Consider the following 266905-nt stretch of genomic DNA (forward strand, 5'->3'; position numbering starts at 1 on the left):
ATTTCTTATAATAAGCCAAGGAGCATTTACTCAAGGAAAAAAAAACAGCTGAATCTTGGAAAGAATCGGGAGTTTTGTGAGATTTTAACTTGCTCTATTTCCATCCTTTCTTCTCCGCTCCGTAGGGACCTTGAAAACCAACTGAGCAGTCTTGACAGCTGGGCAGACAAGCAGCCTCGCAGACACTGACGGGTCTGGGGCTCTTCTGCAGTCCCACCCCCATCACATTGCACGATTTCTCTTGTCCAGCAGCTCCCTGGAAAAGCCCGATTATTTGACCTGAATCAGAGCTCATATAATGAGAAAAGTTCTATCCCCAGGGTATTTGTCAAAAACAATCAGTGGTCAAGAGGATGAGAAAACAAGCCAGACTCAAAGAAAATATTTGCCAAAAACATATCTGAAAAAGGACTGTTATTCAAAATATACGAAGAATACTTAAAACACAACAATAAAAAATGAGTAACTGAATTAAAAATGGGCAAAAAATTTGAGCCATCCAATAGCAAAGAAGATGTACACGTGGAACATGGAACTGTGCTCAATGTTATGTGGTAACCTGGATGGGAGGGGAGTCTGGGGGAGAATGGATACATGTGTATGTATGGCTGAGTCCCTGTGCTGTCCACCTGAAACTATCACACTGGTCATCGGCTCTACTCCAACATGAAATAAAAATATTTAAAATAAAATAAAATGGATAGCTTTTAACAAAAATTATTTCACCTCCAAAGAAAAGTATCTCATACCCAGTAAAGAAAACAATCAATAGAAACTGTCCACCAAGCAGCATGGATATGCTTACTAGATCTTCCCATCAGCTGTTTAAATCAGTTATTACAGTGTATTCAGTGTGCAGTGACGAGAAGCAGATCTGTGATTACTGGTGGATGGGGAGGTGATGAAGAAGGACTCCAAGGGGCAGGAGGATGCTTGGGAGGTGGCGAATGTCTTCACATTGCTGACTGAGGTGGTAGACTCATGGACATATATGTGCGATAGATTTTATTCGTGCTAGGTCACTTCAGTCATGTCTGACTCTATGCGACTCCATGGACTATAGCCCACCAGGCTCCTCTGTCCATGACATTCTCCAGGCAAAAATACTGGAGTGGTTGCCATGCCCTCTTCCAGGGGATCTTCCTGACCCAGGGATCGAACCCAGGTCTTTTATGTCTCCTACACTGGCAGATATTATATGTCTCCTACATTGAGAGCTCCAGAAAAAAAACATCTATTTCTGCTTTACTGACTATGCCAAAGCCTTTGACTATGTGGATCACAACAAACCGGAAAATTCTTAAAGAGATGGGAATACCAGGCCACCTGACTTGCCTCCTGAGAAACCTGTATTCAAGTCAGGAAACAACAGTTAGAACTGGACATGGAACAACAGACTGGTTCCAAATTGGGAAAGAAATACATCAAGGCTGAATAAGAAATGCTGGGCTGAATTCCAGCACAAGCTGGAATCAAGATTGCTGGGAGAAATATCAATAACCTCTAATATGCAGATGATACCACCCTTAGGGCAGAAAGTGAAGAAGGACTAAAAAGCCTCTTGATGAAAGTGAAAGAGGAGAGTGAAAAAGTTGGCTTAAAACTCAACATTCAGAAAACTAAGATCATGGCATCTGGTCCCATCACTTCGTGGCAAATAGATGGGGAAATAGTGGAAACAGTGGCTGACTTTATTTTGGGGGGGTCTTCAAAATCACTGAAGATGGTGACTGCAGCCATGAAATTAAAAGATGCTTGCTCCTTGGAAGAAAAGCTATGACCAACCTAGACAGCATACTAAAAAGCAGAGACATTACTTTGCCAACAAAGATCCGTCTAGTCAAGGCTGTGGTTTTTCCAGTAGTCATGTATGGATGTTAGAATTGGACTATAAAGAAAGCTGAGCACCAAAGAATTGATGCTTTTGAACTGTGGTGTTGGAGAAGACTCTTGAGAGTCCCTTGGACTGCAAGGAGATCCAACCAGTCAATCCTAAAGGAAATCAGTCCTGAATATTCATTGGAAGGACTGATGCTGAAGCTGAAACTCTAATAATTTGGCCACCTGATGCAAAGAACTGACTCACTGGAAAAGACCCTGATGCTGGGAAAGATTGAAGGCAGGAGGAAAAGGGGATGAAAGAGGATGAGATGGTTAGATGGCATCACCGACTCAATGGACATGAGTTTGAGTTAGCTCCGGAAGGTGGTGATGGACAGGAAAGCCTGGCATGCTACAGTCCATGGGGTCACAAAGAGTCAGACACGACTGAGTGACTGAACTGAACTGATACGGGGGCTGGTTTGGGCAGATACTACAGGATTTTTTTTTAATTATGAAAGTATGATAACACATTTACAGAAGTCCTGGAAAATACCCAATAAGGTTACATATAGTTCCACTGTATATTACAATTATTTTTTAGTATTAATAGATAAATTGAAATTTCTAGCTGGAGTTTCAATATCAAACTCTTCTATATTAATAGAGTGAATATACAGAGAAGTAGAAGGATATAGTAGATCTGAAAGGCACTATGAATCAAATCAACAAAACCAAGATTTACACAATTGTTCACACAACAGTAGGATACAAAGTCTATTCAAGTTCCCATAGACTTATAAACCAGGAGACACTGGAACATATCCAGGGACATAAAACAAGGTGCAAAAATGCTATGGTCTAAAGGATTAAGTCAAGATTCCGAGCCCCCAGAATGGATGAATCCAGGTAAGGCAGTCCCCTGCAGAGCCCTGAGACACGGCCCTGTTTTGCCCTCTGTTGCCCTGCACATGTGAACTTTCACTGGAAGGACTGATGCTGAAGGTGAAGCTCCAATACTTTGGCCTGTGATGCGAAGAACCGACTCATTGGAAAAGACCCTGATGCTGGGAAAGATTGAAGGCAGGAGGTGAAGGGGACAACAGAGTTGTTTGGCATCACCATGGTTGGATGGCATCACCGACTCGATGGACATGAGTTTGAGCAAACACTGAGATACGGAGAAGGACAGGGAAGCCTGGTGTGCTGCAGTCCATGGGGTCCCGAAGAGTCAGACAAGACTGAGGGACTGAACAGCAACACAGCTGGTAGCTGGACTGTTCAGATGAGTCTGAGATTCTGATACACTGCTCCCTCCTCGTGCCAACGGAGAGCCAGCTGCTTTTGCAGCTCCAGGAGCTCCTGGGATGCAAGGCCACGCCGCCTCCTGCCCACCCCACTGCCTTCCCCCCGATTCCCTGCAGCCAAGAATCCACTCTGCTGCCTCAGAAGCTCGAACTAAAAACACCCCACGGCCTGGCTCTGGACTGTGAAACCCTGCCCCCAGGAGCTTCTATTACTTTCCTTGCTTTCTCTTGAAAAATAGGATTTGCCATTTTTCAGTTCTGCAGAGGCAGAAACGAGAAGACACTGGCGGAAGCTGTCACCCGGAGGATCTGAATAAGATGTAAGGTTTTGTCTCCCCGAGAGTGGCTAGATTCAGCACCTGTGTTCTCTGCTCCTGCGGTGAGCCAGGCTCTGGGAGGGACAGAGAGGTGAGCAGGGAGCCTTCCAGCCCCCAGGGAATGTGTAAAGCCATGTCTGGAAAAATGTGTTGTTAAAAATGAAGGACAGAGGGGCTATATGTATACTGATGGCTGATTCACTGTTGTTGTACAGCACAAACTAACACAACATTGCAAAGCAATTACACTCCAATTAAAAAAGAAAAAACTAAGGGAAAAAGCAGTGCTTTGATGACCCAGAACAAGTCTGGAATATATTCGGGCCTTGCAGTCAAAAGCAGCCACTTCCTGAAACCCTGCAAGAATGGCAGGGAATTTTTTCTCTCTCGGTTTTTAGTTGGAATATGGTTGCTTTACAATGCTGTGTTGGTTTCTGCTGTACAACGTGCATCAGCCATAAGGATACATGTATCCCCTCCCTCCTGAGCCTGCCTCCCACCCACTCACTAGGTCATCACAGAGCCCTGGGCGGAGTTCCCTGTGCTCCACGACTTCTTCCCACCAGCTGTCTATTTTAAACATGATGGTGTATACATGTCAACGCTGCTCTCTCAGTTCATCCCACCCACTCCTTCCCCTGTTTTGTCCACAAGTCCAGCCTTATGTCTCCATCTCGATTCCCGCCCTGCAAATAGGTTTGTCAGTACCACCTTTCTAGATTCCATATATATGCATTACTGTATGATACTTCTGACTTCAGTCTTTAACGGGCTCTAGGTTCATCCACCTCAGTTCAATGTATTCAATGAAAACCTATGAAGACAAGGAGGTGAGAGGAGAGGACAGCAATGAGCGGGCGGACTAAACTTCAGACGATGGAAAGTCTTTTTACTAACCTGCCTGGAGAGGTACCAGCGGGAAACATGCTGTGCTAACTGGGCATCCAAATTCTAGCCCCTTCTTTGCTTGATAAAGAAGCCAGTTTGGTTTGCAGCAGAAAAACGCAGGTCAAGGAATCATACTGAAGTGGGTTGCCCTTTCCTCCTCCAGGGGATCTTCTCAACCGAGGGATCGATGCCACGTCTCTTGCATCCTCTACATTGGCAGACAAATTCTTTGTACTGAACCCCCAGAAAGCCCTAAATACGTGATATGTGATTCCAATATTGTTTTCAAAATTTTGCATTTTCTAACATATATACACATGCATAAACTTATACAAAGGTATGTATGTAATTATAGAAAGAAAATCAGAAAGCTCTATAGAGTTAAACACCCAACTGTTAACAATGGATATCTTTCAGCAGTTCTTACAAGAAAAATTTTAGGCCATTATTTGTGTTTTCAAATATATCCTAAATTTCACTTTTATACTACTTTAATTATAATGAATCTTGTTATATAATCAAAAATAATATCTAAAAGTGGAAACAAACAATACTTAAAACACTTACGGCAGTGTTTAGGTTATAACGGGTATTCCTTGAAGGTCTGATCCTCTTATAGACATTTGAAGCAAGAACAGAGAACAAAATTAAGTGATTCATCTTCAGATCAAAGTTATGAACTTAATCCTATTCTCTCCATTCTCTGATTAACTTAACTTGAACCTACTAAAGAAAATACGTGTTTTATTGATCTTTGAATCTCATGTAGCCCAGTATCTGGCCGATAGTCAGTACTGCATAAACACAGCAAGAAAAATGAATAAGTAAAGAAATATCCTCATGTAGAAAGTAGTCTTCAGAGGAATCTGGAAAGCAAGGAAGGGAGGGTACCACTGTGCCCAGTGCTATTTCAAGGTGCTTCATTTACGTGTCCCATTTATCTCACATTTGCTGTCATTACATCCCTCTTACAGATGAGGAAATGGGGATCCAAGGTTAAGCTGCTTGCAGAAGTTCGTACAGACAGCCAGGGGTGGAAAAGAATGGACAGCAGCTCTGTCCGACTTTCACATCTGTTCTTTTCCTCCACCCCTGAAACCTGGCCTGCAAATGCATGCAACTGCTGCTGCTGCTGCTGTTTAGACACTATGTCGTGTCTGACTCTTTTGTGACCCCATGGACTGTAGCCCACCAGGCTCCTCTATCCATGGGATTTCCCAGGCAAGAACACTGGAGTGAGTAGTCATTTCCTCCTCTAGGGAATGTTCCTGGCCCAGAGATTGAACCCGTATCTCCTGCATTAGCAGGCACATTTTTCACTACTGAGCCAACAGGGAAGCCAAAGCATGCACTCGTGGGGGTTAAAAGCCAGCCTGATCATTCAGTCTTTACTGTGGTCACAATACCAAGCAGTACAGATGTGGGTCCTGATGGTCCAGAGGCTCCCTGATCAGGAAGGAGCTTGCAGAGACACAACCACCCCCTCCCCCCCAGGGAATGGGGTGGAGCGGCAGCTCTGCTCCGCTGAAGAAATTCAATGAATTTCCATCCAATCCCTTAAAGTATCCTTTTCTCCTCTCAGAAAACTTGGCAATCAAAGAGACAATACCAAGAGAAGCAATGGGCTTGGGAAGGTCAGTGGTGCTAAAAAGCCCAGAACCTTCCTCCATTAATGCCCTAATTGTTTTTATCACCTAGTTTTCACTCAAACGTCAAACTTAATCTCTGCCTTTCTCCTCTCCCAGGTCACAGATGTTTAATATTCCTAACTAAGGCATAATGAAGCTTTTTATGTCACTGCAATATTTAGTCTCTTTAAAACATGATTAGCTCCATCCATTGTGCAATGCAGGGATGACCAGAAATTCTAGAGATGGGATTCTATTAGGCGGATATTATTACCAAGTCGAGCCGAAAGGGAAATTAAGCCAGGTGGCAAAGTTCAGTGGTGATAAACTGCCCTGCCAGCTTGAGGTTGACTGTCTGTGAAACTTGGGGAAAAAAAAATAAGTAGAGGATTGGGGTATTAAGAACTTTGGGAAGTTATGATTTTACAATTTTTTGAAAGTCTGCTTCCCAAGTGAAAAAATACATATATATTCTTTAATGTTCTAGAGTAGTAAGACTTTTTAAAGAGTAACTTCCATCTGTGTTCTTCTGAACTGTAGTGTTCATTTTGAGTGGTTCATTTGGTAAAAATAAGTTCACAAATCAATGGATAGGCAATTGCTCATAAAACATCACTGAAAAATGTAAAGTGCATTCTTGCTTTTGTGCAAAAAAAGCATGAGGCTGCACCTACCATTTCTTTTTCTTATTTCTCAAAAATAACATGCAGCCCCAAGCCCATGATAAAACACAGAATATCTTTAAAGCATATCAACAGACCATGCAAGGAAGAACTGATAAAACTGAGCTGAACACACTCCAGGGTTCTTTGTGGCAATTACTCCAATTTTAAACATTTCATCCCAGACTTGTCACTTCAGTCTTTACCTAGGAATTCACTTCTTTATTTTTGTCTCCCAGTTGTCCATTCCATCGATGACTTTAAGCTTGAAATAACCCCATGAAGAAGAATTAGGACTATATCTGACATTTCTTCTGAATTACAAGTCAAAGGAAATGCTACAGAAATAAGGGGGAATACAGGGTCCATGAAGCATTTTTATAATTATCAAGGTGAAAACACTGGCTTCTGATTTTTGTCAACTTGCTAAAATAATAATTAAAATTCTAATAATTATATGAGCATTGCTCAGCATCTACGATGATTATTTTAAGTTGTTTTCATTAGATATGTCATATGATGAATTAAACATATTGCCTTATAGCACACCACTCTTGATTACTGGAATAAATGCCATATAGTCATGCTGTGATTTTTTTTTAATGTTTTGCTGAATAGTTTCTTAAAATTTTATTTAGGATTTTCTATTATTATGCATAGGACTTCCCAGGTAGTACAGTGGTAGTAAAAAATCTGCCTGCCAATGCAGGAGACTCAGGTTCAATCCCTGGGTCGGGAAGGTCCCCTAGAGGAGGTAATGAAAACCCACTCCAGTGTTCTTGCCTGGGAAATCCCATGGACAGAGGAGCCTGGCGGGCTACAGTCCATGGGGTCACAATGAGTCAGACACGACCGGGCAACTAAGCATGCACACATTATCATGTATGGCATAATTCATTGCTGGAGGATATAGGCACAGCTTGTGTGGCACCATCAGGAAAGGATTTTTGAACCTTTGCCCCTGGTTCCCTCTGAATTTTCCCTGAGTATCTTTTTCCTTTGCTGATTTTGCCTTGTGTTATTTTGCTGTGATCAATTACCCCAAGTGCTTTGGAGGACTGGCTAAAGAGAGGTTAGTTGGGGATGTACTTAGTGGGGATTTGTTGAGATACATTTATTTGATTTGTTGTGCTGCCATTTATAGTTATTGCTAACCATCCTGGTAGAGGACTAGCTCTCAGAAGTCTTCACGGTGCCAATTACCCCACACAGCTGAAGATGCAGAGTGTGACCTGGAAGGAATCCATCCTCTAGTCCCTGGAACTGGATCTATGTGGCTGGTGGGAAAGAAACAAGGTTTGAAAAGTACACAGCCAGAAGCCAGAAGGTTCCAAGGGCTGAAGATATTTCCAGTCTTCAACTAAGTTTGTTTCTCCTTCTCAAGTCAAAACAGAAGTTCTCTCCATCAGCAATATGCCCAAAATCACAGTAGTTATAATTATAAATGTACTCTACCTGTTTTTCTTTTGTGATGGGAATTGTACAAAATAGAATTTATCAAAATTCTTGTGTGTGTAGAGTAGAAACCAGTATCAGAACCAGAAACAGAATAACAACCAGAACAAATGTGTCTGTGTGAGAAGTTGTGTGTTTTATGCATCCTAACATATTGGATTGTGTCTACCACATCCAATACATCTCGTCCTGAGGAAGTCTGCTGGTTCTGGATGAAAGAGAAGACAAAACTGTCAGTGACACAGCAGAGCAGCCTGAGGAAAAACGTGACGTTTCCCTACGCGTTCATCAGTACGTCTGCTACTGGATGTCGCAGAAAGAATAATTGGATTACACTATTAAGTAGCTCAGTACAAAGTAAGAGGCAATTTTAAAAGCATTTGAATTCCTCTTGTGTATGCTTTAATTTCAGATTAATTTTATACATTTTAAGAAGTATTGATCAAAGCAAAATGAAAATGTGATGGAAAATATCTTAGTAGAAGCAAAAAAAAAAAATTAAACAGGCCAAGACGGGCAGAATCTTTATGTCAAAAACTCTATTATTATATCACAACAGAAATTAAAAATTCTGACGGACAGAGTCAGAAAGATGAAGAAAAGAATCCTAGTAACCAAAGGATGAAAATAAAACGACAACTGAAAAAATAACAAAAGTGTGAAAATCAGGACACCTCCAAAGAGAAAACTGAAGGGAGAAGAAAATAAAAGTGAAATAAGACACAAGTTGTACCAGTGGCAAAGCTGGCATGAAGGCCATCCTGTCCTGTGAGCGTGCCCTTGTCTTGTTGCTCATACATCATGGCCCATTAAGAGAGGGAGTCAATGTTGTGCTTTTTTCATTTTCCATTTTTATATTTCACATAGAAGTGGGAAAAAAATAAGTGAACAAATCAAACCAAAGATAAACCCTTAGATACAAAGAGCACAGTGGTTACCAGAAGGGGAGGGGTTGGGGGAGGGCCATATGGGTCAACCAAATGGTGAGAGGTTGACACTAAATTTTTGGTGGTGAAAACATGCTAGAAATATAATGCTGTACAGATGAAACATATAACGTAATAAATCAATGCAACTGCAATTATAATTAATAATAACATCCAGGTGGGGAAAAGAGAGATAAATCAAATAAACCATCCCCTAAATACTACTTCATTATTTGTAGGTTCCACTTGGGATGTGGGCTGCCCAGATGAACCTATCTGCCAGTGCAGGAGTCGTAAGAAACATAGGTTCAATCCCTGGGTCGGGAAGATCCCCTGGAGGAGGGCATGTCCACCCACTCCAGTGTTCTCACCTGGAGACTCCCATGGACAGAGGAGCCTGACAAGCTACAGAGTCAGACACGACTGAAGCAACTTAGCACACACGCACTTGGGATGCAGCCAACACTGAGATGTGACTGGTATTATGTGCTGGTCTTCTAATAAAAACCCTATGAGAAAATTTTAAATTTTTTGCCAACAACCTATGACTTCATTCAACCAAGTGAAACAAGTTTGAGGCCACTGTAGCCAGCCCTTGAATCTTATCCATGGTCAGTCACATGAAAACACGGCTACTAAGGAGAACAAAGGGCTCCACGTGCGCTTTTAAAACATTTAAAAATAGCACAATGTGTGCATTGAGCGTCTCACTGCCTTAAACCTATTGAAGAGAAAGCTGCCTCCATGGTGCTGAGGTTGTTGATAGCTTTGGTATTCTGCTACATTAAATGTTTTCTTTTCAGGTTTGAATTGTAGATGTGTTATTTTATCCACACAAACCAACTTGGATTTTTCTTTAAAGATTTTAAGGGTGATAAAATGACCTGGCTGTTATAAAGCTATTCTAGTCTTGCACATGGACATAAAGACATTAAAAGGACTCCGACATACATTTTTCAAGACTCAGAAGACAAACCTGAGCACAAAGAAAACGTAAAAAAAAAAAAACTATTCAAAAGTTGATAAAGCTTCAATACACCATTTCCAATGCAATCTTAAAAGGCATTTTGGAATGTTTCAATAAAACATAAGAAATACAGGCACCTGAAATGATGTTTAGGAAGAGTACCTTCTTTTATCATCTTTATTTGTTAAGGAAATGAGAGGAAATGCAATTAAAAATTAATGAAAATAAAATGAAAAAATGTAGGAAAGAATGTGGTAGAAATCAATCTGACATTTAGGAGTGAATTATAACAAATACAATGGTTCAGTTCAGTCGCTCAGTCCAGACCAACTCTTTGTGACCCCATGAATCGCAGCATGCCAGGCCTCCCTGTCCATCACCAACTCCCAATGTGGTTATCCACTAGATTGTTTGATATTTTGATCAATCTAAAGGATTTGATCATCTGAATAAGTTGGGAAGATATTCAAATATCTGGCTTCTCTGAAATAAAACACTCACATTAATCAAGGTTCTACAAAACTCAAAACAAACTATGACAGGAGGAAATCATTGACAAGCTACCTCATAAATCAGTCATTCAAAGATAATTTAGTATTTAGTTACACAAGGAAACTTACAATGCCTTTATATGTTATACCCCATCTAAGAAAGACATTGGATACAGTTCTTCCTGAAATTGACAGCAATTCTAAAAACCTACAGGACAGGACTAGCAATCGATGATCAATAAATGGTAATAATTCTTAACGTGATTTTTAGCAAACTATTCTCCTATGTATCTCTCTCTTTCAACCATATTTTAAATGTCTTGGAAGGTCTGAGTCATCCATAGTTACTTATCCTTCTTTTCTCAATGCCAAGCACAGTGCCTGGTTCCTGATAATTAATAAACACTTGTACAGTAAGGTCAAGTAAGCATTGGGAACACACAGAAAGTGGGGTTTTGCTGCACTATTTTCTCCCAACACAAATGATTATCTGGAAATATCACGGCTCTGTGTTTGGCCACAGGCTTTGCAGAGGGCAAGCCTGAACACAAGGTTTCTTCCAGCAGGACCAGCCTTCAGCTGGCCTCTCAGCAAATAAGGATATTCAGTTACTATGATTTAGTACCATCTGGTACAGAGTCCAGGGAGGTGCATCTTCATGGAGGTGAGAGAGAAGACCCTGTGAGCCACACACACAGCACACCCTGAGGAAGTAGCCACAGCCACAGCCAGTGGACAGGCCAGGACCAGCCAAACACCCAAGAAGGAGGCTCAGAGGGCACAAAGAATAAGAAAGACTAACCGCGGCGGCCGGTAAGCCCCAGCGCAGTGCCGGTGTACTCTAGATTGGTTCTCATCTCTTAGTTTCCACGTTTCTCCCTGCGTGCTTCTCATTTACTTTGTTCACCGTCCATGGTGCTTTCCCATTACCTTGTTTCACAGGGCAGCCCTGAATGTTCTAAGCCGTGGCCCGCGGTGCCCCTGACAAGGTGAGGCAGTGCAGGCGAGCCTCAGCCTCCAGCTGCCTGCAAATGCTGCAGCCGGAAAATGGCGGGCGCACTGGACCCCCAGAAGGACAGCCGCGGGCACGCTCCCAGAGCTCTTCCATCTGCGTTGAAATCATGTATAACAGTTTCTGAACCTCAGCTCTGCCACTCTTCCAGCTGTGTGAACTCAGACTGCTTAACCTCTGACTCAATCTCCTCATTTGAAAAATAGAGACAATAGCACCTACATAATTGAGTTGAAGAATTAAAACTATGGCTTATGAGTATTTCTCATTTGTCCTGCATTGTTCTAAATATTTCTAACACTTTAACCATTTAATTCTTATAACATCAACTATTAGTAGTCCCATTTTATAGATGGAGAAAGCAAGGCAGAGACAGGATTCAGACCCCATGCATGGCAAGGCACAGCTAGCAGTGAGTTAACCCCAGACAGGTGGTGCCAGAGCCCACACTATTAACTCATCTTCAGGACTCAGTGAGCTGCTGCTGCTGCTGCTGCTGCTGCTGCTGCTAAGTCACTTCAGTCGTGTCCAATTCTGTGCAACCCCATAGACGACAGCCCACCAGGCTCCTCCGTCCCTGGGATTCTCCAGGCAAGAACACTGGAGTGGGTTGCCATTTCCTTCTCCAATGCATGAAAGTCAAAAGTGAAAGTGAAGTCGTTCAGTCGTATCCGACTCCCAGCAACCCCATGGACTGCACCCTACCAGGTTCCTCCGTCCATAGGATTGTTCAGGCAAGAGTGCTGGAGTGGGGTGCCATTGCCTTCTCTGACTCAGTGAGCTAAGGGTATGCAAAAAGCCTCGTAGGCATATAGCACATAGTATGTACCCTAAAAATAATGGTTATTATCCAATTCCCAAAGTTTTGTGCTCACTTGTTCAGTTGTGTCCAACTTTGACCCCATGGACTATAGCCTGCCAGGCTCCCCCATCCACAGGATTCTCCAGGCAAGAATACCAGAGTGGGTTGCCATTCCCTTCTTCAGAGGATCTTCCCAACCCCGGTATCAAACCCAGGTCTCCCACATTGCAGGGAGACACTTTACCATCTGAGCCACTAGGGAAGCCCCCTCAATTCTTAAGGCACATGATAAAAGAAAATTTACCCAGATTCAATTTGGGTAAATCTCCACTTTATGAATAAGTGACAGGAAACAGAAGATTTAACAGCTTCTACCTTCTAGAGCTCTGGTTCTCAATGAGGGGTGTTTTCCCACAGTAAAGGACATCTGGCCATGCCTAGGGACATTTTGGTTGCCCCAGCTGGGTGGGGATCCTCCTGGCATCTAACCTGTGTGGACCAGTAGCCTGCTAAACAAGCTACAGTGCACAGGACAGTCTCTCACAATCTGTCATTTAAAAAAAGAATTATCTGTCCCCAAATGTCACTGGTACCAAAGCTGAGGAACTCCGTCCTCAAGCACTGAGTCTGGACCGTGTTCACTGATGTGGGCTAACTGCCCGGTACCAAGTGTCGTACAGAGTATGAATGAATAAATACATATTCTTCAGCTCTAAAATGCTGTCCACTGAACAACGTAACATCAACTTAACAGATGTGGTTCACAGTGAAAGGAAATAGCACCACAGAGTGCATACAAAGAGCACCACAAGATACATGCCAAGTCAAAAACGTTCAAGTGAATAGGAGGCGGGGGAGGTATGCATCTTAGAATCAAGTAAACAGAATATTCCTTATGTTTAAAAATAAATGAAATCGCAGAAGAAACAATCTTCCCAATATGGAAAGAACCACCAAAATATAACCCAAGATACCTTCAGGGCCTTGCTCAGCCCCCAGACAGGCAACACATAGAAACCAGGATAGCGAGCAGAAGTTATCTTGGGCCTCAAGTTATTGGTAGAGGGCTGGATTGAGAATAATGATGAGACAGTGTCTAAATTCAACAGGATAGGCACCATGATTGATTAGTAATGTCTGTGCAGACACGGAGGGGAAGCAATGTTACGTATGACACCAACCTGCTGTCAAAAGAAATCTACTCTAGTCAAACCTACAAGTGGATTTTGAATCACACTGTCTAGATTTGAACCTCAGCTCAGCCACAGAAGAGCTATTCCCTTCAGGAGATTGGTATGCTTCTCCGACAAATCTATTCTTCTATCAAATGTATATAATACATGTTAGTTCCATGACATGGTTGTTTGAATGAGATCCATTGAAAATACTAAGTATTACCATGAGACTAAAATGAGATCATCTATTCTGGTGCTTCGTAACCTAAAGTTCCCAGGTACTCTCTAGGAGATATTCCATTTTCTGCATAGATTAGATTATTTGAAGGTGGAACTTTAGGCCATTCTTTAGGCTCATTTATGCCCTTTTTTAATCTAGATGTCAGAACTGGGCATGCTTTATGTAATAGGAAATTGATTGCAAAATAAATGACTGGTCTAATAAATGCCCTTTCCTGACTCATATTAGAGCCTTCCAGGGACAAAAGATAATCTGTCCACTGCTAAAGTGGATACACAAAGGAGCTATCATAACTAGTCTCCTTATGAGCCATGTCTCCCAGGCTTCACACTCTTGCATAATCTTGGCCCTTTGAACCTAGGCTGGTCCTTGTGCTTTATCGACTAGAACATGGAGGCAGTGATACTACATGACTTCTCAGGCTGGGTTCAGAAGAACACTTGCAACTTCTTCCTTGACCTCCTGGTACATTCATTCTCAAGCAAACCAGATTCCACTGAGCAGCATGATAACCTTAACACTGACATGATGTGAGGAAGCCCAAGCCATCCAAGAGCAGCTAAGTGAAGAGAGACCCAGCCAGCTCCCAGGAATTCTATCCACCCAACCAAGGCACCAGACACTGGTGAAGACATCACCTTGGTTGTCTAGCCCAGACAAGTCTTCAAATGACTCCACCCCCGGCTGCCATCGACTTGAACTATATGGAAGACCAAGCAAGAACCATCCAGCGAAGACCTGCAAACCCACAGGACCTAGAGAGATTATAGTAAATGATCATCTTAAGTCACTACTTTTGGGGTCGCTTGTTACTCAGTGTTAGCAGTCTGAACCAGGAGCCATCTTGGATGTCCAGATGTGAGAAAGACCACCATGATAAACTGCTTACCTTCTGCCCTGGAGTAAGGCCACATTCTGAGCTGAGGCTTAGAATGTCAACAGTTATTTCTTTTTTAGGACACAATTCAACACATAAAGTATACACTCAGATTTTTTGTGGCTGGAGTATAATATCCACTAATTGCTTAATAGGCAATGAAGCTAGAAAGGTAAGTATGTGTCTGATCCTGAGTCTGATTCTGAGTCCATGCTAAGGACTTTAGACTTTACCATCAAAGAAACACAAAATGGATTTAAGCAGAAAGGTCAGGTGATCAGACCTGACTTTTGAATAGATGACTGTGACTATACAAAAATGTATGCTAATTCGTAACCAGAAACTGGGGTGAGTACCAAGCAAGATGCCAGTCAAAAGTCAAGGTGAACCTTGCAAAGTACATACAAATTTGACATGGTTCATAAACCTAAATGTGACACAGTGAAGCTTCTAGAAGAAAACATAAGAGAATATCTTCATGCTGCTGCTGCTGCTTCTAAGCCGCTTCAGTCGTGTCCGACTCTGTGCAACCCCATAGACAGCACCCCACCAGGCTCCCCCGTCCTTGGGATTCTCCAGGCAAGAACACTAGAGTGGGTTGCCTTTTCCTTCTCCAATGCATGAAAGTGAGAAGTGAAAGTGAAGTCACTCAGTCGTGTCCGACTCTTAGCGACCCCATGGACTGCAGCCTACCATGCTCCTCCGTCCATGGGATTCTCCAGGCAAGAGCACTGGAGTGGGGTGCCATTGCCTTTTCCTATATCTGCATGACCTTTGGGTAAAGATTTCTCAAATATGTCACCCAAAAAGCACTAGCCATAAAAAAAATAGATTAATACATTGGACTTCATTAGTGAAGAACTTCTGTTCATCAAAAGATACTGTTAAGAGAGTGATAAAACAAGCCGTGGACTGAGAAAAGATACTTGTCACATATATATATGAAAATAGACCCATATCCAAAATATATAAATAATTCCTACAACACAAAGGCTGATAACTCAATTTTTTAATGGACCAAACACACACATGTGCACTCAAGTGTACACACACACAAGCCTAAATGCAATAACAGAGTGTTGATGAAAATATGGAATAGCTTCAACCCTCCTACATGGCTGGTGGGAATGTAAGCTGGTTCAACCACATTAGACAACTATTTGGCAAAATCAACTAAAGCTAAATATACATATTGTATGACCTGGAAACTCTACTCTGGGCTTTATCTCTAAGATAAACTAAAACTTTTTTCCACCAAAAAATAGGTGCAAGGATGTTTATAGAATTATTCATAATTTTAAAAGAATCTGGAAATTATCAATACTAAATGCCCATTAAAAGTAGAAAGGATAAATCATGCAGTATATATAAATTTTCTTCCTTAGAAGATGCTACAGACTGAATGCTTGTGTCCCTCCAAAATGCATATGTTGGAAAATATACCCCAATGTGATCATATTAGGAGTTGGGGGTCGTGGAAGGGGTGATTAGGAAATGAGAGTGAAACCTTCATGAATGGTATCTGTACTATTTATAAAAGAAACACCTTGCCCCTTCCATCACGTGCTGCTGCTGCTGCTAAGTCGCTTCAGTCATGTCCGACTCTGTGCAACCCCATAGTGAGGTCACAGCAAAAACACAGAAAGACAGCTATGCACCAGGAAACTGCACTTCACGAGACATGGAACTGCTGCGACCTTGACCTTGGACTTCCCAGTCCCCAGAATTGTGAGAAATACATTCCTGTTGTCTACAAGCCACACAGGACTACAGCATGTCATATCATTAAAGCAACTCAAAAGAACAAAGACAGTGGAACCCTTCCTCTTCATGAAAAAATCTACTTTCTAACACAATGAATAAGATTTATCTCACGGCCATAATAATGAGAAGAAAACAAACAGAAAAGCTAGATACAAAAATATATATTCTTTATGATTCCATTTAGAAGTTCAAGAACAGGTGAAAGTAACCTTGATAGAAGTGATTAGGATAATGTAGCCTTTGGTTACCAACAAGAGGGCTCAAGGGAGCTGCTGGCCTGCTGGCAATCTACATCTCAATCTAAGGTTCCACAGGTGTAGACATATGGAAAAAGTCACTGGAGGTACAGCTTGGGCTTGTGCACTTTGCTCATACAGGTAGCAGGTAACAGCTCAGTGATGGCTAAAGGAAGCTGGGGCTTCCTCGGTGGCTCAGGGGTATAGAATCCACCTGCCAATGCAGGAGATGCTGGTTCAATCCCTGGGTCCATAAGATCCCCTGAAGAAGGAAATGGAAACCCACTACAATATTCTTGTGTGGGAAATCCCATGGACAAGAGAGGCCTGGCGGGCTACAGTCCATAGGGTCACAAAAGAGATACAGCTTAGCGATTGAACAACAGCAACAAAGGAAGCCCAGGAGAGCCGGGATGAGAGGCAAGCGGGGAGGGCAGCGCTGAGGATAGAGATAGGAAAGGCGCCTGACACCTGGGGGTGGCGATGGTGATGCCTGGAGAACCATTAGTCAAATCCATCTCCCCTGCCTTTCCAAATCAAAATCGTCTTCAAAAGACGCGCGCCTGCCAAGCCGCACGTAGCCTAAACAAGAAGGTGCTCACCTGAGTTGCTGTCTTCCAGAAACTTGGATCAGCTTCATCCAGTTGGAGCCGAGCTCCTTAAGATTGGATGGGAATCACGCACCCTCCAATTGGGCGTGCGTGGGCGTCCACTGAGTGACCTTTGGTGTCAGAGGGCTGAGAACTCCACCCTCTGCTCATGCCCTGTTTTGACCTCGTGAATGCCGTAGCTTGGATAAGCCTCAGCAGAACGAGGATCACCATCACCGCATCTTTTTCCAATCGCCGCCCCACACCCACCAAACCTCCCCACGCTGGGACCGCCGGGCTGCTTTAGTCTTCATCCCATAAATAGCCCAACCCCTGCCTTAGAGGTTTATTTCTGAGGTTTGTCTTTGCATCTCCTCTCTTGTCTTCCTCCTGAAAACAACCCTCTCTTGGCTGCAAACCTTGGCGTCTCAACATTTTGGCTTGCTGAGCTGGGGGCTGAGACTAGGCTGGGTGGGTACCAGTGGGAAAAGCAAGACTGGAAACCATTCTAGATGGAAAGCAGGGGAGATGAGAAGATTCCTCTCTTAGTCCTGACTCCAAGTGTCTACAAGAGTGAAGGAAAAAAGCCAGGAGAGACAGAAAGAAACCAGAGCCTCACCCAGGGCTCTTAAGAAGAAGCTGGATTTTGTTGGGGGTAATTGGTGTTTGGACAAGGGAACTGGCCCTGAAGGATGAAATCCATGCACAAGGGCTGTTAGATGGGGGCGCTCATGGCCCATTTCCCCACTGCCAGGAGAATTTCTAAGATCTTGTGATACAGGTCATTTTTTTTTAAAACCATTGTTTTGCAAAAACATGGTAACAAAACCCTAGAGTACAAAATCTGCAGTCAAATCCTCCTCCAAGATGGAAAATGGCTGGGGGTGGGAAGGAGGGACGATCATATGTAAAACACTCAATGCTGCAGTCTTTCCAGAAAAACGCTTTCCGAATCTGAAGCTCACTTTATCACAATTGTCAAAACAGACACAGGCAGTACATAATTTATGACCCTGGGGTGGCAGCTGAGGGGAAGAAGCCTAGAAGATTGGTTTATTTTTCTTATTAATATTTATTGGCTAAGAAATAGCTCTGCCCCCACTAGACCGGAATGTGGGCTTAATTTGAAGGAGACACATTTGATTTGTGTTTCTGAGCCCCTGGGGCTGGTCCTCCGGGCTGCCTGGAGCGGTGACAGCTTGGGGACACTGCCCTCCTTCACTCTGCTGGCCATGTGGCAGTGGGCCCCTCTGATGGAGCCCGTCCACTGCAGGGACACGTGCAGGGCAGGGGGGTGGGGGTGGTGAGCCCCATGTGGGCAGAAAATGAAGGTCCCCAACACAGAGCCTGGAAGACACCTGGATACCTGAGGCAGCCCAAGGGTGCAGAGGAAAGAGACCTGAGCTACAGTCTAAAGGGCCAGAACTTCCGTGAGATATGGAGGAACGGTGCTCCAGGCAGAGGGAACAGCCCTTGCGAAGGTCCAGCAGCATAAAGGACGACGTCTTTTCTGGGGAATGCTCTCCTTTTAGGAACAATAAATGGAAAAAAACAAACAAACAAACTTACACCCATCATTGATAATGGCTTCCCTGGTGGCTCAGTGGTAAAGAATCTGCAATCTGTCTGCCAATGCAGGAGACATGGGTTCCATCCCTGGGTGGGGAAGATCCCCTGGAGGAGGAAATGGCAACCCACTCCAGTACTCTTGCCTGGGAAATCCCATGAACAGAGGAGCCTGGCGGGCTATAGTCCATGGGGTCTCAGAGTTGGACACGACTGAGCAACTAAACAACCATCCTTGATATCGGGGTGGGAAAAAGAAGCAGACGAGAAAAATTGATAACAGCCCCTTCCTAGAAAACCTTGAGTGCTGAGTCGGGGGGAAGATCTGGACAACAGTCAGCAGATGGAGCTTTTTCCAGCTAACTGGCCGTGGGCAAGGGGTACAGATGCCACCTGGACTTGAAGTGAGGCGGGCAGCTCCGAGGCCCGCCACCTCACCTGTGGCAGCCTGCACGACCTCCCTGCTGCCTGAGAGGTGGCTGGGGTGGGTGGTCCTGTCACAAGGAAGGAAAAAGGGCCAGGCAGGGGGGCACTGCCTGGGTCTCACTCTGCACAGAGTGTGGACTCGGACTCCAGGTTCCTGACTCTCCTGACTCAAAATCCAGCACTTTCTCCCTGACACCACCTCTGTCCAATCTCTACTTCAATCCCGAGCATAAACCTGATTTTTCAGAGAAAGGAAACAGCTGAAGAAAAGGAGGGTAGAGGGAAAAGGGGATGGAGGAGAGGACCAGCTTAAGGCGATCAGGGACTGGGCTAGATCCTGCCTTGCTGGGGGAGTTTGGACCAGTGACACAAAGTTTATGAGAGGTGTTCAAATCTTTGGAAAAGGGGCCCATATCTGTTTCATCAAGTGCTCATGAAGTTAAGAGGTTGCAATAAATACAAAAGAGCCCAGCTTATGTGCCAGGCACTGAGCTGCACCCTCGTGCAATTTATTTACTCTCCAGACCATGCTGCAGAGCGAGTGTTACTACACCTGTCTTCTGGAAGAGGAGACTGGGGCCCGGAGGGGCCACTGCAACCTGCCGAAGGCTAGTGGCACAGTGTCTAGACCCTAAAGTTAATAGTACTCTTCCTTTAAAGAATTAAAGGGGAAAATTCTAACCAGTCCAGACAAAGACAGGGGAGCGAAATCTCCAGGCCCCCCACCAGACATGCCCTGACCCCCCAAATCCAGCAGTTAGGATCCACTCTCTTAAATGCTTCTTTCTTGGTTTACACTACTTTGTCTTTTTTTTTTCCTTTGCTAGGAGTCAAGATGTCTAAAGGGAAACCTTCTGTTTTTAGGTGTGGTTGTTTTTATTTATTTATTTATTTTTGAGAAGAGATTTTAGGCTGTTTTAAAAATCTTTTCTGGGAAAACTCACTCCCAGAGAAAAGCCTTTCCTCAGAGCACGAGAATTACAGGGAGGTAATGGATTCTGATCTCATTAGCTTTCCTGGCCTGCCCCACCGATGGTCCCTCATCCCCTAAGCCTCAAAAAGAACCCAGGACGCTGTGCTGTGGCTACCAGATTAATGGGATGTCTTTCCCAGTGGAGACTCACACAGGAAGACCCCAAAAGAAGTACTGAAGGGAGAATGAGGGTCAGGCCTGCAGTGGTGCTGAGCTTCCCCAGTGGCTTGGTGGTCAAGAATCTGCCTGTGATGCAGAAGACCCAGAAGACGAGAGTTCGATCCCTGGGAAGATCCCCTGGAGGGCACGTGGCAACCCACTCCAATATTCTTGCCCAGAGAATTCCACGGACAGAGGAGCCTAGCAGGCTACAGCCCACAGGGTCGCAAAGAGTCGGACACGACTGAAGTGACTGAGCACACACTGGGGTGCTGCTGGAGAGAGGGGGCTGTCCAGAGGAGATTCTGGAGCGGGGTATGTCAGGGGAGGAAGGAGAGGGCGGGGGGAGGGCATCTTCATGATGACCCCCACATCAGTGGGTTGAACTGTCCCCAGAGAGGTAGGACCAAGGCCCAACTCCCTACCTGTGCATTCATCTTACTTGAAAATAGGGTCTTTGGGGAAGCTTCTTGAGATGAGATCATCCTGAATTTATGGTTTTAGGAAGGAGGGCATGGCAACCCACTCCAGTCTTCTTGCCTAGGAAATCCCATGGACAGAGGAGCCTGGCAGCCTATAGTCCATGGGGTCTCAAAGAGTCAGATAACACTGAAGCAACGGAACTCAATACACAGCATATCCTGGCTTGAAGGTGGGCCCAGAAGTCAAAGACTGACCCTTAGAAGACAAAGGACAGGGAGACGTGAGGCAGAGAGGGAGCCCACGTGAAGTTGGAGGCAGTGATGGCAGTGATGTGTCCACAGGCCAAGAGCACCAAGGCTTGGCAGCGGCCCCCAGAAGCCAGGGAGAGGCTGGCCTGAGCCTGAGGGCCTCCAGAAGGGAATCAAGCCTGCAGGCACCTTGGTCTCAGACCACTGGCCTCCAGAACTGTGAGAATGAGTGTCTGTGGTTCTAAGATGCTCACTTTGTGGTAACTTGCTACATCTGCCCTGGGAAATGAATACACCCACCAAAGGGCCAGAGCCCTGAGGCTCCAGTTTGTCACTCATTTCTGACTGGTTTCAGGGGCCTCAGTCTCGGGGGGTGATGAGGCAGCTGGATCCTCTAGTATTAAATTCCGCTCGTTGGCCCCACGGCTCCCTGTTTCATTGGGGGCTACAGGAGTGCTACACGGGGGCTCAGGAGCCAACCCTCTGCCCCCAACACTCTGGGTCACATCTCTTCTCTGCTGGCAAAGACTTCCAAGGTTGAGCCAGGCCCTACTACTGATGTGAGAGCAGGACCCAGCCACACAGCCTCTCCTGCCCCTCCATCCGGGCTGGTGGCCTTCCAGCCCAGCTCCAGGCTCCTTTGGGGTCTGAAGAAAGACCAGGGCATCTCCCACCCTGCAGGACTCAGCCCTGAACCACAGCTGGGAGGAGAGACCTTGGTACCATCTTGGACCCCACCCCAGGCCTCTGTGCCAAAGACCCCCATCCCCTCCTCCTCCCCAAGCAAACTAGCTCCAGCAAGTCAAACGCCGGCAGGGCTGAGAGCTCGTGGATTCATCAAACACAACCAGACGCTGACTCCCAGCTCCCGCTCACTGTCCGCGGGTCCCAGCACCACGTGCTTCCCCCTGTTGGGGCCTCCGAGCACCTTGTGGAGCGTGCAGGAGCGGATGGACCGAGCGGGTAGGAATAGATGGACCAAGTGGCAGTGGAGGTTCTTTAGTCGCTCAGTCATGTCTGACTCTGTGACCCCGGGGACTGTGTAGCCTGTCAGGCTCCTCTGTCCATGGGATTTCCCAGGCAAGAAAACTGGAGCGGGTTACCATTTCCTCCTCCAGGGGATCTTCCTGACCCAGGGATCGAACCCACATCTCCTGCATTGGCAGGCGGATTCTTTACCACTGAGCCATCAGGGAAGCCCTTAGTCTCTCTTAATCTGTTTTAATGTTCCCTGAAGAGTGAGTCTCCAGAAAAGCTTCTGCCACCAGCCTTTGCCTGTGCTGATCCCTCGGTCTGAAGCCCCCCACCCCCCATATTCACAGAAGCCCCTCAACATTAGCTCTGCCGCCCAGTCCCTTCCCTCTGTGCCCAGCACTGGTTTCCATGTCTCTTCTCTGTTCTTCCTGTTGGCCGAAAAAGCCCGTCAGGATTCTGGGGGTCTTCGGTGGTCTAGTCTCACATCTGTGTGTTTGTTTATCTCTAAACACGTAAGCACTACAGATACAGGTGGCTTCACAGTCTGCTGACCCACAAGCCCAAAGTAAATAATTTTCTCAGCATTGGTCACCAGAGAAGGAAACTGTCGTGGGTGAAATATAAAATATATATATTTTTTACACCCTACAGGCAGGTTGAAACTGAGGTAGGACAAAGGAACGTGCGGCTCCTGTGTGGAAAACACCAAAACAAATTAAAACACTAAATCTGGGACAATGGCAGAAGGCGACTTAATACACCTTCCACAGAAGCAAATTCTGAGCAAGAACTCATCACCACCCACCATGGTCCCCACCACCGCCGCCATCCGCACAGCTTCAGGAGGGCAGATGTGGGGTGGTGAGAGGCTGAGAACTCTGGGAGTTGGGATGGAGCTTCTGGTTTTCCTGGTTGCCTTATCCTAAGTCCATGAGATAATGTGTGGGTCGATATTCTGGCCTTTAAAATGGAGATAATGATTCCTTTGTAACTGTACCAAATAATTAGAAAATTTGGAAGGAACCCCATGGGAAAAGCATAAATCTTCTATAAATACTGGTGTCTTCATCAGCATCTAATCATTTTTATCAGAATTGAAATAACAACAATAATGAATCTGTTCATACTTAACCAATTTCTCTCGGAACTATAAAACCACACTTTATGGGTGAAGTTGACGAAGCTCTAAATCACTGCAGCTCATCAGGGTCAGAACTGCCGTATACAGCTGCATAGGTTGTGCACTGCAGGACTCTAGGCTCTAGAGATGCCATTTTGGTTATCACAGTTTGATATCTCAGCAGAGGGCAGTGAGAAGGCTTGAGGAAGAGGCAACTTTTTTTTTTTTTTTTACAAAATGAAATAGATGAAATACCAGATACCAGACAGAGATACAAAATGAGACATGAGATAGCAGAGACTGCTCTGTGAGCAATCACCAAGAAATAGAGGTGGACAAGGCTCAGGAAGCCATTTGAGCAGATGAGGACAGCACACTCAGAGAGTGGGCCCTGATCTGGGGGTGCTCCAAAGCCTGGACCAAGGGCAGCCACTCGAGGGCTGGCATCTGAGAAGCTTGGAAATCAGGTCTCAACCCCACAGGTGTTGGTGGAGGAAACCTTACACCCACCTTGAGGGATGTGTCTGTAGGTCTTACATGGGAGGTGCTCTCAAAGGGCAGATTTCCCTCAGCTGAAAAAGCAGAGCACCCCAATATACCACATGTGGATCCACCTTCTCATGATGGGTTCCCCCCTCCATCACTTCTGGGGGCAGGTAGCCCAGCATCCCAGGCTTCCCGGGCGACTCAGTGGTAAAGAATCTGCCTGCCAAGCAGGAGACAAGGGTTTTGAAATAAAAGAAACCCGCTCAGATCCTGGGTCTACCCTATTCTAGCCGGTGAGCAACAGCATCTACTGGGAAGATTCTGTCCCAGCAAGTGGGCCGGGCTAGTCCCTGCTGTATACTTACAAGGAGGGATGCTCAGCCAGGAGTCAAAAGGCACGATCCTTCCCTCCCCTTAGTGGCCACTCGCTACAGGTAAACCCCTTAACCTCACCCAGCCTCAGCTTCCTCACCTAAAAACCAAGCAAGGGTAATGATGGTTAAATGAGAAAATTGATTTAAAAGCATTCGAACATTAGCAGAAACAGCTAGAGCTCAATAAGTACTGTTGTTATTGTTACACATGGGATATGTGTAACAATAACACTCTTTGTAACTCTTTGTAACCCCACAGACTATAGCCCACCAGGGGATTTTCCAGGCAGGAACACTGGAGTGGGTTGCCATTTCCTTCTCTAGGGGATCTTCCTGACTCAGGAATTAAATCTTTGTCTCCTGCTTGACAGGCAGATTCTTTACTACTGAGCCACCTGGGAAGCCCCATAGGGTCACTACCTCTCAGCTACTGCCCTAACAGCGCTGGGTAACAAGGACTCCCTAAACTCGGTGGCTGACAGCAACAAGCATCTTCTCATCCTGCATGGTCCTGCAGCGTGGTCTATAGTGCCATTGGTTTAGCTGATCTACCCTGGGCTTGGCTGCCCCATGGGCCTCTTCTCCATCTGGACCAGCAAGGCATGCTCTTCTAGGCAGATCACAACCTCAAGAGGCAAGTCCAACCACACAAGCAGGTTTCAAGCAGGCATTCAGGGCACGCTCACTAGCATCCTTCAGCTAAAGAAATTCACACGGCCAAACTCAAAGTATAAAGATGTACAACTCACTGCGTCCGCGTAGGTCTGGGCAGGGGTGTGGAGGTAGAATGCGGGGAGAGTGCAAAGAGTGAGGATCAGTCTCCAGAGGAGCCTGGATTTTAATTTGTTCTGAACACAATGGAGAAGTGAAAGCAGGGGAATTAAGGCCCCAGGAAGATCCTACTGGTTGAGTGAAGGATGCCTTACAGAAGGGAGGGGCGCAAAGCAGAAAGACCTCTTACAATAGAGCCTCTGGGAGTTCCATGGCCTGACCCCTGTGAGTGACCAGAAGGGTGAATTTGTGAACTAGCCCCAGGCATTTTCCGATAAACGAAAATCGCTCGCTTAGGTCACTGGGTAACTTGGGAAAGATCGGTCAGAGGATGAAATGATTTTTCTAAGGCTCCATTAGCGAGGATCAGGTGACCAACAGGACTGGCTTTTGCTTTCATGCCCACCAGCGTGGGTTGCCCACACAGCATTGCAAATTATTAGTCGCCGTTTGAGAAGTCTTAATTATCTGGATCCATTGGAAACCGTGTCAGTTATTTGAAACCAAGAGGTCGATAGCTCCGATCAATGCCGGGCCATTAAGGCACAGAGAGGTCGATAGAAACAGCTCCAGCTCCCCACGCCAAACTCAGGGAGCCCGAGGCACCTTCATTTTCTGAAACGAGAACCCAAAACTCTTCAAGTCGGACGGACAATGTGGTCAGACTTGCTGAGGAGGCTGTTACCACAGCTGTCAGGAGGATACCAGATTAGACTGAGATCTTTTATTTTCCATGGTTGTAAAGTCTTGCCTTTTACCCCTTAGGAAACTTGTTATTTATTTTCAGATTGAGCCAGACCTGCCTGAGGGTTTGTTTGTTTTTTTTCCTCTTGTGTCTCCCCTGTAGCCCAGTATGATTCCAAAGGGCCTCATCAGGCCAAGAAGAGCTGGCCTCCACTCAGGCTGCCCTTGCGGCTCTGCTGGGTGACCCCTGTGCCCCGAGGCACAGTTAGCACCCCCTTGGGTGTTGTGACGTGACTCAACCATGACACAACCCAGCCTGTTCCTCTGCATCTCCTCCGTCTCCAAAAGTGGCATATTGTGGGTGCCATCGACAATTCAAACAGTCTGGTACCTAGTAGACGCTCCACAAATATTTATGGAGTGGGCAAATAGAGGACCCTGGGGAAGTTATATACTCTCTTGGAGTCCACCTTCCCCATCAGTAAAGAAATGCAACGGTTTCTCCTCCTGAGGAGCTGTTTAACAGTTTCCCCGAAATAAGTGAGAACTTTAGCACAGTGCCTGACTCCCCTAGCGGTTCAGATGGTAAAGAATCTGCTAGCAATGCAAGAGACCCGAGTTCAATTCCTGGGTCAAGATGATCCCCTGGAGAAGCAAATGGCAACCCACTCCAGTATGCTTGCCTGGGGAATCCCATGGACAGAGGAGCCTGGTGGGCTACAGTCCACGGGGTTGCAAAGAGTCGGACACGACTGAGCAACTAGTACTACTACTATGGGCACAGCTAGGCCTGCTCCTTCTGCCCGCTGATGCGGGAGGCGGCCGTCTGTGCAGCAGGGGGCACTGGAGAGGGGGTTCCCAGAGCAAAAGGAGAGAGGGAATTGAGAGGACCAAAGCTTCTCATGCAAGCTCAGAACCAGCCAAGGATCACACCCCGACCATGCCACCTCACCCTGGCATCAAAGGGCAGGTGACCCTGAAAGGCACGGTGTTCTTAGCCCTCCCAGCTGCCTCTCCTCTGCAACTCCCCTCCCTCCACCGCCCCTGGAACCTTCCACTCCAAATTCAGCGAGCTACGTACCACCGCCAGATCCTGTGTCCTCGTGTCTGGCCCTTTCATTCCCTCATTCGGCTATCCTTCATTCACTCCTTCCACAAAGATGTGCTGGAGCTCTGGGTTCAGGGCAAAGGATCTGAGGCACCCCTCCTCAGGGAGTTAGCATCTCCATAAGGAAAATGCTAATGGGAAGGGCAGACTGTTGAACACGAAGTGATTGATTACGCAACGATTAATTACACCCATGTGAGTGCCTTGCCTGAGACTTTCTGGGTGATGAGGGCAAACAATAGGGAACTAACCCAGAAGATGCCTCTAAGGGTATGAAGGCAGGCCGGGCAGAGGAAGCATGTGTATGCGGCCAGGAGCGGTCCAGAGCTCCCAGCATGTGGACGCAAGGAGGAAGGTGGTCCCAGGAGACTCTCTGGATGGCCCATGTGTCTTCTGAGACCACAGTCAGGAACTGGTGGGATGGAGAGATGAAGTGCACTTAATGGGACCCCACCCTCAGTTTTCCCATCTTTGGCGTGACTGGGCTCAGCTTTCTCACATGTCTCTCTGGGACTTCCAAGGTGGTCCAGTGCTTAAGAGTCTGCCTGCCAGTGTGGAGACCCAGGTTCGATCCCTGATCTGGGAAGGTCCCACATGCCGTAAGCTAAGCCCATGCACTGCTGCAGCTACCAAAGCCCATGCACCTGCTGCAGCTACCAAAGCCCACGTGCCTAGAGCCCGTGCCCCGTAACAAGAGAAGCCACTGGAATGAGAAGCTCACGCACTGCAACTAGAGAGGAGCTCCTGCTCGCTGCAGCCGGAGAAAGACTGCACAGCAATGAAGACCCAGCACAGTCAAAAATAAACAAAGAAAGGTTAAAAAAAAAATGTAAGTGCCTTTCCCCAAGAAAATATTGTGATTCTACACAATTCATGGAGGAGGCTCCAAGTACCTTGGGAGTTATTCCAGGTTTTCCTACAGTGACGACAAAACAGCAGCCATTGCTGCCCGTCAGTTGGGTGAAAATATGGCCACATGTATGAAATTGATTTACTACCAGAGAAAGGGGCATTAATCCAGCTGCAAATTCTCTCTGCTGGGACACGAGGCGGTAAATTTCAGCTAGCCGGCAGCAGCTCCGATACAGCATGAAATATGGTGCTTGTGTTGTGTGTGTGTGTTTAATAAAGGGAACTCTTTTTCAGATTCTTAATTGACAATCACATTTTCCCATCTGAAAACCAGAGCAGATGATGAGATCATAAAATCGTGAGGCAAAAAAAAAAAAAAAATGCCTTTTCCCTGCTCTTGTTGACACTTCAACACACAGAGTTTATTGAGTGAGCCTTTTGTCTGTAGTCGGGACATTCTTGTGTTTCTGAATATCAAAAGGGAATTAAACCATCCAGAATAATTTATTGAACACATATTAAATGCAAGTTGGCTTTTAAGAACAATAATAGCTTGTAGTATTATTCCTTGTTATTATTGTCATTAACATTTATTGAATAATCACCATGAACTTTCTAGAGCTCTTGCCTATAAATTCTGAAATAGCTGGAAAAGGCAGGCTGTTACTCTCCCCATGTTTGGATGAGCACTATGATCAGAGAAGGTAGGTGTGCTCTCCAGGGTTGCACAGGTAGATGACGAGCCAAATGTGAACCCGAGCTTGTACATTTCCCACCACATCACATAAATTAGACCCAGATCCCCAAGGCCTATTCACATCCTCATGCTCTGAAACAGGAAGCCCCTCCCACTCTTCCCCTGCAAACCTCCCCCTCCCAATTTCCTATTCTCATGGGCTCCAGGGAAGACTGGATAAAGTCCAGATCCCCAGCTAGTCCCTTGGTCTGGTTGTCTGAACTGGACCTTATGGCAAATTTCTCCCTAAAACAAAGTCCGTTTCAAAGGGCATTTTCCTAGCACTGTTTAATGTTAAAAGGGTTTCCCCTAGATAGCTGTCGTTTTCACCAGTCTTATTAATTTCATGAACACTAATTGAGCACCTACTGCATGCCAGAGCATGCCCTCGGCCGTGGAGAGACAACTCTGTGGTTCCTGCTCTAGGGAAGAGAGGACTGCTCTTCATCCAGCCCCAGCTAGCAGCCCCTCAAGCCTACTTCCTTGGAGAGTCCTTCCCTCGATGAGTGGAGGTGGGGCTGGTCAGCACGCACTGGACACAGGAAGCTACTTGCCCCCAAAACACCCTTCTCTCCCTCCTCCTTGACCAGCAAAACCTCCCTCCCAACGAGAGAGGCTGAAAAGACCCGTCCTCACGTTCTCAGAGTCTGCTGCAGCTAAGAGCAGTCACGTAATTGACACCAGCCAATGAGAGTAGACAGAAAACTCGTGGCTTCTAAGGAATGGTTCCTGCTGATCAGACACAGATGCTCAAGAAGAAAGCCTCAGCTCTTTCTCTTCTAATCTTGATTTTTATTTGGTTATGCAAGGAGGTCAGACATCCTGTGACACGGAGGACTTCAAAACACACTGAGGAGACAGAGTAGAGAGAAGGCAAGGACCCGGGTCCTTGACGGCATCCCTAAGCTGTCTCCTAGTCTGTAAAAGGAGGCTGTGTCTATACATGAAAGAATGGCAGCCCCAGAGATCTAGATATCACAGCAAATGTGGAAAATAGCCGAGTCGATAGTGATGGTTTCTCTCCAGAAAGCACATGGGTGTATCCGCGGAGACAATGGCCATTGGACGTAGTACTCAGTAACCCTTCATCCAGCGCCTGCGTATTCTTTTTTTTTTTTTTTTTTGATGTTAGTTTTGAATGGAGGATAATTGCTTTACAATGTGTTGGTTTCTGCCATCCAACAATGTGAGTCAATCATAAACGTAACATATGTCCCCTCCCTCTTGAACCTCCCTCCCTCCCACCCCACCCTCCATCCTATCCCTCTCGGTCGTCACAGAGCACCAGGCTGAGCTCCCTGTGCAGCCTCCCACTAGAGATCTCTATCACATATGGTAATGGATGTGTTTCAACGATACTCCGTCAATTCGTCCCACCTTCTCCTTCCCCCACCGTGTCCACAAGTCCCTTCTCCACGTCTGCATCTCTATTCCTGTCCTGCAAGTAGGCTCATCAGTACCATTTTTCTGGATTCCATATATATGCGTTAATACACGATATTTGTTTTTCTCTTTCTGACTTACTTCATTCTGTGTAACAGGCTCTAGGTTCACCCACCCCTGAGTTTTCTTTTAAAGTATCCACAGTTAGCCCCAAACCAGGTCGGGCAGGATGAGGTGTGGGGTCTGAAAGCGCTGACCCAGGCTCTGATCCGGATCCCAGGCTCTGGATCCCACCTTCACTGAACCCTATCCAGGTTCCCCAGCTGCTTCTAGGATTGAAAAGGGAAAAGAGGAAAACCCAGCCTGGAAGAGCTTGCCTTCAGTAGCGAGTCAGCTGGGATGGAATCAAATACTCCATCAAGGAGGAAACGAGGACACTGGAGTAGGGAATTGGAAATGAAGCTGAGACTGACAAGAAAGTAGATGGAGTATGAAAAGAAGCTCTCTTTTTAATGCATTTGTACATGAGGACATCAAAAATACCACATCTGAGAGAGCCCACATTTCCGTTTGCAGAAGGAACTGGGGGACTAAAAGTCGGGGTGGGAGGTGGCAATGGCATCATTACGGGGCCACTCGGGGGCCCAGGGGTTTCCCCTGTTCCTATTCAACGCATCCTCTGGGGAACAGCCAACAAGCATGTACTGAGCGCCTTCTGTGTACCTGGCACGGGAATAAACACCAGTACTTAAGGAAGAACTGGACACACTGCAAGCTTGGAGGAGTTGCTGACCTCTGGGGAAGACAAATACACAAAGAAATGATCAAAACTCGGTGTGCGCAGGACAACCTGCACATTTGAGAGGGGAGCCCTGTGTGAGGTGTCAGAGCCCACGTGGGGTGAGGAGGGCACCCAGGCAGGGGGATGGCCAGTGTGGGGTGGACGAGACCAAGCTGGGTGAGGAGGGCAGCCTCATAGTGGGGCAGCCCGTGGGAGAAGTCGGAGGCCAAGCAGGAAGAGGAGGACATCCGTGTGGGCGAAGTGGTGGAAAGGGACAGAGGAGATTCCAGGTACAGGAGGGTTGTTGACAAGTAAACAGATATATTGAGGAGGCTAGAAGTCAGACTTCTCACCATTGGACTTATAAATACAGAAGGAGTGAAAGCTAGAATAAACCCTGTGGGTCTGGATAGGAATTGGATGTATCAGAATTAACTCCTGGTTCTCAACACAGACAGATAAAGAAGTAAACATAGATTTAAATGTCCGATGAGAGTGCCTGGTGGCAGCCACACTAAGCTCACCTCTCCCCCAGATCTTGGCTTTTGTATTGCCCTTCTCTTCCCAAAGGAATCGAGCCTTCTGGATAAATGGCTATTTATGTATTTTGAATGTAATCCCCTCACAAAATACGGATCACTTGAAAGGGGAAGTCAATTACAATGGAGAAGCTCTGGGCGTCCCATCTACTAACCCAAACGTTCAAATTGATGGGACAAGTGGAAGCCATGAGCACAGCATCCCTTCTGTGATATTCCTGCCAAAGGGGCCTGGCCTGCACTCAGCCTAGAGGGCTCTTCAGCCTGAAGTGAGGGCTACTGACAAGAGAACTGACCTGACACTTTCAAAGGTGTCAAGGCCATCAAAGTTAGGGAGAGACTCGGATCTGGGATGTCCCACACACCTACCCAATCCCTGGGGACCTGTGACATCCCCTGGCCGGCCCTCCCTTCTCAGCAGGGAGCCCTCAGCACTGACAGCTCGGCCGTGGTTCCATTCATCTCTTCTGAGATGCAGAATTTAATATTACTGTGGGCCACCTCATCCCCTTCTCATACAAGTTCACCAGGGGAACAGGAGAAATTAAAGAGTACAGCAAGGAAAATAATTACTGGGCTGAAAGACTCGATAATTGCCAAATGATTGAAGTTCACAGAGAGCTGGAACTATGGAGATTGGCCAATTGATCTTCTTGACAAGGGTTCAGAAACAACATCACTTCCTGTAGCAATAATTGCAGAGTTCGCTAGTCCCAGGAGGGAAAAGCAAAGTCTGTTTCCAAGAAAGTGATCTATACAGTTACAGAGAAGTATTTGTCGTGTCTCCACCCCCAGTCAGCAGCAGACTCATCAAGTCTGAGCTTGGGGGTCAGGTTTTCGAGTGGTCACAGCATTCACTGGCGGTAGAGCCCTGGGCAAGTTCTTGTTCTATCTGAGCCCCAATCTCCTTTTCTATAAAATGGGTTTAATGATACAAATGTCCTAAGGTCGTAAAAGTGTTAGATCCTACATAAGCTAGCTATCACAGTGAGAGCTCAGTGAGGGCTGGCACCCACTGCTGTGGCCGCATTATGCACCTCTATCTTCTTACCTTTTAAGAGGTGATGACTTCCCTGGTGGCTCAGATGGTAAAAGCATCTGCTTACAATGCGGGAGACCCGGGTTCGATCCCTGTGTTGGGAAGATCCCCTGGAGGAGGGCATGGCAACGCACTCCAGTACTCTTGCCTGGAAAATCCCATGGACAGAGGAGCCTGGTAGGCTACAGTCCATGGGGTCGCAAAGAGTCGGACATGACTGAGCGACTTCAATAGTGGAACAAAAATGGGAACCAGTGAGCGCAGAGAGGAAGGCAAAGTAGCTCAGGTCTTAAAAGAAGCCTTGCCTCCTCCAGGAAGCCTTCCCAGATTTCTCCAGGACAAGTCAGTGATCCCGCCGCTCCAGGCTTGCTGCAACCAATACAGTCTGAGTCAGACCACCCAGGGCCATGCCTACAACACAAGGGGCTCTCACAGCCCAGTACAAGGCAGCCCCCACCCCCCACCCCGTGCCCACACTCAGGTCCCAACTTGTGTGTCTCCTGAGTCTGACCTTGCACTTGATCTTTGGACTCATAACAGGTTTGGCTTCTCCGGCTAGACTTGGGCTTTCTGTGTGTCTTTTTTCACGTCTCTGTCTTTCTCTCTGAGCGACCTGGCCCCTACTTCCTACCTCTTGTGAGCCCCCAGCTGATGTCCCCTGAGCTTAGTGATGAACAGTGGGATTCTATGCCAGGAGACCCCCCCCACCCAGCCACCCACACAGTTCCTCTGGAAACCGCCCATCCCCACCCCAGCTCCATCTCCAAGTCCACTCCCTCTTATAAGGCTGGGAGGCTGACTGGACCCAGGAATTTGGAGCTGTTCCCCAGAAATTTCCAGCTGCAATGACACTTCATCTGCCTTTGGTGATGGAGGCTGTAGACATGAAGATCAGAGGCTGGAATTGAACAGAATCCTCCATGTAAAGGAAGCTAATTTGCAGCAAATGAAAAAGAATCCAGCAACTGGGAGACGCGGGGCTGGTGGAGTGGGGCTGGGTGCTTGGCACAGGGCTCCTGTCTGATGATGGGTCTCCACAACCCCATGTGGCCCCTAATTACAGATGTCGCCGGAGAAGAGGGGAGCTGTGTGCATGGTTAAGAGGGCGGCAGGAGCCAGAGGCTGTGCTCCTTCAGCTGACAGGCCTGTACTATCCCACAACTCCAGCTGTCCCTGCTTTCCCTCAGGCTTCTGGTGGCCTTATCTCCTGACTGCTGGCTCTGACCTTTAAGGCCTGAGGACACCCCCTTCCCCACTGCTGCCCTAGGCACTTGGCAGGGAACCCCAGGGGTCAGCAGTTATCAGAGCAAGGCTGTTTCCTGGGACCCCCGCCCACTCCCCTTCTGTGATTTGGGTCCAGAGTCTGGACAGGCTCAGCGTCCTGCATCTCCCACCAGCTCCAGCTTGTCCATCCCCGGGGGTGGCCCTCTGACACCCTTCCACGTATCCCTTCCCCAATCCCCCCCACACCCACAAACACCCTCCGTGCGGGTGTGCTAACCCGCTTCAGTCATGTCTGACTCTTTGCGATCCTATGGACTGTACCCGCCAGGCTCCTCTGTCCATGGGATTCTCCCTGCAAGAATACTGGAATGGGTTGCCATGCCCTGCTCCAGGAGATCTTCCCGACCCAGGAATTGAACCCATGTCTCTTGCCTCCTGCACTGGCAGGTGGGTTCTTCCCACGAGGGCCACCTGGGAAGCCCATAAACACCTAACTCCCACTGTGAATTCCTACACGCAGTCCTTGCATCACTTCTGTTCCCCAGCCCCAGTGGACAATGCAGAGGTGGGAGGGAGCTGGACTCCTCTCTGGATTCCTCTCTCTGGCTCCTGAGACCCAGGTGAGGCCTCTTGTCCATGACCATCCAGCCCTCCTGTGGCCCCTTGGCCCCAGCACCCACTCCTGCCTCCCAAAAGCCTGTGTCTACACAGCAGCAGCCAGTCTGGGAAGAATTCCTACAGGTAAATGCACCAGGAACACGAATTCACAACTTAAGGGAAAAAATATCTCAGAAACACTTAAAACATTGTGAATGTGGAACCAGACCACAAATGATTAGGGATAATGTAATTTATTCACTTAATGTTTAAAGGAAAAAAAGAAACTACTCATTTTACATGAGATGTAAAATTGGCAGGCAGATCTAAAAAGTGATGCTTTTCTAAATTGAAAAAAATAATCATTGAAAGTTAGAACTCAGCAGGTCAAATTGCAGAGTGGCTACAGATGGAGAATTCGTGAACAGAAAGGTAATTCTGAAGAAATATCCTCCAAATGAGGCATAAAGAGACCAAGCTGAAAAATGTAAAAGAAAGATTAAAAAAAAAAAAAAAAACAAGGAGACTTATGTGAAAAGGGGTATGATCTTATGATCAAATTTCCAGAACGTGAAAATGAGGAAGAGGAAAATTTGAAGAGAAAAATCTGATTTTCGAGAATTGATGAAAGACAAGTCAGGGTTCAGGAAGCTCTACCTACACCCAGATTGAAAGTGAAGAATGCTGAGAACAAAGAAGATGCTAAAAGCTTGCAGAGATAGAAGCCCAATTTCCTCCAATGGAACCACCACAAACTGAGAGATGACTTCTCTAGCAACAGTGAAATCCAAAGGACAGAAAATAATATCAGTGAAGTCCTGAGAGAAAACATTTGTCAACCTAAAACTGTATATTCAAAAAAAAAAAACACAAAACTTTAAAAATGAAACACACAAGACATTTTTCAGACAAGTACAGACCAAGAGCATTTATGACCAGCAGCCCCTTTACTGAAGGACATTCTGAAGGAAGCCTTTCAGGCAAAGAAAAAAGACCCCCTGAAGGTGGCACGTCCCTCAGAAGAAACAATGAGCAAATAACTGAGTAAGCAAATCTAAGCAAATTTTGTACAAAACAGCAATCTTTCAACAGCATTCATGTTTCATTCACTCATTTATCCCACGTGGATTTTTCAGGCACTTTCTGATCTTCAGCCCTGCCTGGGATGTATCACAAGGAAAATGGGCTTCTGTAGAAGAAGTCTTATCAATGACCTAGAAACCAAGAGAAAATGTTCATTGAATTACTGTTTTTGTTAGAAAGCGGAAACTACTGAAAAATAGAAAGGTGACCAAGAAAATGATGCATTCAGTATATTGACCTTCCCCATAGGCTGGGGAGCAATGCAAAGGCTTGGACCCCAAGCCTGATGTTTGCTCTTTTCTACAGGACAAGGGGGCAGGGCCATGAGCATTCAGAGGCCGGGCAGTGGCGAGTGGTTTTCTAGGAAAGTTATACCTGTTCAGCCTGCAAGAGACAGGGGAGGTAAGCAATAAACCAAGGCTGGGAATTTTCTCCATTTTCCCCAGCATTTGCCCACTGCTCAAATCAGAAATGGGAGAAAGCAAAAAAAAAAAAAAAAAGAAATGGGAGAAAGCAATGGCACCCCACTCCAGTACTGTTGTCCGGAAAATCCCATGGATGGAGGAGCCTGATAGGCTGCAGTCCATGGGGTCGCTAAGAGTCAGACACGACTGAGCGACTTCCCTTTCACTTTCCACTTTCATGCATTGGAGAAGGAAATGGCAACCCACTCCAGTGTTCTTGCCTGGAGAATCCCATGGACGGAGAAGCCTGGTAGGCTGCAGTCCATGGGGTCGCACAGAGTCGGACACGACTGAAGCGACTTGGCAGCAAATCAGAAATCTTACCCTGTTTTGTTTTGTTTTTTTCCTCTCCTTTTGTGCACTTATAAATTTTAAAAAGGAAGAGCACATACGTATGGGTAGAATTGGGATACTTGACATATACACTCTATGCTCTGTGCTTAGTGGCTCAGCTCTGTCTGACTCTTTGCAACCCCATGGACTTTAGGCCACCAGACTCTTCTGTCCACGGGATTCTCCAGGCAAGAATACTGGAGTGGGTTGTCTTTTCTTACTCCAGGGGACCTTCCCAACCCAGGGATCAAACCTGCGACTCTTCCTCTCCAGGACTGGCGGGTGGATTCTTTACCACCAGCGCTGCCTGGGAAGCCCCATACATACACTGCTGCTGCTGCTAAGTTGCTTCAGTTGTGTCCAACTCTGTGCGACGCCATAGACGGCAGCCCACCAGGCTCCCCCATCCCTGGGATTCTCCAGGCAAAAATACTGGAGTGGGTTGCCATTTCCTTCTCCAATGCATGAAAGTGAAAAGTGAAAGTGAAGTCGCTCAGTCGTGTCCGACTCTTGGCGACCCCATGGACTGCAGCCTCCCAGGCCCCTCCATCCTTTGGATTTTCCAGGCAAAAGTACTGGAGTGGGGTGCCATTGCCTTCTCCGCATATATACACTACTATGTATAAAACAGGTAACTAAAGAGAACCTCCTGGATAGCACAGGGACCTCTACTCAGTGTTCTATAGTGACTTAATGGGAAGGAAATCCAGGAAAGAGGGGATATACGTGTGCATGTGTGGCTGATTCATTTTACTGTACAGAAGAAACTAACACAGCGGTGTAAAGCAGCTACACTCCAATAAATTTTAAATTAATAAAAATTAATTTTAGAAAAAAGTCACAAGCCAATAAAAAAAAGAAACAGGCTGATCGAGCATTGACTTTCTCTCCTCTCAGTTGCCACATACAGGATGTCGGGAATTAACAGTGGGATTGAGATGGCAAAGCGAGCTTGGAGATTCAAAACAAGGTGAAGCAAGAAAGCCCCCCTGTGTGCCTTGGATCTTTCTGCTGATGCACCTCTTTGCTGACATTTACTGACAACCAGCATTTGATGGGTTTCTCCCTCCCCTCTCCCTCCCCACTGAGAGTCAGTCTAACGATGTGTATTGAAACCATTGCTGACATAAGCAAGCAGGACTCCACAGCAGCCCCTCCAGCTCCAAAGTGAATTTCCAGCAGCGAACAGCGACTGGAGCTCTCAGAGGACAGCTTTGCAGCCTCGGCCGTCAGCCTGGGCGGGGAGCCAGCGCATTCTTGGACAATCAAAACGTGTGCGGCAAACAGAACTGAATGGAATGGTGAGACTAGTGTAGGAAAGGGCAGGGGGAGGGGTCCCAACGAATTCGCTGTGGGATTCCTTGGGGGCAGCCTTGCCTCTTCCAGCTGGGTGCTGTTAAACCTCTGTGAGCTCTGAGCACACAGGCTTCTAACATCCTCCAAGACAGAGTTCTGAACAGAAGATGCTGAGTTCATCGGGGGCACCGTCACATGAGTTGATCTGTCTTAGACATGAAGTTCCTACGGGGCAGGGCCAGATCTGAGGGCAGACTTCACAGTACAAACACAGGAGACAATGAGACACAGGTCAGGCCTCCACTCCTGGTCTTTCTGGTACTTCAGAGATTCAGGTTGGCTTTTCTGTCTTCTTTTTTTCATTTCTACCTGGGCAACTAAAATGTCCATCATGCCTCTGAGATGTGATAACTTTGAGCAACATTTAGCAAAGAAACTGTCTCCCGAATTCTGACCCAAATACCGATTCCCAGAGTTGCTCTCCTTAGGCCCCCAAGAAAGCTCTGCCTGAGATTATGGAAGCCAAGGCTACATTTATTTTTTTAGTAAACACATTAGGATTTATTCATACAATTAAATATCCAGAAAAGAGAATGATAGTGTGAACACAACACAGAAGAATCACAAATGAACATCTGGTGAAAGTCACAGAAGAATATGTCCAGTATCATTACATTTATGTAAATGAAAAAGTTTGAGGATATAAAAACAAGTTATAAAAACTATATGGCGAGGAGAGAATACACACACACACACACAGTCATACAGACACACACTCATACAGACACACACACAATAATGGTGATCTCTGGGCAGAAAGGATGGGCCCATCGACCTGGGTCATACAGGCAGGAGTTGTAGCCACGAGTCTTCTAAGGCCTGGGCTTCAGCCACCACTGGGCTTGGGCTGCCTGAGGTTGAATCTTGCCTCTTGCAAGTGTGCAAAAATAGGAATTTTGCTTGATCCCCTGTGCTTACATCCATAAACTATGAAGCTATGAACTACTTAAGAGACTTGCTAAATCATGTATAGTGCTCATGTAAAATATTACTTGAAAGGTTTAATAAATGACATCCATTCTCATTATTATTAGAGCTACCAGGCAGCACTGGCCCCTCTGCTGACTTGCCTCTTCATAGCTCTGTTGTCACAATGTTCATCCATTCACTCATCCACCCATCCATTCACCCATCCACCCATCCATTCACTCACTCACTCATCCATCCATTCATTGCACAGGTGTTGCTTGAGACTTCGTATACACCGGACCCTGTAGTGTGCTAGCAATCCAACTTTTAAAAGTGCGCTGCATTTATAGCATTTGCCAACTTACATGGTGTAAATATTCCTACCAATGCCAATTTCAAGCTACCAAACCATTTAAAAAATCCCATTGGCAAAATTGATCTGTGAAATCATCATTATTATTACCCCATTTTTTAAATCAACATTCGGAAAGGACAGCTTTAGTCTCCAACTTGTGGCTCTAAAGCAGCTTCGGAAAGCAGGAAATGGGTGTGGCCACGTGCCCACTGCACTTTATTTACAACAACAGGTTGCCCACTGGATTTGGTGGACAGGCCACTGTTTGTCCACCTCCGTTCTCAAAAGTGTTAATTGTCTGGGGGCTTTGGACATTTTGTCTGTGGGCTCAATTTGCAAACAATGAATGAAGACTGTTTCCCTGAAGGATGGTTTGCTCTGTAAGGAGGCTCCATGACTGTGATGTTGATTTCTTTGCAATGACTAGATCAGAATTCCACTACGGCCTTTCGTGGGTGGAGGGCCGATCAAGCACTACTTGACAGATAGAACCATCAACCGTCAGGGCTACAAGGGAAGTGTGTATGGTAGAGCCCCATGTGCTTTCCGATGAGGAAACAGGCATCCAGAGAGGGGACGGGACACCCCCAAGGGCCCAGGATGAACGTCGCACGCACGCGACTGCGTTAACAAGGTTTGCGCTGGGGGAATGCCCACCTTCTGCTGGAGGCTGTGTTTCAAACACATTTCCAATCCTGACCCACTGCCCTGCTTCTCCTGCAGATGATTCTCAGAGACAGGACCTCAAAGGAAGCCCCCATTCCAAGACTCTCTTCGTGGTGGAAATGGGAATTTCACGTGAGGGTTTGTGTGGAGAAGGGCAGCCGGCTTGAAGGTGGCTGAAGTGGCTGGCATCCCAGTTCTGTCCTTCCTGGCCGTGTGAGCCCCCGTAGGTCACTTAACCTCTCTGAGCCCGTCTTCATCTGCTAACGGAGGATGACGGTATCTGCCACGCATGGTCGCTCTTGTAGTTGAAGAAGGCATGGACCCCGGTATCTTGCTGGAGCCACACCCCAGGAAGGGTCGTAGGCTCGCTGGGCCTCCAGTCTGCCCGACGCACACAGGGCAGCGTCTCCCAGTCTGGAGGGACTAACAGCTGGGGCTTGATTTGAATGGTTCCGTGTGAGTCTGAGTCTTCAAGAGCTGAAGACTCATCTCAGCCAAGTGACTTAGGAAGTTCCTATGGACCCAAACTCTTAAAGCACAAGTACCCACTGAATGTCAGCCAGGCCCACGCTCGAGCGGGAGCAGGGGATGGTGAATTTCCCAGGACTTAACAATGCTCCAGCAAGATCGCAGCTGCCAAGGATGCTTGGTGAGCCCCTGGGATCCACTGAAACCGGGACTCTGGGGTCAGGAAGAACATTGTGTTCTCTCTTGGGGCCAGCCAGCAGCCGCCCCATGGTGCCCACAGTGGGCAGAGAACTCTGTGAAGTGGACCCAGGAGCCAGCCCAATTCACCCCCGCCCCCTGGGGTGGGGGGACTCAGATCCCAGCAACCTGCCCTGGGCAACAGTGAACATCAACCAAGGCCCTGCTTGGCACTCAGGAAACAAGGAGGCTTGAGACCCAGTCCTGTCTGCCGAGGGGCTCCCAGAGATGGGAGAAGCAGAAACAGAGGAGCCCGTGTCATTAGAGTGGGGTGACCGGGGCTCCCCTCCACACAGGTGTGAAAGAGCCTCTGCGAGCAGGCAGCCCCGCCTGAAACCCTGGGTGGCTGGGCAGGGCCAAGGGCCAGTGCTTAGGGCTGGCTGCGGGGCCTAAAGCCTGTCCAAACCACCTAGCACCAGATAACCTTTGACATGCACTGTCTGTGACTCTGTTGCCCCTCACCGGCTGTTAACAGAGCCCGCTGTAAGAATTGCTGCCTGGAAAGAGGAGCAGAGAGTTTCAGAGTCAGGACAGGCTCCCTGCTCCTGGAAGGCAGGTGGAATTGGCCAGATAAGCTCAGGACATGGCTGCAGGCGCAAGGCAGCTGGCACACCTGGGCACAGGGCAGAGGTGGGTCTGCCGAGAATAGAGACCCACTGGCAGGGCACACCTCCTGCTGTGTCCCAGGACCCGAGGCTTCTTTCTCACCCGGGGACCACTTTGGACCACCCCTCTGCCTGACCGTCATCCGCCAGTGGCCGGTCTAGGAGTATTCAGGAGGCCACCGCTCCCTGCTTCCCCCGCCCCCTCCCAGTCCTTTGGAGTCCGAGTTCTGCTTCCTCTCTTTGGATGGCCCTCGAGTGCCAGATACCATGTGGGGAACTCACAGCCAGGGAGTCGCTAAGCCAGCGAGAGCAGCTGCACCCTGGACCTGCCCCCAGCCCCGTGCCCAGCCCAGGCTCATCCTTCATCATTACAGTCTGCTCATCCTGCCCTCATCCCAGAAAAGAGCCGAACTCCAGGCCTCCTGGATTGATCCTACAGCCCTGCCTGTTCTTTCTAATCAGAAAAACGCTGCACGTCACCCAGTCCACTCTTCTTAAAAGGTGTGAGGCTTCCTGAAAGATGTGGGGAAGGTGATGGGTGGGGGCCCAGCTGTCGCGTAATCAAGCCCACGTGTCTTCATAGCCCGGGACTGGAGCCGGGGCGGCGGGGAGAGTGGGCCACGAGGCTCCATCCTGCCCTGAACACACAGCCAGGCCTCGGTGAGGGGCGCCCAGCAGGGCAGGTGGTCCCAGCCTGTCCCCCTCTCCCACCCCTCAGGGCATCACATACCAGGGAGGGTGGAACCATGGGGGCCCCCAAGGTCCAGGGCCTGTGTGCAGAACTGGGCTCTGCCACTCAACCAACTGTGGGTCCTCAGCTTCTTCACAGAATGATGAAAAGCGGATGGAAAGGATTGTACTTAATTCCTGGAATCCTCAGGATTAACCAGGCCGAGGTAAGGAAAGCTCCCAGCTCAATGCCTGGCTTCCAGACAGGGCTGATCAAGTTCTACCTGAGGAAGAAAGACCAGATATAGAGTCACAGAGGCGAGGAGAGAGCCAAGGCCGGGTTTAGTGGGAAGCTTTGGTTTTACAGTGATGGCGTATTCCCCGAGATCTTCGCCTCCCCCTGGTCCTGCCTGGAGATGGATGAAAAGACAGAAGATCCCAGCATGTACAGTTTTCTCACAGACGAGCCCCCAGCTGAGAAATCTTGGGGAGCAAATTCCTTCTGGAGGGAATTCAGGGAGGGTGATGACAGTTTCAACACGAAACGGGCCTCCCTTCCTCCGGGGAAACTGCCTTGTTTGGCACCGAACTGCTGGCAGGGTCCTCATCCTGCTGAAACCGGAGAGTCTCCTCCCAAGGATGATCTGGGTGTGGGTGCTGCCTGCATCCACAGAGAGCTAACCTCATCTCTCTCTGAAAAGTGTGAGCATGCTTCAGAACAAATGGAGAGGCGAGACTCTAGTGTTTCCAGATGAAATATAGAGCAGTTAAATCTGCATCTCAGATAAATAATATTTCGAGGGTAAAATATGCTCAAATATTGTAAAGAACTTGCTTGTACTTAGTCTTATCTGAAACTGAACCAGGCATCCTGTATTTCTATTTGCTAAATCTGACCGCCCTAGCCTGAAGGCACTGCATTTCTTGACTCTGAGATGGGCATGGGCCAGTTCTGGGAAAGGATGTGATATGAAGAAAAATGCCAAAGCAGCTTTTCCCCGGCTTCAAACTGCCGCGTTCTCCTTTCTCCCTGCCCATGGTCCCCTGGACCGGTGCAAACCCTGCCTTGCTCAGAAATCTGAGCCTTCCCTGTTGGCTCTAACCCCCACCAACTCATGTTGATGGATGCCCCCAGAAGCTCCCCTTTAACGACATCCAGACCCCAACATTGCCCTCAAATCAGCCAGACCCAGGGCTGAGCCAATCAGATTCTTCATTCCCCAGCTGCAGTGATTGGTTGGGGGCTGGCAACACATGACCCACGACGGCCCAATCAGAGTGGATGGCAGAGCTTTTGCTGGATGAGGATGGCCTGAGTCTCACCTGGAAGGACTCTGAGCATCACAGGACCTGAGTCGCAGCCAGTCCAGGACCAGATCTAAGAGACAAGCTTGCTGTATCTTCAGAATTTTCTGCTTATTTAAATCAATTCATCTTTAGCTGAAAGCCAGCTTGTTTTGGGTTTTTCTGACCCTGGAACAAAATGTCCTGGTACAAATCTCAAAAACTGGCGTTAAGTGAGGGAATCCAGAGAGCCTGTCCCATCTCCATGTAGGCAAAGTGCTGGGCCCCACATTTCCTCATCTGTTCCTTTTATCCTTCTATACAGCACGCCCGCCTTGCAGGAAACCATCCTCAAATTCTGCCATGGGGAGAGAGACAAGTCACAAACGTTGGTGCATAGAAATGAATAAAGTCCACCAACTTCTATGCATCCCATTAACAAAGAGTAGGAGCAAGGCATTTCTCCCAAGGGGCAACAAGATGGTGTGTCTGCTCCTCACAGACTGTAAAGTGTTGTTAGCATTTAAGAGAAGTGAAAAATAAAACGTTCTGGCTTCTCCCTACCACTCACCTTCTGCTGACTTTTCTCCGAAGGAACCTTAGAAACCTCAGAAATTCAGAATTAGGGAAGGGGGCCTAAGTCACTGATGGCCTCCCTTCTCATTAGTGGAGCCAGGAATGTCAAGGCCAATGGGCCTCACTCCAAAACCTAAGCATTTTTTTTTATCCTATTTAAGGCCACCTGAGTTGTCTTAGTGTGCATGCATGCTATCGCTTCAGTTGTGTCTGGCTCTTGTGACCACGTGGTCTGTAGCCCTCCAGGCTCCTCTGTCCATGGGAGTGTCCAAGCAAGAATACTGGAGTGGGTTGCTATGCCCTTATCCAGGGGATCGTCCCAACCCAGGGATTGAACCAGTGTCTCTAAGGATTCCTGCATTGGCAGGAGGGTTCTTTATCATTAGCGCCACCTGGGAAGCCCCTGCCTTGGTGTATTACTTTCCTATTGCTGCCCTAACGAATTGCCACTGACTTATTGGCTTCAGTTTCAGTTCAGTCGCTCAGTTGTGTCTGACTCTTTGCAACCCCATGAATTGCAGCACGCCAGGCCTCCCTGTCCATCACCAACTCCCGGAGTTCACTCAGACTCACGTCCATCAAGTCAGTGATGCCATCCAGCCATTTTATCCTCTGTCGTCCCCTTCTCCTCCTGCCCCCAATCCCTCCCAGCATCAGAGTCTTTTCCAATGAGTCAACTCTTCGCATGAGGTAGCCAAAGTACTGGAGTTTCAGCTTTAGCATCATTCCTTCCAAAGAAATCCCAGGACTGATCTCCTTCAAAATGGACTGGTTGGATCTCCTTGCAGTCCAAGGGACCCTCAAGAGTCTTCTCCAACACCACAGTTCAAAAGCATCAGTTCTTCAGCGCACAGCCTTCTTCACAGTCCAACTCTCACATCCATACATGACCACAGGAAAAACCATAGCCTTGACTAGACGAACCTTTGTTGGCAAAGTAATGTCTCTGCTTTTGAATATGCTATCTAGGTTGGTCATAACTTTCCTTCCAAGGAGTAAGCGTCTTTTAATTTAATGGCTGCAGTCACCATCTGCAGTGATTTTGGAGCCCAGAAAAATAAAGTCTGACACTGTTTCCACTGTTTCCCCATCTATTTCCCATGAAGTGGTGGGACCGGATGCCATGATCTTCATTTTCTGAATGTTGAGCTTTAAGCCAACTTTTTCACTCTCCACTTTCACTTTCATCAAGAGGCTTTTGAGTTCCTCTTCACTTTCTGCCATAAGGATGGTGTCATCTGCATATCTGAGGTTATTGATATTTCTCCCAGCAATCTTGATTCCAGCTTGTGTTTCTTCCAATCCAGTGTTTCTCATGATGTACTCTGCATAGAAGTTAAATAAACAGGGTGACAATATACAGCCTTGACATACTCCTTTTCCTATTTGGAACCAGTCCATTATTCTGTGTCCAGTTCTAACTGTTGCTTCCTGACCTGCATACAAATTTCTCAAGAGGCAGATCAGGTGGTCTGGTATTCCCATCTCTTTCAGAATTTTCCACAGTTTATTGTGATCCACACAGTCAAAGGCTTTGGCATAGTCAATAAAGCAGAAATAGATGTTTTTTATGGAACTCTCTTGCTTTTTCTATGATCCAGCGGATGTTGGCAATTTGATCTCTGGTTCCTTTGCCTTTTCTAAAACCAGCTTGAACATCAGGAAGTTGAGGGTTCACATATTGCTGAAGCCTGGCTTGGAGAATTTTGAGCATTACTTTACTAGCGTGTGAGATGAGTGCAATTGTGCGGTAGTTTGAGCATTCTTTGGCATTGCCTTTCTTTGGGATTGGAATGAAAACTGACCTTTTCCAGTCCTGTGGCCACTGCTGAGTTTTCCAAATTTGCTGGCATATTGAGTGCAGCACTTTCACAGCATCATCTTTCAGGATTTGGAATAGCTCAACTGGAATTCCATCACCTCCACTAGCTTTGTTCGTAGTGATGCTTTCTAAGGCCCACTTGACTTCACATTCCAGGATGTCTGGCTCTAGGTCAGTGATCATACCATCGTGATTATCTGGGTCGTGAAGATCTTTTTTGTACAGTTCTTCTGTGTATTCTTGCCACCTCTTCTTAATATCTTCTGCTTCTGTTAGGTCCATACCATTTCTGTCCTTTATCGAGCCCATCTTTGCATGAAATGTTCCTTTGGTATCTCTGATTTTCTTGAAGAGATCCCTAGTCTTTCCCATTCTGTTGTTTTCCTCTATTTCTTTGCATTGATTGCTGAAGAAGGTTTTCTTATCTCTTCTTGCTAATCTTTGGAACTCTGCATTCAGATGTTTATATCTTTCCTTTTCTCCTTTGCTTTTCGCTTCTCTTCTTTTCACAGCTATTTGTAAGGCTTCCCCAGACAGCCATTTTGCTTTTTTGCATTTCTTTTCTATGGGAATGGTCTTGATCCCTGTCTCCTGTACAATGTCATGAACCTCATTCCATAGTTCATCAGGCACTCTATCTATCAGATCTAGGCCCTTAAATGTATTTCTCACTTCCACTGTATAATCATAAGGGATTTGATTTAGGTCATACCTGAATGGTCTAGTGGTTTTCCCTACTTTCTTCAATTTCAGTCTGAATTTGGCAATAAGGAGTTCATGGTCTGAGCCACAGTCAGCTCCTGGTCTTGTTTTTGCTGACTGTATAGAGCTTCTCCATCTCTGGCTGCAAGGAATATAATCAATCTGATTTCGGTGTTGACCATCTGGTGATGTCCATGTATAGAGTCTTCTCTTGTGTTGTTGGAAGAGGGTGTTTGTTATGACCAGTGCATTTTCTTGGCAAAACTCTATTAGTCTTTGCCCTGCTTCATTCCGTATTCCAAGGCCAAATTTGCCTGTTACTCCAGGTGTTTCTTGACTTCCTACTTTTGCATTCCAGTCCCCTGTAATGAAAAGGACATCTTTTTTGGGTGTTAGTTCTAAAAGGTCTTGTAGGTCTTCATAGAACCATTCAACTTCAGCTTCTTCAGCGTTACTGGTTGGGGCATAGACTTGGATTACTGTGATATTGAATGGTTTTCCTTGGAAACAAACAGAGATCATTCTGTCGTTTTTGAGATTGCATCCAAGTACTGCATTTCGGACTCTTGTTGACCATGATGGCTACTCCATTTCTTCTGAGGGATTCCTGCCTGCAGTAGTAGATATAATGGTCATCTGAGTTAAATTCACCCATTCCAGTCCATTTGAGTTCGCTGATTCCCAGAATGTCGACATTCACTCTTGCCATCTCTTGTTTGACCACTTCCAATTTGCCTTGATTCATGGACCTGACATTCCAGGTTCCTATGCAATATTGCTCTTTACAGCATTGGACCTTGCTTCTATCACCAGTCACATCCACAGCTGCGTATTGTTTTTGCTTTGGCTCCATCCCTTCATTCTTTCTGGAGTTATTTCTCCACTGATCTCCAGTAGCATATTGGGCCCCTACTGACCTGGGGAGTTCCTCTTTCAGTATCCTATCATTTTGCCTTTTCATACTGTTCATGGGGTTCTCAAGGCAAGAATACTGAAGTGATTTGCCATTCCCTTCTCCAGTGGACCACATTCTGTCAGATCTCTCCACCATGACCCGCCCATCTTGGGTTGCCCCACGGGCATGGCTTAGTTTCATTGAGTTAGACAAGGCTGTGGTCGTAGCATGATTAGATTGACTAGTTTTCTGTGAGTATGGTTTCAGTGTGTTTGCCCTCTGCTGCCTTCTTGCAACACCTACTGTCTTACTTGGGTTTCTCTTACCTTGGGCATGGGGTATCTCTTCATGGCTGCTCCAGCAAAGCACAGCCGCTGCTCCTTACCTTGGATGAGGGGTATCTCCTCACTGCTGCCCTTCCTGACCTATAGCACAAATTTATAATATAAATTTAATTAAACTTAATATAGCCACAAGGGCTTCCCTTATGACTCAGCTGGTAAGGAATCCACCTACAGTACAGGAGACCTGGGTTTGACCCCTGGGTTGGGAAGATCCCCGGAGAAGGGAAATGCTACCCACTCCAGTATTCTGGCCTGGAGAAGTCCATCGACTATATAGTCCATGGGGTTGCAAAGAGTCGGACATGACTGAGTGACTCACTTTGAGCACAAATTTATCATCTGAAACTTCTGTGGTTAGAAGTTCAAACAATTTGGGTCCCACTGGGCTAAAACCAAGGTCCGAGAGGGTTCTTGGCAGCTCCCGCCAGAGGACACTTCTCTCTTGCCTTTTCTAGCTTCTAGAGGCTAGAAGCTGCGTTCCTTGGCCCGCAGCCCTGTGCTCACCCTCAAAGCACAGGGCTCCACCCTCTGGACCCGCCCTCATGTCTCCTCTCTCTGACTTTGACCTTCTTGTCTCCCTCTTACAAGGACGCTTGTGATGACGGTGGGTGCCCCTGCAGAATCCAGCATCTTCTCCCCACCTCAAGGTGCTTAGCTTAATCACGCCCAGAGAGCTCGTTCTGTCATCGATGGTAACGTACTCACATGTTCTGGGGGATGGAGGCATGGACGTATTGGGGGACATCATTCTGTCTACCGTAGCTTGCGTTCCCCCAAATCCAACCCAGAGATAAGGACTTGGGTACAAATAGTTTATGTGGGAGGTGGGAAGAGAGGGCAAGGGGAAAGGCCAAGGGAGGTGCGTTAGCGAGAGGTCACCGCTGGGGGGGCGCCCGGGGCTCATCTCACCCAGGCCCCTCTGGGAACCCGGGTAAACCCCGCCTCCCAGTTCCATACCTGGAGGCAAGGAACACAGTGACGCCCACCCGGTGCGTCCCCTGCGTCCCCTGCGCCCCCGCCCCCTCGAGACTGAGGATTTCTCCTGGGGGCATCAGCTCGTGGGCCCCTCGAGAAGCCTCAGTGCTGGAGGTGGAGGCCATCCACGGGGGAGGGACTCTCCACACAGGCCTCCGTGCCCGCCAGTGGTGCAGGGACGGCCCCCGCCAGGGTCTGTGTCTGTAGGGTTTGTGCTGGGAGTCCCGAGCCCGCAGAGGCGCTGTGACTTGTTACTGAAATGGGAGGAAGGGGAACCAGAGAGAGAAGGGAAGGCAGGAGGAGGGGCTGCTGGGACTGCTTGTCCATGCGGGGGGCGGGGGGACAGCCCCGCAGCTTCCCTGTCCCCTCCAAGCCCATCGCATGGCTCGGACTGGATGCAGACTGGTCTGGAGAACCCCAGACTTCAGCTTCCAGAGGCTGCTCACACTGTCCTGTGCCACTGGGTGTGGACAGGTCTGCAGCGACACCTCCGTAGGGACACCTCTGTTTCCCACAAGAGGTGGCTCAAGCTTGGAGGACGGAGTCAGCGCCCCAGACCTTTCGTGGAACCCAGAGCAGCACAGAGCCGTGGGGAAGGCCTCCCAGCCTGCCCTGATGAACAGGGATTCAGAGCTTAGCAGGTGCTGTAGCCCACCGGGGATTCTCTAGGCAAGAATACTGGAGCGGGTTGCCATTTCCTCCTCCAGGGGATCTTCCTGATCTAGGGATTGAACCCACATCCCCCATGTCTCCTGCATTGTAGGCAGATTCTCTACCCACTGAGCCATCAGGGAAGCCCAGAATCAGACAGATTCAGAGAGACCAACCCAAACACAGAAGGCCTGGCTTCTCTTGCCCCTCTAGTGCCTGCCTGCGAGAAGTTGGTTTAGGCCCACGTTGGGGTCCAGAGAGTCCCCCCACCTCCGGGTGTGGCTTTGCCTTCCTGGGTTTCATCCCACTGATCCCCACAGGGGAACCTGTGCAGAGAAGGCTTGTCCATCCTTGAGCATGTCAGCACAGGTGGCCCTGTGTGCCAGTCACTTGTCCTCAGGGAGAGCCGGATGCTGGGGCTGGGGCATGCGGCCCATCCCAGATGTACTCTGGCCTGACGAGATCTCGGGCCTGGGGGAGGCAGATCTCCCAGGAGTGGGGACACAGGTCGGTGCTCAGGGTCACCATGGAGGTCCTGGGGGACCCTACATGCCACTGTCCCAGGGGCCCAGGGCAGCCCTCAGCCCAGAAAGTGGCCACGAGATGAAGTCCATCCTCCTTGAATCTTGGTCTGACCCTCTTTTCATCATTCTGGGCTGACTGTGACCTGCTGACCCCTCTTTCCTACCTTTTTGGCTGCATTTAGTACAATTCTGATAAAACTGAGCAAACCAATTTACTCTGAATGCCCTCAAAGGGGCCTCATCAGAGAAAGGGGTGAGGTCCAGGGAACCACTCAGTCCTCTCCCCGCTCACTGCTTTTCTCGAAGCTTTTCCCTCAAGGTCGAGTTTTCATCTTGGAGGCAGGGGGAGGCTGGGCCCCACCACCCCTCCCAGTGCCCGTCAGCCTCCCCCCAGCACGGCCCATCTCTTCTGTGAAGCATCTATTTACAAAGCAGGTCACAAGCAGCGCCGTGCTGCCGCCTAAAAATAGAAAGTCATTATGGCGCCACCGCCAAGTGCCTGCGCTCTCCTGTGATCCCCCGGAGCTGCAGGCGCTCAGCGAGGTCCTCCTCTCCCATCTGGGCTCCTCCAGCCCCTCCCTGCCCCACCGTCCTGGCTCAGCCGTGGAGCCTGCTCCCACGGGACCTGCTTTCCCTTGGATTCTTTCGACAACCCTCGCGAGGCCAGTGCTCTGGCCCATTTGTCCCCGGAGGGACCCAAGGCTTCGAGGCCCAGTGGATGGTTGAGCTGAGGGCTAGCTGGGTGGCAGGTCCATCTCCGGCAGTTTGTCCATCACGCCACGCATACCACGTACACTGGCATCAAAGGAGACCCGGGAAGAGTCAGCCCCTGTCTGCCCTCCCCATCCTGGGAAGCCTGCCTGGGAGGCTGAGATGGGGACCCTGATGTGCCTCTTTCCTTGGGATTACCACCCCCGCCCGGGCCCCCAGACCACCCCCACCTTAGCCCCACCCCCTAGTGTACCGACAGCGCCTGCCTGGGCCCCGTGGAGCCCTTCCACAGTGGATAAAGAGGCCAGCTCTGCAGGACAGAAGGGGGTGGTCTCTGGTGCCTGTTGAGAAGGAAAGGAGACAGGAGCCTTGGGCATCAGCAAGGGCGAAGAGGGGCCTGAGACCCCCAGCTCCTGCCTCCCCGGAGGCGGTGGGCAGCACAGCCAGGTAGGGAAGGGTGAACGTGCCTGGTTGAGAGAAGCCCCCGAGTGTCAGACTGGCTGGACGTGGGGAGGCTCCAGCTCAGGTGGGGGCTTCCCAGGTGGCTCAGTGGTGAAGAATCCACCTGCCAATCCAGGAGATGTGGGTTTGATCCCTGGGTCAGGAAGATCCCCTGGGGGAGGGAATGGCAACCCACACAGCCATGGACACAGGAGCCTGGCGGGCTACAGTCAGACATGACTGAGCACTACGGAACTACACAGGTGGGGGCATTTCTCCTGTCACTTGTGGCCAGCATGGCAGGGCCCCTCCTTTCTCACCTGCAGGGGCTGCTCTAGCTGACGGGAGGTGGATGACGTCACTGACAGTCTCCTGGGCTGGGGTCCATCTGCTTGGGGGTCCCCTCTCCCTGACCCACCAGGAACCTGGATGAAGCACTGCTCCCTTAGATCATCTGGCCCTGTTGAGCTCACAGTGACTTCGGAGACAGGCTTAAGGAGTATGCTTTGCTGAAGAATGCAACTAACTTTCCTATTGTAACACAGCGAGAGGACTGTTTTTTCCAGCTAACCTGATTCCCTCGTACCACACAGTGGAGGGGTATGGGACAAAATCTTATTGTTGGAGCCATGGCCATTGGATGCAAACAGCAAAGGCCTGCATCGGGCCGGATGGGAGGTAATAGCGTGTGAACTGGAGCAAACTAGTGCCCTGGCTCCACGCCCCTGCAGACCCGGGGCACACAGAAGGCAGGCTGGGGCTGTAGGTCCTCTGCTTATCATGCAGTCAGAAATCTAGTAATTGTGTGCAGTTATTTTGTAACAGATGACAATAAGCTGAAACAGCATCTGGGACAAAGGAAGCATTTTGTTGGCAAGGCAGAAGCAGAGAAAATACGCACAGTGCTTGATATTTAATGTGAAAGTTTTTCTAAGGTATCTGTAGCATGACTTGAATTATTTCATATAATAGATGTGTGGGAAAAAATATCTAGGGAAGTAAATATTCTGTGATATGGCTGCACTGTTTGGTTTAAGATGAAGTTAAGTGAGGTATGCTTTTGAACTGTGATGATGGGGAAGGCTCTTGAGAGTCCCTTGGACAGCAGGATCAAACCAGTCCACCCTAAAGGAAATCAACCCTGAATATTCACTGGAAGGATGGATGCTGAAGCTGAAGCTCCAATGCTTTGGTCACCTGATGCAAAGAGCCTGCCCATTAAAAAAGACCCTGATGCTGGGCAAGATTAAGGGCAGGAGAAGAAGAGGGTGACAGAGGATGAGGTGGTTGGATGGCATCACTGACTCAATGGATATAAGTTTGAGCAAACTCAGGGAGATGGTGAAGGTCAGGGGAGCCTGGCGTTGCAGTCCATGGGGTCGCCAAGAGTCGGACACGACTGAGCGACAGTAATGATAATACAGAGGAGGAGCAGCTCGCCTTGATTAAGTCTGCAGTCTTAGCACGAGTGATAAGCCATGTGTTGTCGTTAGGAACACTGTGTGTGGTTTCCCTTATGGATCTTGAATCCCCCTCAATCCAGAGAATCCAGGTGGCGAGGCCCACGCAGGGCCCACGCTCCTGGGACTTTCTCGGACTTGGAGCTTCCCCTATAGCTGTAGACAGCCACCGCCACAGGAGCCCAAGGTGGTCCTGGACTCAGCTGTCCAGGTGCACTTGCCCTTCACATCCCTCTTTGGAAGGTTTAGGATCTTGCCTCTGCACCAGCTTTTGACATCTTGGGAAATCATTTCCCACCCACAAAGGGAAGCAGATCCAATCCCCTCTGTCTGCACAGTTTTGTTATAATTCACTTTGGATGTTGACCTTGATTTCCCCAAGACAGCTGCCGGCAGCCTCCCCGGGGGTCTGGCCTTGGGAGGGGGATGAGCACAGCGTAGCACTTTGTCTAGGGATTTGGTCCTGCATCGTTAGGCGGGAACACCACATGAGGCTAGACTAGAGAGCTGAGGTCGTGCTGGTGTTTAGAAACCGTGTGTGATCTCCCAGCCCACCTGCGGGTGGGTGTGTCCCCTCCCAGCTCCTGCCCCCACCCAGCTCCTGCCCCCTCTGCAATGCAGGGGCTCTGTCAGCCCACGGCGCCACCGGTCAGGACCCCACGGGGGTGGTGCAGATGGAGAATCTCCACCTCCATCTCCATTCCCAATGGAGATGGGGATCTCAGCGCTGAAGGAACCGAGGGTTAGAGCTCTTTCACATCGCCCAGCTGATGGGGGGTGAGAAGAACTGGGAAGTGTGGGCCTGGCTTGTAAGCAGCAGCCAGGGCTTAGGGGTGACAGGATGTCAGGGGTTAACGGGACACCCGCGGAGCCAGGCGCTTCTGTCTTGAAGCCAGTGGTCCGCTGCTGGGACCAATGTGTTAAGAGTCGCTGGGTGGGGCAGCCTCTTGCTCCCATCTGGTTAGACGGGTTGAGGCCGGCTCAGCCAGCAGCCTGCATCTTTGGGGTGGGGGGTGGGGGGTGGAGGCCAAGGCCCCTGGGTGGAGCCGGCAGCAGGGAAGTGGAGGGGCAGTGGACAGCAGAGGCCGAGCCTGCCTCGGGCCGCGAGGGTTAAGGGGAGCCTGGAACTCCCACCCAGGGGGCTGCAGAGGGCGCCTGCTGGGGTGAGTGTGGGCATGCTGGGGAGGGGGCAAGTCCCCATCCTGCCTCAGGAGCTCACTGCCATGGAGACGAAAGCTGAGGGTCTTCAAGTGGCGGAATGGGAGGGGTGGTGTGCACAGTCTCCATGGGACGTGCTTCTGCACGTCCGAGGAATTCACGGATAACACGGGGGAGCGCAGCACGTGCCGACCTCCTCCTGACGATTCCCTTGAGGGATCCAGCACCCCTGTTCTGTTGGGGGGGGGACACTGAGGCACAGAGGTGTCGGGGAGCTTGCCCGGTGGGTCAGCTGCCAGGTGGCCCGGGGCCCGGCCTCCTGGAGCTCCCCACCCTGAGCAGTCACCCCCACGCTGTCCTGGGGCTGCTGGGGCAGACCACTGGCAGGAGGAAGTGGCTGTGTGACTTCTGAATGCAGGGCAGCATCTGTGGCCGCCTTGTTCGGAGACTCTCCCTCCTGGGGCCCTGGCTCCGGGGAAGGCTGGCTGCTCTGATGTGAGGACCCCGGGCAGCCAGTGGAGGGGCCCGGGGACAAGGCCCATGAGTGAGTCGGTGCGTGTGTTCCATGGCCTCAAGGGACCACAGCCCCTGCTGATGGCTTGCACCCTCGTGAGAGATTGAGCCAGAAAGAGCGCCAGGCCCCCCTCTCAGGATACACGCGGTGTGTGCCTCTTAAGCTGGGACAGTAGGTTACACTGCAGTAGACTGGAGCACCCAGGCATCAGCTTCCGGGGGTGCTCTGTGCCGTCAGAGGCTGCCCTGTGCTGGGTCACCTCCCGGACCCCAAATGAGGGACCACCTGGAGGAAGAGCCTCTAGGGGGAGGGCAGAGCAAGGACAACCAGCCATCTGGGACAGGCTGCCCGGGAAGGTTCGTCTAAAGGCAGTTAGGTGGGCGGCCTGGGGAGGGGCTCTAAAAGTCACCCCGGAGCAGGAACACAGATGCAGAGCTCTTAGCTTCTGCACAGAAGCATCTTTTTGCCAGAGTTTTCCATCAGGCAACACAAAAGCATCAGGGCTGGGTCACTGTGCAGAAGACTTTTGTCCTACGGAAGCCAGGACCGTCTGAAATCAGAAAGCAGAACTCCTCCGGTGTGGTGGCCGTGTTGTTGACAACTCCACGAAGGCATCCCTTCAAAAAGCCAGCTCTAAGGGTTGAATACAGTTAAGTATGCACTGAAAAAGCCATCAGTGGTTATTTTTAAAACCACAGGAAGTCACTCAGAGCCTTTAAAAATCAAACAGTAGAATGGCTCTCAGCCTGCCACGCTTGGAAGCTGCCAAGAAGACAGATGCATCAAGGAGGCACCCTAGCTGAGATGGACCAAAACCAGCTTAGCTGGAGAAAAGCTGAGTTTCAAATCTAAAGACTTTAGTCCAGTTGTTCCCTGCTGACCCCGCCCTCTCACACGTCCTCCCCCTCGAGGAGGAGCTACATTCCGAGAGCCTGTGAATGTAGGGGGTCTGGCCTAGGGGCTGAGCTGGGGAACGGTCATCTTGGGGCAAGCAGGTCCTGCAGGGCCCGAGAAGGCCGTGACTCCAAGGCAATGGATGAGGCCGGGGTCCGCGCCCATTTCACATCCAGCCAGTGGCCCCGCTTCCTGAGCGTGTCTCACATGTGGACCGTCCTCAGGACCTGCGTGCAGGCCTCCCTCTGATCTCCACTGCAGGCTTGCTAATGGGACCCCACGTGGCCCCACGACTGCCTCAACGTGGTTGCCAGTTATCCTGCTGAAATACAGGGATCACATCCCTCTCCTCCCCTGAAGAACAGCTCCGGGCAGCCCTCCAGGCCCGGCCCTGGCCCCTCGTCCGTCCCCCTACATGGACACTGCCTCTGTGGGGTGCCTGTGGCCCCTGCGAGGGCCTCAGTGCAGCACATTGCTGGCTCTTCTAGGTCCCGACAGAGGCGTCCCCATACTCCCCCACGGCCCAGCCAGGTCTGACCCCCTCCAGTCACTGCGCTGCCGCCCCTGCTCTGACCCTCCTGGCGTCCTCCAGTTTGCTGCTGATGGTCTGGCTCCTCCCACTAGGATGTGAAAGGTATGAGGCCCCTGGTCTGACCTGTGCTCTCACACACAGGGCAATGCCCAGCAAGTAGGAGATTCTCCGCCAATGTGTTTGCCGGGAATTCAGTGCCCAGGCAGCGGAGAGGAGGCCACAGTTAAGGCAGCAAGAGGGGGATCGGGAGAAGGGGACAGGAGGTGAGTCGCAAAGTTCCAGTGCCTGGGATTCCACTCGAAGCTTTGTGACTGTGTCACTGACTTGGTAGAAGAGGCTGCAGGCCAAAAGGGAGTCAAAGTGTGGGAACACAGGACAATCCAGCTCAGGTCCTAATGTTCCTCCTTGTTTAGAATTAATTCCGCACAGACGGGTGCTCGGAGGCTCTGCTCTGAGGGGCACCCAGCACCCTGGGATGTGGGTATTATTCTTTGCCCTTCTGAGATGAAGGGCATACGTGACAGACACAGAAATGTGAACTTCAGGAGCAGAAGAGCGCAAGGAAAAACGAACCTATCAGAAGCTGTTCTGTGCTCCCACCACAATGCTCCCCACACCACACCCCTGTAAACAGTGAATGCCTTGAGGAAAGGTGACTTTGAAGTAAGACAGTGACAATTTCACAATGCGCAGGATCGTTTTCGAAGTTTCAAGACTAGGAAGCCTGTTGTGTGAGCTTCTAACAGAAAGAATGAAACACCTCCTCCTGGGGTTGAGGGGTGGGGGGAGTTACTGAATTAAAATCACAAAGCACTAGCCAATGATGAAAAGAGCAGGAGCTGACTGCTACTGTCCATGGGGATGGCGACCTTTCTGTTTCATGACAGATTACGGAGGCATGAAAGCTGGGTTTCCATCCTGGCAGCGCCACCCCGCTTTCTGCAGAAGCCTTTTTATAAGTAACCTTTCATGTGGCGGAATGCTTTTGGCATAACATATTTGTATTTATTGGTCCAAAACTGAGATGGAGAAATCATTTTCAAATCTGGAATTTGTGCTGAGTCTTGACTTCCTGTAGTGAGGTGCAGCCACATATGGTTCTCAAGTGTGCAGAGTTCAGAGCTGGGCTGAAATAACAAGCCTTTGTTTTTCTAGGTTTATATTAAAGTAGAAGCGATTGAAATGGGCAGCCTTTATTAAGTAATACACAAATCATTTGTTTTCTGTTAGGGGACAAAGATTGATTTTCTTTCCCTTTTTTTTTAACAGACTTTTCAAATCAGAAAGCATACCATTTTATAAAACATTTCATGAAACACAAAACTGCAAAAAAAAAGATGATTTTCAAGTTCTCAAGTGAATTCATTTACTGACTAGGCACGTTGGTGAGTTGACTATTCTTAAGCAGTCCATAATTGGAAGGAAAGTTCCTGAAAGAGAGGAAAATGAAAAATATTTGTATACATCAAGAAACAAATATTTATACTCTGGTGGCAACACAGGATTTAGGCAGAGGAAGCAGGCGAGCTGAAATTTAATAGAAATGAGAATACTTACGGAAAACAAGGCAAAATAGAATTACAGAAATTAAGGACATAAAATCTTTGTGTTCAGTAGGCAGATGAATGATTTAAATAGTATGATGATCATCAAAATGCCATCCATTATGACATTTATGGGTCTGCTTTCAGAATGGCCATGCTTTTTTCCACATGGAACTTTCAATATTAAAATATAAGGTGACTTCCTATGGATACACACTTGTCACCTGAAACTTGGCTTTCAGATGTATTTTATTAACACCAAATAATACATTTTGATGTGTTAACTACAACAAAATTGTTGTTTCAAAACCCAAGCGGCAATCAGAAGGGAAGAGAGCCGAATCCAATCACAGTGGAGACACGGCCATTGCCTCGCTTACTCCACAGCTCCGGTCACAGACGCCCGTCCCGGGGTCTCCGGGTTCCCTGTGACCTGGCTGCCCACCCTCCTGTCCCCGCCCATGGGTGCCACACCTCACATTCCAGCAACTGCGTACTTGCCCCAGACCCGTGAGGCCCCTCCCTGCCTCGCAGACCTGCCTGTCACCTCTGACACGTCCTCCTCTTCCATCTGCTTCAAGATTTCAACTTATCTTTCAAACCCTCTTTGGGTTTCTCATCTCCTCCTCTGTGGAGCCTTTCCCTCCTTGTCCTTCCTTGACCATTGCACGTGACCTAGGTCTCTGCACCCCCTTGGCCTTCACCTCGCCTGCCAGGACCGCACACAGCACCGGTGTTCTGTGGGACGAACCAGGCTGTTTACTTTAAAAAGGGAAACAGCTAATATGCATGTGTGCTCAGTCATGTCCAACTCTTTGCGACCCCCTGGACTGTAGCCTGCCAGGCTCCTCTGTCCATGGGATTTCCCAGGCTAGAATACTGGAGTGGGTTGCCATTTCCTATTCCAGGAGATCTTCTTGACCCAGGGATTGAACCCATGTCTCCTGCATTGGCAGACGAATTCACCACTGTGCCACCAGGGAAGCCCGAGTGTTAATTAGGGTACTGTTTAATCAATGCACATTTCCTCAATGGCTGGATGACTGTGCTCTCCTTGTACATGACAGACTTGCTCCTGACCCTCGAGGACTCTCAGGGGTTGCAGGACCACCCACACATCAATCAGTAGATCAGAATCAGGGGTTCGCCCCTTGGGTGCTGTCAGCCAGTGCTCCCAGAGTGAAGAGGAAAAAGGGTTTTCGGGGGGCAGGAGGGAGAGAAGCTCTTGAGGAACTGGCAGGCTCTGGACAGCCAGCGAAGAGGAGAGGAAGCGGGGAGCTGGGCAAAGGCAGGGTGGACAGAGGGGCCAGCTGGGGGCCGGTTTCTGCGGAGAGGCCGTGGGCCCCGCGGGAGCAGAGGCGGCCCCTTCCCCTGGTGCATCCAGGGCTGAGCGCAGGGCCCGGGGCGGGCTGGCCTCAGACTCCATTGGCTCATGAAAGGAGGTCCCAGGAGCGAGAGGAGACCTGCAGGAGCCCGAGGGAGCGCGATCCGTCACCCTCTTTACCGTGGATCCTCAGCGATCACTGCAAGACACAGCCGAGCGCCCAGAGCTGGCCTCGCTCATTCCCACGGGGTCTGGCCCCACCACATGCACGTGGGAACAACTGTGAGCCCATTTTGCCAAGAGGAGTCTGCTGTGTGTAGGTGCTAACAGCTGTATACTGTGATGGACAGAAGAACACTGGGGGTTCAAATTTCCTTCAGAAAAGCGTATTAAGATACACGATTACCTCTACGGGGAGCAATACAGTAATAACTATAGGAAAATGTAATGACTCAATAAATCTATTTTAGAAACTTATTCTACAGATGTGTACGAACGTGCACAAGGACAGAGATGAAAGGCTGCACTGTCTAGCGCTGTCTCTAATGAGTGCAGAACACTGGAGGCAAAATGTCTGTCAACAGTTGTTTCAATTATGATGCATTCATATAAATATTATTCAGCCAATAAAAAGAAAAGCATACCTTTATAATTGAAAATGATAGAAAATGAACTCACAGATATACTCTAAAGTGAAACAAGGGAGGCAGACAACAGTGTACTGTTCTGTATGTAAAAACAGTAATAATCTGTGCAGAACCAAAGCGTATGTTTTTCTATCTCTGAAAAACACACAAAAAACCAAGACGAAGAGCTGCTTCTGGGTATTTCAGGGCAGGGGTGGGAATTAAGACCAACTTTCCATTGTACACTTTCCCCAAAGTTTTAGATTTTGTACCAGGTATGTCTATCGCCTACTAAATAAAGGGCATAGTTTTGTTTTCTAACTTCACCTTTCCTAGGGAAAAAGCCAGTGGTTACAGAAGTTAATGATCTCATTTCCACTGACAAACTAACAGCGAGAGGTGCTCAGGGTCAGTATTTTAAAATCACAGAGCCATTTGCTCACTGACTCAGTCAGTCATCGGCTCCTCCGTCAGCACTGTCATGCCAGGGAGCACGCTGGGGTCTGGATGCAAAGTCAAATGAGACGTGGTTCCATGTGCACAGAACCTGAAGTGGTGCTGTCGGTGAGAAAGACAAATACAAAAAAACCCAGTGAGCGGAGATCAGCCCTGCCTTCACGAGGCGTCTGCTCACTTATTCCAGCCCCTCGGTTGAGAGCCTATTAGGCGCTAGAACTGTGTTAGGGAGTGGACATGGGCAGGTGAGGAAGGGCATGGATCTTCCATGGAGGTCAGGTGAGCTTTTACATATGTGTGTATGTGAATGACTACATTTAGCAACCTGGTAAATTCTTTTCCAATGGAAGAATGACTCTAACTTGACCCGATGAGGCAGATAAAGTCCTAAGGCACAGTCCTGCACTCAGAGACACGATGCCACCTGGTTCATTTCACTCACCAGGTAAATGACAGCTGCATGGAGACATGGTGCCTGCGCTGAGGGCGTTCACACCCAGAAGGGGGCGGGGGCTTGAGAGGAAGGGACCCCGTGCTGCACGTTAAGAGCCCTCAGGGCCCTCCGGGGGGATTCTGCTCTCAGGGCACACGTGGAGACACTGTGAAGACTTCCAGAGTGAGGAGGTGTGTCAGTCTTACTCCAAAACTGGACAGACCGGTGCGGGCTGGCTGTAGCAAGTGCTGGGGAGAAGGGTGGCGACAAGTGATCTGGGGCAGAGAACGGCGCAGGTCGCACAGCACGCTGAAGGTACGTGCCCGCGAGGCTGCAGCAGAGGGAGAGCAGAGGCAGGCAGGCCGCACCCGCGCTGGGAGCCCTGGAAGGACTCGCACTGAGACAGGACAGTGACAGCAGGCGGTGCCGGTCACAGCCAGACAACTAGGTGTGTGGGGTAACAACCCCTCCAGAATCAGTCCCGATCAGGTAGGATGAGGGGAGGATGCAAGTCAGATTTTAAAATGTCCTACAATCTTTCTCAAAGATGGAAACAGACTCAAGCATAAGATTTTGTTATTTTAAATATAATGATGGATTTATTTTCCTTTCTATTCCTACAATGTCAATACCAATCAATACAACTAGTACATCACTATAAACAGTAGATGGGCTTCTCAGGTGGTGCTAGTGGTAAAGAACCCACCTGCCGATTCAGATTAGAAGACATAAGAGATGCGGGTTCGATCCCTGTGTCTGAAAGATCCCCTGGAGGAGGGCATGGCACCCCACTCCAGTACTCTTGCCTGGAGGATCCCATGGACAGAGGAGCATGGAGGGCTACAGCCCATGGGATCACACAGAGTCGGACATGACTGAACTGGCCTAGCATAAATAGATATGATTTGCATACAGAATAACAAACTACTGTTTATACTTATCACATATAACCTAGAAAGTGGCTTAACTTATTAGACTTATTACTACATTGTAATTTTTTCTCCGAATCATCAGAGTCACTGTCTAATTTTAAATTAGACTGCCTGAATTGTAATTCAATTTATGTGAGTGATTGCTTTCTTCCTGTTTTGGGTCTCTGCTACTACACCCAACCATTCCTAATACTGCCTGTCAGGAGTCACACGGATCACGCTGACAATAGGACTCTTTCATATTCACTGACTTGCTGGATGCTTAAATTGTCACACACTGTGCTAAGAGATGCAACAAGAGGATGGAAACACTAGGCCCCTCTTTTTTAAGGCTCTCACCATCTGGCTATCAGATCAATAACCAGTGCAAAGAGGTCTGTACAAAGTTCTTGCCGGAACAGAGACTGAAAAGGGCGCCATGTCTGCCTGGGGTGTGCAGTAGGGCAGGTTCTAGGGTGAAGAGATTACATTTCGACATGGGCTGTCATGTTTGTGCTTCTTAGCAGGACCTGCAAGATCCTTCATTATGTGTCCCTTGTCTACATAGACAACATCATCTATTGGTTTCTCTAATAATCCAATATAACTAAAGTTTCCTAGATAACTGTGCTTTCTTATAATCCAAATATTTGCATAAAGCAGTAAACAAGAGCAAATACCTAGGTTTGTGGCAGGCAGGCTTCCAATCTTCACAGCAAACTGAGGTGGGCATCACTATTGTGTCCATTTTACAGATGGGGAAACTGCAGCTTAGACTAAAGTTCAGAGAGGTTAAGTCACGAAGCCGGTGGATGACAGAGCTGGGTGAGACTGCTTCCAAGAAGACCCTCCCTATGTGGTCATCTTCTACTGGGTCCTGAAACCCCTGCCGGCACCCTCCCTCCGCCTCCACCGCCCCACCTGGCGCCCATGTCTCTCCCTGCGCTATACCTGTCTCAGCCCTGCTAGCACCTTCCTTGCCCGTCTCCCCAGCAGGCAGCTGCATCCATCATCACCGCGTCTCCACTGTCTGCAGCACAGCAGACGCTCAGCCAATGCGTCTGCATAAACACCGACACTGATTCAACTTGGAATATCTTGAACAAAGGAAGGTTCAGAACCTAAATACAGCCAAAGAATCTCTCCAGGAAGGAATCTGGGGCAGGGGGAGGGTTATCAGTCACAGGGTCTGCCAACACTCAATGTTGTGGGGTTACTTTAGGAATACAAGGTAAGATAGGAGCCAGCCCCTGTCCTCAAGGACCCTTCAGTATAGGGGGAGTAAGTGCCAGCCCAGAGAGCGGGACAGCCTAACAGCACAGCTGGGAGCAGAGACCCTAGATTATAGTGGATGCTGTGCAACTGACTGCTGCCTCCGGGCTGGGAGCCTACACAGGGATCTATCGCCTGAAGCGTAAGCCTCTTCCTGGGTAAAATGGAGATGACAGTCACATTCTTACTGTTGTGAGGATTCAATGAAAGTGATTCAGCACAGGTTACAAGTTGGTTGGCAACTTCTAACCAATCTAAGTCACATGGTATCAATACTAAAAGGAGGAAGTGTAAAAGCATGCTATTTCAGAGAGCACGGCGGACTGTGGTTGAACTGGTGAAGACATCATGGAAGGGTGGGCAGGCACGGCTTCCAGGCACAAAGGCCCAGCGACAGGAAGTGCAGGTGGGTCAGGCCACCACCTCCATCCGTGCTGACCTATACTATACTTGAGTGTAAGGTCCACGTCCCACAGACCGCAGCGCCCCTAGTGCCTCAGGTGTGTGTGCGGGAGAACTCAGTAAATGACCCGCGAGCTGGGAGGCCCCGGGGATGACTTGGGAAGGATGCAGTGTGCACGGAGGGACAGGGCAGGACCAGGCTGCTGTCTACAAGTCTTGGCTGTTGAGACAGGGAGGAATGAGGCTCAGTAGAGGATGTGCTGAGTAAGGGAAGCCCTCGAAAGCCAAGCAGAACCATCCAAGAGCATCCTGGTGGCTCCTGACCTTTCTGCATCACAACCCCCTTTTACAGTCCAATGGAGCTATGGTTTCTTTAAGAAAATGAAAATAAACATAAAACTGAACAATTTCTCAGAACGAGCTCTGAAAACTATCTACTAATTTACCTTCCAGGAATCTGTCCATAATTTCTGATTAAAGAAGCCTACACTTATTATTCAAGATGCCAATTCCTAAAAACAACAACAAAAACTTACTAAAGAAAATAGTGAAAAAATTTCAATATAACATCATAAATTGAAAAAATGTGTTATTCACATTGGCTTTCTGTACAAGAAAAGAGGCACCAAACAAAAGAGAACCCCAAACATTTATTCTGATTTATGAGAGTGAAGAGAACTATTTTCTTCCTAAGAGTAATTGGCTAATTTTGGTGATTAAGGAGAAAAAAAGCGCTCCTATTTCCCATGTATATGAAACATGTGTATTCGACTTCAATAATGAAACTCTACATTATGGTATCACCTGCCAGCCTTCAAAACACTCTGAACACTGCCTTGCTTAATGCTCAGAACAACTGCAGGAGATGAGGAATGTCCCCATTGTGCTGACAGCTGAAGCCAGACCACGTCACCCGGCGACGGGCAGGCTCACACACTCCCTTACAAGTCAGATTCTCTGGGATGTCAGGGCCCATGCAGCATTCCTGACAGTTTAGGAAAAAACAAGAGTAACTGAAAAGTGAGACCGTATTAATGGTCTCAGATAAATGATATCTTTCTTTCACGATCCCTATTGTTTGAATTTTATGAAACAATTTTATAAAATACTTGGCAATATTTACCTTCTTAAAAGCGAAATTTTGTTTTGCAAAACTCAAAGTAGAAAAGGACACACATGCAAAAATCATACTTTCACAAGCCTACGGTAATTATTGTCCAAAATTTCCAGCACATCTGTGTCGTATTATGAATATATACAGAGAGAATATATACAGCCTTTGAAGAAAAAGTGGGGGATCATCACAGTTATCAATAGGTTTGGGAAACTTTTTTTTCCACTTGAAACTGAAAAATTTTTTCCTGCTACCAACCAGCCTGTTACATTTTTACTGAGGAGGTAACGGAGTTACTTACACACTGCGGGGGGCCAAGCCTCCTAGCTCCACAGCCTGTGCTGGCCTGACTGGGTCTGACTGGCTTACATTCCGGAAGGTAATTTGCCACTGGCGCTATGTCACTAGTTGGTAGCAGGAAGCGCGCAGAAGAGCCTGAGGCCATCTTCGTCCTCCAAGCACATCAAAGAACCGGAACAAGGACACTCACCTGTGTCCGCTGGACTGACGGCCGCCTTCCTTTCACTTTCCAAGGTGGCTGACATTCCTAACAAAAGAAAAGACCTTTTTACTCAAAGAGAAGAAAGTCCCTCAGGAAATAAAAATTAAACATTTTACACAATCTACAGTTTTAAAAAAACTTAGGCCAAATGATTAAAGAAAAACTTTATTAAATATTTGTCAGTTTTAAGAAGTGCCCTCAATTACTAACCAAATAATGTATTACAAACAACTAGTTATGAGGTTTTACATTTGTTTAACAGGGTATAATTGGCCCCAATTAAACTGACTAAACTAAGGCTTTTTAGATTACTAAAACAAATTAAACTTTTTAAAATGAGAATTTAGGTGATCTTAAACCCTTTCTAAAATGGATAATGAAACTTGCTAAGTTGTAACCTCCCTGGTTTTATTAGTTATATTAAGATAAATTAAGTGAGATTAAAATCTTATTTGATTTATTTACCTTTGAAAATGAAGACCGTTTAAGGGTTACACATCCTCAGCCTTGTCGAGTGCGACCTCAATTAGTCAAGTCAGAAAGTCTTTAAAAGCTTTGTGCTTATTGCTTCCAGCATGGAGCGAGGTGTTCATTAAGGTACCAAAATTCTCATAAAAAATCCAAAGTTGCACTAGTGAAAAAACGCTCAACAAGATGAAAACTGATCACATCTTTTTCAGAAAATCAGTAGTTATTTTAAAACCAGTTTTTAAACAAGATTAGGTTTTGCGTAGTTTTAACGTGCCATTCAAGCAGCTGGACACCATTTGGACTCTTTAAACAGCATTTAAATCTACGGTGAGTATATAATGGTACATTTAGTTTTAAACCATGTTTTAAATAAATTGTACAATGTTTAGTGTGACCCTTTTTTGACAAGCATTGTTAAATGAATCTTTTCCCTGTTTACGACTATTTATGAAGGCCTTTTTAAATAAGAGAGACATGAAATTGTTAGCTCACACACACAAAATTTCTTTCAAAAGTTTATTTAGTATCAAGCAAGAGGAGACTTTGCTTAACACTACAGAACATTTCAAGACTTGAGTTACAAAAGAATACCACATTATTTGCACTTGTAACTGGCTTCCCTTTTTACGCATGTTGGCAAGAGAAAAAAAAAATAGCATATGGCTGAAAGATAAAATAACTAAATTTCTATGGAAACCTTTAAAATGAAAGGTGAGGCTTATGTTAAAAGGATGGATTAACATATTTAGTAAACCTATCTTTTTTGTTTAACACTAGTTAATCAAAGTTATTTTTTTTTTCCTTTTGATGACCTATTTTTCATATACAGACTGGAAATAACAAAATTTTACATGTCTTTTTTTTTTTTTCTGCCCAGGTTGATGTTTCAACAAAGTAGTTTTAAATTCCATCCATTCAGATTTTAAGCATTTTGATTTATTTAAAAAGGGATTGTTCATAGAAAAAAATTACTTTGAACAGTATACAGGACTGGTGGAGACTGGCTATGTCACAACAGCAGACAGCACAGTCAGTATCTGCCGTATGGCTGGTCCCTGTAGACGCCCTTCGCGGTCCTCGCCGAGGGGGCCTTGTGTCTCGAGTTAGTCCACTCCTCTTGCCCTAAAGCCAGTCAGATGAAGCACAGTTAGATCAACACCAGAGAGCCCATGGCTTCATTTCTCAGAATCTAACTTAGCCCTGAACCCATGGTAGATGTCATACTGAAGATATAAATCCCCAACGTATTAAAAAACTTGAGAGAATTAACTTTTAAACAATTACAAACACAATGGAAGATGTTCATCTCACTAGTAAAACCTACCAGCCTGGGAAGACATGATCCTTGTATCTTAAATGACAGCCAAGTTTGCAAGAACTTCCTTTTGGTCACTCATTTAATAAAAGTTCACAAACTCCAGCAGCAAATTGAGCTGCCTCTTGCTAAATGTGAAGACATTTATGCATGGGAAAAGGGTCACTTGGGATTTCTTCTTCAAAGACAAAGAAAACACAGATAAAAATCTGTGAAGGCAAAAGGAGAAAAATACTGGAGTGCAAAATGGCAATGGGCAGTTTGGGAAATGTGGCTTTGTTCTTCACGGGTCCTTCATGTAAAGAAGGAAGGAAAGCTGTACTGGGTGGAGATTTCTGTTTCCAAAATACTTCCTGGATAGGAAATAATCTCATGACATAACGTCAAATTGCACTCATCCTCATACTAAATCCACACGAAATGATGGATTTCCAACAGAGGACCCTGGTTCACTCCAGCTCAGGGCTGTCAGTGAGTCACTTGAAGGTCTTTGACAACAAACAGTTAATATCTATGCTGCAGCACACAGTGATTTAAAAGCCATGTGTCCACGGAGACCAATTTTAAAAAGCTGTGAGGAAAACTGCTTAAAATGACCTCTTCTTTGATACAAACATGCAATCAACATCATTCCCTCAAGCTAACTTGCATCAATTTAAGTAGACAGCATTCAACAAACCAAGGTATGTCTCTTAAGTGTTTGTTACGAATAACAACAAAAAAAATCCAAGGTGCGGTCATCAAGGCTTGGGGCAGGTGATATAACAAAATGCACTTCAAAAGGAACACTGGAAAATGGTTTTTCAGTTATGTTCAGAGAAATGTCATAACATCCATTAACGAGAATCCTGATTCACTTGCACTGGGCATGAGGCATTCATCAGAGCTTTGCAACTGATTGAAGCTTCGTGTTCTCTGATCTCTGCGCCCGGCAGCAAAGGAGGTTCTCAGTATCATTAAGTTGCTGCAGCCAATTCTTTTAATTAAACCTGTCGTCCTTCTGCATATTGAGACTCTGGATGTGGATTCCCCAGCACCTTGGGCAGCTCCCACTGGACTCAGTGGGGTTTCACTGTCTCTCTGTAAGCCTGAGACAGCCATCCATCTCCTCCCTGGCCCAGCGCTTCTGCAGCCTTTAACGAATGACTCCCACTGTAATGTTTTTAGAGGAACTGAGATTGGGAATAAATTAAAATATAAAGATGGCTGTGGTGGAATCACCACTACAGCAGTTGAGAGCTGTAGTCTCAACTGCTTCACTTTTCTTTACTCTCAGGAAGCAAAGACACTTCAGAGAGAGTCATTCTATCAAGTGTCTGTAGTTTGGCAAACTATTCAAGTAAGTGAGAAAATCAGCACATTGCAATCAACCCAAACAGAAAATCTTAAGTTCAGAATCAATGCCTGCAATTTTCTGCAAGTCTTTAGTCCCCTTTAAATATTAAGTTTAAACCTTAGAGAGCTTCTGAAAATAGCTGGATAAGCACAGATGAACTGAGAGGCAGCAGTGGTCTAAAATTCTGTCTGTATGAGTCTCCCCAGTTAAGTGCTTTAAGGTATTTCTATGACCTTTCTATTTATGGCTCCACTCCGCCATTTACTCACCATAGGAATCATACGTTTCTTCACTGAGTCCATGTCCATAATCATAGTAATCAGCACCGCTGCATGAAACAAAACACACAAGCAGAGAGAGACAAAAACACAGTTAGGACAAACTGATGTGGCTGTGAGTTTAAATCATACTTGATGAAGTATCTAAAACTTAAAGATAACTACTAAAAGCAGGGCTGAAAGCTGAACAGAGTTCCCACGGAGAAGAGCGATCTTATTAGGACTATCATCGGCCCCTCCTGTGGTCTCTGACTTGAATTCACAACAACCATGTCTGACACTGAACCACCACGATCAGCCTGTCCGTGTGGAGAGTGCTGACAGCACCTGAGGAGTACGCAGTCTCTTCTGGGAGGAATCGTGGTCTGAGAGGGTACGCGTATGCAGTGGACCCAGGCTGGGATCGTGCAAGGGATCAGGGTGGGGTGGGGGGGATGTGTGTGCAGGAGGAAGCGCAGCCACGGCTTCTTTCCTACCGACACTGAGTTCACAGAAGGCACAGCCCTACAGACCAGACACCTCGATTCTGTGCGAGGCCCAGGCACTAGGCTTTACAATAAAGCAACACGGCTATGGGGTGACATGTTTAACCCTCTAGCACCACACCATTACCATCAGGGGTGGCCGCTCAGCAGGGGCTGTGTGTGGTGGGTGGGAAAGGCCCCTGGGTCCAGTCGCCCGCCCTGGCCAAGCCTGTGGGGACGGAGGCACGTGCGCAGCTGTCCTGTATTCTGACGCATGATGTCCCTGAGACCCAGGGAGGGAGTGATCTGTCATCAAGGCCATTTTGTAGATGATGCAAAACAGGCCACTCACATACACAACATGTGTGATCTAGGTGTAACCTTTACAGGAACGACTCTGGGGAAATCTGGATGACGGGACTATGGCCCACACAGTCAGTTTCTCACACTACTCTGGCTGTCTGAGGAAGGGCTTCTACCACTCTCCCTGGCTTCCCCTTTCCCAGTTCTCATAATTTTGTAGGGAAACAATCACCCTGAATTTGTTATCTTGGATTGTCCTGGAATAAACACTCTCATTATTCCAACTTGATGCAATCAAGCAAAGAAGTTCTAATCAGAATGGAAAACGATCCAGCTGAGCTGCTTAGCACCCAAGGAAGCTGCTGCTAAGTCGCGTCCAACTCTGTGCGACCCCATAGACGGCAGCCCACCAGGCTCCCCGTCTCTGGGATTCTCCAGGCAAGAACACTGGAGTGGGTTGCTATGTCCTTCTCTAATGCATGAAAGTGAGAAGTGAAAGTGAAGTCGCTCAGTCGTGCCCGACTCTCAGTGACCCCATGGACTTCAGCCCAACAGGTTCCTCCGTCCATGGGATTTTCCAGGCAAGAATACTGGAGTGGGGTGCCATTGCCTTCTCTGCCAAGGAAGCACGGAGTGAATAATATCTGTGCCAGCCCCAAGACCCCCAAGCAGCCGTTGCCTACCCTGGACGTGACAGAGCTGTCATGCCCATTTTACAGGTAAGGATGCTGTAGAGCAGAACAGCTGGGGCGCCAGCCTAACATCACACAGACAGCAGAAAGGGGACATATCCAGTTAAGTCCACACCTGGTTCTCCTACGTTTCGTTTCACAAGCCCAGATGAACTTCACTGGAGACTAACCATCAACCTTCTAAGACAGCACAGGATGGCGAGCCCTGTGAGAGGGGATGGGGGTGGGAGCTACAGGCTTGTGTCATGCCTATGGGGACAGGTCTTCGCCTCTGCCCTCCTCTGCCAGAACGGTTCCTCTTGTCCTTTGCTCCCAAGCACCTCCTACCCAGTCGTTAGCCCAAATGCCACTTGTAGAAGCTGCAACTCAAAAAGGTTACACTGCCTGTCCAAGGTCACACTACTTGCAAATGGAAGAATAGGTGCAAGACTAAGTGTGCCTTTCCTTCACAACCCGAGCCCTCTGTCCACCTGCACGCGTCCCAAGGGACCGCATGCTGTCTCAGGGTCTGCAGGAAGCCCGCTGCCAGTGGGCCATGGCGAACTGCAACCGCCTCAGTACTCTCTGCTCTCCAGTGCCTCCTCTCCCTTGGAGCCCTAGTTTTCCATCCTGGTATACGTACATTTACGGCAAGAAGAGAAGAGGGGCTAGCTGAGTGAGGAACAGAGAGACATGCATAGTCAAGAAGGAAAAAGTCTAGCAAAAACAAGCAACAACAAAAATATATGGCCTCCCTACCCCTTAAAGTTCAACAGTTTTAAATATGAGAATGCTATTAAAGAAGAACACTTTCCTCACCTTGTAGACAGACATTCAGAAGGGATACTTTTGATAAAATGCCACTGTCCAACACGGGTCAAGACTCCTGAGTCTAAACCCAGGCCTCCCAGCACGGACAGTCTTGGGGCAGTTGTCCACCTGCCTGCTGAGTCCAAGTGCCCCTCTGCCTGCCAAATCTCACCACGCTAGATGCCCCCCAGACCCTGGGAAGCCCTAACGTTCTCAGTGCCTCACGTACAGCATCTGGACACAGCAGTCAACATAATTTCTCATTTTGTTGAAAATAAATCGGCTACTGTTTCTTAGAAACTCGGCACTAAATTAAAGAAGACTGAGTGAACCTCAGTCTTCTTTCCAAATGTCAGAAGTTACAATATAATGGCTCCTTAGACAAAGTTGCAATGTTCTTTATTATCTCATCTTTGCTGCACAGAAAACAATGAGAGTGACCTCTTCATAAAACTGAATAGAATTCCCTTTACTGAGACAGGTCCACTGTTTAACTTGGAACTGTCAGTGACAGGTACTGAGACCAATAAACAGGAGAAAAACAACTGCCTTCTGACTAAACAAAGTCCCCTTGATTAAATGAAGTGAGCATTAATGAGCATCGGGGTGGACTGGAAATCCACCTGGAAGTGCTCTCACACAGATCAGCATAAAAAAAAAAAAACAAAAAAAACAGGGTGAAGAATGTTTCCCAATGAACGGAAGGATAAAAGGAAACATAATTTGGTCAGGCGATGGTTTGGTGATAAGACAATCTTAGTTTTGACAACTGGAAACTTTAAACTGACATATTTTATCATTTCACTCAGTTTCTGATTATTTATTTCAAGACTGTCATCAAGCCAAGAAGCTGGGAGCAGCTGAGCCCCATTCTCGTACCTGTCAGTTCCATCTGAATTGCTTTTGCAGCATTTCATTTCGTGCACCTCCAATGTCTATTAACCCAAGACGTGTCCTATTTCCCAAGGATAAACTAAAAACCCAACATAAGGCAAAGGGGGAAGACTCTAAAAATTTCTTCATTTATGAATACAACTTACAGCATTAATAAGAAGCAAGAAAACACGGTAGGTTGACTATGCCTTTTCTCCATCAGAAGGTGTCAATAGGAGTCCCTCCCTCAGGTGGTCCAGAGCAAGCTCCTCTCCCGGCACCAGGGCCGCCTCCCAGGCCTGCTCTGTCCTCCATGTCCCACCCTGCATCAGGGGTAGAGGGAAGTCCAAAGGCTCAGCGTAATTCCTGGCTTTCCCGGAGGTTCTCGATCCATCAACCAGAGTCAAGAAACAGGCCCAGCACTGGGAGTAAACACAGGGGTCACAGAGCAAATGGCAGCACTGGGACCAAGCCCACGTGCCCCAGGGCACGGACAGGCGTTCAAAAGGAGGACAAAAGCGAGCTCCCAGACCACCCTGTCTCCATGAATGGGACTAAGAAGGAACTCCTGACATGAATCTATCTGGTGTCTATCTCGTCAAGCCTCTACACGAATTTTGACCAAAAAGTCGCTGGGACTCATGTCATCAGGCCCTCGGCTGGTCATTGCAGCTCAGGGAACTCTAGATCACTAGTTACTCTTTATCTCCAGCACTTGTAGAGCTCCGCCCGTCCCCGTCTGTCCCCATCTCCGTCCCAATTCTCTCTGTGCCCTCCGGAAGTCACGGCTCATCGCGCATCCTCCACCTCCTCTTTAGACGCTCCCTTGCCTTCTTGCTCAATGAAACTCAATTCTCCTCTAATGCCACCTCTCCTTCAGTGGCCCTCTCCTCTCCCTTATCCCCCATGGCCCATGTGCCCCTGGGACAACAGGAAGGTGAGTATTCTCTTCACCAACTGCCCCCGCATTGCCACCTGTAGCCCATTACACTCCACTCCTCTGCACAAACACTCAGCTTTCAATCTCTCAATGGCATCTCTGTCCTAAGTCTTGCTGTTTTCTGTACGCAGGCAGATAATCCTTCAAATACGGTGGTCTGCTGACTCCCTGGACCACTCTTGTCCACTGATCTTGCCTCTACTCTCCTTTGGCCATCAGCTCCCAGGTCACATCTTAGTTCCTGTCATATCAATAACCCCTCTACCCCGCCTTGCGTCAGTTTCATGTACTCCATCCCCTGACTATGGCTTCCCCTCTCCAGTTTCACTCCCGTCCTCTAGTTACATGCTGACCCTCCTTTGCAGCACATTGCAATCGTCCCACTACTGTTGTTACATTTTCATCCCTTGGCAAGGGGACCAATGAACTTTAACCTGCTGGATTTGGTGGTCAGTTCGCAGGTCTGCTGTGTGACAGGGCAGGAGATGTGACACAGCTAGTCACACAGAGTGGACGCCCCCTGAGGGGATGCAGCCTGGGTCCCACAGAGGTGCACTCTGGTCCAACGAAACAGGAGGGCAGTATAGCGAGAGCAGAGAGACCCAGGAAGGCAGATGGGGGTCATGCAGACCACGGAGAGGCTTGGTTTCTTGTTTTTATCCTGAGTAAGATGGCTCCAGGGAGAAACGTCCCCATAATGAAGTTTGCCATCACCTGAGACGGGGAAGTGGAAGCAGAAGGAGCTCTGGGCAGGGAGCCGTCAGGAGTTTGGCCTGGGACAGGCTAGGTTGCATAGGCCTCTCGGACCTCCCAGAGCAGCTGGAAAGAGAAATCAAGAGGCTGGGGGAGTGGTCTGAACAGGAGACATAAGTCTGCCGTCCTCGTAGTGTGAAAGGTACTCAAAATCCAGAGACGCCACGTGATCTCTCCAGGGACACATGCAAGCAGACAGAGCTCAGGCTGTGGAGTAAGGCTGCACTTAGTTCTGAACCTGTTTTTCCATTGGGAAGTGGTGTGATCTTCAACAGGAAGCATCATCTTTTTGAGGGGTAGCTTCTACCAGTGTCTGAAACACAAGAGGTGCTCAACAGGAGCACTGGCAGGAATGAACGGATGGCATTTGCCGCTCAGGGTGAGGGCCCCAGCGGTGTCCTCTGACAGGGCGACAGGGGGGCCACGATGCAGTGAGCTCACACACAAAGCCCTTCTCACTGGCTGGACACTTCCTCTAAACCAAATAAAGAGCAGTGATCAGCCTTAACCGTATTGTTGTAACGAAGTTTGCCAAGCCTCATTTCAGATGAAACAATTACTTTGTCAAACAAAAAGATTTTAAATGTTAATGTAGGTCTGTCAGAGAATCAGAAACAAAAGGTTTGCCACTTACAGCAATCCTCCACCTCTAGTGTGAAAAACTTCTCAATCTGACCTCACTGTAAAGTGCAGGAACTTACTCGTACTTGACCGATCAAAGGCAAGAAGTTGGCCTTGAGAAATCACGCGGTCCATCCTCTGGGCTTCAGGCTAAATTGTCTTAATGATCTCAGAGAATGATTCCCTCTCCACTTTGAAAGACTTCCAGTAATACAGTCTGACTAACCTGTCACAGTAACACCCTCGAACAGGCCTGACAGAAAGTTCCATGTTAACCTTCATCTCTCACAAGACTCTCAGAATTCTTTCTCTCTGGCTCTGCTTCCCACAGAGCTCGAGAGCACCTCCTCCTGTGACAGACGGCTCAGGAAGGCAGATCACACAGGGCAGGAAGGAAGGAAGCACACGCCTCAGGGGTTACTGGTAAACCTAATTTTAAGGACCTATGTCAACTACTATGGCTTCCCAGGTGGCAGAGCAGTAAAGAACCCACCTGCCAACACAAGAGATGCAAAAGACACGGTTTTGATCCCTGGGTCGGGAAGATCCCCTGGAGGAGGAAATGGCAACCCACTCCAGTGTCCTTGCCTGGAGAATTCCATGGACAGAGAAGCCTGGCAGAGCTACAGTCCATGGGGTCGCAAAGTCAGACACTACTGCGTGACAGAGTACATGCACGCATGCACACGCGCACACACACGTCAACTACTAGGATCGGGTACAGGCTACTGGGCAGAGACATGCAAACGAGATCTAACACTAATGATAGATACTATCAAACAGCATCCACCATACATTAGCCAACACCGATTAGGAGCCATGCATTCTGCACAAATTTTCTCTCATATTTAAAACAAACTCGCAATCTGGATCTCTATTTTATAAATTTAGGTTAAAAACAACATTTTCCCACCATGTAAGAGAGAGACTCTCACTTGTTACGTTCTCTCTTGAGAAAGGTGCTCTTGATAGGAATTTCTGAAGCTCAGATGTCACCTGTTCCCAGCATCTGTTCCACAGATATTTCTGGAACACCTACCATGTGCTGGGCACCAGGATGCAACAGTGAACAAGTTCCGGACTTTGTGATAAAACACGTCTGGTCTAGTGCGCAAGGCAGGCAACTGTAACTAGGCCGGTGGAGGACTGTGATTCCCAGAAGCCCAGAGTTCTGATGGACTCAGGGTGGGGCACCTGGCCCAGTCCTGGGGTACCTGGGAGTGCCTCCTGGAAGGAGGAAGGTCTAAACCGACACTTACGAGAAGAGCCAGACAGAAAGGAGAACAACAACATGCAGTTTTGCCCTGGTGACAGCAGTGGTGACTCAGACACGGAGCACTGCTCTAAAGCCGTGTGGCCACCGTGCGGGCAGGGGGGCAGGGTGCAAGTCTAGTTCCCCTGGCTCCCAGGGGCCTCTCTCCACCATCTAATCGGACGACCAGTCACCACACTCACAGCACAGTGGAAGTATGTTTGGGCACTTTTTCAAAAGACAGCGCCGTTCAGGGAGCCAGAAAGAGATGATGACCTAAGACACCCACAGTTGAAAAGCAGCAGCTGGAAAACTTCTTGCCTGGGTGCTGGAATCCATCTCCTGCTTACATGGTGTGTACACTGAAAAACAGTCACTCAACTGGACGCTTTTGACAGGTGTGAATTTATGCCCTTCGCTATAGGTATATAACATTTCAGGAAAAGGAAAACAAATCAAAAAAATAAAAATAAAAAAAACTAACACTCAGGTTAAAAGGGAAGAGCCAGTGGGCAGCTGTTGCCTATTCAGTGTACACTCTCCCCGTCCTCCTTAGCAGAAGATGCCCTGTGAGACTGAGGGTGAGATGCTAGTGGTAACGCACCCAGCCATTAATCTCCATTTCTCGACCACTTCTACAGGGAGGATACTGATGAGACAGGAGTGTACTTCCGGGAGTGAAGCTTCCAGGGACTTCCTAAGAGCAGGCGGACCTGCCCAGGTTGCAGGGCCTTCCTCCTCTTCTTTCTCCCTGCCTGAAGCCCAGCCTGGCAGCTGGACTATGACTGCTGCCCTGAGAGCAAGCTGAGCGTAAGGGCACAGGGCAAGGGCGAGGAGGATGCGGCAAACAAAGGAGCACCTGGCTGCTCAGAGACTCCACAGAGCGGTCCCAGGGGTCGGAAGCTGCTAACATCCATTCTTATGTGAGAGAATAAACCTGATTCAGTGGAATGTGGGGTTGATTCAGAGCTTATCCCAGTCCTACAATACGGTGCAAGCATCCTGACGTGAGGGGCACCACGTGTCTCTATTTTTCTCTGCTGCAAGGATATCCGCTCATGCTTATTTCAACAGCACGGTCAGTACTCTTCTCCATCTGCAGCAGTCTACGCTACTCCTATCAAAAGTTTCTTAAAAGACTGCAGATGGTTCTATGTAATCTTTTAGAAACGATGAATTCTGATTATATTCCAAGAAAAACAAAAGAGTAAAAGATAAGAGTTTTGTTCATGAGCGTCTCTTCAGCTCACTGTGCCTCTCTCCTCCTCCCACACACTCGAGGCACGCCTGCACGGAGGCCTCAGGACACTCAGGGAGTGAGTTTCACAGAGACACGCACTGATGCTGGTGCTCCATGTGTACACCAGGCTAAACCTGCCTTACACACTCACAGTCACTTATCAGCAGGCTTCCTGTCTTAACATCATCATTTTGGAAGACAGTACAGAATTAACACTTAAGAACAGGGCTGTGCAGTCACACACATTATCAGAATCTAGGCTCCAGCGTTTACTGTGTGTGTAAGCTTGTGTGTGCTCAGTTGTGTCCGATTCTTTGTGATCCCCTGGACTGTAGACCACCAGGCTTCCCTGTCTATGACATTTCCCAGGCAAGAATACTGGAGTGGGTTGTCATTTCTTCCTCAAGGGGATCTTTCTGACCCAGGGATCAAACCCGCATCTCCTACCATTACAGGCAGATTCTTTACCACTGAGCCACCAAGGTGTAAGCTTGGGCAACGTTAACTCAATTTTATCTATAAAATAGTTTTTAAAATAAATCTTTCATAAGATTGCTGTGAGGTTCAAAGAAGATCGTGTGTTACATACATAAACTTAGCTCTTATTCAAGGACAGCTGTTATGAGTACTATTGAGGTAGAGTGCCGGGAGCCGGCATATTGCATATTGAGTGCAGCACTTTCCACAGCATCATCTTTCAGGATCTGGAATAGCTCAACTGGAATTCTATCACTGCCGGTAGCCAGCGTGAGGAACTCCGCCTCTGGCAAAGGTCATGAGGAAGGAGGCTTGGCATACGCAAAGGCGGGATCAAGCCTCAGGAGTCTCCCTGGAAATTCTCGAGCAATCTACCCCCAAAACCAGAGTCTGCCTACTTTCTGCTTTGTGCTTTCACCTACACCTCTGACTTTACGGGGGGCTGTCCCCCACTACCTCTCTGAAAAAAGTTAGCTTACAGCTCCAGTTAATAATTCCTGGGTGTCGTGACAGTGTTTAACCTACAAACTCCTTTGGAAATCCTCTAGCCTGCCTGAATAGGTTTTCCGGCCACATGTGATTGTTCAGAGCCTCCCAACTGTGAGAGGCAGGAGATGTTCTAAACTGTCTAAACACAGATTCTTTTGAGTAGTTAAAAGATTGATTAGAAATTGTATTGGTGAAGGGATTTTCACTTGTTGGGCCAATGTTTGCTGCTAAGTTTCCATATCCCTTACCTGCTGTGTCCCTGGCAGTGTATTGATTAATATAATTGGTGTAAATAGTAGCTTTAACCTGGGACCCTTGAGTTAATTCTTTTTCTTGTTATAGCCCACCACACCTTTGCGCTGTAGGAATGCAACTTTATCTAATGCTTTTGGAGGGTGGCTCCTGACCAATCACCTTTAGAGAAAAATAAGTTTTCTGAAGAAAAGGTCTTAAAATGTTAACAGGCCTCTGGGCCAGAAGATGATGCAAATCACCTAAGCTTTTGCATATGATAAGTTTGCAGGAAGAAAGCCTGGCTTGCTGCCTGACTCTACCCCTTCCCCCATTATCCTCTATGCATAACTTAAGGTATAAAAACTACTTTGGAAAATAAAGTACGGGCCTTGTTCACCGAAACTTGGTCTCACCATGTCGTTCTTTCTCTTACCTTCTGGCTGAATTATTCAGCCTCTTTTCTCCACTGAATTTCCTCACTGAGCTATCCTTATTTCAGCCTCTTTTCTCCACTGAACTTTACTGAGCTATCCTCATTCTATTACTCTTTATATCCTTAATTAACATTTAATTAAGCAATTGTTTCCTGATCTTCGCCTACGCCGTCTCTCCTTCGAATACCCTGGTTCAGCCGGGGCTGGTCCCCGGCAGTAGAGGTTCCTTCTGAATGAACAGTATTTTTCCTAGAGTCTTACTGATGTTACACAAGCTATTTCTGCTTATTTGCTAGAGTGAGGAATGTACCTTTAATGACAACAAATCCACCAAAAATACCAATAACAACTAATAGTTTCCATCTATTTGAACAGTTCTCTGCAATTTCCTAACTTAAAGGAAGATAAGTGCTATTGGGCTCTTCATTACTTTCTGTAAAACAATATTTTATTAATAGTTGTCAGTACAGAGGTCTTGAACATTTTGGTTAAAATTATCCTTAAGACTCCTTATACACCACTGGTAGGAATTAATGTACAAGTACTTTGAAAAACACTTTGGCAGTTTCTTAAAAAGTTAAACATATAATTAATATTTGACCCAGCAATTCTACTCCTAAATGTCTAAAGGAAGCTAAAATACAAGTCTGCACAAAGATCTGCACATAAATGTTCAATGCAGCATTATTCATAATGCCAAGGAGTGAAAACAAACCCCGTATCTGTCACCCAGTTAATGCATAAACAAGACACGGTAGAATCATAAATGGAAAACCATTCAGTAATAAAAAGGAAAGAAATACTGATCAAAGCTATAATGTGGATGAACCTCAAAAACATAATGCTAACTTCAGAATACCTGATGTAAAAGATCATATATTCTGATTATATTTATGTCCTTTTCCTTTAGTTGTTCTCAATCTTTTCTCTGTTTTTTAGCAACTGGTATACATTACACCTTGATGTGTTTATATTCATATTTATCCTGCTGAGGGTTTCTCTGCACTTTGCAGATCTGTGTGATGGTATTTTTTGTTAATTTTAGAAATGTTTGTCATTATTTCTTCAAGTACTTCTTCTACCTCATACTTTCTCTCATCTCATTCTGCAATTCTGATAACATTAGCCTGTTTTACATCATCTTGCAGATTTCATACCCAATGTTCCTTCTACTCTTCATCTTTCTCTTTTCATGTTTGAATACTTTTTTATAAGTTGTCTTCAAGTTCTCTTACTATTTCCTCTGTAGTGTACAATCTGTTAATAAGCCCACTGAAATAATTATTCATCCCTGACATTGTAATTTTCAATTCTAGCATTTCCATTTGGCTCTTTTTAAGAGTTTTCATTGGCTACATTCCTATCCTATCTGTTCATACATACTGTCCACATTTCACACAATATCATTTAGCATATGGAATGTATCAATTTTAAGACACTGACTGACAATTGTAATATCTGGGCTCTCTGTTTCTCTTGACTATTTTGTCTCTTGACTCTGGGTTGTATTTTCTTATTGTATAATTTTTATTCATAATTGAATGCTGGATGTTTAGGGGAAAAAACAGAGTGAGATAAGTAAGATTTACATTTATAAAGGACATTTCTCTACCTCTGTCAGGCTGTTGGTCGCTGTATTGATTTTCTACCAAAGTTGTTACAGGTCAAGATATAAGGGTGTACAGACCACAGTCTTCTCCTGTAACTTCATAATTTTAAGTCTGCAAGCTCCTTTAATCATACTGGGATTAATTTTAAATAGGAAAAAGTTCTTACAACACATTCTTGAAAAGCAAAACATTTTGTTCCAAACTTCAAAGATATCTTATTCTAAAGGGAAATCTCAAGTTTTCTATTAGGAGAACTTGAAATTTAAATATGAATGGAAGAAAACTGTAACTTTAAGGATTTCCAAATACATAAGACACACTCCTTCTTTTATTTGAGGATTTTTGCACAGATCACTGTGTTCCCACAGATACATCCTTAGGCAAACTTTTACCTCCTTCAAGTCTTAAATCATCTTCTCAAAGAAGCTAAACAGGAAGGCCACTAGCTAAACGTGACCACCACTAGGACCTGAACTCTACTGGGCACCCTCCTTACCCCTTTTTGTTCACTGCTGCTTACCGAGCACCTGGGACAGTTGCTGGCAGAGTAGGTACTCTTTAGTGGTTTGCTGAATGAATGCATGAAAGACACGCTAGTAATTTATTTCTTTAGGAAATAAATATTTACTTAGCAAGTATCTGCAAGGCACTCTGAAAAGCTCTGAACATATAATATCTTATTCTCATAGTGCTCACTAGACAAGAAAAGCAGTTTTCAGCCTCGGCTGCTCATAAAAATTAGCTGTATTTTAAAAGTTTCAGATAGCTGTGCTATCTCAAAACTCAGATTAAAAATAAGAAACGAGAGATTGGCTTGGGAATCTCTTTTTTTAAAGGCTGTATAAAGGACTCTTCCATTTAGCCCAAGTTGAGGGAAGGCTACCTGCAGTTCCACATTAGACATTCAGAGGTACCAGACTTCTTACCGTGTTTCCAATAAAGGTACTTGTAGAACAGATGTGCAATTCTTAAATGTTACCAACTGAAATGAAAAACCCATAGAGGTCCCTTTCCTGGTTGGTACTACACTAGGTACTGCGGATTAAAGGACAAATAGAAAAGGGTTTCTGCCACCAAGGGCCTCTCTGTATAAACAGGAGAGAGATTCTCAAATCCAGCAGGTATGAGTGGTGACCAGAGGCAAGCATGCCATATTCCAGAAACACACAAGGCTGGCTGAGTACTCTGTGAATGCAAAAGGGGATGTCAGAGGCAGAGAGTTTATCAAGAAAGCCTGCTAGATAAAGTAACAACTCAGTCAAGGAACCTCTGCTCTGAGGCAACCCATCTGGCAAAGACTAAAATGTAAAGAAAAGGAAATTATCCTGTTTGCACCATTGCGGAAAAGTCTAAAAACACGACAGGCAATTTTTATAGAAACATGCCAAATAACCACAATGTCTTTAAACACTGTAAGTAAAGAAAATTACTGAAGGAGCCATGAAGAATTTGACAAAATTAAGTTTATTCACATAATGTATGCTTTGAGATCTATTTCATCTGTGACTGAGCAAATTATAAATGAATCATGACTGAAAAATTCAATACAAGGTTAGATTGGGTGAGTGGGTGACTTGACATGAGATTAGAGAAAAATCAGGGCCAGATCAAGAGAGGTCCTCTTAATGCAATGGCTGCTAATAGATGGGAAAGTCCTGTATTAATCCTTCAAACTATACTATTTAAAAATTAATTGCTGGCACTAACCATACTTGGTAGGATTACAAACTGCCAAGGCTGCATACATCCCCCTTCAAATCCCCTTGTTTTTCAATTTGCCATACATGCTTTCCATCCCCCTTGGTAATCACATTTTCCTTGATCATAAACTTCACATAATCCAATGGGCAATCACTGTCCTGGAGAACCACAAATAGATGCCCCCCACCCCAAAGAGTTGTAGACACTTAGCCGTATGGCTTTTAGATTAAAAATTATAGAATTTTAATAATAGCTAGTGAGACCATTCACAAAGCGCCAGGTGCTTTCCGTGTATCAACTCATTTGACATGACAACAGCCTCAGAGGTGGTCACTGCAACCATCACGTCCGTCATGCAGATGAGCAAGCTGAAGCACAGGGGCGTGACGTGACCCCAGCTTCACTGTCAGAGAGCTGCAGAGCTGTGACAGACTCCTCCCCTTCACTCCCACTAAATAAATCTCGATTCTGCCTCAACTGAGGTGCTGGTTTATCTACATTACTTTGGCCAAGTTGACATGCATACCTTTTTTCCTATAGCTAAAATGTATTTCTTTCCCTGAACTTTGCCAGAAACTGCTTATTCTTTTTAAATAGTTAAATATATTTACACTGTGTTAAGTGTTACATTGTGTTAAGTGTTACATTGTGTTAAATGTTAGACCTATCCAACTCTTGTGACCCCAGGGACTGTAGCCCACCAGGCTCCTCTGTCCATGTAATTAGCCAGGCAAGAATACTGGAGTGGGCTGGCATTCCCTACCCAGGGGAATCTTCCTGACCCAAGGATCGAACCTGAGTCTCCTGCATTGCAGACATATTCTTTACCATCTGAGCCACCACTTGCTATACACTAAGTTTAGGCACTTATTGTGTAAACACTGAGTCAAAGGTTACAAACACTTGGAAGGATCCGACGGACACTCATAATTCCAGAACACATCCCTTCATGATGTCAAATAAAAGGGAAAAAATGCTATCTCATTTAATCACACCCGCATGGTGTGTGAATTACTTCTGCTTCTAAAGCTGTAAGCCCAGTAAATGAGGTTTGACTAGATTCTGAAAAATTCACGCACTGACGTTCTCTACTGTAAATCATTCTTCACAAGCAACTTCAAGCTGTGACCTCAAGCCTATGCTTCCAAACATCTTAGGACTCTAGACTAGCTAAATTACATGAGGCTGTCCATAAGTTTTTGTTTCACAAATGGGGAATCAAAATGGGATAGATGATTTTGTTTCTTTGTTGAGATTTCATTGACTGCAGTTCTCCTCAGGAAAAGGCTGCACAAGCTTCTAGATCAGACAACTAAACTGATGAGGACAAGTCACCCAGAGACAGTGCAGCGGAGGGCTCAGTGCCAGCCTAGCACTCACTCTGAAACAACCACAGGGAAGTTCTATAATCTCTGGGCCTGAATTTCCTCATCTATGAAATGGGGTAACAGTAATAACCTACTTATAAGGCTGAAAAGTGCTGAGAACAGCTCCTAGTACATGTCATCTTTGCAAGTTTACTAAACTTCTGCTCTGTATACTGCTTTTGCTATCTCATTTAATCACAATCTCACAAGTCAAATATTCTTACCATCATTTTACAAATGAAAAATGAAGACTTGAAGAAGTAGCTTGGCCATAAACCTACAGCTGAGGAAGTGACAAAGTGGATTCAAATCAAGGTCTGAGTGGTTTCAGAGCCCTCCAGTCTGTTTAACAAAACCATGTGTCTCATTTTAAGAGTCAAGAAATACAAAAAGGGTTATCATCTTCTTTCATTAAAAAGAAGACACAATTTGTTAGAAAAATTATTCTAAAACTAATAAAACCCATTTTAAGAACATATGAAACATGGGGAAAGAAAATATAGGAGATTCACCAAGTAGATCTTTATCTACAGACCTTAAAATCTGGTAGTGAAGATGTAAAGCTGGTGGCATGATAATCAACAAACCCGCTGTTTAGAATCTGCATTGTGGTGAGGAAACTTCTTCCCGGGCACGTTCCCGCCCAGCAGCATCTGTCACTGCTCTGAGTGGTTGATCATAAGCACCGCTGTCGTCTTCTCGATGCTATTAAGCAGATGGCAGTGCTAAATCCAAATGATGTAGTACATCTCCCCGGTGGACTCTGTTTTCACACACCACCATTATCCCACAGCCCTCGGTGATAAATCTCACGTGTTCTCGAGAACGTGAAAGACTGCACTGACGGCGGCACTTGACTTACTGCCATTGGCGCGCCTGTGCCCTGCCGCTGCTTCCACGCTGCCGTGGAGCTCACGTGCGAGGACTCCACGCGGCCACTTCACAGTTCTGGCATTTTCTACATACGTAGGGACTTTTTTTTTCCTTAGTTGCTTTCAGGTTAAGCAAAAGAATGTGCGCTTGATCTTAAAGAGAACTGGATATGAGGCCTGACTGCTATTCATAGTTTTGTGACTTTGGTCAAGCTCAAGTTCTAAGAACATTAGTGTCCTTTGTAAAACTAACAATCTTACAGATGTTCTTGGGAATTAAATAAAATGATAGACATGAGAGCATTTAATGTACTAGCTAATACTTGATAAGTACTCCTTGAAAATGTGTTAACGAATCTTGAAAAAAAAAAAGTGCTATGGGCAGTATCTGCCCAGCATCAGCCCTTCATGGACCACTTTCAGGATGTCTGCCATCTACGTCTGCCACTCATCCTGTGAGTGACTTAATATTATTCTCTGTATTATAGGTTTTATTTTAACTTAAGTAAGTTTACTATAATTTTTAGCAATACTGTTCATAAAATCATGTGGTTGATATAGCAATTCTACTTTGCCAATAACTAAAATCTAATCATTAAAGCTAAAAGCGTCTGCCCATGTGCCACCTGAAAGCATGCTGTGAAACACCAGTGGTAAGTGTGCTTCTTTGAGAAACACTATGACAGAAAGAAAATGGACTGAGATCAGCATTGTCACTAAGCAAGTGACTCGGGCCACTTACTAAACCTCTCCTTGTGTCTCAATTTTCTCAAGAAAAGGGGGTGAGAATATCTAACTTTTAAAGTTAAAATTAAGATCAGAGGGGATACATGCGTGGGTTCACAAACACATTCACCCTGAGACAACCAATACTGCATTAGAGGTCAACGCACATAATTAACAGCGATACTAGTACATGTTAAAACTTTGCCCTTAGACTGTTCCTTTTCCCTTTTAGGTTGTAGCTTCATTTTCACTATAACCTTCCCTCCTTTTTCTTACCGTAGGGTCCTTGACTGAGAATATATTTACAGCTTTACTGTATAAACTGGGCTGGTGTGTCTGTCACTTGGTCAATGTCCACACATTACTGTGTGAGAAGTTTGTTGTCCATCGCTACACTGCTTAGTTTGTGTGCTAAAGAGATTCTTTCAGCGCTCGTGCAGCAAGCAGTTAAAACCCTGGGCTAGGTGAAAGCATATTTCACAAAAATTCTGCAAGGTGTGGTTAATCCAGGCCAAACCATTACTGTTTTTAAAAGTCCAAAACAACCAACCCTGAAACAACACAGCGCTATCTTCCAATAGACAGTGATTTTACTGATGTTGAAATGCTACATCCTAAGTTGAACAATAGGTCATCATTTCCAAGGTGAAAATCGCAAATTATATTCACACCTCTCAAGTCAGCTCCTGAGACGACATTATTGCACATATAATGCTAAAGCTGCCAAGAGAAGCAAGAGAAGCAATGGCAAACTAGAGAGCAGGGCAGACAGCGGCATTAACTTCTGGCTCATTGCTCTTCTTGCAACTGGCGTCTGAAAACACAGCTAGAGTACGTGGAGCTTCCTGACAGCCTCCATTACTCTGCCTATTTGGATAAAAGCGCTTAGGTGTTGTTTTGTCATAAAAACAAGTCAATAATTTTGTATTCTAAAATTTTTTCTTAGCTGGATAATGGTTTTCAGAGATAGACAAAAACCTAAGCTTAAGTACTCTTCAGGAGTGCATTCTTGGGAAAGTTGCTAAACATCACATCTTCAACTTCTATACGTGGAAAAACTCAGCAGGTAGGGCCATTGTGAAAACTGGAGGTAATGCATTTAAAGGATATAGACAGCTGAGTGCTAGACTTAATAGATTCTCCCAAACTAGCAGCTCTTATTTCTAATTTCTTCTTTCAGTATTTCTAAGCATTTTCAGGAAAATCACAGAGATTGTGGAGGATGAAATGAAATAAGTACTTGAAAATACAATCAAACCACAAACTACTATGGGAAATTAGTATGTCAACATTAAACCTGCCAGAAAATAAAACTGTTACTACGCAGTCATCCACTTAGGCTCAGGGGGTTATTAGCACTTTTTGGAAACCCTTTTTGTTCTACTTTTTTAATAATTGATAATTAGAGGAATCAAATATTTCTTAGAGAATTTACAAATATTCAGAAACACAGACTAAAATATTCTGAAATTTGAATACAGTCAAGATAACTAACAGATCTCCTAACGTAGTTACCTTTTGGTCTGTGTGATGAGAGCACCTGAAATTTACTCTCTTAGCAAATTCCCCAAACTCAATACTATATTAACTACAGTCATCATGCTGTAAAATTGTGACTGTTGTTAGAATCATAAATAAGACATCAAATGAAAACTAATCCCACTTAGTTGAGAAGGCTCTGGTCATGCCAGGGCAGGTGCAGGTTGAGCTCTGAGGCCATTTATCATCTGCTCCTTTACTCCTCACAGCTACTCCAGAGCTGTGAGCCCATAGGAATGACTCAGTAACTATTTTTGTGCTGATGTATATTAGAATAATTCCAATATTGTAAAGAACAGTTCATATTTCTCTTCACAGATAGGTGACAGCTTGTTGCTCATTAAGCGTGTGAAGTCAGGTAAACAACGCTTGTTTTACACTGCAGTACGAGGCCATTACAAACACTGATGGGAAACACAGCTGAACCATGCTGAATTTTTTAGAACTCTGTAGGGACTCTTATTTGTACTCTAATTTTTATACAAGGTATTTGAAAATTGATAAGAGAAAATTCCTAATTTGTAAACCTCCTGAGGGAAACTTTTTTCCTGCAACAAAAGTGTGATAAAATGATTACAGCACATGAAGTGTAGATATCTAGTTTTAGCCTGCAACATTAGCATGAAGATAAATGAAATTCTTAGGTCTGATGAAAATGAAGAATCCTCCTGCCAGTGTGGGAGACACAGCAGACCTGGGTTCAATCTTCGATCCCTGGGTCAGGAAGATCCCCTGGAGGAGGAAATTGCACCCCACTCCAGTATTCTTGCTGGGATAATCCCATGGACAGAGGAGCCTGGTGGACCTATGACTGAGTGACGGGAAATATGAACATGAATCAGTTTAAGCAACTGAAATCAAAACCATGACAAAAAGCAAGTTGAAAGATGATGGAGCAGAGTACAAAACAGAATGCATGGGGCCAATGTGGATCTACCACTGCTCAGCCCTGTGAGTTAAGACAGGTGAGTTAACCTCTCTGAACCTGCATGCAGGGAATGACATGCTTAGACTTGAATTCTGCAATATTTCAGGGCACACTGAGCAGAGAGAGTCTCTGTGAAGCCCACAGAGTACACCAAGCACACGGCCAACGTTCAGTACCGACAGTGAGAATGATGGCAATTTACAGGTCAGTACCCACTACTTGATTTGGGGGATGATTTCAAAATTTGCTCTAACTGGCTCAGACTAGATTTCTAATTCTGAGACATACAGTGTTGTACTTAAGCCAATGTTACGATATGTGCATATTATCAACTGACCTGTCCACCCAGAATCATAAATCGAAGCCCCACCCCAGTACCTATAATGTGTGTTTAGACACAGGACCTTTAAAGAGGTGATGAAGTCGAAGGAGGCCTTCCATGGGCCCTCGGTCAATCTGACTGGTGTCACTGTAGAGAGGAAATCTGGGTACAAGGAGGCAGCAGGGGCATGTGCCCACAGAGAAGACATCGTGTGAGGACCAGCACAGCAGTGCCAGCCGCAAGTCAAGGAGGGAGCCTCAGAAGAGGCCAGATCTGCCAACACCCTGAGCTTAGACTTCCAGCCTCTGTGGCCCTGAGAAAATAAGGATCTGTTGTTTAAAACAGTCTGTGGCATTTTGTTATGGTAACTCTAGCAAACTAACACAGCTCCTGGAAACACTTCTTCATCCTATTCCGTAATGTAGCTGCTTCATCATGATTTACAGTAATTGCTGAAGAGGAAGACAGACAGACCGAGGTGCAAAGTCAAGCCCCTTAGCTTGTAAGATGCATGATCTTAGGCAAGTTTACCTAATTTTTATAAACCAGTCTTCTTTCTTTAAAAGGACTGATGCCTATTTCATAGGTTATGAGGATTAAATGAATATTCAGAGTACCTGACCAACAGCGATTTCTGCATTTTCCAGAACGTGCAATTCTCACACAGTTCTCTGCAGTCCTTCAAGTAAGATGAGTTGTAGCGCTGAAAAGATCATGACCAAGAAGGTGGCTGGGCTATCGGTAAGATGTTCCTTTTAAGTGAGTGTTCCTTGATGTTTAAAGGGCTTATAATATATAAGGTGCCATCTAACTGGTCTCTGCCTCCAGGCTCACCATCTGCTAACCTGGCCTCTACACGGCCTTTTGGTTAATTCTCCAAACCCAAGTGTGAACACACCACTCCCTAGCCAGCACCTCGTCGGCGGCTCCCTAGTGCTGCTGATGGTCTGGAGCCTGCACCCCAAACCTGGGAGGACACGGCCACCCCTCTCCCACCTCTTCTCTCCTGTGCATCACACCATGGAGCCCAGACAACACGCTCTGTGCCTGGCTTTGGGCAATGTCCTCTGGTGTCTGTACCTTCATGACTCCTACTAGCCCTTCACTTTCTCAGTGAAATGCCCCCTGTGTTCCCAATCAGACTCCAGCATTGTCTTAGCACTATTTTCTCTCAAACTCTCATGTGGTTACCATTTTACATTCCTTTTAAATATTTATATTTAATTCTAGCCTGTGAACTTTCCAAGGAGAGGGTCTCTGTCTCAATAATCTTTGTAATCCAACATTGAGCACAGTGCCTACATTTAAAACATGTAGTGGACATTTAATACATACTGGCTGAATAAATGACCACAGGAATGAACGCCTGTGATCAATCATATTACTATGTTATCACAGTTTAATACGGGCAGACTTCAAGCTCTCCAAGTCTGCTTCACACTCTGCATTAGCTATTTACTTCTCTGAACCTCGGTTTCATCATCCATATGACAGACGTGTTAACTCCTGTGCTGCCATTCAGATTAAACGAGACGTGTGAGTAAAGGGTTGTACTCCATGTATGATTCTTGACTAATTACTTAAACTTATGCTCTGCGCTTTTCTTCATCTATATAATGGGAACATAAAACTGCCGGACACTGATGGGAAAGAGTCTTGTCTGCTGTTTACTGTGTGCGAGTCACTCCAGGTGTGCCCAGACCTTCACGGGTACAAACACCATGCACGAGGCTTCCTGGAAAGAGGACCAGCTGGGAGTCAAAGCTTAAAGGCCACTTACTTGTGACACACTATACTGGAGAAAAACCTGGCATGAACAAAATGAGAAGAAAGTATATCTCTGCCCACCTCAGGACCCAAATGCCGATCTGCTTAAAGCTTGCCTTGCCCCACATGACTTCAGGAGTGAATTTATGCTTCATCAAAAAACCCATGGAGTCCATATTTATTGAAATTTATGCTTGATACAGCCAGCATTTTGGCTTGTGTATGTCTATCTTTGTCTTCCACTTAGAGTTTTAAGCATAAAGCAAGAGGCTTCTCAGGATTTAGGAAAAGATTCTGAACAGAACACACAGATTTCATATACTAATGAACATCAAAGTCTACTATGCCATGATTTTAAAGCTGTGTTCCCCCCTGATAACACTCATTTCTAAGTGAACACTTCTTCAGAAAACGAATCAGAACTAACTCATTTTTCACAAATGGAATCTGAAGTTGTTAGAAAACAAGAGCACTGTTGCTAAGAAGCAGAAATGATTTATGAACACTGAACAAAACTTCCGCCATTCCCATCCCCTGCGCTGATGAAGCAGGAAAGTCACACGCTTCTAAGATACTCTGGAGCTCCTGGACTCGAGAGCCACAGACCTGGCACACACTGTTCTTCCTTAGAATGTACTGAATGCTTAAGCTAAATTTTTAGAGAAAATAAAAGTTTCGAATTGTATTTTCCAAGACGCATTGCTTTAGCACTACAGTAAATTTGAGTGTAATACATGCTAGTTGGTAGGACAGACAGAGTTTCTCCGCTTAAAACAAAACAAAGGCCAAGTCAGATCATCCTCACTGGCCAATCGTCATCCTGTTCCCAGAGGGTATAAAATGTGGACAGCACAAGCATCTGCTATGGAGTCTGTTCAGAAAGAGTGACACTTACCTTTGGGTTGGGGCACTATAGCTGTTATCATAGGAATCATAACTCTGTTCATCATAAGCAGTGCCATATCCATCATCATAGTCCTAAAATACAACAGAAGGACAAAAAGTTCAGAGAAGTTTCTGGAAAGAAAGCAGCATTCTGCTTTCACTGAATCTTTATTAATTCAGCTACCATTGAACTCTATATCTAATTATAATGTAAAGAAAAATATAAAATTTTCGTATCAGTGAAAATGACAGAGTAAGAACCTCCAAAAATTCCCTCTGAAAAAGCAAAGAGAAACTGGCAAAAACTGTCAGAATGAACATTTTTAGAACTCTGGAAATTAACCACAGGCTTACAGAGATCTAGGGAGCATTTATTTTTAAAAATTGGCTGCATCTTGGAAAGAACGGTGAGCTCTGATGTTTTAAACCTGTTCTGTTCCCATCCCTGACCCCAGCTCTGTAGGAGCCCAAATCAATCAGGCAGGAAAGCAGCAGGCCTGAGGCCACTGGAGGGGGCAGGCAGGGTGGAGTGCCTTCCAAACCCCATTCCCAGAGGACTTGGAGCTCATCCAGGGCACAAGGCCTTCTCCCTGAGGATCTCTGAGAAAATAACTAGGGGCAACTGTTTATGATCTCAGCCACTTGAGGTGTGGAGGAAAACTGGTGCGAACACCAGGCTACAAGGAAAAGTAGAGGAACACAAGATCCACTGGGGCTTTGCAAGGCTCTGCCATAGTTCTGGAGTTAGATACCGTGTCATATAGCTGCCCAGGACAGACCTGAGAAGGTCCTGAGCGCTCTCCTCTGGCTGACCTTGAGGTTCAGCGTAAGAAGGAAAGTCAAGGCTAAGCCAGAGTTAGTTGTAAACTGCCTGGCTGAGTGTGGAAGAGATATTCCAACATGTACTCACAGACTCTTGGCAAAGATGAGGGACTTAGTTTCTAACCATTTGATAAAACCTCCGTCCAGTCATCAGCTGAGCACCATGGTAACAGAGAAGACACTTCCCTGGCAATGCAGGATAAATACCGACTTCACAATGTAAGTTTGGAAAAGTAACTAAAGTCCCAGCCCAAAATGCGGAGAATTTGATTCCCACATGGAAATATTATTTATTAAACATCTAGTTTTAAACAAACGACAATATGCAATGTACAGAGAAATGCAAAAGTACAGTCCGTAAACAAGGAAAAAAGTAGTCAATAGAAACTGTCCCTGCAGAAACTGAGACAGTGCACTTGCTAGACATAGATCAGTTATCTGAGATGAATTCAAGGAACTAAAAGATAGACTGCATGGAAAAAACTAAAGAAGGGTATGAGAACAATGCCTCACCAAAATAGAGAATATTAGTACAGAAATGAGTCCAAAGAAATTCCTGAAGTGCAAAGTATAACTCAAATGAAAATTTCACTAGTGAGGTTCAAGAGCAGTCAGTCTTTGTCATCTTAGTTATTAGTTTCTTAGACAGGCTAACAAAAGCAAAATAACCAAAAAATGCAGACTCCATCAAAATTAAAAACTTCTCTGTTAAACGACATTAGGAAGAAAGTGAAAAGACAATCCACAGTGTGGGAGAAAATATTTGCAAATCATACATCTGATAATGGTCGAGCATCAGAATAGATTGAACTGATGAAGAACGGTCATAGCTTAACAACAGAAAGACAATGCAACAAGAGCTAAAGCCGTCCTCCTGGTTCTACAGGGACATTCTGAGACACTGTGCAGATGTGATAACAAGTACACGATGGTTATTTCAAAGCTATTTTGGAAGTGAAAAACGTCCAAAGAAATGATCATTCTGTAAGATCAAACTGCTGCTCAATGACATTTATATCCATGGAAGTGTGAATCCTGCTCAACAACTGACTTCTAAGTTTCTGGGGGTAATCAATTACAGTGACTTTGCATTTACTGATATTTAGTTAACATTTAAAAGAGCCAGGATATAATCTAACTATTTTTAGAACATCAGTATTATCAATGATAATCAATTTAATGATTACCGCAGATCTCTTGGAGTGGAGAAATGTGGTCAAGGGGTAAGAGAAAAGATCTGGAGACAGATGGGCTTCTGTGTTTTATTGTCACTGATTTTAGACAAGATTTTAAAGTGATGACCGTGGTTATTCTCTTTGAAGAAGCATCTAAATACCATAACTCAATTTAATTTAGAAAAGCAAAACTATCTAAATAGCAAGTTAAATTATAATGCATTTAATTGTGTGAGACAAATATTAATTCATAGGGATGACACTGTCTTTGTAGGAGTAGGCTTATACAATTTGTACATGATCACCTGAGATTTTTTAATGTTTATTCACAAAGGAGAAATTGAGTATTTATTGAAGAGGTATGTGTTCAGAATTTTGAAAACAGATAAATATAAAAGGAATACTCATTAAATAATGGCAGAGGAAGAATAAAAGTCAAAAATATCCTGGGAACATACTGGAAAACCACAATGTCTCCTGCAGTAGCTGAAAGTGAGTTGCTAATATAGCTATGCTCTTGCAGTGACCAATGCAAGGAGGAGAAACATATCAGATAAGATTCAAACCAACAACAATACAAAACAAAAATTGAGATGATTTTAGTTTTAAGTAGCAAAATGAGATATTACAATTCTGGTGAATTAATAAATTCAGAAGTTAAGAAAGCAACTATCATTCTTAACAACAAAAAAAGTAATTTTTACTACATAAAAAAAATCAAAACCCCAAAACAACCCAACAACACTACCTCCTCCCTGTGGCCAGCACTCCTGCTGGACACCAGAGAGGAAAGGTGTGTCCTGGTCTAGTGAGGACTCTGGCAGAGGTGACAGGTGACTAAAGAGAGAACCATCAGGCAACACGCCAGCTGTTGTGGCAAAGGGAAGCATCGGGGTAGCACAGAACAACCCAAAAGGCAGAGGGGAATTAAGTGTCCCAGAGTGATGAAAGCAGAGAAAAGCAAAAGCAGCTGGGAAGATTTATTAAAAATCAGGCAGAATGAACAGCAGGTGCAAAACAATGGAGGTACAGTCATAAGACCCCTTCTCATCCAGGGTCAGGGGGGCATGCTGTGCTGCAAATGCAGGTGGGGAGCAATGAGCCTGAGATGCCCATATACAGACCACGTGTGGCCAAGGTACAGCGTGTGGGTTTAGATTTTGCACCTCAGGAATCTCTCCGGAAATGCTGTGGGCATGGAGGAGGAATCAATCTGGAGGGCTGGACGTGCAACTAGGTCACTGCCTTGAGTGTGTGGTTTGGCAAAATGTAGAGCTTACTGCTGCTTCAGTAATCCGTTAGCAGCTCTAAAAGAAAATGGCTTCAACCATGCAGAATTCTATGCTTATTTAAAGAATCAAGATTCTTTAAACTCCTGTAAATGACTACAATTTTCTTAACTGAAATGTAAAGTAACAGACTATTTTAAACTTAGTTATGTCATTCATTCCTTGCTCAATTATTCTGAGATAGTATTAATACAAGGCTCTGTGTGTGTCAGTCACTCAGTCATGTCTGATTCTTTCCAACCCCATGGACTATAGCCTGCCAGGCTCCTCCATCCATGGGATTCTCCAGGCAAGAATACTAGAGTGGGTTGCCATTCCCTTCATCAGGGGACCTACTTGACCCAGGGACTGAACCTGGGTCTTCCACATTGTAGGCTGATTCTTTACTATCTGACCCACCAGGGAAGCCCTAATACAGTGTTAGTTTATTTGAATTTTCAAATTGTTTAGGTCATGGAATAATTGACTTCCGTATTTAACATTGATGATTTAAAAAGATTAAAAATGCAACTCTCACAAGATTTCTTTCATGATGATTTCACAGCTGGATTTGTCCATGGTTGTGTAGCCTCTTCCATTACAAGCATTATTTGTTCAATGGACAGGACTTGAAAAATACAGGGAAAGCATGAAGCAGATTGTAACCGACAAAAGGAAGACAAATGAGTGTGAACATGGATAAATGTGGCTTCTGGGAGGGAGTGGAGTGGATTCTTGTTGATACCTGCTATTTTATTGCAAGACAGAGATGAGATCATTGGCTGAGAAACAGCAGAGTGGTCAGCCAGCAAAGGATCAACAAATGGTTAAAATGAGGAAGGAGCTCAAAGCTGTAACTACTGAGCCCATGGGCCCTGGAGCCTGTGTTCCACACGAGAGAAGCGACTGCAAGAAGCCCACACGCCACAACCAGAGAGGAGTCCCGACTAGCCGCAACTAGAGAAAGCCCAAGCGCAGCAACACAGACCCAGAAAACCGAGAGTAAATAATTTTTTTTTTAAGTGAACAAAGATGGACAAGAAATAAAAGTATATTGATAAACATTCTTGCAGCATTCAAGAGACTTGTCAAGATCCACTCCTGCACTTTCATCTTTGATAAGGAAGACGTCTAAATGGAGCTGACAGGGCAACCTGGACACTAGGTAGGCGTCAGGGGGGCCACAGTAGCCAAAACATGTTCTAACACAGGTAAAGATCCTTCATCTGCCATTCCCAACCTGAAAACCACAGACATACGACCTGATACCAAGAAATCTTACTTTGAAGAGAAAAGATGTTCTAGGATAAAGGAAACAGCATGACCTATTTAATTCTATTTCTGTCACAAGTAAAATCAAGCATAAAATTTAAGATGGGAAAAACCATTTTAAACAGAGAATTTACAAAAGTGATTTAAAAATCATGTTTAGGTTCTGGGTCCTTTCAAAAGGAGACAATTATGCTAACTATACACCACTTCACTATAATTAGGGTGAAACCTGGTCATTTCAAAATGTACAAAGTTTTCATATAAAACAGTGTTAAAAGATTTAAATTTAGGCTTATGATTATTTTGAGTTTATCAAACACACACATTAGCTAAGAATAGTCTTTTGAAAAATTCATTTTTGCTGAAGTTCTGAATAATAGTAATATCCTTGTTGAGTATCACCAATGACCGTGAACACATCACATAGCCAAGTTATTTTTTAATTAAGGACAAAAATCACAATTTTAACAACAACTCTAAATAAGAATCTGTCCCCTATAATCATTTAAATAAGACATCATTAATTCAACAATCAAGCTGTACCCCCACGTGTTGATCTATGGCTGTGAGGAATACATTACATACTTCCAGACTCGCACACCCCCTCACCACAGTCTCTGGAGTCTGACACCTATGTTTTGACCCCAGCTCTGCCTCTGATCTGGCTGTGTGGCTTTAGGCCATCACCTGCCCTCCTACCACCTCAATTTTTTTTTTTTTAACTTCATAATTTTCATCCCAATTTAGTTTTATTTTATTTTTATTTATGTTTTTTTTTTACTTTTTATTTATTTTTTTAAATTTTATTTTATTTAACTTTACAATATTGTATTGGTTTTGCCATATATCAAAATGAATCTGCCACAGGTATACATATGTCCACATCAATTTTGCAATCTTAATTCATCCCCTGGCTGTTTCCAGGGGTTGGGGAGAAACTAACCCAAGAAATATACATGAAGGCTGTCTGGCACAGCTCTTGTCCAATAAACCTGGTTCCAGTTTACTGACGACTAATTCCTGTTAACACTCTCAAGCTATTAGGCCAGAGAAACATCAGAGCTACCAACCAGGTAGCTTTCTTTTGGTGAATGTGATAAATTCTTAAAATATTGTCTAAACTGTGATGTCTACATCTTGACTCTGCAAACACGAGTATTAACTACTGCTGTGATTTTTAGATAGAAGAGTGGCTGACCAAGAGTAGTTGTAATTCTATCCACATCTGGCCACAGCTTTCAAAAACAGGTCTCCATCAATTATTCATAGAATGTCTTCCCTCCTCTGTTTGTCTCTCACTGAGATAGAGCTAGATTTATTTAGATTTGACAAGGAATACAATGTAATATAATACAGAAAATAACAAAGAGGTTAACTCAGAAATTCCACAAAGGAAAGAGAAAACTGTAAATAGAAAATTAAACCAAATATCCCACAAAGATGAGAAAAGGGGGTAACTCAATTTTATTAAGCCCACATTATGTACCTCTGCTAAGGATTTTTATGTGGGTTTTTCCATTTTCCCCGGGAGGCTGACATCTGTTGAATGCCTACTGCTCTGAGCCCTTGGGGAGACTGTATTGAACAAACAGAATAAAACAAGCACCTCTGTCCTCAGGCAGCTTCCATTCCAGAGGGGAACATAACACACCTCAGTCCTCAGGGACACAGGGAGAGAGCGGGGATGCTGGAGATCTCGGAGAGGGGCCAGGAGTCCTCACAGAAAAGACTACAAATGCGAAAGAAGTGAGAAGCCGCTTATGTGGATTTTTGATTTTGCTGGTGGTGCTACTGGTACTTCCAGCAGAAGGAAGGGCAGATGGAAAGGTCAATGTGGGGTGAGCCAGGGAGGGAAGCGCAGGAGCCATGTCTCAGGGGGCCTTTGGGGCTTCAAGTGAGGTGCCACTGGAGGCTCTGGTGCCTCATGCGATCTTCAGGGCTGTCCAGGTTTTTATCTATTTCACTGATTTAACTTCCAATACACTATTTCTTCCCTTATCTGAGTCTAACCTGGAACTAAAACCATCTCATTATTCTTTATATTTTTCAATTCTAGAGTATCTGTTTTCTATATTTTCCAATTCTCTGCTTAAATCATCAATTTTATCTTTTCAATTCCATGATTATAAAGAACATAAAGTTTGTGTCTGCTTTATGAATCTATTATGGTCTGTTTTTACTGGTTCCTCATCTTGTGTGCCTATAATTTTTGATTAATTGCAATTATATATGAAGAACGAGAGAAATACCTGAAGGCCCACACTGTTGTGTTTCTCTAGAGAGAATTACACTTGCTCTTGGCACAGGACAGGAGGAGTCGCAGTCCCAGCTTTACCGCACCCCACACAGGGCCATGACGACAAGCAGCCTTCCTCTGGGAGGACAGCTTTTCTGGGTTCCCATTCAAAGTTGAGGGGATTTATCAGCCTCCTACACCCAAACTTGGGGGGCCGTGGACTCCAACTACTTAACCCTCTCAAACTCTGGATTTCTTCTGAGGCTCAATTCAGCTTCTCAGCTACCTCTGCAGGAACTGGGAGACGCCCTCACAGCCTTTCTCAACCAGGGTTCCACCAGAGTGTGAAGCCAGCTGCCCACAGCGTCCACTGTGTATGAAGTGGGCTCACTACTCTCCTAAGCAGAGCAGCGGTTGTTGGTACCACCCCCACAAAGCTAAGGAAATAATCATGCATGTCATTTTCTATGTTCTGCTATTCAGACGAGGAACCCCAATTCCTATCAAATATCCAATGTATCTGATTATTACCCATATCGTCCACTAGAAATGCAGTCTCCCTGAGAACAGGGGCTTCACTGACCTTGTCTACTAGTGTCCCCAGGGCCTGGTATAAGAAAGACTTCAGTAAACACTTCCTGAATGGTGACTGACTGGTAGGGAAGGGTTTACATGAGTTCTCTCATTCTTCCACGGGTCATGGCTTGACTGGCCAGGAGAGAGGCCCCAGGTGCCTCCGATCCCATGCTGGAAGGGGAAAGGGCTCCTGACCCACCAAGACATATGCCTGATTCATAGTGCAGAGGTTGCTCCACAATGAAAACATCCCTGTCAGAATTTCATACGGTTAGTATTACGATTACTCCTTGCTCAGTTTGTAGACTTACCCAGAAACCTTCAGATTATCATCTAGTCTAATAGTAGAGGGACCAGATGTGCTCGAGGTTTGTTCAGCTTGAACAAATCTGCTTGATGAAAGACGTGCTGTTCTGTTATAAACAAGAGTATCTGGTCTGTCTAGTACAATGTTTTTAATACACAAACTGATCATGTTTTCAACTTTTTATTCATGTATAATGTAAGCCATACGAAGGCACACACCCCAGGTGCACAGGTCAGTGAGCACAGCTGTGTAATCAGCACACAGATCAAGAAAGGGAACATCTCGGCCCCCGGACGCTCCCCTTGGGCTCATCCTCAGTTACTACCTCCCGCCAGAAGGAACGCCATCCCGACTTTCAACACCGCTGGTGAGGTTTACTTGCTTTTGAGCTTCATAAAGATGGAATCAGGGTGGCAACCCCTCTGTGCCTGTTTCTTTCAATCAGCTTCATGCTCATGAGATCCATCCATTGTGCTGCAGGCAGCAACCACTGGTTCCTTCTCGCGGCCTGAAAGCTTGCCTATATGGTTGTACTATCACGTCCTTATCCACCCTAGTTGTAAATGCTTTTTCAGTTTTGCCTACACACCTCTTACATAAGCCTTATGAGTCTCTTTTGTGGTTCCCAGAGCAGAGCCGCTGTGCTTTGGGAAGAAGGCCTGTTTTTAGCTTTAACATGTGGTACCAAACCACCAAACCCTTTTCCAACATAGATGTATGGACTGACATTCCCATAGCAGTGGGTAAGAATTCCTACAGCACCCCATTCCAGTTAACACTTATTGTTTTAACTTTAATCTTCCTGGTGGGTGTGAATAGCACTGAATAGTTCCTAACAGTCCGATGTGATAAGCACTAATATTTCCATTTACAGATTAGGAATTGAAGTATAAAGTAGTTAAGCAACTTGCTTAAGGTCACACAGCAATTAAAGGCACAGCAAGGAATTAAAACTAGTCAGTCTGGTTCCCAACCTTGTTTTTAACCACTGTGATACACTGCCTGACTCCATACTGAGGGTCAGACCCTGTACCCTGATGAACTCCCCCAGATAATGTCGCACTATGAGGATATCTCTAGATGTCCCCCTAAATACTCATGTAAGTCAACTGCAGGTGTTCTTATCCTGAAGAGTCACTGTGCTTTGTTCCCATGTCAAGAAATCAAACACTGATTACTCACTTGATGAGGGGCTCTGTGGATAAAAAGGCATGGCCCTATCATCAGCTTAAAATAATGGGAAAACTGACAAGTAAAGGAGTGACCATATCACTCCAAGGTGATACCCTAACTAGGATGTGCACACATGGATCCAAACAATAGAGAGGGAGCCCCTGGCGCACACAGGGGATTGTGGGAGGCTTCAACGGGTCCTCTGTAGACTAGCATCTACTTGCAGGCAGGACTGAGCTCTACGCAAGCTGATTAAAGGCTCAAGAAAACAATAACACTAAGATGGCAGGTTCCTGTAGGAAATCCATTGTAACCGAGGACTAATCGAGTGCCTCAGGACTGACCCGCCTGAGGACTAGGATGCATCCATCGTGCTCGCTCAGATAACCTTCCTCACTAGGGAGGCAGGATCTGCTTTCCAGGCCTCAGAGACACTATCATTTCAGAGTCCTCTGCTCCATGAACAAAGCACTTTTCTGGGGTTGTTTTTGCTTAAAGTAAGAAGGAAAAACAAAATCCCTTCATATTCATAAGTTTAAAATCTGAAATTATTTCCTAAAGTATTGCATTTCTAAAATAGGTCAACTTTTCAAGCAGTTTAGGAAAGAGACAGACTTGTGAAGCACCTGATAGACATTTCAAGTAAATTGCACACTGCACTTACTCTTGCTTCTGGTAAAATGGAGATAAAAAAATTATAGAACCTTCATCTTTTTATCTAAAATAAAAAGGTGTCCCTAGGCTTTTCAATTCACATTTAAAATGCATTTTCATAAATAACCTTTTCACAATCTGCACTGTTTTAATTAAATTTTTCGCTATGGAAAACAAGATAATTGAAGCAGTTTAGACATTAGTTAACTGTCAAAAAATTATACCAGCAGTCACTGCAACGGGAAGATTTGCGTCAGTACAACTCTCATTGTACTCAAACTCCCAGACTAGTCACATAATTAAAACTTCAGGTGAGCTCTCAGAAGAATGAGGAATGTTCCTTCACTGAGTCTTTAAACAAAAGCTATATTAAAGAATGACATGTACATTTTAAAGACATATTTGGTTTTTCCCTAAAGGCTTTCACTGATGTTCCTCGTTGACTAAACTTCAGAAGGGTTTATTCTTCGGGCAGATGGAGAAACAGTGTTCCCTGTGGTGCCATTTTACAGACAAAGACACTGTCTATGTGGTGTTTTCTGGAGACAAGTTTCTTCCTCTATAGCTTTAATGAGCCTGATCGAGGGACAGGCAGAAAGGGTGGCCTGCATGCACAACACAGTGAGGTTTCTCCCATTCAAACTGTCTCTATGACACTTCAAACCTGGGTTAGGTTGACCAATGTCAGAAGCCCCATGAGGAAATACTAGTTGCAGAAGAACTAGTGACACCAGTAACTTAGTCATAGACTGCTTGCTCTAGTAAGTCTCATGTAACAACCTTTATATCTGAAGTGATGAAATAATTTCCCATTCATTTGATAATTTCTCTGTTTGCAAATACAGAGTTTTAAATTAGATGGAACTGGCTTGTCCAGGAAGCACTGGGTCTTGGCTAAGAGTGTGGCTCTCAAGCCAGACGGCCCGGCTTTACATTACAGCTCTGCCCTGACCAGTGGCATGCCACTAGGAAGTGTTAACTCATGGTGGTGTTTTCTGGATATGACAGATCCATGCAAAGAGCTGAGAAACGTGCTTGTGAGGAAGTAAGGGCATGTGGGTTTTATTACTAACTAGAAGTGTGATTTGGGAAAACTTAGCTATCTTCTCTAAACTGCCTGGAGATCACTTCATGGGGATGAAGTGAGGACTAAATAAGATGATATAGGGTACAGTGCCCAGCAGACTAACACATTCTGTAAATACCCAACAAATGGCAGCTTCCTTTTCTTCCATCAACTCTAGAAGTTGAAGGGTACTGTTTTTCTGTCGTTACTGAATCAGAAAAATACTAGAAGACAGAAGAGTACTATTCTGTACTTCTCTGATGGTTTCCAAGTAAAACCATCTGCTTCAGGTACTGTCCTTCTAAACATATAATAAATTAAAGCAGTAACTTCTGACCTGAAGACTGAAGTTGATGAGCTCACAAAGAAGCATCTAGAAAGCTCGGGAGCTTCTGCAGTCAGTAAGACAGGCCATGGACGTGGAAGGTCCATGGCTAGGGAGGTGCTGACACACAGTTATGACTGGGTCGCCAGCTCTGGTGCTTCTACTCTTTCCTCATTTATTTTCTCCTTCTTGATAGGTCATAACATTACACAAGTTAGAATACTGGGAATAAAAGCTTCAGAGTCCGGGTTAGGGAACCTGGGATTGACTCTCAGTTCACCCCTTTTCCAGCCCACAGGCCATGGGACAGGTGCCTGTCCTGGCACAGTGCCGGCCAGGATGCCTTTCTTTCCTACTGTCCGGGTGAGGACTCCACTTGGCAGCGCTGTGGGGCCTGGGGCAGCAGCGTGCCCCACCGCACATCGAATCGTCCATGGAGAGGGCCTGACCAGAGGGTCTGCAGGGAAGAGGGCCGGGTGCTATGGTCAGACAGACCTGGCTCTGCTACTCCCTATACCCCTGCAGCTTCGAGGAGCCTATGTCTCCTCCTCTCATACACGCAAATCCCTTCACGTGCCAGCCACCCTGCACTGTGCTCAAGCTGGCGCTGCCATGCCAGATGGGGTGGTTTGAGGACAATTCCACATTCTGTTCAGTAAACATCATACAGCTGCGTAATCAGAGCATATCAAGTACCTGAAAGAGCTTTCATAGTCTGATGAACTCATATACCTTCATCGAGAACGCTCCACCGTACGTATGTTTAAAGGTGATTAACCCATCAGCTCAGGCTCAAAAGCTTAGACTGATCACACAACATTAAGATAGCAAGGGATGTTAGTGAACGGTAAATACTTATGAATAGATGGCTGACACAATCATAATGAAATGAGGGAAAAAATTATATGATTAAAATTTCTAAGACAATTTTAGTTTATGTATCTTGAGAGGTGAGCTTGCATTTGAAAAAAGATCTTCATTTTTAAAATTACTTTTTAAAGTTTGTTTCAGAATTCAAAAGATTCATAGCCACTCACCTTTTGTTTATTTCTCTCATTAGAATGCTTGCTTTGCTTATTCTGTGACCCTCTTTTCAGTATCAAGATTTCCATTTGATGAAAATACAGTTTCTTATTAAAAGAACATGTTTAGGGTGACAGTGGAAAGCAAGTCAGTTTCAGAAAACAATCAATTAACAGAATTTTAAAGTTGGAAAAGAGGTTAGAACAGCATCTGGTCCATCCTGCTGATTTACAGGTAAAATACCATCACCTGCATTTTGCAGATGAAGAAACTAAGAAGGTTAGTTTACATAAAAATAGTGATGTAGACAATAAGGAGAATTAGAAACTGAGTATTTTACATCTCAGAATAATATTCTTTTAATTAAACTGCACTCTCATATTTATTAGTTCACTGAATGTTTGCTACAATTGGCTTTATTTCATGACGTATGTTAACAGCGTGCATGACACATGGAATGACAGTTAGCTGGCCTTGGTAAAAGTCGTCCTCATATGTTTATTTAGTAGCTCCAAAATGTCAGGCCTCGTGATAGGCTCTGGGCAAACTAACGTTTTAAAAAATGATGTAGTTCTTCCCTAAAGAAATCCAGCCTATGGGGGACAAAGACAAGTAAGTTGCCTCTGAGGCAGGTTTCAGGGCACCCAGGATGCTGCTTCCTGTGCCTGATGAGGACCAGGAAGGCTTCAAGACTGAAGAATAAACAGTAACGAGAACTGGTAGGGACAGAACAAGAAAAGGCATTCGAAGGGAACCAAGAGCATGTACAAAGCCACACACTTCAAGTCCTGCTATGTTTAAGGAACTGCAATGCAGGGATCTATGGACCTAAAATGATAACGTGGGAAGGGCAGGGGGTTAAAAGATGCTGTTGAGAAAGTCTCAGACACCACTCAAAAGAATCTCAACTTTATCCTCCTAAATTTATAAACTAGTTCTCACGCTCCAGGGATGGTCGAGCAGTAGTATCAATCAGGCTTTAGATACCAGAAAGTATAGACTAGGAGTAATATGAGAAACACATTATTTAAGGGAAGGACCCAGGGGGAGGGAAGGACCACAAGCAAAGCTCAGGCAATGACAATTGTCTGTCTGTCCGTCTGTCCATCCATCTCAACAACCAGCGTTTACTGAGGGAGCACTATATGTGAGGTGGTAGGAACAAGAATAACACAGATTTAAGGTTTGTGTGAAGTCAGACATGACAAAACATACAGCTAACTGCTAGGTGTGGAAGGTGCGGGCTCTTTGAGAGGACATCATCACAGCTAGACGCGGGAGGTGGACGAGAATGCTTCCTGAGATGCAGGAGGACCGGCGTCTCCCCTGAAGTGGCTGTGATGGAGGTGACCTGGAGCTCAGTTCCTCATGGGGAAGTGAGCTGTGTCTACTGTGTGAACGCAGGGAACGAAGACGGATGCACGCGATCCTGGGCGCTCGGTTCCCTCAACCTGGGCCCTGGGGGCTGCACCTCAGCCTCCACCGAGCTGTGGGTGCTGTGGGGAGGAACAGGAAGGGACTCTATAGAGAGTCAGAGGGGTGGCCACTAACCAGCGATTGTCAGGTGACAGGATGGAAATGCACAAGACTTCAGAGACAGTAAATAAAGCGACCACACTGACTGTCTGGGGAACAGTCGGCCCTCAGTAGCCACGAGGGGCTGGTTCCAGGACCCTCTCAGATCCAAAACCCACAGGTGCTCAAGCTCCTATATAAGATGGTACAGTATCTGCATATCTACCAACCCCACCCTTGTACCTTAAATCATCTCTGGATTATTTATAATACCTAATGCAATGTATTGCCTGCATGTGGCAAATTCAAGTTTTACTTCAATTTAAAAAATTTCTGAAATAAAAAAATTCTTTTTTCCATTAGTAGTTGGTTGAACGCACAGATGCCAAACCTGTAGATATGGAGGGCCCTCTGTACTTTGTGCTTTCTTTGTATGTGGAGCCTAAAACAATTCATCAAAATGGATTTCGCTTTAGAGATTCATATGTAAATTGGACTCTGCCAGGAAGCATCAAACATGTCCTTTTGTGTAATGACACCAACATTTTGAATTGTTAAAGTGTTCTCATTGAATAGATTCTGGGTTATACTAATTATTTGTCGCTTATTTAATTATTTGGACATAAATAATGAATCAATGTCATTTTGGGAAAAAGATTCTTCTTGTCCTCAAAAAAGAGATGAGAAGTTACTGTAATTACGTCTGATTTTACTAAGTTAAAAGTGGAGCAGAAAGCCCCAATTTATACTCAAATGGTTGAAAACACATCCATTACTCATTTTCTTCCTTTTTGGAAAAAAACTAACTATGTTGAATTGCACTGCATCCTTTAAGTTATTCTTAGAAGACCAGTGTTCACGGAGATGGTTAACCTCTGCTATTCACACGGCCACTGTGAGTTCTACATGCTTTAGTGATAATACTGTTCTCACCATCAGATTTATTTGCTAACAGAGGCTCTTCTCAATGACACATGCTCAGGGAATATTTGTGACGGTGACTCTGATGAAGAACAGTTGGCTCAGATGACATTATAATCAAATATCTTCACCAACTCACTTTGAGAAAAATCAGTCGAATTTCAATAGGCACATTTCAACAAGAAAAACTTTTGCATTACCAGGCTTTCTTGCTTGGCCTAAGAGGAAACACTTTTATAGTGCGCATACTATTATGCCCACTTTTATAATGGGTCATTATTTAATAAAAATAATTTCAACATATATCATAAATTGAGTTTTTCTTGGGCCTAATACTGCACTGGAATACCTTCATTTTAGTACACATAATCTGAAGAACATTGAGTATTCTAAGGACTGACATATATAGTTTCTCAAAAAAAGCACCAGTTGTGGCAGGATTAAAAGAACAGGTTTCATCTCTTCTTTGTTTAAATAGGCAACTGATAGGACTTCTTTGCATCTTTTATTCTGGAAATAATGGCCTTAGATACTAAATGTTAAATGAAAATTAAAATAAATAAACCAAATGGGTCAGATATAACCAGCAAGTTCTATACAAAAAGATTTGTTACCACAAACATATTTCAAGTAAATCATTAAAAATTACATTTTTGAGTTCTAAAGGAATGACAAGCCTTTTTTAAAGATACAGATGCTCAGAAATTCCTAAAGTGAAAATGCCGGTTCAATTTTTTGCCAATACATATGATAATGCCTTATTTTTTTTTTTAAGTCCTAACCCCATCCCGTCCGTCTTAATGGGCTTCAGTTTCCATTGCCCTACTTAAGGCAGCTTATAACCAGAGAATGATTACACTGAAGGGACCACAGAGTGACCTGATCTCCCTCACTGCACCTCCGAGGGGAGCAGTATGCGGGGCCTGCGGCACTTTCCTGAAAGATGAGCGGACCTGACCCTGCCAGCTCGTAGAGCCTGGTCTCAATCCGGCACCGGCTGCTCAAGACAGAACACAGGCCCTGAGTCGTGGATCCCCGTCTGTGCCCTCTCTCCACCCTGTGACTTGGGAAAAGATACAACTCCCCACACCTTAAGTTCTCACAACAGGACCACAATACCTCTGAGTGGCTGTGAGAACAAGATGGCACAACATGTAAGATGGTACCTCATGGACAGCAGTTTCTCATTAAATGTTACATCCTTCTTGAAAGTTCATTCTTACACTCAGATCAGATTTATAATACGTGATTCTATGATTTTCAGGAGTTATACAGAATCAGCCTTCCACCTCTGTAATCTGCAATTGCCCTCCTAACTCTAGAAGACGAGAATGATGAAGGGATGATCTTTTCCCAAATGCCAGCTATCATACTCTTCCTATGGGATGATTAGAGCAATTGGCTTGGAAAAGATCAATGGCAACCTTCATTAGGAAAACTTACCAGGTCTCTGTGCAGCATTGTCTAGTCCAGTAAATACTCACTAAGAGCTTACGATGTGCCAGTGAGACTACAGACTGACAAAGATACATGGTGCTTTTCCTGAAAAGTCTACTATTGTCTGAGAAACATACATATACTGAGTGAAGACTGCACAATGCTGCTAACAAGTTAGATATAAACTGCTAAGTGATGAAAATCAACATAGCACACAGGAGGAGTTTGGGGTGGGTCCTCCACAGTTGGCAATTAAAAAAAAAAACTCAGTCTTGAGAATATTGATATTAACTAAGGACTAACTATGTGCTGGCCATCATACTAGGTGTTGAGAATATAAATGATATTCTGATGCTGAAGCTGAAACTCCAATACTTTGGCCACCTAATGCAAAGAACAGACTCACTGGAAAAGACCCTGGTGCAGGGAAAGATTGAAGGCAGGAGGAGAAGGTGACAACAGAGGATGAGATGGTAGGATAGCATCACTGACTCAATGGGCATGAGTCTGAGCAAGCTCTGGAAGACAGTGAAGGACAGGGAAGCCTGGTGTGCTACAGTCCATGGGGTCACAAAGAGTGACTCAGTCACGACTGACTGACTGAACTGAACTCAGAATACAAAGGTGTGAACAGGGTGTGTGTGTGTTGGGGCAGGGGGGTTCTACTTTCATGGGATTTAGAGTCTAATTTATTATTATTCCATCAATGGAGTAATTATTTTAGTATATTCTAAGGAGACCACTTTCAACTTTCCCACTTGTCACAAGAATGAATAACCACTTGGGAGGTTACAGAATCCAGCTTTTCTAAGTTGGATATTCTGTAGCATACCCACCCGATCAAAAATCCTAGAAATTAGCAAACAAACAAACAAAATACTTTTCCCTTTTCCATGCTGCAAAGCTAAGCAGCCAGTGTGAGTAACCTGTAGAATCTCAAAAGGTTAAGACCAATGGCCAATTATATTCAGGACCACCACTGTAGCCCTCTGCTCTCTGAAGGCCCTGCTGTGGTCAGGCTGCAGGAGGCAGGCCCTGGGTGGGAAATGCAGGCTCGGGAATTACACTGAGTGTCTGGGGAGAGCCAGGCATGAAGTGTGGGCTCACCCGATGAAGGCTCCATCCTCCTTCAGAGCCTCCACCCTCGTCTGCTCCTGAAAGGACACGTGGGTTCCTCTGGGGAAGCCACTATCCCCTCCCTGTTGCAGTGGATGGGAGCAGGGGTTATTAAGAGGATATCTTGCAAATCAATTGTTTTAGTGCTTTTCTCATCATTTATCAATAAATGGCAGAGTTAAGCTTAGAAAACCAAGTGCCTTGAATTTCTCTTCCTTTTGCTCCCCTAAACTTTAAACTTTCAAGAAATTTATACTTGTATTCATCTAATTTCTCTCAAGACCCATTAGAGTAAACACTGAGACACAGAACACGTGCGTCTGGTTCACACTATGGGAATTCGATCCACCCCGTTGAGTGGAAAGATGAATTAATGTATGCAAAGAAGGCACCAGGTCTTTCTGAAACAGGCAGATTGTGAAGCCAGCAAAGCTAAGTCCTTTCCTGACTCATCCCATGCTTATGGCGCAGGGAGGCCAGGATCCACACACCGGCCTGATGATGATGAAGATGCCACCCAGCACGTCTACAGCAGCCAAGCCTATGAGAACTCCAGGGAAGCTGAGGTGGAAAAGAGAAGACACCAGGCTACCTCAAAGGAATTTCACAACATTTGCTTCCTTTCACAACAGTCTCTGCTACCCTCACAAGACTCAACCCTTGTGGATGAGTCTGAGGCCCAACTGCCAGTTTGGTAAGAAGACGAGTAAACAGGAGCACGTCCAACTGTAAGGAACACAGAGACAAGACAGAGACCTGCCCTTCCCCAGCTGAAGAGCCCAGTGGTGAAACTGTCCACATGGGATTTATGTTTAAAATATACTTCACTGAGCTCCCGGTGTGCCCTCTCTGCTGAGTGTGAGGGGGCAAAGCTCTCGTCCCTGACCCCCAGCACCCAGTCCAGCCGGGAGGCTATGGGGACACCTAGCAGGTAGGCTCCAGTAAGAGCTGACCCAAGTCTGCAAGGGCAGACAGGAAACGCTCAGAGGATAGAGAGGAGCTCTTGAGGCAGAGACCACTGCACAAGCAGAGCTCTGGAAGCCTAAGAGGACTCAGCACACTTAAGGAATTACCAGAAGTTCAGGATGACCAGGACAAGGGCTCAGGTCTTTCCAGTGGCTGCAGATGACATGGAAGAAGTTGTCTGTGGCCCAGGGATTACGTCAGACTTCCAGAAACTGTGCAAAGAGGTGCTGAGCTCCAAGCAGGAGACCTCCACTAAGGGAATCATGAAAACCTAGTGCTCTGGGCACTGCAGGACTGGCACTGCTTCCCTTTCTTTGACAACACTTGATATACTCTTCCTTTAATATTAACACTTTAATGACTAATATGACACATCTATCCAGTACTTATTTTCCTCCTTTATGTTAAAATAGAAAGTCATAGAAAGAATCCCAGGGGTTCTGTATTCTTGTTAAAGAATCCACTGCTCCCACCCCCTGCTGCCCATTTTCCATGGATGTATTTTCTTTCTCTTATGTTAAGTAAGTCTGTGGACCGTATCAAAGAATTACTGAATGATAAAGGGAAAAACTGATTTGCATTAATTAAAAAAAACTAGAAACTTTTATTTTCTTCACTGAAAAAGAATTTCCACTAAAAATCCATATTCAGTAGCAGAGTCTAAGAGGAAACACTTAAGGGTAAAAACAGCTTGTTATAGGCAGGCAATTCTTTTTTAAATGACTGAATCACTCAGAGGCAACCTGTAGTGGATGACCACCATGTCACATGCCTGTGTGACGGCCTGACAGCACGTCTCCTTGGTCCTAGTCTTGAGCCTCCCCACCACCAAAATTCACCTTCATAGTTATTTGACAAAGGAGGTTATTTCTTTCACACTTTCTGTGTCTCTGATACCAAGTATTTATTTAGCACTCAGTAAATGCTAAAGAGCTCAATTTAAGCAGGGTGAGGGATACTGGTCACCACGCCTGATACTGTATCATAGACCATCAGAGCACCTTCACTTACATAGTCTCCATAGGTCTCCTGCGTCGGGGGCGGCGGTGGAGGTCTGTACCCAGTTGGGGGCACTCCTCGTGCTCTGGGAGTGAGCAGTCCTCTTCCGCGACTTACTGGCCCTCGGGTGGAGAGGACGCCCCTGGAAGCCGGCGTCCCCCGTGGTACCCCGACTCCCACTGGCCGGGCTGAGACTCCTCCCCTGCCCCTGCAAGCAAGAGGGTCACATTAGCAATTTGCATGGTGTTCTCCAGCATTCCAGTGTTCACATGTACTAATACCTCATGAAAATCAATGTTCCATAAATCTGTAAAAAGAAATAAGGACACTATATGCAAAGAAAACACTAAAGCAAGTCAGGAACAGATTATCTACCTAAAGAAAGGAACTTCAATCATTCAGGCACCTAGTCCAGTGAAAATAAACATGGTAACATCAAAGAAGCCCCAGCGTCGGTTTCTGTTTGGGACCCAGAACAGGAAGCTGACATCTGGGGAGGCTGCATCCCCTGGGACCATCACACCCCACCAGAGTCTCAGCCAGTCCTCACTCCAACACTGCGACATGGGCCTTATGGCTCGTCTGTGGACAAGAAAACAGAGCCCCACAGGGATCTTAAGGCTGTCTGAGAACACACAGACGGCAAACCCAGGACCAAAATACACACCAGATCCCGTGAGAGAGGGAATAAAATGGACTTTCTCAAATAACATATCTACTAGATAGGATGGAAAGCATAGTTCTTAAGTGAAATAAACATATATTTTCTGAAGAAGAATGCAACATATTCATGTATTTCTAACATAAAATATGAGACTTCAAGTCAAGAGAAGAAGGAAAGAGGCAGCTAAAACCTGAGCAAGCGTGCAAGTCCCATGAAGAAATGAGGACAGATATTTGACTCCACTGGAAAATACAGGCCCAGCCAGGCCTACCTCCTGTGGACAACGTCTTGCAAACAAGAAGAACCGAGCAGCTGATGGGGCTGCCTGTACACCAGTTCTCTCCTTCTTTAGTTTGATTGGGATAGTAAATACACAGCTGAAAATGCAAATTCCACAAACAACAGAGAAAATTAATGAAACCAAAAGCTGGCTCTTTGAAAGAATCAATAAAATTAATAAACATCTAGACAGGCTAAACAAGGAAAGACAACAATATCAGAAATGAAAGAGGGCGTCACACTACTGACCTCAAGGACATTAAAGATAAAAACAGGAAGATTATGAACAACTCTAGGCCCACATATTTGTTAACTTAGATGAATTGGACTAATTCCTCGAAATACACAAATGACCAAGAAGAGAACTAAATAATCTTATGTTTATTAAAGAAATTTAATTGATAATAATCTTTCAAAAAAGAAAGCATCAGATCCAGAGGATTCACTGGCAAAACCCATCAAATATTGAGAAGAAATTATATCAGTCTTCCACATTCTCTACCAGGAAGTAAAATCAGAGGGAACTTCTCCCAACACATTCCCTGCGGCTGGTCCTTGGAAATGCCTCCTGAAAATTACTTCTGCATTACAGGCTGGGCCTGGCCTGAGCCACCAGGGACGATGGAAGTGGCCGGCCCCAACCTGGCCTTGAGCCCTCATAGGGACCTATCACAGGAGGTGTCTCCCAAGATATTTTTTTCTAAGTCCACCTGTGGGAGTCACGACTGGCCAAGGTGTTGGGAGACAGAGAGGCTGAGAAGGGTGACAAGGCTGGGCTACGTGGTCTCTGACCTCCCTAGGAAGAGATGTGTGGTCCAAGGAGAAACAAAAGACATTAAGGATATTATAAAATGGAAATAAAAACTTATAAATCAGTATCTCCCATGAACAAAGATGCAAAAATCCTCGAAAATAAAGTAAGATTTATTCTAAGTATGCAAGCCTGCTTCAACTGGTAGCTCAGCTGGTAAAGAAACTGCCTGCAATGCAGGAGACCTGGGTTCAATCCCTGGGTTGTGAAGATCCCCTGGAGGAGGGAATGGCTACCCACTTCAGTATTCTGGCCTGGAGAATTCCATGGACTGTATAGTCCATGGGGTTGCAAAAAGCTGGACACAACTGAGTTACTTTCATCGAAGGTTGCTTCAACATTAATGAGAATCAATGTGATCCATCCATCACACCAAGAAGGCTTAAGAAGAAAAATCTTAAGATCATATAAAGAAGAAGCAGCATTCAATGAAATACAAGGTCATTCATGATTTTAAAAATCTCACCAAATGGAGATACATTCACTCAAGTTAAAAAAGCACACCTACAAAAAACCTATAACTAATGACACATCAAATGGTGAGAGACTGAATGCTTCCCCTTAAGATTAGGAAGGAGGCATGATGTCCAGCCTTACCATTCCTATTGTACTAGAAGTCCTACCTAACTCAATGAGGCACAAAAAGGAAAAAAAACTTTCAAGATTGTGGAGGAAGAAACAAAACTTTGTTTGCAGGTGACATCATTTCTCTGTAAAAGTTTCCAAAGAACCAACCAGATCAAGATAAAAAAAAAGCAACCATACAAGCAAACAGTAAACCAGAACTAAGAAGCACATGAAACACGGTCTTGGGATACAAAGGTCGTAAGTCAACTGCTCTCCTGTAAACTGCAATGAATAACTCAAACTTGCTAAGTGGCTAACAGTGATAAGCCATGCAAACAGTATGTTTCCATGATATGATATAATAAAAGTAGCTATCTACCCTGTGGTTTTTGTTCCCCAAACTAATAAGCCTAGGCTAATCTGAAAAATATTAGACAAATCCCAAACAAGGAACATTTTACAAAGAACCTGATTGGTATTCCTCAAAACTGTCAAAATCATTAAAAAAAAAAGAAAAATATATGACTTTCACCTTTAGGGAACTTGTGTTATCCATTTTTCAAGCATTGTAAGTTAGATATATATATATATATATATATATGTTTAAGTACTAGGCCATAAAAATTGGTGCAGTAAAATTGGTGGTCAAGAATGAGGACGCTGGATTCAGATCTGAATGTGATTCCTGACTGTGGTTATACAACTCTGCCCTCCAGTTAACATTCAAATTCATCAAGGGTCTGAACTTCCCAGGACAGTTTCCTCAGCTGTGAGAACTCTTTTCTTGGTGTTATGGGGAAGGAAAAATGGCACAGGGCACACACAGTATTTAGCACATTTCCTACTCAAAACAACTTAAACAAATTTCATGTCTCTGAACTGTATCGACAGACATCATATCTTTAGTCTTACTCATCTTTTTATCTCCATTATATATCTAAAAAAATCTTCAATGTAATTAGAGAATAGTTTCTACTTCTGGTACATCTGACACATGACTACATGTGCTATGTCAGTCATTCCTTGTATAATCAAACTAATTAAGGCTCCTGCTTCTTTATCTCATATCCCATCCCTGTCATCCAAGGCACTATATCAATCACAAAATATTCAATATTTTTGACTGTATAACTTCAGGTCTTTTAAATTGAAAACATAAATTTATATTTAAGAACCTCACAATTCTTTCCCATCGGCATCAACACTGTTAGGTTATGTGCCCACTGGTTATAGGAATTACACTAAAGAACCCGTTACAGAGTTTCAGACGAGTCATTTGATGCATGTAGCTCGGGACCCTTACTACAAAAGACACTTTGAAGATTCGTTTCTATGAGTCTGAAACCCCACAGGAAGGGTGTGAAGCGGAACAGCCTTAGTGCTGTATGAGGCTCTTGGCGAGGGAAGTCTTGACGGAGGCACGGCCAGCATGCACATCCCGCTGCACCGCCGTGCACGCTCACCCAACGCTGCAGATCAAGCTCAGGGCAGAGCTAATTGGCAGGATTGACGACATGGGGTGAGAGCAGAAAACGCATCTGTGAGATGAGATTTAAAATGATAATCAATGGGAACTCGTTTATTTTTTATGTGAAAAGTTGCTTCAAATAGACAGGACTGGGTGCTGCACTGCTCAGAATAGGGATAATAGAAAAGCAGAAACCTAACCCATCTGAGTACACGGTTTCATAAGCTGGCAAATGTGTGTGATTTTAATGCTTCTGTGCATTTGCATTTTTCAGCACAGTGACCTTGATTTCTGGTTTTGCAGGTCAGATATGAAAATAATCGAAACAAGTTTTTTTCCCTGGGAACCATGCTTTGAATGAATACAAAAAGTTATTGATCCATTAGGAACTAATTATTTAGTTTATATGTTAGTAAGAGGTTTTAGGATATAATGAAAAAGCCCGTGCTTTGGGTTCCAACACACTCAGCCTCAAAACTCAGATCTAGTCCTGCCATCACTGGGTTGCTGAGCCTGGGTTTCCCATCCACTGATCCAGTAAATAAGATCCAGCTCTCGTGGAATAGTTGTGAGGGTTACAACTATATCAAGTAAGTGCCCAAGCAAAAACAGGCACTCATTAAGTGGCGATCACTATATGGACTCTGTCCTTAATACTGTGCTTCTGGCTGTGGACCAAAGAGTGAGGAGAGAGACGGCAGAAGGTACAGCTTGCACTAGGTCTCATCTCACACGTTCGGCAGCAGCATGTGTACGGACCTTCTATACATTTAGCAGCAGTAATGCAGTGTGGTAGAATAAGGGTACAAACGTATATCACGGTGTTTGGCTTTTGTTTATATATTTTATGAGAAGCAAAAGTACAGAACAAAACAATGAATTTGGTGAATTAGCTCAAGCCAGCTCCAGCATTATTAGCTAGGTGAGGCCTGGGCCTCAGGAAGAGAAGGGCCTTTAGCTGATCATAGCAGGGGCCTGTGGATCTAGTCAAGGTCTAGCCAGTGTCACAGTAAGAAAAGCGCTCTCTGAGATCCATCCGGGGATCAGCCTTGATGCAGTAATGACCTGAGGGGTGCTTTACTTTCCCATAGAATCCCTGACATGTGTGACAGCTTTTCTTCATCTCTGATGGTGTGTGCTTCTAAGAGTCAAGTATAATCATTGAGATTTTTTTTTTCTTGCCAGAGGTTGAGAAGGGAATGAGAGGTCAGACAGAAGGGAAAGATAAATGCAGCCTGAGGTCTCAATCCCTCAGACTAAACATAAGAAACCGCCAGGGCGAGGGAGACTGATGTTCTGAAGAGAGGACTGGGGCAGCTCTCACCCGGAGCACCTCTGCAGATCCTGACACGTGGGGCTGGGCCCACTTCTCCTCTCACACTTTACTTCAGCACCCACAGCACCCGGGCCTGGTCTCAGGGCAGCATCGATATCAGGAGGTCTAGGCTGGGACTGAGACTGTATGTCCAGCAAGCTCTCAAGTGCTGCTGTGTGTGGCTTGGATCCAGAGCTTACAGACCTGTTATGAAACCTGCTGGCTATCTCTCTTCTTTCCCCTGTGATTCATCTGATAGGGACAGAGTGAACGGACAAAACAAGGGGTTAAACAGTTAATCCCCCTAGGTGATTGTAAGTATCCTCAGAAAAAATATGGGAGACTCCTGTAAGTTAACGATTTCCCAAGAAAGCAGGTTTGCTTAACCACAAAACCAAGCAGGCTTGCTGAGCAACAAAACCATGAAAAAAACATGAGACATGTCCCCAAATTATGAAACAATGGTGGCATGAGCCCCACATCCTGAGCGTGAGCTCAGTAAGCTAGTGATCCTAAGGACATGCTCTCTGCACACATAAACAATAATCTGTGGACCCAGCTTGACCATATAGGGACAAGAAAACTCTCCTGCTCAACTGATGATGGAGGAGAAACTGTAAGTATCTGTGCTGCTGCTGCTAAGTCGCTTCAGTCGTATCCGACTCTGTGCGATCCCATAGACGGCAGCCCACCAGGCTTTAATTTTTAGTGAGGGGCCATTCTGAGTAATCAGAAAAGGAATTATGCCATAGTCTAAGCTTCAATGGGACAGTTAAAAAAATTAAGTAGGATTTGGATTACTGTGTGCTCCATGTTCTGTCCCCATTTCACTGATGAAGAAAACTAGGCTTAGTGAGGGAAGTCCCTTGAGACCACCACTAGGAGGGCCTGGGTGACTCTGATTCTCCTGCAGCCACACTCCAATTCCAGGCATATGGCGCCACTTTCCTGCTTTCAAGCCCTGGCCCCTCTGTGCGGGATGACTTCGCTCTCCTGAGCGTGTCAGTGCTCACGCTCCCCATTTTCATTTCTATTTCACTTCACTCTTCCTCATACCCCTCGTCCTCTTTTCAGCCAGTCTGCCATCACTACTCACTTCTCTGACTTTCCTCTTACTCTCCCTGAACAGCCGGACAATGACTCGGTCACCATCTGTGTAGCTTCACTTCCTGTCACAGAAAGAGCTCAGGAAATGTGTGACATTAAATGACCTAACACCAGAAACTGACTTCACGTTCAAAAAGGAAAAAAATTGATTAAACTTTTGAAAAGCCAGGGTGCTCTGGTGCTGTGACCAGGAGAACCGTGCTCTGTTCCAGGCTGGCATTTACAAGACAAGTTCTAGTTGCAAGTTTTCTCATTGTTTGCCATGTTATTTGCCTCAGTTAGTGTCTTCCCCAAACCTACTAAGGCGATTTTACAGGCTTTTCTCCTGTCTCTCCTTAACCCACTCTAGTATGGCTGTACTAACTCAGAGAGCACGAGGGAGGAAAGGCAGTGCGTGTGAGGACGGAGGGATAGTTCTGGGCTTACGGCAAGACAAGCAGAGAAGCTCATTTCCAGGGGAAGTCCTCCAGCCTCTGCCTGCAGCGAGGAGCACATGTGTCCTGATCACTGCCTGGGTTTCCAGGGCACGGACAGTAGACACAGTTGGAAGGAAGGGGTGAGACAGTTCTGACAGGTCAGGTGGTACAAGGTCCTCAGAAGGCAAATCCAGGAGGGACTCAAACAATTTATATACCATCCCAAATTAACAGGTTTTTTTCCAATTGGAAACTTATAATTTAGTAGAAAAAGAAATAGATCATTTTTCCTATTTCCAGCCTTTCCTTAATAATAAAAAAGGACTTTTTAATATAGATTGGTAGATTAATGTAAATCATATCATATGCTGGTGGAATATTTATGGCCCATATATTAACTATTCAGTTTTCCCAATAACATTTCTCATAACTTCACCTACTGTGGAGAAAAACATATCATTTTCTCTCACTAAAACAATCTTCAGTATCTATGATATTATTCATAATCCATTTTAAAAAGAGAATAGGTACCACGTGAAGGTTAGTGTTGATGTGAAAATGAGGGTGACCATGTCCCGTCTGATCCCATGGTTGAGAAGTTACGTGGTGCCCACTAGTCAACGCGACTGTGGCTAGAATTTATCAGCAGCTGCTGACGTGCCAGCCGTATAAAAACACAGTATCATTAATATCAGTGGGGCATGATCTAATGCTAAGATGACAAATGATCACCATACGCTGACAGTTCACACAGCGTCTGGAAGCTGCAGATCTCTGAGGTGGCCCCATGACAGTTTAAACCCCTCATGGCAGCCTGCGAGTGTGCTGCAGAGTCCTGCACTAGGCACAAAGGCTGGCAAGTGCAGTCTGAGGATCTAACCTGAGACTGCCATCCAAGAAAAGAAGAGAGAAGGAGCAGGCAAAATATGTGAAGAAACCGTAGCTGAAATTTCCCCCATTTGATAAAAGGTCTTGAGTTGATAAGGTAAGCCTCATCTCCTAAGTTGAAACAAACCCACCACATGTAGTACCCAATACTGGAGAATGTGTATTTACTACCTAGAGAGACAGGCTGTATTCACTTTTTTTCCCCTGCTGTCTCTGGTAACAAATGCAAGGAGAGGACACTGCCTGCTACTCCGGGGAAAAGCCAGAGGGGTCAGAGACAAGGCCAGTGGAAAAGGTACACAGAACCAGCCAGATGTTCTGCAGAGTGGAAGGAAGGGAGCATCCTTGAGGGCTCAGATCTGTCTCACCCAGACCATCCAGGCAGCAGCAAAACAAGGGGTAGAAACCCTGCGGAGAAAAACATAAAACTAAACAAAAGTTTGCCTGGGGTGGCGTCAATCCTAATTTCCCTGACACTTCTCTGCTGGGGTCCTTGCAAGGACTGAAGTGACGTATCACAGTCGGCACAGGGTAGACTGGAAAAAAAGCAACTTGCTCATCTCCTAGTAAGAAAGGCGTAAGTTTAGTCCTCTCATCTGAAAACTGAATGAAAAGGTTTTATTAAAGTACATATTACTCCCTATGGCAGGATTTAATTTTAGATCATTTACATCTTTTAGCAGAAATGTATCCTAAAGTGAGAACAGTGGGGAACATGCAAGAAGATTCCAGGAATGACCTGCTCCACTGAGACATTCCCCAGTGGTGCCATCCGAGTGACCAGTCCCAACAGGCGACTCCCACAGTAAATCAGTCACCTGGCAGACAAGAACTACACTAACAATACGTAAACGTCAACACTCCATCAGAAGAGTCTAAGGAATTTGCAAACGTACTGAATTCACTCAACATTTATTTCTGAGTCCTATATGCCATGTATTAGAGACACAAGGTCCTTTAAGGTTCATGTATGGATGTGAGAGTTGGACTGTGAAGAAGGCTGAACACCAAAGAATTGATACTTTTGAACTGTGGTGTTGGAGAAGACTCTTGAGAGTCCCTTGGACTGCAAGGAGATCCAACCAGTCCATTCTGAAGGAGATCAGCCCTGGGATTTCTTTGGAAGGAATGATGCTAAAGCTGAAACTCCAGTACTTTGGCCACCTCATGCAAAGAGTTGACTCATTGGAAAAGACTCTGATGCTGGGAGGGATTGAGGGCAGGAGGAGAAGGGGACGACAGAGGATGAGATGGCTGGATGGCATCACTGACTCGATGGACGTGAGTCTGGGTGAACTCCAGGAGTTGGTGATGGACAGGGAGGCCTGGCGTGCTGCAATTCATGGTGTCACAAAGAGTCGGACACGACTGAGTGACTGAACTGAACTGAACTGAAGGAGTCACCAATGAAAATGTGAACAAGTCAGAAAGGTAAATTCAGTTTGATAAATGCTGTTACATAACCAAGAAGGGTGTGTGGACTGGCTCCTGGGCTACACGGTGGCCCTTTCAAACAAGGAGACGGCAAAGGCTTCTCGGAAAGGTGCCTGGGTGTACTGAGAGCAAGGTGCTGAGGGGCGGGCAGGCGACTGCAGACAGGCCTTCCGGGAAGGAGGAAGGAAGGCCAGGGACACGGAGAGAGACTGGGATGGCCTGTTTGAGGAACAGAAAGGAGACCAGTCTGGCCGGAATGCAGAATGAGAAAGAGGATCAAAGAAAAGTAGATTTATGGATAATTTTAGAGCGAAAATCAAAATGACTTCCAATGACTTCGATGTGGTGAAGATCCACCAAGGAGCTTCCAACAGTCCCAGGACTAAAGTGCGAGGATGCAGTAAGTACATTTGTCTTTCATTTTATGACTGTTTTTAGCCATTTAGACATCATGAATTCTATAACTGTATTTTCCTCAGCTTTGGCCACTAGAAAGGACAAAGCATAATCTGGAGACCAATTTTGCCAACCTTACAAAACAACATGCACCTTTTTGTGTATTAATCAATCTCACTCTTAGGATTTTTGTAATTTTCTACCATAATACTTTCTGTATCAATTAACTTTTATTCTGTTAGATGAATATTAACTTACAGAAAGTTACCATATGATCTGATGAGGAAAAGTAGTAAAAATACAAATTTCTCATCGTAGTTTGTATTAATCGTGCTGTAATTAAAATATAACAAAAGTGACAGAATGAAATGTCTATGGAAAAATGGCAAGGGAAGAATGGGTGGAAGAAAAAAACAAGATTCTGAATGAAAACTGAAGGGGAGGCTCAAAGGGAGAGGCAGGTTTCCAGAATCAGACTGCCCGCATCCCCCTGGGTTCCCTGCCCACTGTCCTCATTCATGAAGTGGTGACGAGCAGAACAGCACCCGCCTCACAGGGCTGTTGGTGAGGCTTAACCTAGTCAAGGTCTGTGATACGCTCAGGAAGTACTGTCGGCAGTGGGCGCACTGTGAGTGCCTGTTGAAGTAAGTTGGCTGCACAGACAAGTAGGATTTGAACAGGTGAGCGGCGGAGAGAGGACTGCAGATGCAGGAACAATGTGAACAAAGGTCTGGAAGCGGGGAGCACACACATCCACCCAGGGGTGGGGCCAGGTGCTCAACACAGGGAACACGGCACAGTAATGAATAAGACCAGTTGGGAGACAGGTCTTAAGAACAGTACAGAAGGGCACTGTATGCCTCTTAGAGGAACACGAATTTAATCCTGTTTAACAAGAGCGTCTGGAAGATGTGGTGCCATGGAGTCACATGGAGGGAGGAAGCAGAGTCCAGAAGTACCCTCATGAAGGGGTTCAGTCAGCACAGCCAGCCACGACTCCATACACTAAACCACAGGCTCTGACCTGTGAACTGAACAGCAATTCTACCCAAGAATATCAACCACCAAGGCAACGGAAAAGCTTAAAATGGTAAGCAATGCATATGTTGTCATCAAGAATATTTTTTTTTTTCATCTGGGTGGATGGAGGGGTTTCTCTAGACATTACACTCCCCAAACAGAAAGTTTCTGCCTCCCTGCCTGTTCCTAAGGTAGCATTTTCTACGTAACCAAAAACACGACAACCAGACAGTACAATGAGAGGTCTGATCTGGGGACAGAGCACCCCCTAGAGCGAGGCCTTGCCCGCGCTCTGTGCTCTCCATCCAAGGGGTAAAATGGGCCTTTGCAGGTGTGAAACTCCAAGCGGGCTCTAAATACAGGCAAGCGCTCCCCTAAGGAAGGCGGGCCAATGGCGCTGAGCAAGACAAGGGGAAGGAGAGAGAGCAGATATGGACTCAAGGCGAGGACTGCCCACAGGCCCAGAAGCTGGCAGGGTCCAGAAAAGGATTCCTGCTACCACCTCCAGGGGGAGAGCTGTCAACACCCAGGCTGTGGCCTCCTTTAGCTGACTGCAGACATCTAGCCTCCAGAGCTGTAACCAATTTCTATTGCTTAAAGCCATCAAATTGGTAGTAACTGACTGCAACAGCCACAGGAAACTAATATAGCAAATATGTAATTTTTTATGATTTCAAGTAAATTATTTAACATTAGGAGAAATGGAAATGAAAGAGATTTACCATTTACTCAACAGCTACATAAATTATTTCATTATATCATCTGCAGCAATCCTATTATTAGCCTGTTTTATAGAGAAAACCCACCTGGTACCATGCCCAGGTCTGTGTTTATTCTACACTGCAATAACACCTGTCTGTAACTGCTCTGACAGTGTGCTGATCCGCAACACCCCCCAGGGAACTGACTTGTTATTCCTCCAAATGCACTTGGTTATATGGAATACGCCTATTTAAAATTATTTGGGGAGGGAGGAGGGAGGAGGGTTCAGGATGGGGAACACATGTATAAAAAAAAAAAAAAAAGATAAAAAGAAAGAAGAAAAAAAAAAGAAAATACTAGAGCCAAAACTAGAATTTAGCCTTCTAACGTCCTGGTCCTGGACTCTAAAAATAAATAAATAAATAAAATAAAATTATTTCATGCAAAACTACCTGAAAAAATACATGTAGTCACTAGTAAAAAAAAGAAAATCTGTGTGACTAATTTCCACGGGGTTCTTTCGAGGGCAAAAATTAAAAAATTAAAAATAATGCTCAAATAGGTTTGAGAGTCATATCTTAATCTACAGTTTGCTTCAACTGACTTGTAATTCATTAAAATATTTTTCATGTTTAAAGGGGTCATGAATCATTAGTTTGAGACAAAAATAAAATTTCAGTGTGCCTGGACGAGATCTGGAGTATCAGATACCACAGAGCAGCTACATGAAATAAAACGAGAACAGGCATGGGGGCATTTACCTGGTACCTGATACTGCTCACCACTGGAGATGTGGCACTGAACTAGCTTGATACCATCTGCACTCAAAAGGAAGCAAGCTTCCATGACGTCCACTTGTGCATCAAAGCTATTGCTTTCATTTTAAAGAATTAAGGGATTAATAACATGAAAGTGATTAAATAAACTTATCATTCATTAGCTAGTAAGTGGTACAGGTCATATTTAAGCCCAGGAATGTGCATGCTCAGTTGTGTCTGACTTTTCGTAACCCCACAGACTTTAGCCCGCCAGGTTCCTATGTTCATGGGAATTTTCCAATGTTTCTATGCTTCCCAATTTTTCCTATGTTCATGGGATTTTTTCCATTGGAGTGGGTTGCCATTTCCTCCATCTGGGGATCTTCCTGATCCAGGGATTTAAACACAAGAATACTGCAGTCCAAGTGAATACTCTTAATATGATACCATATTGCCTGAAAGCATTCCCACAGGCTTTGTACCAACACGCTGGTAGACCTGCTTACCTGTTAGTAAAGAAAACAGGAAAACTGTTGCCATGACACCACATTCTAACAACAAGGCAAGTCAATTAATCACACCTACCTGGTTATTGCTGGGGTTGGTACACCTCTTGTACGTAAGGTAGGTTTCCCTCGAACCACTGGGACATCGGCATTTTCGGAACCACCATTCAAATATGTTAATTCCTGGAGCTGTGCCTGCCTGATTTCATCATTATAGTCCTACACAAAAAAACAGAAGAGAGCAAAGCATTTATGACAAGAAGCAAACAATTTTTAATAGAAAAAGTATATGAAAAATAGTTTAAAAAGATAAAATAAGATTTGAGTCTGTTGCAATGAAAATATATGAATGAATTGTTGTAAAGAGAAAAACCCAAACAGTATTTTTCCCCTAAACTAAAATTTTCTATGGTCAGCCGTAACTCCTTCTCTTGGGCATACTCTCCCAGTGAAATATTTATAATAAAATTAAAATATCATGTAACTGATATATGGATATTACTATTTACAACTCAGTCAACTTGTAGTTACTAAGCATAAATGATGTGCCAACTAACACAACCCAGGGGAGCACACATGGTTCCTGCAGCCAAGGACTCAGTCTGACAGGGAAAGGGGGAAGACAAAGAGGCAACACGGCAGCTTTACTGAAACTAAGAAGGGCATGCACACAGTTTCTTTGTACGTATTCATTTGGATATTGTTCAAGTCACAAAATTCGGCATTTCCAAAACTGAATACATCATCTTATTCTTGAAAACCTGCTCTTACATTATTTTCAAAATATTCAACTCAGAAACTTTGGGAGTTATCCTTGATTTCTCTCCTTTCCTTAATAATATCCCCAACTCCATTCAATAATTGTCAAGAAAGATATGTAATAAACATAAGTGTGGTCTGTTTTACAATCAAAAGAAAGTTCAGGTATATATGATCAAAAAGGAAGGCCATCTAACTCAACCATGGACAGTTAAGAGTAGATTCTCTACAAGAAATGTCATCTAAGAGTGAGTGAACCAGTTACCAGAAGGGAGGCTGAAAAGTATTCTAGACAGAGGGAAAAGTATATTTTAAAATCCAGAGTAAAAGTGTGTCCAGGGAACTGAAATAAGTGCTATATGGCTAAACTACAAGAGACAGTCTGGAGTGGAAGAGTGGTCTTCAAAGTGAAAAGGAAAGCAGAAACCAAATCGAGTAAAGATTTAAGTCTTTTTAAATATAACATCAAATGTCTGGAAATTATGGTACTAAAAATTATTTAATTTAAGAAAAGGAGGTTTATATTTTGAAAATGCTATGAACAACTATGTGCCCACAAGTTAGATAACTTAGATGACACGGACAAATTCCAAGAAAGACACACACCATCAAAACTGACGGAGAAGAAATAGAAAATACGAACAGTTAGTAACAAGTAAAAACGCTAAATTAGTACTAAAAAAAATTTTTAAAGTCCTGCAAAGAAAAGCCTAAGTCTGTGGGGCTTCACTGGAGAACTCCACAAACAATTAAAAAAGAATTAATGTGATCCTTCACAAACTTCCAAAAACTAAAAAGGAGGAGACATGTCCTCACTGATTCTATGAAGTAAGTATTGTTGCCCTGATACCAAAACCAAAGATATTACAAGAAATCTGCAAAAGAGTGTTCTTAGGAATATAGATGCAGCGGCTCTTGAAAAAGTGTTAAGAAGTCAAACCCACTAGCATGAACAATAGAAAAGGAAACACACACACAAGGACCGAGCAGAACTTACACCAGGACTGCAAGCTGGCTTTAACCCATGTGAAACTCAATTAACATAATACCATAATGATAGAATAAAGGACAAAAATCACTTAGTACTTTTAATATACCAAGAAAAAATTTGACTGAAGAATCCAACATACTTTCATTATAGAAATACCCAACAAACTAAGAAAACCCATAGCTAATACCATATTTAATGGTAAAAGACTGAAAGTGTCAGCCTAAGTCCAGGAACAAGACAGGATATATACTTCTGCCACTTTTGATTAATGGTATTCAGATTGGAAGAGAAGAAACACAATAATTTCTGTTTACAGATGGCATAATCCTATATACAGAAAAACACAAAGAATCCACAAAAACATTAGAGCCAATAAAAGAGTTTAGCATAGTTGCAGGATACAAGATTAATATACAAAAATCAGTTGTATTTCTTTATAGTAACAATGAGCATTGTAAGAATAAAAAAAAAAGATTCCATTTAGAGTAGCATCAAAAAGAATAGCATACTTAGAAGTAAATTAACAAAATAAAGGTAAGATCTGTATACTGAAAAGTACAAAGTAATATTGGAATACATTTTAAAAACTCTAAGCAAAAGGAAAGATACCTCATATTCATGGATAGGAGGACTCAACATTGTTTTTATGACAATAACTCCCCCCACCCCCCCCGCAACATACACAAATGATCTACAGACTCAAGGAAATCCCTATTAAAATTCCAGCTGGCCTCTTGCAGCAATAGACAAGCTGATCCTAAAATTTACATGGAAATCCAAAGAATCTAGGATAGCCAGAACTATCTAAAGGAAGAACAAAGTTGGAGGACTGTATGCTCTGATTTCAAAAACTCCAGTAAAGCTATAGTAATCGAAACAGTATGATACTGACTTAAATAATACAGAAAGATCAATGAAATAAAACTGAGAGCAAAGATATCAAGTACAGTCAATTGATTCTCCAATAGTCTCCAACAAATGGTGCCACAACAACTGAATATCTACATCAAAAAAATCAAGTGGGCCCTGTATTTTTGCCACAAAAACTACAAATGTTCTAATTTAGATTATGTTGATGCTTGTAGCACTATGGAATATACTAAAAACCACTGAATCATATATTTTATATGAGTAGATTTTATGCTGTGATTTATATCTCAAAAAAGATAATAAAAGGGGTGGAGGAACTCACTGGAGGCAGAAACATTAGGTGGAAGTAGTTAAGTAATCCCAGGATGTGGTAAAGATGACCTGGAGTAGGGAGGGACATGGCAGGAAGGGTGGGAAGAGGTTTAGACATGGAGTTATTTATAATGCTTAATTTTATTAGATATGGTAATATATTAGATCTTTTGTGCAGGTTGAGTCTGCAATAGTCTATAGTATATAAAAATTGAGATATTCTATAGCAATCAGATAGAGGAAATGAAAACTTAGAAGTCAAAGAGAGGGATACAGAAGTGGGCAAGGAAGAGTTACACAGGCCCCACACATTACAGAGTAGGGTGTGTCATCAAGGCTGGCCCATGGTAGGCTCTTGGCAGAGAACCTCTGAATCTGTCGTGGGTTCTGCCTATTAAGACTGCTTCCATGTGCCTGAGGCCTGAGGTCAGGCTGTACCGACTTGGCCAGATAAATCTGTCTCAGGAACATGACCAATGGGGAATGTCTGTTGTGGCTCAGAAAGGGGGATTCTGGTGCTGGCCTCTGAGCATCTGTCAGGGGCACTGCATGTCTTTGGAACTGATCTGCAATGAAAACCCTGGACACAAGGTTCAGGGGAGCCTCCTTGGTTCAAACGAACAGTCCAGTGTCGTCACATAGGGTTGCTGGGAGAGTCAACGAGTCCTGCGTAAGTCCACTGGGAAGGGACAGCAGGAAGCCTGGGCCTGGTTTTCCCAGCTGGCTCATTTTCTCTTTGCTGAGTGCTCCTAAAGAACAGCTGAGCTCGCAGGTGGCTGTGGGGACCTCTCACGAGAATCCATCTGTAGACAGCATCGGCAGCAGGCAGGGCTGTGTGGGAACCATCACAGAGCGAGAGAAGGGCTGAAGACACCGCTCTGAACACCAACATGCAGAAGGGAGCGGACCTCACAAAGACGACAGGAAGGTGTGGCGAGAACCGGAGAGGGACAGGTAGGTGATCACGCTACAAAAGTCACAGCAAGTCAGTGTTGCATTCACATCAATAATAAGCCAGGCTCTGACTCTGTGGGATTCACTAACTACAGAGGCAGTACTGACTTCATAATCATTTTGGTGAACAGTGAGTGAGCTAGAATTCATTCAGGTAGAATGAAGAATGAATGGGAACAAGTCTCAGATACAGTAAAGGAGCCAGCTTCTCCCAGTTGTTTGCTACAAAGAGGAAGAGAGAAGGACTACAGTCTGAAGAAGGAAGGAAGGATTTGATGACAGAAGAAATAAAGCAAATCTGAGTATGAATAAAAGACTCAGATGAGACAGTATCCTGAATTATTTCAAATTAAAATATAAAATGCTGAAGCTGAAGCTCCAATACTCTGGCCACCTGATGCGAAGAGCTGACTCACTAGAAAAGACCCTGATGCTGGGAAAGAGTGAAGCCAGGAGGAGGAGGGGACGGCAGAGGATGAGATGGTTGGATGGCATCACCAACTCAATGGACATGAGTTTGAGCAAGTTCTGGGAGATGATGAAGGACAGGGAACCCTGGCGTGTCCATGGGGTCACAAAGAGTTGGACATGACTGAGTGACTAAAAAACAAATGCTCTCTTCCTTACTTTTCAAAAGTAGAGTGCAAAAAACAACTTGTAGGAGAAAGCACTGTGAAGTAAGAAAAATAATATGGACACCAATCAAAAATGAAGCTGACATCATAACCAGCTAACACCTGCAGAGTAAGAGGAAGAAAGGTAAATGAAGAAAAATCCAAGTCGTCACCGTTAGCAGGGGGGCTAAGGCCTGAATCTAGGTTTTACTGTAATACAGGTTCTCTAACCTATCTGGGGTATCATGACCTCAGAAGTCATGTGAATCTATAGTTATTTCAACTTCTTTAAAATAAGCCTATTGACATGTTCCTTGCCATTTTACTAAAAATGTGTGATTAATAAATTATTTGTAAAGCACATTCTAAATAAAATGTGCTATGTAAATGCTAAGTATTGGCCCTATTGAGAAGTGTTAGAAAGCAGGACACAAAATTTTATGTGCTTAAAAACAGATTCAGGGAAAAAGAACATAACTGAGGCCCCATTAGAAACACATTAAAAATTAAAAAAAAAAATAAGCAAAAGCTTTGCTCTAAGTAAAGTTAGGTAATTTACAATGGTGCCACAAAAAGTTGAATTAAAAGCTTATTTTAAACATCATCTGTGTGAAAGTAAATTTTAAAGTAGATAATGTAGTTAGGAGGGAAAACAAACAAAAAAATGGAATCTAAGTCAATCACATCTGAGGTTTAGCCTGAATTTAACCAACTGCAGAGCAGCTATGTAATTTTCGACAACTTCTTTAGACACGATGTAATTGTTTCTTCTGATGTCACACAAGACACTAGTTACAATTTTATTGGTCTTTGAAATAATGTTTTTAAATCAGTAGAGAAACCAAGTCATAGGTGGCACCTTACAGACTAAATTATTTTTACAATTTTACATTTTAAACTAGTCATTACTAAATTATCACTTTAACTCCCCATCTGAAAAGTGAAACTATCGTAACACTAACACCAACACTGTCATCAATTGTGAAGAGCAGAAAATGGATTAGAATTCTAATTAAATATGTGTAAATGGGATTTCTCTAGCCAATAAATTTAGAATCTATTTAAATGTGTTACCCTGGAGAATCAGAAAAAGTTTTTCAATAAAATCATTAAAAGTAATTTATTAAAAATTCAGTGGGTTCTTTGCCAGAAATGTACTCTTCAGATATGTTTGCCAAAATATGCTAATATTTATGTTCAAGGTTAATCCTGGGATCGGTGTTTGAATAATAATCTGTAAGAAATAAATGTTCATTATTTGAAGACTAATTAAATAGATTCTAAAACATGCATATAAAATATTATGCAGACATTAAAAAGAATGAAGCAAAACCGCATATGCTTATGTGGACAAAGGTACAAAACAACCCATTAAAAACAAAGGTTACAAGCGAGCACGGGACTTGCAGGGTAACTGAGGAATTTATCAAAGCTCTTCCATAAAAAGCAACAATAAAAGCTGACTGAATAGTTAAAAACAATTTTAGGACTCTGGAAACTTATTGAAGGGATACAATAAATGGAAAATAAAATAAATCTGTTTGTGAAAAACTGCTAAGTCTCAGGTAAGAACGGGGGGAGCCTGTGGTGATTTTGTCTGAGGATGCTTCCATCCCTCCTCCCAGCCCAGATGACGCGTGAGTTCCACTAGGATGGTAAACCACAAGAACCAGAAGGAGGCGGTTCACTCAGCTGCAAAGCACGAACAAAAACGCTTCACGTCCAGCAGCACTGCCAATATCAGCAGCAACTGGGAGTGAATGACTAGAGAAGACCAGTCAGCAAGTCTAATCATCAGGTTTGGGCTGGCGAGAGCAACAAACAGAAAGATTGGCAGATTAGCCAGAAGTTTACCAGCCATGGGGAGCTTTGATAGCTCTCTGCCTGACAGTGTGTGTCCACGCAAAGGGGATACAAGGACTCCTGGCAGAAAGTAAAAGCCGGGGCAGACAGGAACCTGACTGTACTCCCCAGTGACAGCCAGTTCCATCAGCAGAGGGTGAAAGCCCTACAGACACAGGTTTTGAGCACAACCTCTGACAACTCACTGGTCGATCTCTCAGCAATGCTAACCCAGAGAAAACTCCTAGAAGGCCAGGCTTAAGAATAACATTGAGAAAAAAAAAAATTAACAAAACTTTAGACCGTGAAGGAGACAGACTGCAGTTTCAGTCCAATTAAATTATTAAAGAAAAGAAAAGAAAAAACCTGCAACAACAACCCTCTGGGAAAAAATGAATCGGAATCAGACTCATTGCAAAACATTACCTAAAACATAGTGTTCTCACCAATAACCTAAGAGATGTGTAAACAAAGGAAAATGTCACCCATGGCCAGGGCAGGAAGAAACTTCCCAGGAGAGGACCCAAATCTGGACTAGCAAAAAAAGATTTTTAAAAACCCCAAATAACTATAACCTCAGATATGCAGATGACACCGCCCTTATGGCAGAAAGTGAAGAGGAACTCAAAAGCCTCTTGATGAAAGTAAAAAAAGAGAGTGAAAAAGTTGGCTTAAAGCTCAACATTCAGAAAACGAAGATCATGGCATCTGGTCCCATCACTTCATGGGAAATAGATGGGGAAACAGTGTCAGATTTTATTTTTGGGGGCTCCAAAATCACTGCAGATAGTGACTGCAGCCATGAAATTAAAAGACACTTACTTCTTGGAAGGAAAGTTATGACCAACCTAAATAGCATTTTCAAAAGCTGAGACATTACTTTGCCAAAAAAGGTCCGTCTAGTCAAGGCTATGGTTTTTCCAGTGGTCATGTATGGATGTGAGAGTTGGACTGTGGCGAAAGCTGAGTGCTGAAGAATTGATGCTTTTGAACTGTGGTGTTGAAGAAGACTCTTGAGAGTCCCTTGGACTGCAAGGAGATCCAACCAGTCCATTCTAAAAGAGATCAGTCCTGGGTGTTCTTTGGAAGGAATTATGCTAAAGCTAAAACTCCAATACTTTGGCCACCTCATGCGAAGAGTTGACTCATTGGAAAAGACTCTGATGCTGGGAGGGATTGGGGGCAGGAGGAGAAGGGGATGACAGAGGATGAGATGGCTGGATGGCATCATCAACTCGATGGACATGAGTTTGAGTGAACTCTGGGAGTTGTGATGGACAGGGAGGCCTGGCATGCTGCGATTCACAGGGTCGCAAAGAGTCAGATACAACTGAGCGACTGAACTGAACTGAAAGTTACTTAGAGGAGTTCATCAGAAGATTTGAGATGGCACAAGAATGAATCAGTGAACTTGGAGGTAAGTCAACTAAAAGTGTTCACTCTGAAAAACAGAGAAAAGCAGACGAAGGAAAATGAGTCTGAGATATCTCTGGGGCACCATCGAATGTACCAACATACACATAATGGGAATCCAGAGGTTGAGGGGGTAAGGGAGGAAGAGTAAGGTGGGAAAAAAATCTAAAGGAACAATGGCTGAAAACTACCCACGTCTGAAGAAAGACATAAACCCACATATCCACAAAAGCTTAATGAACAAGAAAGATAAACACGTACACCAAAGCCAAATTGTTGAAAATCAAAGAGAAAGTCTGAGTAGCAGCAAGAGAAAAACAACAGATCATGTACAGAACAAAATAATTAATGATTCTTTCCATCAAAAATAGTGGAGGTTATAAAAGAGATGAATGGTCTTTTACTACCTAACCACCAATCAAAAAATATATACAGGTATAATTCAGAGATATTGTGGGTTTGGTTCCAGACCACTGCAATAAAGCAAATATTGCAATAAAGAAAGTCATACAAAATTTTTAGCTTCTCAATGCCTAGAAAAGTTATGTCTAACACTATACTATAGTCTATTAGCATGCAATAGCACTGTGTCTAAAAAAAAATGTACCTACCCTAATTAAAAAATATTTTATTGCTAAAAACTGCTAATCATTATTTGAGCCTTCAGTGAGTCCCAGAAGTAATAGTAGTAATAGAGATCACTGATCACACATCACCATAACAAACACAAAATTAATTTTTTTAAAAGTTTGAGATACTGTAAGAATTACCAAAATGTGACAGAGACATGAAGTAAATAAATGTTATTGGATAAATGATGCCAACAGACTTGCCTGACACAGGGTTGTCACAAACCTTTAATTTGTAAAAAACATAGTATCTCTGAGGCATAGTAAAATGAAGTGCAATAAAAAAAAGTATGCTTGTAAACTAAACTTTAGGATATCGGTGAAATAAAGACATTTTGAGAAAAAAAGAACAATTTTACTAGCAGACCTATGTTACAAAAAAGACTAAAGGAAGTCCTTCAGGCTGAAAAGAAGCAACATCATATCATATGGCAATTATATCTGTATAAAGAAATGAACAGCACCAAAAGTAATAAATGTGTGTGTTACTGTCTATATAAATACTGTACTACAAACCAATATCACCCACAATTATAGATGTAAAAATCCTTAAACTATTAATAAGCCAAACCCAGCAACATATAAAAAGGACTATATATCAAGTTGGTTAAATCCTAAAACCAAGTAGGATTTAACCATGGACTGCACGGTTGGCTTGACATCTGAAAATCAACTATGCAATACACTAGGATTAACAGAATAAAGGAGAAAAAACACATGATCATCTCAATGGACAGAAAAAAAACATCTGGCACAATCCAATACCCATTTGTGATAAAACAAAAACAAAACCAAAAAAGCTCTTAACAACTAGAAATAGAACTTCAACATGATAAAGGGTTGCAATAAAAAAGACCCTACAGCTAATATCACACTTACTAGTAAAAGACTGAAAACAAGAAAAAGATTTCTATCTTCACGTCTATTCAACAAAGCATTGAAAAAGTTCTAGTTAGTGCAATAAAGAAGACAATAAGATTAATAAAAAATGAAAGGCATCAGATAGGAAAGGAAGTAAAGCTTCTTTATTCACAGATCACATGTCCTTGTGGGCATCCACACTCTCAATCAGTGTGGGCATCCACACTCTGAAACTAGCACACACATCTAGCAAGGTCAAATAAGATCGGCTCCATTTTTATACACCAGCAACCATCTGAAAATGAAATTTAGAAAAACAGTTCCATTCACAGTGACATCAAGAAGTATATAATACTTACAAATTTAACAAAAGAAATGCAAGACTTGGATTCTGAAAACTATAATAAAACACAGCTGAGAAAAAATTGTAAGTATCTTTTAAAAAACAGAGAGACATTTCAAGTTCATGGACAGAAGATATAATACTGTTAAGATGGAAATTATCCCCAAGTGATCTTCAGGTTCTATTGTATCAAAACCCTAAGAAAAAAAATTTTTTTTGGTAGAAATCCACAAGCTAAATGTAAAAGAAACATAAAAGTGCAAAGCAGCCAGAAAAGACAAAACAACTGAAAAAGGAGAACACAGTTGCAGAACTTACACAACCTGGATTTCAAAATCTGCTCTAAGGCTGAAGTAATTAAGAGCATGGTCCAGGCATAAGGACAGGTATATTAATCAACTGAACAGAACTGAGAATCCTGAAATAAATTCATACATTTATATGCAGTTAATTTTCAATACTGGTGCCGAGAATCCAACAGAATTGTCTTTTTAGTATATGGTGCTGGGACTACTGGATACCTACACAGAAAAAGATAAATTTAGATGCTAAATCTAATGCCATACACAAAAATTAACTTTGAACGGATCACAGACTTAAATCAGAGAGTTAATACCATAAAATGTTAAGAAGAAAACACAACAGAAATTCTTTGTAACTTTGCGTTAGGCAAAAGAGTCTTCTGGCCTGCTAAGGTTCAAGGGGAAAGAAGTTGGAACCTATGCCTTGGTGGAAGAGTGGAAAGAGACAGGGCGGAGGTCTGCCGCTGCCGCCTCTGGAAACAGAGTCTCTCCTGCTTGGCTAAGCCGGCACCCCCCAGTCCACACTGAATGACCAGGAAGGGAATAAACCCCTCCTTCCTCTTGTCAGAGTTGCAATTTTAAAGTCATTTATATCAGTATCTGATTCTAACCTGTCTCTCCCATTACATAAGCCCCATAAGGGCAGGGGCTATGTCATTTATTGGTTTACACGTGTCTATCAAATAGAAAGCACTCAAAAACTTTGTTTTTAAACTAAATGAATAATAGGATCATCTTAACTGGCTTGACGGAACCAATAAAAAGTTAACTATATTAAGTTCCCAAATTAAAGTACTTAATTCAATCTTATGCCCTGGTTCTTCCAAGGCAGTCATGATTTATAACATGCTTTCCTATAAATATGACAGTTTCCTCACAGATAATGTAATCATGACACAGGCTGCAGTATGCAAGTCAATCTACTGCATCTGCTGAGCACAATCTGACCCCAGACAGCTGTTGGCGGAGGCGACAGTTTCTCTACAGTAAACTGTCTGAAGAGGTTCGATTTCTATTTTTTTTTAATCTAGACAGGTCCAAGTTTTTGTTTTTTAAATCTAGAACATGCAAATTATACAGAAGGCCTGCATTAACCTTGTAGTGGAAACAAGGATATATTCTCTTTAAAATTCTCAGCAACATCAAGGTGTCTGAAGAGCATTAAAAGACCACCCACTGTTAACAAAACATAAACGTCTGCACAGCACCCTTCCTCTCTGTGCTCGTCTGCTCGTGTCCATCACCCTAATCACGCTACAAAAAAATCGTCTGCATCCATCCCTTCCCTAAACCACACAGCCTCGAGGCCGGGGCTGCACTCATCTCGCACCAGCTCCAAGCACAGTGCCCAGCTCGTGGCCGGCACCAACGAGCTCATGCTCCATAGCAATGAACCTGTGAGGTGACTTCAGTGTCACAAAAAGGCTTAGGACCTGCGACCCAAAACACACACCACTGACTGCTCTTCACCATTCTTGCTGGGTCACCCGAGCTGTATTGCCTCATCTCTTTCAAGATCCCTAGCCTCAAAGAAAAAGAAGGAATAATGCCAAGTAGTTCACAGGGACACTTTAGCAGATCAAGCACTATGCAAATAACAATTACTGATAAGAATTATCCAGGATTTTAAACAAAGGGAGGACTTTCAAGTACCAATTAATTATCAAGAAACACTGTACTAACTGGAATGAGGAACTTTTTGATTTCTTCCAGAGCATGTCCCATCCGGGCATAGGCTTCTGCTGGGGGTGCAAAAACTTCAATGAGAACGTGGAGATCATCATTGAGATGGAAGTACTTTGCTTCTCCACTTTTCCTCAACTCTTCTTCCTGAAGAAAGAAAACTCATGTTTAAAAGGGTGTCATTGTAAGAAAAGAAAATAAAAACTACCAAGTTTATTTCACACATGGTGGTCCTAAAGATTCACTCAGCAGCAAATACCACCCGAGGAAGTACATTTAAAACATATACATGATTCTGGCATTCCCAGGGCCTTTATGGAGACTCCACAGGCTTCCTGCTGCATGGGAGGAAGCCTCAAGTCCTGCCTCTGGCCCAGTAGTCCTCCTGCTGTCTAGCCAAGGCCACGCATGCCGGCTGACTCTCTTCACCGCCCCAACTCCCAGGCCTTGCTGGCTCACCCCGCCCAGGCACCACAGAGAACTCCTCTGTGCTCCTCTTGACTCTCTTCACCAACCCCCATACCCCCGCCCCGGCCTTGCTGGCTCACTCCCGCCCCAGGCACCGCAGAGAACTCTTCTGTGTTCTTCAAACTGGCCACACAACCAGGCCTGTGTCTGAGCTGGTTACGCTGTGCGTTTACCGCTAATATCTAAAATACTTTACTGTTGGTCCATTTTCTAATCTCTCCCACTTAAAGTGGTTGCCATGGAGCAGAACCCATGGTTGTCTTGTTTTACTGCATGCTTCTTTGTCTAGAAAAGCGCTTGGTAGATAGTAGATGCTTAATGAATATTTCTGAATGAGTAGGTAAATATTATTCATTTTTATGTTCATTTGCTCATTCATATATTATTTCAAAAAATATTTCCACATGCCAAACCCTACACTCATCTGAGAAGAAAACTGTGAATAAAATAAACGAAAAATTTTTTATGATTTTATTTAATTATGAGAAACATTAAAAAAAATTTGGTTGATACAATGAAATTCAGGGTAAGAAAATAGGTGGGGGGGTGGGGCACTCAGATCATAAAGGACTCATATCACTAACTTTGCTTCGTGAGCTTTTTCAACAAGCCTTCATTAGAGCAACAATTACAGAATCAGATTCTTCTAACAGTCTTTGTTCTCAACATTAAGATCAGACAGACACAGAAAGATTAGTAGGAACCTACAACCGGAGAGATTTCCAAAAGGCAGGAATCCCTGCAAGCCGCTCCAAAAAACCTACCCTGTAAGAGAGAGAGCCCAGGGATTCCTGGCACACCACCTGCTGGTCCTGGCATTAACCAAGAGGCCAAAGAGGCACACACAACCTGGATCTAAGGCTCCAACTTTTGTTAGTTAACTAATTTGAATTCTCATGAAGAAATGCAATCAAAATACAGAGCATGAAAAGGGCAGGGGACCTGGAGCCAGACAGACCTGAATTTTAGCCATGCTGGTCAACATGGGTGTGAGTCTGAACAGATCATATGTAATCCAACACTTAATTTGCAAAATCAACTTGGTGTCAGGGCTTCCCTCATAGCTCAGCTGGTAAATCATTTGCCTGCAATGCAGGAGACCTGGGTTCGATTCCTGGGTCAGGAAGATGCCCTGGAAAAGGAATGGCAACCCACTCCAGTATTCTTGCCTGAAGAATCCCATGGACAGAGGAGCCTGACAGGCTACAGTCCATGGGGTCACAAAAGTCAGACACGACTTAGCAACTAAACCACCACCACTAAACCACTGTATGTATATGAATACCCTGGTGCTCAGACGGTAAAGTGTCTGCCTGCAATGCAGGAGACCCAGGTTTGATCCCTGGTTCGGGAAGATCCCCTGCAGAAGGGAATGGCAACCCACTCCTGCTTTCTTGCCTGGGACATCCCTTAGACAGAGGAGCCTGGCAGGCTACAGTCCACGGGGTCACAGAGTCAGACATGACTGAGAAACTCTGGCGATGTACATGAGTGCAGGCCCGCTGAGATGACTAAAAAGGCCGCTTGGGTAAAGGCTGGCAGAGGAGATGGTGCACACAGTGCCCAGGACGCTGCCTTGCATGCGGCAGGTACTCGGGAAACGCTAGTTTCCTTCACATTTATGGAAAGTGGACCAGAGAATGAAAGAAAAGAAAAAAATTATTTGAAGGGAGAGCAAATATAAGCTACCTATGCATTTCCTTCAAAATCTGTCAAGTGTGAAAAGGACTGTTCTTTATGCCACTGGCAGACTAGTTCTTGTCCCAATCAGAATATTGTCGTTATTTGATCTGACACTCTGACTTTCAAAGTTGAGGTCTTAAAAACTGGATTCTGTGCCCGGTAGTTCATCTTTGAAAACATGAACTACTGAAGTAAACATTTCTTATCTTTTTCTAATAATGGCACCAAGCTAATGCTTTTAATGAGATTATAATTGTTGATTCAGAGGCAAACATTTTAATTTCTTTTACAAACTGAAGCTGGAACTGGGAGGCTTTCTGATCATAACCACAGCTGTCCTACAACTCCACAGAGTGAGCAGTTATTACTGGGTTTCTTCTTGGGTTAATGATGAGAGGCAATACTCCGTTTGGGGAAGAACACAGACTTTATTGAGTTCTGCATTGAAACCCCAAATCCAACAACTGGTCAGGCTATTTTATCTTTATCTTGAAGAGGTGATTTTAAAATGAATAATAATAATGTAGTACCTACTGCTCAAAGGGTTGTTATAGTAATAAAGTAGCCATCATAATAGTCATTAGGAGTTATTAGTAATAAAGGTGTTAGAGTCATTCAAAAGACATCAGAAGTCTTTAGAATTATGCTTAGCATAAAACAAGCACTCAAATGATAAATATAGTAATGATAACTATTATAACATAATGATAGTATTAATTATTGTATTATCCTATAACATAGATGATGTGGACAAAACATTCAGCATGTCTGGCACAAACTGAAGGCTCAAGAGACCATAGCATTTTAGTGATTATTATGCTACATAACCAGTTGATACGTGTCAGTAATGAATCCTACAATTTTATCAATAGAGCAAGTACAAGAAGAAAATGAATTATGTTCACATTAGAACTTTAATGATGAACACTATGAAAATCTAAAAGGATGAGATTGTAATACTAGGGAATGGAAATGTCTTTAGAAATAAACATTATTAATGGAGGACTTCTGTAAAGTAAAAATCAATAAAAAGGATAAACTGAAGTTAGGCAGTGAGGATCTGACTGCTACCTGGCAGATGGGACACATCTGTCACTGAAACAATCACTGTGGTTACTGTCAGGGAGACGCTTCTGAAGGTGTAAGCCATGGACCACGTGGCACAGTATGATGGGCGAGAAGGAGACGAGGTGGGCAGGGTAGGGTGAAATGGGCTCTTTCTACTGCATTGAAGAGTTCAAAGACGGAAATGGCAGACTCAGGACTTGACATGATCAGTTCAAGGCCCAAAGAGCAGAAGTATCCCAGAAAGTTTCCCTGCTGTGGTCACAGGCTGCTGGAGCCAACAGACCAGGCAGAGTTTGGGCATGTATAGCTGAATGACCAGCAGACTGCCAGCCATCCCTATGGGGGACTAAGGACAGTGTCTGGAGGACCACGAAACCCTGAGAGCTGGATGGGCAACATCTGGAAGGATTCGAGTAACTCTGAGTACAAACACTAAGTCCCACTGAGCCTTCCACACTGGCAAAAGCCTGTCTCAAACAGCCAAGGAAGCTGCTTAAAAGGAGATGACAATTCTCATGCTTTCCTTCTACTACCCTTTATCACCTCCTGGCCCAAGATTGGATCCCCGCCCACCCCGGGGATGCAGAAAATAACAGAGCTGAGCTAAATCTAGAGGAGAAGGTTGCATGAGGACAGCAGCTGTAGGACTCCTGGTGTGTGTGTACTAAACATTTACTCCCAGCCTTTTCAACAAGGATCTGGGACCTTTTACTATAATAAGCGTACGCTGAAAAGGAGAAATACTCATACAGTTTGAGGATGAACAGACTCGATTCTGAGCAAATGCTGCTCTGCTGAAGGCCACCAATGAGACTGGGGTTTATGGGATCAAGAGATAAAGTGCTTCTGGTGCTGGTCCCCTATCAGTGGGCTCAGTAGACTACGCTACGTCCTCAGCTCCCAGGTGCCTTGATGAGATGTAAACTATCAGCATGTGAAGAATCCCCATACTGACCCACTGACTGATGTATTCAAGGACACAGAAAGGAGATTTGTGAAGGGGTGATACCTGGTCTGGGAAAGAGGCCCAAGTGTGTAGTAACCGGGAGTCCCACGCGATGCAGAGCATGGCCTCTGTGACCAGGTAGCCCAAGGGACCCACTGCAACAGATGTCAAAGCACCTCACTCCCAGCCCCCTCAGTGCTACTCATGAACGTGACTGCACCACATGGACTGCCCTCAAAAAGGATTCCTGGCTCCTGTCACTGCTGCCTGTCTAACATGCCAGTAGCAGAGAACAATCACCAGCCCTTAAAATGGCCGCAAGATCTGGGAGGACCACCGAGCGTGGTTAGTGAGCTGACACGGTTTAGGATGCCTCTGATTATACCCAGCCAGGCACTTGCTCTTTGGACGTACAATGGCTGAGGACTTGCCTCCCCTGCTTCCTTCTTCCTGTAAAACCATCTGTGGACTCCCTGATCACTGGCACAGAACACTGCTTCTCAACAAGGAAGGCCCTTAATAACAAATAAGCAGCACAAAGTTGATGGGTTTCACTGGTCATATCATGGACTTCATTACCAGATGGCCTTCCTGAAAACTTAAGTAAGACATCAGCATAGATGGGATACTTCCCAGTAAGACACACACAGTTTCTGACCAACTGACCCATATATGGTTCCATGTTCTCCTCCTGCCAGAACAGGTGAGTCAGGGAATCAGAGGAACATCTTTTGTCGACAGTGATGCTCGTGAGCAGTTCAGCTGACCTAGCGTGCATCAGAATCCCTTAAACACCTATTGAAAGTTCATTTTGAGGTTCTACCGAAACAGGCTGGGGCATGGGACTCTATTTTTAAACAGTATCTCATACAACTGTGATATGTAGCCATGTTTTAATAAAGTAATATAAACTCCACTAATAAACCTGGATAATAGATTTAGGTTCTCTGAATCTCACTTTTCTGACATAAAATAAGAAAAATATTATGTATCTGTCATCATTTTTCCAAGGATAACATGCAATAATAATAATACATGTAAGATGGTGCACAGAGTACCTGACTCACAGTGGCTTTTAAATAAACAAATGGTGGCTTTTTTTTTAATTATAAAAGCTATTGTTTAGACGGACTTTTTTGTAAGGAGGCTGAATTTTGTTTAAACATGCTTTTTATCTGACACAATAATTGTTCAACATTTCATGGAAAGTGATCACTGAAGGCGGATTTCATTCTCAATAATATAAATCTTTTAATAATGAGAGAACAACAAAGTAATAATAGGACAACATAAGTGATACCACATTATGAAATGTGAACATTTCGTTTAGAATTGTTATATTTAAGAAAGTGATCAATAAAAATAATTCAGTAATTTTAGTTTATTAAGAAAAGAGGCAGTCATGTGAATACATCCAAGTAGAACAACTATGTGTCCGATTAGGAAGCAATTAACAAAACATTTATGATCAATTTTAACTTGATAAAAAATGCATGGGGTAACAAAAGAAGGGTAAAAAGAGCAAACAATAGCATATACTTTAAAAACTCAACAATATGAAACACAGGCATAGAAAAAAGACCCAAAGAAATTAATCTAAAATGCAAATAGTGAAGCTGAGACTTTAGATAACTTTTCTCCTCATGATAATTTCAACAAAACTGCACTTTCTAGACGGTATTGTGTCTACTATTTCACTCCATAAATTAAAGTAATAGTCACAGATTTTGGTTTAAGATACTACATATTCTGAAACTGGCCTGAGTGACCCAACTTTCTGAATAGTGTCACAAATATATTACCATATGTAGCATTTTCATATAATTTACTTGGGACCCTAGTTAGCTTTTATGTAATACGTATTCACACCGTGGCTGATCTGAAAGTACATTATATAACTTGACTGAACCAGGAGCCATTGTTTACAATAAGCTTTACCTTCGCCTTGTCTCTCATGGAGCCTTTTCCAAGGATGGACATTTTTGTCAAGGTTTCTTCTTGTAAACGCTTCAGAGAATTTCCACGTGGCCCCAAAAGTTTTCCCACAAAGTTGAACTAGGAAAAATAAAAAAAAAAACAATTTGTAATATTCATATCTGAAGAAAGCAATTTATTTTGTGAATTTCGGGAGACACTGCAGTGGTACTGCAGTACGCTGCACATCACTGATTAATGACAAATAATTTCAGTTCCTGCTATAGCATCACCCTATAACGTTTCCCACAAACTGCATAAACAGGGCTAAAAAATACATAATTTAAAACAACATGTACTTCTTCCTAGCAAGTCACTCCAGTGGTGAGTGTATTTCCTGTAACTGTAAGTGAAGTTAATTCCCAGAATTCCTCAGTTGCCATCCTGACAATTTCAACACCCATTCAGTACCAACCACGAGCAGGCTGGGGGAAACAGTCCCAGGTGTCTTGTAAGGTGCTCTGAACGGGCACCACGAGCGCCTGTATCCTTCCCCCTTCATTAATCAGCACTGAGTGCTTGGTCTGGGTGTCCACCCATCCAGTCAGCCTAGATGCCTAGGGCTCTCCTTAACAAGCAGAGTAGCAGTGAATTAATCAGGAGTACTACAGACTGAGGACTGTAAAACCTGGCTATCCCATTTTTCTGCTGAGAGACCCTGGCTCAGGATAACCAGGCCCTGGTACTCTCATCTGTGAAATGGGAATCATAAATGGCAACAGGACCTCCCTTCATAGGGCGATTCTGAGGATTAAATGGGTCCACAGAAATAAATAATTTAAAATAGTGCATGGCACATAATAGACAATAGATACAACTGAATGAACTAATTATTGTTAGGAATTTTACATAACTTTTAAAAGCCTTATGGTAATTAAGAATCCTGTGTGCTTTCAAATAGAAAATCAACCCTATTTACCAAGAGAGGAACATCTCTTTGGCAAGATTGTTGATTACAAACTTACGGAGTTGCAGCTTTGGTATCAGCCACATTCCAGGAGTTACACCACTGCTGTGCAGTTGCTGTTTTTTAAGACAAAATCATTTCTAATGTCTCTATGGTAATTGAAACAATTTTCCTGAAATACGTACTTTAAAAAAAATCAAAATGGTACTTTTTTCCTTGCCCACTTTCCATCTTATTGGTCTTTAACAAAAACTAAATTCTCTATTTTTAACCTTTACATGTAATTACTTTTTGTTTTTTAAAATTTAAGTAAGTTACTTAAAAACTATAGAGGTGAAATGTACAGAGTTTAAAATATCAAATAATACTACAAAGTGGGGGAAAGAAATCAATGTCTCAACCCACTCGACCTTATTCTTGTTCCCCATTTTCTCTGCTTTATCCTTCTGGAAATTCTCCTATTTGGACACTGGGCCTCCTGATTAGGGTCTAAGTTTCTCTTATTCCTCCTCCTTCCTTCATCTCTCTGTTTTACTTTCAGAGAGATTTAATTATATTTCCTACACATCCACTGTTTTTTTTTTCATTTCTACTATCAAATGTTTTAACTACCAACAGTATTTTCTTACTCTGGTTCCTTCTTTATGGCATTTTAAAAATACTTTATGGAAGTGGTGTGAGTCCTTATCTCCCTGAGGCTGTAATGGCACTAGGTGCCCCACCCCCACACTGGGGAGCTTCTAGGAACATATGTGTGTCTTTCACTGATGCCTCTTACCCTTTACATTTGGAGAATTTATTTCCTGCTACATTATGGCTTTTCCTCACATGACTGGTCACCCTCTGCTTTTTGTTTTTAAAATTTTTAAATTGAAGCTAAAACACTAACTGGACTTTCTGCTTTTGTACATGTGTGCAATCTGACAACTGCATGTAACAATTCACTGTGACACAGCAGCCCGGTTTTATCACCCAAAGCTACTCAAACATCAATGTCCGCATTTCTCTTCTTTTGTGCTAGGCATTTCCCTGAATAGGAACTCCCTAATTTCCTAGGAGGAGGAACATGGAGAATCTCGCTATGAAGCACAAACACCTCGACTTAAAGGGATACTTCCTCATCTTCAGTGCACACCTCCCGGCAGCCCTGAGCCCCATCCATCTGGGTCTCAGAGCCAAAGCGTCTCTTGCTCAGACTCCCAGGAAGTCTCCCATCCCCTGCGAGGGTGAGAAGGGCGGATGTCAGGTTTGCTCAGCTAGGAAGAGCATCCAGGGGTCTAATAACCTCCACGCAGAGACTTTCCACCACATCCTCTCTTGTCAGTTCTACCCCGTCAGTGTAGCTCCACAGTAACTGCTATCTACGATTCCTGAGTCTTCTTGAGGTTTTCCACACTAATAAGCATCTTTTTGGTTGCTTTTTCCTCCCCTGCAAGCTCAGGATTCTGCTTTCTCTGGTCTCCTAAATCATCACCACTTATCCATTTATTTTGCAACCACCAAATTTTACTAACATCGTTTAACTAAAGTTGCCTCACACGCCCATTCTTACCTTCATAGGTCTGTGCCGTTTTCATTCATTTATATTCATTTTTGCAGTTTTCAAGGAGAGCATAAAAATGAGTGTTCAAACAGCCACATTTACATCACGTCTGTAATAGTTAAATATCTCCCAATTAATAAACTTAAGGGAACCTTACAAAGCATCCAGCGCAAATACCGAATTTCACACTGAGGCAATGGAAGTCCATGGAACATGACTCACTCGAGTCACTTGACAATACATCAAACCATGAGATTCCAGCACTCCTCTTACAGGCCCTGTGCTCCCAGGGACCAGCCTCGGGTAAGACGCATTCAGGCAACCGTCCCTTCTGCCCGCCCCTCCCCACTCTGCCAACGTCCCTCGTCCCTCACCTTCCTGGCCTCGTCCACTCTCCGTACAAGGTCTGACCACCGGGACATCTGCAGGCCTTGGGCTCAGCACGCTCTCTGTCACTTCAGCCCTTCCCTGAGCTTCTAGAAATCCTCCCAAATAAATTCTGTCCTTCCAGAAGCCAGGTTCTATTTTCTACTTGATGACTGTACTAGTAAGACAGACAGTAAGACCCTCGTACACATTAGTCTTTATTTTTATTAATGATTCCATTTGTGCACAGATCTGAATACAAGGTGAAAGTGTTACATCCAAGATCAATGATTTTTCCCCAGATGCCAATTATTATATGACAAATATACTATCATATTACAAATGTTACAACTGTAAATAATAAACTTTTCAAATGATTATAAAGATGGTAAACCAGCACAGAGTATATCTGAGTTTTACCACACAACCTATAAGATCCAATAATTATGTTCTTCCTCAGTAAAGATCAAGGAAGGACTAGCTTTAATTGATCCAAACTATATTTGTGACATGACACTGTTTCATGGGGAACAATTAATAGTGAAGCTGTCATTTCATAAACAACTAAGACTCAAGAACATGTCACTGTCTCCATTAAAAGGTTTCCCTTAATTGGGTGCTCACCAAAAAGTTGATTAGTCTAACAAAGGGATGCTTTATTGACCTCTAACTCAACACTAAAACTGAACTTGTAATCCCTGCCAATGTAGCATCAAACACATTATTTTTCCCAGAAAATGGCACTACCATCCATGCGGGAGCCAGAAACCTAACAGCCATTCCATGAGGGCAGCAAGGAGGCCTTTTGTAGTCACTGCTCCAACACCCTTGCAGAGAGGGCATTTAATCAACATCCAGCAAATCAATTAATGGTAGCAATGTCACCTCCGAGATCTCTCTGAAACCTGCCTATTTCCCTGCAGTCCCAGCTCAATCACTAGTCCGAGCCATCATCATCCCTCACCTCGCCCACAGCAGAACTCCATCTCTGTATCCACTTCAATCTCCTTCAATCACAGGGAGGTCTTAACAGCTTTCTGTGACCCTGTTGTATGTCTGTTTAAAACAAAAGGTCTGGCTACCCTTACAAGAAACTCCTCACAGCCTGGAACTGCTGTGCACAGCCCAGCACTCTTGTGCCCGCCTCCCCAGCCTCCCCACTCTCCTGTCTCTGACTTTAGCCCTCTGAATTCATTTCAGTTTCTCAAAATTACCATGTTCCAAGAACTACCCAGTGCAGCTCAGATGTAGTGCTGTAAAGAACGTCACTCTCACCCTTAAAACAACAAGAAAACAGAAGAGAATACCAACTAATGCTGAAGTGTCCAGGCAAACTCCAACCACACATCTGGAGAGCGTGCAAACACCTGCAGGGCGAGACAAGACTCAAGCATCAGCTTCTCAGGATGCCGGAGAGTTGACACCCTCTCAAAGGATTTTTCTGCAGGAATCCAACACCATCACCCCCTAACCCCCAAGTGTGCACAGGGAAGATGAGGGAAGACCCCTGAGAGCACCTGCCCTGGCTGGGGGCTGGGGTGGGGTGGGGAGCAGCCTCTGCTGAAACCTCAGAGCCCGGACCCTCTCTCTCCTCCTAAACAAAAGCCTGAATCTGCATGAAGAAGGGCAACAAAACTCGCTTTGCTTTGTTTTTTTAAATACTGACAAAATCAACAAAGCCTGTCCTGAGATCAGTGTCAAGCCCGCAGGAAGCGTTGTTACTGCTACACGCTGGCAATACTCAATCTTGTTCCAGGTGCTGGGTGGAGAACAGAAGAGCCAGACGACAAGAGAAGCAGACGTGCAGACACAACATCTGTTCATTACTGCTAAGCTCTACTGAGGTGGACAGAAGGCAAGGACAGACAGCACGGGTATCACAGAGGGCGGAGCAACGTCAGCCCAGGCGGGCCTGTGACCGTCAGCTTGGCTATGTCTTAGGCAAGGTTCTGCAGCAGAGAAGTTCCTGCGCTGTGAATAGCAAATGCACAAGCCCTCAGCCACTAAGGAGCTTCTCTGAAACAGGAAGGCGGCCAGCCTCCTGAAGCAGAGCGGCTGGGGCGGGAAAGTAAGAGGCAGAGTCATCCGTCTGGGCAGGAACCTGGGCTTAAACTGGTGTTTAAAATCCAGTCACTCTGGGTGGTTTCAGCTTTTCCTTGTAAAGAACAAACACAACACACAAGTGCAGGCACTGCCAGCCCTTTCCAAGGTCAGCGGCTGACAGGCCCGCGGCTGCGTCCCCGACACCCACAGCCCACACGCTCTCTCACCTCCTGCTTTCTCTTGTCCCACTCACCAAACTCTAGTTTGAGACATTTCTTTCAGGCTGTATTCCCTGCAAGAGAAATGCGTCTTACTCAACTCTGAAATCTTCTCCACATCTCAATCCTGGTCTTCGTTCTCAATAGACGTTATGTGTGTGTAAGTCGCTTCAGTCATGCCCAACTCTTTGAGACCCCATGGGCTATAGCCTACCAGGCTCTGCTGTCCATGGGATTCTCCAGGCAAGAACACTGCAGTAGGCTGCCATTCCCTCCACCAGGAGACCGCCGTCCCCCAAGGGATAGAATCTGGGTTTCCCCTGCACTGCAGGCAGATTCTTTGCCGTTCGAGCCTCCAGGGAAGCCCTGGTTTATTTATAAACACGTGCTTAGTCACTTAGTCGTGTCCCTGAGCGCCCACCTCCCACGGTGGCCTTGGGGTGACAGGACCTTGGCATGGCATGTGTCTTCTAAGATCAGAAAAGCAGAAGCTCTCAGGCTTCCTTAAAGCGTGGGCCTGGAAGTACACTTCTTGTCAGTTAAGGGAGCTGCAGGGTCAGGCCAGACTCAAAGGAACAGCACACACAGGGTATGAATGTGGGGAGCAGCCACTGGGGGGCACTCTCCCACAGACAAAAACCACAAAGCAGTCATTTATCAAAAAGGGAGGCTTTTACAGTCTCAAACCTCACAGTCTTTTTCCAGGCCCAGTGATTACTTCCTACCTTCCTTTTCTTAAGAGGGGATGGAGGTGCCAATCTGAAGGCAGAGACCCTGACTGACTCCCCTGTGTACCTCAGCCTTAGCGAAGAACAGCATGGGCTCCCGACAGAGCCCTTGAACAAGACCATGGACTCTGGAGCCAGATTTCTTCAGTTCAAATGCCTGTGACTTACTGCGTAACATTTAGCAAGTTACTTAACTTCTCTGTTCTTTAGTTTTTCACATGTAAACAGGAGATCATGCTTCCCTCCTCCTAAAACTGTAACGGTTAACACATGAGAAGTTAATAAAAGGCCTGAGATGCAGAAACCATAGGCTACATATATTACAACAGATATTCTAGCATGTTTTTCTAGCACCCATATGTAAGGCTGGACTCAACATCCCTCTCTAGAAAACACCACCCCACATCCTCTCTCTAGACTTACTGGGGAGAAGAATTAAACTGTCAAGAAACAACATTTGGTTTGTCATCTTCACATTCACCTAATTACTGTCCAATGGCAAGAATCAAAAGACAATAAATGAGGTTTGTTTTAACCTATCTTCTCTTGAAACAAAAGACCAGCTCACTATTTTCATTAGCTTTACCAGCCACTTTAGGTTCCAATAATTTAGCCACTAACACAATAAATAAGGACTTCCCTGGTGGCTCAGATGGTAAAGCGTCTGTCTACAATGCGGGAGACCCAGGTTCAATCCCTGGGTCAGGAAGATCCCCTGGAGAAGGAAATGGCAACCCACTCCAGTACTATTGCCTGGAAAATCCCATGGACAGAGGAGCCTGGTAGGGTACAGTCCATGAGGTCACAAAGAGTCAGAAAAGACTGACTTCACTTCACTTCACTTCACAATAAATAAACAAACCCACCTTCTAGTTCTAGTTCTATTCAGAACACTGATCTCATTTGAATTAAGTCAATGTCATAAATGCAAAACTCCAAACAGTGGTAAACCTAACAACAGACTGTGGACTGTTTCATTCACATGAAACAGAGCAGCCTCTTTGGTAACCAAACACTTGTTTCTCAGGATACTTAGTTATTGAATCAAGCTCTGGATTACTGACAATAATTTTCATGATTCTGATAATCACCTCTAAAAATAACAATCACTTTTACATGGAAGTTCAATTTCCAACTTGAGTTTAAATTAATCATTCTTAAATGTTGAGTTTAAAAACAAGGTAAGATCTTTTATAATGCAGAATACTTCCTACTATACATTCTACTTGCTTATTTATATCTCTCATAAATCTTCCAGGCCTCCCTAGGCTATATAAAGTCTAACGCACAAGTACAGTACCAAAGGCTTTCCATGCTAGTCATCACCAATGACTGCCACAGTCTACATCCCATAATTAAATAATTCTGGCCCCACAGTTACTCTGCGCTTCCCTCTCATCTCTGCTTGTTAACATCCTGAACTTATACTTCAGTTCAATTCAGTTCAGTCACTCAGTCGTGTCTGACTCTTTGCGACCCCATGAACTGCAGCACACCAGGCCTCCCTGTCCATCACCAACTCCCGGAGTTCACTCAGACTCACGTCCATCGAGTCAGTGATGCCATCCAGCTATATCATCCTCTGTTGTCCCCTTCTCCTGCCCCCAATCCTTCCCAGCATCAGAGTCTTTTCCAATGAGTCAACTCTTCACATGAGGTGGCCAAAGTACTGGAGTTTCAGCTTTAGCATCATTCCTTCCAAAGAACACCCAGGACTGATCTCTTTTAGAATGGACTGGTTGGATCTCCTTGCAGTCCAAGGGACTTTCAAGAGTCTTCTCCAACACCACAGTTCAAAAGCATCAATTCTTCATTACTCAGCTTTCTTCACAGTCCAACTCTCACATCCATACATGACCACTGGAAAAACCATAGCCTTGACTAGACGGACCTTTGTTGGCAAAGTAATGTCTCTGCTTTTTAATATGCTATCTAGGTTGGTCATAACTTTCCTTCCAAGGACTAAGTGTCTTTTAATTTCACGGCTGCAGTCACCATCTACAGTGATTTTGGAGCCCCAAAAATAAAGTCTGACACTGTTTCCCCATCTATTTCCTATGACGTGATGGGACTAGATGCCACGATCTTAGTTTTCTGAATGTTGAGATTTAAGCCAACTTTTTCACTCTCCACTTTCACTTTCATCAAGAGGCTTTTGAGTTCCTCTTCACTATCTGCCATAAGGGTGGTGTCATCTGCATATCTGAGGTTATTGATACTTCTCCTAGCAATCTTGATTCCAGCTTGTGCTTCTTCCAGCCCAGCGCTTCTCATGATGTACTCTGCATAGAAGTTAAATAAGCAGGGTGACAATATACAGCCTTGACGTACTCCTTTTCCTATTTGGAACCAGTATGTTGTGCCATGTCCAGTTCTAACTGTTGCTTCCTGCCCTGCATATAGGTTTCTCAAGAGGCAGGTCAGGTGGTCTGGTATTCTCATCTCTTTCAGAATTTTCCAGTTTATCGTGATCCACATAGTCAAAGGCTTAGGGACTACATTTAATTCCACCTGTAATTCTTTCTCCAGAAATAATTCTCCCTCACTCTTTTAAGTTCTTGCAGTGTCCATTTACCTCTCTTATGTTAGTATGGTCTTTACTCTCTATCATTTGGAATAAATTTACTCTGTTTCTGCTGTTCAACTGTAAATCCCTGGAGAGTAATCAGGACCCTTATTTGATTCATCATCTTTCCTGCACAATGATTTCTCAATAAACACTTGTGCAATTAAAGTTTATTTTGCCCCGAATCAAATGGCACTGGTCAACATAGTTTGTATTGATTTTCTTTGCTGCAGAAATCACTGCAACACATTAGATCTATATAAATACTATTATTTAGATTTATTACTTTGCCAACCACAAATCACTAAGCATTATTGGTAGTGGTTGAGATTATCTGGTACTACACCATTGATTGTAATTTTAACACAGCATCTACTTTAATGGTAAACAGTCCTACTTATTTAGACATCAGCAGCTCTGAAAATTAGTCAAGCAAAATATACAAGTAACTTCTTCAGGAGATGATACGGGGAAAATCACACATGCAGAGACACATGCAAGTGATACAGCATCTGAATCACCCACTCACGTGCTTTTTAATCTCTGTATGCTCAAAGCTGGATTATATTCTTTGGGTGGGGGTGTGGGGATGGGTGGACAACAAAACAAATAACACAAGCAATGAAGCCCATTTATACGTAAGTTTGAAACTGTTAATCCAGAAAATCTCAGACTGCATAGTCTGGCTTCAAATGTGGAGAATGGGATGGAGGATTTGAAAATGGATAAGAGGATATTACAAAGGACTGGTGAGGGATGACAATGGTCTAAGTTAAGGAGTGGCAATGTAATCCAGAGAGTGAGAAATAATTTATAAGTAGAAATTACAAAATGCATGTCATTGCATTTCAAGAATCGACTGGGAAAGGTAAACGAAGAAGAAGTTAATAGACAAAAATGATGTGCTAGTTTTAGGCATGGGCTCTTAGATACGTGTGCTGTCTGTCATTCACGGACAAAGGAGCACAGGGAAAGGTCCAGGTTTGCCCAGAAGAGTATGAAGCTCACTTATGGGCACGTATAATATAAGATATATGAAGTAAATATAAGAAGTCCGCAGGACAGCGAGGTGGAGGCGGTGTGGTAGGCGTTTAGCCTGATGAGAGAGAGGGAGAGAGGGAGAGGACAGAAGGAGAGAAGGGCGGAGACAGAGGAACAGCTGTGCCGGCCCTGGTGTCAAACAGGCCCATGTGACAGAGCCAGGGCCTCACCAAGAGGGCTGACTGCCACAGCTACCCAATTCCCTCTGCCACCGTCTCGGGATATATACTAAGTGCCCCTGGCTTCCTGAAATTGTGTGTCAATCCCTTGTTTTCATAAAAGTTCATTCTTTGGGCCATCTACTAAATTTTTGCCATTTCACTCCTGTGGGGTAGGGGGGAAATCCGTGAAGAGACGGGATAAGCTCTGTTTATACTTCCTGTGTCCAACAGTACAGCTACGCAATTTTCAGTTGATTCAACCTGGAGGGCTTCACGGGGCCCAGGGCCAAAATAAGCAGTACAATAATATTTAAGACACCTAAGCCAGTAATACACTGCTAAGCACTAAAATTGTTTTACCTTTTGGCTCAGCAATACACTTAAAAGACCTATTCTCCATCACCTCTCAAAAGGAAGCAGTGATGGGAAAAAAAAAAAAAAGACTGACATAGGAAGTATTCATCACAGACTTCAATTTCTTAATGTACTCCACTGTGACCAAAGTACATATAATGGTAGCATTTCTAGATTTTAAATGTAATGAGATTGTGGGGGCGGGGGGCGGGGGTGCTATATACAACCAAAGTTTTTAATTATTCATTTGACTCAGATTCCTTACTGTCTAAGCCACCAGGGAAGCCCATAATAAAAACAATAAACCTCTAAAAAAAATGAATAAATTCTTTCATGAGCCCCTATATATGTGTGGCTGTTTCTGAACTCTGCTTAATAATTTTAAAGCTAAGGGGCTATTTTCTGGATCAATAATCAAGCATTTTAAAAGAGAATAAGGGGAAAGTCATAGCATAAGATTTGAAATTCCTTCACAATATTTTTTGAAAGCTATGATATTCACAAATATCAACTTTCCAATTCTCATGACACAGGGGTGAGTATTAGAAGACCTCAAGGGCCCAGAGAAGACCTCTGAGGAAAGAACAAAAGGAGCCTGGGAAGAGACTCATCTCTCCTTACAAGCGCACCTCCCTCCAGCCCACTGTGAGATGCAGGCGGTCAGGATGGGAGGGACTGGCCTGGAAGGGGACCTAGGCTCAGTGAAGCAGAGGCCTGTGGGCCACAGGTCTTCCTAATAAGGCTCTCTGCTCCAGAGCAGTCCTTCCACTTCCCCACAGGGCCCCAAGATTTAATGAATGCTACAAGGGGCAATGATCGTTGCCTTATCACAGAAAAGGCAACTTTTAACACAACAATATGACTGTCAAGTATTTACTACTCTATGAAAAATTTAAAGACAAGATGACTTTTATGAAATAGTCTTCCACCAGTAGCAGATTCACGGATTTTTAATTATCTGCAGTTCACTATAAGGGAAAAACAAGAGCCAACCTTAGCAAAGGAAGTTTCCTGAGCTTTATTTCAAACTCCAGAGGAAACATGCTTTTATATACATTTTTCTCTTCTCCCTCAAAGACTCTTAACTGAAGAACTTCTGTGAGATAGTAAATATATCAAATTAAAATATGCATATAATAGGAAAAGATTTAATGTAAGAACCCATATTAATATAAAGTTACTGAAAATAATATGTAAGCATTAGAATGCTTTAAGAGATTAAACAATGATCAAATTAAGAAAACTAATAAATTTCATTTAAACCTATAGAGTTTAAATCAGTACAGTAAATCTTAAAAATCACAGTAATAGTACACAGGTATCTCCTAAATTAACAATCTGGGGCATGTTTTTCCCCCCGAATGGGAATGTGTTTTTTAACCTAATTATAAAAGTGACACCAAGTTATTGTTAAAACATTATAGTATAGTAATATGTAAAGTGAAAGTGAAAGTCATTCAGTGGTATCCAACTTTTATGACCCCATGGACTCGATGGAATTCTCCAGGCCAGAATATTGGAGTGGACAGCCTTTCCCTTCTCCAGGGGATCCTCCCAACCCAGGGATCGAATCCAGGTCCCCCACATTGCCAGCTGAGCCACAAGGGGAGCCCAAGGATACTGGAGTAGGTAGCTTACCCCTTCTCCAGTGGATCTTCCCAACCCAGAAATTAAACCAGGGTCTCCTGCATTGCAGGCAGATTCTTTACCAACTGAGTTAATCAGGGAGCCCTATGTAAAGTAGAAAACTTCTAAACAAGGGCTTCCCTTGTGGCTCAGATGGTAAAGAATCTGCCTGCAATGTAGTGGACCTGGGTTCGAGCCCTGGGTCTGGAAGATCCCCTGGAGGAGGAAACAGCAATCCACTCCAGTGTTCATGCCTGGGGAATCCCACGGACAGAGGAGCCTGGCGGGCTACACAGTCCATGGGGTTGCAAAGAGTCAGACAGGACTGAGCGACTAACACTTTCATTTTCAAAATAGAAAATAGCATAGAAGCCTATCCTCCAGAAAATAATTGCTCTTAAGATTTAAGTTATTTTCTTAAAATAAATGTTCAACTAGAATTTTATCTGTTTTACATGTTCCTTCTCCTTTTTTATTTTACAGTATGATGGAAATGGCAACATACTCCACTATTCTTGCCTGAAAAATTCCATGGACAAGAAGAGCCTGCAAAGAGTCAGACACAACTCACAACTGAGCAACTGAGCACAAAATAAAGACAATCTTACCATAGTGGTAGATCATGTATGTATAATGATATATAGAGATAAGATATAGCTTAATTTTATATAACAAGTTTTTTAAGACTTTACACACGGCGTTCCGACTCCTGATAAAGTTTAAAATAATTAAACACCTGGAGAGCCACCTCAGACTCTAAAGCAGTCCCCACTGGCCAACCCTACCTTATACTAATATATACAGTGACGGGGGTAGTCCCTGTACACAGCTCCCGTTTCACTTTATTTATAAATCCTTAATGGAAACCCGCACATCATTTTGCAATTACGCTGCTTAGCCAAGGACGAGGCTGGTGGTGTCTCAAACACCCTGTGCCTGTGTCCCTCTGTCATGGCCATCCCTCCATCTTCCGGTCTCACTTCGGACCCCTCCCCTGCCAGCTCCTTCACAGCCTTAGGGAAGGCTTCTGAGACTGTCACATGATCCTGTATCCTTCCAGAGCATCCCAACATTGAGCTCCTCACACTGTATTATACTCATTAGGTGATTCATCTCTATGCCCCACAAAACTTAGAACTTCTTGTGCAAAAAAGCAAATTTTAATCAGTTTGTTTTCCAGGCACAATTCCTGGCTCAGAGAAGACCCTCCATAAATGTTACATGTATGAATAGATAGATGGGTTCAATGATGAAGAAACAGTTTATTAAAAAAAAAATCAATGTAAAACCTAAACCACAAGGCATTCAAGGTCCTCATAGACAGCATGCCTTGTTCCAATGGAGATTTGGCACTTAGGTTAATTCTTACATCTAGTCACTGTCCAGAACCAAGAATTAGAGTTTACCCACAAGTAATATGGAGGAGAATTTCTACAGCTTAAAGTCTTAAAAAAAAAAAAAAATCATGAAACAATGTTTGAGTTTCATACTTTACAATCTTGCACACATACTCAAGAGAGCAAATGTACTTTGGGTTTGAACACTTGAGGACTCATGTCCAATGCTGTGCCATTGAAAGAGAGTTGAATAGGTTCATTAAGAGAAGAGAAATTATTCAGTTAATGGAATCACATTCTCTGAACAGGTATTGTGCCCTCAATCCCACACCAAGCTGCCCGCCCGCTGCTACTCGAGAGGGGCGAGTACTGCCGGCTTCCTCCAGCTCAGCCTATTAACTGATACCAGCATCAAAGTTTTTTCTTAGAACTGATGTGAGTGCTATATTAGCCTCTACACAAGGCTGGCTTGAGATTCAAATGCTCAATTTGCTAAGCAGAAACATCCTTTTCTGAATTCTGAAAGCAGATTTTCAAGCAGCCTACTTCAGACATTATAAGGACTTGAAATGGACTCTGCTCTCTGTGAGACGCAGCAATTATAATCTGTCTTCCCCTATTCTCCTCAAAGCTGACACTGAAAAACAACATTTGAGGTTTATTCCATATACTTAGCTCAAACACATTCTGTCACATAATTACTTATACACAGCAGAGTGTTAACTTCAGATTAAGCATCTGCTAGACTATGAACTCCTTAGAGACAGGGACAGAGTCTCTGCACCTTTCCTCCTACTGCATACGGCGCATACAGTGCACATCAAGCCTGGAAAATTAATTAATGAAAGTTTCCATAAGCCATGCTTTGCTTAGTAATTAGTATGTCTATAAAATGTTCATAACAGTTTTCTGTTTACTAAAATGTATATCCTCAGTTTTTGCAAGTAGAGCTAATTAAGTTCCTAATAGGCTGTCTATAGGTAAACAACTATAAACTCTTAAATGTGGAACAAAATACAAAAAGCAACCATCTAAAGTCTGTATAAAGCTCAAAATCAAAGGGATTTTATAGAAGGGAGTCAAGACTTGGAAGAAGGGAATGGCCTGGGTGAATTTACTGACTGTAGAGCTTTTTAGCTGAGTAGCCGAGTTTGAGGCAAACACAGTGCTGAAATCAATAGGAGGAATGCTAGAAATGACAGTTAGACTTGGGGAGCCCCACATTTTGTGTATAAAATCTGCCAATCATGTATGACAAAAATAAATGTAAAAGTCCAACTAAGAGGTAAACTAAGTTCTGCATTCCCATCCAACAGTCTGCAGTGTGAATCCAAAAATATCAACCTTCCTCAAAGAAAGAGAACAGAATCCAGTTTCCACAGTGTAGTACAATGTTACAGTATACAATCCAAATGTATATGATATTTGATTCATATATAAACATATATATTTGAAACATTTTCATACCACCAAACTCCAGGCCCAGAGAGCTTCACTAGTAAATTCTATCTAATAAAGAAAATACAGCACCAAATGACATATATTCTTTAGAGGAGGAAAAAAAAAAAGGAGGGGACACTTCTTCACTCACTATATAATTTTATATATATAAATATTAGTCTATGTATACTTTTTATTATAAATATATATTTATGTATAAATATATATTTACATAAATTTATATAATATTTTATATAAATGTATATAGGTTATAGGCCACTATCACTCAGGAATACAGAAGCATTTGAATCCAACAATGTATAAAAAGGATAATATATCATTAAGTCGACTTTAATTCAGAAATGCAAAATTGGTTTAATTTATTAACACTATATTAACAGTACAAAGGAGAAAAATCCTGTGCTCATTTCAGTAGATGCAGAAAGGATATTCAACAAAAGTCAGCATCCAGTCAGAATCAAATAGTCAACAAAGCTAAATTAGAATAAAACTTCAAATTCCCATAGCTGTTACCACGCTTACTGGCAAAATATTGAATGTTTTCCACATTGATGTGAACAAGAGAGAAATGCCTAATCTCACCACTTGTATTCAAGCATTATACTAGGGATCCTAGCCAAAATAATGATACAAGATAACAATAAACATAAAAATTGGAAAGAAAGAAGTAAACTGTTTATGCAGATAATGATTATGTACATAGCATATTCTGAAAATTCTATAAAACAATTACAAGAACAAGTGAATTTTAGCAAGGTAGCAGAATACAAGGTCAATATACAAAAGTTTCTATTAGAGGCAAAAAACTGGAAGAGAATATTTCAAAATATTCATTTTACAAGTGTTCAAAAGACATAAAATACTTTTAGAAGTAAGTTTAATAAGACAAGACCTTTCCCTTAAAAGTGATGGAAATTAAATTGAAAGATACATCGTATTCAAGGAAGGGAAGACTTAATATTATTAAGATGTCAGAGCTCCCTAAATGGATCATCAGAATCAATGCAACTGCATCATAATCCCAGCAGAATGTTCTGCAAAACTAATTCTTAAATTTATATAGAGTTGCAAAGGATATACATCCAAACAATCCTGGAAAAGGACAAAGCTGAAGGGACCATATTACCTAACTTCACGTCTTACTATAAAAAGCTGCAATGATGAAGACTGTATGGTACTGGCATAATGATCCATAAATAGGTCAGTGAAACAAATCAGAAAGTATAGAAATAGATCCTCACTTAACACAGTCACCCAATTTCCAACACAGGTACCAACACAATCAGTGGGAGGAAAATATCTTTCAACAAATACCACTGAAAAAACTAGATGTCCATATGAAGAAAAAATGAATTGACTGTCTATCTCATACTGTACACAAAAACTAATTTGAGATGTATCACAGACATACAATTAAAAGCTATAATGTTAAAGCTTTTAGAGGAAATGGAAAAAATAAACTTATAAAGGATTCTAACATTTCCTTGAGGTTGGCAAAGATTTCTTAGTTGACAGAAGGTAAAATCATAAAAAAAAAACTTGATCCATTACATGTCATCAAAATTAAAAATGTATCATAAAACTCCATATAGAAAATAATATGCAAGCTACATATTGAGTCAAATATTCACAAAACATATCCACCAAAATATATGATCCAGGAAATATGTCTTTAAAAAAGCTCCTATGACTCAATGATAAGAAGACACATAGCCCAGAGAGCAGAAAAAGATCTCAAAAGAAACTTCAAATTTGAAGATATATAAATGGCCAATAAATGCACACCAGACAATTAATCATCAGGGAAATACAAATTAATACCACAAGAAAATACCAATACCCTAGCAGAATGGCTGAAATTAAAGAGATTGACAATATCAAATAAGAGTTTAGATATGGAATAACCATAACTTTGCATGTGTAGGTCTAGAAATGCCACAAATACAACCACTTAGGAGGAAAAAATTATGGCAATTTATTATAAAACTAAATCCACAGCAATTTAAATCTTAAGTATTTACTAAAAATAAATGAAAACATATGGTCACAGAACGACTTGTATGAAATGTTCACAGCAATTTAATTATAACTCAAAACTGAAAACTACCCAGGCAATGGATAAACTCTAGTATATTCAGGTAATGGATTATTGTTCTGCAATCAAAAGAAATTAACTACTAGTATATACAACAGTATGCATAAATCATGTACAAAGACACATAAAGAAAAAAGAAAGCAGAGAAAAAAGCATCAATTTAGGCCAAATCTAAGATGATCAAGATTTTATAATTAGGATTTAAAAGTACTTATTGTAACTGTGCTCAATGTCATAAAAATCACACTTCTTTCTAGAATAGATAATTAGAGAATTTTTTGAATATTTATGTGCCAAGCCCAATGCAAAGCATTTAACGTGGATAATTTTATTTAATTCTTATCAACCAAGCTTATCTTACAAATGAAAAACTACAACAGGAAAAAGTTGAACTGTCTGTCTGAAGTCTGAAATATAACTCAGAAGAATAATTTTTAAGACTTCATAACTCACACCAAAGTCAAACGAAAAGGATAGAATCACTAAGTTTTTAATTAATTTTAAAAGTATGCATGTTGGGATATTCTGCGAAGGGAAAACATCTCAAGAAGACACTAAACAGAATGTAAATTAAACAAGCGTTCCCTTGTGATAAAGATTAACACACCAGCTGTGCGCACCTGTCTTACCTTAGGAAACTGTTTTACAGGAATTAACACTTTCTGTCCCAGCTTCATGTTCTTATTAATCACCACATCAATGTACTTTTCTTCATCCTTGCCTTCTCCTTTTTGAAACTTCTCTATTTCTGTGGAGGAAAAACAGAAAACCAGGAAGTGTCAGACCTGGAACTTCAGAGACTGGGGGTCCTTCTTAGCTCTATGGTGGCAAGAAACCAAATACAGAATGCGGACTTCAGATGCCTACAGCTTGCTCAGGTAATGACATGTTCCCGTTTTACTGATGATTCTTCAACAGTAAGTGGGGAAACACACACACGTACACACATACATGTGCTCCAAAGTCAAGTGTCAACGACCCAAGCTCATGGAGGGGAACAATACACTAGCTACAAACATAAAAACAGACTCTTTGAGGTCCTCTGGAATTCTCAAAAAAGGCTGATCAAACAGCAAAGAAAAGCCGGAAAGCATTCTCAGTTTAGCATTACCAAGTACCGACAGCCCGTTCTACCAGCTCTGCCTGTGTCTCCAAGGTGGTTCCCACCAAGAAGGATTCTTTAAGGGGGCATTAAAAGCCCTAGACAGCCTTGTGACAGTCACCTCCCCAACAAAATCTTCCCACCTCACAAGTGATGAGCCCAACCACAAGCTCGTGGCTTTGTTAGTGCTCTTTTCTCTACTGGTGATGCTATTTTGATGATTTCCATTTCACACATCGCCTTCAAGATTCAACCATATTAAATACTACTTTTTATGCAACTGTCACTCTCCTTGACGGGGCAGCAGAATCAGTCATTCCCACCATGGCACTCACAAAGTACTTCATGCACAATTCTATTATCATTCCCAGCTTAGGCCTGCAGCTTCTGAGCAAAGCTTCTAAGCATAAAGATAATTACTAAATCTCCAAATACACTGATTATTTTGTTTGCTTTCTTGTATTATATTACGCTTTGCTTCTGTAAAACTGATCATTCTATATAGAATCTGCATGGGAACAAGATGCATTGAACAGAAGTATGTGAAATATAAACATTTACATAGATAATTCTTGCCATTGTTCTTGGAAAAAACCTTTCGAGAGTACTTTTAATTTTGACATTTTTCTATAAATAAAATATACAATTAAAAGAAAGTTTCTCCTATATCCATACTCCAGATGTAACAATATACCATGTTATATACTCTTATTTTCCATAAATAAGAGTGTCTGTGCGTGCAGACACAAAATATATTTGAAAATTGTAAAACTAATGGTGGATATGAGCTAAATTAGTTTCGTTTTCCTCAGTAAAAAGCAGTAAGTCACATGCCATTTGCTCCATCGAGTACAACAATTCATGAGTTCAGCTTTAATTAGTACAAGGAAAATAATTTCTACATTTTATTTTTATTTATCCATTTATGCTATAATTGAGAATACCTTTAGCGAGTTAGAAGATTTAACAAAATTAGGTTCACTGAAACTTTCTAGAAAACAGAAGTTTTAATGTATAATACATCAGTCAAGATAGATTTAACTACCTATTTTCTTTTTATATAACAAAGGCTTTTTAATAATTGTTGAGCATTGATAGGCACAATTTAATATTTAATTCTTTAATCAGCCTTCAAAATGTTACTCCTTGTATCAGTGATATTTATCATTTGAAGCAACATGGAAAGTCATGTTAGGTTAAGGTTAAAAAATCACAAAGACTTATGCATTTTACTATATATTAAAGTTCGAGATATCCCTACAATTTTTAAGAAGGAAATAAAAATTAAAAGAAAAGTAACTAATTTCTTCTCCAGATAGTCAACTTTACAAATCTTATCTTGCTAAAATACCTTGTTGCTACCTTAAGTAAGCTTCGAAATATGCTGAAATACTTCACTGTTTAAGATTTTAGAAAAAAAATGTAAGGCCCGATGCCATGTTGAAGCATGTAGGTGTGCTAGACCTCACATGCCACACGGCACCCGAAACAGCCCCGCCCCTGTCACAGGCGTCACGCAGGTCTGGTTTACACCTCGGCTATTCTACTTCTCTCAGGTCCCCGTGGCCCCCAGTGGTAAAATTCAGAACTGGCCAAACTTCCATTTTTTTAGGCACCGTTCAATCAACAGTTTGGCATTTTCTACTTGACTGAAGATCGTAAGTAGGTTTATTGTGTTCAGGGTGTCCAATAAAGTACAATGCAAAATAATGGGAAGCAACAAGATGACTTATGAAATCTTGAAATTATCCGTAAATGGGAGTTTCAAACTCTCAAACTCATACTACCACTCCTCTGGGCTTCCCTAGGTCAGGAAGGGACTGGACAGCTACCAAGGTAGCTTTAACCTTTCAGTAAATTGGAGCATATGAAGGCAAACCACTGAAAATCCAGCCAGATGCTCAAGGTCGAACACATAGGGGATTTGACTTTCACTAATCCCCAGATTACATTCGTTACATACAGTTTAATGTACCAATGCCATCTCCCAGCTCAGAAATAATAAGCAAAAGTGTGATTAGGTTTTAGATGATGTAGAGGATTAAAATGCTATGTTTTCAAACCATGGACACCAAATTTCTGTCAACTGGGAAAGCTAGTGTCAGTTATGACTTTTTTGGCTGTTTTTTTTTTTTTTTTTTTTTTTTCTGTTTCTGTCTTGGTTCAGTATGGAGCTTCCTAAGCAATGACCACTTACCCTACCAAATATGCTAAAATCCACGAATCCTCTAAGACACAGCCAAATACTCTTTGAATTAAATAAGCTAAATTTTCAATATAAAAAAATTTGGTAATGTAAATTTTCATTAAAACTGCTTAAATTCTCTCACAGAATCAAGCACATCAAAACTGACATTTTCCTTTGTCCCAGCAACTCCATTTTTACAAATTTGCCCTAAAGATATATGTGGATAGATATAAAATATTATACACAAATTTATCCATTTAACACACTGTGTTTAATAGTAGAACACTGGAAATCATCTAAATATCTAGAATTAAGAGCTTGGTTACATAAGCAAGGGCACAGCCAGTGAGGCAGCATAAGTTACTTTACAACATCAGCAAAGATGAAGAACATGAAGACATGTTCTGATGAGAAAAAGTCTCCACCAAATACACTGTTTGTACACACAGACACACAAACACAAGTCACAGTGGAAAGCAGTGGAAGACTATATGTTCATATTCACCTGCATATCCACAGAAAAGAGCTCCCTTCTTACATATAAGAAACGAGTAACTGATTGTCAAGGGAGAAATGCAATGGATAAGAAACAGGAATAGAGACTTCTCACTATATTTCTCTTTTACACTGTTTGAAAAGTTTGAATCATGAATATTTTACCCTTTAAATTTGCATAAATTTAAATTTTTAAATACTTTTGTAGAATTTTTTTTAAATACCAAAACAGAATAAAATATGAATGTATACAGGGATGGTCATGTTTCTATTTTGCATGGCTGAAAATCCAGAGTTTGACTCTCCTTTGATCATTCATTTAAATCCTTCACTAAAATACTCTTTCACTGAAGCTATGATAAGGATATACCTAGACTGCTCGTCTCACTTGAAGTAACACACACATTTCTGGAAACTACAAATACAGTATTTCACTTTGAGAATCCAAATGCAGCGGGGTTCACGTGGTGAGGGTGAGAGAAACAGGGATCTATCCCAATCAGGCGTCTGTCCACAACACTGACTGAATTCTGACACACGGAGAAAGTGCACGGGCTGCTGGGGACAGAACACACAGTCTGTGGGACCACACGGGCAAGCGCAGTGCGCACAGGGCTGAGAAGAGGGGCTGACGGCTCTGGAGCCTGGAATAGTGTTCAAAAAGCTAGTAAACGTGAGCTGAGTTCCTAGAGGATAAGGAAGGGAGGCTGCCAGGCAAAGAGCTGATGAGTGCTTCAGTGAAGTGAAGGAACCCTGGGTTACACCAGTTCCCTTTCCCTCATCTGACTGAACAGCTGACACATGGAGATTTACTTTTTTTGGTTTCCTTTTCTCCTTTAACAGTACACAAGAGAATGAATCACACAAGTAGTGGTGACAGAATCCTGTCACCACAGAGCCAGTTAGTGAACAAGCCGAGACATGAACGCAATTTCCTCACCCCACACCCTGGGTCGCTGCAGAAAGAAGCAGGGTGAGAACAGGGGCAGTTCTCCGTGGCCAACACAGAGAAGAAAGGAGGACAAAGGCATGAAAAGGCAGGCCGGGTTCTTAATGTCTACATGGATCAGATCCTAAGGGTTCAGTAACAACAGGGGGATGCGGAGAGCAATCTGCTGAGGAGAGACGCCCTCCTGGAAAGGCGGACCTGAGCAGAAATGGAATGGACGCAATGTGGGGAGAGAGGGCAGATGACATCACAGCTGGAAGATAAGACAGTCTGTCCCACGAACAACCAGGGAGGGCGGAACTAGAAGGGCTGATTTCTATTTGAAGTGGACGGAGAGCCATCAGAGGAGGCACCAAGCCCTCGGGACACCCCACCAGAGTAAACCACAGGCACTTGCCTTGAGCGCCTCTCCCCTCTAGCATCCAGCCCTTCTTGGCTTCTGAAGCACCCGCTCACTGAGGCTAGAGCTTCTGCACTTGTCTCCCAAGACAGGAACATCTCTGGGGACTTTCCCCCTACAACAGCCTTCTCTTTGGTGCCTCTGCTAAATTCCACTTCCTAGAGAGGCTCTTTTTGAATTCCCAGACTACTTAATCAAAATAAAGTAGCATTTTTACCACAGGTATAACTTCCTATTTAAAGTCTGTCTTCAACAGACTATCAGTCCCCCTGGCCACACGCCCTTAACTCCTTTAATGATCCTGACAATATATTGGGAAGGTTAAAGTATTGTTCACATTTTGCACATAAGGAAAGTTAGAAAATATATTTCTAAAAGTCATACAATTAGCAAGGAACATACCATGACTCAAACATCAGGTCTCCAAGGTGGAGACACTTTCCCAACCCAGTCTATCAACAGGTCCTTAGAATATTTTGTGTAGCTAACAACCCAGTAAAGCCTATGGTACATAGTGCTTCTATACAGGAAACAAACATTCTTTACAAAACAAGTCCATGAGAGAATGTGCTAATGAACCAATGAATTCCTGTGCGAGCCCACATGGAATCTATCCTTTAAGATCAGAAACTGTGAGTTAGAAACCCTGATACCCTGCAACTCTGTTTATTCCCAGAGCCTCTGTTCTTTCCTGGGTGAATGATCCAAGGAACTGTATTCCATGAATAAACAGATGGCATTCAAAGTAGATAATCTGTAGAGAATTTAATTAAGGACCTATGTATAAAGATGTGAATATCCTGAAACAATAGCAACAATGAATGGTGTGGTACTCTGAGGTTAGGAAGGAAGTATGGCTGCCCCAAAGCTGGGAAGCAGGAAGGGGCAAGGAAGAAAGGAGACTGTGTGGAGGGCAGCCTGGCAAGGATTATAATGTCCTCCGAGGGAAGCAGCCAGCTTGTGCTGACCTAATAGGGAGGAAGCTAAAGCGCACACACTGGGACCTCACTTCCTTCTGCAGATCTGCCTCTGGTGGCTCCGCAAGGAGGGACCAACCTAAGCAGAAGCCAGAGGTAAGAGTGTCTGCTGACGCATCCCTCAGCCCCCAGGCACAGAGCAAAGGACAAGAGGCAGCAATCTAGTCCCCACCTTGGCTAAACTGAAGGAAGCTTTAAACAGAGCATCTGATGCCTCCTGTACATACAGAAGTTCCCATTTGTGCTGATCACATAAAACATTACACAGCAAAGTACTGAAAAGTAATGAAAACCATTTTGAAAGTGAAAGTCACTCAGTCACGTCTGACTCTTGGCTATCCTACGGACTAGAGAGTCCATGGAATTCTCCAGGCCAGAATACTGAAGTGGGTTGCCTTTCCTTTCTCCAGGGGACCTTCCCAACCCAGGTCTCCTGCATTGCAGGCAGATTCTTTACCAGTTGAGCCACAAGGAAAGCCCAAGAATACCGGAGTGGACAGCCTATTCCTTCTTCAGGGGATCTTCCCAACCCAGGAATCGAACCAGGGTCTCCTGCATTGCAGGCAGATTCTTTACCGACTGAGCTATCAGGGAAGCTCATTTCAGAGATCACTTATTATGACAGTACTAGGTAAATAATAATTGTTATGACTTTGTTTGCAAGGATTCACCGAGTTAAGGGCTGTGCATTTGACATGAAGTCTCTCTTTATTCTAATGAACCTATCTATGATAGGTTTACAGAATAAACCTTCGCTTTACAGAATAAGACCCTGAGGATTCCAATGGGTAAGAAGCTTGCCAAGGGCTGGACAGTTCATAATCTCTTTAGAGGGATTCACACTAAAGTTTAGTTAACTTGAAAGCCTATGTCATTAGCTGTTTAAAAGTTATTTAATAAACATTCATCAAAGGTTCAGAAAAGAGTAAATAATATGTTAGCCTGCACAATAGTTCTAGGGTAAACAGTAATACAGTCAAACCCTGCCCCCAGCCCCCTTGCCCGAGGACCTTAACTCTGTACAAACTTATTAAAGGACAGGGGTTAGCCTGATCTATAAGGAAACAAGAAGTCCATATAAACAGAATGATAATACCTACATGCTCAACATTTAGAAATCTATTTCAAAGTAATATAAGAACCTAGCTGGAGGATTTAAAATGATCTTAAAATATATATAGTGTTCAAAGCCAATGCAAATTCTATCTGACAGATTACTAAAATGTTACTGTGGCTGTTGGTCTAAAAAGATATCTTTTAACCTCCAACATGACAGATGTTTTCACAAAGGAATTATTTTATTTAAGTAATCCAAACCTAACAGAACACCTATTAAACCCAAACCAGAATTGAATACACTAAAACCTGCCCAGACGAGATTGATTCAAACAGCTCAAGATCTTGCAAATAATCTTCCATAAACAAGAAATAAATGGCACAGCAGAATAGATGCATATCACTCTCTAATAAGAACGAATGAGCTCATCACAAATAAACAAAAATAAACCATCAAAAAATAGTCAATACTCTAAATATTAAAATGTTTGGAAGTAAACTTACAAAGACAGAGCTAGTATTTGTACACAAAGTATTCTTAAATATATACACACTGCATAAGATTAAAGCACACACACAAGGAAATTCCTCCAGGAAGGAAGAAGACTGACTGGGGGGAGCGGGGCAGGGGAGGGAGGAAAGACAGCTGACCCTTAAACAAGGAGGGGGTCAAGGGCGCTGATCCTCCACCCAGTCCAAAACTCCAGGTATAGCTTATGGTTGGCCCTCCATACCCATGGTTCCTCTGTATCCATGGTTCAGCATCTGTGGATTCAACCATATTCTCTGTTTTTAAAAACTCTGCATATAAGTGGACCTGCACAGACCAAACCCACATTATTCAAGAGTTGGTTGTAATTCTACCCATCACAGGTAATTAACAAAAATATAACAATAACACTGATAGAATTTATTTACTGACAGTCCAGTTCAGGTATTTAATCCTTGTAACAATGTAGCAGAAGAGTGGTAATAATTTTACAGAAAAGAAACAGCTACTTAACAGATATCTAGTGATGTGGCTAAGATTCCACAGCAAACCCAGATCTAGGATTCCAATGCTAGTGTACTCTGACCTAAAGCCTCCAGTTTCTTGGTATTATTGAAGTAAAGGGATCTTGACTTTGAGAAAAAATTATTCGGCTTATTATTTAGTTTTGAGGGAAATTAACAAGGTTATTTCAAGTATCAAAAGACATGATGCTTATCAAAGTGATCTGAAAACTGTAACACATAATGCAAATACAGGTTATTATTGCCTACTTAATACAAAGCCTAAATTGTGGTAACTGATTTACATGTATTTCATTGTAGAATGGATTTCAAGAATTTGTGAAACCTATATGATTCTAGAAATTAAAATGCAGATAACTAAAAAATTCTGAGTGCTACTCTGAATTATCATTACACATTTTATCAAATTATTTTCAAGAGAAAAAATGCTTCCATGGTACTGACCTCTTATCTTTCCCTTAAATATAGTGCAATCATTCACCAAACAAAAGGCATCATGGTAGAAAAAAGAAAAATACAAAGATAAGACATGATGATCACTGGATGCGCCAGTGAAATGCAAATTTATCATCTAAACAAGGGGAAACACTCAAAGACCTTCAGAAATGAGGAAGTTACTAGATTTTGGTACTAAAGTCTAACAATTTTCAAAATAAACTTTTAAGTGTAATGTGTTTTTTTGTTTAAATCATTTTAAAACAATAAAGATTAAGGGATGAAAATCAGAGATGAAATGTTCCCTAAAACTCATAGAAGGAATCTAACAATTTGCACAATTACTATTTCCAGACACCATGCTGGAGGCCCTGCACATGAAGCCCACACAATTCTCAGCATGCTGGGACAGGAATCAACGTCCCCTAGTACCTAGTACGTGGCAGACCTGAAATTTGATTGCAGGACTGCGGACTCTCAAAGGATTTGCCTCTTCTCCGAATTACCACACAACTGGCTTCTGTGAAATAAAACTCATATTTTATGGCAAGACAAGAAAAATTTAAACATAAAGATTTTTCTCTGCCCTTTGGCCTCCTCTGCCCCCTCTTCTGTGCAGCGTGTACCTGCACCACGCATCGACCAAACCTCCCTCCGGCAGAAATACCCGCTCAGCCGTAAGAGCAGCATTCTAGCTTCAACAAGACAACTCCTCAAAAAGATAACCTTCCTTCTTAATCTTGCAAAGGGCCACACTGACCCATGGCCCACTACCTGCTTTGTAAGCTTAGATCTGGACTGTGTAAACTGTCAATAATACATCATTTAATACATAGCCCTCTGTCTCAAAAACGTATACAACTATGCTCTGGCCTCTCATAGGCAGAACAGTTCCCAGAACTTTCCAAGAGGCTATTCTCAGATTATAATCCACAATTTGGCTCAAAAAAAATTTTAGATTGACTGATCAATTTTTGCTGACACTTAAAAACCTCCTAAACCAACAGATAACAAATTAAATTCCACCTCCAACATATGAACAGAATTTTAGAGGACGAGTCAGTCAACTTTACTCATTGAATGTTCACTGTTTACTGAGAAACACAACAGAAGCAACAGAGAAGATCAAGACATGAAAGTGTAACAGTCTGTATCAATTCCAGCATGCTTCTACACACAGTGTGGAGAAAGTAATCACTCAGGGCTCGGGGGCCCATGGTTTTATCAGCCCTAAGTTAATATTGGCTAATTTCTATTCACTCACTTTCATCTGGTAGTAAGAAAAGTTCTGAAATAAGTTTTTATTGAAACCGGGTGCAAAGAAATGTCTCAGTTTCTACTTAAATCACCCAAAAAAGGCAGAAAAATGAACCCAAATGACAGAGAAAAAAGAAGCTAGGCGTTCTGCCATCCCAAATAGACCAGTCCCTTGGCTCTTCCAAATGATCCAGGATTACTCCTAATATATCCCAACGCATTTGTCAAATGAAGATTCAGTAAACCCCCAGACTAAGTGAAGACAACAATACATTAGGTTAATTCAAGTTAATAATGACTCAAGTCAATAACTATTGGGAAGAGGAATGGGAATAACTACTAAAGATTGGGAAAAAAAGGAAAATCTACTTTTTAGTTACACCTGCCTAAGGGTTAAACCACATTTCTCACTTTTAATTGCAAACATCATTAAGTATACTGCAAAAGACCAGCTATCTTAAACAATTATCAGGCTCCAGAGGTCACCAATTAGAACCCTGCAAGGATTTGAATTAAAAAAAGGTTTTATGATTAGGTGAAGTAATGATCCAAGAAAGAGATTAGTTCTGTTCAAACTGCACTCATTATAAAACCCATTTCCTTTGTGTGAAGATTCAATGTCTTTCTCATTTATCCCGCTGGCATTATCACACTTTGAGATAGAAATATGACTGTACTAATGATATTCTATAACAACCATATAATACAAGCATTTTGCTCTCTATTACTTTCATATCTAATAAGATTACCAATGAATATTTTCTATTGGTTAAATGTACAATAATACTAACTCTGTAGGTGCGACAGACTGTGCAAAATAAATTCAAAGCAGGATACAATCATGCTTTGGCTATACATTTTTAGGTTAGCTTCAGAATCATAACTGGTCCTATTTATGCAGCAGAGAGTCAGAATAATCAGAGGGAAATAATCCTTAAGACATTAAATCATGTTTTCATATAACAATTATTTACAGGTTCGCTTTTATAAAAGTAATTCTAAAAATAAATAGCATGATCAGGATTGCAATCAGATCCCCAGGAACATCAACTCTGATGACGTTTGAAGCCATATTGACAAAATCATGAGAGCTATGCTAGAATAATGAACACCACTAAAAAAGAAAAAAAAAAGTGCAGCTTAATATGAGTTTAAAACATACAAGGTGCCTCAAATATTATATTTCCCTCATAACTCAATGTTGTTCTAAGGTATCTAGAAACTGCCAAACAAGCATAAAACACTTTTTAAAAACAAAATACAATTACAGAAGGAACATTTTTTGTCACTCATATTTAGTCATCATAGAAAGTTAAGACACTGGCAAACAATCCAGCAGTGCACATTAAAAGTCACAGCCTCCGAGGACAGGAAATGTCTACATTTGTCTACTACACCTACAAGTACTGAAAACGAGGACACCTTCCCACATCGATTTCAAGTCAGGATGTGTTATCTGTACTAGGTCATTCTCCAGTCATATTTTATTTTCCTTCTCCTTATGAGTCAGATGCTGTCTCTTCACAGAGGACATTCCCACTGGAGGTTTTCTCAAAGGGATTTGTCAAGTTAGGTACAGATCTTCACATTTGAGACCAAGCTGTACATTAAAATCATTTAGGAACTTATAGAAAAATAACTACACTAAGGTCCGTCAACAGCATTCCTCTGTTCAACCATCAAGTACCTGGTTAAGCAATCATGTATTCTAGTGGGTTCCACTTGTCAAATCTACTGACAACGGACTCATCTATTTTAAGGCTAAATATACAGCTAACTTTTAATGTCACGAAACTGCACCACATGGACAAACGAGACAGAATCAAAGGATAAACACAGAGCATTACTCTAGCTAAAACTAATGACAAGTATCTCAGGTTGATGTCTGACTGCCCTCTATTCTCTTTTCTTAAACACAGAGGTCAGATAATTTATTGATCTATTCTGTGAGTCTCAGTGAACTCCGGGAGTTGGTGATGGACAGGGAGGCCTGGCGTGCTGCGATTCATGGGGTCGCAAAGAGTCGGACACGACTGAGCGACAGATCTGATCTGATCTGATCTGATGAATGAGTAACAAACTAAGATGAGAACACAGAGACTAACAACATGGCCAGGAATCCAGAAAAGTGTTCCCTAGATTTTCAAGAATTTACCAGTTTTCAAGCAACAATGGTGATTGGCTCACCAACGGGCCACAGTCCATAATCAGATATACAATTAATGTTAGGTATCACCATTTCATCAGGGAAGGGGGACGAGAGAAAGATTGAGGAGAAAAGATGTCTAAAGGGGCTCTGTAAGAGAGAAAATAATGAAAACCAAGTTGAAAAGTTCCGTTCAAGACAAAAACAAAACCAACTGAAATAACAGAAATGGCCACCCTGAAGGGTAAAGGACTGAGGAGAGAATCACTGACTCGCATACAATTATTTCTGTATGTCATGCAAAAGAGGGATTAGATTTGGTCAGGATTAAGGCCAGTGACATAGCATTAATATTGAAAGAAAGAGAGAAAGGAGCTACCATTCATTTTAGAGATGAAGATTTTAAAAATAACATTTTCCAAAGATGGAATCTAAAGATGGCTATCTTGAAGGAATTTTAAGTTCATCCATAGAGGCCTGACCAGCAGGCTGGACCCACCTGACAGGAACATTATAGAAAGGATTCAATCACCTGACGGCAAGCTAAACTTGAAGGTTCCTTTCAAGCCTGAGATTTGCATACATCCCTATCATTTGTCTCACTGACTAGCTCTCATAAACACAAAACTGTGTTATTAATCATCACATGCCCAGTACTGAGGTCTGCATCATGAATATAACATGCATTCAAAAAATATTTGTTTAGTGAATGAGAGTGAATGATGATATTCTTCATGGAAAAGCACAGTAAGATTTGATGAACCTTTAAGAATACCCAGCGTCTGAATTAAGCAAAACGAAAGTCATCTATCTGCCTTTCATTTTCCTAAACAAACCATCTCTGCCAGTTACTAAGCACCATCTCTCAGCTCCATACACACCCATCAAGAATGCTGGACAGGGAACTCGCAAGCCCTGCTTCTCTGCTGCCTGGGGCTCCCACTAGGTTCTGCATCTGGGAGGCCAGAACAGGGTGCCATCCCTTCCGTTTGCTCCAGTTCCTGGCAGCGTACAGAATAGAGTTTCCAAAATTCTGGCTATGACTCATTTTTCACACTCACACACCCCAGCCCCAGTCTTTGCACCAGGTCAGCAAGCCAGGACCCCCTGCTCTGAGGCGTGAGTCACTGGACTTAACGGGTCTTGGTCCCAGCTCCATGGAGCATTTCCTCCCAAATGTCTTCCCTTTGTTCCTCCAGCCCTGGTGGTTCTGGCTCAAGGCAGAGCCCGTGTTACTATTTCTGTGTCCTTTCAGTATCCCTCATTTGCTTTTTCAGTCATCGAGTACTTCCCTAACCAATCCTTTCTATCAGATCTCCTTTGTTACAACGCCTGCTATGATTTCTGCTCTCCCTACGGACACACCACCTTGATGAGTTCCCAGAAATACCAAGGACAATGCTGGACATCTCAGGACTCTGTGCCAGGTGCCATGCTAGGCCCCCACCGGCCACAGAGTGGTGAGTGAAGCACAGTGAGGTGGCAGGAGGACACAGGCTGGGGACAGTCCCAGCCTGACCACTAGTGGGCCTCTGGCAAGTCACTAGCTTCGCTGAGCCCTCCTCTCTTCATCTGTAAAAACAGCAGAGCCCACGTTTGTGTGACCCAGCCCCAACTCTGGGGGCCGGAAGTCACTAATCTAACAGTATCAGCATCTTCTAATTCGATGCTTCTAGTTCAATATCACTTGGAAGGCCAAATAAACATCTTCAGACCAGTGATTTATGAATGGTAAGAAGGCTTCCTGGCAGCATCTCTTCACCTGCTGAGAGCGCTTTCTTGCTTGCTCCCTCTGTCTCGGGGGTGGGGGCTGCTGTGTAACTGAAGAAGTGCGGGTGGCCTGTTATTCCCCACCCCACCTCCACATATACCATAACCATCACCATCAGAGTCTGGGAAACCGGCATCTCCATAATGACATTAGCATAGATGGTCTCTATACAATGGAGCCATAATGAATATCCTGGAGGCTGAATTATCTGAGCTACATCTCTGATTTCCCCTGTGAAAAGCACAGGAAGACAATACAACCCAGGACTATTCGGCAGGTGATGTTTACCTTGTGAGGCAGACCTATCAACGTCCTAATCTGAGAAGCACAGAGTAAATGTCTATGAATATATAACCATTCAACACACTATTCAGAGGAAAAAGTGTTTATCATCTGCAAAACATTTGCTATTCCAAGAACTAATTAAGTTTACAAACTGTGTTGTGAATACCAGAAGGCAGTAGACATACAAATCATATTGTTAATTATGCCTCTGACAAAGAAACTATTCCAGGTATTACATACAAATGCTACAACCAGCCAAGTCCTTTACATTCCATGATCTCAAGCTCAGGAACAAATGAAGCCAAAACATGAGTAAAAATGAATATAAAATTAAGTTGCTTAGAGGAAAGTTCAAAAATAGCCCTAAGTGACTACTTAATTGCGTTATTCTGTCACCGTTTTTCCTCATGGCCCTCCCAGAGCAGCCCACTAACCCACAGCCTCCAGACGAGCACAACTGTCTAGCTTTTTGATATCTGCATTGAGAGAGTATAAATTAATGATAACATGGGGAGAAAAGAGCTTAATTTAGTGAGACTTTAAGTGATAAAAAACATGGGTTCAAATCACAGACCAGCACTTACAATTGACACTGGGAAAAAAATCAGCAAGTCACAGGGCTCTCAGCCCCGGGCCATCAGTTAGGGACACTGACACCCACGAAGGGTCGCAGGGATTCATGGTACACCTCAGGCACTCTGTCTCAACACATGCACAGCAGATTCCAACCTCCTGCATACTCCAGACTTCAGTACATTAATGCGTACAAAGGCATATATGAAGAGAGGGCTAATAAAACTGTAATGAATATTTAAATATTAATATAACAAAAACAAAGATCATCAGAAGAGATCAGAGTCACAGTCGTCTAGATTCTCTTGTAGTGAGAAAGCTGATCGGTTGTGGTCCTGCCGCCCCTGGACAGGGTCTGGGCACTGCTTACCAAATTAGGGGCACACTGAACAAGGAGTCAGTCGGAAGGTCTTCAGGTGAGCTATCTATCCTCTCTGAAACTCTACTTTCTCCCTTAGTTGAGGTGGAAATGAAATGAGACCATGGGGAAAAAAATTCACAACCAGAAAGAGTTATGCAAATACCAGAAGAATCAGAGCAAGGGCCCCAGGAGCTTCCTGTGCGGGCTGGTGGGACGTGGGGATGGGGGTCCATCCAAGCAGGAGAAGAAGCCGCAGGAAGGTGGGAGTGTCTAGTGACACATCTGAGAAGGTGGAGAGACTGGAGACAGACTGGGAAGGACTTCTGATGCTGCACTGAGTGAGCAGTTGCGTTACGTCAGGACTGGAAGAGTCATTGATACAGGGCAGGAGCGGAAGAGATTCAGAGTTCAGAAAGAGAGAAACTGCATTGTACGGCAACGCCCCAGGGCCATTCCATTGAAACTGATGACTCAGTGTCCATAGCTGTTTGTGCAACTTTCATAAACAAAGATGCCACGTAAAGGCTGCACAGAAACGAAAAAACATGATAAAGAAAAAGTGGATCTCGAGACCCTCTACAGGCCTCTGTAACTGCCTACATCAAAAGAGTGAAGCAAATTTTAAAACTTCAATACTTCATGCAAAAAGTGCAAAATGTGCTGGTATGAGTTTCAGTGAAAAAACTCACACATTATAATGTTAAATATAAGGCTGTAGGCTGAAGACTGAAAAACATGAGAATTACTACACAACAGCACCCACAATGCCTTCCTGTAGAGTCACTTTACTCTGAGACTAAAAATTAAGACATTAAAAAAAAATTCTGTTATATAACATCTATGAAAGAACCAAAAACCCCTACATTACAACTTTTCTACAAAACAGAAAGAACACAAGTGACAAGCTTTATACCTTTGGTAAACATGATTAACTCCAACTAGTAAAGCAGATATAAATCTTATTGAAAGATGGATAAAAACCTGTGACTTCATATTTCTTTTCCTCAGGTCTACTTCTAGCTTAAATCTGTTGAATTCATGCCTACCTACTTCCTTCAAATGCAATCAGATTTCTTAAACACTCTTTATACCTTTTAAGCTTCTTCCTCAATTGCTACATTTGTTTCTTAAAGAAATTATTTTTACAAGTCACAGAAATTATATATTAAAAAAAAAACTGTGCCTGAAACAAGAACCAACAATGATAAGAATAGTGACTGATATTTTATGTGGACTTACAAAAGTCTGAATGCCAAGGCATCAAAACTTTCTGTATTCTCATAAGTCACCAGCTGCATATAACAAAGACCCTAAATTCTAAGAAAGAAAAAATTACAAAAAAATAAAAAAGGTGGGGGGGAGCTCAGAATTAAGCCAGTGCCATTATTGGTTTTTCTTTTTTTTAATAAAATGTCTGCTCAGCCAGAGATGGGAGTCAGCATTTACTGAGAGCCTCCTGAAGCACAGACAAACATTTTTGGTACTTTTAAATACACTGTTTTCTTCGAGGGAGGCAGAAAAACAAAGGAGGGTCTTATCTTGTCTATGGAACTGGTAAGTGAAAGCACTAGATATTGCATCCACATGTGATAAAGTGTGATACACTTAATACAAGCTGCCACTAACTCCTGGATGATCATTTTACTCACCTTTGCAATGCATTCACCCCCTGCTACCTGGCAGCATCAACCATACTGTTTGAAAGTGAAAGTGAAGTCACTCAGTCATGTCCAACTCTTTGCGACCCCATGGACTGCAGCCCACCAGGCTCCTCCATCCATGGAATCTTCTAGGCAAGAGTACTGGAGTGGTTTACGTCTGTCTTAATCATGGCTGAATTTCAGCACTCAGGACAGCGCCTCACACATGGCAAGTACAAAATGAATAAAGCAATGTAACTGTAAGACGTGAGTTCCCTGTTGATTTTGCCATGAACTATTAAACGACCTTGACCAAACTATTAAAAGTTCTCAGAATTTTATTCCATTTCTTCTAGGAATTATTTTCCAAGCTCTCTCTTTCCAGCCCAGCCCAGCCCAGCCCAGGTCAACAACAGGTAACTAACTGCCTTCTGAGAAGAAGATGGGGTGGACTTCTGCTTCCTTTTCAGACAATTCCTCTTCTGAGTGGTCTTTCTCCTTCCCATTTCAATATCTGCTTCTCTAATCGTCTATCAACCCTATGAACCCCTCAAACCCTCTGACAAATTCAAGTTTTGTTGGTCAGCCTGGGTCAGTTTCCATTCTTTGAAAACAAAAGACTCTGAGTGACATAGTGGGAAGCAAAATCTCCTCCACATTGTAGTGTTTCAAGATTACTTCTTTTCATGTAACCCATTAAAAAAAAAAAAAAAAAAAGGCTTTAGTCAAACTACTACCAGATCCTGCCTGCCTTATCAATACCTCACAGTTGCATTTCTTCCCCATCACCAGAGCTCTACTTCTGCCTAAACTTCCATCTCATCTTGAAATCCTTTTGTCTGTGTTTCTAGGGTTAAGTCTCACCTTCCTGAGCAACTGCAGTGATTTTCCAGAATCAACGGTGCATTTAGAGACATGTAGTAGCATTAAGTATGAGAATATGATTTTGTACTTAAAAAATCCATCAAATGATAGTTTTAATTCTATCATAGAACTATACAAAGATAAAGTTTAAGTGTAGCATTTCTTTTTCATTTTAACCTTGTGGCAGCATGAAGGGGATAAGAACTCTAGGAGGGGAGGAGAAAAAAATAAAAGGAAACTATTTAAAGAATATTTTTTCCTTGCCATCTAATATAAAAAGCCTCTTTGATCAAATAAAATCCAGAGTAAATCTCCTCCCTCCAGGCAAGGTTAAAAACTCAGCAAGAGAATGTAAGTAAGATAAATGAGTTTCAGGCACTGTGATGTGTTCCTAGAGTAAAAATTAATAATTTTTAAAATCTAAGATGTATAGATACTACACACTAACAAAAGTATGACCTGCTGGCTATAGCCTCTATCTCAAATTTTGTATCTTCAGAAATAGGAAATCATAATGAAATCAAAGTTACAGATAAGAGCAGCAATTTCCTTTTTGTATAGATAAAGAAACATACACACATACAGCCAAGTATTTGGAAATTTTAATAGCATGAAAGTAGATCAGTAGAAATACTGATTTAACAATAAGAAGAAGGAGACTTAATTTTATCTCCAATACAGAAACCCACACAACTTTGGTCAAATTACTTAATCTTTGACACTGTCTTTTAATTGGCAACATGTAGGTCATGACGGGCTTTCCTGGTGGCTCAGAGGGTGAAGACTCTGCCTGCAATGTGGGAGACCTGGGTTCGATCCCTGGTCAGGAAGATCCCCTGGAGAAGGGCATGGCAACCCACTCCAATATCCTTATCTGGAGAATCCCACGGATAGAGGATCCTGGCGGCCTACAGTCCATGGAGTCACAAGAGTCAGACATGACCGGGCACAGCACAGATCATGATGCCTTAATATGCAGAATAGTAACAAAACAGAAAACAAATATAAACAAGTCGAACAGGCAGTAGATATTTATGTTAATTACTTATTTATACTGCTATAATATTTCATTTAGGCACATCTAAGGTGACACCCTTTCCTCCCAAAAAGACACTGTAAACATCAACCTCTCTCATCCACAAAGCTCTTTGCTTTCTTCCAACTCCTTTGCCTGCACGGTTGAGTGCCTGCCCACTAGAACAGGCATCAAAACTGACTTGTGGTTGTAGGGTAAGAGAAATAGGAAAACCAAGTAGATTCTAAAAAGAAAGCACAGTGAACAGAAGCGTTGGGAAATGGATCTACCCCAAGCGTATGATGATGAGGCTCCTGTCAAACACCCAGAGGTGTCCAGCACGGAAGGAGACAGGTGTGCAGGAGCCCTCACTGTGACAGTGGCACCTTTTACTCAGGAGCCTTCTCCGAGCTCCAGACCATGTGCCTGGGGGCAGATTAATGTCTGTCTTTCCTCTTCCTTATCCTCTACACCTCAGGGTAAACGCTCAATATATTTAAGATGACTAAGTGATTAACAAGTGTACTTATATCCAAAACAAACAACAGAAGAAGCAAACAAGCATAACCCTTACTTACTCCTTCAACATAATTTTCATTCACGTAAGTATGAAACGTCTTTTGCATGCCAGGGACTCTGCCGGCTGCAGAGTTCTTCCAGAAACAAGACAGACAGAGAAAGGTGATCACGAAACGTAGCAGAGCAGCAAAGGCAGGCATCAGGGAGATAATTACAGCAAAGGGTGATGAGTCCTCGGGTACGGGATGCACAGACTATGAAAGACAAGCCCCAAAGCCTGACGGAGTCCATCGCAGGGTCAGAGGTGGACAGACAAGCTAAGACTTGTTGAGAGGTTTTCAGTACAAGAATTACATGCTCAGATCTGGCTGTTACAAGATCTCACTGGCCATCCTAGATGGATAGTCTGCCGGGGATAAGCAACTTCAGTAGGGCAGATGGACCACTTAGGAAATGGCTGCTGAGACGTTTCTTAATGACTAACAGCTCTCTTTACCAACCCCCCAAAATTCCCAAAGAAAGCGTGTTTTATGTACTGTGGTTTCAATGTCTCAGAGCAACGCAATACAGACAGAACATAATCAGGGTCTTCTCATCTTTGAGTTTGTGAACATCTTGAAGCCAATTCATTCCCTTCATACAGAGCCATGAAATACGCTTCAATGAACACATGAGTCTAAGAATCAAACCACAAACACAGCATAGCATAAAGAAGATAGTTTCACTGCACCTGGTGATTCGGAGGACTTACTATCACATGTTAATCATTTGACAGTGACCTGATTACTAACAGAATAATAATATATTTTTGAGAAGTTGCACAGGATAGTACAAAACAAATGGCCAATTTCTAGCCGTGTGACCTCAGATAAGTTACTTTTTCACTTGGTTACAACTTTACTCATTTTAAAAGATGGAGAAAATACTACCTACTTTTCATGACTATTGAGTAAAAGTAAGTTCAGTGTATAAAGGAACACCTACTATTTGAGGGGAAAAAATTACCTACTAATACAGTATCCGACAGCAGATGTTAATAAATGCTGCTTTCATAGGCATTTACATTAAAACATCAACTTCTTCCAGTGGGTCACTTCATTTGTATAGACTTGGCCTAATAACCTTACAAGTCTTGTTTCTTTCATTCCCTCTCCCAGCCCAAGAAAAGAGCCTCCATATGTGCAGCTTCCTATACAGTAACAGACCACAAGACAAGCACTTATACTAAAGGTAGCAAGGCTGAATCATACAGAAAGGAAATGTTTAAAAACCTGGAAGCCTTCAAAACAACCACTAAAATGGAGCAGTAAGTAGGAGGAAAAAGTAGGCAGGAGGCATGCTGCTAAGGTCTTGAGAAATACCCTCTTCTCAGAAACACCCATATACCCCTACCACCAGGACACGGGGGCACCTCTGCCACATCACTGGAGGCAGCACAGTGGGTTTTCTGAAGCCCCCAAAGGGCACTGACAGCCAAGTGTGGGAGTGAAGTAGGCAAGTCCTACCTGGACCGTGCTGCTGTGCACGAGAGAGCAGCATGTCCTACTGGAACCGCCTGTGCTCATCACAGTTCAAATAACGCAGACAGTGGCGATTTCTCCGCTACTCCTCCCTTGGAGAGATGCGAGCCAAATTCATTCATCTTGAATCTGGGCTCACTCCTCTGACTCAGCCAACAGAATGCAGTGGAAGTGACACCCCAGGACTTCTTAGGAAGCACTGCAGGTCCTGCTCGGCCTCTTGACGTGCTCTCCCTCCCTTTGGGAACTGCTATCCGGAGCTCTAAGAAGCCTGTGGCGTGCATGACGAGGCTATAAGCCAGCTAGACGGCCCACAGCTCGGGCTAAGCTCTCAGCTGAGGTCCCAGCACCAAGGGCTGCCCTGCCAGCTGCGGGAGGGAACCTCCTGGGCGCCCAGGCTTCAGGTGACTGCAGCCCCAGCCTCCCACCTGCTGCCACACAAGAACCGCTCAGCGGGGCCCAGGCACTCACTCACACAACACACTGCTCTGGACCACTTCAAGGCTGGGGTGGCTGATGACACAGCCACAGAGAACAGACACACTGACCAGGGTGTGCAGATGTCAAGTTGAGGAATATCACCAGGCAGTCACTTGCCTCAGTATTAACTGGCCTTCTCCAACTTCAACATGGCCAACGTTTACTTTTTCTAAAACCGTGGTATGTGTGCTTTAAATACTTCTGAAGAGTTTCCTTCAATTCCTTGGTCTATCTTCTTCACAAGCATTTTTTCTTTTTCAGTCTGACCTTTCCATTTCCCTGCAGTTTTCCAATTTCTGCTAATAGAGATCAATGGCTAAGCATGGCCCTCAGCTGGGGGTGCAATGCCAGCTTTCCCCGCCCTGGCCCTGAGCATATCCACAGAGTCTACTCTCCCCGGTGAAGTGAGTGAGGGGGTCACTCAGTTGTGTCCGACTCTTTGTGACCCCATGGACTACACAGTCCACGGAATTCTCCAGGCCAGAATACCGGAATGGGTAGCCTTTCCCTTCTCCAGGGGATCTTCCTGACCCAGGAATTGAACCAGGGTCTCCTGAATTGCAGGCGGATTCTTTACCAGCTGAGCCACAGTTCTCCACAGCACATATGTACATTTCAACTATACATCCCAAAATATTAAAAATACCATACATCTACACTTAAAACACAAGTAACAATTACGTCTACCTCACAGTGACTCATTCCCCAAATTCTCTAATCATCTTCCTGGAGGCAAAAAATAGGCTTTTTCACACACTGCCCTCCTCCTGACATTCGCACCCATTCATCCAGCTACAGTGACTGCCCAGGTGCCAGGCCTGGGCTCCAGCCAGGAAACAGGGCATTATAAAACAGCCCCTGAGCACACGGAATTCAACCCTGGTAGAATAAACAGACTTGCAATGGAAAACTGAAAGTGTTAGTTGCTCAGTTGTGTCTGATTCTTTGCAACCCCATGAACTCAATGAACCACCCCCGCCAGGCTCCTCTGTCCATGCGATTCTCCAGGCCAGAATACTGGAGGGTAGCCATTCCCTTCTCCAGGGGATCTTCCTAACCCAGGGATCGAACCCAGGTCTCCTGTACCGCAGACAAATTCTTTACCCTCTGAGCCAGCTGGCCCAAATCAGAGTATAGTATGATAAGGGAAAATATGGAAATCACAAAGGACCCACAAACACCATGAAGAAAATGGAGTTTAATTGCTGTTTATCAACACAAATTCAGTGAGGAGACAACACCACCTTTCTGATTGTTATCACATACTAACCCTAAAGAGCAGGTATCAATGAAATTACAAATGTACAATTGAAGAGGAAAAAAAATAAATAAAACCAAAATCTACTTCTTTTAAAAGCTCAGTAAAATTGATAAGCCCCTAGCCAGAGTGAGAAAAAGAGTGAAGATATACTACTAACACCAGGAATAAGAGTGACATCACCACAGATCCTACCATTATTAAAAGAATAAAGAAATGTAACCCAACAGTTCTATATCAATAAATTCGATACTTCAGATGCAATGGACAGTTTCCTTATAAGACACAAAACTACCAAAGATCACTCAAGAAGAAAAAGGCAACATAAATAAGCCTTTACCTATTAAATAAACTTAATTCATAGATTCATAAATTGGTGACTGTGGGTGGAGAAAGCGTACAGTAGATTTTACAACATATCCTTTAAAAAATTAGTGATTTTTCCTGTTATCAAAATTCTCAAAATGTGCAAAAAAATTTAAAACACACTTTATTACATTAGAATAGCAGTTTATAGAATAAGCAGTTACTAAATTGACAAGCAGAACAACATCAAACAACATGTTAATAGTTATTGGTCAAGAAACTTATTCACGGAACAAACTTTTGTACATCTTCTGGCAAAAGTACAAAGCATTACTGTAGGTGTGAACCATGGTCTCAAAAACCCGGGAGCTTTCCATCTCTTTAGTCTTAGGATCCCTTTTGACTTGGACTCATACAAATTTTTAAGAATGTCAGAGAGTTTTTTTATTTATGTGTTATATAATCCATCAATATTTACCATATTCTTGCAGAGATGAAGGAGACATGGGTTTGATCCCTGGGTCGGGAAGATCCCGGAGAAGGAAATGGCTACCACTACAGTATTCCTGCCTGGAGAATCCTGTGGACAGAGGAACCTGGCAGGCTATACAGTCCACAGAGTCCAACAGGACTGAGCAAATGAACATGCATGCACAAATTAAAACTGAGAAATTTTTAAAATTAATTTTAAAATAATTATTTTAAAAAATAAAATAATTATTTGGTTCTAAAACATCAGTCATAATAAGTATGTGTACCAACGATACAAATATTAGATTTTATATAGGGTCAAATGCTAGTCACCATTTTTCAATGCTATTTTTGTCATTGCCTATTTTAATAATCTGTATTTAAACCTAAAAGTATTATTAAGCAATAATACCTTTTAAAAAGCCAATAAAATTTTTTAAATTGGCTTTTTAAAAATCCAATAAAAAAATAAAGAACAGTTCTCTATCATTCATGACTAACACTGGCAGACGGTGAAGTTCAGAATTTCAATCCCTGGTAACAGTTCCTTTTCTAAACAATGTACCTCAGTCTGCTCCTTGGCTTTCCTCGTAACACCTGACTACCCAGTGCCTTGTATTACTCACTCACTTTCATATTATTAATCTTTTCAAACCTAATGATATAAAAAATGCTGCAAGCCACACCTGTGTTTCAATAACTCTAACAGTACCAGTGATGGCACTCTGCCTTTGTGTTACATTGACCGTTTACAAACTGAAGAGTCTCTCATGTCTTCCAGTTGATCTTACTCTGCACCATCATCTCACCACTTTAAAGAGGAGGACACAGAGCAGGAAGTCATTTGTCTGAGGTCACAGGGTTCAAAGAAAGGCTCTACATCACCAGCATCCATGGAGGGTTTAAATAAAGGCTCTTCTTTAAATAAAAGCTCTTGTTGCTGTTACATCAGCAACATCCATGCAGGTATACAGGGAAGAAGGGCAGGCCTTTCCCTCCAGGTACCATTTCTTGAACAGAACACTGCACTGAACAAAGAGCAGTCTACTTCTTAAGGTCTAAAGTTGCAAAACCAAACCGTAGACAACTTTTGTCAAAAGAAAGGGACACTGGACAGACGTGCCCTTATTCACAGCTGGAGGCGGGGTCAAAACAGCTGCTGGCCTTGGATGAGAAGGCCTGCTCCCTCCACATGTAGATACAGATCCGTGGTTTCTCTCCTCCAAGGAAGAATCCCGGTCTTTCCCAGATACACAGGGTCCTTCCAATGCATCTGGAGGGATTAAGACTATGATAAGCACTCTGTAACCAGGAAATGGTAAAGTGTTTCTGTATCTACAACACACGTCATTTATTCCACAAGTCTCTGAAGCCCACTATGTGCTCCGACACCAACAGTGACCAGAGACACATCACATGCCTTGCTGGACCTTACATGTTAACGTTAAACATATTAATCACCACTGACAAATGACGTTAAATGATACATATACTCAAGACATTATGTGAAAATATTTAATTTAAAATGTTGAGAAAAACAGAAGAGAAACAAAGATTATAGAAGGGAAATTTATTTTACATAGGTCTAAAGTTCAAGGTCGGGGCTTCCCAGGTGGCACTAGTGGTAAAGAACGTGCTTGCCAACGCAGGAGACCTGGGTTGGATCCCTGGGTCAGGAAGATCCCCTGGAGGAGGAAACAGCTACCCATGTTCCAGTATTCTTCCTGGGAAATCCCAAGAGCAGAGAAGCCTGGTGGGCTACAGTCCATGGGGCCACAAAGACTTGGACACGACTGAGTGAGCACACACTTGATGCTCAATGTTAAAATACCAGACAGAAAAGAAAAGTCATTTTTTTTCCAAACAGATGAGCTCGAACTGGCCTCTTTTAGAAAAAGAGAGAAAATAAAAGAGCAGAATCAAAATGGTGTCTTTCATCAGAGATGCTTTTGGAAATGAGTATTTTTGTGTGATATTATTCATGTTTGATCAGATCTGATTACAGTATTTCTGCAAATCAATTTCTGTCACAGTTAAGCATGCCAACTTATAAATGAATATATACTGTATAAGAATGGGTTTTGCTACAGAAGTAAACTGTCAACTGTTATTATTCAAATTGTGCTCATACACTGGGAACACCTGGGAGACAAAGCACAGGACACACATGCCTAAGTATGCACAGCTTATATATAAACAACTGTTACATTCCTTTTCAATGGAGCTGAGAAAGCTGTTCAAGTCACGTTGGAGGGACCTGGGCTTGAGCACTTCCTGCCACTTGACTACAATATAACTCAGGGCAAGCTACTGAACCTCTCTGAGCTTCAGTCTTGTCACTTAGACAATGGAGACCACATCCACTCTGACTACTAACAAATCTCTAATTTCTGGAGGAGTCTAAACTTCCCCAATCTGCTCTTGACCCACCAACAGGAGCTCGGACAAGGGGTAGCGAAGTGGACTCTGGCAGACAAAATGAGGCCACCACCCATTTACTGTTCACCCATCCAAATGCCTCTGCTCTCGTAAAGCTTGGCTTCTGTGGAAGGTACGACGCTCCAGAGAGCAAAATAAAGGATCATAAGCAGTACTGGAGAGGGGCTTGGGTCCATCAACCACAGTCACATTGCTTGCTTCTCCCACGGGAGGCCCACAGGCTGGCAATGTGCCGGAGAGCCTTGGCACTGTGCGCATGTCACCCCTGGAAAGCTAACGGGGGATCAAATGGAGCACACAGACCAGGCTTCTTGGACACGCTGCTCTCTACACCCCTGGATCCCCGGTCCAGGACCGCAAAAGTCAAGCAAAAACAACACAGAGCACTCAGAAGCTAAGGTCTTTGGCAGGAACAGGAGGATATATTTCAAAGGCCTAGGCAAATGAAGAAAATATACAGATGAAGGATGCTACTCAATCCTACTTACCTCATCAAGCTATTAAGAGGCTTAGTGAAGCAACACATGAAAATCTTGGTAAGAGAACCGTAAAGTGACCCACAAAGGCCACCATCATCATTACTACTACCTTTACCATCACTATTTAGTTCTGCTTGTGCTTGATATCACCAAGGAACAGCTAATATTCAAGGGATTAACTTCACCCAAAAAGATGAAGCTACCATATGAAATCTCACATAAAACAAATAATTTCCTACAATAAACAAAACAAGAGTTTAGACGAGAACTAAACCCTCGGTACTGAAGACTAAATAACCAGTCAGAAAATGAATTCCTATTATCTCCATGCAAGCTGGCCATCAGAGCATCTGATGTGACAACAGGTGGCAGCCACTCCTCCCACTGACGTGCCAGACCTCCCGCCTCAAAACCTCGGCTTCTCTGGCTGCAATCCCTTCTCCACCGGGAGATAACTGGCGCTGGGTCGCCCTTCAAGGGTAAAGAGCATCATCTGTGTAATTCTCCTCATTCCATTCAGGTTAATGCACCGCTTTCCTATCAGCGCCGCCAGGGCACCATCGGCATTCATTCGTCCACTTCTCTCACTGAATGCCGACGTGCCAGCCACCCTGACAGGCGCTGGGGACACAGTAGCAAGCAGACCACATGCTGTGTGCATGGAGTTTACACTCTAGGAGGGAGATGGACAGTAAACGTATCACCTGCCAGACGGAGAGGGATGCTCCGAAGAAAGGGCACTGAGGGGGGGACCTCTCCCCACTTGTGCAGTTTATCCCACTGCACAGTCTGGCAGATGTGGCTCCTTCTTTCTTATTCGTTGCCACCTCCCCAGCGGTTAGCACAACGCTTTGACAAATACAAATTGTAATAATAATAATAATAATAATAAAAACCTTAATACAGAAGCTGCCATTAATTGAATGTTCCCACCCACCATGTAATAAATGCTTTATGTATGTTAGCAGATCTTCGCAACAGGCCTTGGAGGTAGTGTATTTACAGTTTCCACAATTTATTCTGGAAATTTAGGTACTGAAGGGTTAAATTACTTGCTGCTGGCTCTGTGCCCAGCACACAATCGTCTATATTCAGAGTAGGAATCTTCCGTCCTCGGGTTTGGTGCTGTGCCGCAATGCGAGTATAATACAGTAATTACTGGTTTGAGCAGACAACATTTTCAGATAGGTCTGACCATTGTACCACATTTAAAATATAACCAGCAACTTTCAAACATGAGCCAGGTGGAAAGGGGATTTGACTAGTTAATATCTGCGCCTTGACCTTTCTTTTTATTGGACAGGGTTACAAAGTTAGGGAAACAGAGAAAGAAAGGGAGGAAAGAGACTCAATGTCTAGGAATGTTACGGAGAAGAAAAAATGCTACTACTGTTCCCAGAAATAAGCACAAGAACAGTAACAAAGCAAAACCTACTATCTAATGTACTGAGTTCTTCTCCAGATGTTCTGATGGGGAAATCCTTATGAAAAAGAAAGTTATGAACACTGGCTGGGCATCGGCTCTGTGTCAGGTACAAATGTTTCCTTTACCACTCTGACCTTCACACACACACACACACCTCCCCATCCCCTCGGCTGGCTGCATGGTGTCACCCCCTCGCCTAGGAGGGCACTGCTGCAGGGAATGTACCTGCCCACGTGCTCCTGGCTAACAGATGGCCCAGAGCCCATCTGCCATGTACTCTGCCAGACTCCCTATTCAAACAGTGAAATCAAAATCTCAGAGGGCAAGCTCTTCTCAGGCCCTAGGGCCTCTTCCCACCCATCCCAACACACAAACTCTGGACCAAAAACTTAGACAAAGAAACAGTAAGGGAGAAAAAAAAAAAAAAAAAGGCTCCATTTGGGACCATGGAGGTATAAGGACAATGGGCATATAACTGGTAGAAAAATATCTTCCACAAACTGGTCTGGTAACCAACAGTTCAGCTCTACCACCCTTTTCTCAAGGATTAACCCTTACAAAAGTAACCATTTTCTATATCCCAGGGCAGCACTGTGAAATGCTTTGTAATTCTGTGAGTTTTATCAGATGGAAATCCAAATACTATACACATCATGGCTAATTATTTTTCTCTCCATCCTATCGACAACTTCAGCCATGAGTCCATCATCCATGAACTTATCTATTAATGTAATACTCAATAACATTATAACACCTTTGTAAGTTTGAAAAACCGTAAGGAGATCAGACAAAAGCACTTCTTCAAGGGTGTCTCCAAATTCTGAAAAAACACTAATTCTGGCAGTGGGCCTCTTCCTGCTTTGATCATTATGCTGAGTGTCAAAGAAAGCTCTCTGCCCGTCTACAGCATCAAGGAACAACATCTGAAAGATAACCACACAGCAGAATGGGAAATGGAAAACCAAACAGCCAAACAGCTGGCTTTCTAGTTTAGTACATTATGCTCCCATTACCAACTACCCATAAAAGGTGCCAGGCTGGGAGCCTGCCAAGTAACACTTTCTACTTGGCATCTCCCTAAATAATCAAGCTGAGCACCTGTGTTCCAGGTACAGTGGACACAGCCCCGCCTTCAAGGAGCTCACTCTGTAAAAGGAGACGTAAGTAAGGAGATGAAGATCCAGAGTGATAAAGACTGTGACTGAGCTATGCACAGTGCTGAGTCCTAGTGCCTAAGAGATCAGAAAAGAACAAAGGAAGGCACCCAATCCAAAATTGAGAGTGGGCAGCAAACTGGTTTCTTCCGGGTGGTGACACTTGAGCTGAATCCTTAAAGATAAATGGATTAAGCACATAAGAGGGAGAAGGGCATTTGTGTTACACAAAGCAGAACAGAAGAGCAAATGCGAGGTCTCACAGAGAAGAACAATTGGCTGTCATGAGTCAGACAAGAAACTGAGCACAACTGTAACCTCAGGATCAAAGAGGGGAGCAATAAACAGAGACTGGGAGGCCAGCAGGGCAGGGACCACCACCCTGAGGAAGATCCCGAGGACACCATTTATCCGGCAGATACGATGCACAAGTGAAAATTTTAAACAAAAACAAGACTTCATTAGATTTGCAGTTTAAAACGATTTGCATTTTGCATTGCTTCTTTTTAAAACGCAAATCTTGAAAAAGAGGAGAACACTAGTGGTAAGGAAAAAATTCAGGCTCTTGCAGTGATCCAGGTAAGGGCAGAAATGCACAGAATGTAAAGACACAGAACAGACAAGTCAGAATTAACAATTAAGTTAAAAAGTTGGAAATGTTCATTAGTGAGCAATCAGCTAAATAATGGATGACATACATCACATGGAGTACTACTGAGCCATGAAAAACAGTATTCCCAGTATTCTGATGATCTAAGAAAATGATGACAGATATTAAGCTAAAAATATGAAATTATGACAATTTATATGGAAAAGTCAACTGTCTAAAATACTAACAATGACAATCTCCAAATGACTACTTTGTGGGGAGTGCAACTGTTTTTATCTTTCACACTTCTTTTTGTCCACAACAGGCATTCGTTTATCAAGTGTGTAAAGAGCACTCTCCATGCTCAAGGCGCGAGCGCAGGTGCCTGGCCCAGTGGTCTCCAGAATAGACACAAGTCCTGGCCTCATGGGATTTATAACCCAGTGAAGTACACACTACACGTACCACCACAAGAAACACTCAGTTTTTAACTTAAATACAGAGGGAAGGGAAAGACAAACTCATTTGCTAGTTTTAACAGATTTTTAGTGGACTCCTTGTGATTTTCTATATATGAGATCATGTTAATTGTACTTATTCCTTCCCAGTCTGGGTGCTTTTTATCTCATTTTCTTGCCCAACTGTCCCAGCTAATACCTCCAGAACAATGGTAAATAGAAGAGGTGAAAGCTGACGTCGTTGCTTGTTCCTGATCTAGGGCAAAAAGTCTTTCACAATTAAGTATCACCTGTGGGTTTTTCATACAGTGTACTTTATCAGACTTTGGGAACACTCCTAACTTGTTGAACATTTTTATCACTGAAAGGGTTTCAAAATCTATCAAATACTTTTACTGTGTCTTTTGAAGTAATTATGTGATTTCTGCCCTTTATTCTATTAGCATAGTATCGGAAATTAATTGATTTTCAGATGCTAAACCAACCTTGCATTTCCGGACTATGATTGTGTATGATCCTATGGGATCGTGGTATATCCTTCTTACACGTGGCCTGGATTTTGTTTGCTAGTATTTCACTGTGGATTTCTGCATCTATATTCATTAAAGATTACTAATTAATCTAATGGTCTGTAGTTTTCTTGTGATGTTTTTTTGGAATCAGGGTGATACTGGACTCAAATAATGAACTGGGAAATATTCCTTCCTCTTCTAAATTTTGGAATAGTTTGTGAAGAATGAGTTGGCTTAAAACTCAACATTAAGAAAACTAAGGTCATGGCATCTGGTCCCATCACATCATGGGCAAATAGATGGGGAAACAGTGAAAACAGTGGCAGACTTTGTTTTGGGGAGCTCCAAAATCACTGCAGATGGTGACTGCAGTCATGAAAGTAAAAGACGCTGCTCCTTGGAAGAAAAGTTATGACCAATCTAGACAGCATATTAAAAAGCTGAGACATTACTTTGCCAACAAAGGTCCTTCTAGTCAAAGCTATGGCTTTTCCAGTAGTCACGTATGGATGTGAGAGTTGGACTATAAAGAAAGCTGAGTGATGAAGAATTGATGCCTTTGAACTGTGGTGTTGGAGAAGACTCTTGAGAGTCTCCTGGACTGCAAGGAGATCCAACTAGTCCATCTTAAAAGAAAGCAGTCCTGAATATTCATTGGAAAGACTGATGCTGAAGCTGAAACTGCAATACTTTGGCCATCTGATATAAAGAACTGGCTCCTTAGAAAAGACCCTGGTTGAACTTTCCATGGCATCACCGACTCAACAGACATTGAGTTTGAGCAGGCTCTGGGAGTTGGTGAGGGACAGGGAAGCATGGCATGCTGCGGTCCATTGGGTCACAAAGAGTCGGACATGACTGAGCAACTGAACTGAACTGAACTATGAAGAATGAGTACTAATTATTTCTTAAATGTTTGGTAGGATTCACCAGTGAAGCCATCTATACCTGTGCTTTTCTTATTAAGAAAGAAAGTTTGTTTTTAACCAATTCTCTCTCTTTACCAGTCCATTCAGATTTTCTATTTATTCAGTCACTACAGTAATTTGTGTCTTTCAAGGAATCTGTCCATTTCCTCTAAGACACTTAATTTATGAGCAAGAAGTGTTCAAAGTATTCCTTTACAATCCTCTTCATTTCTGTAAAGTCCATAGTGATGTATAAGTATTCCCTTGAGACCCGAGTTCGATCCCTGGGGTTGGGAAGATCTCTTGGGAAGAGAACAGCAACCCACTCCAATACTCTTTCCAGGAGAACTCCATGGACAGAGGAGCCTGGTGGGCTGCAGTCCATGGGGTCACAAAGAGTTGGACATAACTGAGTGACTAATGCAGACATAATCCTTTTCATTTCTCTATAATCCATAGTTACGTATCTTTTTCATTCCTGATTTTTGTCATCAGTCTTCTTCCTTTCTTTCAGTCAATGTAGCTAAATTTTATCAATTTTGTTGATCTTTTCAAAGAACCAATTTTTGGTTTATTTTCTCTGTTGTTTTTCTATTCCCTTTTTCATTAACTTCCATTCTAATCTGTATTACTTCCTTCATTCTGCCCCTTTTAGATTTAATTTGCTCTTCTTTCCCCAATGTCTTAAGATAGAAGCTTAGGTAACTGCTTTGAGATTTATCTTCATTTTTAATATTAAGTATTTACAGCCAAATGTTTGCTTCTAAGTACTGCTTTAGCTGCATCCCATAAATTTTGAAATGGCTGTATTCTTATTTTCATTCATCTCAAAATACTTCCTAATTTCCCTTGTGATTTCTTATGTAGCTCACTTGTTATTTAGGAGTCAGTCTGTTAATTTCCAGATATTTGTGAATTCCTCACATTTTTGTCTGCTATTAATTTCCAATCTCATTTCACTGTGTTAGAGAACATACTCTAAGTTCAATCGCTCAGTCCTGTCTGACTCTTAGCAACCCCATGGACTGCTGCATGCCAGGCTTCCCTGTCCATCACCAACTCCCAGAGCTTGCTCAAACTCATGTCCATTGAGTTGGTGATGCCATTCAACCAGCTCATCCTCTGTCGTCCCCTTCTCCTTCTGCCTTCAGTCTTTCCCAGCATCAGGGTCTTTTCCAATGAGTCAGTTCTTCACATCAGCTGGCCAAAGTATTGGCGTTTCAGCTTCAGCATCAGTCCTTCCAATGAATAGTCAGGACTGATTTCCTTTAGGATGGACTGGTTGGATCTCCTTGCAGTCCAAAGGACTCTCAAGAGTCTTCTCCAACACCACAGTTCAAAAGCATCAATTCTTCAGCACTCAGCTTTCTTTATACTCCAACTCTCATAGCTTCAACTAGATGGACCTTTGTTGGCAAAGTAATGTCTCTGCTTTTTAATATGCTGTCTAGGTCGGTCATAACTTTTCTTCCAAAGAGCAAGCATCTTTTAATTTCATGGCCGCAGTCACTATCTGTAGTGATTTTGGAGCCCAAGAAAATAAAGTCTGTCACTCTTTCCACTGTTTACCCATCTACATGCCATGAAGGGATAGGACCAGATACCATGATCTTAGTTTTCTGAATGTTGGGTTTTAAGCCAGCTTTTTCACTCTCCTCTTTCACTTTCATCAAGAGACTCTTTAGCTCTTCTTTGCTTCCTGTCATAAGGGTGGTGTTATCTGCATATCTGAAGTTACTGATATTTCTCCCAGCAATCTTGATTCCAGCTTGTGCTTCATCCAGCCCGGGATTTCCCATGATGTACTCTGCATGTAAGTTAAATACACAGAGTGACAATATACATCCTTGACATACTCCTTTTCCAATTTGGAACCAGTCCATTGTTCCATGTCTGGCTCTAACTGTTGCTTCTTGACCTGCATACAGATTACTCAGAAGGCAGGTAAGGTGGTCTGGTATTTCCATCTCTTGAAGACTTTTCCACAGTCTGTTGTGATCCACACAGTCAAAGGCTTTTGTGTAGTCAATAAAGCAGAAGTACATGTTTTTCAGAAATTCTCTGGCTTTTTCGATGACCCAACAGATGTTGGCAATTTGATCTCTGGTTTCTCTGCCTTCTCTAAATCCAACTTGAAATCTGAAAGTTCTAGGTTCATGTACCATTGAAGCCTGGCTTAGAGAATTTTGAGCATTACTTTGCTAGCATGTGAGATGAGTGCAATTGTGCAGTAGTTTAAATATTCTTTGGCATTGCCTTTCTTTGAGATTGGAATGAAAACTGACCTTTTCCAGTCCTGTGGCCACTGCTGAGTTTTCCAAATTTGCTGGCATATTGAATGCTGAGTCCTCTACATGATTTACATTCTTTAAAATATGCTGAGGCTGGTTTTATGGACTAGCATATGGTCTGTCCTAGAGAATATTCCAGGTGCACTTGAGAAAAATCTGATAGTTCCTGCATGTTCTATAAATGTTTTCTAAGTCTAGTCAGCATACAGTGGTGGTGTTCACGTCTTCTATTTCCTTACCAATTTTCTGCCTAGTTTTGCATCCACTATTTAAAAAACGTATTGAAGTCCCCAACTGTTCTTTTGTTAAGCAGTTCATAATTATTTAAGGAAATTATATTAGTTTTCTATTGCCACTGTAACAAATTGTCACCAGCTTAGTGGCTTCTTGTTTATAATGTATTACCTTATGGTAGTGAAAGTCAGAGTCTAAAATGGGCACATGTAGGCAGCATTTCTTCTGGAGACTCCAAGGGAGAACCCTTTTCCTTGTCCCTCCCATATTCCAGAGGCTGCCAGTACTCCGGGCTGCAGCCACACCACCCCAGTCTGTTTACACCGTCTTCTAACTCTGACTCCTCCTCCGCACTCTTCTTGTAAGGACCAGTGCTGATCATACTGGGCCCACCCAGATGACCAGGGATATCTCCTCCACCTCAAGGTCTTTAACTCAATCATATCTACAACGTCTCTTTTGCCATTTAAGGCAGCATTCACAAGTTCTGAAAATTAGGATATGGCCATATTTGGGGGGCCACTGGTCAGACTACCACAAACATTAGTTGAAACAAATTTCTGAATCAAGTCCTAGTTTATTTTTATTTCATGCCACTGAGCATCAGGGCCAGCATAAACCAAGCACTTTTCAGCCCTACTTTTGACATATAACCTTGTGTTCTTTGGGCATTCTTTATTTAATTACTATTGCATCAATTATTTTTAGTTATTTTCTTTTTATATTTTTCTCATATTTTATGAAATTATTTCAAGTGATCATGTTGAATATGTATGACTGAAACAAAAACCTGCAAACAAGATACACCTTTTATGGCATCAAAAAAGAGCACAGATTTTTAGTCAAAACAGAGCTTGGCTTTACTCTTTCTCAGGCTCAGTTTCATTATATATAAAATAGGGATATTAAGAGAAGGCCATCTTCCTGACCCAGGCACTGAACCCCAGTCTCCTGCATCACAGGCAGATTCTTTACTGTCTGAGCCACCAGGGAAGCCCATTTATCTGTAGAAGGCTGCTGCAAAGATTAAATAATGTATGAAACAATATGGAAAATAGATGGGAGGAATGGTAACTGAGGAGTAATTTAACAGAAAGAATATGAGCTTGGGAATCAGACTGACAAAGTCCACAGCCTTCAGTTCAAGCTTGCCATGTAACACTGAGCCAATCACAGTTCCATGGAAGCCTGTTTTCTCATGTATAAAGTGAAATTTATTCCATTCATCTCAGATTCATCTCAGAGGGCTGTACTCAGAATTGAGAAAAATATGCTCTGTAAATCTCCTGACACAGCATATGACACTTAGCAAGAACTCAACAAAATACCTCATTATTATTAATAATTACATGACACAAATAAGTTATTTTAACATCTCTAAAACCCCTGATGTATAATTTGAGATAATGCCCTAATACATGAAAATCCCTAAAACCATGTTGAAGCTATACTCACTCAGTACTTGATAAACATCAGTTTCTGCTGCCTCTCCAGTCCCTCTAGTGGTTGACAAAATAGTGCCCCTTCCATCAAAGATGCCCACATCCTGATTTCCAGAACCAGAAAATTTAAGGTGCAGGCAAAGGAGGATTAGTGGTTGCAGAGAAAACTAAGGTTCCTGATCAGCTGACCTTAAAATGGGGAGATTATCGTGCATTATCCTGGTGAGCCAAATATAATCAGGATTTTAAAGACAGATGAGGAAAGCAGGAGAGAGAGAGCCGCAGAAGAGGCAGTGCTGATACCCTGACTCCAGCCCAGAGACCCATTCCAAACATGTCACCTTCAGAACTATAAGATAACGAAGCCAACAAACGTGCAGCCATGTGTCCCAGCAGACACACAAAACTAATGCACTCTCTTGTCCAGTTTTTCAATTTTACTGTAAAGTGTCATCGCCCAGTCGTGTCCGACTCTTTGAGACCTCGTGGGCTGTAGCCTACCAGGCTCCTCATCTGTGGGATTTTCCAGGCAAGAGTACTGGAGTGACATATGAATCAGAAAAATGAAAAAGGAAAAAGCAGATTGTTTTTGTTTTCTCTCTACAGATAGATGCACCTCATGTTAAAATGATGACTTAAGAAAATCACTTCCAACTGATCTGTATTGAATGAGTGATCCTAACAGGGCTTGATTCCTGGTCCCTGCCATAAAAGAACTTAGAAGATACTGAAATATAAACGGACTTGTTAACATTCTGGCCCAACAATGTAAAATAATATAATTAAGATACAATGTACAGCAAAGAAGAACCTAAGGTTAAAAGAAAGAGTCAAAGTGAGTGGAGTCTTTATTAAACTAAGCAAAGAACTTCCCTGGTGTCCAGTGGTTAATACTCTGCACTCCCAATGCAGAGGACCCAGATTCAATCCCTGGTCAAGGAACTAGATCACACACGCCCCAGTTGAAAAAGCCCATGTGCCACAACTGAAGTCTGGTGTAGCCAAATAAACTAAAAACCTAAGTAAGACAAGATCAAATCAGTCAATCCTAAAGGAAATCAGTCCTGAAAACTCACTGGAAGGACTGATGTTGAAGCCAAAACTCCAATACTTTGGCCACCTGATGCGAGGAGCTCTGACTCATTGGAAAAGACCCTGATGCTGGGAAAGACTGAGAGCAGGAGAAGGGGATGACAGAGGATGTGATGGTTGGATGGCATCACTGACTCAATGGACATGAGTCTGAGCAAATGCCAGAAGATGGTGAAGGAGAGGGAAGCCTGGCATGCTGCAGTCCATGGGGTCGCAAAGAGTCAAACACAACTGAGCGACTGAACAAAACAAAAGCAAGACATAGTATGCATTTCCCTTGGGGATTGGGCTAGATTCAAGAGCACTACATGGTAAGTTTCAAGGGAAAATTCATGGTTTAAAACCTATACTAAATATTGTGATTTTGTTTAACCAGAAAAAATACTTTTTCTTTATGTATATGTGATAACAGTAGAGACCATTATCTTCTCTTCAAATAAGAAAACCAATTCAAGGTACTTAGAAAAGTTTGCTACTGAAATTTTCAAACAGAAGGCAAAATTATACTGGGGAAGGGTTTGTTGTTGTTGTTGTTGTTTTAAGGTTAACCGAGTACTGACAGCTTTAAAATGAAATGAAATCTGAAACATGAACTGACACTTTACTAATTCTTACTATAGTCTGAAGGCAAAGGAACTGAAAAACAAAACGTCAGGTATGTCAGTGACATACCCAATGTCTTGGGGACACCAAGGATCCGTGCTGTCCTCTCCAAAGCCTGTAACAGCATTACCAGTGGAAAGAACCGAGGCTCAAGTGAGGCTCTGGGACCCCTGTCACCCCGCCTGGGATACAGCACAGGAAGACGGGGCCTCAGGGGGCTGGGAAGTGAAGCTAAAAACCATCCTCTGAAAAGGGGGACTTCTCTGGGCTTTTCTCCTCCCACTCTCCTTTTGGGGCCCACTTTACCATGTAGCTGCGGCAGTAAGAAAGCCCCACGGGGCTACCCATCTTGGCTGAGGCTCTTGCCAACCATGCAGAAGCCCAGATAAGAACGACGTGAGCCAAAGAGAGCAGAAGCTCGTCTGCTCCTGCCTGAGTCCTAAGTGAAAGGTGCTGGGGCCAAAACAATTGCCTGCCAAAGGGTCACGTGCCAAAGTTCTGTGGCCAGAGTTCTTTCACTATGATCAGAGCCTGGAAGGCTGTCTGCTACCCAGCCTAAATCCCCAGGGAGCCCTGAGGCCTGGGGAACCTTGGTCAGCCAGCAGGACTCACACTCAGGGCGGAATCCGGAGCCGCCACCACCTGCGAATGTAGCAACACAACAATCTCAGAGAGCAGTGATGTCTACCTGTATTTGCGGTGAGAACCAGAAGCCGCAAAGCATAGCCTTTAAAGTCTCCTGGAAAGTGTAAACCAGCCCCAAGTCAATCCAGAAGATGTGCGGTCAGGAGCCAGCGCGGAAGCCTCTGACATACTGACCTCCCCCACGTTTCCTGAGGCTCCTCCACATTCTATCACTTAGGGTTTGCGAAGCCTACAGAGACCCTACTTGGCTTCAGAATCACCAGTAGCGACAAATTTTAAGATTTCTATTTGAAATACATCACACATAAAAAAGGCTTTTAAAATAAACATTTTAAAGTGTAATTTACACTAATGGAATCACGCAGCCTTTATGAAGCTACTCACCTTAAGAACAGGAAAGAATGGCGGGTTTCTTCTCCTTTGCCCAAGCCTCCTGTTGACATGGCTGCACTGATTCCATCCTCTGCCCTTTCCTCCTTCGACCCTGCACAGGCACCCTCTCCCTGGGGGATATCATCTCCCAGAGGATCTCATCATCCTCTGTGGCTTCAAATGCAAGGCAACGCATTTTTATGAAAGCCAACATCTAGAAATACCACCTGTAGCTCTGAACTCACATAATTCAAAAGCTTTTCAACCTGCACTGCTCAGCAAATACTTTCTAAAATGCATAGCTGACCATGACATTGTCCCGCACTGATGCTTCAGCTGTGCTCCAGAACCTTAAAATGCATTCACACTCCTTAGCCATTCGGGGCCTTGCATGCTCTAGTGCCTGCCTACCCCTCTAGCCTCACTTCTTAACACACTGCTGCTTTTACCTTATATTTCAGACTGACTGATGAAAGAAACTGCTTTCCCCTGTCATTCACTCAACAGACACCGAGGGCCTGCTGGGTGGCAGGCACTGTTCTGGGCACTTGCGATTCATCAGGGAATAAAGCCTCGGGGCTCAGAAGCCTTGGAGAAGGCAATGGCACCCCACTCCAGTACTCTTGCCTGGAAAATCCCATGGACGGAGAAGCCTGGTGGGCTGCAGTCCATGGGGTCACTGAGGGTCGGACACAACTGAGCGACTTCACTTTCACTTTTCACTTTCATGCTTTGGAGAAGGAAATGGCAACCCACTCCAGTGTTCTTGCCTGGAGAATCCCAGGAACGGGGAGCCTGGTGGGCTGCCGTCTCTGGGGTCGCACAGAGTCGGCCACGACTGAAGCGACTTAGCAGCAGCAGCTCAGAAGCCTGAGTCTCAGAGTCTTGTCACAAAAACCTCACAGGAAGTCTGGGACATGGGGAGTGTCACGATTGTCTCAACAAACTAAAGCGCTGGTGTTTAGGGAAGCGAAGGGATGTGCCCAGATCCGGAAATCCCTAAACAGCCCAGGGAGGTGGCCCACAGGTCTGAGTCCCAGACTCAAGGCTCAAGTGCACGCTGCCAGTGCACACACGGTCCCAGCTGCCCGAGAGAGGGAGCTTCTCCCCTCAAAAGCAGCAGCCAGAAACTCAAGCCAAAGAACAGCCTTTCTCCATTTTCCTTTACCAAGGCATCCTGAAATCATGAATCCACGACCCTGAGCCCAGCTAACCAGTCATCGTACAGACACTTTCTGGGCACCGACCGTCTCCTGGGCCCTGCGCTCAGCACTGGAGGAGGAAGCCGAGCCAAGAAGGCAGATTTTCTGTCTGTAGGAAGCTGGGATGCCCATGGGAGAAACAGCTCCCAACAAAGCCTTCTAATCCAGAGTATGACAAAGGCAGGCATGGCTGAGAAGAGGCGGGGCTGTACTGGGGCCTGGGGGGAAAACCGAAGAGGAGAGGGTGGAGGAGGAGAGGGACCTCACAGGCAGCCAGGCCTTGCTCTACCAGCAGGAAGCGGCTGGAGCAGGAAAGGCTGCCCGCGTGTCTCCCCAATATCAGGCCTCACCCCAGGCCTTCCCGCTGCCCTGGTCCCTAGGAAGACCCCGTGCGCGGTCTTTATTACAGCATTCACTACCCTGCAATATAAATGTCTTTTAATTTGGCTGCTTCCCCACTGGGCTGAGAACCCTTTAAGCAGGATGAAGGACTCCCAGCCCTGAGCCCAGCCTGAGCGTGCCACCCTTCCTGAGCAAGAAGTGGACACCCTCCAGCCCAGCGGAGACACTAGGGAGAAACTCACACCTCCCGGCCTCCTCCTGAGGGTCCTCCCCAGCAGCCGGCAGGGGTTTCCTAAGGCTCTGAAAGTCCTCAGCATGAGGAGCAGACAGCGCCCCACCTGGCAGACGCTGGCTCCCAACACTCCCAACACTACCTTCTGTTCCACATCCTTTGCTGCAGGTAACATGGGGCCCAGGACCACAAAGACCGGCAGGCAGGACCCCAGGCGGTTTCTAGACCAAAGCTCAGAGCGGGTAAGGGCAGGGACAGGGCTGGGCCGCGGCCTGTCTCCCCACTGGGCCCCACGAGACGGGAACAAGGACCATGCTCTGCGGCCAGCGGCCTCCGGGACACAGGGCACTGACTGCAGGACAAAGATCCCCTGATGCTCATTTCAGACATGAAGAGCATTCAGCCCAGAGAGTTCATTATCAACAAGGGCACTGCTCCCATCTAGCATTTCAGGAGCAAAAAGCCCTGACAGAGGACAAGGAGATACAGAGCACACGACCCATGCACTGCACTGAGTGGCACGGCCTCCGTTGCTGCCCGCCCTCCAACCTCACTGCGGACCACACGAGTGGGCAGCAGCTCTGTCCCCTTGGGCTCTGACCGGCGGAACCAGCACACTCACTCGGTGAGGGGCCGGGAGAGCTGCCTCTGACTCAGAGTCACCACCAAGGCATAACTTCCTCAAGAGTACTTTTCACACTCAAAACCACAACACAAAGTAAAATCCATTGAGCAAATCAAAGTCCTATGGAGCCACCTCAGAACCTGAGGACAGAAGCCCAGGGGGAAGGAGACAGCCGTCTCCCACTTTCTCACCAGACCAGGGCTCCCCACAGAACCATGAAGTGCTGTGAGACACAGAACTTTAAGACCACTTTTTATGGATTTGAGAGAAACGGTTGTGCCTGCCAATGCAGAAGACGTGGGTTCCATTGCTGGGTGGGGAGTATCCCCTGAAGAAAGAAAGAGCAACCCACTCCAGTCTTCTTGTCTAGAAAATCCTACAGACAGAGGAGTCTGGCAGGCTACAGTCTGTGCGGTTGCAAAGAGTCAGACACGACTTAGCGATTAACATTCTCACTTTATACAGTAACGGTGAAGGACTACAACCAACTGAATGTATACAGATAGCTGATGGAGGGCAGGCAAGAGGTAGGGAAGATGAAAGAAGGAAAGAAAAAAAGAAAATTGTTCCCTTTCAGCAGAATGTCAACCAATACACATGCAGACAGAATGTCGGAGTGAAAAAATTACCATTTTACAACCATCACAGTAATAATTAATTCATGTAAGAAACATTAATGGGTACTAAAATTTGTGAGGGAGAGTTTAATAAGGAGTATTTACACAGTCTCAAAGCATCACCCTACAAAAGTACTAATTAATTACAAAAGGAAAATGGAAACTTTACAGGGGACAAAACCAGCACCACCTACATCAAATGAACAAAACTTAGCCTCATCAATAACAACAGGATAAAGTGACAATGAAACTGTGTGCCTCCTGCTGTGATGTATTGAGGAGGACACACCATCACCTTGGTGGAACTCCTGCCAAGAGTGCACAGTTCAGTTGCTCAGTCGTGTCTGACTCTTTGTGACCCCATGGACTGCAGCATGCCAGGCCTCCCTGTCCGTCACCAACTCCCAGAACTTGCTCAAACTGATGTCCATCAAGTTGGTGATGCCATCCAACCATCTCATCTTCTGTTGTCCCCTTCTCCTCCTGCCTTCAATCTTTCCCAGCATCAGGGTCTTTTCTACGGAGCCAGTTCTTCATATCAGGTGGCCAAAGTATTGACTGGAGTTTCAGCTTTAGCATTGTCCTTCCAATGAATATTCAGGACTGATTTCATTTAGAACTGACTGGTTTGATCTCCTTGCAGGGACTCTAGACTCCTTGCAGAAAGGGACTCTCAAGAGTCTTTTCCAATAACACAGTTCAAAAGCATCAATTCTTCAGTCCTCAGTCTTCTTTATGGTCCAAATTTCACATTCATACATGACTACTGGAAAACCACAGCTTTGACTAAATGGACCTTTGTCAGCAAAGTAATGTCTCTATTTTTAATATGCTGTCTAGGTTGGTCATAGTTTTTCTTACAAAGAGCAAGCATCTTTTAATTTCATGGCTGCAGTCACTATCTGCAGTGATTTTGGAGCCCAAGAAAATAAAGTCTCTCACTGTTTCCACTGTTTTCCCATCTATTTGCCATGAAGTGATGGGACTGGATGCCATATTGATCTTAGTTTTTTGAATGTTGAGTTTTAAGCCAACTTTTTCACTCTACTCTTTCACTTTCATCAAGAGACTCTTAAGTTCTTCTTCACTTTCTGCCATAAGGATGGTGTCATCTGCATATCTGCCCGGAGGTTTCTCCGGGCAATGTTGATTCCAGCTTGTGCTTCATCCAGCCTGCCATTTCCCATGATGTATTCTGCACGCAAGTTAAATAAGCAGGGTGACGATATTAGCCTTGACATACTCCTTTCCCAATTTGGAACCAGTCTGTTGTTCCATATGGACCTGCATACAGATTTCTCAGAAGGCAGGTAAGGTGGTCTGGTATTCCCATCTCTTGAAGAATTTTACACAGTCTGTTGTGATCCACACAGTCAAAGGCTTTTGTGTAGTCAATAAAGCAGAAGTACATGTTTTTCTGAAATTCTCTTGCTTTTTCAATGACCCAACGGATGCTGGCAATTTGATCTCTGGTTCCTCTGACTTTTCTAAATCCAACTTGAACATCTGAAAGCTCTCAGTTCATGTACTGTTGAAGCCTGGCCTGGAGAACTTTGAGCATGACTTTGCTAGAGTGTGAGATGAGTGCAATTATGCAGTAGTTTGAACATTCTTTGGCATTGCCTTTCTTTGGGATTGGAATGAAAACTTTTCCAGTCCTGTGGCCACTGCTGAGTTTTCCAAATTTGCTGGCATACTGAATGTAGCACTTTCACAACATCATCTTTTAGGATTTGAAATAGCTCAGCTGGAATTCCATCCCCTCCACTGGCTTTAACAGTGTGAACAGAGTGCACAAGATGAACCTAAATGTAAAGAAGCAGACACGCCACACTGAGAGGTCTCTACAGAACCCAGCCTGTGCAGTGTTCAAATATGCATGCCATGGAAGGCAAGACAGAGGAGCTGTTCCAAATTAAGAGACGAAAGTGCCTGACAGCTAAATGCAATGTGTGGTCTTGATCCTGATCCTATAAAAGACAAAACTGGAACAACTGGCGAGAGTAGCACATGGACTATAAGTTATATAATAAAAATACCAAAACGATGACTAACTTCTATCATCACTGTTAACTGGTAAGTACAGTTATGTCAGAGACAGCCCTTAATCTCAAAAAATACAAAGGTACTTAGGTAGTAGGAGTAAAGATAGATAACACACACACACCCCTTACTTTCAAATGAGTTATGAAAATGGACAGAATGGCAAAGCCAAATATGGGAAAATGTAAACAACTGGTGAATCCAGATGAGCAGGTATACAGGGGGGTTTCAGCACTATTCTTTTAACTCTCTGTAAGTTTAAAGTTGTTTTCAAATAAAAATTGTAATGCCAGGAAGGAAAATGGGAGGGGGAGACGAAAGAAGACAGATAACCACAACACACAATGACAAGCAGGAATGTGAAGATGTTATGCAAACATAGAAACAGGAATTAATAACCTGGAGGAGTCAGAAAATTTACCTATCCCTGACAAGTCCTTTCCTCCAATTTCTGCATCCAGCTAATCCTCTCTGAGAAAGCCTCTGCCAGAAAGCCTAGCTTGGTCCTGAGATGAGAGAGGTCATTCTGATTCCCTAAAGCCCGTATGTCGTCTTCTTCTACAGCACTTAACACACTCTTAAAATTGTTCCCCCTACATGTTTATCTCCCCCACTGGATTACAGATTCTCTGATTAAAATATGATAGTGGTGGTGATGAGGAGGATGGTGAGGAGGAGGGTGGTGAGGAGGAGGAGGATGGTGAGGAGAAGGAGGGTGGTGAGGAGGAGGAGGGGGGTGAGGAGGAGGGTGAGGGGGAGGATGGTGAGGAGGAGAGTGGTGAGGAAAAGGATGGTGAGGAGGAGGACGGTGGAGAGGAGGAGGGTGGTGAGGAGAAGGTGGTTGGTGAGGAGGAGGAGGGTGGTGAGGAGGAGGGTGGTGAGCAGGAGGGTGGCAAGGAGGAAGAGGTGGTGAGGAGGAGGATGGGGGTGAGGAGGAGGAGGGTAAGGAGGAGGAGGAGGGTGAGGAGGAGGGTGGTGAGGAGGAGGGTGAGGAGGAGGGTGAGGAGGAGGAGGGTGGTGAGGAGGGTGGTGGTGAGGAGGAGGTTGGTGAGGAGGAAGGTGATGAGGAGGAGGAGGGGGGTGAGGAGGAGGAGGGGGTGAGGAGGAGGAGGGGGGTGAGGAGGAGGTTGGTGAGGAGGAGGAGGTGGGTGAGGAGGAGGAGGGTGGTGAGGAGGGTGGTGAGGAGGAGGGAGGTAAGGAGGAGGAGGGTGACGAGGAGGGGGGTGAGGAGGAGGGGGTGAGGAGGAGGAGGGGGTGAGGAGGAGGAGGGGGGTGAGGAGGAGGAGGGGGTGAGGAGGAGGAGGGGGGTGAGGAGGAGGAGGGGGTGAGGAGGAAGAGGGGAGTGAGGAGGAGGAGGGTGAGGAGGAGGGTGGTGAGAAGGAGGAGGGGGTGAGGAGGAGGAGGGTGGTGAGGAGGAGGGTGGTGAGGAGGAGGGTGAGGAGGAGGAGGGTGAAGAGGAGGAGGGTGAGGAGGAGGGTGGTGAGAAGGAGGAGGGGGGTGAGGAGGAGGTTGGTGAGGAGGAGGAGGTTGGTGAGAAGGAGGGTGGTGAGGAGTAGGAGGAGGGTGAGGAGTAGGAGGAGGGTGAGGAGGAGGAGGGTGAGGAGGAGGGTGGTGAGGAGGAGGAGGGGGTGAGGAGGAAGAGGGGGGTGAGGAGGAGGAGGGTGAAGAGGAGGGTGGTGAGGAGGAGGGGGGTGAGAAGGAGAAGGGGGGTGAGGAGGAGGGGGGTGAGGAGGAGGAGGGGGGTGAGGACGAGGTTGGTGAGGAGGAGGGTGGTGAGGAGGAGGAGGAGGGTGAGGAGGAGGAGGGTGAGGAGGAGGGGGGTGAGGAGGAGGAGGGGGTGAGGAGGAGGAGCGGGGGTGAGGAGGAGGAGGGGGGTGAGGAGGAGGAGGGTGAGGAGGAGGGGGGTGAGGAGGAGGGTGGTGAGGAGGAGGGTGGTGAGGAGGAGGGGGGTGAGGAGGAGGGGGGTGAGGAGGAGGAGGGGGGTGAGGAGGATGGTGAAGAGGAGGAGGGTGAGGAGGAGGAGGGTGAGGAGGAGGGTGGTGAGAAGGAGGAGGGGGGTGAGGAGGAGGAGGGGGGTGAGGAGGAGGGTGGTGAGGAGGAGGAGGTTGGTGAGGAGGAGGGGGGTGAGGAGGAGGGGGGTGAGGAGGAGGGGGGTGAGGAGGAGGAGGACTGCTACAGCAACCATTTATTCTACACTTATTAGATGCCAGACATGACAGAGCTCTTCACACACCCCACTGAAATCCCACAAAAACTTCAGAGGCTTTATTAACTGTTCATGCCCATTTCTTCATCATGGAAACTGAGGCTGAGAGGGGTTCACACATCTACAGTCACAACGCAGAGAAGCGGCAGAGCTAAGATGTGAACTCAGGTCTGTCTGATTTAAAATTGTGTCCTTAACCAGGTGTCCTTCTCCACTCATATGAATCTTATTTCAGTATCATCTTTAGTTAGCTGCAGTTTGCATAATGAAGCAAACAAAAAGTGAGAGAGATTTTTCTAAGCTTCTGTTTGTGTTTGCTGAGCCCATGTAACCAGAAGAAAGGGACGGGGTGGCACAAGGCAGCAGCCAGCCAGCCCTGAAAATGACTGGCAGACAACCCACTACACACGTTGGTGACCATGACCTGATGCATGAAATTCAGATACAAAAAATAATGTAAAGTGAAGATAAACATAAATGCATAATTATCTCCTATTGGGTATAAAAATATACCTATATCCTATATATTAAAAAAAATTTAATAAAATTTTAAAAATACAAAATCATTGTCATTTCGCCCCAATGACCTACAAGGCAGGCATTACTGCCAATGTGCAGACAAGGGAACAGAGACTCAGAGAAGTAACTGGCCCAGAACAAACAGTTCAGTTCAGAAGGGCAGATACTCAACAAATACTAAATAAATGAATGGAGTTAAAGAAACTTCAGTACAAATTTTTCAATTCCTATGGACTCGATCTAATATTTCAGCTAAAATTACTGAAAGCAGAATCAGAGCTTTGTTCAAAGTTCCCCATGGCTTTGTACCTGGTACTGATCTAGCCCCTGGGCCCACACGAGTTAGGAGACAAAAGAAGCAAAAGGAAGCAGCAGTTTCCACACCAGCTGACAAAGCTTCGGCTACCACTGTTTGCTTCCTCACACAACGGATTTGACTTCTACATGCCAATGCAAGTCACCATCAGCACTATAGTTCTCCCCAACAAAATCAACAGAGCATATGTCCAACAGCCGTAAGCCAGACTACCCCAAAACTTTCCTCCAAAAACTGTTGTTGTAAGTTAGTTGCATGACCCTGAACAAGTTATATAGCTCCCTAGCCTCCATTTCTTTACCTGTAGAATGACAACAACAAAACTACTTACCGAGGCGGTCACCAGGACTAAAGGGGGTAATGTATGAAAAAGAACCTTGCAGCAATGCCAGGCACACCTTAGGCACAAAACAAAACTGATCTTGATTTTCTGAAAATGCTGGCTAGAGAGTATGCATCTTAAAACATCAGCAATGTGGAAGATTAATATCAGTACATGAATATCAAAGCAACGCAAGCTTGATGGATCAAGACTAACACTGGCTCAGATGAGGCCCCCTGTGCGGATGCAGAGGGTGACTGGGCTATACGGAGCGCCATCTAGTGGAAGAAGAGCAGGGCACAGGGCGCCAAGTAACTGAAGCAGCCGGAGAACAAGGGAAAATGACGGGAAGGAAACCATCCGCTCTCCCCTACGTTACAATTTCTCCATGGGCGCGTGAACCAACAATGACCCCAAGTGTAAGATTCATATCAAAAAGGGTGCTCTCACACACTCACAACTCTTTATCACACCAAGGAAGAACATCAATAATATGCCAAGAACATCTTTTAAAGTTCTTAAAATAGCAGCAGGGGCTGATTGGTGAAAAATTATGGAAATGCAAAAAATTATGGAAATTTACAGCTTACCAATTCAGAGCAAGGTACCCTGTGCCTGTGGAGAGCGGCTGCTGAGTGTCCAGACATGTTTTAAGATGTGCAGTCATAAATCTGTTTATGGAAGCCTCATTTGTTAATGGAAGCCTCAGGTGCTGCATCTTGACTAGCATAATAAAAACCAGTCAGAGCTGCTGCTAATTTTGTACATGATATTAATGAAAGAGGCTTCCCAAAGAATGAGTTTCCCCTTCAGTATCTCCAGGATTGGAAAACTAAAATCATTTTAATAACATAAAATTACCCTGAGGAAGGAGACTGGATGATTTATGCATTGAGTTATTATTATATACTTTATGTCTGGAAAGTGATGCCTGTGCGCACACACCTGTCTCGGGCAATTCTGTGAAATGAGCAGGTAATGTTTGTTCAGGACACGGTACTTAGACCCCATCTAAAATGGCCACCCCACAGAGGAGGTATAAGGTCTCCAATGTTACAGATGAAAACTGCGGCTCCGGGAAGCTAAGGAACTGGTACAGGGTCACGGACTAGAAAGTCGTCACCTGCCAGAATCACGTGACTCCTCTGGCAGCTCTTCCCTGCGAAGCAGGACCGTTGCCCATGTAAAGGCATCCGCCAGACCTTCCACGCTGCTTGTGGTCACACAGCTACTACCCCGCACGGTCGCCGCACTACCTGCCGGCTGTACAGTCAGCCGTGCTCACAGAGCGCCAGGTCAGTGCCAGGCAGCTCACTTTAAAAGCTGCATGGCCGAGGTTCTCCCAGGAAAGTCAACAGGAAAGCCCAGCCACAAGGAAAGCCCCCACCTCTGCTGGAGTGCACAGCACTCTGCAGGGGGCAGATAAAGATCTGAATCCTGGCTTACCACTTATTAGCTGTCTGACATTATGCAAATTATTTAACCTCCCTGCCCTCAGCTTCCTCATCTACAGTATAAGGTAAAATGATTTACTCTTTTCAAGACTGTTTAAAAAATTAAATGAAATCATGTACATAAAGAATCTAGCCCAAAAAAGGTTCTTGATAAAAAGTAGTATTATTAACAATTGCAATCAAGTATATTCAAACATACCCCACTTCCTTCACAGAGCCAAAATCATTATCTGTGAGACTATGTTCTTGTATATTCTTGATATTTTTTTTTTCTTTTATAAGCCTAGTTTTAAAAGATGGGGAATTTTTAAAACATACCGTAAACTGTCTCTAAATTCCTGATATCACACCAACTGTTTCTGCGAGAGTATTTAAACACGAAGAGCTCTGTCTCTAAGAGAGAGAGCTTCATCAAGAAAAGACTTATTTCAATACAGAAAGGTTTCCTACTTTATCCGTGATTACTGGAATATACATAAGCAAAACTCCTTACCTTGCATGCTTACTAAAGACTGAAAAGTACTGCTGGAGAACATAGGAAAAAAGGGAGCTTGCCTTTTTGGTAAAATACATTCTGGGAAACCTCATTTAAAAATTCATCATCACAAAGGGAACTTCCTAACTGGCTTTCACTGTAATCAAACAACAATGTTGAGTTCTGTCTTTGAGTCTCTTCTTAAAGTATCTTATCAAAACACAAGATGGCTTGATTTAGAAGTTCAGCCTGAGGACTGTGCACCCTTTAGAGCCTCAGATGCCTCATCTGAAAAAACAAACGACACAGGCAGGGGATAAAATCAGCTACCTTCCAAGATCTTGTGGGGACTTGATAATGCACAGGAAGCACCAGGCACAGAGGCCCTCCTTTTGGCAGCTTTTATTGTGATCATTATCCCAAAGCTACCAACACTCTACTTCTGTTTCTTGGTAAAACACATAAGCCATTCTATCTCCACTCAGGGGGAATGATGACAAGCAAAGGGTCTCGTGACATCCAAACTGCTGCTGGCGTTCCATCCGCAACCACCACTGTTCCTGGGTCTGTGTGGCATCTGAGAGTGAAGATTAACTCCTTCAGGTAAGGCTTATTCAGCAAGCGACGAGGGTCACCCAACTTCTGGTTTAAATCTGTTATGAGAAATCTCATTAGTTTAGGCAAGGAGCACTAACAATGTTAGAGTGCACTGCCTAATAAGTTCCTCAAGAAAGAATAAAAGTAAATAATCATCAGATTCCAAGCAGATCTGATAAGATCTCCTCACCTCCTGAGAAGGACCCCTACAGCCCACCCCATGGAGTGAGCTCTGGGGTGCTCTCCTGCTTGTTCAACACTGCATTCACTTAGAACCCCCTCCCGTGTCTGCCTGCACACCTGCGGGGGACTTCCTCCTACCCCTACTCAGTCAGGTCTCTCAAGTGGTAAAAAGCAAAGGCATTACAGACTGCCAAACTCCAAATACTTTCTGATTCTTCTACCTTTATGAGAATTAAAACAACACTGAAATGAAGACTGGAGTTTACAAGGGCTACAGACTAAGAACTATATGAGATTCTGAAGACACAAAGATAGGTAAGACCAAGCCTTACCTCCCGAAGAGCTCACACTCTCCAGGGAAAACAGAGATCCAAATACTACACTGTGATGACTATCACCCCATCAGAGAGTTAGGCACCACCTGCTTCAGGACCAGAAACAGGCACTCTAGCCCATGGAGGGAGGGAAGTGGTCAGACAAGATATCTACAGCAGAAACTTGGAGGATAAAGTATCAATGTAACAATGGATGCTATATAACTCATCTTTCAATTCCAGCACAAGCTAGAGAGAAAAGAACAAACTGCACATAAAAGGCCAGAGTTTTAATCCCCCTTCTGTCATTAACTACCTGTATCATCACAGGTTGACCCTTCATACGTCCAAAGGTCCGTGTGATGTGGAAAACAACAAAGCTTGAACATCCCCTCAGACATTCTGTCAGTATGTCGCTCTGGGTAAGTATTAAGTTTATAGATATGGCTGAGTATGGAGAAGTACCTCGTAAATGTTTCTAGAACAAGAATTAAATCTAAACCACCTTGTCACAAAATAGTTCAAAAGGATAGTTGACGGCCAATAAGACATTCCTCTGGAAAGGAGAGAGCATCTAAACACTTAAAGCCCACTCTCAATCTGATGCAGAAGAGAGCAGATATTCCTCAGGAGTAGAGGCTGAAATTTTTCCCTCTCTTGGTCCAGGACCAGCAAAAACACCCTGCGAGGTAGGTTCTCAATAAACCTGCTACTAATGTCTGGATACCAAAGCGCCATAACTGACAATCACTGGATCCTTCTGAGTCATAACACTACAGAAAATGATTTATCTAAATATGTGAGTCAAAGAATAAATACGTGAGTCATTGCATCCATTTTCTTACAAAAAGCAAAACCTGATAAGCCTAAGAAAAACTATTAGAAACTAAATAACCACACTCTTCCCTGGATGAAGCAGAGAAGTGCACGCTATGGCGTGAAGGCACCACAGCTAAATGGAATTCTGCAACCTTCACTCTCATTCTTCTCCTACTTTACACACTTGACAACACACAAGCAACCAAAACAATTTCCAGAAAGTGAAACTCTTAAGCCATAGAGCTTTGTTGTACAAAGAGAAGCACATAAGGCAAAATAATGATCCTTCCTTCATATATGTTTATCCCACATACTAAATAATGCTAAGAATCTCATTATTAAGAGAAAATGATGTAATATGAAAAACACTTATTTTGAAACACCAAAGAAATTTATCTGGACATTAACGCATGCATGCATGCTAAGTCGCTTCAGCTTGTGTCCAACTCTGTGTGATCCTATGGATGGTAGCCCACCAGGCTTCTCTGCCCATCGGATTCTCTAGGCAAGAATACTGGAGTGGGTTGCCATTTCCTTCTCCACTGGACACTAACAGACCACCATAACCTGGAATCCTCTGCTCCACTTCCTCTTGTAACCAACCACTAAATATAACTTGGCAGTGAACCAGCCACCAATCCATATATTATATCAGGTAATTAAAAATACAGGGTTATGTAATCTTATTTAATGGTTACTTGGCTTGGACTGAAAACCATCCAATGCAAGACCAGAGAACTGGATTAAATTATAATGCGTAAGACATTTCTGAAGATGTTTTTAGTAAGAGTCAGCACATCCCCTAGTAGCAAATATAATATAAAACACGGAATGCAACTTTCATCTCCAATTAACCTCCTTGGCAAGAAACTGCAATGTCAACTCACTCTACAGGCAATGGAGGTGGGGATTTAAAAAAAAGTTTATTTTATTTGATTCAGTTTTAACATCAAGTAAACATCACACGTTATTTTTGGCAGAGAAACAAGAGCACTCAATATTTGAGGGGGTGAGAGGAAGGAAAATTTATCCTGAGAAATTGCAATAAAAGCCAAGAACTAATGCCCACTAGGAAGAATAAGCCTGGAAAAAGCGTAAAAGCCAACCTACGTTAGCATAGAAGCATATATCTTGTGCTTCCAGCTCAAGTTCTTACTTGAATATAATTAGGAAAAAAAGGTAATTCAGCTATCAGTGTCTACAAATGCCAAATTTTTAAAAAATGAACACACCTCATTTATCAACACTATCACAGTGTGTTGATTACTAAAATCATATATTGGTCCCCAAAGGGCTTTAATTCAAAAATGCCTCTTGACCTGAGCACTAGAATCCTGTAGGAAATATCTACCATGAAAGCTTGTTTCTTCAAAGAAGACCACTAGACAAGCACAGAAACAAACGTTTTTAGAAAATCAACAGGAAGTCAACAGGAAACAAGCATATTAGTTCTATTGACTTCGGCAGGGTTTTAAATTCCCATCTGTGAAGTGTTTCAGTGCCATCTTTTGGAGAAAGTCTGAGTATGGAGAACAATGGCCTTATGAGACCAAAGACCTGAGTTCAGATTCACCTATCTCAGTCACCTACCAGCTGCCTCCCCTGAAAAACAGAGACATCAGCGTCTGCCTCACTGGGGCTTGAGAGTGAGAACACAAGTAGACAGCTGGGCCTCAAAGAGCCTGGGAAACTTCAGAATACTATGCAGAGGCACTGACAGCATTTGGTGATGTTAACCATCAAGTCTACTTATCACAGGCCACTCCACAATAAAATAAAGGTGTGACCCATTACCATGTACGAGGTAGTGCCTGAATACCCATCCTAGTATCAAGATTCATCTGAAAAACAGATGTCTCCCTTTAGAGGGAAATAGTCAAAAATACAGATTAAAAAAAGAATAAAAATGCTCTTGGTAGTCAATCACAAGATGATTATCAGATTTAAAATCAAAGCTTCATAATAATCGATTCAGATTTAAGACACCGTGTTTTAGAAATGCCACTTGTAATCCTGGAGTTACATAACAGCATAATTAATATTTTAAATGATAGAGCTTTGCATTCCAGATATCAGCCTGTGATTTAAGAGGAAAACAGTTCAGTCTGAAAAAATCAAAATTAACAGTAATAAGAACATCTGAATAAGTTACTTGCCTAACTGTTCAATGTGAGAAATGTACCTCTTGCAAGAATTACATTCTTAATGAAAAAGTAAGGTAATCAGGTTTAACACCATTAAAAAAAAAAAAACACACACACACTAAATGGCAACATTGCCCAAGATCTGTTTCAAATAACTGAAAGCAATTACCACAGGTAAAAACAAAGAAACCAAAAGAATTCCGAATGTATTAGCAGAATGAATGCCACAGCAACCTGGCACAGAAAATTAGTTCTGACTTTCAAAATAAGATAACTTACTACACTTTTGTTAAACTGCTTCTTTAATTGAGTACAACCTAACTTTGACTCAGATTCTTTATTCAGAAAAATACACTTCAATCCAGAATATTTCTAATGCCAATGATCTCACACAACGTACAAAGAAATTTCTTTCATAGAGATGACAGCCCAGCAGGCAACAAAAGATATATGTAAATCACAAAGAGAGAAGAGTACAAACCCAACTGTAGAACTGTTCACAAGAGCATGGCAATAAAACTTAAAATTCGCTTTCTGTAACGCATAGCCATTACTTTTTCACAAGCCCGTTTTATTAAATAAAAATAAGCCTACAATTAAAATGGGAAAGCTCAGTGAACCCATCTCTGTTCAACAAATTAAATATCAAGCTTAAATTCTTGCAGACAGTCAGTCCCTCCACCAAGACCCTCACTCGACCACACACACACCCTACTAGGAAGAACGTTGCAATAGGCAAAGTTGCAATAGGCAAATACCGGAGGTCGCTGTTGTAAAATATAGACACCTATATCCAAATAGAATATGTCTGCCTCATCTTTCACTTTCAACAATAAAAAAGCCAGGGCCAGCATGAAGATCAGCAGACCCGGCTGAGTCGGGAACCACAGACCCTCAAGGCACAGTGATTCGTGCAAAAGGTAACAGATCTGATACCAGCGTCTCCCAAACTCATCTTTATCTGAAACACGCATTCCAGATCCATGGGGGGATGAAGGACACCGCTCTGGGGAAGGCGGGCTTCATTTACCGTCCATCCCGGCAGATTACTCGGGAAGCTGGAGAAGGAACAAGCCAGGGAACGCCGTCCTGGGCGGGCACGCCTCCGTACGCCCCTGCACCCCGCGTCCGGTACTTCCCCGGGCGGCTCACGCCCTGAGCTGGCCGGAGGCGTGCAGAAATGGCATAAGCAGCGAAGGCTCCTTGGCCAGTGTTCTCAACCCCGAGCCAGCCCCCAATGAGGGTGACCCACAGAGAGCCTCCCACAGAGAGGACAGGCAAGTCAAGAAGCGGACTCTCCTGCGTGGGTCTCTTCCCGCCCCCCGATGACTCTCCAAGGGCCGGCCTGCAAGGCTAGGTGTGAGCTGCCCACCCCCGGGGAGGGCGGCGAGAGCCCGGACCCGTGAGAGAAAGAGAGAGAGAGAGAGAGAGAGGGATGAAGAGGGAACCGGGATGGCGGGCCCTGCTCCTCCAAAGTGCCAGGGGTTCTGACCCCAAACCTCCTCCGAGGTCCTCAAACTTCACCAACAATCCAAGCACCTGTTCCCTTCACCTCTTCCGCTCCCGATCCCCTCGAATCCTTCCATTTTCCTCGAGTTCTTTCTCCAGCTCCCTAGACTAACCAAACGCAACTAGTCCCCTAGAGCCCCCCACCGCCCCATTCTCCCCTCCAATGAGCTCATTCAACCCCTGCCCCAACGAAGCCCCCAGATGTTCGCGGTCCCCCGCAAGTTTCCCTGGGGTACCCTCGAGTCCCCCACAGATTCCCTTCAAGTCTCATCCAAACGCCCAGCCTGCCTTCCTTCCCGCGTCTCCCCACAACGCGCACACAACACTCCGGCTTCCCCTAGGTGTCCCACATCCCCACCCGAATCAGCTCCCCCAGATCGCGACCTGGGTCCCCTCCAGTCGCCCCGAGGTCGACGGCCAGCCCGCCCCCACGGCTCCGCAACTCCCAACACCTGCGCCTCGCCCCCGGGCCCGACGCCCCCCAGTCTCCAGCCCCCCGCCCCTCCCCCCAGCCCGCCGCCGCTCCCGGGTCCCCAACGGCAGTGGGCGACCGTTAACGGTCGGTCGGTCGGCCGGCCGGCCGGCCGGCTCGCGCCCTCACCTTGGTTCACCAGCCGCAGGGCGTGCGTGAAGGAGGGGTCCAGGGAGTCCTTCTCCGCCATCAGCTCCGGCAGGTACTTCTCCTCCATGCTCGCCGGCCGCCCGGGCCCGGGACGCGGACTCCTGGCGGGCGGGCGGCGGCGGCGGCCCCGCAACCCCCGACCCCGCCCGCGCCCCAGCGGCGCGGAACCCGGGCCGGACGCCGCGGCGGGGCTGCGCGGGGCGCGGCGGAGCCAAGCCGATCGGTCGGCCCTGGGGCGGCGGCGGCGACGGAGGCGGTGGCGGCGGCGGCGGCGCGGGGCGGGAACCGGCCGCGCAGCCCCGGTCCCCGGGGGTTGGCCGCCGACGGCCCCGCGCTGGCGGCCGCCGCCTCCCAGACGCGGGCCCCGCGCTCCCGCCACGGGCCGGAGCGATCAGGCGGCCCTCCGGCCGAGCCGGCGGCGCGCTCCGCGAACTGGACACAGTCCCCGGCGAGCCCCGCCAGCCGGCGCCGGAGCGGAGCTCAGCAGCGACCCGCACGCCGCGCGCCGCCCCGCGCTCTCTGAGCCGCGGAGCCGAGGGCCTGGCCCCGCCCGCCGCGCCCGGCCCCGCCCCGCCCGCCGCGCCTGCGCGCTGAGCCCCGCGCCCTGCCGCCCGCCGCCCGCTGCGGCGCGCCGCCTGGTGGGGCTGCTCCCGGCTGTGCGGCCGGGCCCGGGTGGGGCGTCCCGGGGGCCTCCCGCCGGCGCCGCGCCCGTCCGCAGCTCCGGGAGAGGCGTGCGCGGAGCGCCGCGCGGCTCGGTCACGGCGGGCCGAGACGCAGAGCCCGGGCAACTGCGCCCAGAGAGGTCAAGCGGCTCGCCCAAGGTCACCCAGCCAGCGATCCCGGGAGGAGGGCTGCGCGCTCGGCTCAGGGGCCGGGCGGAGAAGGACGCGGAGGAGCGCCCGGGCTCGCCGCCGCGGGCTCTGGGAAAGGGCGGCGGGGCGAGCTGCCCTGCTCTCAAGCTTCCTGGACTTCCATAACTTAGCTCGCTTTGCCTCCCCCGCTCCTGTTTGCTAGGAAATAACGTGGGTGCCCAGCCGTCCTGTCTCGGTGGGTGCCTCTTGAGCTCAGCTCCAACCCGCGAGACCCTCGGAACCGAGGTCGATTATATAAAAGCGCGTGCCCTTCAGGTCGGCTTTGTCATTCCGGCTTGCTGCCGGGTTGTCATTCTCTTCACGCAGAAATCCGCCGAGTCCGGAGGCGGGGCAGGGAGCTGCGCCCCAGCCCGTACCCTCTGGGGCGCAGTCCCCTGGACGCACGTGGGTGCTGCCGTCCTCCTTTCATTTACGCCCCGCCAACCCCCTAGACAAATCCTCCATCGGACCGTTTTCAGATATCCAGGTAGAGTCAGTGGCGGGGCCCGAAAGTCTGTCCTGTCTTTGCCCCACCATATCCCACCTCAAGTCCAGGCCTCTACGTCTCTGTTCTTGGACAGCCTTCTAGGACTTCCCCAGCAAAGTGGTACCTGTTCTGTGTCCCGTCAGAACTGGTCAGGCCTCGCTCACGGAGAACTCTGATTCTGTTTTCCCCAGACCATGAGCACCTCACAGACAGGGCTGGAGCTTTCTTTTATGAGGAAGGGTCCCCAGCACTTAGTGGCCTAGGACGGGTGTAGGGGCACCAGAAATGTGCGATGAAGGAATAAACCATAGACATGCCACTCCTCTGGGAGCAGGTCTTCCCCCCAGGCTCCCAGACAACTTGCCTGTACCCTTGACGCAAATAGAGGTGACTCGACACCCAAGGGGGGCCTCCCTGATGGCATGGGAGGAAGAATCCACCTGCCAAGGCAGGAGATTCAGGGTTCTATTGCTGAGTTGGGACAGTGACTTGGAGAAAGAAATGACAACCCACTCCAGTATTCTTGCCTGGGAAATCCCATGGACAGAGGAGCCTTGCGGGCTTCAGTCCGTGGGATCGCAAAGCATCAGGTGGGACACGATTTAGTGACTGAGCACTGCACTATACCCAGAGATGCTTGGGGCTGGAATCAGGGAGCTCCAAGCTGCCCAAAGTCCCAGCCCGAAATTTGAACTTCCTTCATTCTCAAGCTCCACCCTTAGATGAAACTGACTGCTGGTGAGGTGCCATTCCAGAGTCCCAGTAAGAATCTTCTTCATGTCTCTCTTTGGTCTAAACTTGCAAGAGGTTGTCAGATGAGACAGTTCAGTAATGTAGCCTCTGGGACCAGAGAGCCTGCATTTAGAATCATGGCTCAGTTGCTCACTAGCTGTGCTGTCTTGGGCTAGATACTTCACCTCTCTGTGCCTCAGCTTCCTCATCTGTAAAGTGGGAATGATAATAGAGCCTATTTCCTAAGAGAGTCATGAAGATAAAATGTATCACCTCTTAAGGAAATCCACATAAAGTGTCCAGCACACGTAGCCAGTGCTTAGCAGTTCTTTGTTGGGTTTTCACCCCTGGATTGCTGTTTCCTGGGTCTTCTGAGCCTCTCCTTCCCTTCAACTGTAGCTCCTGGGGGCACTTGCATCGCCCCAGCATACCAAGTGAAAGGCCTGGGACCACTGTTTCTGACTGGGGGTCCAGAGTGTGGTCGGTCAAACACTCTGCAGTCCCAGCTCCTCTCTGACCGCTGTGCATCCTCAGCTAAATAACCTTTCTGAGTTTCAGAGTTCACCTCTTCAAAACTGGGCTTATGCCAGCAGTCCTTGAGGGCAAGTTGGAAGGATTTAAGGGGAAATGTTTTCTCCTTTAAAATTAGAGTGGAATGCACAGACCTCTGACTTCCATGCCTTTATCACAGACTTTGCTTTCTAGGGTGTGAGCCCTGGCAGCCACTTTTCAAGGGAGGAAGGGAGAAGGAGAGAGTCTAGAATTCACCTGCCAATGGAGGAGATGCAGGGTTGATCCCTGGGTCAGGGAGATCCCCAGGGTAGGAAATGGCAGCCCACTCCAGTATTCTTGCCTAGAGAATCCCATTGACAGAGGAGCCTGGCGGGCTACAGTCCATAGGGTCGCAAAGTCAGGAACGATTTAGCATGTGCACACACACACACAAACACACACACACACACACACACACAATCCCAGGGGAGGAGTAGGGGCCAGTGTTCAGCTGCTCCCCTCACCACTTGGTCTAAGACCCTCCTTTCCATTCAGACCTTCTGCCCCCGTGACACTCCAGCCATGGAGTAACTGCTCTTTTTATTGAGTATCTGCTTTGTGCCAGGTGGGATGCCAGGGTCTTTGTACCCACTATTTTCCATTCCCTCAACACCCTGTAGGGAAGATACTATTCATTAGCACTTACAGTTGAGGACACTGAGGCCCAGAGCAGTTTAATACCTGCTTAAGTGCCACTGATGTCAGAGAGCGGTCCCAGGCCCATGGGACCTCTAAGCCTCCTCTCTTCCCTTCCCTGTCCTGCCCTCGCAGGCAGTAGCCTGGGACCCTGGAGACCAGCTCCTCTCCTCCTGCATCCAAACAGTTGGCAGACAAGTCTCACCAGCAGCTGGGGAGGAGGGCTGTATGCCGGGAAGCCGAGAGCAAAGGCACTGAATCTTCTGCTCCAGACCCTCCTTCTCTCAGAGCCGTCCAAGAGGGCAGGTGCCCGGCACGTAGAGTATCCCTGTGGGGTCCTCCAGGGAGGAAGGAGACAAATGTCTCTGTGAGATGCTCAGGAAATTATCCCCACCCACCAGCCTGGCCAGGCCATTGACCGTGGGGCACCTCCACGCCTCCTGCAGACTCTGCTGGTCTTCTTGAGATGGCCACCCTGCAGGTCCCAACTCTCCCGATCCCTTTGAAGGTGAGAAAATCAGGCCTTGGGAAAGGTCATGGTTTTCCCTCAAGCAGCTGTGGGTAGTGCTAGTGCTCACAAGGTCTAACGACTTCCAGGGCAGAGAGAGATCTCTTCAGGCACACACCAGGACTTGCCGAGCACAGGCTTGGTGCATGCACAGTTCTGGGAACAAAGGACGGGCTGTGCACAAAACAGACTTCTCCAGAGCCACGTCGGCCGGAGGCTCGGGGCCGCTTACTCCATCCACAAGGCGTGTGTCTGCCCTGTACCGGAGACCCTAAGATGTGTTAAGAAACTCACAGTCACACGTCTGGAAACAATGTCTCAGTATCAGAGACAGAAGGGCACTTTCCCGATCAGCCTCAGGTGAGGCTGATCAGGTGTCACTAGGCCATTTCAGGAACTGCACTGCCCCAGAGCAAGTCCCCCCTGGCACAGCCGACCACCACATGGCTGACGCCCCACCCAATCACTCCCACCACCGCCACGCCCACGTCTGGAGAAAGATACCAACTGCAGTGGGTCAGACACGGCTACATCAACACCCCATGTCATCAGGGGCTAATGAGTGTGAAGAGTGTCTCTGAGGTCATTGTCATGTTCCTGCTGAGTTACTGCTCACACTACAAGCTTCCTGTTCCTTTTGTTTTAAAAAGGTGCATCCTATCCCGGTTTCCCTGAGACCCGGCAGTACCCTGGGCGTGGTGTCCAAATCTGACTGGCCAGAGGGCCAGAGAGACCTTGATTTGGCCCCCAGCTCTCCTACTTACTAGCTGTGTGATCCTCAGTCAATGACTTGATGTCTCTGAGCAGAGGGAGAGGAAATACCAACCTTCCAGGATTCTGCAGGGTTTAAACTGAAGCATGAAGCCTGTCCTTGGCACTGATGGTGTTTGGACTCTCCCTGCTCTCCACTCCACCAGTGCTGTCTGTGTTCATGGTCGGGCCCCAGTCACTGGTGGACCCCCTTGACCACACACTGTCCTCGGAGCCTGCTCAGCTTCACAGCCCGAGTGCCCAGCCAGGTGGTCAGTTCACAGCAAGTACTCCACGCTCGTTCAAGTCCATTTCTCCTGAAATGCAGTCCCCCAAGAGCATTGCTTCCCAGCTACCAGAGATAAATGAGTTTGTCATGTAGGACAAGCACCAAAAGATGGCACAGCCTTACCTAGAAATCAGTCATTTATGTGTCAAGGAGACAGACACCACACATGTTCACCATGATCCCCAACCCCAGTGAGTTACAGAGGGAAATGCATTTTCAAACCTTGAGAATGACTGGAAAGGCTCAGCACACATGGAGCAGGAAACAGAGAGACTCTTCAAAGTTGGGAGGCTTCGCAGAGTTCACAGCCCATCCATAAATCAGGCATGCCTCCACCGAGGACTGGCTAGTCTGTGAGTGCCTCTCTCCTATTTTATTCCACTCACCTTCCAAACAGCCTACATTCAAGACCCAGAAATACAACTGGAAGGAACCACAGAGATCAGCAGGCTCACAAGTCACTAGTTTGTAGAGATCAGGAAACAGTTGCTCCAAGCACTGAAGTGACCCCAAGGTATGAAGTGAGAGTTGAACACACACACACACACACCCCACGCACCCTCCAGCCGTGTCTAAGGATGAATGGAATCAAACATTTCAGCCCAGTCACTCCCATTCCTGAAGACTTATGTTCTGTCTCTGCATCCATGTTCCCTATGTCTGCTTCCTTCTCTTGCTGCTTGCTACTCTAGCCCACTTGCTTCTTTCTCCAGGAAAGAAGCCATTCTGCTGCTTTCTTCCCAGAGCGAATAAAACCACAGACATTGCACAGGCACCCCCTAGTGGCTACATGTGAAAGCACAGCCTCCCCCCCTCCCCCACCTACCCAAATTAGTTGAACCAGATTGAAAAGCCCCTGGCTTGGACCTGTGCTGTGCTCAGAGGCTCAGTCCTGCCTGACTCTGTGTGACCTCATAGACTGTAGTCCGCCAGGTTCCTCTGTCCATGGCATTCTCCCAGCAAGAATGCTGAAGTGGGTAGCTATTTCCTCCTCCAGAGGATCTTCCCAACCCAGGGATCGAACACACATCTCCTGCATTGGCAGGCGTGTTCTTTACCACTAGCACCACCTGGACCTAGTCTCCTCCAAAAGGGAACCTCACACAGGGTTTCAACTCGTTCCCAGGAAATGGGAGAGTAGAGTATGATCTTAGATGAGAGTGAAAAACGTAGAGGGTAAAGAAAAGGAGAGGGTGGAGGGAGAAAGGGAGAAAATGAAGACAGGAAGAGATCAACGGGAAAGAAATGAAGAGAAAGTAAAAGACACATAGTAGGAGAGAGTACAAGAGAATAAGGAAAGCTTAAAGGAGAGACATTTCTCTGTGTTCAGCCTTGCTCTAAGATAAACACTCAAGGAAAGAGTAATGGAAAATAAGAATTGACATACCCAGGGTCAGTTGGCTGCCCTGTGGCACAGTCAGGTGGGAACAGAGGAGCCAGGGAGAAGAAGGGACAAGGACCCTGCAGTTGACCCCATCACTGCCTGACTTGGTAATCTTTTCAAAATCCAAATCTTTCTCTGTCTCTATTTCTGCGCGTGTAAAAGGGTCACTAATAGCAGCTGTTCTCTTCCTGTTTTATTGAGATCCAGTGAGAACAATAAAGATTTGCAGAGAAAGCCCCGAAAAGTGCTCGGAAAAGTTCCCCGATATAACCATCACAGAAATGTGTTTTATCGTTTTTCGCTATGCAACAGCAGCCCTCCATCCTCTGCTTCGGGGACCAAAGAGGTAATATGTGATGCTGGACTGCCAAGGCACTTGCTGTATTTCAACCATGCATCAACTTATCACGGCCTCTGGTGCTTTATAAGATGCCATGATTTGAAAGGCGCTGTCGAAATGTAAAACCTTATTGCCACAGTAGTAAAAAGATCAATGTCCATCTCCTTACCCACTCTTTCTTGTCAGGATGCATAGAGATACACACCAAACAACTCCATCCACATTAGCAGAATACTTCGCAATAAAACTGCACATGTCTGAGTTCGGCAGAATAGCCACAAAGCAAAATATTTTTGGAAGTGTCAAGGTACCCTTCATGTCCAAACAGCTGCCAAGGGGGTGATGACATTTTTAGAGTCCGCTGCAAAGGTAAACACATCCAGGTCTCATATAAACATGCCAGCTTGTGTTTGTGTTCTTCAGTAGTTAAAAAAAAAAAAATGGAGAGAGAATCTTATCAAAAAATGGCTGTGGGAGAAAAATGGACACAAAGTTGTCCAACTTTATGGAGTTGTGTATGGAGCTGTGTAGTCACGTACATGAATCCTGTGAGAAAGCGTGTCTTCTCAAAACAACGGTGAACTTTTGTCAGTGGACACAGTGCCCTGTGCACAACTTCCTAAGTGTCTCTGTGGTTTTGTCCCTTGGCGTCTGTGTATCACGACACTAGCCTTCCCACAAACCTCAGCGCTCACTGCTACCCTGTTCCAGTTTATCCCAGGTGATGTAGAACACCTCAGCATTCATTGCTTCCTCCTGATAGTGGAGGGGAGTAGGGTGCCAGGTGCATGCGTGCTTTGCATGCTAGGTGATTTCAGTCGTGTCTGATTCTTTGTGATCCTATGGCTCCCCCATCCATGGGATTCTCCAGACAAGAATACTGGAGTGGGTCGCTGTTCCCCCTCTGCCAGGGGATCTTCCCAACCCAGGGATCGAACCCCCGTCTCTTCTGTCTCCTGCATTGGCAGGTGGGATCTTTACTACTAGTACCATCTGGGAAGCCCAGGTGTACCCAGGAGATCTTGATGGATTTGATCCAGCCTCAGATGGCAGCTGGTACACAGGGAAGTCCCAGCTTCCTCTGTCGAATCTCATCCTGGTAATTTTCTCCTGGTCTTCTTAGCCACATGCACTGGTAACAGGTCTGCAAAGCTGCAGCAACTTAGATGTAGAAACCACAGTGATCTGTGTGCCTGGTAAGTTAAGCTTTGAGCAGGTAACTGTTGGAGCCACTGGCTGAAGAACCAAACAGGCGTGGGTGCTCAAAGCAAAGCGGCCTCTTCCAACCCCTCTTGCCCCACCTATGAAACAAAGGTAGTACCTCTCCTCACAGAGAGTTCCTTAAGATCTCCATGAAATAAATGTCCGTGAAGTGCTCAGCACAGAGCTGGTGCTCAGTGGGTTTGGAATGAGTGGAATAGCCATAGAGCAGAAATATAACATGAGCCACAGAAACACTTGTACATTTCCTGGCAGCCACATTAGCAAGGTGAAAAGAGAACAGGTGGAATTTATTTTCATAAGATGGTTTAATCATACATATCCAGAATAGTAGTTCAACATGTAAACAATAATTTTAAAATATTAATGAGATTATTGTTGTCATCATTGTTTAGTCCCTAAGTCATGTCCAACTCTTTTGTGACCCCGTGGACTGTAGCCTGCCAGGCTCCTCTGTCCAAGGGATATCCCAGGCAAGAATACTGGAGTGGATTACCATTTCCTTCTCCAGGGGACCTTCCCAACCCAGGAATCCAACCCACATCTTCTGCATTGGCAGGCGATTCTTTACTGCTGAACCACCAGGGAAGCCCTATAAATGAAACATTTTATGTTAAAAAAAGTTATCTACTATGAAATCTGGTATATATCTGCACCTATAGCACATCTCAATCCAGAAGCAAAATTTTCAACAGTTGAAGTAAAATGTGGTCCTACTGAAACTATAAAGTTGTACTTAATGGGAACATATTTTACACGGCTTCCATTTTAAAATTAAAATTCAATTAATTAAAATTAAATAACACCGGTTCTTCATAATGCTAGCCTTAATTCACGTGCTTGTTAGCCACGTGTGAATAGTAGCCATGGTATCGGCATTGCAGATCAGAGGAAGGAACTCGGGGGCATGGAACAGAAAACACAGCTGTCAACTGCTTAACCAAAGAGATGTGCCCTGGTCTCGCCCCACGTGAAGCCCCAAATAGGCTGCCTGAGGCTGGTGCAGTGGGTGCAGAAAGTCATTGGTGAGCCAGGCTCCTACCTCCTTTCTGCTCTGCCCACCTTAGCAGGGCAGGATGGGCAGATGGGCAGATGGGCAGGTGGGCAGCTGCCCACCGTGGGCATCTGACCTCACTCCAGGCAGGAAAAAGGGGAGGAGTGAAGGTTAAAGGGAAGATGACCATCATCTGTCCAGTCTGCTCACCTGTTGGGCTTTCTTGGAAGTCCCATCTAATGGCTTTTGCTTAAGTGTCATTAACCAAACTGCATCACACACGGACACCCTTATTTGTACAGGGCAGAGCTGATAAATATAGCATTTTACCTGGGCACATTGGTACCTTCAACCAAAGTGGTTCCTTGGAATAGAGGATGATGGATATTGGGAGGCAAATGACAGCCTCTCTCAGAAGTGGCACCTGCAATTATCATTACTCATGCCCCCAGACTTTGATTCTCAAAGAATCCTTAAAGAAATAAAATGAGAGAGTTTTTTTTTTTTTCTTTTTCTTTTTTGCTGAACAAATCAGAAATTCTCTTACTGCATCACATCTTAGAAAACAGTTGGGTGAGGTCCAGGGAATCAGAATTGATAGAGCAAGGAAGGCAGGTGGACTGGCTGCTTCCCTAGGTGGGCAGAATGAAGGGTGGCGTGGGCAGAAAACAATTCCTTTGTAGGGGCAAGACACGTGCTTCAGCTCAAGTGACTATTGGATGGAAAACTGCCTTAAGCAACAGGGCAGGTCACATTATGGAAAGCAAGAGTGCTTCCTGAGGAGGGTCCTTCTCACGGACAGCAAAGATGTTTCTATGAGTTCAGCTGCAGCTTGGCGATCTTTCTTGGGAAGCTGATCTCCTATCCCCCGGGCCTCCTGACTACAGCCTGGCTCATCGCTGAGCTGGGAAAGATGCACTACCAACCTCAGTGTCACCCAGGTGGTGACCTTGTTTGTTCTTGGAGGGTCACTGAACATCTAAGCCTCCCTTTCATCCTAAAATGGGGACAATAACAGGGCCACTTAATAGTCCAATTGAGAGGATGAAATGAGCTAATGTGTTCAAAATGCTTAGCTCAGGCCCTACCACACAGAAAGTGCTCGATAAATTATTATTCTGAGTTTTCTCTTTTTATCCTAGAGTGAGTTTTGTGTTTCCTTTTGTCTGCTCTATTATTTTATATATTGGTTAGAAGCCTGGCAAGAAGCAAAGGGTCTCAGAAGGAGTCATTGAAGAGAACTCCATAAAGGGACTCTTTACAAGGCGTGTGTAGGGCAAAGGGAAACGATGAAGGAGGAGATAAGCAGTCTGCGTAACCTTGCCAATTTGTGCCTGAGGAGGCAAGAGGGCAGGTCCCAGAACCTGCAAGAACCGTGGAAGTAGGAAGACTTGCAGTGGGAGCCAGGGCAGTAGACAGAGCCCAACCCCTGCCAAACAGTGACGTGACCTGGAAGGAGCCAGGGGACCATACACCTTGACCTCTTTCTTCTGCACCCTCATCTCCTGCAGGTGCCTCCCATCAGCGAAGTCCAAACTGAAGCCAGACCCCAAGGAAGCCCAGCTGATGCAGTCCCTAGATATCAGCCTCCCAGGGCAGAAAACAGTGTCAAAAGGGATAGAGAATGTTATGCAGAGGGACGAGACAAGGATGACCCAACCACGCTGCAACGTGCTATAGTAAAAGATTTCACCTCAAATATCCGGAGCTGACTTGCTGGATTTGCACTCTGGGTAATGCTCTTTTTCTGCTCGGGGTGTTTGGTAGTCAGGTTATGTGAACACTTGGCTTCTGTTGAGAGTCCAGAGGCAGAGAGGCATCACAGTATTAATGTTTTACAGTCACTGACCCAGAATTATATGCCACATTTCTCCCACTCACCAGCCAGTGACCTAGTGCAAGCTAAAGGGCCCCTCTGAACCATGCTGTCTAGTCCATATCATGGGAGAAAAAGCAGTTGTCTCGCTGGCTAGTTAGGAACATTAGATGAAATGACATGAGTTTCCTTTGCCTTTACTACTATGTGAAACCCAAAGGCACGGTGGCTGAGAGCGCAGGTTCTGGAAATGGGATGACTGGATTCAAGTCCCAACTCTGCCATTTAAAACTCTGTCCTTGGACTAGCTACTTAACCTTTTAGCATCTCAGATCTCTCATCTGCAAAATGAAGGAAACCTGTCCCCACTGTATAAGGTTGTTGTGAGGATTAAATGAGCTATTACATGAAAAGTGATTAGAACAACGTGTCACTCTATCATCAACACGCTGTTATAGGTAAAGCTCTGAGACGAAGACGGTGTGCTTAATACACACTGAACTCCCTTCTGCGCTGTTCCTGCATGATCAGCACCAAGAGCTCGGACAGTACCCTCTCAGGACTCCTCCTTTACCCATTAGGGCAGGTAGTACAGAGGCAAGTGTTCTGAGCATCTGAGCAGGAACAAAGTACATGTCGTGATTCATGAGGGGTAGCTCCCTGTTCTTCAGGAAAAGGAAAGTCAGTGCAGAATCCACTGCTCTCTGCTTCTGGCCAAGAAACATCTGAGCCTAGTTCAAGTACAGGGCTGCTCAGTATCGTGGTTAAGAGCATAATTGAACGAGTCAGCTTTTCTCTAGCTGTGTGATCCTGAGCTGGTTACTTAAAATCTCTGTGCCTGAGTTTCCTCACTTGTAGAAAGGTGATTACAACAGTGTCTACAGCAATGGATTGTTATGAAATTAGTCAATATTTGAAAGTGCTTAGAACAGGCCCAGGTACATAATATGTGCTTTATAACAGCTTCTTGAGTAAATAGAATAATCTCAGTTCTGTAAACAAATTTTAACCAATTGATTTCCTTTGTGATCTGTACAAATCTGAGGCACTGTTCTCTCTTGGGAACTAAGAGCAAATCAAAACTGTGTTTGTTCAGGGGAAAAGAGAAAATGCTTAAGTCCGCAAAATGAAGAGGTCCATTTATTGATAGAAGTCACTGAGATCCACTCTGGCATCCCATAGTCTGAAAACTCTTTGGTTTTTCATCTTGTGAACAAAAAGCACTGCCAGATGCTTTCCGATCACCAACAAATCATTTTGCAGATGGGAAATGAGATTCTTACTCCTTCCCTTACTGGCTTGTTTATATGACTTGGTCATACTATTTCATCTTTCTCTGAGCCTCTGCTTTCTCATCTGTAAAATGGGAATGTTAATTCCTATGTCCAATATTCCTTCAAGCACACAACAGTTAGTTAATGGAAGTGGTTTCCTTCTACCTTTGTATCTATAAACAATGAGAAAGTCTGGGAGAGAACTAGTTTGAGAGACTGAATTTCACAGATGGCATCAGCTAATTAAGTGTTAACAAATTTGAAACCACGTGTACAGCAGGGTTTCTCTCTTTTTTTTTTTTTTTAACTGAGCAACACACAATAATGCTTCTCACAAGTGCTAATCTGAAGAAGGCTCTGGCTCTGCTGTTTTTGCTTTGGATGAAAGAAAGGCTGATACCTCAGAGGCACGGTAGTGAGAACACAGCTCTTGGAATCCAACTTTTCAGCTCCCTGATGTGTGATAACCTTTAGCAAATGACTTAATTTTTTTTTTGTCTCTTTTCTTTCTTTTTATCATTAAAGTGTCTTTTATTCTGAATTTCAGAGTCAAGACCACTAACATCTTTTCTAAGCCTCAGTTTCCTCAACTGTAAATACCTACCTTACAGAAATATTGAAATTGATTAATATTATGCACACAAAATGCCTGGCCACACAGTAGGGGCTCAGTAAATGGTAACTGTTATCATAAGTGCATAATCAAACAGACTGTATAAAGTGGAAAAAGGAAAAAAAAAAAAACATTATTTGCCACTCTCACTGATGATATATCTTCTGGATTTCCTGAAATATGGGGAGGAATGGAACATTATCCTCCAAAGAAATAACACTGAAGAAGCTATTAAGCTTTAATGACATGAGGACGATTTACTTGAAATAAAGTCCAAGCAGATGCTCAGTGCTGGTGAAGTTGCTCCTAAATAGGTCTTTACAATTAGCTGGGAATCTGAGGCTGCATGGGGAGCAGTCGTTGTAGCCAATGAATAGTTTCTCCAAGATGTCAAGTTTGTTTTTATAAGAGGCCCCTCAGATTAGCCTAAGAGCCCTTACAACAAGTGAGTCTGATTAAAGGATTGTTGTTGCATCTGCCACTTTTGTCTTCCTCTGAGAGAAGGCTTTAACTTTATTCCTCCTCCGCCAGCCTCCCAGATCTGTTCTCTATCTGTGTTCTCCATCTCATCGAGTGGCTGCTCCATTATTCCAGAAACCTGGAGGCTACCACCCTCTCCTCCAGCCCCTACAGTGACAGCCAGCAATTCCTGTGGATTTTCCCTCCTAAGTAAACCCAGATTTCCCTCAGCTCCCCTCTCTAGTCTTCTTCTAGCTTCTGGCCTCCCTCCTGCCTGTTGACTGTGCTGCACCCAGACTGACCCCTAAGAATGCAAGTCTCATTATCTCTTCTTTGTGGAAAACCTACCAGTGGTCTCCTTTGCTCTTGGTTTAGATGAAGGACCAGATCCTTTATTCAGCCTGCTTTGCCAGTCTTTTCCCACTCTAGCCTAACAGACTTAAAGCTTGGAGACTCGAACCTGGAATGAATGGAATGGGTGCACCATAGCCTACAGTGACTCCATTTTGCTTGTAGCATCAAAGTTTAACATTCCTCTCACTTTGACTATGAACCCATTGGCTGTCATGCCCTTTCCCTCTCTTTGCACCCAGAACCCAGCGACATTTCTGGGGCTGGCTTCTCTCCACTGGGGGCAGCTGAGGTAATGTAGGGTCAAGTCCCCGTTCCTCTTTCAGAGCGTCATGGTGATGAGCAGATTCAACCTTCCACACCTTGATCCATCCGCCTACCACACATGCACCGAAATACACACACTTGCATACACACATAGGCACGGACATGCGCACACTTGCACATGCAATGGACACACACACAAGAGAGTGCATGGATGGACTCACGCACACACACACATATTCACTCACATACTAATCCCCAGACTAGAGCACTGAAGTCAGTGCCCAGACTCGATAGTGTGGTCAGAGGTAAAGCAGCTATTTCTGAGCACACTTAATAGCTCAGCTATGTTCTTTTTTCCCTTAGCATTCATCTCTGTATTGATTCAGTGTTTGGTGAGTGCATATTATGTGTTAGTTACTGCTTCAGCTTTTGGAACAGAGTCCCTGCCCTCACAAAGCGTAGAGTCTAGTGGAGGAGACATATGTGCTCCTTATCAGCTCTATGACCTTGAGTAAGTTACTCAGCCTCCCCGTGTGCCAGTTCTATTATCTGTACAATGAAAATATTAATGTCACCTTGTATAACCCTGTTATGGAAAGACGTAAAATAGAGTACGTCGATGGCTAAGTGCTGACTTCATGAGACCGATGTGAGAGGTAATGAGATAATACAGGAGAAGTGCTTAAAATCATATCAGGATAATATTTCTTCAATAAGTGATGGCTTCATATTATTTTGTGAAGAGCGGAACGTAGAATTGCAGATTGTGATCAGTTCTCTGAAGGGAGAAGGGCTGGCACAGTGACAAAGAATGCCAGGGACTTATGCAGGAGGAATGGCTGGGGAAGGCCCCTCTGAAGAGGTAACTGTCAGGATGTGAAGGAGTCAGCCTGGAGAATCAGCCGAGGCAGGACCAGCATGGGCCTCCTAGACGCCCAGGTCTAATTCGAGTGCCTTCCCTGCAACTCTCCAGCCGTGTGTCCTCAGGAGACCCTGACTGTTTCCCTGAGGCTCAGTCTTCTCATCTGCAAAATGGAAATTACAATGTCAGTGATAAAGAGAAGTCATATGATGAAGAAGATAATGTCAGCATGGTAGATTTTTTAAAAAATATTTATTTATTTGGCTGTACTGGGTGTTTTATTTTGGCTGTACTGGGTATTTATTTATTTAATTGGCTGTACTGAAGCTCCAATACTTTGACCACCTAATGCAAAGAACTGACTCATTGGGAAAGACCCTGATGCTGGGAAAGATGGAAGGCAGGAGGAGAAGGGGACAACAGAGGATGAGACGGTTGGATGGCATCACTGACTTGATGGATGAGTTTGAGCAAGCTCTGAGAGTTGGTGTAGGATGGTCAATCCTGGCATGCTGCAGTCCATAGGGTCACAAAGAGTCGGACATGACCGAGCGACTAAATTGAACTGAACTGGGTGTTAGCTGTGGCATAAGGAATCTTTAGTTGCGGCATGTGGAATCTAGTTCCCTGACCAGGGATTAAACCCGGCCCCCCTGCATTGGGAGTGTACAGTCTCAGCCACTGAACCACCAGGGAAGTCCCCAGTGTGGTAGATTTTAAGTAAGAACTCGTGTCAGTCACCAAGCCAAGAGCTTATGCATAACAGGCAATTTAATAAATGCTAGGTTGCCTCCGCTCCCCGGTGCTAAGCATCTTCCCAAAACGAACAACTGCTACCTTGGGATCATTCACACAACCAGGCACTCAGGCTTCAAAGCCAAGCCAATCTAACTGCAACCCTGGGTCCATCCTCTTCACCACCGAGCAAGTCCAGAGTCATCACAGCAGCAAACACAGGGGTAGGAACACTCACTCTGTCGGCACGTGTGCTAAGTTGCTTCGGTCGTATCTGACTCTGTGAGACCCGGTGGACTGTAGCCTGCCAGGCTCCTCTGTCCATGGGATTCTCCAGGCAAGAACCCTGGAGTGGGTTGCCATGCCCTCCTCCAGGGGATCTTTCCAACCCAGGGAATGAACCCACGTCTCTTGCATCTCCTGCATTGGCAGGCAGATTCTTTACCACTGGGCCACCTGGGAAGCCCAGTTTTTTGTGGAGTAACTACCAAAGGCTGTTATCAATCCTGTTTCACAGATAATGAAATTGAAGCCAAAGGTCATTTAGCTTCTAAGCTGCTGGAGGCCTTGAACGAAAGCCTGATGCTCTCTCCTCCTGAGAGGTATCGCTCTTCATGTTCACATCTTATCCTGTGAGGTCCACAGTAAGCCTTCTGTGGTCCACAGAACTGTTGATGTGAGCCTCAACCTACATACAGCCATGCCTTCCCATCACACTTCAGAGCCCATCCCAGACCCCAACCTTCCCTCATCAGTGTTCATCTTTTTATGATGAAATGATCTATTGTTACCGGCCTCTTGAATTGTGAGCTCACGACAGATTAGTTTCGTGTTTGTGCTCCAGGCTTGGGACAGCCACATCCTCCTGCCCTTGTTCTACACTCTAAAGGATCACTTGTCCTGTTTCCCAGTGCTCCCTCCCCTGGCTCCTCACTTCCACCCTGGAGGAGTCCTCCTGATGGCATACCCTTCCAGGAGGAGGTGTCCCTCCACGGGACCCCCAGAGCGAGGGGCTACCTCATGGCTCGGCAGCCTCCTCCAAACCCTCGTCTGTCTCCCACCAGGGTCCTGTTTCCCTGCTCAGTCCATGTGAAATGGATAAATGGACAAACGACACATTTCTGTTGCAGCCCTGAGTTTGTGGCAAGTCTTCCCATACAATCAGTTAAAAAATGCTAAAAAATAAATGTTAATATGTACTGTGTTAGCCATCTGTGTTCCTTTCATATCCAACAGACTTATACTGGGTTGATTTGTTCTGAGACGTGGCAATTTCAAATACAAAAGGAAAAGATACTGCTTATGGTTTAACCAGTTGCAGCATTTAGAAAAAAAAATTCTCTAGGTATTATCTGGAAAATTTTTAAGGAGGTAGAGGTGGGGAGGGCTTCAAATACAGGGTATATTTTTTTTTCTTTGTGCTTATAAGAAGCATCAAGTTTCCGTGTTTTAGCAGCTAAGAGTGTGAAAAAGAGTGTTAAATTACTTAATAGTTTGTTACATATCAGGTCTAGAAAACTTATTATGTAAAAAAAATCCACATGTATTTAATAAAATTGAAATCTATGTGAGATTAAAAAAATAAAAAAGCTTGTTACTCCGGAAATTCAGGTTATAGTCTCTACTTGCATAATGGTCAGGATGTGTTTCAGTCTTCCATCCACTTATCCATTCAGTACATTCTTGGGTACCACACGCTGTGAGCACTGGGGAGTCAGCTGCATCCTCGAGTTATGGTCTCTGCTCCTCCCCTGGGGAAGACGTGTATTAAACAAGCTCACACATCAACATGGAAGTTACAAATGGTGAGAGATGCTCTGAGTGATGGAGAAGGCACTGGAACCCCACTCCAGTACTCTTGCCTGGAAAATCCCATGGATGGAGGAGCCTGGTGGGCTGTCGTCCATGGGGTCACTAAGAGTCGGACACGATTGAGTGATTTCACTTTCACTTTTCACTTTCATGCGTTGGAGAAGGAAATGGCGACCCACTCCAGTGTTCTTGCCTGGAGAATCCCAGGGACGGGGAGCCTGGTGGGCTTCTGTCTATGGGGTCGCACAGAGTCGGACACGACTGAAGTGACTTAGCAGCAGCAGCAGCAGCTCTGAGTGAAGAACGTCAGGTGACCCGCTTAAATCAGGTGATTAGGGAAGTGACTGGCTAGAGGAAGACCACTTTGTCCCCTGTCCTTGTTTTTCACTTGGGAAGACAGAGACCTAGGGCAGGATTGCTGTAGAAGCCCAGGGACAGAGATGAGGGGAAACTCAGGTCTCCTCTTTCCATAGCCTGAGCTTTCTCCACTGGTCACAGTCCTCCTTTGCCTAAATGCCTTTCACAAACACGGAATAAGGCCTGGTTATTTCTAAGATCTTTCTACCTCTAGCAGTCAGTGATCTGATTTGATTCAATCCACACACAAATAGATACCTTTTGATTACTTTTTCTGACCCAAGTATGAACGATTGACAAAAAACAATCATAGTCATTCCATCAGAGGATTATTTTTATCCCCTGCTCCTTTTAAAAAATGTTTTCTCACAATATCTGAAAACTGTTTTCTTTACAACTTAACTCTAAATATAAGTTTGTGTTAACAGACACAAAATAATTGAATGAAGTTCCACAAGGGTGAAACTGGGGAAAGGAAAGATATAACCAGATAGCCCATGCTTATTTTAATATATAAGTAATCAGAATGTTGGAGAAGGTGATGGCACCCCACTCCAGTGCTCTTGCCTGGAAAATCCCATGGACTGAGGAGCCTGGTGCCTGCAGTCCATGGGGTCGAGAAGAGTCGGACACGACTTAGCGACTTCACTTTCACTTTTCACTTTCATGCATTGGAGAAGGAAATGGCAACCCACTCCAGTGTTCTTGCCTGGAGAATCCCAGGGACGGGGGAACCTGGTGGGCTGCCATCTCTGGGGTCACACAGAGTCGGACACGACTGAAGCGACTTAGCAGCAGCAGCAGCATCGATCAGAATGTATATGCAGAAAATATTTTTCTGAAATAGTCTGAAATAATCTATACTTCATTAGATAGTAGTGTTTGTAGAACAAAATCTTGCCACAAAATAAGTTCTCTGCAATCTGCAATTAATTAAGCAAAGGGACAAATTGTATTTAAAGATCTGTTGAAAGGATATCAACACCATTATTTTCCTGATACAAAGTGCCTTTTGCCTTAATGCATCTGACCTCTCTCTCTTTTTTTTTTTCTTCTTTAGTACTCGATTGCAATGAAATTCTTAAAATAGGCCGAGTTCTCATCAGAGCATTTTAGTGATCTGTGGATGTGTCTCAGATCCCCAGATACCATCTTCCCCCACTGTCCTCTGAGATTTCACCATGGTGGTTTCATTCATAAGGCTTTGTTTTATACTGAACAGGACTTCCCCTTCCTTCCTTGTCCTTCCTTCCTCCCTTTCTTCCTCTCTATCTCCTAACCCTTCATCTTTCCACCCTTATCTCCATTCTGCCCAAATATCAAAACTTCTCACCGTTCCTGGTTGAAATGGAAACTGAATCCACCCTAGTGCCCTCATCCAGACCTTGCCCACCTGGAGCCAGCATAGCACCTGTAGCCTCAGGAGGAGTCCAGGGCACCCACTTGCATAGATCATAAGACAACACCAGAGGGGGGTCTTCCTCACCTCTGCACAGTGCATGGGACAGCATCTGACACCTCTAGTTGCTCAAATAGTGAAGCTATTGAACTGAATTCAACTGAGACTGGCTGGCTGCGAATTATAGAATTTGAATCTTGTCCTACTGTGCTCAGCTGGCTTATGAGAAATTATTTATTCAAGTGAGAACAAAGCTTTTCTTTTCAGGGTGTGATGAAAAGTGTTGGACAGACTTGTTTTCAAGTCCTGACCCATTCATAGCAATGGTAGAACTTTGGTCAAATCATCTAACTCCCTTAAAATAGGGATGATAAGGCATCACTGGATGGCTAGGAGAATGTAAGATAAGATCACAATCAGGTGTCTTGTAGGCTCTGGCACATACGAGGTTTCCAATGCATGTTCACAGTCAGCGAGGGCCTTTTCACCTCCACCACCTGGAGGGTAGAGCCACAAGTCGTAACTTGACTATTACAACTCTCCACTATTCTCCAACGCGTCTGCTGAATGAACAGAATTCCTCCAGCATATTTGTTAAGCACCTGCTCTACCTACACAGGTGTGCTGCTATGAGGAATAGGAGGAAAAAAAAAAAAAAAACTAAGACAGGGCTCTAGCCATCAAGGAAGTAATCATTATGTTTGACTGGATCATTTAATCCATCTCATTACTTGGTAACAAACTGGGCCAGCTGCAAACTCCCCTGGATGCAAATAGGAAGAAGGGTTTAAACAATTTACTCCAACAAACTGCCTTCTCTGTCTGAAATACTGGATGAGAAACAGGAATAGCTGCCTTGTCTTTCTGGTTTGTCACCAAGATAGACAGGGCAAGAAGCTCACCAGCTACTTTTCCATTTTCTTACAACCTCCATCAGAGTGGTGCACCTTTGATTGGGTTATTGGATGAACGAGGAATGAGTCCCCAATGTTTTAAAATGCATACTAAAAAATGAATGAGTGAACACAGAATGTCCATAATTCTGGGCTTTCCTGCTTAATTTTCAGTGTGCAGGTATTTCACTCATTCAAGCACTTATTTCACTGATGTAAACAAAGCATCTCCTGTGTGTCAGGCACTGTGCAAGGGACTTTGCTAGACTATTGCTGATCCAGACAACAAACTTGCAAGGTCGTTATTATTATTCCCATTGTATAGATGAGGAAACTGAGGGTCAAGAGGTTAAATGACTTACTTTATACCATTACCAAAAAGCAGAGTCCAATTCTAATTCCAAAACAGTCTTCGTGTAAATAGAAATTGTATTTATTAAGGGGTGTAGGAGACTTGCCCTCCGTAGCTTCGCTTCCTACGTTTGTTCCCATTTCATTTCAACCATTTGTCCTCTTTTTCTGTTGCACTGAAATTTTTTCCTCTGATGCTCCACACCCAATCCACCAAAAAATCCTGTTGCCTTTACCTTCCAAATAAATCCAGAATGGACCACTTCTCATGACCTTTCTCCAGACTCTCAGCGAGTTACTGTGGCTCTCCACTCTCCCAGGTTTCACCCTTGCTCCCTAGAGTGTATTCTGAACTCTGAAGCCAGGGGGAGCTCTTGCCAGTGGACAGTGGGTTGTGTCCGCTTCCTGTGGCTCCCACCTCACTGAGAATCAAGGCTGTAATCCTGACAAGGTCTACAAATCCCTGCCTGCCCTGGCCCTCTGTTTCTTCCCCACATCTACCCTCCCACCCTCTGCTCTTCACGCCCTCCTGCTCCTGGCATCCACACAGGCACATCTTCTAGCTCTGGATCTTAGGCAAGTTACTGAACCTTCCTGTACCTCGGTTTTCTTATCGTAAAAAATGGAGACAGTGATAGTAACAGAACTGCCCGAGACAAGGCAACCTGGCTCTGGTGCCCTAGGAAGACCCGCTGTAGCCTCCTCCAGCCACACACTTTCCAGGGGACCAAGGAGACATTTCACTGGGATCCTCCACACTCCCTTCCACAGTGTTCTGGATGTACCACATTCCAGAATTCCCATCCCAAGCAACCTCTAACCCATCTACTTTCAGGGCCTCCAGGGCCTCTTTCCTAGCCTGTCCCCTGTGGGCAGACTGCCCCAGGGACACTCCCAGGCAAGGCAAGTGGCCAGTGAAAGTGTTAGTCACTCAGTCATGTCCAACTCTTCTCTGACCCCATGGGCTATAGCCCACCAGGCTGTTCTGTCCATGGGATTCTCCAGTTAACAACACTGGAATGGGTTTGCTGTTCCCATCTCCAGGGAGTCTTCCCAACACAGGGATTGAACCCGGGTTTCCTGCATTGCAGGCGGATTCTTTACTGGCTGAGCCACCAGGGAAGCCTGGCAGGTGGCCAAGGGGCCACTGTTTGGGAGACGTTTCTGGACTGACTGAGGCTGAACATGAGACTAAGAGTAGAAAAAGAAGAGAAGATTAAAAAACAAACAAACAAACATGAGACTAAGGATAGAAAAAATAACATGAGGCTAAGGGTAGAAAAGAAGGGAGCTATCTGCTCACTGACACGGGTCTGCAGGAAACTGTTCGATGTGTGATACAAGTCCTTCCTGAAGCCTCCAAATGCTCAGAAAAGTTGACCAAGCTCATACAAGTTTATCATAGGTAGAGTACGTGTGTGGATGTGTGTTGTGCAGAAACGGGGCCCGAGCTTGCTTTCACGTTGGGGTCAGCACAGGGTACATAAGGACAGCACAAAAAGTAGGAGACAGAAGCTGAAAGAAGGGAATGTCTTGGGCTCAGCGGGAATCATGCAGGTGCGTGTGGATTCCTGTGGGCCGGGAAGTGTCTGAAAGTGGCTGACACTCTTGCACCTGGTCTTTGGGGGCAGGGAACCGTGACTGACATTTGGGTTACACGGAGTGAGAACAAGTCCTTATGCAAAGAGTCAGTGGGCCCTCACAGGACAAATGAGAACTGAGCACTGTCCGGAGACGACAGTGCAGACTGACTGGCTGGACCAGAGAGCAGGGAAGGAGCCTGCTGAGAGGACGGCCCAGGGTGGGAGGAGAGGAAGCGGAGCGCCTGTTGACGCCGGTTTCCCTGGTCCAGCTCCCTCCCCCAGAGTCTCTGCTTCTCCAAACAGATGCTGAGTTACACTGCTCTCTCTGTTCCCAGGGCCTGTTACATGCCTGCCAGCAACAAGGCACTAATAAATGTTTGTTGAACAAACAAATTAATGGAGATGTTTTTGCATATAAAACACGATATGTTGCTTAAAAATTCAATTTGTGCTCAGCTTTGCAGATGCGCATCAATAGTTGGTTATTTTAATTACATCCAGCTTTTTCTGTGCAGCGTTTATGAAGTGGACTGTGGCAGTAATATAATTAAACTAATCAGAGTAGCAAGCTAAATAGGATTATCCAAGGGTGATGTTGACTCTCAATTATATGATATGGTGACCACTATTTAGGACGGTTTAAGAGGTGGGGTGGTCCGCTGGAGTGATCAACTCCCTGGGACACACCTTCTTGGTTCAAATCCTTGCTCTGTCCCTAAACTTCTGTGTTAACTTGAAAGTGAAAGAAAGTGAAAGTGGCTCAGTTGTGTCCAACTCTTGGCCACCCCGTGGACTCTACATTCCATGGAATTCTCCAGACTAGAATACTAGAGTGGGTAGCTGTTCCCTTCCCCAGGGGATCTTCCCTACCCAGGGATCAAATCCAGGTCTCCCACACTGCAGGTGGATTCTTTACCAGCTAAGCCACCAAAGAAGCCCAAGACTACTGGAGTGGATAGCCTATCCCTTCTCCAGTGGATCTTCCCGACCCAGGAATAGAACTGGGGTCTCCTGCCTTGCAGGCAGATTCTTTACCAGCTGAGCTACCAGGGAAGCCCCAAGTGTGCACTTGAACAAGAATCAAATCCTTCCTCTGCTATATGAAGGGACTTATATTTACTTCCTAATGTGCCATTTATGAGTGACAACGTGAGGCTGTACGTGGAATATTCAGTAGAATTACTCTACTTTCGGGTGCTACTCTTCTTGAATGCAAACCTTTAATCATTGTGAACTTGAGGTGCAGACAGGTAAGATGCTTTAGGCATCAACTCCCAAGTCAGGATTCAAATGCCATGAATGTCAGAACAGTTGACTCTGTCTGGCTTTAATCCAAACCCCGTGACCCAGCATTCATCTCCATGCAATATGAAGTCTGATCCCAAGCACTGAAACAATATTTAATATCAGCCCATTGTGCCACTGAGGTCTGCCATAATCTGTTTTCAGATTTGCTGAAGTTTTCTTTTCGATTTTATTAGCAATTATTTCAAATGAAATTGGCACCAGACAACCGGATTACTGAATCATTGACTCCCATATCCTAGTAGACGGTGAAAAGCAAATGCAATTTCCACCAGTTATGTGTCAAGCCTTGGCCTAGAGAGACGCAGAGGATCTGAACGGATGAGAAACCTGGATGTGAGCTCTTTCTATGAGCATGGCTTATGTTTATAAAACAGGACTTGCAAGGCTTAATAAATCAGCTTCTTATTGTTTCCACAGTACATATTCATGTCAACCACACTTCATTCCTTTAAGACATTTTACCATGCCTTATCCTCCAAGTAACTCTTCAAGGAAAAATAGACCAGATGACTAGCACAGACATCAGGGCCGGAGAGAACCAGATTTAATTCTTATTCTAGCAAGATGTTGTTTTACCTGAAGAAAGACATGATAAGACCTCCTGGAAAACTTGTTAAAAAATTGAAAACAAATGGTCATTTACAGCATTGTCTCAGTCATTCCCAATTCTTCCCTCTTTTATGGATGAGGCTCAACTATTCATCTATTTGGCAGGTAATGTTTTTGTCAGGTCCTAAGTGGGGTTAAATGTGTTACTGCTGTCAATTATCTGCCTTTTTTTTTTTTTTTTTCTGTTCTCTGGGTCTTTGAATGTGAAAACACATGGGACAGATCTGAATTCAATCTGCAGCATTGAATACAATATTGTAACTCACTGACGTTTCAGTTCAGTTCAGTTCAGTTCAGTCGCTCAGTCGTGTCCGACTCTTTGCGACTCCATGAATTGCAGCATGCCAGGCCTCCCTGTCCATCACCAACTCCCGGAGTTCACTCAAACTCATGTCCATCGAGTCGGTGATGCCATCCAGCCATCTCATCCTCTGTCGTCCCCTTCTCCTCCTGCCCCCAATCCCTCCCAGCATCAGAGTCTTTTCCAATGAGTCAACTCTTCGCATGAGGTGGCCAAAGTACTGGAGTTTCAGCTTCAGCATCACTCCTTCCAAAGAACACCCAGGACTGATCTCCTTTAGAACGGACTGGTTGGATCTCCTTGCAGTCCAAGGACTCTCAAGAGTCTTCTCCACACCACAGTTCAAAAGCATCAATTGTTCGGCGCTCAGCCTTCTTCACAGTCCAACTCTCACATCCATACATGACCACAGGAAAAACCGTAGCCTTCACTAGACGGACCTTTGTTGGCAAAGTAATGTCTCTGCTTTTGAATATGCTATCTAGGTTGGTCGTAACTTTTCTTCCAAGGATTCTTTTAATTTCATGGCTGCAGTCACCATCTGCAGTGATTTTGGAGCCCAAAAAATAAAGTCTGACACTGTTTCCCCATATATTTCCCATGAAGTGATGGGACCAGATGCCATGCTCTTCGTTTTCTGAATGTTGAGCTTTAAGCCAACTTTTTCACTCTCCTCTTTCACTTTCATCAAGAGGCTTTTTAGCTCCTCTTCACTTTCTGCCATAAGGGTGGTATTATCTGCATATCTGAGCTTATTGATATTTCTCCCCGCAATCTTGATTCCAGCTTGTGCTTCTTCTAGCCCAGCATTCCTCATGATGTACTCTGCATAGAAGGTTTAGAGGGTGTTTGTTGACACATAAAATGCTGACTAATACACTGTATGCTTACAGTAAAAGACTGAACAAAGCAGCTGCTGTTTCCAGCTCATGGAAGTCATACTCTAAGAAGGAAGCTATTGAACAAGTAGTTATAATAAATTGTGCAGGGCTCCATGAGGGACAAGGGAGGGGTTATGGGAGGCCTCGTCCTACTTATGAGGTCAGTGGCCAGAGATGAGGCCACAAGCCTGGACAGCTTTTTTTTTTTTTTTTTTAAAGAGCTGGAGTGTGGATTTCATGGAAGGAAAATGATGGCTTCTCAAAGATGTCCACCTCCTAGGTGGGAATATAGGTGTGTTTACCATTAAGATGGTAAACAGAACTCAGATTGTTAATCAGCACACCTTAAAATAAGGACATTATCCTGGATTATGTGGGTCAGCCCAATGCCATCTCAAGGGTTCTTTCAAGTGGAAGAGGGAGGCTCAAGAGGGATCCTCAGGGTCAGGGACAGACTAGGAAGTGTTACCTGCTGGATTCCAAAGTGGCAGAACCTGCTCCAAGCCAACGAATTGCGGTAGCTAGAAGCTGGAAGGGCAAGGAAACAGCAGATAGGTTCTCCCTCAGAGCCTGTAGAAGGAGCACAGCCCTGCCAATACCTTGATTTTAGCCCAATGAGACGCATTCTCAACTTCCAACCCTCCAGAACTCTAAGATAATACATTGTTATTGCTTTCAGCCAATATATTTGTGGTCCTTTGTTTGAGCAGCCGCAGGAAATACAGATCCGGCTCTGTCTCCAGAGCCTTTGGTGCCTAGGGGACTACTTCCTGTCTTCTCTCCCATGAGCGCTGAGCCCCTCTAAGCATTTCAACTGACTTCAACACCTCAGACGGTGAAGAATCTGCCTGCCATGCAGGCAGGATCCAGGTTAGATCCCTGGGTCGGGAAGATCCCCTGGAGAAGGGAATGTCTACCCACTCTAGTATTCTTGCCTGGAGAATCCCTTGGACAGAGAAGCGTGATGGGCTACAGTCCAGGGGGTGGGAAAGAGTCGGACATGACTAAGGGACTAACACCACTACTCAGCTCCAACTAGAGGCATGGGAGGAGCCACATGGAGTCGCACACATCAGCCCAACGTCCGATTTCTGATCACGTCACCAGGGTAGAGAGTCTCTTGGGCAAGATGAGAGGGGCAAGAGAACCTGAGGGTCACCCGGTCCATCCCCTCACTTGACAGCTGGGTGACTAAGGTTCAAAGATGGGGAGAAACTTGCCTAAAGTACAGGGAACTAGACTAGACCCCCATCTCCTGAACCTGGATGAGATGTTTTCCTCGTAATTATAAGGCAAACACATTTCTTCCCCAGCAGCTCAGCCTTCAAAGCTGGTCGTGGTGCCGCATGACAGTCGGTACCTGAGGAAGAGGGAGGGGTTGGGGCCGGGGACAGCATGGTGGCAGGGCTGCAGGAGGAGGGTGCGTTCCTCCAGAGCCTCAGCAAGGTGGCTGCCTCTGGTTCAGCAGCAGAGGGCGGGGCTGGGACGCCCTCTCTGGCTCTGGCCCTGGCAGCTGCATCCTCCCACCAGCTAACTCCAAGGTCCCTCGTAGAGAGCAGGCAGGTCGTGCTCCCTGCCGGCGTCTGTGAAGCCTGGGGTGGGCTCTTCCCTCCCCCTGCCCACCCTCCCTTTTGCCAAACCCAGCAGGAGCAGCTTTCGACTCTGTGCTCTGTCATCCCCGTCTCTGCGCCTCTTCCTCCTCCATTCCAGGCTGGTGGGAGATATATTTGTCTGACTTCAAAACGTCCCTGGCAGCCAGCGGCTGCCGGGTGAAGGCACCACGCGGGGCTGAGCTCATTTGCAAGCAGCCCTCTCTGAGCTTCAGACCCGGCTCGCCCAGTGCCGACCAGAGGCTCCCGTGGCTGCACGGCCACCTGCTGCCCTCGCCTGGCCCCTGCCACCCGCCAGCCCCACCTTCCCCTTCTGTAGAAGAAAGGCACCCAGTGGCCCGGTTCCTGTGGGGCCAGGACAAAACTCAGCGATCGTGGTACCTGGGCTCCAAAGGATCGTCAACGAGCCTCTGAAAAGCCTCAAAGCCGCTTCTGAGACCTCTGTGATGTTTCTGCAGGGAGCTGCCAGCGTTTAGGGCCTGGAGAATATAATCAAGAAATGCAATTAGTGTACTGGCCACCCTTCCTGCCCCGCCACCACCAAGACTAATCTCCCTTTGCCCCAAATGTGCTAAGTTGCTTCACTCATGTCCGACTCTTTGCGACCCCGTGGACTGTAGGCCGCCAGTCTACAGTCTATTCTTGCCTGGAATTCTCCAGGCAAGAATACTGGAGTGGACTGCTATTTCCTCCTCCAGAGAATCTTCCCAACACAGGGATTGAACCTGCTTCTCTTCTGTCTCCTGCATAGACAGGTGGGTTCTTTATCACTAGCACCACTTGGGAAGCCCTTCCCTACAAATACTGTAATGAATTTTAAGGTGTTTTCACTTACTACTGGAAAATAAACAGTTATGGCCTTATTATATTACTTTAAGAATCTTTTGTGGGGAGGAGGTAGGGGCTGACGGGGAGGGGTGATACCCAGTAGCACATCCACAGCTCCCCAGGGACCACAGCAAATTTCCATAAAGCAGCGCCCTCCGACTTCGCCTCCATCGAGGACCCAACTTGGAAAGAACGTCGCTGACCCTGGTTTAGATTTCAGTGTGCAGTGTTCACTGTTCTGCATTTGAGGTCTTTCCTAATGTGTAACTTTCCTTTCTCTCTTTCTGTGCTGCTTGCACGAGAGGAAAGAAGACAGAGACAGAAGGAGGTCTCAGCAGGGCCCTCACTCCTTATTCTTAAACAAAGCCTCCAGTGGGAAGGGAGAGCTTTTCAGATTTGTCCATTGCAGTTGAAAAAAAAAAGTTCTGGTGGATAGGAAGGGATATGAACATGACCCAGGAGTGAAAAAGAAAAAAAAGTTGCACTTCTTTCAAAGTAAATTGAGTAAAAAAAAAAAAAAAAATTCAACTGGGACATCCTGATGGTTCCTGTAAGACTGGAGGAGGGGCTGAGGCTATCACTTGACACCTGATATGTTACATTTTATCTAGACTTGACATTTTATTTTGGGACATTGTTCTTTTCAGGGTATCAAGGTCATCAAGATCACCCTGGGATGTGAGAGCCTTCATCCTCACCTGGGGCCTCAGTTTATACTGTTTCTTCAATCTTACAGGGCTTCCCAGGTGGCTCAGTGGTAAAGAATCCACTTGCAATGCAGGAGACACGGGTTCAATCCCTGGGTCAGGAAGAGCGCTTGGAGAAGGGAATGGCAACCCACTCCAGTATTCTTGCCTGGAGAATTCCAGAACAGGGGATGCTGGGGGGCTACAGTCCACGGGGTCTGTAATATAGTATGTATGGCCATAGTCTGCCAGGCTCCTTTGTCCATGTAACAATCTATTGTGATACTTTTAATGTCTCCACATCCAGTGTTCACCATCTCAATAAATGACGACAGCTTCTACCCAGCCGTTCAAGCCGAAAACCTAGGAGTCATTCCTCATCTTCCCTCTCCCTGAGCTCACACCCAATCCACCAGCCATAAGCAAATCTGGCTGAGTTTCCCTCCACGATATCTGTGACTCCATCCATGTCTCTCCTCTCTCCTGCTGCCCTAGTCAAAGCCACTATCATCTCTTGCATAAGCTCTATCCAGAGCTTCCCAGAAGGCCCTCTCCTCAAAGTTCCTCTACAATAATATTCACACATCACCAGAGGGATCTTTTAAAAATATATAAATTGGATTCCACCATTGCCCTACTGAAAGTCCTTCAACATTTTCCCCTGTAGTTAATGAGGTTTAATGATGTACTCCTTGTTTACATCTCCAGTCCTGTGTCAGTCCCTCCTTCTATCTCCTTGGCTCATGCCAAGCTTTTTCCCACCCTGGGGCCATTTTGCTTGTTGTTCTCTTTGCCAGGAATCCTTTCTATCTAGGTTCTTTGTGCATCTGGCTTCTTCTTGCCCTTTAGGTCATCGCTTAAAGGTTACCTTCTCAGTAAGACCTGCCCTGGCCATACTAGCTAAGAACGTTAATCTGCCTTTTCCATAATCCTCTCGCTCTTGCTGTTGTTTATGTAATGGAGTTGAGACTTACATATTACTACCAATGAGAAATGCAAAAGCAACAGCTTAATTTTTTCCCTGTAGGCAACCTCCTTCTTCCCTAGAGTCCTCCTTATTCGGCTGTTGGAGACAACAGTGGTAGTGGGTGATGGAGGGAACGTAAACTCACACTCTTCTGGTCTAAAAACAGCTTATTCCGGGTAAGCACAGTCTCTCTGGGGAAGATGCTCCATCTGCTCTAAGACCGAAATTGTCCACCTCTCTCAGAATGATCCTTCCCTTCTTTTGTTGCTCTCCTCTCTCCATCCGTTTTCCCAGATACTGTCGAGGTACTCGGGGAGGCTGTTTACCTTCCCCAGCACTGGGAGACGGTGACTCTGTGTATTTCGTTCCTGATGTTTCCACTGTTGGCCAGTTTGGCCTAGTCCTGTGTCTCCGGTGTGGGTCCTTGTGTCCTCTGAGGCATGGCTAATCCTGCCTGGTTCTTAGGGGTGTCAGGTGGTTCAGCTATTGAAATACCCATCCCATTTCACCCGCTCTCCGTGGAATCTTCTGTGGGTCCACCATCCACTCAGGACCTCCATGACCATCCCCTCACCCAGCAGAACTTCTGGATTGCCTAAGGATGGGTTTGGGAAGCATCTCAGGGCCATCCATTCACGAACCTTCCTCTGCTCCTGGTGCTCTAGCGGTTCCCCTTCACCATGAACGTGGGGAGAAGGTGGACAGGAGGCTCTACCTGACACTGTTTCACCTGCTGTCGCCTGTGTGTGGCTCTTCCGCATCGCACCATCTTCTTGTGAGTCTCACAACTCTGCATGGGGAAGATGTTTCCCAGAGGCAAAGCCAGCATCTGCAGCCTGGGTGGGAACCCTCCAGGTCTCTTTGCTTTCTCCTGCTCTGAAGAGTATTCCACTTCCTCCTCTTCTCAGCTGGGAACTTGCCTTGCCTGACACCTCCAGTCTCTTTATGTTTGGGGTGCCTGTTTTGGAAATCAAAAGTTCCATATGGACTCCTTCTCAGTGTTCCTGCTTTCCATATCCTAACCCTCCCTAAAGCAGTGGATTCCCCTGGCTAAGTAGCATAGAGACAGTATAAAAGGAAGCATTAAAAAAGCAGACATGTGAAGGAGCGTGTGTGAGGGTTTGTGAGTTTGCATGTCACTGGTGCCTATGTGTGTGTCCTCTATGTGCATACGTATTGGGTGTCATGTGTGTGAACGTGTGTGAATGTATAAACATGCAGTTATGTGTGCAGTATTGGCCTATGGAGGTACATAAAATTGCCCCTATCGCATCTACTTCAAGACACTTGACATGGTTTGTTTACTTGTTTATCATCAGTTCCCCTCTCCAGAGTATAAGCTCTGTAAAAGAAGGGACTTGCCCATCTTGTTCATCACTGTATTTCTAGCACAGCCCCTGACCCACAGCTGGTGTTCCGACAGCATGCATTGAATGAATGAATGAAGAATGAATCGGGATCCATTATGGCCTGAGAAAATGCTGGGCTTTCCATTTAACTTAGGATTTTACCCTTGTCACTAAGGTTTCTTATTTTCTGTAATGCTCAAGGATTGAGTAAAATTTGTGAACGAAGTACCAACATGTATTGACTATGTCCTGTATTGTGCTAAGCATTAACATGAAAATCTCCTTTAATCTTTGCAATTATCCTCTGAGACTTGAAGCCCGATCATCCCCTCTGCCCAGAGAAGAAGACTGGGGCTCAGAAGAACGAAGTGATTTTTCCAAGTTCGAAAAGCCAAGAAGCGGTGGCGCTGAATTGGAACCCATGTTTCTGTCACGCAGGATCCCAAAACCTTACTTTGGAGAAAGAAGGCAGGAACAGTCAGGGTGCCTGCTTCACAGGGTGTGTGGATCAAATAAGTAACAGTGACTATTCTCTTGGCACAGAATACACAGCTGGCTCTCAAATGATGTGGGAATTAAGGATGCCAGCTCTCTGAACAGTCTAAACTTTGCCTGTAACTTACAGTCAGCCTGCTGGGCCCAACAGCTCCATATCTACAGATTCAGCCACCCATGGACCCTTTAGTACTTGAGAGTGTACCATTGGGAAAAAAAATCCATGTAGGACTTCCCTGGCAATTCAGTGCTTAAGACCTCACCTTCCAACGTAGGGTGTGCAGGTTCCATCCCTGGTGGGGAGCTAAGATCCCCCATGCCTCACAGCCAAAAAACCATAGCATTAGCATTAAAACAGAAGCAATATTGTAACAAATTCAATAAAGACTTTATAAAACTCGGTATAAAAGTGGACCCACATAGCTTAAACCCGTGTTGTTCAAACTGTACTGCTCATATTGGTAGTCCTGCTGTTGTTTTTACCCAGCTGGTGAAATTGGCTGGTGTACTCACCTGCCAATTTATTGTTTCATAGTTTCCATTTTCCTTTCAAGAGAAGAAGAATAAATAAACTTCATATCTCTGAGGGTAAAGGGCACTTACACATTACCTTCTCACCTTCCCTCCTTCCTTCTGTTCTCCTTGATAGAAGCGGGGAGAACCCGGTGAGAGCGCCACCTGCAGGCGTCACAGATGAAACTGGAGGAGGGTGTCTGACACTCAAAGGCTTATTTCAGGGCGGAGAATGAGAAAAACTGCACTGAAATGAAAGTCATGGTTGTGAAGACGATATTGCATTCCTACAAGGACCCTCAGGAGCTGGAAGGGCTCCGAGCGGGACAGATGTGGGGCTAGGGGGTAGGGTGGGCACTGGGACTTAGGCTGTGCCTGTAAAGAGGTAGCAGAACCCAACACACATGGTGCCCAGAATGAATCTGGGGAGGGCATCTCCTGCTCTCCCAGGGGCCAGGGCACCAGATTTGGGCTGCTTTCTGTGGACGTGGGGAATAACCTCATCGAGACCAGAGCGAAGATGGAAGTGGAGCTCAGGGAGACTTGCAGCCGAAAGCAACGTTCAGAAAAAGGAAAGTTAGACGTTTGGCCGCAGGAAAGAAGGAAGTAGAGATGCAGTCAAGGGAGCTTTGGAGAGAAAGGCTAGTGTGATGGGACCTGGCCACCATCCCCACCTTTCAGGGAGCCCCCGGGGCATCCTCTGAGCTGTATCTGCGGATCCTCTTCTACGGGAAGAAGGGTGGTCTGACCTTCTCTCCTCCTTTTCCATATTCTTAGACTGAATAATGGCTTTACAGTGACTCATGTAAACTACACGGAGAAGGCAATGGCAACCCACTCCAGTACTCTTGCCTGGAAAGTCCCATGGACAGGGGAGCCTGGTGGGCTGCAGTCCGTGGGGTCGCAAAGAGTCAGACACGACTGAGCGGCTTCACTTCACTCACTTCATACTTTATCACTGGAGAAGGAAATGGCCCCCACGCCAGTATTCTTGCCTGGAGAATCCCATGGACAGAGGAGCCTGGCGGACCATGGTCCATGGGGTCACAGAGAATCAGACACATCTGAAGTGACTGAGCATGCACATGTAAACTACAAGTACTGTAAAACCACAGGACATCGCTCGTGTTATAATCTTTGTTTCTCCAAAGCAGAAGAGGGAGAGAGATGGGTCCTGAGGAATGGAGGCTGGTTCTGAGTTGTTAAAGAACATCTTTCCAGTCCCTTCAAAGCAAAGAGTCCTATCTTTGGATTTGAGAAAAGCCAGAGAAAAAACTGGCTGTTGGGAAGCCAGAACTGTGAATGTAGGCAGCTCAGGGCCCCGCCATGGGGGGAGTCTCACATTAAAGAAACAGGGAAGAGGCAGGATATCAGAGCTCAGAGGGACCTGCAGGAGGGTCTGTGCCTGAAGGTTTCAAACCTGCTTCCGCCCAGCAAAGGGGCTGCTGAACTGGTTGCCATGGAGTCTTTCTCCACCCTTGTTCCTATTTCAACCTAAACGCTTCTACTTCTGCACTCTTTAGGTTGGGTTTCTGCATACAGTTCTGCTGTCGCTACATGAAGTGTGCAGAACTCAGCCCTGTTCCACTTCACTCGGTGCATTGGAGGAGGAAAGGAAGTCTTCGTGAGCAGAGCACACTGCTCCCAGATCACGCAGCTAGTTTGGGGCACAAAAGGGACTTCAGCTTGGCACCCCAGAAGGAAACAAATGGGACAAGGAAGAATTCATTTCCCCCCAAGGTGCTTCCTGGGTCAGAGCCAGTGGCCTGGGAGGGCCTCGATGGCTGTCTGTCCACTGGATGCCACATCTGATTAATAGCCCGGGACAGAACCAGGCTGCTGGAGTTGTTTATTATCTCAGCCAAGGAAGACTTGACAGGGAGAAAAAAAAACACCTCTTCATACATTTGCATCAAAATGCTCTCCAACCTTTTACTTCAGCACTGCCTTTGTTAGCTGGAGAGCTCTATTATCATCTCTCTATAAATCTGGCAGCGGTATTTGCATATGCCCAGGTAGGCGCTATACCATTTCCAGGCTGTCATGACATTCAGAGAGGTGAGCGGGAAGAACATGCCACTGGAGTGAGAGGTGAGCCTCCCCACACCTGTGCCGATGACCCCCTGGGGTGTGGGTGCAGCTTGGGGGAGGGAGGCGCACTGTCTACCGATCACAGGCAGGAAGCTAGCCACTGCCCTCGGCACCCTGGTCGGCATCATTCGGTCCCCATGACAGCCTGAGAAGTGAGCATCCGGTAGTTAGAATGGGCTAGGCTCAGATCAAAGCTACAATGGGGTATCACCTCACACTGGTCAGAATGGCCAACATCAAAAATTCTACCAATAACAAATAGTGGAGACAGTGTGGAGAAAAAGGAAACTTCCTACCTTGTTGATGGGAAGGTAAATCAGTGAGGCCACTATGGAAGACAGTATGGAGGTTCCTCAAAAAAGACTAAAAATAGAGCTACCATATGATCCAACAGTCCCACACCTGGGCATATATCCAGAGAAAAGTCTAATTCGAAAAGATACGTGCACCTCAGTGTTCATTGCAGCACTGTTTACAATAACCAGGAGATGGAAGCAACCTAAATGTCCATCAACAGACGCATGGACAAAGAAGATACGGTACATATATACACTGGAATATTACTCAGCCATCAAAAGAATGAAATAATACCACCTGAAGCAACATGGATGGACCTAGAGATTATCATATTAAGTGAAGTGAGTCAGACAGAGAAAGATAAACATCATATGATATCACTTTTATGTGGAATCTAAAAAGTGTGATACAAATGAACTTTTTTACAAACCAGAAATAGACTCACAGACTTAGACCAAAGGGGCAAGGAGTGGGGAGGGATAAATTAGGAGTTTTGGATTAACGGACACACACTACTATACACAAAATAGATAAACAAGGACTTGCTGTATAGCACAGGTAACTATATTCAGTATCTTCTAATAACCTTTAATGGAAAAGAATCTGAAAAAGAATATATGCAATGATATACAAGGGCTTCCCCATGACTCAGCAGGTAAGAGAATCTGCCTGTAATATAGGAGACATGGGTTCAATCCCTGGCTTGGGAAGATCCCCTGGAGAAGGAAACAGCAACCCATTCCAGTATTCTTGCTTGAAAGTCCAGTGGGTTGCAAAGAGTCAGACATGACTGAGCAACTAAGCAGCAGCAATGATATATAAATATCATTATATATATATACACACACACACACACATAATATTGTATCACTTTGTGTACACCTGAAACTAACACAACACTTTAAATCAACTATGAAGTCGTGTCTGACTCTTTTGCAATCCTCACGGGCCGTAGCCTGCCAGCCTCCTCTGTCCATGGGATTTCCCAGGCAAGAATACTGGAGTGGGTTGCCATCTCCTTCTCCAGGTAATCTTTCCAACCCAGGGATCCAGCCTGTGTCTCCTGCATTGGCAGGCAGACTCTTTACCCACTGGAGCTAGAATTTTTTATTTCAACAACAGAAGAGCACGCTAGGCTTTGTGACAGTAACGTATAAACTGGAATCTCAGTGGCTTCACATAATGAAAGTTTACAGGTCTTGCGAGTCCAGACTGGGTTGTGAAATGGATGCTTTGCAGGATCTTCTTTCTTTTGGCCAGGTCTCTCCTACTGTATCTAAAATCAAGTTCATCCTGCTACCTCTAAGACTGATTCTTTCTTCCTTATTTATAGTGTAGGCCACACAGGATGTTCATAGCTTTCCTATTAATAAAATTTTACCCTATTCCCCAATAAAATCTCGTGCTTTGTCAGCACGTGTGTTTCCTCAGACATTTCCAAGTATAAGAAAAGAGCCCCATTTAGGCCTTGGAAAGGGTCCCCCTTCCTGAAACACTTTGGCCACCTGATGTGAAGAGCTGACTCATTAGAAAAGACCCTGATGCTGGGAAAGACTGAAGGCAGGAGGAGAAGCGGATGACAGAGGATGAGATGGTTGGATGACATCACTCACTCGATGGACATGAGTTTGAGCAAGCTCCGGGAGTTGGTGATGGATAGGGAGGCCTGGCGTTCTGCAGTCCATGGGGTTGCAAAGAGTTGGACAGAACTGTGCAACTGACAACAACAACAGAAAATTAAGGAAGGTACATGATATCAGCATCACAATGGAGCTTTTTAGAAATGCAGACCCTCCAGGCACCACTTCAAACCTTCTGAATCAGAAATTCAGAGGGTGGGGCTGGTAATCTGCCTTAACAAGCCCTCCAGGGAATTCCTGCACAAAATCCAGATTGAACTACTCCAGGTTAAGTGAAAGTGAAGTAGCTCAGTCCTGTCCAACTCTTTGCAACCCCAGGGAATGTAGCCTACCAGGTTCCTCCCTCCATGGGATTCTCCAGGCAAGAATACTGGAATGGGTTGCCATTTCCTTCTCCAGGGGATCTTCCTGACCCAGGGATCGAACCCAGGTCTCCTGCATTGCAGGCAGACACTTTAACCTCTGAGTCACCAGGGAAGCCCTGGTTAAGTAGCCATCTAAATTCCACTCCTTTGCCAAGGAGCTATGCAACTTTGGAGGTTACTTGACCACTGTGAACTTCTGTCTTCGCATTCGTTTTTGGGGTTCATCATAGTATGTTCTGGAGAAGGCAATGGCAGCGCACTCCAGTACTCTTGCCTGGAAAATCCCAAGGATGGAGGAGCCTGGTAGGCTGCAGTCCATGTGGTCGCGAAGAGTCGGACACAACTGAGCGACTTCACTTTCACTTTTCACTTTCATGCATTGATTGGAGAAGGCAATGGCAACCCACTCCAGTGTTCTTGCCTGGAGAATCCCAGGGATGGAGCAGCCTGATAGGCTGCTGTCTATGGGGTCCCACAGAGTCGGACACGACTGAAGCAATGCAGCAGCAGCAGCATAGTATGTTCTGGGCTTCCCTGGTAGCTCAGCTCACAAAGAATCCACCTGCAATGTGGGAGACCTGGGTTCAATCCCTGGTTTGGGAAGACCCCCTGGAAGAGGGCATGGCAGCTCATCCCAGTATTCTTGCCTGGAGAATCCCATGGACAGAGGAGCCTGGTGGGTTACAGTCCATGGGGTTGCAAAGAATCAGACATGACTGAGCGACTAAACACACCCTATTTCTTGGGAAGTAATACAATGGCCTGATGATGCCAGTGGGGAAGGCAGCTTTTTCCTGCCCAGACTTAGATTAAAAAGCATTCATTGTGCATGAAATTAAAGAATATCACACTGAAATTCCCTTTTTTATTACCTGGGAGAGAAATTTTAGGTCTCATTTCATCCCACCACAAATACAGCTCTTTCATGAAAAATGACAATACTGATTTCATTCATGATATAATTAAGGGGGTGAGAAACAAACACTTAAAACCTAAATATGGGGTTTAGTGGGTTTGCTAAAACTTTTATGATTAGCTATAAACAATCAGATTTAATGAAGCGATACATCTGCTCTTACAAAGTATAAATGATTATTAGAGTTGTAGACAAAACATTCCTGCTCACAGAAGGCCTAATGGAATGAAAACAGTAATTACAATGCCAAAAATATTGTTAAGTGTTAAAATCGACACCGGGAAAATGAAACACTTTGCTTAATTTTTGATAACGTTACATGTTGAGACATGACATGCCTGGCATTTCAATTGACACAAACCCTTGTTTCTTAGCTCAAACACATTTCAGACTTTCACACTCTGCTTTGCAATATTATTTCCCAAGTTTGGCCAGGTTCCTGCTGTTTCAGGGCAACATGGGTCCAAGTTACATTTCCTTTATTCTTGTACATTGCCTAGACTCAAGAGTTTTGTCTTGTTGCTGTTTTCCCTTTTAAATGCAAGTTGAATACTATAATCTGAAATATCACTGCTTGCAAATATCAGCTCCCCTCCCAAGAGAAGCAACATGTGTGTGGACAAAGCATATAACTCAGGCCCCACAGAGATCCATGAACCATATTCTGTATCTGCTCCTATGACATCTGATACTACATATACAAGCCAAACGTCAAGTGGGGACCATTTTGCATTTTGCCTGATGTCTCTGGGCCATCAAAACATTGCCTAGAAATGGTTTATAATTTCTATTTTAATATATTCCCTGTAATATATGCAGGTTTCTACAAACAAAAGGAACCCCACACATTTCAGGAGGCCGACAGTCTGAAAAGGCTCTCTCCTCAGAGCGCTGAAATCAGCACCATTTGAACAAAGCAGCCTGTCCTTTTAAGAAAAATCCCTCTATAGAAATGCTATAATTTCCCTGTTACAAAGGAGCCTTTTTCAGAGCACGTAAAGTGCCAGTTTGTTCAGTGTGACCTCTGCTTTCATTCTATCAAGGTTGTATCTGATTACAATATAAGACAGATGAAGGGGATGTCGTGTGAGGCAAAGAAGGAAAAAAAAAAGTTTTAGTCTTGGGTCACTTGCAAAAGTGGTTCATCACTTTTATTGGCAATGTTTTCAATAACGTTCTGGGGGTGGTTCTCCTATGGCAGTCTGAAAAGATCTGTCTGAGATATATCTTCAGGGGCTTTGAGGTGCTTATTGGGAGTTGACCCACAAGGGTGAATTCTGTATTCCTGCTCTCCTTCCAGAAAACACAGCGGCTGAACAGGAGGGGGTCTCAGGGGACATCACGTGTGCATGGGACCTTCTTGTGTCTCCGGCCATTTGGTTATAAGCCCGCACTGGCCCACGGTCTGAATCCTACAGGAGTCGGTGTGACTTCAGAGGAAGATCCTTGAACTGTAAAGAACAAAACAGAAGTTTCTTGTGCATTGCCGGATACAGAAAAGCATGGTGGGAAAGAGCCTGAAAGAACTGGGTCTTAAAGCCTGGCTTTAAACTTACTAATCCTTGCAAACATTCTGTACCATTCTTATTATTTAGGCTAATTAGCTCTCTGAGACTCGGTCCTATCCTCTATCTCACAGGGTTTTCAGGAGTTAAAGGAGACAATGTCCCTTACTGAGCCCAGGACACAGTAAGTGTTCAAGAAATATCATATATGATTATTATTCGTAGTTCTTACTTTGAAGGAGAGAGAAAGCCCTGGGAATTCTTGCCTCCCTGAAAACCATGGGAGGGAGCATGCTGCTGCTGCTGTTGCTGCTAAGTCACTTCAGTTGTGTCCAACTCTGTGTGACCCCATAGACAGCAGCCCACCAGGCTCCCCCATCCCTGGGATTTTCCAGGCAAGAACACTGGAGTGAGTTGCCATTTCCTTCTCCAATGCATGTCCATGGAATTTTCCAGGCAAGAACACTGGAGTGGGTTGCCATTTCTTTCTCCAATGCATGAAAGTGAAAAGTGAAAGTGAAGTCGCTCAGTCATGTCCGACTCTTAGCGACCCCATGGACTGCAGCCATGGCTGCAGGCTCCTCTATCCATGGGGTTTTCCAGGCAAGAATACTGGAGTGGGGTGCCATTGCCTTCTCCGGGGAGGGAGCATGGTTGAATGTAATAGAAGTTGCCCAGACATGGGAGTTAGACTTGTATTCTGTCCCCAATCTGAGACTCTGGCTTTATGTTTCTGTCATTGAGCTTCCCAAGTATTGAAAACAAGATGCTTTCTCTTCCTAGTGCCTAGCCTATGGGATGGTCCATACATGCTTTATGAATGCAGGGCTGAGATAACAAATGGAAAGCGCCTGGGACATAACAGACACTTTAACAATGTCACAGGCATTTAGGGGTTGGATCATCTCCACCTCAGCGGGTAAACTGTGCTCCTTTCAGTGCTACCTTCAAAAGCACAACCAGCCCTACCCCTATGCTGCGGTCCAAACCCTCGGCCCCTGCTGGGAGCAGAAAATTCCTTCCTATCGCCACTCAGACTGCCACCTGTCCTCCACCCAGCAGTCTGGAGGGATCTATCCCCCCAAATAGAGTAAATCATGATGCTCTCTGCTTGAACCCTACAGGAATTCTTGTTGCTCTCAGAGTGAACCCGCCCAGTCCCTACCCTGGCCCCTCCTCGCTGCCCATCTAACTTCACCCGCTGCTGCTCTGCCTTCCACTCTTTTCCACCTGGCAATTCTGTTGTCCCTCTTGTTCCCCAAATGCATCAAATCAACCCTGAATATTCACTGGAAGGACTGATGCTGAAGCTGAAGCTCTAATAGTTTGGCCACCTGATTTGAAGAGCCGACTCAATGGAAAAGACCCTGATGCTGGGAAAGACTGAGAGCAGGAGAAGGGGGTGACAGGATGAGACGGCTGGATGACATCACTGGCTCAATAGACGTGAACTTGAGAAATCTCTGGGAGATGGTGAAGGACAGGGAAACCTGGTGTGCTGCAGTCCATGGGGTCGCAAAGAGTTGGACATGACTGAGCGGTTGAACTACAACAACAACGCTTCAAAAACTTGGCTGTCCCTCTGCCTGGATTTTTCTTTATCCAGATCTTTCCTGGCTCCTCCGTCTCTTCACTCGTGTTTCAGTTCACATGTCTTCCTTTCAAGAGGCCCCTGGACCAAGGAGTTTTCATCCTAGGCCCATAACCTCTTGACCATACCGTCTTACTGTCTCTTGGGCAGCAGTCACTCTCAAGCATTCTCCGCTTTTTTTCTTACCGTTTTTCCTATCTCCCTGACTGAATTATACCTAAGATCAAGTGCTCTTTATGTAATGGATCAGGTGTATCCATTACCCTTGTATCACCTGAGCCTAGGACAGCTGCTGGCATATAGTAGGTGTTCAATCAGTGCTGGATTAATGAACATTGATTGCTTACTGTGTGCCGGGCACCCATTGAAAAGTCCAGGGTTCAGAGATGAATGGCTGTTTTCTTCTCCAAACAGATACATATTGCAAGAGATACAAACTTAGGATATTACAGGAGAACAATAGATAGAGAAATACATCCACAAAAAATAGGGTGATGATGAGGGTGGTAGAATCTTCCCAGGGTGGCCCAAAACACCTGAATCTCAAAGACCATGGACTGAATTGTAATGCCTCCCTTGCCCAAAATCTGTACCAGGTAAAAATGGATTACCTATGAAATTGCTTTGTAAACAAATTTTTAGTGTCATCATCACTGGTAACCTTTGTATTGTATAAGGCTGTATGTTGGCCTTTGCTTCTCTGAGCTTGGATTTCAGGATGGTCTGTTTCTTTTCTCTACCCATGCAAAGAAAACCCTAAACCTTCAAACTCTAACCTCAAGCCTTTACATTCACCAAGAGACCGTGGGTAGTGGATTTAAGAGAATAGAGAAGCCGGCTCTGGGCAGAGCCTCGGGAGATAGCTGCTGTTGTTGCAAAGAAGGATGATTCCGCTGTCAGAGCACTCTAGCCCCTCACAGTGTCATCAGGGGAGATGCAGGGGAGAGGCTCTCACAGAAAAAAACACAAGAAGAATTGCTGTTAAAAATATTGTGACAAGTTATATGAAGCACTGAGGGATATTCCTGAGTTTCTCAAGAGTGAGGCAATCGTTCCCACAGTCATAAAAGTGCCTTGGCAAGCAAGGATAGTAAATGTAATAAACAGGGGGAAATGTTGTCTGAGCTCATAAAGGAGGAGGGTGATTGTGTAGTTACAGACCTTCATAAAATCCCTCAACACAGTCGAGGGAGAGAAATTGGGTCAGCAGACGACGCCTCCATCATGCGTGCTAACCTCAACAAGATCGGCCACTGGAAAAACAATGGGACCATGTCATTATTCTAGTGAATAAAGGCGGGGTCTTGGGGGAGAGACTTGTCATTTTAGAGGCAGTACAAGACATATTCCAGAAGTAGGAAACTTACTGGACTAGGGATCAAGAGACCTAGGCTCTGGGCCTTTTTTTTTTTTTTTTGCTCCTTTGAGTTTTAGCTTGAAATAATCACACAATGTATTAGTCAGGGTAGTTAACTCCAGATGCTATAACAAACAACTCCATACTCTGAGCAACCCAACACATTAAAGAGGCGTTGGTGAGGTCTCTATGACACCATGAAGTGAGTCAACAGAGGGCTTTGCTCCACAGGGTCATTCAGGGACTCATGCTAATGGACAAACTGCCATTTTTAGCACTCGATTCTTAAGATCACCCTGGTATTAACCTATAACCTGCAGGTAAGAAAGAGAGAAAGACTTTTGAGGACCACAAGGGATATTAGGAATCTTGGGACTTACAAACTACAATTACAAATTATCTCTTTCTCCTGATGTATGATGGTGGAGCAGGAACAGAAATTCTACAATAAAGTCTCCCAGTCACAAAAGGAGGGGAAAGAAGGCACATGGTAGCAGAGATATCACTTTGCTGACAAAGGTCCATCTAGTCAAGGCTATGGTTTTTCCAGTAGTCATGTATGGATGTGAGAGTTGGACTATAAAGAAGGCTGAGCACTGAAGAATTAATGCTTTCAAATTATGGGGCTGGAGAAGACTCTTGAGAGTCCCTTGGACAGCAAGAAGACAAAACCAGTCAGTCCTAAAAGAAATCAACCCTGAATATTCATTGGAAGCACTGATGCTAAATCTGAAGCTCCAATATTTACTTTGGCCACCTGATGCAAAGATCTGACTCACTGGAAAAGACCTTGATGCTGGGAAATATTGAGGGCAGGAGGAGAAGCAGGAGCCAGAGAATAAGGTGATTGGATAGCATCACTGACTCAATGGACACAAGTTTGAGCAAACTCCAGAAGATAGTGAAGGACAGAGAGGCCTGGTGTGCTGCAGTCCATGGAGTCGCAGAGTAGGATACGACTTAGCAACTGAACAACAATTATGTGTGTTGGGGAGCAGCTCTGCTTGAGGAATGTAAGTTTCTGGAGCCTGATCTTTGCTTATAGTGGGTTGGAAGGCAAAGAGTTGTCTTAAGTTTAAATCATCGAGGATTTTTTTTAGTCTGAAATGATGGTTTCCTTGGTAATACAATCCTCCCTAAACCTTATTAGATGTCTGACCTTTTTGCTTCCAGGTGGTTCAGTGAGCCAATAATGATACTCAAACATCTCTCTTGGATGTATTTTCAAACCTACTTTATCTCTTAGCTTCCCCATCCCTATACCCTTCTCTCTCAACTTTGTGGTACATGAGGCTGTCAGGGTTAAGTGGGAAGACCACGTTTTTAATCTGGTCTTTGCTGCAAGTTTTGTTTGATTATTTAGACAAAAGTCTTTTTAATTCCTATTTTCTACCATCTGGAGTCTAGAATCAGTCAGCTCTAGTGATCCTCAAAGTTCCACATTTCTGGACTCTCTCTGTTGCCCTGCATTCTTGCTCAGAAACCAGCTAATGGTCCCCCGAGCGCATCTTGCATTGCCTTCTCCAACAGCCAACATTTGCCAAGCCCTTCCAACATTCAATTTTTCACTGGAGATGAGAGATTTAGTACCTTCAGATCCAGCCCACATCAAATGTTCTATTTCTTGGATCCATTCCTGTACCAAGTATGGAAAGAGTCAGGGTTTCCTGTTTCAGGAAAAGAAAAATTCCCCCAGGTGTTCTGAGCAGGAAGGGATTTAATATAGGCAGGTAGAATTTGCCCAGTCATTGGAAATGCTAAGGATGAAAGGTCATGAAACCCATTGCACACTCATTCAATCCTTCAGAGGGGAAAGGCAGTCATTAAATTGCAATTGTATTTATTTGTTTAATATTATGATGCACATTATATAAAGAAGTTCTGGGGTACTCAGAGTGCACAGCTGGGCAACCTAGTGTAATATGAAACAAAAAGAATAGACTCCTCTTAATTCCTTTGTTTAGGCTTCAGTACTACAAGAAAGACTAGCTAGCATTCCATATTTCCCTGACATGAAGGTATTGTGAAGATTGGCTCTTGTAAGCCATACTGATTAGATGGCTCCATAAAGCATTCTGATTGAGTCCAGTGTTTAGATTCAAAACTAATAAGCGGAATGCTTTCTACTCCAGTACTTCCAAGTTACACTCTGAAATCTTTAGCATGACACACGGGGATATTCAGGGTCTGACTTCTTACCTCTTATCTGGCCTTTGATTGGATACCACTCTCATATTCTGTGGTGGTAGTTTAGTTGCTAAGTTGTGTCCAGCTCTTTTCTACCCCATGGACTGTAGCCCACAAGGCTCCTCTGTCCATGGAATTTTCCAGGCAAGAATACTGGAGTAGGTTGTCATTTCCTTCTCCAGGGGAATTTCCTGATCCAGGGATTGAACCTAGTTCTCCTGAACTGCAGGCAGATTCTTTACCAATCTATAATACAAACTTTAAAATACTTTTTATAATACACTTTTGTATTATAAATTTTTTGTATTTTTTTATAATACATGTAAATGTATGGGTGAGTCCCTTCACTGTTCACCTGAAACTACCATAACATTGTTAATTGGCTATCTCCCAATCAAAAATAAAAAATTTAAAAACAGCCCTTTAAAAATTTAAAAAATAAAGTACAATCATATTGTTTACAGTTAATAAAATATTTTGAGCTAAATTAAATTAAAAATAAAACTAGTCAAAAATCATTTGCTATATTAAAAGCAGTACTGTAAGCTGAATTTATAGCAATATGCATATATTAGAAAAGAAGAAAGGTCTGAAATCAATAAAATTAGAGAAAAAGAGCCACATAAACCTAAAGCAGTAAAAAGAAGTAATAAAATTAGGAAAAGAAACTGATGAACTTGAAAGCAGAAGAAAAGTAGAAAATAGCCAGTTATTTGAAAAGATTTTAAAAACTGATAAACCTCTACCCTGTTTAATCAAGAAAAAAGAGACAGAAAAGGCACAAATTACAGTATCAGAAATGATACCCTCACTACTGATCTCATGTACATTCAGGATAAAAAGGAATATTATAAATAATTTTCTTTGATGATTGATGAAATAGGTCAATTTGTATAAAAAGATGTAAACTACTAAAACTCATACAAAGAGAAATAGTTAATCTGAATAGACATATCTATTAAAGAGTTTTAACCAATAATTAATAACCTTCCAAGAAAGATGGCACCAAGGCTAGATGGTTTTCCTGGTGGATTCTACAAATATTTAACAAAGAAATAAAACCAATACTATATGATTTCTCCCAGAAAATAGAATCAGGGAGAACACTTTCTAACTCATTCTCTTACAACAAAAGAAGTTTACAGATCAACATCTCTAATGAATATTGATGTAAAAATCTTGCAAAAAAATCAAATTCAAGAATGCATAAATAGAATTATATGTTCAAATTACAAGTGGAATTTGTTCCAGGTATAGAAGACTGATTTTATATTTCAAAACCAGTCGCTGCAAATCACCTTGTCAACAGGCAAGAAAATCCATATGATCAAATCTATTTATATAGGAAAGGCTTTTGACAACATCCATTCATGACAAAAACTCTCAGCAAACTATAAAGAAAGGAGAACTTCCCCATCTTGATAAAGAACATCTATAACACACAGCTAATACCAGACTTAATGGAGTGAACCAAGGTGCTTTCCCTCTAAAATTAAAAACAAGGCAAAGACACCCGCTCTTCAACATCATTTTAGAAGTGCAATAAGATATACACAGAGAGAAACTACAAAAAGGAAATAAAAGGTATACAGATTGGGAAGAAAGAAATAAAATTGTCTTTGTTCACAGATGACATGTTTCTTCTGTCGAAAATTTTAAAGAATAGCCAAAACATTTCTGGAGATAATAAGTGATTATAGCAAGATTAATATAAAAAGTGAATTGTTTTCCTTTATACCAACATTGAACAATTGGAACTGAAAATTGAAAATTACTATCATCCTCTGTCCATGAGATGCTCCAGGCATGAATACTGACGTGGGTTGCAATTTCCTCCTCCAGGGGATCGCTCTGAGCCAGGGTTCAAACCGGCATCTCTCATCTCCTGCATTGGCAGACATGTTTTTTACCACTAGTGCCAGCTGGGAAGCCCCAACAGTTCAGTTCTGTTCAGTAGCTCAGTGGTGTCTGACTCTTTGCAACCCCATGGACTGCAGCACCCCAGGCTTTCCTGTCCATCACCAACTCCTGGAGCTTGCTCAAACTCATGTCCATTGAGTTGGTGATGCCATCCAACCATCTCATCCTCTGTTGTCCTCTTCTTCTCTCGCCTTCAATCTTTCCCAGCATCAGGGTCTTTTCCAATGAATCAGTTCTTTGCATCAGATGGTCAAAGTATTGAAGCTTCAGCTTTAGCATCAGTCCTTCCAATGAATATTCAGGACTGATTTCCTTTAGGATGGACTTGTTTGACCTCCTTGCAATCCAAAGGACTCTCAAGAGTCTTCTCTAACACCACAGTTCAAAAACATCAATTCTTCGGCACTCAGCTTTCTTTATGTATACTCTAACTCTCACATCCATACATGATTACTCGAAAAACCAAAGCTTTGACTAGATGGACCTTTGTCAGCAAAGTAATGGGAAACCACAAAACTCTGATGCAATTAAAGATCCAAATAAATGGAGAGAGTCCATGTTCTCAGGTTGATAAACCCAACATTATTAAGAAAACCATCCTTTACAAGTTATTCTACAATTCAATGGAGAGTATGGGAAATTATTGTTAAATGGGTATGGAGTTTTCGTTTTAGAAGATGAAAAGTATTTTGGAGATCTTGGTGATGTTCACACATGAATATGAAAGTGCACTTATAATGGCTAAAATGGTAAATTTCATATTATATGTATTTTACCACAATTTTAAAACATGGACCGGAAAGCTGAACAGATATCTCACCAAAGATATACAGAAGGCAAATAAACATAGAAAGGTAGACATCATTTGTTATTAGGGAATCACAGATCCAACCAACGGTAAAAGACTACTACACACCCACTGGGTTTCCCAGGTGGTGCCCTGGAGGAGGCTGTGGCAGCCCACTCCAGTACTCTTGCCTGGAAAATCCCATGGACAGAGGAACCCGGCAGGCTACAGTCCATAGGGTCGCACAGAGTCGGACACGACTGAAGAGACTTAGCATGCATGCACACACCTATTAAATGGTTAAAGTACAAAAAACTGGGAATACCATTTCCAGTAACAATCACACCTACCAGCCAGATCATGGTTGCTAATATCATTCTCCAGTAAAAGGAACCAGGATTCCTTAGAGAAATACATAGATGCCCGGGTCATGAAACACACAAGATGTGCCTTGTGATACTGAAAATTTTCGAAGCTAAAAAATATAAAATGGAGGGGAATCTATTAAAGGAATGTAGGAGCCCGGTGAAAGAATTCCCAACTCTCAATAGCAAAAGTTGGAACACTTGAAGCAAAATCTTACAGTGCTATTATTGGATTATAACCTAAAGTATAAAGTAAAAATTCCTGGGTCCATCCTGATAGAAATAAATGGTTGAATAAACAAATAAGTGGGGGAGAACACACAAGTCTTCAGTACAGAAGAAGTCCAAATAATGTATGTAGATACTCTGCCCTTCAGAGGGTTGATCCCAGCCCTTTGGTGTGGGCTGTGCTTAGGGACTTTCTTCTTAAAAGCACAGTAAGGAAAAGGGAAGAAAAAAGTAACAACAGGGGAGAAAGCAACAAACACTCTTAGCCAGGTGATCAAGGTAACAGCAACGGGGCTAAGTCGTGTTGATGGCATATACCCTTGTGCAATGTGACGAAAATGGCAATTTTCCTCTGTGGTTTTCCTCTCAAAAGCCCATCACCCTAATCTAATCATGAGGAAACTCTCAGAGAAATTTCAGTTAAAGGACACTCTACAAAATATCTGACCAGGACTCATCAACAATCAGGAACACCCAAGGAAGTATCAATCAAGAAGCCGAAGAACACACGATGACTAAGTGTAATGTGGGGTCCCGCTTGGGATCCTGGAGGGAAAAGGTCATTAGGTAAAAACTAGGGAACTAGGAATAAAACATCTTTATATAAAATATCATTAACTTTAGCTAAGGACGATGTAAGAATATTGGTTTCATTGTAACATGTCCTACATTAATGTGACATATAAGCAAAACGGAAAACCAAGTGTGGGGTATATGGGAATTCTCTGAATTATCTTCACAATTTTTCTGTTAATTTAAAACTGTTCTAAATCTAAAAGTTACTTAAAAAGGGAAAAAAGTTTAGGTTTGACAAATTACATGGAAAATAAAATTGAAGACAGTCAAATCACTGAAATAAATGATTATAAATGTTTTTGCCAACATCAAGAACATATAAAGAATATTTTTAATCATTAAAAAACCAAGAAGTACATTAGAAAAACAGGCAAGTCACAGAAGAAACACATTCAAAAACACAAGAAACACATGAAAAAGTTCTCAACTTCTCCAACTGCTGCTGCTCTGCTAAGTCGCTTCAGTTGTGTCCGATTCTGTTCTACCCCATAGACGGCAGCCCAGCAGGCTCCCCCGTGCCTGGGATTCTCCAGGCTAGAACACTGGAGTGGGTTGCCATTGCCTTCTCCAATGCATGAAAGTAAAAAGTGAAAGTGAAGTCGCTCAGTCGTGTCCGACTCTTTGAGACCCCATGGACTGCAGCCTACCAGGCTCCTCCGTCCATGGGATTTTCCAGGTGAGAGTACTGGAGTGGGGTGCATTGCCTTCTCCGTCTCCAACTGCTGAAGACAGTCAAATGAAACAAAGTTAACTTTTTTTTTAATTGCTTGGTTTGGCAAAGATTAAAGATTGAGAACCCTGGGCTGGGAAGTTGTGTAGAAATGGGCATTTTCATTTTTTAAATGTACATTTTTAAAACAAATTTGACTATAGCTATCAAAATTTAATTTGGCCCAAGGTTTCTACTTCTCTGAAAAAAAATTGTAAATAAGGATTCATTTCTGAGCACAAATATGTTAATTCTAGAATATTAACTGGAAATTTATTTTTAACATTGAAAAGGGCAGATGACCTAAAAGCCCATGAGAAGGAAAGTGGTTAAAAAAATTCATGGCATGTCCAGGAAAATCTGTTTATCCATTTAGAAAGAGTCAGGCACTATATGGAACTATTGCTAAGAAATATTTTAAGTGAAAACAGCAATTTTCAGAACCATGCTTATATTATTACCTCTTGTATCTACACATACAGATTTATGTGTGTTTAAGGACTTAGAAAGGAACTATAAAACCATGCAGTGATACGTTTGAATCTGTGTCTTTGGGGGAGGGGAAAGGGTAAGGAGAACTTTGTTTTTGTTTGTTTGAAATATTTACATTTCTTTACTGGGATATAACTGATGTATAAACGATGTTAGTTTCAGGCGTACGAAAGGACGATTTGATATTTGTACACACTGCAAAATATCACTATAATAAGTCTAGGTAACATCCATCACCACAAAACTATATATTTTTTTCTTGTGATGAGAACTTTTAAGATTAGTCTCAGCAACTTTCAAATATACAATAGAATATTATTAACTATACGAGCGTGCTAAGTTGCTTCAGTCATGTTCAACTTTTTCAACCCCATGGGCTGCAGTCCGCCAGGTTCCTCTGTCCATGGAATTCTCCAGGCAAGAATACTGGAGTGGGTTGCCATGCTCTCCTCTAGGGGATCATCTAGGCCCAGGGATTGAACCCACATCTCCTGTGACTCCTGCTTTGAAGCAGATTCTTTACCATTGAGCCACCAGGCAAGCTCCCATTGTTAACTATAGTTGAGTTATATTATTAATAGCATGAAATATGAAGTTATGAAGTAATGGAATATTACTAAGTTGTATACATTTATATTTTTCTAAATTATACTTGATGTATGTCCTCATTTTGAAAAACACAAAATTAGCCACCCTAAGTTCGTCTTTAACATATTCTTTGGAACTTTATTAACACATCAAATTCCAAAGCCTGGGAGCCCATGGGTTCCACCCAAGCTCCTCTGTCCACACAGCTTCCTGAGCACAGGGGGCTCAGGCTGCAGCAGCTGCAAAACGGCCAGCTAGCAGCAGCGGTGTAGACTGTGAGTTCTCTTTAAGCTGAACACCATCCAGCCTGATTTTTGTCTGTTCTTTGGAAACAACTGGAGAGATGAAATGATGTATTTATACTAAAAAGATTTTTAGTCTGAAGGTTGGAGAGTCTTGATCATGATTCCAGCTCATCACTAAGCAAGTCACATAACTGGTACTCAGTTTACAAATAAATCAGAACAAGAAAAATAAGACCAGCATCTGCTCACTCACATGGGTATGGTGAGGTTCAGACAAACTATTAGATGTAAGTGCCCATTGACAGTAAAATACCCTAGAATGTAAGTTAGGACTTGATTGTCCAAAATAGTGAAGATGATAATGCTGAGATGACCCCTGTCAGGGTCTCTCCCAGGGACTCCAGGGTCACCCACTGAAGGGGGCCCCTGTGGAGCTGTTCTCTGCTGACCATGATCCCCCCTAGGGTCTTCTGAGGTTGGATCTGCCTCCGAGACCCTCGCAGCGCCCTGGTCTCTCCTCCTGCAAAGTCAAATGTTAATATGCCCTGTGCCTTTGCGCTCCTGGTTAATAGAAGTCCTTGTCTTTCAGCAGTGGCCTTGCTCGCTGTCATCAAAAAGGGACATGTGGGGACGTTTCGCGTTCTTGCAAGTGACAGGCTGGAAGCGCGTCCCTCCCCTCACTAGCCTTGGGTTCACTTTCTAGTGACAACTGTTCTAAACACGAGCCTCATGACTTGCCTTCCACAACTGTGTCCTCCCTTGCATGGCCCTGGACACAACAAATATGCCAAACAAATGAGTGAACAAATGATGATGATGATAAAGAGCACTCACCACATGCAAACACTGTTCTAAGAACCTCACATACAGTAACTCATTATGAACTCATATAATTCCCACCCCAGCTCTGTGAGGCAGGAACATCATTATGCCCATTTTACAGACGGGGCCATGAGACATCAGGAGACCCATGTTCATATAGCCAAGAAGCTTTGGGGCTGAGATTTAAGCCCAAGCATTTCTTGGATCCAAAACATGGCCACAGCCACTAAAATATATTATGCTGCCTTATTTTTTTAACCGTCAAGGATTTTGAAGTGGATCAATTGCATGTTCTCTTAATCCTTCTTGTCCTGCCTCATCAAACCTGAATGTACTTACTCCCTCACACTCTGGGTCTGTCTTTGTTTGGAGTACATGTGTCCAATTTTGTAAAAAATCTAGTCATCTTCATGACTCAGTTCAAATGTTTCTTCCTCCAGGCAGTTCAGTCTTTCAATCGTGTCTGACTCTTTGTGACCCCACGGACTGCGGCACACCAGACTTCCCTGTCCATCATCAACTCCTGGAGTTTACTCAAACTCATGTCCATTGAGTCAGTGATGCCATCCAACCATCTCATCCTCTGTCATCCAGGGGGCCTTCCGTGAACACTTCGTTCTCTGGGTTCCCAAAGTCTCCTGAGCTCTGGTCTCATAGCTCATCACAGTGCCTTGTCTGTCTGTCTGCATCTGAGGATGCATGTCTTGTCATGGCTGAACTCTGGAGCCAGACTCCCCAAGACTGAATCTTGGCTCTGCCATTTGCTACCTGCATGACCTTGAGAGGTTGATCTAAACCTCTCGGCCTGTTTTTCTCTTTTAACCTATAAAATGGGGATGATAATGTGAGGGTTAAAAGATTACACTACAGTAAAGAACTTGGAACACTGTTTGGTAAAGAGTAAGAGTTTTATATCCATCCCCCTCCAAACCCTAAACACTGTTAGAGCTGATTTCTGAATTTCCCAGGACTGGTATAGTATCTGGCACATAGTAGGTGCTCAGTAAACATCTGCAGACTAAATGGATACACATGCAAACAGCTCTTGGGAGAAAGTGCAGGGACTCATAGGCACACCTAAGAGACCAAGAAAAACTCCTTCCCGGGGACGAGAGAGAGATACGTAGGGGTGAAAAGACATCTTCTCAGTTATATCCTGGACAAGCAGAGTGGGATAGGGAAGAAGGGCAAGCAGCCCCGTGGAGGGAAGTCATTAATACTGCACATTCTTATATCAGTTGTGGCAGCAAGGGATGGGGACGGTTTCTGAAGACTACATGGTGTCGGGGAGAGCACACAGCTGGGAGTGAGAAGGCCTGATCTATGGTTGGTGGGAGAGGCGGCTATAGACCGGCAAGTCTGAGTCCTCCCGCCAGGTAGGGGGCCAGGATTTGGCAGTTGTTAGGAACTGATTATTCATATGTGCATGCTAAGTCGCTTCAGTCGTGTCCGACTCTTTGTGACCCTGTGGGCTGTAGCCCACCAGGCTTCTCTGTCCATGGGATTCTCCAGGAAAGAATACTGGAGTGGGTTGCTGTGCCCTCCTCCAGAGGATCTTCCCAACCCAGGGATCGAACCCGTGTCTCTTGCATCTCCTGCATTGGCAGATGGGTTCTTTACCACTAGCACCACCTATAAGGCCCCAGCTTTTTTGTAACTCCCTCACATTCATATGCTGATGCCCTAACCCTCCGTGTGTTTGGAGATGGGGCCTTTGGGAGGTGACTAGGTCCTGAGGCAGGGCCATGGTCTGACGGGGTTAGTGCCCAGGAAAGGCCACACGAGGATACAGCGAGAAGGAGGCTATCTACAAGCCAGAAGGTGAGTGTGTACCAGAATCCAACTGTGCTGCCTCCTTGATCTCAGAACTCCAGCTTCCAGAGCTGTCAGAAAACCCATTTCTGCTGCTTCAGCCACCCAGCTGATGGCATTTTTTTACGGCAGCCAGGGCGGCTACAGCACCACCTTAGCCTTTGTGATCTTTCTGTTAACCTGCTTTATTCTCTCTGCAGTACACTTTGAGCCATGCCTGCGCTCCTATTTGAGTATCAGTGCATTTGTTTTATCTTCTGTGTGCCCTTCTACTGCCCTGCAAGACCACACAGCCTCGATACAGACCCTTTGGCAGGTCATTTGGGGAGTTTCCAATGCATTTGCTTATATAAAACCTGTGGCCATGAACTTCTATGTGCGTGTCTTCCATGCGCACGCAGGAGTGTTTCTTTGGAGGGTCACCCCATGAGTGGCTGCCTGGGAATCGCTTATGCACATGCTTTATTAGCAGCTGCCAAAGAGCTCTGCAAAGTTGGCTGCATCAGCTTACACGCCCAACTTGGGAGGACTTGAGGATGTCTTTGAACGTGGATGCTCTGTGAATTTATTATCTCCTCCCTTCCCCATAACTGTCTTGCAGTCTCCTGGAAGGAAGTGAAGTACTCTGGGACCTTGGGAGGATGTAGCTGTACATTAAGAATAATGCTGCTTGCCAGAACCCAGAGAAGAATACAGCTTAGGAAGGACAGTCATGACTAATGAGAAAGGCTTTGTTTCCAGGCCTGCCACTAACTCCCAGTTACTTTGGGCAGGTCTTTACCTCTCAATGCCCAGGAAAGTCAGGAAGTTTTAATCAAGTACCAGAACTGTAGGAGGTGGAAAGTGTCACTTACAGGACTCACTGACTCCTCCTGTTGCACCAGCAACTGCAGAGTACTGGGGAACACACCTATGACACCACCTCTTATCCTTCCCCTGGAATTCACAGATCAGTTAAATGAATTCTAGAGTTTGCTGCTCAAATAAATCATCAGAGATATAGGCTCTTTTATCATCAGTCTTTTCATTTTCATGCTTGTCACTTAATGGTTGCAAAGTGGCTGACACAGCTCCAGGCATCACATCATACTTAAGGCAACAAAAAGGGAGCAGAATCAATTCCAAATGGTCATGTCTCTTTCTTTAGAAATGCAAAAACGTCTTCAGAGATCCCCAGCAGTCTTCTCTTAAAATTCTGTTGGCCAGAACCATTTCTCACCACCACTTTTAGCTGTAAGGGAGACTGTTAAAGGGTAGAGCTTTGAAAGGGGGATGGAAATAATAATTGATGTAGCCTAACTACCTGCAAGTCACCTACTTAGGATTCTCGATGCTTTCTGTAGTTTTGCCAGGGAAAGAGATGGTCTTGGAACAAGTTGAAGGTTCTGGTCATTCCCTGTCATATACTTCCTCCAGGTCCTGACCTGAATAATTATCCTTGTTCAAAGACATTCAGAATTGTTTCAAATCTCAGCAAGATAGTGTAGAGTAGAAGTTAATGAGCTGATCCTAAAATTCCCAAGGAAATACAAAGTCCTAATAATAGACAAACAATTCTGAAAATGAACAAAGTTGAAGGACTCACCCTTCCTAATTTCAAAACTCACTAGAAGTCTACAGTAATTAAGACTATGTGGTATTACCACATACAGGTCAATAGAGCAGAATTGAGAGTACAAAAATAAGCTCATCCATTTATGGTTAGTTGATTGTTGCAAAGAATGCCAAGACAATTAAATGGGATAAAAACATCTTCTAAAAAGAAATGGTGATGAGACAACTTCTTATCTTATACAAAAGAATGAATTTGGACCCCTACCTCACACCAGACATAAAAATTACCTAAAAATGGATCATCAGTTCAGTTCCGTTACTCAGTCATGTACAACTCTTTGCAACCCCATGGACTGCAGCATGCCAGGCCTCCCTGTCCATCACCAACTCCCAGAGCTTGCTCAAACTCATGTCTGTTGAGTTGGTGATGCCATCCAACCATCTCATCCTCTGTTGCCCCCTTCTCCTTCTGTCTTCAATCTTTTCCAGCATCGGGGTCTTTTCCAATGAATCAGTTCTTCACATCAGGTGGCCAAAGTATTGGAGTTTCAGCTTCAGCATCAGTCCTTTCAATGAATGTTCAGGACTGATTTCCTTTAGGATTGACTGGTTTGACTGGTCAAAGTTCAAACCAGTCAAACTAGTCAAAATGGATCATAGACAAAATAAATCATCAGTCAAAATGAAAGAGCTAAAACTATAAAGCTTTTAGAAGAAAACACAGGTGTAAATCTTTGTGATCCTGGTTTCTGAAGATAACATCAAAGGGACAATGAGAAAATTGAAGCAATGGATATACTAGACTTCATGAAAATTAAAAACTTGTGTGCAAAGGACAGTGTCAAGAAGGTTAAAAGACAACCCATAGAAAGGAAGAAAACACACATCATATATCTGATAAGGGACTCATATCCAGAACCATAAGGAACTCTGACAACTCAACAATAAGGGGATTTAAAATGGGCAAAGGATTTAAATCATTCTTCGAGAAGATATGAAAATGCAAATAAACATGTGAAAAGACACTTAACATCATCAGCCATTAGGGAAATGAGATTCCACTTCGCACCCACTATAATGGTAAAATGGACTGAATGTTTGTGTTCCCCCTAAAATTCCTATGTTGAAGTGCTATCCCCAGTGTGATGGCATTTGGAGGGAGGTCTTCGGGAGGAAATTAGGATGGAGTCCTCAAGAATGTGATTTAGTGTCCCCTCTTACCATCTCCAGTCCCCTATAATGAAAAGGACATCTTTTTTGGGTGTTAGTTCTAAAAGGTCTTGTAGGTCTTCATAGAACCATTCAACTTCAGCTTCTTCAGCGTTACTGGTTGGGGCATAGACTTGGATTACTGTGATATTGAATGGTTTGCCTTGGAAACGAACAGAGATCATTCTGTCATTTTTGAGATTGCATCCAAGTACTGCATTTCGGACTCTTTGTTGACCGTGATGGCTACTCCATTTCTTCTGAGGGATTTCTGCCCGCAGTAGTAGATACAATGGTCATCTGAGTTAAATTCACCTATTCCAGTCCATTTCAGTTCGCTGATTCCTAGAATGTCGACATTCACTCTTGCCATCTCTTGTTTGACCACTTCTAATTTGCCTTGATTCATGGACCTAACATTCCAGGTTCCTATGAAATATTGCTCTTTACAGCATCAGACCTTGCTTCTATCACCAGTCACATCCACAGCTGGGTATTCTTTTTGCTTTGGCTCCATCCCTTCATTCTTTCTGGAGTTATTTCTCCACTGATCTCCAGTAGCATATTGGGCCCCTACTGACCTGGGGAGTTTCTCTTTCAGTATCCTATGATTTTGCCTTTTCATACTGTTCATGGGGTTCTCAAGGCAAGAATACTGAAGTGGTTTGCCATTCCCTTCTCCAGTGGACCACATTCTGTCAGCAGAATGTGACCAGCAGATTTGGAATATGCCAAATCTCAATATGCCAGCAGATTTGGAAAACTCAGCAGTAGCCACAGGACTGGAAAAAGTCAGTTTTCATTCCAATGCCAAAGAAAGGCAATGCCAAAGAATGCTCAAACTACCGCACAATTGCACTCATCTCACATGCTAGTAAAGTAATGCTCAAAATTCTCCAAGCCAGGCTTCAGCAATATGTGAACCCTGAACTTCCTGATGTTCAAGCTGGTTTTAGAAAAGGCAGAGGAACCAGAGATCAAATTGCCAACATCCGCTGGATCATGGATAAAGCAAGAGAGTTCCAGAAAAACATCTATTTCTGCTTTATTGACTATGCCAAAGCCTTTGACTGTGTGGATCACAATAAACTGTGGAAAATTCTGAAAGAGATGGGAATACCAGACCACCTGATCTGCCTCTTGAGAAATTTGTATGCAGGTCAGGAAGCAACAGTTAGAACTGGACATGGAACAACAGACTGGTTCCAAATAGGAAAAGGAGTTCGTCAAGGCTGTATATTGTCACTCTGTTTATTTAACTTATATACAGAGTACATCATGAGAAACGCTGGACTGGAAGAAACATAAGCTGGAATCAAGATTGCCGGGAGAAATATCAATAACCTCAGATATGCAGATGACACCACCCTTATGGCAGAAAGTGAAGAGGAACTAAAAAGCCTCTTGATGAAAGTGAAAGTGGAGAGTGAAAAAGTTGGCTTAAAGCTCAACATTCAGAAAGTGAAGATCATGGCATCTGGTCCCATCACTTCATGGGAAATAGATGGGGAAACAGTGTCAGACTTTATTTTGGGGGGCTCCAAAATCACTGCAGATGGTGACTGCAGCCATGAAATTAAAAGACGCTTACTCCTTGGAAGGAAAGTTATGACCAACCTAGACAGCATATTCAAAAGCAGAGCCATTACTTTGCCAACAAAGATTCGTCTAGTCAAGGCTATGGTTTTTCCTGTGGTCATGTATGGATGTGAGAGTTGGACTGTGAAGAAGGCTGAGCGCCTAAGAATTGATGCTTTTGAACTGTGGTGTTGGAGAAGACTCTTGAGAGTCCCTTGGACTGCAAGGAGATCCAAACAGTCCATTCTGAAGGAGATCAGCCCTGGGATTTCTTTGGAAGGAATGATGCTAAAGCTGAAACTCCAGTACTTTGGCCACCTCATGCGAAGAGTTGACTCATTGGAAAAGACTCTGATGCTGGGAGGGATTGGGGGCAGGAGGAGAAGGGGACGAGAGAGGGTGAGATGGCTGGATGGCATCAATGACTCAATGGACGTGAGTCTGAGTGAACTCCGGGAGTTGGTGATGGACAGGGAGGCCTGGCGTGCTGCGGTTCATGGGGTTGCAAAGAGTCGGACACGACTGAGCAACTGATCTGATATGATCTGATCTTACCATCTCTCTCTTGTACATGAGGACAGAAAAAGGAGATGACCATCTGCACACCAGGAAGAGAGCCCTCAGCAGAACTGAATCTGCTAGACTTCGATCCTGGACTTTGCAGCCATCAGAATTATGAGAAATAAATAATTCTCAAGCCATCCAGTATCTGGTATTTTTGTGATAGAAGTTGAAACTGACCAAAACAGCTAGAGTACAATCACAAATACTGTTGAGGAGGTAGAGAAACTGGAAGCCTCCTTCATTGCTAGTGCGAATGCAAAATGTTACATCCACTTTGTGAAACACTTTGGTAATTTTTCAGCTAGCTAAATATACAGTTACCATATGACCTGGCAATCTACTCTTAAGAATATATTCAAAAGAATTCAAACAAGTGTTCAAATAAATATTTGTGCATGGATGTTTATAGCAGTATTTTTCATAATAGCCAAAAGTGGGAAACCTCAATTAGAGATGGATAAACAAATGCGGCATATTCAAAGGAGCGATACGCAGCTATAGATAGGAATGAAGTAATTGTCCAATATAGATGGACCTTGAAAAAATTATACCAACTGAAAAAAGACAGACACAAAAGGCCACCTACTTTGTGATTCCATTTATACACAATGCCCAGAATGGGCAAATCTATAGTGCCAGAAAGCAGATTAGTGATTGTCAGGGGATGGGGGACGGGGAGGATAAATCAGGACTGACTGCTAATAGGTACCAAGATTCTCTGACACTGCTGGCAATTTTCTAGAATTAAATAATGGTGGTAGTTGCACAATTCTGTGAATATGTTAAGAACCAATGAATGGAACATTTTAAAGAGATGAATTTCATGGTACAAGGATTGTATCCTTTTCATCATCATCATCATAATGCTAGAAGGATAACCTAGGGCAGATGTTCCCAGAATCCTGAATTTGGTGAAATTTCAATATTTCAAAATAATATGGGGACATGGTTTGCCAATTAAAAAAAAAACAAAACTTGTTTTTGCTGTTAAATAAGATGTTAAAATAAAAAGAAACCTGTATTATATGCTACCACCATAATTTTTTAAAAAGGTATTCTGATTTTCCACATCAGAAAGTGGGAAGGACATATTCTTGGAACAAAGCTCAGTTCTTAAAATTTACTATTTACTTTTTTGAAAAATATATTATATTCATTCATTCATTACTCAAAAAATGCTAACATCAGGCACTGTGCTTGACTTTGGACAGGGCTGGTCATCAGCTGTAACCCTCTGGTACAGTGTACTGACCACCATTGGCTCTGACTGGCAGGACCTGCATGTAACACCAGCTGTGATGTATTTTGAAAATCATTCCTCCTATTAGACCTACAGAAGTGAACAAGGCAACGTCCTTTCCTCAGGGAAAATCCGGGCTTTTAGGGAGACAGATATTAAATAGGCACACATACTCAGAATCTGTGATTAAATATTTTGACAAGCACTCTGAAAGACAAGTACTGGACTCACAGAGGATGCACTTCTAATATTAACAGGGCAGGGCTCTCAGAGGCTTTCTTTTTCTTGTTCCACCTTGGACTGGTGCAAACTTCACAGATCTGCACAGATTTGGAATCAGGAAACACTAGGGTAGGTGAAAGGCTCCATGAGAAATGTGACCAGTGACAAGTGTCAGAGGAGACTGTAGGGATACGATGGAAGCTGTTTGCACCAAAGCGCAGAGGTGTGTCTTTGTCCTGAGCAGCCTGCCTGGGCAATCGTTCAAAGAGAGAAGCCAATCTGGTGGGAACAGTTGGACAAGAAGGTGCGAGCTGTGAGCTTGTTACATTTCTGTCACCCTCCCAGGGAAGCCAAGAAACCTTGCCTAGCAGCCACGACCTTCTCTCCAATCAGAGCATCTTCTGGACAGGCAGTGCGTGCCTCCAGCTGACGACGGGAGGAAGAAGAAAAAGGACATGGACAGATTTCCTCCAGGGTGTCAGGCACCCTCTCAGCATTTTATATTTGCTCTCAGCCTCTCTTTTAACCACAGTTACCTAAGCTCCCCTCCAATGGCTGGGAGTGTTTGTGTGTGAGCGGGGGGAGTTTGACTTTTCCAGAAAGGAAGTTTGGCTTCTCTGAGCTGGAACCTTGGCCTAGAGTTGCTTCCTGAGCCAAAAGGAGAGCTAAGAGCTGGAAGGGTGAACCAGGGCCATGTCTGTGAGGCAAGCTGAGGTCTCGATCTGGGCTAAGCAGACCAACACTGCTTTCTTTCAGTTGGGAGTGTCAAGAGACCGAATCAAGAGATGAAGCTCGTGGCCCTTGTCTTAATTTCACAAAAGTTTAAGTAAATCAATCCTTTATCTGGTTATCCTTGTAGACCTGATAGAATTCAGCAAAATAATTGATTGACACTGTAAAAAACATCAAAGGCAAATAACTTGTTTGTACAAATTAAAAAGAGAATTCTTTAGGCCAGGGGTTCAGTGACCATGGCCCTTGGATGAAATCCAAGCCACAGTCTGTTTTGTGAATAGCATTGTTGGCATCCAGCCATGCCCGTTTATATCTGTATTGTCTGTGGCAGAGTTGAACGGTTGTGACATTGACCATATGGCTTACAGAGCCTAAAATATTTCTTATCTGGCTTTTCATGGTATAAAGTTTGCCAAGTCCTGTTTTAGGTCTTCAGTGCACAGAATTCTATCTACCCAGACATGTTGCATTCATTCATTCATGCAATACAGGCTAATTGAAACTTACTGTTGATATCGAGCAGGATCCCATGGGCTTCCAGGACACAAAGGCTTCCTGTGTCTCCTATTTCTTGATCACAGGAAATACGCTTCATTCAGCGTTAGGAGTCTGCCTTCAGCAGAACTGACTCAGCCTATGTGGGGCCTCTGACCCCATGAATGGGGCCCTGGCTGGCACCTGGCTGCTGAGAAGACCCCAGGTCTCCCTGAACTCTCCTCTCCTAAAGTTCTGGGTGTTTGGACCATAAAGAAGGCTGAGCACCGAAGAATCTATGCTTTCAAACTGTGATGCTGGAGAAGACTCTTGAGAGTCCCTTGGACAACAAGGAGATCCAACCAGTCGATCCTAAAGGAAACCAACCCTGAATAGTCATTGGAAGGACTGATGCTGAAGCTGAAGCTCCAATACTTTGGCTCATTGGAGACTCATTGGAAAAGACCCTGATACTAGCAAAGATTGAAGGCAAAAGGGAAGGGGGTGGCAGGGGATGAGATGGCGAGATAGACTTATCAACTCAATGGACATGAATTTGAGCAAACTCAGGGAGAGACTGAAGGACAGAGAAGCCTGGCATGCTGTAGTCCATGGGGTTGCAAAGAGTTGGACATGACATAGTGACTGAATAA

General features: G+C 44.4%; 1 protein-coding gene across 5 annotated transcripts; it reads right to left on the reverse strand.

Moving 5' to 3' along the window:
* Positions 1 to 55428: 55428 nt before the first annotated feature.
* On the reverse strand, positions 55429 to 207631 carry KHDRBS3 (KH RNA binding domain containing, signal transduction associated 3). 5 transcript variants are annotated; one of them, XM_061438533.1, is made up of 10 exons: positions 207100 to 207631; positions 153483 to 153601; positions 136372 to 136488; positions 130269 to 130415; positions 118775 to 118914; positions 87524 to 87606; positions 66227 to 66285; positions 64279 to 64428; positions 62824 to 62880; positions 55429 to 55681 (listed from the first exon to the last, which is right to left on the reverse strand). In XM_061438533.1, the coding sequence occupies exons 1-10, from the start codon at positions 207185 to 207187 to the stop codon at positions 55652 to 55654; spliced, it is 990 nt and encodes a 329-aa protein (XP_061294517.1). In that variant the 5' UTR covers positions 207188 to 207631; the 3' UTR covers positions 55429 to 55651. The 5 variants fall into 5 exon arrangements, 4 of the variants coding, with proteins under 4 accessions (XP_061294517.1, XP_061294516.1, XP_061294518.1 ...); XR_009740737.1 differs by lacking the exon at positions 55429 to 55681 and adding an exon at positions 106377 to 106572 and having other exon boundaries at positions 207100 to 207626; XM_061438532.1 differs by lacking the exons at positions 55429 to 55681; positions 62824 to 62880 and adding an exon at positions 106377 to 106572 and having other exon boundaries at positions 63809 to 64428; positions 207100 to 207626.
* Positions 207632 to 266905: the final 59274 nt, after the last annotated feature.

Source organism: Bos javanicus, chromosome 14, assembly GCF_032452875.1.
Source record: "Bos javanicus breed banteng chromosome 14, ARS-OSU_banteng_1.0, whole genome shotgun sequence".
NCBI classification, from domain to species: domain Eukaryota; kingdom Metazoa; phylum Chordata; class Mammalia; order Artiodactyla; family Bovidae; genus Bos; species Bos javanicus.

Excerpts from the sequence above, each read along its gene's own strand:
- KHDRBS3 (XM_061438532.1), bottom strand. The coding sequence starts at position 207,187 with ATGGAGGAGAAGTACCTGCCGGAGCTGATGGCGGAGAAGGACTCCCTG. Across the intron at positions 118,915-130,268 it reads TCAAAAAGTTCCTCATTCCA|GACTATAATGATGAAATCAG; the intron begins GTTAGTACAGTG and ends TTTTTTGTGTAG. Across the intron at positions 66,286-87,523 it reads TATAGTGCCCCAACCCAAAG|CGGTGCTGATTACTATGATT; the intron begins GTAAGTGTCACT and ends TGTTTCATGCAG.